At 40.5% G+C, this 288358-nt stretch overlaps 3 protein-coding genes and 2 pseudogenes across 4 annotated transcripts; 1 reads left to right on the top strand and 4 right to left on the bottom strand.

Annotated features, from left to right (window-relative positions):
- Nucleotides 1-9275: 9275 nt before the first annotated feature.
- Nucleotides 9276-12083, bottom strand: LOC142846848 (vacuolar protein sorting-associated protein 72 homolog pseudogene; annotated as a pseudogene).
- A 948-nt stretch (nt 12084-13031) lies between these two features.
- On the bottom strand, nt 13032-29179 carry Znf558 (zinc finger protein 558). Of its 2 annotated transcripts, XR_012910061.1 has the most exons (8): nt 28743-29179; nt 26664-27191; nt 26076-26164; nt 25387-25513; nt 19233-19325; nt 18514-18608; nt 17068-18091; nt 13032-16614 (listed from the first exon to the last, which is right to left on the bottom strand). XR_012910061.1 is itself a non-coding variant. In XM_075966755.1 (7 exons), the coding sequence occupies exons 2-7, from the start codon at nt 26692-26694 to the stop codon at nt 17306-17308; spliced, it is 1221 nt and encodes a 406-aa protein (XP_075822870.1). In that variant the 5' UTR covers nt 26695-27191; nt 28743-29132; the 3' UTR covers nt 17005-17305. The 2 variants fall into 2 exon arrangements, 1 of the variants encoding a protein (XP_075822870.1); XM_075966755.1 differs by lacking the exon at nt 13032-16614 and having other exon boundaries at nt 17005-18091; nt 28743-29132.
- Nucleotides 29180-41251: 12072 nt separating this feature from the next.
- Mbd3l1 (methyl-CpG binding domain protein 3 like 1) lies at nt 41252-41815 on the top strand. The gene has a single exon (XM_075967628.1). The coding sequence runs from the start codon at nt 41252-41254 to the stop codon at nt 41813-41815; it is 564 nt and encodes a 187-aa protein (XP_075823743.1).
- A 6686-nt stretch (nt 41816-48501) lies between these two features.
- Nucleotides 48502-271790, bottom strand: Muc16 (mucin 16, cell surface associated). Its single transcript, XM_075967627.1, has 88 exons — nt 271709-271790; nt 196927-201189; nt 194176-196683; nt 189211-189324; nt 174244-186385; nt 173180-173664; nt 154449-154484; nt 153797-153921; nt 153646-153713; nt 152484-152656; nt 151108-151143; nt 150813-150875; nt 150006-150130; nt 149818-149885; nt 148633-148805; nt 147952-147987; nt 137366-137490; nt 137211-137278; nt 134950-135122; nt 134076-134111; nt 129629-129753; nt 129354-129421; nt 128169-128341; nt 128030-128065; nt 125735-125859; nt 125269-125336; nt 124267-124439; nt 124121-124156; nt 123380-123436; nt 118894-119015; nt 118688-118755; nt 117628-117800; nt 117500-117535; nt 117272-117328; nt 113639-113763; nt 113379-113446; nt 112598-112770; nt 112452-112487; nt 110371-110495; nt 107094-107161; nt 102413-102585; nt 101440-101475; nt 100819-100884; nt 99208-99332; nt 99043-99110; nt 97816-97988; nt 97333-97368; nt 94923-95047; nt 94764-94831; nt 93233-93405; nt 91472-91507; nt 90170-90235; nt 89356-89477; nt 89205-89263; nt 88884-89056; nt 87754-87789; nt 86009-86074; nt 84981-85102; nt 84838-84896; nt 84541-84713; nt 83213-83248; nt 81464-81529; nt 80430-80551; nt 80274-80332; nt 80009-80181; nt 78892-78927; nt 72250-72315; nt 71427-71542; nt 71271-71329; nt 70967-71139; nt 70692-70727; nt 66914-66979; nt 66107-66228; nt 65951-66009; nt 65647-65819; nt 65365-65400; nt 61585-61650; nt 60786-60907; nt 60630-60688; nt 60326-60498; nt 59036-59071; nt 57397-57462; nt 54660-54823; nt 54275-54342; nt 52593-52759; nt 51830-51868; nt 51434-51513; nt 48502-48903 (listed from the first exon to the last, which is right to left on the bottom strand). The coding sequence occupies exons 1-88, from the start codon at nt 271788-271790 to the stop codon at nt 48805-48807; spliced, it is 27303 nt and encodes a 9100-aa protein (XP_075823742.1). The 3' UTR covers nt 48502-48804.
- Nucleotides 271791-283456: 11666 nt separating this feature from the next.
- LOC142846844 (cilia- and flagella-associated protein 97 pseudogene) lies at nt 283457-285075 on the bottom strand (annotated as a pseudogene).
- Nucleotides 285076-288358: the final 3283 nt, after the last annotated feature.

Here is a 288358-nt window from a genome sequence, read left to right as displayed (position 1 = left end):
AAATTTGGAGCCAGGAGAACTAGGCCATCTTGGGGCCCTCGGCACAGGAGGCCTGCACGATGAGCAGGGAGAGCCGTGTGTGCAAAGGGCAGCCACTGAGAACAGGGTGAGAAACTGACCGAAGGTCCAGCTTAGCACTGTTCCAGAAGAGACCTTGTCACTAAAGATGACAGCCCTCAAATTCGTTAAGAAGCATACACATGTTTTTAAAAAGGAGACAAAATGATTAGGAGCAATAGGATTGAATTATCCCCCTTCACAACTGAAGATAGCAAACTACATAGTTATCAAGACAATCATGATTAGTTCACAAGACATTTACATACAGGTCAGACTGCCTACACAGCAGGAATCAAACAGTTAAAAACATAAGGGAACTTTTAATATTTACATGATAAAAATAAAATGCTCAGAGATTTCAAAATTATTATATATCACATCCATAGTTAATTAACCAAAGGAGAGGTATGCTGGGGCTTGATTGTGAGATTTGCTATATTGATTCTCATATTGTTCTGAAAATTAATCAGCTCTAGTAAAAGAGCAAACGCCTTTTGACAAATCAATGATATTATATTTTTCCTAGGAAATGTAAACACAAAAAAGAAATACAAAGAGAGGGAGAGAGAAAAGGAAAAGACAGAAAGGAAGAAAGAAAATCTAGCAGAAAGGTAGATCATTCTATATGCATTAATATGTTTATGGTACGTTAGTGTATTGATAGAGTGCCACATATAGTACATAACGGTGTGTGTTCATATGTTATATCAACAGCATATTAATGTTTATTGACATAACTATGACCATTGACACAATATCGCACAATGCCATAAACAGATCGACAGAGCAGAAGTCGCCAAATGATGTGTGGGTGACCCACTACAAATGTGTAAATAAGAAGGTGCAGTCTGGAATCAAAATACCTGAGGACCCAGAAATACCACTCTCTGGCATTTACCAAAGGATGCTCAATCATATTAAAAAGGATATTTGTTCAACTATGTTCATAGCAGCATTATTCGTAATAGCCAGAACCTGAAACAACCTAGAAGCCCCTCAAGTGAAGAATCAACAAAGAAAATATGGTACATTTACACAATGGAGTACTAATCAGCGGTAACAAACAATGACATCCTGAAACTTGTGTAGAATGAGCAGTGGGCTGCATTCCCATCCAGTTCCCGCATGGCTAGCTCTATACCCGAAATAACAACATGGAAACTGTATTCTTTTAAACACTGCTGGGCCCATTAGCTCTAGATTCTTACTGGCTAATTCTCACATCTTGATTAACCCATTTCTAATTATCTGTGTAGCACCACGAGGTGCTGGCTTAACGAAAGGATCTTAACCTGTGTCTGTGTCCATCTTGGAGAGGAGAGCTATAGCATCTGCCTCACTTCCCTTCTTCCCAGCATTCTGTTATGTCTACCCACCCACCTATGTTCTGACCTATCAGGCCAAGCAGTTTCCTTATCAATTAACCAATGAAAGCAACAGAATGATAGATGACCCACCTACACCGGATTTGCATGCAAATCGATGGAACTAAAAAACATCCTGAGAGAGGTCACCCAGACCCAGAAAGGTGAACATGATATGTATTCACTCGTAAGTGGACACTAGCTATAAAGGAAGAAAAACGAGCCCATACTCCTCAATTTTAGAGAAGTTAAGTAACAAGGTGAACAAAGAGAAACATCTATGAATTCCACTGGAAAGGGGAAATAGACAAGAATCTCCTGACAAAATTTGGTGCATGGGGATTTGGAGGAAGGAAGAAAGAAGGGGAAGGGAAAATGGGAAGAGGGGGAGGAGAGAGAGGGAAAGAGGTGGTTGCAATGAGGGAAGGATAGAGATGGAGAACGAGGAAAGAGATATTTCATTGAAGGCCATTATAGGGCTAGCAAGAAACCTGGCACTAGAGAAATTCCCAGGAATCCACAAGGATGACCCCAGCTAAGGCCGTAAGCAATAGAGGAGAGGATGCCAGAACTGGCCTTGCCCTGTAGTCAGATTGATGTCACCATTAATGTCACCATAGAACCTTCATCCAGCAACTGATGGAGACAGGGGCAGAGAACCACAGCAGAGCATTGGCTGATTTCCTGAACTCCAGTTGGAGAGTGGGAGGATGAGAATATGAGCAAAGCAGTCAAGACCATGATGGAGACACCCACTGAGACAATTTACTGAGCTAATGTACCTCACCAACTCCAGTCAGACAGTGAAGGAAGTAGCATAGGATCATCTAGACCCCCTGAATGTGGTCACAGCTGTATGGCTCGGGCAGACTGTGGGGCCACTGGCACTGGCAACAAGATTTATCCCTGCTGCTTTTACTGGCCCCCTGGAACCCCTTCTCTTTGTATGAACCTTGCTCAACCTGGATATAATGACGTCCTTCCTCAGAGAAATGTGCCTAGCCCTTCCTGGGGAGTAGATGGGGGAGTGTTAGGGGGAAATGGTGGAGGGAATGGGACAAGTGGAGGGAGTGGTATGCAAAATGAAAAAGGATAGTTTACTTTTTAAAAATATATATTAAAAAGTGAGGGGAAAAAAGAAGGTGTAGTGTGCGATGCAACAGAGATAGACCCAGTAGGTAGTGAACATCCTGGCATGTGTTCACAGGTTTATAGGGATCATATAAAAGATTTCAGGAAACAGGGAATTCCACGTTCCCTAATAAACGTTGAGTTCTTGACTACCAGCTTTCCTGGCCCTAAGCTCATACCAGAAACATAGCAAAATAGATTAAAATAATGTAGAATTAAAATTATATAATATACCTGGTCGGTTTTGGCACACGCCTTTAATCCCAGCATTTAGGAGGCAGAGTCTGGAGGAAATCTGTGAGCCAGTTCCAGAACAGGTTGTGAACTTTACTATACCTGGAGTGAAATTCAATCCAGACATGGAGGGCACACCTGTGGTCCCGATCATGCGACAGGAAGACAACCTGCCTTGGATCTGGATCTTAAGGCTAGAAAACACAGACTTTTCATCCACATCTTGACCTGGAAGACACCAGTTTTTCATTCAGATCGTTCTTGTTTTGTTTTGTTATTTGGGAAAGGGTTTATTTGTTTTCTTTTGGGGCTTGCTCAGCAACTCGCTCTGTAGACCCGGTTGACCTCTAACTCACAGAGATCCTACTGCCTCTGCCTCCTGAGAGCTGGGATTAAAGGCACGTGTCACCACCCCTTATCTTGATCCAGATCTAAAGGCCAGAAGACACACCCCATTAATCCAGATCTGGGCCACACCTTCTTCTGGAAGCCTATATATTAACGATGGATGAAGAAAGGTTCAGTCTTTGCTCACTTGCCCTCGCATTGTCAGCACAACCATTCCTTCACTGGAGTCTACTTCTTCAGGATTCCAGGATACACAGAAGACCAGCCGAGATATCCAGCATTGGTGGGACTGAGAAGCCACTGGATTCTTGAACTTCCATTCATAGCCATCCATTGTGGGACTACGGCCTGTAAGTCATAACCTCCTATATATATTCATTTTATATGGCTGTGACTCTAGAGAAGCCTGACTAATCAGGGTTAGTGTTAGGGTTGGGGTTATCCAGTATCTAGTTCTTCAATTAAGCTGGCTATGGCTACAGGAAGGGTTTTACAACTGTCAGGGAGGAAAATTATCCCAGCACTCAACATCTTAACTTTATAAGAAAAATATTACATTAAGAGAGGGATTACAATAAAGTCATTTCACAACTGTGAACAAGGTTTTGGTTCTTAATACTGTTTACTTTAGTACTGTTTAACTGTTTAACTTAGTACTGTTTAACTCAGAACACAACCCTCCTATCCCAGGCCCCTTAACAAGAGGCAATTTTCCTATAACTTTTCTCAGGTAAAGATTTTTTTTCGGAAAAGGATTTCTCTGTGTAATAGCCCTACTTGTCCTTGAACTAGCTTTTGTTGTTGTTGTTGTTTGAGACTGTGTTTCTCTGTGTAACTCTGGCTGTCCTGGAACTCACTGCAGATCAGACAGGCCTCGAACTCACAGAGATCTGCCTGCCTCTGTTTCCCGAGTTCTGGGATTAAAGGTGTACACCACCACCACCTGTCCACTTGTGATTTCAATACAGGATTTTCTTTTTAATAGTCTCTCAACTGTCATAGAAATGGCTTTATGAACAGGCTGGCATCCAACACAGAGATTAGTCTGCTTCTGCCTCCCAATTGCTGGGATCAAAAGGGTGAGCCACCACCACCACCAGGCTCCACTAGAACTTTTAACACTCATTGGTTTATATGTAGGTTGGATTGTCTGATAATTTGATTACCTATGTCTCCTCCTATATAAAAGGCGAATTTGAAGAGAAGAAAGAGTAGCATTTCCAGCAATTCCGGGCCTGTCTACATCTTTCTGACCAGCTCCAAAACCATGGAGGGACCTTCAGGAAACTCATTTCCAAGCCAGCCTTTGATCGTGAGTACATAATTCATACTAATTGTAGAATATTCATTCTTGGTTTGTTTTTTTACATTTAAACCTTTCTAATTTAATGCCTAGTGGTAATTGGCACAAACTGTTAACTACTTGTTAAAATTTTCTGGGGGAAATATATTTCAAACCTACTTTATCAGCTTCTAATGACAAGGTGTCTTTATGTGAAATGCTTTGGTGGATGATTTTTATCCTTGTATGGACATCTTGAATGTTCCTCAATAAACTTAGATGGAGGGAATCAGTGTGTAGAGACCCCTAGCTTCCTATCCATAATAGTATCAAAGCTAGATATTCCTGAAGCCCGATGACTAGAGCCTTTATTGGAGCAACATTGGGAACCCAGCACACATTGTAATTCTGGGCCCCACCCTAGAAATTTTGGGGTTACAGGTATTTGACATTTAGAAATTTTCACAGAAGACTTTAGCCCATCCTGTGATCTGAGACCCATTTCTTCAGAGAAAAGGGATTATAGATGTTCCACGAGCAGAGAAAACTCAGCATAACTCTTAGTAGATTCCATCCATGTGTTATTTACATTTTACTTTCTTTTTAAAGGGAAGGCTCACAAGGAGTATAATACCTCCGAAATTACAGAAGAGGATCCAGGCTGTCCGGAGCAAGCACAAGAGCAAACAGCGAGCGAGGGCAACTTCTTTTATGAGGATGACCAGTTGCATCTTCAAAAGTTCTATGACCAGAATAATGGCCCACCCTGAAAATACTACCAGGCGCAACAGGCAAGAAGAGAAGCTGGAGAAACCCCAGCAGCTCTGTATATTCAGGAGAGTGCAGGAATATCACGTTGAAGACGGTACAGGGAACCTACTAGGTCCACTGTGTCTTTCTAACCCTGCAGGAAGGATGCAGGCTGGAGCCATGGTTCCTAGTGGTGTCAATGGTCTGCACACTTCAAGGTTCACCTCTGTCGAGTCCCCGAGGTCAGAAGGGACAGTGCGAGGGGCTCGTGAGCAGTCGCCACTGCCAACCTACAGTCAAGGGGTGACAGTGCCAATGGCTCTTGAGCTGTCGTCATCTGAACCTTCAACAAGTAACTGCTGCGGATATCCGGAGACAGTCCCGGAGGGTGGCGAGGGCCAGGAAGAGACTGGCGGAGGCCTTAGAATTAGACAGGCTTGCCAGGCAGGAAGAGCACATGGAGGGATAGAGTGGTGATGACTAAGTGGAAGAAGCAAAGGTGGAAAGTGTGAGCATGGTGGACTCCACGAAGGAACTTCCTTTTCCTTGTAGGGCTTTTGGGTTTTATTTTGTTTTTCGATATAGGTTTACTCTGTGTAGCCCTGGCTGTCCTGGAACTCTGGAGATCAGGCTGGCTATGAACCAAGAGCCGCCAGGAGTTTGGTTTTAAATAAAGGCTTGCACCACTACTGCCCATAGCATTAATTGTCTGTTTTCATAAAACAACCCTACCCTGATGATTGTATACCCAAATCCCTCCCTTTAAGGCTCTTTTTAAAAGGTAAAACTAACCAGTACTGATTTTTATTTTTTCCTTTTATTGTTTTTTAAGGCAGGCTTTCTCTGTTTATCTTTGGAGCCTATCCAGAAAATCTCTTTGTAGACCAGGCTGTTCTTGAGCCCACAGAGATCTGCTTGCCTTTACCTCCTCAATGCTGGGATATAAGGTGTGAACCACCACCTCTTGGCCTGAAGATTATATCTTGATAATACCTCCTACTTGTTACTGTCTGATTGCTAAAGCATCACTAGGTGAGCATTTCTTACTCAAACAATGCATGCCCAACATTTTGTCCTTGTGATGTTTCCATCTCTACAGTGCTCAAGAACTCCAACTGAGTTTTTTAAGTGTACAATTTCTTTTTCTTTTTCTCTTTCTTTTTCCTTCCTTCCTTTTTTCCTTCCTTCCTTTCTTTCTTCTTTCCTTCCTTCCTTTTTTTCTTTCCTTTCTTCCTTCCTTTCTTTCTTTCTTTCTTTCTTTCTTTCTTTCTTTCTTTCTTTCTTTCTTTCTTTCTGTCTTTTCTGAGACAGGGTTCTCTGTCTAACAGCCTTGGCTATCCTGTAACTAGCTCCTGTAGATCATGCTGGCCTCAAACTCAGAGAACTAGCTTCCTTTGCCTCCTGAGTACTGAGATTAAGGTGTGATGCCTCCAACCCCTGCAAAAAAAAAAAATTAAGTTTTCAATTTTGTTTTGGACTCAATTCATAGCTATGCATATTGCCCTTGGGCCATAGGGGGGTTACAGCTGTCAATGATCACATACTGCTTCCATGATGTTCTGCCACCCCACAGCCCAGAAATAGAGACCTAAATATAGATTTGAACTTCTAAAAATGATAAAAAAATTAATCTATCTTTCTTCCTTGAATCATTTAAACATTTGTCAACATAGTAACCTAACTCATAGAGTAGGTTTGGGAGGAGACAGAGGGTTTTGGATGATCTGAATATCTTTGAAGCTGTTAACAGTGGTGAGTCACAGGGGTCACACAGTGAATAAGAATGAAGGAGGAGTAGCTGTGCCTTGCACCTCTTAGCACAGGTTCTGCAGTTGACTTAGATAGTTCCTTTACCAGTTCCTTGGGCTTTGAGTAGGAAATACTTCATCCCTAGCCTACAGTGGTTTTCTTTAGGTATCTGCCATGCTTTTGAAGTCCCTCCCTTTTCTCCTTGTAGCAGTAGGCAAGTCCAGTCCCCTAATGGTCAACCAAAGGATATATTTAGTCTTATCTAGTCCCTTCCTACTCATTCCTGGCACATAGGCTGCCAAGTGGTTGGAACCCCCCCCCATCAACCTGTAAGAACAAAAACGCCAGCGTTCTTGTCAGATGGTTTATTGTAACTCTGAAAATTAAACAGAATACATCTGAAAAGTAATTAGTCTCAGCTTTCCATGGGACCCATTTGAAATGCAAAAAAAAAAAAAAAAACTCAGGACATTATTGACTGCTACACTTGTTCATTATTATCGCTTGGAAAAAGAATATCTAAGCATACACTGTTGGTGCTGGGAACAGGTAAAACACCCTTGTCCTAAGTACTGCCATTTTGACTTCAGATTACATTATACCTGTAGGGTGAAAAAAGTTCAGGTTTCCAATAGTTGATGTACCTCCTTCTTAAACCATAGAAAGTCTTTATGCATCTTTAATTCTCTAGAAACATTAGGGCTGTTCCCAACAGCAAAAAGAACAAGTGAATCTGATTGGTTGGACTGAAAAGCTTGTATTATATATTGATTGACAACTGAAGGAACACTTTAGGAAAGCCCCTAATCTTTGGAATTCTAACTGGTGAAAAATTCTAACTAGAGTTTGGCAACAAATGCTTGGGATATTTGGGCTTAAATATTTGCTTCAGTTGGCATTTGGGTGACAGATTAGCTTGTGAAACTGTTCTGTGGCCCTGATTGATTAGCTCCATCCTGCCCCTGCACATGCCCTGCCCCCTTTGTTTGTGATTCCTTGTATTAAATTCTGCTTTGCCAAATCTTCTTGTGTCTGTTTGGGTTGATTTGGAGCCTCAGACCACAATATTGGATCATGTCGGTGTTAATTGCTTTCCTCTATGCCCTCAAGTAAAATATTCTTTACAGGATAAATTGCCATGCCAGCAATAATTCTTTGTTGTTCATGAGGGTCCGACTTGGGTGGTACAAGCTTTAACTTTAGGGACCCAGGGATTTAGGTTAGTTCTTGAATTTTTCTTGTAAAAATACCCCCACTCCAACTTTCACACAAAACCACGGGTGGAAACAATTCCTAGGATTCCAGTGGGAGTATCAGTACTCGAACACCACCCAAGGCTTACAGCAGATAAGATTCCTGGGAAAGAATATGAAATCTCCACTCAGATGACGCAAGTGGACAAGATTCTGAAAAACAAAAGGATACTACCTGAGGGCTTCCCATCTGCCTAGTGGTACCACAGGAACGGCTGCCTCACAGATGTGGCCACACGACCAGTAGCCTCTCTATACACATTCTTGGAATGGGACCTTTCATTTTTTCCCTTCAAGAGCTCTTAGAAAGATTTGTGAGAACATTTTTCTTTTTAAAGCCAAAGGTGATTGGCTTATTTTCCCCCACAAAAGTTGTAAGCCCCACAAAGACGAGTATTTTCTGAACCTCTCTTTTGTGTTAGACCCTGCAGTGTTCTTCTTCCTGCTCCCCTTCCTTCTCCCTAGCCCAACTCCCATTCACTCCTCACAATGGGTAAGGTTGTGATGCCCAAGTTTCTGGTCCCCAAATGAATTCATGGAGCAGAATTTCCCATGCAAATTACATGAGGGTTTTTAATGGTATTCAAACTCAAGTTTCCAGCACCCCAGTATGATGGGTGCAGAAATGTGGCAGGGAGCCCAGGGAGAGTAGAACTTTTAAAGGGCAAACACCATAATCAGGGGAGTTCATGTCCTGTAATCTTGGGATTGGGTAAGAAAATTTCTGAAACCACCGGTCAGTTTTTGGGTGTGAAAACCTAATAAAGAGTCATTTAAAACTGGCAAGGTATCTTCAAGGACAGGAGGCCTCCTAGGAACATCTGGACCTCGTTAAATTTTATGGCCCTGCTCCTTAGCTCCTTAATTGGCTATTTTTAGGGTATCCTTTTAAATTCTGCTATCACAGCACATTTTTGAAGCTGAGATTGGCCATCCCCCTGCCCCCAGCTCATTATATGGCTTCAGATGAAGCACCTTCTTTATTTTTATTTTTATTTTTACCATTTTATTAGAATTAAAAAAAAACAAAACCAGAAAAACTAGGGAAGGAAATGATTTAAAACAAAACAAAACCCAGAGCAAGTATTAGCGAGATCAAAGGGAATGGCGGACTTCTATTTGATGACAATTTTCTGCCGCAAGGCCCTGGGCCCAGAACCAGGGAGTGGCTCAGGGGGCCGCGGGACCAGGCCTAGGGCTGAGGCAGTGGGTGGCAGTCCATGGCCAGAGATGTACTTCTTGTACGTCTCACGAATGATCTTGAAGGCTCGAGCAGTGGCATCGGGTATGTCTGTAACAGTGTAACAGGATCGTGGTACAAAGCTGGCTGGTGGGTCACTGGGCAGACCTACCGAAGAGGGACCTTTGGGGATTGCCCTTGGGGAAACCACTCTTCAAATGTTGCATCATCACTAAATGTGATGAAGGTGCGCGATCAGTGAGCAGGAGCGCCGGCGGCTCCAGTCCCAGCGTGCGCAGTCAATGCAGAAGCTGCAGGAGCAGGATCAAGTCCTTACACATCCACATTCTCCTCCTTGGGACCGGGCTCCCCAACAAGCGGCACCGTCATTGAATGGTAGGTGATGATTGGCCCAGGGCACTTCCGCTTCTTGTGAACCTGCTTCTTTTTGTGGGCCTCAAGACTTTCATAGGTCTCTAGCGAATGTAAATTCAGCTCTTCTGTGATCTTGGCCTCCATGAGCAGCTCTTCCTGGGTGAGTGGTCGATCACAGTAGGAACCTTGTCCCTGCCTCTCTTGAACCCGAAGGAAAGTCTGTCGCGTGTGCTTAGCTGTAGACTGACGCATAGACTTCCAACTGTCAGAGCCATCTTCCTGTAGCTCCAGGGGCAGCAGTGCCTTCTCTCTGGCCTTCTGAGAGCTACCTGCTGAGGTTCTGACCTTTCAAGCAACTCTGTGCCTCCTCCTTGGCTCTTCTGCTTCTCCGTCACTAGATGGTTCATCTCCTTCATCAAATGTCTACTTAGAGTACATCTTATCTGAGTTTCCTAAGGGTTTAGGACTCAGCAAACTGAGACACCCTGTGACTTTGGGAATTTGCATTGGCATTGCCTCTTTGGGAAGCTTAGGTAAGAGGTTTTGTTTTGCTTTGTTTTGTTTTGTTTTTCGAGACATGGTTTCTCTGTGGTTTTGGAGCCTGTCCTGGAACTAGTTCTTGTAGACCAGGCTGGACTCGAACTCACAGAGATCCGCCTGTCTCTGCCTCCCCAGTGCTGGGATTAAAGGAGTGTGCCACCACCGCCCGGCTAGGTAAGAGGTATTGTTATACGAAAATTGACTTGCTAAAGGTGTGAATTGTATAACAATAAAAAAGTCCTTTTCTAAGATAGACCCAGTCAGATTGCCAGTGGCTGGCTTCCCTGTAACTGGAAAGGGTAAAAATCATCCTGGTGTGTTGGGCCAAAATTATGTCAGGGCCTGTACCTCGAGGCCTCTGAGACAGAGAAAAGCCTGGCTCCAGTTCAGGCCCCAGACTTCAAGGCCTGTAGGACAGAGTTTGAGTGAGGATGGGATAGCAAACACTAGGTAGACACCCTTCCAGCCAGCGGGAGGTTTGGCTGGAGGTACCCTAATGTCACAGGATGTTGCTTAACTTTTATAAGCGGATGCTCAGAAATAAACAGTTCCTGTTTGACTCAACTCCCTATTGTGACTGATTGCCCTGTGTTATGGGGCTGCAGAATGGGCCGATAGTGCACTCACCTTTCCCTGGAGAATAAGGAGGCTCAGGAATCCTAGCACTGGAGTGCCCTTTTTCTACTTTCCTTAGACCTGCGTGAACCCACCTACCCTTCTCACCAATTAGCCAAATGCATCAGATTATGAAGCTGAACTCCCACCAGTGGGATAGGATACAGTCAGCATTATCACTAGGGATAAGTGGGCTGGCTAGTCAGGTTTGGGCTCTGTGCATCTTTTCTACAGAAAGAATTGTCTCCCTGAGACACTTGCTTTGCTGCTGTGTCTTCCGTGTGACACAGATTATTTGTTCCTAACAGGAAGAATCTCTGAAGGCTTGTTCTTTAAATTTATTAATATTAATTTTCCTTAATAAAAACATACTATTAGAGTGTGTGAAGTGTGAGTTGCAGGTGCATGTGCACCAGGGAGAACAGGCAAAGGTCAGAGGGTAACTCTGGGTAGTCAGTTCTCAGGTGTATGTGCACCAGGGAGAACAGGCAAAGGTCAGAGGGTAACTCTGGGTAGTCAGTTCTCTCCTTCTATGGTGGGTTCTGGGGATCAAACTCTGCTGATCAGGCCTGCAAAGCAACTGCCCACACCCACTAAGCCATCTTGTTAAATCTGTCACCCATTATTTCATGAGTCCTAATACTCACGAGGACTTTAGTGAAAGCTCAAGCACCCTCAGACTCATGAGTCAGTCTAGGTGGACTGACTCTTTTTCTTTGTATTCCCTTAGGTTATGAAGCTACCAGGTCAAGGAAGAATGAGTAGATGGACTATGGCAACTCAGTTTCTCCACTTTCTCACTTAGACTCATGTCCCATCGCTATCACAATAGCACATGCTAGGCTTCCAGGGGGTCTTTCTTGTTTAAAAGTCTTCCCTAGGTCAAGCAGTTCAGATGCAGTTTTCTGTATGAGACAAGCAAGCTATCCATCTGCATGCCAGTACAGATTTTCTTCTATATTGAAGGTCAGCCCTGCAGGATATCTTCTATCATTTCTACTTTCCTTCCCTTACTGCTCAATTCTTTCCACAGACTCCGACTTCTGTGATCCCAGGAAGGCGTCTTCAGCACAGGTGTAATTAGCAGCCTTTTCCCCCTTGGATTTAGCCTGCTATAATAGCGGTCACACCTGTATTTCATCCACTCCCTCATTTCCACAATTTCCTGCTAAGAGCACACCAGTAACAGGCAGCAGTATCATGCTTTTCTCCCTGCGATTCTCCTATTACATGGACGCGTTCACCATGGACAGGCAGTGAAGCCTGTTGTCTTTCAGCACCCACACGAAAGCGCACACAACCACCATAAAATGCTTACAGTCTGGTCCCACAGCGCCACTTCTGAGAATTGCTGTATGTTTTCTAGTCCACTGACATTTGTACTAGTTACCCAGTCTCTTGTAGTGGACTCAGTAAGGTGTGCCACCCCACTCCATGCAGAGAAAGACTATCCCAATTAGTGTTAACTGGCAACTTTACAAACTCAACAGTTATCAGACATGAGAACTTCAATTGAGGAATTGCCTAAATCAAATTGGCCTGTTCGGAAATATCTTAATTGGTGCAGAAGGGTCCCAGCCGACTTTGAGCGGCACATAAACAAGTGATTTGCATATAAGCTAGTAAAACATTAGCCTATAATCAAGCCAGAGAGTGAGCAAGCAAGCAAGAAGCATTCCTCTTCGGTTTCTGCCTAGAGTTCTTACCCTAACTTCCAAGTGTAAGATAAAATAAATCTTATCCTTTCTTAAGTAGCTTTTGGTCACTATTGTAACACAGCAACAGAAATAAAGTTATCACCCCAGATTTCTTCCCAAAGATACTCCACTTTCAGATGGCTCAGTCTTGTTTGCATGTCTTATCATTCGTATCAGACAGCATGGAATTACCACTAAAGCAAAGGAGAAACACTATCTCCTGTATCAGCATTGGCCCCAAATTCCACTCTCACAAGGATTGGCTTCAGAAGTACATCTTAAATACCATACAGAGCCCATGCAGCTAAGAGATCTTTGGTTCTGTTTGTCCCTGTATGGGCAACTTTTTCATGCTGTATGACTTTCTGTGGAGATGTAACTCCCCAGATAGGGTGCGAGAGCCAAATTAAGGAAACAATTCCATCAAGCCTGGCTTGGCAAACCAACGGATTATTCAAAGTTACTTAAAGGAGTAGGGATGAGTCAGAGGTAGCTGTAACACCAAAAACCCTATCCCTGCATGAAAATAAGCTGCATCCTTAGGGTTCCCCTCCCAATTTATTGGCAGTTCCACACATACAGCAGCAATTACTTACTATTCATAACCTGGGGGATGGCCCCTGAACATTTTGAGTCCTGAAGGTTTGACAAGTTTCCTGTTTCATTAGCTTCCTCTCCCGATGCCATTCAGGGCATCCTTGTGTCCTCTAGGAGATAATATTTCAATTCAGCAAATACCTATACAACAGTTCCCAAAAGATGCTCAACAGATGGGCTAGTATTAAAATAATGGACTGTCTTATGTTCAAATCAGGAGTATACTATTATTAGCCAGAGAACTAGGGCAAGTGAACTGATGTGTGCCCTATTAACTTCTTCCTTGGTAAACTGGGAGTAAGGACAGAATACATTGATATTTATCCAGAGTACTCAACAGTTAATTATAAGGCATTCCCACTTGTCTATGAGAAGCACCACATAGTGTTTGACCATTTATTATGACTGCATTATAGTATTTTGTTATGAAAAACGTGGTCTTTATATAAAAAGGAACACTTCACACAAAAAGCACCCAGTTGTGTATGCACCTAGTTACAGAATTTCAAAATAAAGAGAAAAAAATGACAAAATTTTAAGAATGATAATTCATAATCACAGTGGAAGTCTGCTATGGCTCTATAACAAAATTATTTTAAAAGAAAACAATTTGTACATACCATTAAAATAGAATATTAATGTACATATACCCTACCTATATCAACATATAAGAGATTATATATTACTTTCAAAGAACTATGGTATCATTTGACAAATCATTTGACAAATCTGTTTACCAGTTAGATACTGCATTAAGCTGGAACTTAACATCACCTCAAAGACAAACAGCAAATCATGTTGGCTTCCACCGGTAAAGGAGTTACTTTTAAACAAAACATGAATTTAAAAACAATGTAGAACTAACGTACTCAGTCAGAGGTTTTAGAGGAAATTCCTGTTCTACTGCTTATGTCATCATGATGAAAGCCAAGCAGTTCTCCTCACTCCAGGCCTTACTTGCCAAGGGAAAGGGTGAGAGGAACAGAAGATAAATGAGAAGTCAGGCTTTCTCTTCTGGCTCCAAAGTCCATGGTGCCCGTCTTTAAACGCCAAGAAATCCAGGAATATTATTCTAATACACTTTTAGATTTAAAAAAAACTATTTGTTGTGGGCTGACATGAATGCGTGTCAGATGACAACTTGTGGAGTCTGAAGCATGACCCCAATTAGTCTTAATAAATAAACACCTGGAGTCAGATACTAGGGTGAAAGCTGAAGAGGAGCAGAGCGGCAGCCTCTAGACTTCTTACCTCTATGAAACCTCAGACCGAACTGGCGTGGAGAGGAGCCTGTCTCTACCTCCCTAGTGCTGGGACCAAAGTCTTCAGTCTCTTCTGTGCTGGGATCAAAGGCAAGATCCTCCCAAGTGCTGGGATTAAAGGTATAAGCCACCACCACCACCAACTGGCTCTGTTTCTCTTTTAGACTGGTTTTAGACTGGAACTTCTGACTTCCTGCTTTCTCCTCCCAAGTGCTGGGATTAAAGGTGTGTGCTTTTTTGTTTGTTTGTTTTTTTGTTTTTGGAGCTGTGGTTTCTTACTGTCCTAGCTGTTTTGGAACTAGCTCTCACAGACCAGGCTGGCCTCAAATTCACAGAGATCTGCCTGCCTCTGCTTTACGAGTGCTGGGATTAAGGGCGTGTGCCACCAGAGCCTACTTTTACTGTCTGGGTGCTGGGGAATGAACTCAGGCGATCAGGTTTGGTGGCGAGCACCTTCACCCACGGAGTCATCCTGTTGGCCCTAAGCAGGACAAAATGGACACTAGGCAGAAAGAAGAAAAAAGATCAATATCAGAAAGTCTTATACTTTGACAAAAGCACTCCGTCAGTTCCATCTTGCATCAATTCACAATCCACCTTGCCAGCCTCCTGACTGCTAGGATTACTAATGTGTGCTACCACACTCAGCCCTTCAGAAGATAAGCTATAAATACGCTGCACTGAAATTTGAAGGGCTGTTTTTGGGGTGGGGTTATACATAATAAGCATACATGTTTATAAAACAAAGATTTAAAATTAATAAGCAGGTAACTGTGTAAGACCCGCATTTCTTATTCTCAAAGGAACTAGAAGAAATTTCCTAGCAGAGTGTTTTAAAATCAAAAACCCCAGACTAGCTTCATGTTCTCAGAAATGATAGTGCCCCCCACCCCTACTCGAGAAATGCCAAAGCACAAGCATGCCTAGCCTTCTGGTGGAGACTGGTAAAGATGTCCTGACTCAGGGACAGCATGACCTTGCTCTAAAGATAAAACAAGCTGACAGAACGTGTTGGGAAAGAGCAAAGACCTGGGACCTGTGCTAAACCCCCCTGACTACCCTGAAGGGCTTGTGGTTTTTGCCTTTAAAAAGCTAACCCCACAGAGGGACCCTAGCTCCTCCCTGCCTCAAGTGTGGAGACGAGTTCTGAGCTAGCCCGTATTACGCTTTTGCAGTCCGGACTTCTCTAGTTTTTGGTTGTCTCTCTGGGGGTTGTAATCTGGGCACAACAACTGAACCTACAGACACTGCCTACTCATCCATGTCATTTCCAGTATATTATTACACAGTTGCTCAGCCAGAGCTGATGCTGAAGCATCCTTACATGTGTTAGGTCACTTTTCTAAGGTGGCCCTCTAATGTATGTGCTTAAAGAATCATTGCCAAATTCTTTCTACGTCACAGGAATCCTCGAAGGCTTGCCAATGCCTATGATACTCAAGGGGGCTTCTCAGAAAGTATTCTCATAGCTCTTTCAGAAAGGAAAACAGCTGAAGGTTTCCCATCATCACAGCAGAGCACCTCATTATCTGTGGCCAGTAATGTGAACAGTTTGCTGTACAGTTTTCCGAATTTCTTTCGTTTTTCAGATGTGTGATTTCCCGCAAGAAAGACTAAAAAGACTGACATCACTGAAGACCATTACCACATGACCAAGATTCTACCCACCAGGTTCTTTCCAACACAGCATCTCTGGGGCACAGTACAAGAAGTGAGCTAAAAAGCATTATCACACAGATGTCTCTGCACAGAGATTTAACAATTTACTGAGTGTCACTTCCTACAAATTAAAAGGATCAAGATCTATTGAAGACTTCATTGATTTCATGGCGAGGTTCTTAGATGGTTTTCAGAGAGCTGTCTCCTGACCTTCTGATATTACAGTGTTCTCCCATGTTTTATCAAGGCTGGTCTGTATCTGATGAGTGCAATAGGGAAGGTGTGAGACTATAGCTTTTGGAGGTGAGGTCATAAATGATACTTCATTTGTTAACTGGTTTCTCTTGGAACACTTGGGGAGAGGTTCTTCTTTTGCCATATTATTATGAAACATAATCATGGGAAGACGCCGATATGGTGAGTCGGTGAAGGTCTCCTGTCAATAACCAGCAGTAAATTCCCAGGCATGTGATGAGCCATCCTACAAGTCGCTCCTTCGATAACAACTTTAGATGACTCTTTTTTTTTTTTTTTTTTTTTTTTTTTTTTTTTTATGGTCTATTTATTTATTTAACTCATTGAGTTCAGTTACTGCTGTCCATATGCACATGGACATGGGGTCACCCACAAGAGCATGGACAACCTTGGAGTGGCTACCTTTCAAAGAAATGTACTCAAAAACTTGAGGAAACAATTTTGAAACATGTACCTTTCTATATTTAGCCATTAACATAGCAATAGGAAATAACTAAACCAAACAACAAATTACTATAGTCACTAAATTAACACACTTCTTTTTTTTTTTTTTTTTTTTTTTAAATTTATTTATTTATTAAAGATTTCTGTCTCTTCCCCGCCACCGCCTCCCATTTCCCTCCCCCTCCGCCAATTAAGTCTTCCCCCCAGCCCGAAAAGCAATCAGGGTTCCCTGTCCTGTGGGAAGTCCAAGGAACCCCCACCTCCTAGATGACTCTTTCAACAAAAGATTCAGTTGTTGAATGTAAGCTCATGAGAAGTCCTGCGGAAGAACTACACGACTAAGGTTCCCTTATATTCCTGACCTATAAAGTGTGAGGTGTTTGTTTAAAGCCACAAAACTTGAGTTGAGCATATATTACACAGCAATAGATAATTTGTACTCCTGATATAAATTCTCTCAAGTTATATTAGGACCAACAAAGTTTTCTCTCAGTAATTTCTCACCACCACTCATACCCACCTGTTGTGCACTCTTTTGTGCACAGAGAGGTAGGAGTTACTGGTGAAAGATTTTCCACAATGGTTGCACCCATAGGGCTTTTGCCCTGTATGAGTCATTAAGTGCTTCTTCACAGCTGAGAGGTTGTTAAAAGCTTTTCCACAGTGACTGCACTCATATGGCTTCTCTCCAGTGTGGATTCTCTTATGTACAGTGAGAGAAAAGTTACTGCTGAAGCACTTCCCACACTCATTACACTCATACGGCTTCTCTCCAGTGTGAGTTCTCAAGTGCTGGGTCAGATACGAGCTTTTCCTGAAGGTTTTCCCACAATCATGGCACTCGAAGGGTTTTTCTCCAGTATGGATGCTATTATGCCCAGTGAGAGAGGACCTTGTACTGAAGGCCTTTCCACATTGAGTACATTCATGGTGATTCTCGCCCCCTGTGTGGATTCTCTTGTGGCTTTTGAGGTTACAACTGGTACGGAAGACATGAAAACACTGGTTACATTCATAGGGCTTTTCCCCAGTGTGAATTCTTATGTGAAGTCTGAGAGATGAGGGATCACTAAATGCTTTCCCACAGTAATTGCATTCAAGTGGTTTCTCCCCATTATGGATTCTTCTGTGTACGATAAGATAAGATTTACTGCGAAAGGACTTTCCACACTGACTACAGTCATAGGGTTTTTCTCCAGTATGAATTCTCTTGTGCTGAGTAAGGTTAGATTTTGTGCTGAAGACTTTAAAACATTGATTGCATTCATTTATTTTCATTCCATGATGATCTTTTTCCTGTTAATTAGGACATAAATTGTATCTATAATTAATAATATTAATAATGTATCATCCCTCTCTTAGAAAATCTACAACATTATAAAATGGTTTGGCTTTTCTCAGTACTTAATATATGACTTCTGCTTAGTTTGGGCTTGTTTAAAGTTACAGCCATTTGGCTATAAATCCTTATATCCAAAAACATTTTCTGACAAATTTAGGACCATTATGTTTCAAACACCCAACACCCGATTTACACTTAATGAAATGGGAACTTGTAGGAACCCTCAGTGAAGAAATGTTTGAAGTTGGCTTAATCTTTTCCTCTAGCAAAATATCATATCTCACAGTATCTTCCCAGACTCAAGTTTAAATGATACTGTTCATAATGACTCCCTTGGTTTTCTCTTTTCTAACATGGGAAAACCAGGAATCATCACCTCCAGTTTTCCTGTTCTCTGGCCATTCGCATGCAGTTTTCCAAAAGTGTGTTTCTCAGGAGCCAGCCATTTGACTTTCAGCACAGGCTCCAAATCTGAAACAAGTTAAAAAGAAAATAAGTTAACGGAAGAAAAAAGAAAGATGGTGACATGCATGCATAATTTAAGGAAGACTCTGAGAGGTCAGAATATTTGGTAAGGACGGGAAAGAAGGGGGGATGTGGTTCTGGAAATTTTAGGAGTTAACGAAAATATATTCTAGACATATATTGAGACTGATAAAAAATGGACAAAACAAATTATCAAAAATGGAAACTGTGACTTAAATTTAAAATTATTTCTTATTTTTAATTGTGTTTAGGTTTGTATATATTGACGTCTGTGGTAAACAGAGGGGTTGGGGTCCCCTGATGCTAGAATTATAGGCAGGTGTGAATCTTCCTGAATGGTTGCTGGTAACTGAACTCTGGTCCTCTCAAAGTTAACCTTGGCCCATCTCTCCAGCCAGTGACTTAAAATTTAAAATACAAAGAACTGCATCTTTGTTTTTCCTTCCCAGGCCAAAGTATGAGATGACAAAGGCTGAGCTGAGAGAAGAGTAGAGACAGGGTAGTTCATGCCAATGTTCATGCCTACCTTCGTTGGAGGAAAGACTACGTTTCACTCCTGCCTCCCACGTCACAGTCACTTCCCAGAGAGCCCAAGCCACTTGTGCTCACCTGGACAGATGTCTGGAACACTTCCTCTGACCTCTCTTATGACCTCTTCTTGCTCCAACTGGGATATCAGATTTGGTTTATCAAGGCACTGCCCTATTTGTGGAGAAAATACATGTAATGTTAGGGAAATTATTCAAGGGTTATGCAAATATATAAACCTGAAGCCAAACTTCTGAAGATAAAAAAATGTGGCTTTGGCAGCAGTGGAATTTTGTCTAAATTCCAAAGAACACAGTAACTTTCATAAAAAACTAAGTATCTCTACATCAATTTTCAAAGTAATGGGGTAGGACCTAGGTATCATCTATCCCAACTATGAAGGAATTTGGCTGGCTTGATCTCATGCATGTTTTGTTCAAGTAACCACTGCTGCTGTGAGTTCCCAAGTGTGCCAGCCACGTCATACAGGAAGCCATATTTCACAGCATTCTCCTCTATCCTCCACATTTTGGTGCTTCCCACCACCTCTTCTGTGACATAAAGCATTAGGGGGATAGTGGTAATATACATCTCCCATTTAGAAAAGGGAAATGGGTACTGAGTCTCTCTCTCTCTTTTTTCTTATTGTCTATCCCTTTTTTTTAAAATTAATTTTTATTGAGCTCTACATTTTTTTTCTGTTCCCCTCCCTGCCTCTCCGCTTCCCCCTCCAGTCTTCCCCCAAGGTCCACATGCTCCCACCAGGATGATCCCTGCTAGGACCCCGGTAAAATGGCATGATGACTAAGGAGATCAGAAGTTGTGGAGTGGAGCTAGGACAAGCTCTGTGTGCTGCAGACGGTAGAGCTCAAGATATAATCCAAGCCCTTTGGAGAAGCCCAGAGTGCTGTGAGTGGATCAGAGGAATCAAGCACCTAACTTTATACTGCTGAACTTTGGTTTTGTTTTACTTTTATTATAACTGTGCCATAATTTTGCCCACATGGAGTTAAGAAAGTGTGTCATTCTCTTTTAACTTTACAGAGTTCACAGTTTTGAGAGATATTAAATTTTTCAAGTGACTTTGGAGTTTTAGAGACACTATGGATATTTTAGATATATTTTGAATATTTTCGAGAAACTCTGAACTTTGAAAGAGACTTTCTATATATTTTAAAGATATTTAAAGCAACTGGGCTTAGGAAGGGAACTTATAAAGACTGTGGGACTTTTAAAAGTTGCAAGGTTTTATATATGATATTAATATTAAAATGAGATCTTGAAGATTAACAAGAAAGTAAAAAGTTACAGTTGTGATGTGCTTGTGTGTTAAGCTGACAAGGGGTCAACTATACTGGCAAGCTTTATGTCAACAGAACACAAGTTAGAGAAACTTTGGGAGAGGCAATCTCAACTGGGAAAATGCCCCCATCAGATAAGTCTCTGGTGTATATTCTTGACTAATGATTGATATGGGAGGGCCCAATTCCCTGAGAGTGGTGCCACTACTGGGGTGGTGTTCAGGCTGCTATAAGGCTGAGTAAGCCATGAGGAGCTTAGTAAACAGCACTACCTCATGGCTTCTTTACTTGTTCCTGCCTTCGGTTTCTGCCCTGAGTTCTTCTGGTTTCCGTCAGTGATGGTCTTACGAACTATAAGGTGGAAAACTTTGTTCCTCCCCAAATTGCTTTTGGTCACAGTTTTATCAGAACAATAAAAACCCTAACTAAGACTGAGAAAATGAAAAGATGCATAATAGAGAAATTGGTAAGAAACTGTAATTTGAAAGGTCATTAGAATCCAAAATACCTACCAAGTTCTCATGCTCTAACAAAAATATAGCAACCCAAATGGACAAAGGACTTCAATGGACATTTTTCACAGTTAAATAGTTAACAAGAACAAGCAAGGATGCTCAACATCATTACTTATTAGGAAAATGCAAATCAAAGCAACGGGTACCACTTCACTGCCATTGGCATGACTATAAACAAAAGAAAATGTTGTAGACATATTAGTGTGACTGTATAATTGGGCAGATGCCACAAAAGACTTTGAGAGTTCATAATAAAACAAAAGAACCCCAGAAATATCACAAGAAATAACAGCAAATGTTTAAGCCAATGTACAAATATTCATAACAATATTATTCAAAATAGCCAAAAAAATAAAAAGTATACAAATGTTTATCAACCAATTAATAAAGTTTGGTAGAACCATAATACTAGTCATTACAATGAAAGAAATCCTGGTATGTTACACCATAGCTAAACCTTTAAAATACAGTATTTGAAAGCAGATTAATGATAACCAGGAGCAGTAGCTAAGGTTTGAGAGTTACCTTAGCAAATTCTACATATGTTCTTTCATACACAGTTTCTATCCTCATGGTTTTTGCTTTGTATCATTTTTTTAAGATTTATTTATTATGTATACAATGGTCTGTATCCCTGCAGACAGAAGTTGGCACCAGATCCTATTACCGGCGGTTGTAAACCACATATGGTTGCTGGGAATTGAACTCAAGGCCTCTGGAAGAGGAGTCAATGTTCTTAACCACTGAGCCATCTCTCCAGCCCCTTGTTTTGTATCTTTAAACCAGGACATATGTGGAAGCTAGGAACTGAATATTTGCCTCTAGGGGTGAATGTCTTCAGGGAAGGGGAGGAGGGGAAATAGTAAAATAGAAGTAAAATGAAAATAGAAAACAGAATATGAGGAGAGAAAAGATCAAGCTGAGTAGGGAATGGGGAAATGAGGTGTTAGCAGGAGTCTTAACTAAATGAAGGGTACATGAAAAAGCCATATGGAGCGGGGAGGTGGTGGTTCACATCTTTAGTCCCAGCACTTGGAAGGCTGAGGCAGGTGAATATCCGAGTTCAAGGGCAGTCTAATCTAGAGTGGGCTTCAGGACAGCCATGGCTAAATAGAGAAACCCCGTCTCAAAACAAAACAAAACACACACAACACAACAAAAACCCCCAAACCAAAAAAACAACCCCTTCCCCAAAAGCTATAAGGAAACCTACTATCTTTCAACCCAAGGGGGGAGGAAAAAACACTGCAATTAGAGGGAATAGTTGGACACAGGTGACATGAAAGGCATGGGAGATACACTCGGGAAGTGGAGACATATGATTGGGAAGAGGAAATGGTGGGTGCGGGTGCATTAGGCAAACTAGGATCTGTGAACAAGCTCTGTGGTGGTTTCAATGAGAGTGACTCTATAGGCTCATATGCTTGAACTCTTGGTTCTCAGTTAGGGGTTCTTTGGGAAGGATTGAGAGGTGCGGCCTTGCTGAAGGAGCTCTGTCCCAAGGGGTGGGCCAGACCCCATCTCTCACTCTCTGCCTCCATCTTGCAGATGATATAAGCTCTCAGTGACTACCAGGGCCATGCCTGTCTGCTTACCTGCCACTGTGGTATCCTCCATGATGGTCATGGAATAACCCTCTGAAACTGCAAGCAAACTCCCAATTAAATGTTTTCTTTTATAAGTGGCCTTTGTCACAATGTCTCTTCATAGTGATAGAACAGTTTGCAAGCTGATATATATATGAGTTTGAACAGAAGTATGCTGCATAGGTGGAAATTTTAGTGCCAGGCATGAAACACCTCCATAGAAGTTATTGGACAGAGGCCTCAGAGGCTATGACCACTGTTTACTTGCCCACTACAACTAGACAATAAGACCCTCCTGCTGAAGACACAACTCACTTTGAATGCACACAAAAAAATCACCCTTAAAATGATCAGAAACCTCTTTTACTGATGAATAGGTTGTACTGTGCCAGAAGGTGCTATGCAGGTTGCTGTTGGAGAAGAGACATCAATGGTCTTACCCAGTGCTAGACACTGCAAGCTGTAGTAATACTGACTGGATGGCAAAAAAGTGCCCATTTATGCAACAGTGACTGGTATTTTGGTTATGCAGTTAACTGCTTTCTGACTGGATATTAGGACTCTTCACAGGAGAGATTTCATGCCTGGTACTATAAACTGGGTCAAAAGCCCATGCCTGGAGAAATCACAGATCCTAGGAAGGAATATACTTGTGTTTTGCTAAATAGTTATGATGTCAAATTGCACTCTAAATATTTATGTTTATATCCATAGATCTGTTCTTCTCTCGACTTTGTTCAGAGAAGCTTCTTTCTGCCTTGGGCAGTAGTTAACACAGAAAAACAGAACTCCCCACCATCTTGGGATGGATCATCTGTACCCACTCCCCACCATCTGAGGTTCATGATGGAGGTACTGGCCAGACCATGTTTATTGCCACAACTATGGAGTTTTAAGGTCCCTGCCACCACCAAGAAGCATACTATGGGCTATTCATCAACACCATTTAAGTGTATGGTGGTGGGGCCTCTTAAAAGAGCTGCAAGGTTTTTTTCAGCTAAAGCTGAGTCAGGAAACCTCTCTTAAATGAGATGTGCTTGTCTCTAGCAAATAGAGCCCATATGAGAAAATGCTGCTACCAAGAAGCTGTGCTTAACTCTGCTTTGTGTTTAGGATATAGCTGTCCACATTGGTACCATTTTGTTGACAGAGGTTTCTGTCCTGCTCAGTCCCCTAGCCCTTAAGTCCCAAAGAAACACACAGAGGTCTTCATTAATTATAAACCGGTTGGCCTATTAGCTCAGGCTTTTTAAGTCTTACATCCTTTATTAGCCCATAATTCTTGTCTGTGTTAGCCATGTGGCTTGGTACCTTTTATCAGCAAGGTATCTCATCTTGCTTCTTTTGTGTCTGGATGAGGACTGCAGACTGACTGTTTCCACTTCCCAGAATTCTTCTGTTCTCACCACCCCACCTCTACTTCCTGCCTGGTCACTTTGCCTATACTTCCTGCCTGGCTAATGGCCAATCAGCGTTTTATTAAAATAATACAAGGGACAGGATACAAGACCATTGTCCCACAGCAGTCTTCTACACCCATTCCCCACCATCCAAGGCTCACTGAACTTAAGTAGATGAGGGGCCAGAAATGATGTAGGAACTATGAGATTGAGGGGGTGATGATATGCTGATTTCTGGATATGACATGGCCATTGCATGTATCAACTCATAACAGATGTAGTTACCTATGCAAGATCAAACTAGTCAAAATTCCAGCATAGCTGGAGGAAGGTCCCCAAGGCCTTACCCAGGTCTACTGGATAAGCCGTTGGCAATTAGCTTGCTCATGCTGGAGTGGATGGCCACATACGCAGGCAACACTAATTACTAAGGGGGGTATTAATAACAATACAAACAAACAGACAAAAACAAAAAGAGGACGTAAAGTTGAAAGGGAGTGGGAGAATTTAGAGAAGGTGGAAGGAGGCAGTGATGGATGTTATCAATATACATTGAACACACGTATGAAACTTTCAAAGAACACACACACACTCACACCCCACAGAGTTGTCTTAGCTGTAACAAAATGTTGTGACTAAGTACTTTACAAGGGAAAGAGGCCTATTTTGGCTCAAGATCTTGGTATTCAGAAAGTCCAAACAGCATGGCACTAGCATTTGGAGAAGGCCCCTGGCTTTGTCCCAATATGCCAGGGAAGGGCTAGAGAGACTTAGAAATGTATACTGCTCTTACAGAGGATTCAGGTTCAAACTGCAGCACTTATACCTAGCAGTTCGCAACTGCCTACAAATCTAGCTCCAGAAGGATGGGACACCTCTGGCCCCCATGGTCACTGACACTCATATACACAAGTCACACATGTACACATAGTTAAAAACAATAAAATAAGTCATCTTTTGCTATTTAAAAAAAAGGTTAATATGGTGAAGTAGAAAGGGAATCAGCTGTATGAAGAAGCTCTAAGCAAGTGGGTTGCCTCCCTCTACAACAATACATTCTTAAAAGAAAATTAACTTGACCCACAAGACCTGGCTGACTCCCAGGAAACAGCATGCATCCATTCTGAGTGTGGTCTCTTGATCTTGATACCTTCCAGTGGGCCCCGCTATCAGAAGTTCCCACTACTTTAACATTGCCTTTCACAGAGGACTAAATTTCTAGCACGTAAACCTTGGGAGGCTAACCCAAAACCCAGCAGAAGTAATGAAATGTTCTGAAATTACACTGCTGTACAACATGATAAATAAACTAAAAGCCACTTAATTGTGTATTTCAAAATGATTCAAACACTGTTTCATACCAATAAACAACCTGGACTGAAAACTCGCCCGAGTTATTAAATCAACGCAGCACAAGGCTGATGGGGGCTTACCAAGTGAGGCCAGGTTCTTCCAGTTTTCCAGCATTACCTTCCGGTACAGAGTTCTTTGTAAAGGGTCCAGCAAAGCCCATTCCTCCTCTGTGAACTGCACAGTCACATCTTCGAATGACACCAACTCCTAAATCATTCACACATCACAGCTTAGCCAAGCACCCCATTAAAGACAAGGAGAAGATAGCCCACGGGGGCAGCCCCACAGATGAACCTAGAGCACAGATGTGTAGGCAAGCCGAATTCCATCTGCCTTGGTTTCTGAGCTTAGTGCACTGGCTCTTCTCCTGTCTACTGCCCACCTCCCAAAGTTCCTTTCTCTTTCGACTCAGACTTGAACTCCTAAAATCTCATTTCTTAGTGCTGAGCACAGGCCTGGGACAATCCACAAAGAAGAGAAACAAATGTTACATAAATGAATAATTACCGCATGCTGTGATAAATTGCCTGAAAGAAAGACAGTCAAACTTTTAGCTGACTTCCCCACAAACTCTTAGGAAGCATGTGGGATCCTTAGAGACGCTAGAAGGAGCTTTGAGAATGCAGAGAATGTTGATATCAGAGACATTTTCCGGGACATCTCCTAGCTCTTACCAGAGGCTTGGGGATGCTGGTTAGAGTGTATGAGTCTTTATAGTAATAAAGTTTTATGAAAGGAATGACTTGTCAAAAATGAAGATCTGACTCACCTGTATCAAGTTTGTCAAGAATTCACTGGCCAGCCCTTCTTTCCCTGTGTGTCCTTTCTCAGGAGACAGTGGGTACAGAGAAGACTGAACTGGGGGAGAAGAAATAAATTATGAGAATCTTGGACATCCTGGGATGATCTGAGGTTTACTTATCCACCAAAGACAGAGAAAATACCACTACCCACACCTATGGCTTGCATATTCACATGCACACACATAGCACGTTCTTTTACTTCTCCCTGCACAAATACTTAGTCACAGCTTTCAAAAGCATGGCATAACCTTGTCTCTACTTAGCTAAGATACAGGGCAAAGACCACCTATGAGGAAAATAACATTTATTCCAGGAAGAATTAAAGGTAAAATTTAAAAGAGACCATATAATCGTCATGAAGTTGACAGATCTAAAACCCAGTAGCTACATCGTGTCCAAGAGCTATCACATCCATGGACCACTGGGATTCACTCTTGCCTTTCCTGCTAGGCCTGAGCTTCCTCAAGGGCTACTCAGTCTCTACCACTTTCTGAACTGTGGGCTTGGGGGACTATGAATCTTCCTGTAAGGGCTGCTAGGACCTCATGACTTACCATATATCAGAGGAATGACAGTTGCTGCCATCCTGACTCCAACACCAGAGCTTCCGAACAGGATGCAATAAATGGGCCAGATATCCTTCTGACTCCCACAAACACCAAATGCAGCTCTCTGGAATCAACAGAAGATAGGAAGGCTCCACAGCCACTCTCCTTTCCAGGGGTTTTGAGGACGAGTCTTTTCCAGCTTGTCCATCTTGGCCTTCTTCAAAATGCACATTCTGTCTCCCACAATGGACCTTTATTCTGCTTTATTTTTGTTTGTCAAGAGGGGGAAAATCTGTTTTCCTTCTGCTTTCACATCACCATCAATAAGAATTCTCCCATTTAAAGCAACACAGCAATTCCGAAGTCTTCACCAGCCGAAAGTCTACTGATTCAATCCAATTCTGGCACAACCTTCTTGAATATACTCTCAGACTTGAATATTCACAGACTGCAGGCTCAGCTCCCAGAGTGCCCCTGTGCCCCAATTTTAGTTGCCAGTCCTCAGTGGGGTTCCCTATGCTCTTGACCCAGTGGCTGAAACATGAAAAGGGGTTTTAAAAAACTTGCAGGAAAGCTGCCTGAGGCACTTGGAAGTCCTCAGCCCCAGAACAGCAGGAGAATGATGTTTCTATATCATCTGAAGCCACTGTTTATAGTGACCGGGATTCCAGGCACTATTAGCTTACAACCCAATTGCTTCTCCTTTCCAAACGGCTCTGCTGTCCCCTTAGACGCAGTCCTCAATAGTCTCATCTCTGCTGTCTTTTCTGTTAGAATGCACATTCCATGGAGACAGGACAAAGTCTGTTTTGGGCCTCATGCATTAGGCCAAGGCCCAGCTCATGAGAGCGACCAACTGTCCTAGACTGCCTAATCTGCTCTGACTCTAATGTCCTCTGTCCTAGAAAACGCCTCAGCCTGAATAAAACCTGTGTAATAATGAATATCAATTACATAATAACCAATATTCCCTTAATATGATTTCAGAAATGCTTTAAGAAAAAGGCAGGTGCAGGGATGTCGCTCAGCTGTAGAGCACTTGCCTAACCTGTCCAAGACAAGTGTTTGATCCCCAGCACTGGATAAAAGAAATCAAACACATATACCTAATAAACATCTTCTATATTATAAAAGATCATACTGCTGTTTCAGGAATGTTAAATTCCTATCAGGAGGTAAGGTAGGAAGGACAGCCTTGATTACTCTTTAATCTGAAAGTTGTTCTTTGGTACTCTTCCAAATGTTTTCAATCTTATCAACATTTAGTAGTCTATTCAATTTTAGCTTTCTGTTACTAATATAAGGAAACACAAAACTTCCTCTTCAAACATGCCCCTTTATTCAGAACCCTCATGAAGATGCAGAGGTTTTCAGAAGTCACGTGGAATGAGCGTGAAGAATACCACTGAGTAGCTCTAGTATTTACTGGGAAGGCTTGTAAGTGCTGAAATACATAGAAATAGCTCATCTATTCATACTTAAAATAAAACCCTGAAAATTGCGGTGTTGAGGTACACAAGAAAATTCTGCATTTATGAGATTATTCATATTCATCGTTAGTTATGTTTGTGTAATTTGCATTCAACTACATTTCTTATCACACACCCTGGCATCCATCCCTTGAATATAACCCATCAAATATTAATACAGCGTCTTGAGATAACCCTCATTCTTAAGTGGTTGCATCCTTAAGAGTCACACAACCTGTTACAAGCAAAAGAAAAGTCCTGTAGAAGTTCCATACTGCAGGGTCGTCGGGAACTCTATTGTTTCACGTTCCACATCCTGTTCACCCGGTGACACAAAATTTCTAGACTAATGAGGACAGGTGTTCACTGAGGAGTTTTCAACACCACACTGAGGTTTCAACACAAATCTGAGTTTGAGAATGATGGGATTTACTTATTATTTATTTATTGTCTAAAAAAACTAAAAAAAGGCAAAAAAAATTGATTCTGAGCCTTTTTACAGCTAGTACTAAAGTTGTGACAGAAAAAAGAAGACTCCATCACCCGCCCTCCACGTACATTTACAGATTTAACATGTAATAAAGAGCCCAGCTTATGGCTGGAGAAATGGAATTACCTGATCTCTATGCAGGCTCAAGCTCAAAAGGGCAGGCAGTAGATGAAATGATTTGTCTGTTTAATGGCACAACTTATTTGACTGGAGAGCGATGTTCCGGTGACTCCATGGACAGTAAACATGCCTTGTAGCTTAGAAGGCCTCAAAGTGACGGAGCTAAAGAATTCCCACCCTAGCACCACTGCTAATTTGCTCTGCTTGCAGTGCAGGACACAGAACAGTCCCGGGCCTCCGGCCGCCCATCTGTGAGAAGAAAAAGCGTCCCCAGAGCTGAGAGGTGGAAGTGCTCGAGCTTGGTGTCTGGGCTGCGGAAAGAGCTGGAAGCCTCCGGGCTGAGAAAACCGCCGATCAGTGCTCCTCCACCACCAGACCCAAACCGGACCTGCACACCCTACACCGCCCCGCCCAGCAGCCCACTCGCAGCGACACCCCCAACCAGCTCCACTTCCGCCCGGGGCGGGTGCTTCTCTGCTCATTTCCGCCCAAAAGTTCGTCGGAGATTTGGGGCGGGGTTGGTGGGTAGATTTCGCGTCCGTTGGAGCCTTCCCAGTTTGCTTAGTGACTTTGGGATGCGTGAGCCAAGGAGACCACGGGGGTCTCCGGCAGCCGAGGCTGTGGGAGGAACCGGGTCACGGGAGCAGCCAAGCTTGCAAGCTCGTTAGGTGATAACGGGAAATTGTTCGGAGGGCATGGCTATGGTGCGGATTAGTTCTGGGGGCCGGATGATGGGCAGATAAAGCCGGGAGTGAACTGAGTTGACAGTGGGTGGCCAATGGTGGTGTGGGGTGTGAGGTAGGATTGCTACTGTCCCTAGGAGTCAGAGAGGCTAGTTGCAGGGATAGGAATATGGGTGGGTATAGGTAATGCAGGGGCGGTGAGTCCTATGGTTTTAGATAGGGTAAGAAGAGATTGTCCCCAGGGGTGATACTGCAGGTGATTCTCCTCGGATCATGTCAGAACACGGACCATGAATGAAGCTGTGTAAGGAGAATTCTGGTTGCTTGTGAGAAAAGAGAACAGGACACGACTCTTGGAACTCAGCCGTCCAAGCACAATATTGTTCTCAGAATGTACTTTCGTGCCCCTCCCAGGCGTAGTATATAGGAGTAGGTTTACTTTAGATTGTTTTACTATTCAGACAATGTTTCCAAGCTCAGATTGTCCTCGTGATTGTCTACACCAGCGGTTCTCACCTGTGGGTCACCACCCCTCGTAGGGGGTGAGGGGGTTGAAGGACCCTTTCACGTGGGTCTCTTAAAACCATCGGAAAACACAGATATTTACAGTATGAGTCATAACAGTAGCAAAATTACATAGAGTAGCAAAGGAAATAATTTTATGGTTGGGGAGGTCACCGCAAAATGAGGAATTGTATTAAAAGATCACAGGATTAGGAAGCTTGAGAACCACTGGTATACAGTCTAAACACACGTGAACATGCTTTGCCCTCGTGACTGTATAAACTTGAATTCATACGAACTTTGCTCACATGATGTCCTGAATAAAGCTGGCTATTGCATGAGACTTTGGTCTGCCTCATTTTTAGGCTCCATTCTCACTTACCAGTGACCTTTTTTCAGTCTGTTCTCCATGATTCTACAGCCTACCAGAATTGCATTGTACATATTTCTCCGCAACTTGCTTCTTGAAGGCCAACACTATTTATTTATTCATTCTAATTTTTTTGATAATTTTACATATATCTATATAATGAATTGTGATAAAGCAATTGCGGGCATGATCAGAAAACTTTTTAGCATGAACACTGGGTAGGGATGACCTTAATTGCTGGAGCTTTCTGGGATGAAGGAGGAGGGTTATTATATTTAGAACAAGTGATTGTTGTAGTTCTGATGTTTTGAAGAACTTCCTTACTGATTCCCATAGTGGATTTTACATGCTCAGAAACAGTGTATAAGATTTTATTCACTCTGTATCTTTAACAGCATGTATTATTTTCTTGATGAAAGGCGTACTAACTGAGCAAGATAAAAGCTCCTTCTATACTACTGGGTATATACTAGAAAGAGTATTCTAGTTCACTTTCCCCTGCTGTGATAAAACATTCTGACAAAAAAGCCACCAGAGTAGGAAAGGATTTATTTAGCTTACACATCCTGACTTCAGTCCATCACTGAGAGAAGTCTGGGCAGGAATTGAAACATGAGGTATGGAGGAACACTGCTTAGGTTGTTCAGCCCACACTGTCACACTGCCCACAGTAGTATGGATTCTCCCATGTCAATCATAAATGCTAAAGCGCCCCACAGACTTGTCTCCTGGCCAACCTGATGGAGGCATTTTCTCAGCTGAGTTTTCATCTTCACAGATAACTCTAGCTTGTGTCAACTTGAAAAAAACGTTATCAACTTGCCATAGACATATCTGCATACTCATGCCTGTTACTTCATCCTTCACAATAGCTATGGTGTACCAGCCTGTGTACGCATTAACAGAGGAATGGGTTAAATGTGGTAAATATATACAGTGGGATTCTGTAGAGCCATAAAGAATATGTCATTTGCAGAAAAGAATGGACAAGGAGGGATCATTTTACTAAATAATCATATTAAGTGAAATAAACCAGTCTCACAAAGAAAAACATTATATGTTTTCTGTCACACATGGAATCTAGGGGGAAATATAGTAAGGAATATCATAAACCCATTCATTTGTGCAATTAACATGTTAATTTAAAAGTACATTGTATTTATTGTGTGTGTCTGCGTGCAGAGGTCAGAGGACATTCTGTGGGTTTCAGTCCTCTGCTTACACCATACGGGTCCCAGGGATAGAACTTATGTGGTGAGGTTCGGAAACAAGTGCCCTTACCCACTGAGCTATCTTTCAGGCCCAATATATACTAATTTGATAAAACAGAGTTTTTATGCAAGACAGACTAATCCTAGACTGTGTTGGGGGATCATTGCCTCAACCTTGTTATATATAGACATTTCACATTCTGTATTCTCTTGGCTCAAATGGATTTATCTTGAATTTATTCTATTCCCAGGGATGAAAGCAAGAACCAGAATGCTGAGTGTGGGCAGCAGGGCTGACTGGAGGCAGGATGTCGACTTCAGTTTCCAGGCACAGATGGAGTTCTTCCTTCCATGTGTACTGCAATCATCTGTGTGCTAGGAGATACTCTGCAAGTGATCAGCAGCTTTCAGTGGAGGCCCTTGCAGGGACCAACGTGGGCCATGAGTTGCCAGCAGTTTCACACTGTACAGTGTAAAATTATGTGTAGCTGTAATAGGAATCAGCCGTAAACAGCAAAGGAATTCTGACATACAGTACAACATGAACGAAACATTTTGTTGAGGAAGGTATTCCAGTGGTAAAGGATAAATGCTATCTGTTTCTACTTATAGTCCTCACTAACACAGCCAAATTTATAGAAGTAGAAGTAGGAGGGTGGATGCCCTAGCCTGGGAAGAGGGATAAAGAGTTAGTGTGCAGTAGGAAAAGAGTTTCCTGTTTCTGAAAAACAGTTCTTGAGATGAATGGTGGTGATGGTTACACAACCACATGAAGAGAGTAATACCGCTGGGCTAGACACTGAAGGATGAGTCAGACAGTATATTTTATGTTTTGTAGGTCTTATGATATTTTTAAAGCAAAAATATAATCTGTAGCTACTCTGAGATTGCATTGTTTTCTTTCTCTGTTTATGAATGTCCTTTCTCTTCCTCCACCTCCTCTTCCTACTCTCCTTGTTCCTCTTCCTCCTCCATCTCCTCTTCCCCAGTCTCCATCTTCTTTCCTCCCATTCCATTTACAATTTTTGTCTTCATTTCTTCTTTCTGTTATTTATTTCTCAGTGACTGTCTGCCTTCTCTTTGTTCCTCTTTCCTCCCTTCTCATTTGTTTCTCTCATCTGTGTTCTGTCTCTCACTGGCCCCCAGTTATATTGCCCAATTATTTCCGTTCTTGTAGAAAACCCCAGTTTTTGCCCTTGATTCTGTACACTGTATCCATTTTGTTACCAGAGGGAGAATTACCGTCAAAACTGGGGGACTATATAAACTGTAGGAATTAAAACAAGGACTAGAATTTCATGTCAGAAAATACATCAAGCCATCACATTGTATTTCACAAATATATTTAATTATTTCTCAAAAATTTAAAAAGACAAGCCTAGGCAGTTTGGATGCTCACCTTACTAGACCTGGATGGAGGTGGGTGGTCCTTGGACTTCCCACAGGGCAGGGAACCCTGATTGCTCTTTGGGCTGATGAGGGAGGGGGACTTGATTGGGGGAGGGGGAGGGAAATGGGAAGCGGTGGTAGGGAAGAGACAGAAATCTTTAATAAATAAATAAAGACAATTAGAATGATAAAATTGATCAATAACCTGAAGCATTATGTAGACATAAAAGTTATTATATACTATGGTTCAAAATTAATACTATTTTATGTAGAATTTGTTTTAGCTAATATAACAACAAATTTTGCATATTTATAGAATAATGTGTTAATTTTGCATCACTCAGATTAAAATATAGAGATGATTTAAGGCAGGGAAAGTTTATTTAGCTACAGTTTGTTGGGGAATATTATATTAAGGTATTATTTTTGTTTATGTCACACTTGTTTTAAGTCTGTAAAGCTGTGCTGTGCCTGTCTAGAACACCTGATAGTCTAATAAAGATCTGAACAGTCAATAGCGAGGCAGGAAAAAGGATAGGCTGGGCTGCCAGGCAGAGAGAACATGTAGAGAAAATCTTGGAACAAAGGGAGGAGTAGCCAGAGAAGAAGGAGGACATCAGGGGCCAGCCATCCAGCTACACAGCAATCCACAGGGCAAGAGTACGATTTACAGAAGTAAGAGAATGGGAAAAATCCATAGGAAAAAGGTAGACAAGATAACTTTTAAGTAAAAGCTGGCAAGCAACAAGCCAAGCTAAGGCTGAGCATTTTCACCTAAGAATAAGCTTCCATGTGACTCAGTTGGGAGCTGGGTGGCATTCCCCTCCCCCCGAAAAGAGCCAAAGAGTTTAAAGCACCTTACTACAACACAGGTTCAGAACATTACCATCTATCCTGATAGGACTCTGGCTTTGGGATTGGGAGACAGCAATTTTACGCATGTGGGCAGACTAGGAAGCAGAGACAGCTGATCTGGAACCAGAGGTAGTTATAATATTCATATTGTCTGCTCCTCATGATTTTCTTCTGCTAGTAAGGACCCTCCTGCTAAAGTCTCTATGCCTTCAAAATAATGTTATAAACTGGGAACTGAGAATTCAAAATATAAGCCTGTGGGGGACAGTTCAGATTCAAGCCATAGCAGGTGCCATGTAACCCTGTGATGTCTTAGAATGTGTGTGCATTGTAATATGTTGAAATCAGGGTAAATAAACTAATCTCAAAGACATCATTTGTTTATCTTGAAAATATAAAAGTCAATCAAGTTTTTATATATAGCCATTATTGTTTCTATAATTATTTACATTTTTTTAAAAATATATATTCTAGAAATTAAGCTCATATTTTCTGTTAATAGCACATGTCAATGTATGGGGTAAATTGTATCAGATGTACATTCTCTATATTCATATTAATTCTAACTATGCTAGGTATGATAATTCATTTGAGAGGTTAAGGCTGAGATAGGAGGATTCTATACAGCCTCTATACAGCAAGTTGAAGACTAACAAGGATTATGTGGAGCCAGAACATGTGGTGTAGGAGGTCCTTCTGTCTTTGTGTTGCTTTCATTGGTTAATGAAGAAACTGCTTTGGGCCGGTTGATAGGGTAGAATTTAGGTAGGCAAGGAAGACAGAACTGAATGCTGGGAGAAAGAAGGGCAGAGTCAGAGAGATGCCATGGATCTGTTGGAAACAGACGCTGAGAATTTTATCCAGTAAGCCACTGCCATGTGGCAATACACAGATTAATAGAAATGGTTTAAATTAAGATATAAGAATTAGCCAATAAGAAACTAGAGCTAATGGGCCAAGCAGTGATTTAATTAATACAGTTTCTGTGTGGTTATTTTGGGGCTAAGCTAGCTAGGCAGCCAAAACAAACAAGTGGCTCCTTGCAACAATTGGTGCCCACATGGCCAACTAAATCCATGTAAAACCTGAGAGGGCTTAAAAAGGAATTATAAATGAAAAAAATAGAGAGTTTAACACAGCTTGCTATTTGCTGGCTGCATGCTGCAGCTCCTTTAAGAGAGGTTTTCTTGACTCAGCAGCAGCAGAATAAAAGCCATGCTGTTTTAAAATGCAGCTCCTTGGGCCATGTCACCAGTACAAACTCCAGCTATGGAGCATTCCAATGGCATTTGTGGACCTGGGTATTTGTGTGCCCACTCAGGGTTGGGAGGAAAGTTGCTGAGACCATGCCTGGGCTCAGTGCTCCCTGCCAGGGCAGGTGGTGGGATCAGATCTACTTGGTGTGCATAAGCAGGAGAGCATGGCAGATTCCTACTGCCATACACAGAGATATTTCCAGGCCATGAAGTGTGCTGCATGGCAGATTTAGCTTTTACTCAGAAATAAGGGTTTATGTGCTGCATGGTGCTACCCAGAGCTTAGGTGGTAAGGATGGCTCCCACCCGGTGGTATTAGAGACTGAAGTGAACTACATCCACCATGTTTAAATCCTGAGAGAGGTGGATCCAGCACCTAGGGTCACTGAAACCAAGCTGTTTAGCATTTTAAGAAATGCTTCTCATCAGAAAAGAAGTACAGATTCACAATAGAACAGATTTAGACATTGAAAGACCTATAAATGGGTCACAGTGTTGAATAAATGTACGTAGGCTTGGTAGAGAGAAGAAAAAGAGTATAGAGAGCCATAAAATAAAGTTAATGCTTTAAAAAGGGGGTGTTTAAAGTCTTTAAAGAGACAGTATAAATAGTCATAGATTAAAAGGAGTAAAGAAAATAAGCCACATAAAAATGGAAATTCACAGAGAGTCTGGATTATGTATATTATTGTGTTTTCTTTGAATTTTTTGACTGTGAAGGAGCTAAGTACAGTGAAACATTTTATTGAATGGGCTGCTAAGCTAAACCAGCATGTATATTATAAAGGTATCTTGACTTCAGAATTTGGGTCTACAAACATGTTGCTTGGGAAAAGAGGTTCTTCTTTTGTTTTCACAGAAGATGAGAACCTGTGGATTCCTTCCAGGCAAATATGGTTTCATGGACCAAGGCCTCCTGATAGGTTGTTGTAAACACCCTCAAAAAATTACTTTGCCCAACTGCTGACTGAGATGATCCTAGCATACAAGATACACCATGAAATAACAGCACCCCCAAATAGCAGGAAGCAGTATGGACAAAACTATGTCCATATTTCTAAATATTGTTCATAGTTGTTTATATGCTATAAAGATAAATAATTTGCTTTGGTATAGATCTTGGTTTATTGATACAAATTTAAGGTTAATTTTTTAAAGTATATTTCTGCTTTTGATTAAAATTGTAATGTATAATTTAAATTTGTAATGTATAATTAATCAAGAAATACAGGTTAATAGTCATTTATAATAGTCAAGCTTATAGTCATGCTTTTTAGATTTTCTAGATGTATAGAGATATATTTCAGTTAGATAGATATTCTTCAAATCTTTCAGAGACCTTCAGAATATGGCATTTAAATGTTTTAATAACTTAGGACTTTTCATGACAATGAGACACATCTTCTCCTGGTAAGACCAAGCTACTTCAAGAGGATGGTGGGCATTGAAGAGACTCCTTACAGAGCTGGTTAGCCATTGGGCAAGAAACTGCTCTTGCCTGCTTCATGGACTGCTTCATAGTATGCTATAAAAACTGGACATGCAGAACCCAAAGAGAAATGACTGCTGAACTTGGCTAAAGGTGAGATGATCCTTCGGGGTTCCTGCTTCATGAAAGAGTCTGTGAGACATTCTGCAGTATACAGAAGAAAGTAACTGGCAAACTGCCAGTACAGGCAGTCCTGTCTTTGAAATTTCGTGCTTCATGGAAAAATCTTCTGGACACTATGGGCCTATAAGCTGACGATGGATGCCCCAATGGTACAGAAAAACTTTAGGTGACTGTCCAGGTAGCAAGATGTCTCTGTCATTTCTAGATTTTTGGAAGTTGCTTGCAATGCACTTCCTGTTTACTTAGATAATATTATATTTTTCTAGAGTCTATGATGGAGTTGAAGAATTTATAGTTATAGTTTTCCTTTGTTGTGATAAAAGATAAAGTATATATAAATATTGTAACTGTAATTCTTGCTTGATAACTTTTGTTATTTGTAATTTTACTATGTTAAAGTCAAAGCCTTCCTTTTTGTTTAAACAGAAAAGGGGAAATGGTGTAGGAGATCCTTCTGTCTTTGTGTTGCTTTCATTGGTTAATAAAGAAACTACTTTGGGCTGGTTGATAGGGCAGAACTTATGTAGACAGGGAAGACAGAACTGAATGCAGGGAGAAAGAAAGGCAGAGTCAGAGAGATCTGCTGGGGACAGACGCTGGAAATTTTACCCGGTAAGCCAATGCCATGTGGCAATACACAGATTAATAGAAATGGGTTATATTAAAATGTAAGAATTAGCCAATAAGAAACTAGAGCTAATGGGCCAAGCAGTGATTTAATTAATACAGTTTCTGTGTGGTTATTTTGGGGCTAAGCTAGCCAAGCAGCCAGGATGAACAAGCAACTCCTTGCAACAAATATGTCTCAAAAATGCTTTCCACTTAAAGAGTATGTGAAAAATTTCCTTTTGGATCTAATAACAATGGGTCATTGTGACTTTTTCAAGGGAAAGAGTCATAGAATGATGACAGCACATGAAGGTTCCGAGCAGTCTGAGGAGCTGGTTGGAGGTAAGATGCTCTGGAAAAAAAAACATAATATAGATGTCCCTTCTTGAGAAGTTTGTGGTAAAAGGAAAGGACAGAAAAGATTAGACAAAGGATTTCTGTGTAGTTCAGAGAAATGTAAACATGATTAAATTCCGAAGGAAGAATTCCCTAGAAAAAGACATTGAAGATTGAGGGACTTCTTGGTATATTGAGGGCATGAGGTTACAAAACAGGAAGATGGGGAAAATCTCAGACTGGAAAATAAAGGAAATATCAGTATGATTGGAAGAAGTGTACACACAGCCTAAGATATGTGTAAGTTTGTCAACTAGACCCCTACAGCTTCAGCTTAGTCAGTTTCCCCATGCAGTACTGGGGAAATTGTAAGGGAACTTGAGTGTGTAGGAGGGTGAGGGCTTGATTCCTCTGCTCTTGACTGTGGATGTAAACATCTGCCTTGACTTCCTGGCAGTGATGGGCTATGATAGGAACTCTTTCCTATCCATTGTTTTTACCAGAGTATTTTATCACAGCAGCAGAAAGAGGAATTACAAGTGGAAATGACAAAAAGTAAAAATTCAGAACGTATCAAACAGGTTTAAGGTAAATTCAGTGACTTGATAGACTAACACCTTTTGCCATGTTAATGTCAAATTTTTATATTTATAGTTGCACCAAAATAGTATGTTGTGTGTTTTTTCATCAGGTATCAAAAGACCAGCAATAGCTATGGCATGGTAATGATAATATTCTTCCTAAGTTGAAGTTTTACAAGGTATGTAAGATAAAATGAAAAGAATTTTTCAGTAATACCAATGGAATTATTGAGATTACAGACTGTAAAATTGAGTATTGACATGGGATCAGGAAGAAGGAGCTTGGATAATGGGTACAAAAGTTACACTAGAAGAATCAGTTCTTATATTCTATAGCAGAATATAATTCTTTTATATTCTATATTAATATTGTGACTATAATTCACAATATTTCATAAATATTATAAAGAACTTAGGAAAGAGAAATCTGAAGCTTCCCAACATAGAAATGGTAAATGCTGAGATGGTTAAATGCTTGATTTAATCCTAACACAGTGTATATATGTACTATAGGAGCATACTCTCCTGTAAATGTTTGTACCATGTATGTTAATCTAAAAGAACAATTTCCAAAGAAGTCAAATTGTAGAATGTGTCCAGATGCTCATAATCACATGAATGTATAAAGAAAATGTGGCATATTTAGACAACTGAATTTTTTATTTTTGAGACAGGGTCTCATATAGCCCAGGCTGGTGTCAAACTGTGTAACTGAGGAAGCCCTTAAAGTTTTCATTTTCCTTCTTCCATATCCCGGGTGCTATCATTACCAATCTGCATCACCACACTTCGTTTTATGGAGATCAAACCTATGGTCTTGTGCATGCTAGGCATGCCAACTGAGCTCTATAGTCAGCCCTTACACAACGGACTGTTACTCAGTCATAAAATAGAATGAAAGTGTGCCAATTGCAGGACAGTGGATAGAACTAGAGACCACCCATTATTTTCAGTGAAATAAACCAGGCTTGGGAAGATAAATGCCAGGCTGGGGAGATGGCTCTGCTGTGCAATTATGAGAATTGGAGTTTGAATCCCCAGAACCCACATAAAAATCGAGCCAACATCACTAATCAATAGAAAATAACTTAGAGTCAAATTATAGTTTGAAAAGGACTAGAATGGGGAGGGAAGGCAGGCAATTGAATAAATGTATTTTTATTGCAAAAGAAAAAAACAAAAAAAATTGAGCCAACATTTAGGAATATATGTATATTTTAATGAAAAATGATTTTTTTCATTAAAAGAGAGGAGAGGTGTGTGTGGGCCTAGTGGGAGGAAAGGGAAGGGAGAAATGATGTAATATAATTTCAAAGATAAAATACATTGAAAAAACCCAACCCAAACCAAACCAAACAAAAATACCAAACAGGCAAATGTGGTGGCTACCTGTAATTCCATCACTGAAGAGGCAGAAATAATGAATCTCAGTGTCAAGCTGGCTAGCTAGACTACCCAGAATTGGTCTTCCATTGGTTCAAAGAGAGAACCTGCCTTAATAAATAAATAATTCAACTTCCAGCTCCCACAGGCACACGTGACCTTGTGCACCCACATGCAAAGATGTAAGCACACACATTTTACACATGCACATCCAAAAGAAAAGACAAATACCATGTTTCCACTCATGTGGAAACTATTTAAAGCAGTTTTGATATTTGTGTTCTTTTGAGAATGGGGAGTGTGTGCATATATTTGCCATACCAAGCATGTGGGGGTCAAAGGACAGCTGATGAGAGCCGGTGCTCAGGTTATCGGGTTCAGCAACAAGGCCCCTTATCTTCAGAGTCACCTCAACATGGGAGGTGTGTTTTAAATAAAAAGAATATAACACGAAAGGGGAAACATGAGAGGTGTAGAAAGGAAGTGGGAAGAGGAGGAGGGAGCAAAGGCTGCTAAATACTAAAGAACAATAGCAGTGGTGGCGATGATCAAAGCACATTCTTTGTGAATATGGAAATGCTACAGTGATACCCCTTTGTGCAGTTAATGTACGTGAATAAAAATTAGTAAATAAATACGGGGGCTAAGTATTCCAGAGTCAATTTTGTTTTTGAGAAATATTTATGTGCCATGTACTATCTGTTACATAAAATCTAGCAAAGCCCACTAGAAATTAAAATCTGTTAATGAGTGAATACATTTCTTTCTTTCTTTCCTTCCTTTCTTCCTTCAAATTACTTATTTTGAACATGACCTTTTGGGTTGATTAATGTCTCAGGTTTTGTAGTGATATTGTTGGTAGTTTTGCTCTTAATTTTTAAAAATACATATTTATTCTTTGAAAGTTTCATACATGCATGAAATGTATCAATCATATCATGCTCCATTTTACCCCCAGCTTCACCCAAATATCCTTATCACTTCTCCCTTTCAACTCCATGTCCTTTTTCAACTGACTGAAAGCTATTAGTTCTTCCAGTATGTTCATGGATATAGGGTCATCCACTGGAGCAACCCATCAGAGGCCACATACCTGAAGAAAACTCACTGTTCTTCCCTCGGCAGCCATCAGTGCCCTGAGCTTCTACTATAGCTGTGTTGGAATGTTGGCTGGCCTAACCTTGTGCAGGTTTTGTGCCAAGTAATTAGAGCATCTGTGAGTTCTTGATTGCAGTGACCCTGTTGTGCCCAGGAAATGCTGTTCTATAGCATTCTTTCACGACCTTGGGCTCTTAGGATCTAATTTCACTGTTTATTTAAATGTTAAAGAGGCTATGAAAATCAAGTGGTTCATAACAAATCCATGATCAAACAATACAGAAGAATGGCAGAATTGAGACTTAGAGGAAGACTGGGGACTGTGTATCACGAGAGGAAATGTGAGGTCTCAAGCAGTTGGCTGTGCATTCAGAAAGAAGAAAAATACACTCAAGCAAGGAGGGAGTTTTGCCAAGTGTTTTGGAGAATTTAGACTTTGAGCTTTTTGTGCTCAACTTAGCTCTGTTCAATGATGTTCCAAACTAATTACCAGAGGGAGAGAGGGAAGGTGGAAGTTAAAAGCAGCATTTATAATTGGTAACTATCACATGGATAATACAAGGAGACAGCCTTCATTAAATGTATCCAATTTTATGACTTATGCTTATAGGGTTAAGAAAGGAGTCAGATGGGCAAGACTTCACAGAGGAAGCAGTGTGACTGGGAGAACCTATCAAAGCCAAAGCCTTGTTTACACGCCTCAATCCCCTTGAGGATGTCCAATTACACATTCAAGAGGCCAGTCACTAGAGTCACATCCCATGTGGGCAATGAGGTAAGATATCATCAGTGGGAGGAGACCTTGGTCAAGCCCCAACAAGCCTGCTGGCAGAAGAGACTACAAGGACTCCAGGCCTACAGCAGTGCAGGAGAACTTTTGAGCACCTCAGATCTTACTAAAGCTTTGCAAGATCTTAAACCTGGAGGCACAGATGCGTCTGTTTCAGAGACTCAAGCCAACAATGTTGACTGTAGGTCCACCCATGAGTCATCTTCACATTTGGCAGACGTGATTCCAGAAGCAGGTATCCCACAGAGCCTTTACAATCAATTTCTCGTCACTGAAGAAGATATTAGCAAACAGGAAAAGAAAGTGAAAAGAGCCAGAGAAAGACTGGCAGTTGCCATGATTGCACACAGGCTAGCAAACGAGGCAGAGAAAGTGAGGGGGTCAAAGAAGGCAACCTTCTAAATACAGGGAGGGGAAGCTGGGGAGAAGATACTGCAGATGGAATGCAGAATTGTTTTAATACTTCTTTGCAGTGTCTCTTGTTGTTTTGAGAGTTGAAACTTTAAACTTAATAACACTTCAATAAAATTCTTTGTTCAATGAAAAATATATAAATGATAATTATTATTTTTCTCTTACTCTACCCACCTCTATCTCTGTATTGAAGGTCAAACCCAACTTTCTACTCATACAAGGTGAATACTCTACCATAGACCTACATCACCCAGCCAGTAATTACTATTTTTTAAAATCATTTTGGGGGCTGGAGAGATGGCTCTGTGATGAAGTTCACTGGCCAGGTATAACTCCCCCACATCTACATAGCAGATTACAACTATCTATAATTTCAATTCCAAGGGGATCCATTGCTCTCTTTTGATCTCCACAGACACTAGGTATACACACAATACATAGACATAGATGAAAGCATATACATAGCAAATTATTTTTAATTATGTGTGTCTATGTATTGCTGTGTGCACATGAAGTGATCAGAAGGTTTTGTATTCCCTGGAACTGTAGCTATAGGCATTTGTAAGCCCTCATGCACTGGTGTTGGGAACCAAACTTGGGCCCACTGTGAGAGTTTTAAATGATCTTAAATATTGAACCAAATCTCTATCCCCAGTAATTATTTTTGAGATAAGAAAACATTTTTCTAAGTTTTTTATACTCCTATATTTACTCACCATTTTATTTTTAAAAAAGTTTATGTACATGAGTGTTTTACCTACATGTATGTCTATGAACAGCATGCAGGGCTGGTGTCCATGGAGGCCAAAAAAGGATATTGGTTCCTCTGGAACTTGAGTTATAGACAGTTGGGCTCTGCCATACAGGTTCTGAGAAGCAAAACCAGGTCCTCTGGAAGAACATAAAGTACTCTTAACTTCTAAGCCATAATTTACTAGATACCTAATAGTCTTGCATTTCATTAGTAGTGTTTAAAAAATATTTTTGCCTTCTGACATTCTCAGAATGCACAGTCTCACATTAATCCCTCTTTTTTGCCTTTACAGTCTTTTTGTCCCTTCTTAGCAATGTTCCCTAAACCTTAGGTTCAGGGGTTACGTTATATGTGTATCCATTGGGACTGAACTCACAACTCTGCAGTTTGATTGGTTGTGGTTTTCTGTAATGGTGTGTGTCTGCTGTAAAAGAAAAGTTCCTTGATGCAGGGAGGACTACACTTATCTGTGTAAAGGTATATGATACAGTGTTTTGATGTGCCTATATAGTAAGATGACTTTTACAAATTAACAGCTATCTTGTATTACTTTTCTAATTACTAATGAAGTACATGTCAAGTTAACTTGAGAAAAGAGGTTAGTTTGCTTCATAGTTTGAGGGGGCGGTCAGAAGGCTTGGCAGCAGGAATATGAGACAGCTTCTCACATTGTATTTGCAGTCCCGAAACAGATAGACAATGTTGGGTTTCTACTCATTTCCTCCTATTTATTTTCTTCTTATTCAGTCTGAGATCTCAGGCCATTAGATGGTACCACTCATGTTTAGGATGGATCTTCTTTCCCCAATTAAACTCTGAAAATAGTCTCACAGATATGTCCAGAATTGTCTCTTCTAGGTAACTCTGGAGCCAGTCAAGTTGACAATGCAGATGACTACCTCACACTATTTATCATAGTTAACTATCTTATGAGTAGTACTGACACCTAGCATCTGGCTTAGTCAATTTCAATTATATAGCACGGTGTTACTGACTGGAATCCTACACTGCACTTTAGAGCTCTGGACATAGTTTTTCTGCATAACTTCAGTTTTATGCTCACTAATCTGCATCTGTCCATGTTCACTCCTGCCCACAGTCACAATCATTCTATTACCTGTTTTCCTATATCTGTCTTTCTAAAGACTACATATAGCTATACCATGAAGTCAATCACCTCTCACTGTGTGTATGTGTGTGTGTGTTAGTTGTATGCCACAGAACAAGTCAGAGGACAAATTCACGCATTGATCCTCACCTCTCACCTTATTTGAGACAGGATTTCAAGCCCACGAGCTTCCATGGAGTCTCTTGTCCCTGTCTGATCCTAGGAGTGCTGGGATTTTAGATACATGCCACTGTGTCTAGATTGTGGAGTTTAAACTCCATGTCTGCCCAGCAAGCATTTACCTATAGTGGCATTTCAATTGTATTTTACTAAATAAAGCTTGCCTGGGGATTGGGAAAACACTTGTCAACCTTACAACCAGGTAGGGGTAGCACACACCTTTAATCCCAGTAACCACACTAGTTTCCATAGAAACCAGTGATGCATGTCTTTATTTCCAGTGGTGTACGCCTTTAATCCCAGACCTAGAGAGGATTATAACACAGGATGGACATCTTGCAGACACAGTCTCATTTTGAGATTTCTGGAGGCAGGATGACCATTTTAGATTGAGGTCAAGGTAAGAGCCAGTGGCTGGCTGTTTTGCTTTTTGGGTCTTCAGGTTGAACCACAATTTCTCTGAGTCTTTATTAATTGTGCTTCATTTACCCACTAGACTGTTCCCCCAGTTTGCATATTTCTTTTTATGTCAATCTTATTTTTTGCTTAAGGTCAACAGGAGTTATTATGTATGTGTGGACAGAAGTTTCTGTCCCACCCAGTCCTGCAGCCATTAATTCCCAAAGAAACACACAGAAGCTTATGTTAATTGTAAACTGTTTGGCCTATTAGCTCAGGTTTATTAACTGACTCTTACAACTTAAATTAATCCATAATTCTTGTCTATGTTTAGTTGTATGACTTAGTACTTTTAATCAATGAGATATTCTCATCTTGTTTCCTCTGTGTCTGACTGAAGACTGCATCTCTTCCTTTCCTCTTCCCAGAATTTTCTTAGTCTGGTCGTCCCACCTATACTTCTTGCCTGGCTAATGGATAATCAGTGTATTAAACTAATACAAGTGTATTACTTGTATTACTAATACATTTGTAAACTAATGCACTTGTATTAAAGTAATACAAGTGACAAATCTTTACACTGCACAAGAGCATTTGCCAGACCTGCTGACATAGCTTTTATATGCCCAGCAACTGAGGAGGTGGATGTGTGTATGTGGGGTCAGAGTTACAAGCATCGACTACAGATCTACAGGGGGAACCACAGAATTCTGTAGTGCCTTGTCCTTACAGATTGTGATGGCTTATTCTTGGCTGTTAACTTGATCACATATGGAATTAGCTAAAACACAAAAGGCTGGGCCCGTCTCTGAGGGATTTTTTTCTTAAGTCATTTGAAGGGAAAACCCACTTTTATTCTGGATTTCTGGGAAGATACGCCTTTAATCCAGATTTTCTGAAGTCGGAAAATCAACCTTTAATGTGGGCCACACCTTCTGCTGGCAGCCCTTGGAAAGACTTGGAAGAAGGACGTTTGCTTCTCTCTTTGCTTGTTCTTGCTTTCACTATCAATTCCATTCCTTCACTGGCATTAGAGCTCATTTCTAAAGGATTCTGAAATATACTGAAGACCAGCTGAGATGTCCAGCCTTGTAGACTGAACAAGTACTGAATTCTTGGGCCTTCCATTAATAGACAGCCATTGTATACTAACTGGACCACAGCCTGTGAGCCATTTTAACTAACCCCCTTTCCCTCCCCCTGTATGTATGTATTATATGTATGTATGCATGTATGTAGATAATAGATATAGACTATATATAGTTATAATAAACAGGTATAGGCTAAAGCTGCCCAGCCACAATATATTGGATTTATACAATGTTTCAGTATTCATCTAAGTATCATTTTATGTTTTATGTCTGTTTTCTAGATAACTTTTATTATATTTTGTGTGTGTATGCATATGCATGTGGTGCCAGGTACCCATGTGACGGTCAGAGAATTGCTTGGGGTAATCGGTTGACTCATTCCACTATGAAAATCCCAGGAATCAACTCAGGATTTCAAGTTTGGGAGTAAGAGCTTTTACCTGCTGGGATTACATGTGTGTGCTGCTACACCAGGCTGCCTTTATTTCTTTTGATAGTTTGTCTATATCAGTACCTTGAATTTAAGTAATTCTTTTCCTTCCTGCTCTAGCTAGCTCATGTCTTTGAGTCTCCATCCCTTTAGCTATTATGAGTAAATAAAACCATTGAGGATGGTGTCTTTGTCTATGTCCATGGGATGCTGCTATAACACAAAGCCACAAACCACTCAACTAATAATTTATTCTCTTACAATTTTGGTGGTTGGGCATTCCAATATCAAGGTAGTGGCATCTGAGGTATAGCTTCTTGCATCATCCTTCTCTGGTAGAAGGTAGAAGAACAAAGGAGGAAAAATGATAAGTACCTCTTTGGAATCAAAGGAGGCAGAAGAACCAATGCCCACAAGATCTTTGTCAATAGCAATTTGATTCCATTTGTGGTGATAGAGAGAGCCTACATGATCAGAACACTTATTATTCTCAACTTTCAAAACTATTGCCTTGGTGCTCTGTGAGTTTTGGGGGCAAAACCTGAAAAAAAAACACTCATCCCTGAGAGACCAAAGAAACAAAACCACCTAAATCTAATTGGTGAACCACTGGAGTTGCTTACAGGTAAAGGTAGCTGATCACAGAAGTGTCTACCCCAGGATGGGGGACTACTATTCAAGACAGCTGTGGCCTTGAGGATCCCTACAGAATCTGAAGGCAGTTACATGGGTATTCTCCTGTGGCCAGCAATTGTTTACTGTGTTTTATCCTTGGAGATAGGCCCAGTGAATCTTGTAACTTTCTTTCTCTGTCACCAACTTCATTTTTTAAAATAAAGATTAACTTTTATTTATGTGTTTGTGTGTCTGTATATGTGTGCACATATATGTGCAAGCAGGTGCTTTCAAAGGTTAGAAGAGGGTGACTGGAATTACAGGTGGTTTGTGAGCCGCCCAATGTGGGTACTGGGAAGAGAACAGATGAGCAGTATGTGCTCTTAACCGTGGGCTATCTTTCCACCACCAACTTCTTAAGGATTAGGAAGCTCCCTCAAACTAAAGGTAATGTTTAAGTTAGAGAAACTAACTACAGAACAACTGGGGATTGCATTTCTAACATACAGATTCTGGAAGGGACACTTATACCACAGCAGGAATATAACAAAGATAACATATATAGAGTTTGTCATCTGTTGTGTTTAACATGTGCTAAATCTTATCACCTACTGTTATGTTATGTTTTCACAATAAAAATCACATGTGAATAAGTTTTATAAGATTAAATATAAGTCCAAATAAGATTAAATTATGATTGTTTGGGAAGTTGTTAATTAATGCATAACTGTAATAAGTATAACACTTATCAATAAGAATTTGAACTATCATGTTTTTGAGTGTATTCTCAAAGAAAGACTGCTTAAGTAGACTGAGGGTACAAGACTAACACCAAAGGAAGTTTCCAGTTTTGTCATTTTGATTCTTAGCCATTGACTGTCATCACTTATGATTTTCCAGATGTGTAGAGGCCAGGTTAAGAGTGTATACTACTCTTCTGAAGACCCAAACTCAATCTCCATCATCCACACCTGGTGGCTCGCAGGACTTTGTGACTCCCCTCCTGGGGTATCCAACACTCTTCTGGCCTCTGCAGGTACCTGCACAGAAGTGGCATGACACACACAGATAAACAGACACATACATAAATTATATAGATGTAATTTCTAAGAAGTATGTAGAGATCATACAGTATATTCCAGAAAATTCAAAGCAGGACAGTTGTGAAGCTAGTCTATACTGCTTACTTATGTTCAGAGTACAAGAAGATAAAAGAAAATTTAAATGGCTTGACTTTTCCTATTGTCCTCCTCCATTTTAGTTTTCCATAATGCTGTCAGATTCCAAGTTCTAACTCTGGTTTTGGAGTCATTTCTGACCCAATCACTCATTCCTTTACCTACTTCCCGTTTGGGATGATTCAGAAGGGGAGAGGGAAATGACCCAAGAGTGTTTGGGTGGAAATCCTATGGCAGATGAGTTCAGAGAATTTAAGTTTTTTTAAAAAAAATTATTTATTTATTTACTAAAACTTTCCACACAGGGCAGAGAATTTAAGTTTAAGAGAAATTTGAGATGGCCAGACCTTCCTGGGGTTGAGGAATTGGAGAAACACACATCAGTGTGATGACTGTCACTGGAGTCAAGGGAAGGCATTCAGTGTGTGACTAGGAGTGTGCACACCACATTGAAGGGGTGTGTTCATTTTACATCATGACAATTTCTATACTGGTATGGTTTGAAAGTAGATATTCTTCCTTAGAGTCTCACATATTTAATCACTTGGTCTCTCCAGCTGCTGACACTGGGGTGGTTGTGGGAAAGTTGTGAAATGGAGTCTTGCTGGAAAAAGAGGTTTATAGGGTGATGAGCTTTGAGATGTTATAGTGTGGCCCTGCTTCCTGTTTTCTGTTCCTTAACTGCCTGTGTAATATAACTAGCTTGGTGCCTGCTCTGGCCACCACTATATGTCCACCATAACTGACTGTGTTCCACTGGAACTGTAAGCCAAACTAAGCCCTCTTTTATTTTACTTTTTTATTCATTTTACAAACCAGCCACAGTTCCCCCTCCTTCTCATCCCCCCACTCTCTCTTGCCCCCATCTCATCCCATTCCCCATCCACTCCTCCCAAAGGGTAAGATCGTCCATAGGGAATCAACAGAACCTGGCAATTTTTTCTTTATGTTGCTGTTGTCAGATATTTTGTTTTAGCAGCCAAAAAGTAACTAATACAACAGTTTGATAAATTCTGCTGTGCTTGAAGAATGGGATACCACGAGGCCACACGCGACAACAAAGTGTCTCCACCAGGACTTAACAAAGGAGGAACATTTCTCTCTTGTCTCCAGGGACCTCCTCAGGGATCAAATCAAGAAAGTCACAGGTGCTAAATCTGACCCATGTGGTTTATTTATTCTTTGGACCCTGCTAGGGGAAAGGTACTGCTGGCAGGTGGAGTCACGGGAGCTTCCTCAGGTCTAGGTGAGGCAGGTAATAACCGAGGCGGTGACGTTGAACCTGATAGTCTCCCTCCTTTTTTCTTCTGCGGACAGTCACCTGCGAGAGTCAAGAGAAGTCATAAGAATGAATTAGCCAGCCAGCCGGGTAGGAGAGAAATCAGGAATAAAAACATGACTAAAACCAGAGCCGTGATATTTCTTATATTACTCTTCTTCCTTTTTCTGTTTAGTTTTCTCCTTTAAAACACCCTTTCTCCTTTCTAGACTCATTAATTCACCCATATATTTCCTTCTGAATTATTTTATTAATATTAATTAAACACTTTGCTATCAGCCATGTATAAAATTGTCTGTCATCCATCAATAATTTAGTCTTTACTTGCAACATCAGTTGCCTCTGTATATTATCTATTAACTTGCAATCATTTATGATTCTATCATCTATCGTGTGTTAATAATATATTCTCTATTATCTATAAGGCTACTATCAAACATCTATGTAGCTTTCTATCAGCATCTGTCCACCATCTATTTATCATCTCTCTCTCTATATATATTTCTAACTATCCAGCACTTATCTACTATTTATATTTTTCTCTAAATATTGTTTTCTTATCTCATTCTCAGCTTGATTTCTGTGCTTCTTCCCCACTGTCATTCTTTTAGCTTAAAAGGGAAATAACTCACATGCAATAAAGTCAACATATTTAAAGGGAATTATTTAGCGAAGCATAGTGGTATGTGTATCTACTCCCAGCAGTTAGAAAGTTGAATTAGGGAGACTTTTAATTCAATGTTAGCATGGGCTATATTGTGAAATTCTGTTTCAAAAAGAATGAAATAAATTATGAGTTTTAATTACAACTCCTTAAACCATCATTAAGAAAGGGGATGAAAAAGCACCTATTCACTATCTCTGTGGTCTGTTCATCATAATTCTTTCTTCCCTGCCATTTGCAAACATAATTATGTTTGCATGACTCAAGAAATCAGGGCTGATTTCTGTATCTACAGGTTAACTATTCACTATTTTTTTTATTATGGAATAGCATTCAATTCTTGAGCTATACCTCTTGATGGAAACTGAGCTTGTTTAACTTTCAGATTGAGTTCATTCTCTCTTTTCTTTTCTTTTCTTTTCTTTTCTTTTCTTTTCTTTTCTTTTCTTTTCTTTTTGGTTTGGCTATGACTAAAAAGGTGATTATGCCCATGTACATATGTACAGGTCTTTGGATAGGTGGTCTCTCTTTATAGTCTTCTAAAGGACTTTTTCATATGATATATTTTGATTGTTTTCCCTCCCCTAACTCCTCTCAGATCTTCTCCATCTCCCTAACCCAATCGACTTCGTACTCTTTTGCTTTCTCTCTCTCTAAAAAAAAAAAAGAAAAAAGAAAAAAATCAAAATGGAAATCCAATAAGACAAAAGAGTGCCAAAACAAAACAAAAACTTCCCATCCCTCCACTCCAAAAATCCCAATGAAGTTCATTTTGTGTTGGCTAACTACTCCTGCCCATGGTGCCTGCTCTGGAGTGTGGTTAATATACCTAGTGACACTCCACTGAAGAAAAATCATTTGTCCCTTTGCCAGCAATCAATTGTAAAGAACTTCTTGGTTAAAGGTGGAACTTTGTATCTCCCTCCCCTTTTCAGTGCCGGAATTTTGTCTGGCTTGAATTTGTACAGCTCTTGTAGAAAGACATGTTCATTTTTCTTGCATAAATTAATAGGATTGGGATGGTTGTGTCCTATGGCCAGTATATATAACTCTCAAAGAAATGATCAACCTCCATTCTGTTAGCTCTTAGTAAGAGTTCCTGTTACTTCAAATCTTTGCCAACACTTACTAATTCAGCCTTCTAGTTATTGTTTTATTCATTTTGCTATATCACTGTGTGCATTTCACTAATGACTAATGTTAGAACTTTAAGATCCATTATAGAGCATGCTGACTACAGTTAATGTAATATATATTTCAGAAAAATCCAGGGTAAGACTCATACCACACAAAAGGATATGATGATATTTACTTGGTTTAGTCATTTAATGAATACTTTGTAAATCATACAAATACACATTATCTGCCAAATAGAAACAAAATAGATACTAGGCATGGTAAAACACACTTATCATCCCACTACTTAGGAGGCAGAAACTGGGAGGTGGGAGAGTTTTTGAACTCAAGATCCTTTTTTGCTACCTAGTGAATTTGAAGCCCGCCTGGGATAAAAGTAAATAAATAAATAACTATCAGTACAGTAAAATTAGAAAAGAGAGATTAAAGTGACCAGCCACATATAATCTAGAAGAAAATGTTCACAAATCATATCACCAGCAAGGGATTTGTTTACGTATAATAGACAGTTGTACTGTATAACTCTAGGGCCTTATTTTATGAATGCAGTGTTATTATGCAAACATTATAGACAGTATTTAAACAAGCTTAGATGGCTACAATGACACTAGGCAGCATCATTTTTGGAGGACATTGTCATTGATGTGACATAATTATCACATCCTAGGACCATCCTCGACCAAAGAAGTGCTGTATGAGTCTTGCCTGTTTAAAAGTTCTTAATAAGGCAGTATTGAGAACACAGGAAACCCCACAAACTTCCTTGCTCACCAGGAAACAGCACATCAGGCATGTGATGAATACCAGTAGTACTGCCAAGCAGATGAGAATGATGGCCCAGAAGGGAAGACCTGGGAAGACAAACAGTGAAATGAATCTCCTATTGCCCCTCTGGCAATCCTTCCTGAGCCCTGTGTGGCCTGAGGATGGATATGAATCTTGTGGAGAGAGCTTAGTGATTCAATTTCACATGAACCCACATCCCATTTCTTCCTGTATGGGCTTCCAGTATGACGGAATCCTTAATGTCTGTCCACTTGGTCTCATCAGTCCTTGCCATGGTTTGACCCTCTTTCATCTTGATCCTTTGAACGCAACACTTGCTGACAATGTTACAGAGAAGGTGCTCCTTATGATACCCCAGGCATGGATGACTCCGAAACTTACCAGAATTCTTTATCACATCATCCCTGTTTGAAGAATACCCTGGAAATAAAAGAAAACAGAATGAGCATGTCTTATTTATTTATTTACTTATTTATTTTGAACTTTTTCAAGGCAGGGTTTCTTTGTGTAGCCCCTAGCTGTCTTAGAACTCACTCTGTAAACTAGGCTGCCTCAAAGTCAGAGATCCTCCTGCTTCTGCCTCCCGAGTGCTGGGAATAAAGCCATGTTCCCTACATTGTTTGGCCAGCCTTCTTTACTATCTGAGGCTAGGTATAAATACAAGGTCTTAGGCATGAGAGAATAGTTTTAAACCACTGAGATAAACCCTCAGTCATTCTTTTCTTTCTCCTTTTTAAATTCTTTTGCTCTTTTGAGACAGGATTTAATTATGCCCCAGCTGACCTGGGACTCACCATTTTTTCCAGGCTGACCTTGATCTCACAGAGATCTACCTGCCTCTGCCTCCATAGAACTTAGATTAAAGACATTCATCATCATGCCTGGCTATTCATTTAAATAAAAGTTTACAGGAATAAAGAAAAGTAGACAGAATAATGTAATAATTCACTGCTTAAATTTAACTATTTTATCCAATTAAAATAGTATTTACAAATGATTGTCATTTACCACCCTTGCTTCATTGAGCATTTTAATTCAAATTTTAAAATCAATTAGACATCATAAATTTTCCCTGAAATAAAAATCTTGCTAAGAACCCATGCCTGGGAATATCATCTTGCCTTCCCTGACCAGGGAACCTTACCATCCACAAGGACACTCTTCCTGTCCAGTGTGAAATTCAGCAACTGGGTACCATTCTGTGTCATCCGAAGGAATTCCTCATAGATAGCAATTCTGTCCACTCGCCGAGCCAATGGTGAGAAGTTACACAGGGAATCTACCCCTGTGTGGTTGCTGTTGGAGACAGACCTGAAAAGGCACAGAGGATGAAGAGGGGTGCTTCTTCTTCTACATTTATTATATATTTTCCTTTGCTATTCTCTTTCTCAGAGAATTTTGTCCAACAATGTCCACATTCTGCACCTGCACTTTCAGATACAGGTATTAGTTGTATCATATTGCTACTTTATACTAGAAATGTGGCTAGGCCTAAATGAGTATTCTGTATTATATTTGTCTGAAGGTTCTGTGATCATTGTGTAATGGGGCATAAATATTTTACAAGCCAGAGGTCAGGAAGGAGGGATGTGAGATATGTTTTCCAGATATAACTGACCTTCATGAGGTCACAACTGCTGTTGGTTGCCTACAAATAGCTTGCACAAGATAAAGCCAGGTGAAGACCTTGCTGCTGAAGGCAGCATAGACTTTTTTTCATGGGACATGAGAAATGAAGCTGAAACTGACCAGGAAGATTCATCCCTAATTGTCAGCTTTCACAGCACTGGGAGATGCTATGCAGGATTCTGGGGCAGGGGTCACTAGCACTCTTACTTGGCTGTTAACCCTGGGAGCTACGATTATGATCAGTCTGGCAAGACTTTCTCGTGGTTTCAATAATGGCACAAATGGTATAGGAGTAACCAACTGCTTTCCAATTGGATTTAAGACCTGCTTGCTCTACAGGAGGAAACGTATGCCTGGTACTTTAAATCTGACCAAGAATCCAGAGTTGTGGAGCTCATAGCCCCCATGAGTGAACTCACTACTAATACTCTGCTAAATGGACAAAGTTGGCAGAGGCCGTCAATAATGAATCATAATCACATGGAGTCTGCAGTACCATGGGCTCCTAGGTGAGATTCTGCGATCTTATTGAAAAATGTTTTTATTGTTTATTTGCGTGTGTGTATGTGTGTGTGCTTGTTTGCCAATTTTATGCGGTGTGTATTTGCCGTAGTTCTACTCTCTGGATTCTGTGACCCCTCCTACCAATCACCATCATATCTGGTTGGCTTCACAAACTCAGTTAAGTTTCTAAGATGGTTGGTTGGACTTCCTGTTTTATTAAAAAGCTAGCTTTTAGGCAACAATTTTATACCCTTAGGCTGTCTTTCCTAAAATAGGAACCAAGAAATTATGAAACAGAAATTATTTTAAATTTCTCTTCCCATGTCCAGCTCTGGGGTAACAGGTGCATGAGGCCATGCCACGTTTTTGGATGGATTCTAGGGATTCAAGCTCAGGTCTCCATTTTACTTACTGAGGCATCTGCCTCCTCCGCTTTTGAATAAACATTGTCACTGCTATCCCTGACCAGACCACTAGAGGGGAATGCTGTCCCATGACGGTTCCTTGTGGGTGTATTGTTACACTGTAGAGACTCTACACATTAGTAATTTCCCAGATTTGATGGTGCAGGGCTGTAATCCCAGCATTTTACACCAGAGGTGGAGGTACTGAGAGCAGAAAATCAAGGTCATATTCAGTTACATAGCGAGCGTGAAACCCAAGAAGTCCTCAGGGCACTGAATTGGCATTTACCTGAAGGCTAAAACTTGACAGTTGGAAAAATAACTCTTGATGCTGCTGTTTCTGAAAAGCTGGTTGAGCTGAAAGAGAGAGGAATGTTTCCTATGTCAGAACCTCATGTTCCACTGTCAAAGAAATTTAACAGCCACTAAGTATCCTTTCTGAACTTGGTTTTCATTGATAAATGCAAGCCCAAACATAGGATGTCTTGTTCCAGGGTACGGCACAGCGGCAGCACCCTTTGCTAGCTACTGCATCTCTTGTGTTCTTCCTAATTTATAAATGGTAATAAGAATGTGTTCTCTGGGACTCTTATTTTTAAAAAATTACCCACTGACCAAGTGTCAACAGTCAGCTTCTGCCTGGGGGTGAAGTGGACAAGCAACATATTTCTCACCGCATATTCAATACTTCTCTTGTTTTGCTGGTGTTTGGTGGTGCCTGGCTCGGCTATGTCTTGGGAATAGGGTAGGTTGGTGATGGTGAAGTTCAAGTTGAAATGTTGAGAGCTGGAACTGGTTGTTGGGATTTCTGTTGGCAGAAGAGTGGGTGGCTTCATATCTTCAGAGAGAGAGAGAGAGATATAGATAGATAGATAGATAGATAGATAGATAGATAGATAGATAGATAGATAGATAGATAGAGAAACTTTCATATTAACTATTTGTCAACAACCAATCAATCATTCTCTGTTCATTATGGGCACCCAAGGAGGCAGCTCATCTTAATTTATATGTAGGATACTAAGGAGATGGTTCAGTCACTCAGTTAGTATGTGCTCACAGCACAAGAAAAATCCTAGCATATCCATTGGATGTTTTGTCTAAAGGATGCTATCTATGCATCCTAGCAGAAGAATCTTTATACAATGAAAATATCACTAAGACTGCCCCAACTCTAGGATTACTCACAACTCCTTTGAACTGTCAATATCAAATTCAAGTTTATTTCACTGTGGTTTTGTTTCACATGTGTATGTATGTGTAGAGTGTTATTTTATAAATACAAAGAATGCAAGAAATTGGTCATCAAAAAAACCCCTCAAATAATCCAATAAAAATGGAGAAAAGGACTAAACAGAGAACTCTCAACAGAGGAATCTAAACTGGCTGAAAGACACTTAGTGAAATGCTCAATATCCTTAATTATCAGAGAAATGAAAATCAAAACAACTCTGAGATTTCATCTGACACCAGGACGAATGGTCAAGATGAAAAACACTGATGACAAGTTATGCTGGAGAGGCCGTGGCGAGAAAGGAACACTTCTGCATTGCTGGTGGGAATGCAAGCTGGTATAGCCCCTTTGGATATCTGTATGGAAATTTCTCAGAAAATTAGGAAACAACCTTCCTCAAGACCCAGCAATACTACTTTGGGGTATATACCCAAAGGATGCCCAATTGTACCACAAAGACATGTGCTCAACTCTATTCATAGCTACAGAACCTGGAAACAACCTAAATGCCCCTCAATCAAAGAGTGGATAAGGAAAAAGTGGTACATTAACACAATGGAGCACTACACAGCAGAGAAAAATAATGACATCTTGAATTTTGCAGGCAAATTGATGGATCTAGAAAACAGCATATTGAATAAGGTAACTCAGACCCAGAAAGACAATTATCACATGTACTCACTCATAAGTTGATTTAAACATAAAACAAAGAAAACCAGCCTACAAATCACAATCCCAGCGAACCTAGACAACAATTAGGAACCCAAGAGAAACATACATGGATCTAATCTACCTGGGAAGTAGAAAAAGACAAGATCTCCTGAGTAAATTGAGAGCATGGGGATCATGGGAGAGGGTTGAAGAAGAGGGAAGAGGCAGGAAGGGGAGCACAGAAAAATGTATAGCTCAATAAAACCAAATTAAAAAGAAAATAAATAAAAATAAAATATGAAAAAAAGCTTTCCTAAAGAGCAGAAGGTAAAACTTAAGCCATTAGAGGCCATGCAGTGGTATTATACATCTTTAATCTTAGGATTTGGGAGACAGAGGCAAATGGATCTCTTTGAATTCAAGGGCACCCTGGACTACACAAGACTAATGCAGAAGCAGATCCAGATGGTGGTGGCTCACACCTTTAATTCCAGTACTAGGGAGTCACACCCTTTTTATCCCAGCACTAGAGATGAATATTAGGTGGGAAGAGGCAGGAACTTGCTCTCTCTCAGTATGAGGATTTCACAGAGGTAAGAACTCTCTAGTGGCTTGACTGCTTTGCTTTTCTGATCTTCAGGTTGAATCCCAATATCTGTCTCTGGGTTTTTATTATTTTTGCTACATGTATGTGTGGATGCAAATGTGGGAGCCAGGAATTGACACCAAGTGTCTTCCTTGATTCCTGTCTACCTTATATATTGAGTCAGGGTCTCTTATTGAAACATTATTGACTAGACTAGCTGGTCAGTTTTCATGGGGGCCCTCTTTCTTGTCTTCCCAAGGACTGCAATACAGATAGGCTACTATGTTGGGATTTTAACTGTACTCCTCTTATTTGTTTAGAAAGCACTTTAACCACTGAGCAATCTCCCTAATCCCAAGGTGAATCTTATTGATTAAGGCATTCAAGGCCCCTTCTAATCTGGTTTCCAGTGACCTTTTATTATTAGTTACTTATCCATTCCACAACTCCCAGCATGGTCCTGTGGGTCCAGAACTAGATATACAGAAGGTATATGGGTGCTGAACTTTCTTGTTTCAAGTAAATCAACTTCTCTATTCTCCCATCAAATTATGATGTTGTGAGCCAGTGAGCCCTCCCTAAGGGAATACTCTCAGAAAAACTCCATGCCTTATTTATCTGGATCACTTCTACTCAATATAGAGTTCAGGTGCAACATTCTTCAGAAAGCCATTCCTTATTTATATTATGCTATCTGACTCCTCTTCCACTAAAATTTCTCACTCTATCATAATTATTAATTCAGAGTCTGGTGGTTGCATAAAAGGAAGCATTTGATTAAATTGATAGAATTTTCTTTATTATTAGAATGATTGTTTATTTATTATTGTAAATGGCCTTGACATTACAATATTCACATTCTAGTTTTCTACTTGTCATGTGGAAGTTAGATAGAGGAATGGGAATCCCATCTCAGATAGGAAAAGGAGCTCTGACATACCTGTTGTGGGTTCTGGCTGCACAGATGTTGATGGAGAAGCCAGGATGGTGGTGGGTGGCTCAGGAGCTGGAACAAGATTGTCGTCAAGATGAACAGAGACTTCATATAATGAGAGAGCCTTCCATTAGTGGTCCAAGTCATGAATATTATTACCAAGTGGTTCATAAATAAGAGTAAAGAAAAGAGTAATTGCCTGAATGGAGGGGGACAAGCCTGTGAATGTAATACATTCAAGATAGTGAAAATGGATAGCAGGAAATAAAAAGTGGATAGTGGGTGGTAGAAAGTGGTAAGCAAATAGGTCAGATGAACTGGAAGACAAAAAAAATGCAGAAGAGATGAATGCATGAGTATCATGATAATAGATAAATAGATATTCAAACAAATTTAAGAAGGTAGAATGATGGAAGATTTAAGAAAGAGTAGATAAATATATGTACATGATGATAGATGGGCATGTGGGTGGGTAGATGGATATATGGGTGATGGATGCAATGATAGGTGTGCATGGATATGTGGATGGATGGATGGATGGATGGATGGATGGATGGATGGATGGATGGGTGGATGGATGGATGGATATAGAGAGAAAGGACAGGTTGGGGGCAACAAATGCCAAAAAGATAACTGGGCAGAGAATGTTGGTAGATGGATAGATAGACTGGCAAATTAGATAAATTTTAGATATATAGGTCAGTGGGTGCATATGGGTAGGTCTAGAGAGTAGGTGAATAGAACGTTGGATATATACATAAATATGTATATATACATATATATGCTGATTAATAAAAGTTAGAAAGAAGTAATTTCAAACAGGCAAATGGACAGAATGAGGTGATTTGTAAATGAATGGACAAATTGACAGATGCAGAAGTAGGTAGTTATATGGATGGGTATCTAGGTAGGTGGGTGATTATCTAGCTGGTTATATTGTTTGGTAGGTAGGTATGCATGTTTTAGTAGATAGACAAACAAAGAAAAGAATTAATTAATGAGGAATAAGTAAGACAATGGGTGGAAATATTGATGAATGAATGTAGGGGTGAAAATGGATTAAGAAATGAGAAATAGAGAGAAAAACAGAAGGAATGAAGATAGTAATACATGAGACTGGGCAAGGAAGTGGACAGGAGGAAGGACAAGTAGATATGTGGATGGGTTATGGTATATGCGAATGGATGGATGGATGGATAGGTGGGAATGTGGTGCCAGAGGATGAATGAGTAGAAATGTGAAAAAAAGGAGAGCTAGAAAGACAGAGGAATTGATCCCTGAAAAAGAGAATGTGAACATTTTGCCTAAATCACTTCAGTAGCCATCAGAATTTTCAACTTAATAATCATGCTCCATTAGGGGACATTTTACTTGTGTTAAAAAGACATGAACTACAGTCTTAATGTAAACTCAGCCCTGTAATTCTGCAGACAACATTTGTATAAACATCTTGCTCCAATTAAGCAGAGTGAAGAAAAATCAGAAATCTAAAACTTGAACTGGAATTCCAAGAAGAGGCCAGGGACAGCAAATTTTATTATACTAAGTCTCTTTAAAAAGATTCATTTATGCTTAGGGCAAGATTCCTTTAGAAATGAATAGAAATGTGTGAACCAAGACCTATCTAGATCAAACTTAAACATACTTGTAGGAAGTCCTTCTGCATCATGTTCATTATAACCTATAACACAAAAGGCACACAAAAGGGTAATGAACAACAAGGTCTTATATATTACATCATGCCTTGGTACATCTGGGACAAATAGGAATAGCAGCTATTTCTGTCCTAAGAGTTAATATAAATGTCAACATGAACAAGAATTTATTGCCATATCAGTCAGATCCAACATGTCCTTACCACTTCTAGAGCATGCTCCTAACAAGAGCTCTCATAAATCTCTTGTCATACCTCAATTCCCATTTATATGTACCCATCTATACTATCATCTTCCCTTACATGATCCCTCTATCTGTCTATCCAGTTGATGTCCATTGAGTCCTTCCTATACATGGTTTCCCCACTCTCATTTGAAGAATACAGTGCTGTCTGTGCCTCACTGGAACAAACTGCATATGAAACTTATATGTCTCTGGTGCCAAGCTTAATGTTTGGCTAAGATGCTTGGTACTATTAAATAGACAACATATTTAACCACATTAATCGTGAACTTTATGAAGGCTAAAAGCCTATATATGTCCCACAATTTCAGATTATAGTGATCGGATGGAAACTGAGATCACCATAATTCTGATTAGTAAGAAACCTGTTGTAGGAGTGTGAATTCCCCTTCCTTCTCTTCAGTTCTTATCATTAAAATGAGTGTAATAATTGAAAAGACAAGATATCAACACTTTGAAATGTAGGACACAAGCAATCCTGAATTGAACTAGAGGCTCATTCACTGCTGACTGATGTACCTTGTATCAAAAGATGAAACACAGGTTGCTGAGAGAAAACCAAATAATATTTTTACTTACCTGTGAGCCTTGTGTGTTATAATACCAAATGGTCAGAAAAGGTGTGCTCACAAGTGCAATTGTGGTATAATTATTATGGGCAAAAACTCATTTAATTAAGGATTTTGGGCTTATTTCAGAGGAAGCAATTTATTCTTGGTATTGAAAATATAAAAACCTTTATTTGATAAAGTAATTATCCCCACAGGGAAACTTACTTTGGGTCCAAAATAGACATGGTATCAAACTGGTTTGTAAATAGTTATATTCAAACCCATAGAAAATGACATTTCAGGGTTGGTCAACAAGCATTCATTTGTATTAGAAGGTAGTGCAGAGAAAAAACAAAGACTCAATATTTTGGACTAAAGAAGACTATCTTTGCTGAGTAGCTCAGAGAAATTTTCATATAATTGTAAGTATGTGAACATAAAGAATGCTAGAAAACATTCCACAGTAAACCACAGAAAACACTTACCATTGACATATAGACTGTCCTTGTCCAGTGAATAGTTACCCAGATGGGTGATTTCCTGAGTTAGATTTCTCAGCTCTGTGTACAGCTCTTTGATGTCCATCCCAGGATGTGCAGGGTCATGGTAGTAGGCACAGATGGCATCCACACCAGTGGCTGTTCCATTCTTCTTAGGCCTGGAAAGAGAGGAGTGTGGAGCCTTTAGAAAAGTCATAATGTAGATGAGAACCAGAAGGAAGGAGGAGGAATGAGAATGGTAACAATGTGCAGTGCTCATTCCTTGCAAAGGGACAGAAAGGAGACTCACCTGAGGGAATCCAGTCTGCAACTGGAGTTGAAGGAGTCATTCTGGAACACGTGTCCAAGCTGTGGATGGGGAAGGAGAAGGGAAATGAAAGCAGGTTTTGGACAAATGGGTCATATGGGATCAATCTCTGTCAGGCTGCTGGGATAAGGTTCTCACCAGGTAGTGGAGGAAAGTCTCAGTTGAGCTGAACAGAGCTGAGGCATTGCTCATATTTGATGAATATGGAAGGTTGGTTATGGTGAAGTTGATTGTGAGGGTTTTTAGATGGTGTCCTATAGCTGCAGGAAGAGGACAGATACAACTGAGAATTTGCTTGCTGCCAGAGCGAAATCCTGTTCTCTTCAGTTTGGCTTTTCTTTCAGTCTCCCACCGATCTCAAAATGTCCAATCATGTCAGAACCTACACAACTTCTTAACTCCACAGCACACAAATTGTCTTCTCTTAGCTTCCTCACATTCATTCTTTCCTCATTCTAGCACCAGTATTATCTTATGACCAGCACACACTTCCTGCCTACTCATTGGATGCAATGTCTAAAGATGTTCTTTACACTAGAACTACAATAGGGGCATCTTTCTTAAATGAAAACTCACACTGGGATGATATATAGTACATTACTACCCATGGTCCCATGTGAACATTCAGTGTCAAGTACACTTGAAGATTTGACACTTGTGGTGGCTAATATGGCTATCAAGTAGTCACACGTGGGGATACAAATTGAAGAACTGCTTCCATCAGACTGTCAGTGGTCTTATCTATGTGACTTTTTTTTTTGCTATTTGATGTATAAGAACCAGTAAACTATGAACAGCATTACAACCAGGCATGTGCCTTGTCATTCTGATCTTTGCACATATGAAGATGACCCTGACATTTCACATACTCTTCTTCTAGCTCTATCTGGAAGACAGGCAGATCTATTCAAACGCAGGCAATGGGATCCAGACTTACCTGTGGCAGGTTCTGGCTGCCGAGATGCAGGCAGAGAAGGTAGGGTAGTGTTGACTGGCTCATGAGCTGTGGAAAGGATTGTCATTGATGAAATCCCATTTCCAAGAACACCTCATGCTTCATTTATCTAGATTGTTTTTACGCACCCTAGAGTTTCAGCTCAGGATAAATTTTCCTCTGAAAACCTTCCCCTTTCTAAATACAAGATTGTCCATAGTGAGAGTAATATTTTTTAGCTATGATTAGAGGCAGAAAAATCATTCACAGATGAACCATGAGCTAAACTGAAGAGTGACTATGTGTGGAGAAGTGAATTTTACTATGACCAGAATTAACTTGAGATATTGAGATATAGTGTTTGAGTAAGAACACAGAAGAATTAGGAGAATAGAAAATATAAAAAATAGATGGATAGAAGGAAAGATACATAAAAGGAGGACCAAAGTAATTCAATAAAAATAAAAAAAATCTTGTTTAGGTGGAAGATAGTAGAGGAGAGAGAACAACTAAGTTAATGAACTTGATGATGGGTTAACAAGTGTGAGGATGTGTGTGTGTATGCATGCACCAAGGAGCAGATTATAGCATTCTAATATAGATGAGTAGGTGAGAATTGAATAGAAGGGTAGGTGGAAGGATGGGTGGATAAGCACTGCATGCACGGATACATGAATGGATTGGTGTGTGAGTTCACAGAGTAACAAAAGAGAAAGTGAATTCTAAAATCTAAGCAAGCAGAAGACATAGGTGTACAAATAACTGAATGAACTGAATGATATTTAGTAGCTGACAGAAGAGCAGGTGATCATACAGGTGGCGAATATATGAATATATAAGGAGAGATGTGCCTGATGAAAAGTCAGGTGGATGCACGTATGAATGCATAAAGAAAAAAAGTAGTATGACCTGGAATATGGACAGTAGTTGAGTTTGTCAATGAATGTGAATGAGTAAATAAAGAGAATCATGGAAAAAGGAAGGAGAAAGAGAAGAAACTAATGAAATACAAAAGAATAGGTAGTAGAATGGATGGATGGATGGATGGATGGATAGATGGATAGATAGACAGATAGATGGCTGAATGGATGAATAGATCGTTCAAAAAATAGATGGATTGATGGAAATATGCAATGAGTGTAGGAATAGCTAGAAAAATGGAAGAGTGGACAGCTGGAAAGGTAATGGCGAGTAGGCCAATGCACACCCAAACTCAACTCCAAATGATTATGCAACATTTACATAAGTCCTGGCACCTTGATGTAGTTGAGGAGAAAATAGGGACTACAATTGAACTTATTGGCACAAGGAATGATTTTTTTGGGACAGAACCTGGAAAGCAAAGTCTTAAAGACTAATAATGAATACACATCCTTATGAATCAAAAAAAGCTTCTCTAGAAAAAAGATAGCACTGTTCGAACAAAGTAGCTTCTTACAGAATGGCAAAAAATTTATCAGCTAAATATTTGACAGAGGCCTAGTGTCAAGAATATTCAAATAAATTAAAAATTGTTCAAAAAGAAAACAACCCAATAAAAATTGTGTGAATGGCTCCGATAATTCACACAAAATGAAATGCAAAGTGTTCACAAATATTTTTTTTAAAAAATGATCAACATACCTAAGTATCAGTAAACAAAAAATTAAAACGTCTTTAAAATTTCTCCTTATCCCTATCATAATGGCTAAGATTAAAACAACAACAAAAAACCCCCAAACAAACTCACAAAAACAAAATAATTACAAGTGCTGGCAGATGTGGGGAAACAGAAACAATTATTCACTTCTGGTAGGGGTGTATCCACTCTAGAAATAAGTGTGACAGTCCCTAAAATGGTAGAAATAGACCTACTATAAGATCCAATGTTAAAACTCTGGGGCATACACTCAAGGGAGTCCATACATTACTATTGAAAGACAGGCAAGTCCATGTTTATTGCTGATCTATTCACAATATCTAGCAAATTGTAACAGTTTAGATGCCCACAGACTGGTGGACAGATAAATAAAAATATGGTACATTTCAACAATATTTTTAAGCTGGTAACAACAATACAATTGCCATAGTCCCGTGAGTTCATCTGTGTACCAGTCCTGTTGTATCTGGAAGGTACTGTATCCTTAGAGTCATCTACAGTGCTTTGAGCTGTACAAGTTCAAACCAGGAAATTACAGCAATGAAAAATGGAAGTAGACCCCTTACCAAGAAACTCTTTGCAATGAGTACCAGCTAAGAAAGGGAAAATCAATTTTCTCCAAAGGAGTGTCACTAGGTGTATTAACCACATCCAGAGCAGGATGGGTCACAGGCCCAGAAATAGTAGAACAACAGAAAATGGACACCGTATTTTTTCAGTTTTTAATTTGGTATGAGATTTTGTTTCATTTTCTTCCATTTTGAATTAATTTGTCTTCTTGGTTTTTGTATGTTTGTTTGAAATTTACTTTTGTTTTTTGGGGACTTGTGGAATGGAGGAAAAACAAAGAGAGAGAAGAGACAGAAAGAACATGAAGTTGTATGAGTAGAGAAGTGGGAAGGAACTGAAAGGAGCTGGAAGAGAGAAACATTATGATCAAAATACATCACATAGAAATTTAAATAAAATTGAAACAGTTAAGAAATGTGAAAATAAGTGGATGAAGTCGAAAACAATCAATATGGGTGAAGTAACCTGGAGCAAGAGATTAGAAGTCGTACATTTTCTATCATTTTAGATGTTTACTTTGTATCTTTAGATGTATTATTTCATTTGATAGGATATGGTGATATTGAGGAGGAAAGGGAATGAGAAAATTGGAAGGGCAAGATGCGGAAGGAGGTACCTAGTCAAATGAGTAGGTAAAAAGGGAATACAGGGAGGAATAATGAATACTGAGGACATCACAAAATGTAAGGCAGAAATATAATGCTAAAGTAGTTTCCTAAAGTATATGCATGCAAACATATAAGGAGTCTAAACGGAGTTGCTATATAATGAGGAAGCAATGCCCTACTAGACACCACTGGATGATCAATAAAATCTAGCACTAGGAATGGATTATTCCTTTTGGAGCTATTGAGAAGTGATGCACCAGTGACATCCAAACAGTTTTGCCTAATCCCATTGCACTGGGTTACTCTCCAGGACATCTTGGTTAGATTTGTATTGCTGAAGATACCAGGCATTTGAACTATAGCACATGGGGAGGTAAAATGGCACTCAGCTGGAAGTTTCATCCCTTCTGGCTGGCTTTCAGAGTGCTGGAAGGTGCTATGCATGCTACTGGAGGAGGAAAGCAATCACAAATCTTGTTCTGCTGCTAACACTTTGAATTACAACTATGACTGGTCTGGTAACATATGTTAACTGATGCAATAGCAACACAAATTTTTGGTATAATATTTAAAGAGAACTAATATACATTAGAAAAGATACAAGAGAGAAAGGCAATTTTAGAAAAACAAGTAATTAGTAATCAAAATTTTGCAGCTTGATAATGGAGTCCCTGATGGGGATACTTCTTTTTAGGGGACATAAATTACGTAGTAGTCATTTAAACTAAGCCCCATAATACTGTGAGCTACATTTTACAAACACTTTTATCCAACCAAGAAGAATATGGAAATTCAGAAACCCAACATTAGAGCTGAATTTAAGAGGAGTCCAATGGCTCTGTATCTTGCTTCCATTGAGACCTTGGCCTCTCTGAAGACATTGGTTTGTATTTGGGTGAATTCTTCATTGAAAATGAGCAGAAAATATATGGACCAAGATCTAGGTCAGGCTAAACTGGTACTTACTTGTAGAAGGTTTTTCAGGACCAGGATTATTATAACCTAAAAAATAGAAGTCATGTCAGAGGAAGGAAAACAGAAAAAGAAAAAAATTAAGGAAAGGATTCATATAAACCTAACACCCATATTTCCTTGCCAGGTTTGTATGTGTGCTTTTTGGATTCTTGAATCAAGGTACTAAGAAAACAGAATGAACTGGTGTAGACATTACTAGCAATAATACTGATATAGGTAAGAAAAATAAAGGATGCCTAGAACATTCCATAACAAACCACAGAGAACACTCACCATTGACATAGAGACTGTCCTTGTCCAGGGAGTAGTTACCCAGCTGGGTGATTTCCTGAGTCAGATTTCTCAGCTCTGTGTACAGCTCTTTGATGTCCATCCCAGGATGTGCAGGGTCATGGTAGTAGGCACAGATGGCATCCACACCAGTGGCTGTTCCATTCTTCTTAGGCCTGGAAAGAGAGGAGTGTGGAGCCTTTAGAAAAGTCATAATGTAGATGAGAGCCGGAAGGAAGGAGGAGGAATGAGAATGGTAACAATGAGCAGCGTTCATTCCTTGCAAAGGGACAGAAAGTAGAGTCACCTGAGGGAATCCAGTCTGCAACTGGAGTTGAAGGAGTCATTCTGGAACACGTGTCCAAGCTGTGGATGGGGAAGGAGAAGGGAAATGAAAGCAGATGTTGGACAAATGGGTCATATGGGATCAATCTTCCCCAGGATGCTGGGATAAGGTTCTCACCAGGTACTGGAGGAAAGTCTCAGTTGAGCTCAACAGAGCTGAGGCATTGCTCATATTTGATGAATATGGAAGGTTGGTAATGGTGAAGTTGATTGTGAGGGTTTTTAGATGGTGTCCTATAGCTGCAGGAAGAGGAGAGATACAACTGAGAATGTGCTTGCTGCCACAGTGAAATCCTGTTCTCTCCAGTTTGGCTTCTCTTTTAGTCTCTCACGGCAACTCAACATGGCCAATCAGATCATAACCTACACAACTTCTTAACCCCACAACACACAATCACCTTCTGTTAAAATTCCTCACATTCATTCTCTCTTTATTCTAGCATATATTTTAGCTTGTGACCAGCACATACTTTCTGCAAACTTATTGGATGCAATGTCTAAAGGTGGTCTCTATGTGGATCACTAGCAGCATGTTTCTCAAATGAAAAGTCACACTGGGATGGTCTATAATGCATTACTAACCATGGATCCATGTGCATTGTTGTGTCCAGGTTGTAACTGAAGACTTGACACTTGTGGTGGCTAGTGATGATTGTTAAATAATCATACATGGGAATAAGAATTGAAGAATTGCTTCTATCAGATTGACAGTGGACCTAACTATGGGACTTATTTTTTTTGTAATTTGATCTAGAAGAACCAGTTAACTATGAACCCCACTGTCACCAGGCATGTGGCTTGTTAGTCTGATCTTTGCGCATATCAACATGACCCTGATACTTCACATCCTGGTTGCCTAGATATATCTGGAAGACATGCGGTAGAAGTGTGGGACAAGGTATCTAATCAAATGGTCCCAAGATACCTGTGGTAGGTTCTGGCTGCAGAGATGCAGATGGAGAAGGCAGGGTAGTGGTGGCTGGCTCACGAGCTGTGGAAAGGATTGTCATTGCTGAAATTCTTATTTCTGAGAACATTTCATTCTTCATTTATCTGGATTGTTCTTACTCATTCTAGAGTTTCAGCTCAGGAGAAATTTTCCTACAAAAGCTTTCCCCTTCTAAATACAACAAGGCTGTCCATAGTGAGAGAAACTTTTCTAGCTACGCTTAGAAGCAGAACAACTCTTCACAAATGAACTAAACTGAAGAGTGACTGTGTGTGGAGAAGTGAATTATGCTATGACCAGAATTAACTCAAGATATTGAGATAAGTAATCATTACAGTGGTTGAGAACACTGATGAATTAGGAGAATTGAGGGTATAAAGGAAAAGTAGATGGACAGAAGTAAAAATACATAAAAGGAAGACCATAGGAATTCAATAAGAATCAGAAAAGATATCTCATTTAGGTAGAATCTAGTAGAGAAGAGAGAACAATAAGTTAATGAACTTGATGATGAGTTAACAAGTGAGTGAGTATGTGTGCGTGTATGCATGCACCAAGGAGCAGATTATAGCATTGTTATATAGATGAGTAGGTGAGAACTGAATAGATGGGTAGGTGGAAGGATGGGTGGATAAGCACTGCATGCACGGATACATGAATGGATTGGTGTGTGAGTTCACAGAGTAACAAAAGAGAGATAGTGCTTGCTAAAAGCTAAGCAAGCAGAAGACATGGGTGTATAAAAAACTGAATGGTCTGAATGATATGTAGTAGCTGATAGCAAAGCAGGTGATCATATAGGTGGTGAATATATGAATATATAAGGAGAGATGTGTCTGATATAAGGTCAGGTGGATGCATGTATGAATGCATAAAGAAAAAAAGTAGTATGACCTGGAATATGGACAGTAGTTTGAGTTTGTCAGTGAATGTAAATGAGTGAATAAACACAATCATGTATAAAGAAAGAAGAAAGAGAAGAAACTAATGAAATTTAATAGAATAGGTAGAAGAATGGATGAATGGATGGATGGATGGATGGATGGATAGACAAATGGATGAATGGATGGATGGATGGATGGATGGTTCAGTGGATAGATGGATTGATGGAAATGTGAGAGGAGTGCAGGAATAGCTAGAAAAAATGGAAGAATGGACAGCTGGAAAGGTAATGGTGAAAGACCACTGAACACCCCAAACTCAATTCCAAATAATTAAACAACCTTTACATAAATCCTGGCACCTTGATGTAGTTGAAGAGAAAATGGGGAATGTGCTTGAACTTACTGGCATAAGAAACAGTTTTTTTTTTTTGCGGGGACAGAACCTGGATAGCATAGTCTTAAAGACTAACAATGAATACATATGTTCTTGTGAATTAAAAAAAAAACTTCTCTAGAGAAAAAGATAGCATTGTTTGAACAAAGTCGCTTCAAACAGAATGGCAAAAAATGTATCAGATAAATATTTGACAGATGGTTAGTGTCAAGAACATACAAATTAAATTAAAAATTATCCATAAAAAAACCAACCCAATAACAATTGTGGCAAGGCTGTGATAATTCTCACAAAATGAAATACAAACTGTGCAGAAATATTTTTTAAAAATGTTCAACACATCTATGTATCAGTAAAACCACTTAAAACTTCTTTAAAATTTTATTTCTCCTCATCATAATGGCTAAGATTCAAACAAAGAAGAAACCAAAAAAACACACAAGAAGGAAATGATTACAAGTGCTGGCAGATGTGGGGAAACAGGAATAATAATTAACTTTTATTTGGGAGTGTCTCCACTACAGATATAAGTGTGAAGGTCCCTAAAATGGTAGAATAGATCGACTATAAGATTCAATGTTACCACTTTGTGGCATACACTCAAAGGAGTCCATACATTACCATTGAAAGACAGGCATGTCCATGTTTATTGCTGCTCTATTCACAATATCTAGCAAATTGTAACAGTTTAGATGCCCTCAAACTGGTGGACAGATAATAAAAATATGGTACATTTCAACAATATTTTTAAGCTGGCAACAACAATACAATTGCCACAGTCTCTGTGAGTCCATCTGTGTACCAGTCCTGTTGTATCTGGAAGATACTGTATCCTGAGAGTCATCTACAGTGCTTTGAGCTGTACAAGTTCAAACCAGGAAATTACAGCACTGAAAAACGGAAGTAGACCCCTTACTAAGAAACTGTTTCCAATAAGGACCAGCTAAGAAAGGGAAAATCAATTTTCACCAAAGGAGTGTCACTAGGTGTATTAACCACATCCAGAGCAGGATGGGTCACAGGCCCAGAAATAGTAGAACAACAGAAAATGGACACCATATTTTTTCAGTTTTTAATTTGGTATGAGATTTTGTTTCATTTTCTTCCATTTTGAATTAATTTGTCTTCTTGATTTTTGTATGTTTGTTTGGATTTTACTTTTGTCTTTTGTGGACTTTGGGGATGGAGAAGAAAACCAAGAGGGAGAAAGAACTTGAAGTTGTATGAGTAGAGAAGTGGGAAGGAACTGAAAGGAGCTGGAGGAGAGAAACACATGAACAAAATACATCACATAGAAATGTAAATAAAAATGATAGAGTTATGAAATGTGAATATAAATGGATGAAGTCAAAAACAATCAATATGCGTGAAGTAATCTGGAGTAAGACAGGAGAAGTCATACATTTTCTATCATTTGTAGACGTTGATTTTGAATCTTTAGATGTATTATTTCATTTGATAGTATATGATGACATTAAGGGGGAAAGGGAAAAAGAAAATTGGAAGGACAAGATGCGGAAGGAGGTACCTAGTCAAATGAGTAGGTAGAAGGGGAATGCAGGGAGAAATATTGAACACTAAGGACATCAAAAATTGTCATGGAGAACTCTAATACTAAAGAAGTCTCCTAAAGTATATGCAAGCACACATATAAGAAATCTAAATGGAGTTGCTATATAATGGGCAGCAATGCCCCACTAGACACCACTGGAAGACAAATACAAGTCCAGTACTAGGAACAGAATTTTCCTTTTGGAGCTATCAGCATGTGATGTACCAGTGATTACCAAACAGAGCTGACTATTGTCATTGCATTTGGCTACCCTCCAGAACTTCTTGGTTAGATTTGTATTGCTGAAGATACCAGGCACTGGAGCCATAGCACATGGGGCGGTAAACTGGCACTCAGCTGGAAGTTTCATCCCTTCTGGCTGGCTTTCAGAGTGCTGGAAGGTGCTATGCATGCTACCGGAGGAGGAAAGCAATTACCAGTCTTGCTCCACTGCTAACTTTTTGAATTGCAATGATGACTGGTCTGGTAAGACATGTTGCAATAGCAACAAAAATTCTTGATATAATATTCAAAGAGAACTAATATAAATTAGAAAAGATACAAGAGAGAAGGCAATTTTAGAAAAACAGTTTATTAGTCATCCAAATTTGCAGCATGATAATTAAGTCCCTAATGGGGATACTCTTTTTACGGGACAAAAATTACACTGTAGCCATCTAAACAAAGTCCCATAATTCTGTGAGCTACATTTTACAAATACTTTTATCCAACTGAGAAGAATAGTAAATTAAGAAACCTAATATTAGAGTTGAGTTTCAAGAAGAGACCAATGGCTACGTGTCATGATTTTATTGAGACCCTGGCCTCTCTGAAGAGAATGGTTTCTATTTGGGTGAATTCTTCACTGAAAATGAGAAGAAAATATATGGAACAACATCTAGGTCATGCTACATTGGTACTTACTTGTCAATGGTTCTTCAGGACCAGGCTTATTATAACCTAGGAAATAGTAGGCATGTTAGAGGAATGAAAAACGAAAGAAGGAAGAACAAAGGCAAGGATTCATATAAACATAACACCTACATTTTTCCCCTGTTTGTGTGTGTATGCTTCTTGAAACAAGGTACTAAGAAAATAGAACGAACTGGTGTAGACTCTACTAGCAATAATACTGAGAGAGGTAAAAAAAAATAAAGGATGCCTGGGACACCCCAGAGCAAATCACAGAGATCACTCACCATTGACATAGAGACTGTCCTTGTCCAGTGAATAGTTACCCAGGAGGGTGAATCCCTGAGTTAGATTTCTCAGCTCTGTGTACAGCTCTTTGATGTCCATCCCAGGATGTGCAGGGTCATGGTAGTAGGCACAGATGGCATCCACACCAGTGGCTGTTCCATTCTTCTTAGGCCTGGAAAGAGAGGAGTGTGGAGCCTTTAGAAAAGCCATAATGTAGATGAGAACCAGAAGGAAGGAGGAGGAATGAGAATGGTAACAATGAGCAGCGTTCATTCCTTGTAAAGGGACAGAAAGGAGACTCACCTGAGGGAATCCAGTCTGCAACTGGAGTTGAAAGAGTCATTCTGGAACACGTGTCCAAGCTGTGGATGGGGAAGGAGAAGGGAAATGAAAGCAGATGTTGGACAAATGGGTCATATGGGATCAATCTCTGTCAGGCTGCTGGGATAAGGTTCTCACCAGGTAGTGGAGGAAAGTCTCAGTTGAGCTCAACAGAGCTGAGGCATTGCTCATATTTGATGAATATGGAAGGTTGGTTATGGTGAAGTTGATTGTGAGGGTTTTTAGATGATGTCCTATAACTGCAGGAAGAGGACAGATACAACTGAGAATTTGCTTGCTGCCAGAGCAAAATCCTGTTCTCTTCAGTTTGGCTTTTCTTTCAGTCTCCCACCGATCTCAAAATGTCCAATCAGGTCAGAGCCTACACAACTTCTTAACTCCACAGCACACAAATTGTCTTCTCTTAGCTTCCTCACATTCATTCTTTCCTCATTCTAGCACCGGTATTATCTTATGACCAACACATACTTCCTGCCTACACATTGGATGCAATGTCTAAAGATGTTCTTTACACTAGAACTACAATAGGAGCATCTTTCTGAAATGAAAACTCACACTGGGTTGATCTATAGTGAATTACTACCCATGGTTACACATGTACTTTCAGTGTCAAATTTGCACTTGAAGATTTGACACTTGTAGTGGCCATTATGACTATCAAGCAGTCACATGTGGGAATACCAATTGAAGAATTGCTTCTATCAGACTGACAGTGGACTTATCTATGGGACATTTTTTTTCTATTTTATGTAGAACCAGTCAGCTATGAACAGCACTACCACGAGGCATGTGGGCTTGTTACTCTGACCTAGGCACATATGAATATGACCCTGACACTAGCATATTCACATACTCGTTTCCTAGATATATCTGGAAGACACGTGGTACAAGTGCGGAACAAGATATCTAATCAAAGGCAGACAATGGGATCCAGAGATACCTGTGGTAGGTTCTGGCTGCAGAGATGCAGATGGAGAAGGTAGGGTAGTGGTGGCTGGCACACGAGCTGTGGAAAGAATTGTCATTGCTGAAATTCTCATTTCTGATAACATTTCATACTTCATTTATCTGGATTGTTCTTCCTCATCCTAGAGTTTCAGTTCAGGAGAATTTTTCCTAAAATAACCTTCCCCTTCTAAATACAACAAGGCTGTCAATAAGGAAAGAAACTTTTCTAGCTATGATTAGAAGCAGAACAACTATTTGCAGGGAACAATTAGCTAAGCTACTGGAGGAGATAAGCTATTAACAATCTTGCTCAACTGCTAATGCTTTTAATTACAACAATGACTGGTCTGGTACCACATGTTCACTGATGCAAGAGCAACACAAATTCTTGGTATAATATTTAAAGAGAACTAGTATAAATTAGAAAATATACAAGAGAGGAGGCAATTTTAAAAAACCACTAAATTAGTCATCCAAATTTGCAGCTTGATAATAAAGTCCCTGATGGGTATGTTTCTTTTTAGGGGACATAAATCACACAGTAGACATCTAAATTAAGCTCCATAATTCTGTGAGCTACATTTTACAAGTACTTTTATCTAACTGAGAAGAACATGGAAATTCAAAAATCCAACATTAGAGTTGAGTTTCAAGAAGAGACCAATGGCTTCGTATCTTGCTTCCATTGAGACCTTAGCCTCTCTGAAGTTTATATTTGGGTGATTTCTTCATTGAAAATGAGCAGAAAATATATGGAACAAGATTTAGGTCAGACCAAATTGGTACTTACTTATAGAAGGTTCTTCAGGACCAGGTTTATTATAACCTAGGAAATAGTAGGCATGTTAGAGGAATGAAAAATGAAAGAAAGAAGAACAAAGGCAAAGATTCATATAAACATAACACCCACAGTTTTCCCCCAGTTTGTGTGTGTGTGTGCTTCTTGAAACAAGGTACTAAGAAAATAGAATGAACTGGTGTAGACATTACTAGCAATAATACTGAGAGAGGTAAAAAAAAAATAAAGGATGCCTGGGACATCCCATAGCAAATCACAGAGATCACTCACCATTGACATAGAGACTGTCCTTGTCCAGTGAATAGTTACCCAGAAGGGTGAGTCCCTGAGTTAGATTTCTCAGCTCTGTGTACAGCTCTTTGATGTCCATCCCAGGATGTGCAGGGTCATGGTAGTAGGCACAGATGGCATCCACACCAGTGGCTGTTCCATTCTTCTTAGGCCTGGAAAGAGAGGAGTGTGGAGCCTTTAGAAAAGCCATAATGTAGATGAGAACCGGAAGGAAGGAGGAGGAATGAGAATGGTAACAATGTGCAGTGCTCATTCCTTGCAAAGGGACAGAAAGGAGACTCACCTGAGGGAATCCAGTCTGCAACTGGAGTTGAAAGAGTCATTCTGGAACACGTGTCCAAGCTGTGGATGGGGAAGGAGAAGGGAAATGAAAGCAGGTTTTGGACAAATGGGTCATATGGGATCAATCTCTGTCAGGCTGCTGGGATAAGGTTCTCACCAGGTAGTGGAGGAAAATCTCAGTTGAGCTCAACAGAGCTGAGGCATTGCTCATATTTGATGAATATGGAAGGTTGGTTATGGTGAAGTTGATTGTGAGGGTTTTTAGATTGTGCCCTATAGGTGCAGGAAGAGAAGAGATACAACTGAGAATGTGCTTGCTGCCAGATTAAAATCCTGTTCTCACCAGTTTGGCTTCTCTTTTATTCTCCCACCACCTCTCAAAATGTCCATTCAAGTCAGAACCAACACAACTTCTTAACCCCACAGCACACAAATTGTCTTCTCTTAGCATTCCTCACATTCATTCTCTCTTCATTCTAGCACAGGTTTTATGAAAGTACACTCTTCTGCAAACTCATTGGTTACAATGTGTGAAGATGTTCTCTATCTGGATCACTAGGAGCATCTTTCTGAAATGAAAACTCACACTGGGATGATCCATAGTGCATAACCACCTATGGTTTCATGTGTACTTTCAGTGTCAGGGTTGCAATTGAAGATTTGACACCTGTGGTGGCTAGTATTGATTGTCAAGAAGTCACAAATGGGGATAAGAATTGAGTAATTACTTCATCACATTGGCCTGTGTACATATATAACATATAGACATTTTCTATCGCTATTTTATGTAGATGATCCAGTCCATTATAAGCAACACCACTATCAGGCATGAGACTGAATGCAAGCCAGGAATCAGTGTTCCCCCTTGGTCTGCTTTAGGCCATTGCTCTTGTTTTTTGCCTTGAATTTTTAGTTGGTTTGCATTAAGTGTAGATTGTAACATGGACCCATAAATTGAAACAACTCATACGTTCTCAAGTTGCTTTAGACTATAACATCTATCACAGCAAAAGAATGCAACCTACAATGGTACTCAATTCATCTTCCAGTGATTTTCATTCTCATTTACACATCCATCCTGAGTCTACTACTATGACCCAGTAGTTGCTAAGGAGGACATATATAGTCTGCATTGCAGGTTAAACATTATTATTCATGGAAATCAAATTCCTCCTATTTACTCTATTTTTGCTGGTCACTGAGCCCTCTTATCGAAATCCTCACAGGAACACTCTATGCTTCCTTTATCTTCATCACATGCACTCATCTGGATAGTTATTTCAGGAGGAATTTTTCTCAGAAATTCTTCCCCTATTTGTCTATTTGTCTCAGATGCCATTTGACTGCACGTGGGCAAGTACCTGGTTTGATTGTTCATCTGATTTTTGCGCATATGAAGATGACCCTGACACTAGCATCTTTGCATCATGGTTTTCTCGCTCTATTTAGAAGGCAGGGGTGGAAGTTTGAGGTAGGGGATATAATCAAAGGCAAGCAATGGGATCCGTAGATACCTGTGGCAGGTTGTGGCTGCAGAGATGCAGATGGAGAAGGTAGGGAAGTGGTGGCTGGCTCACAAGCTGTGGAAATGATTGTCATTGCTGAAATTCTCATTTCCAAGAACATTTAATGCTTCATTTATCTGGATTGTTCTTACTCATCCTAGAGATTCAGCTCAGGAAGAATTTTTCTCAGAAAACCTTCCCCTTCTAAATACAAGGCTGTCAATAGTGAGAAACTTTTCTAGCTATGATTAGAGGCAGAACAACCAATTGTAGGTGAACCATGAACTAAACTGAAGAGTGACTGTGTGTGGAGAAGTAAATTGTACTATGACCAGAATTGACTGAAGATATTGAGATAAAAAATCAGCATAAAGAATGAGCAAAGAACACAGATGAATTAGGAAAACAGAGGGAGTAGAGACTATATGAACAAGGGGGCATCAAGATCATGATGAGTTAATCCATAGAAATTGCTGACCTGAGCTCATGTGAACTCAACAGACTTCAGACCCACAGCTGGGGACCCTGCATGGGAACTGAACTAGGATCACTACAAACAGGTGTGAGAGCTGTGTAGCTTTGTATATTTGAGAGGCTTCTCGCAGGGGGACCAAAATCTATCCCTGGGGCATGAACTGGCTTTTGGAGCCTATTTCTTATGGTGGGATGTTTTGCTCAGTCTTGATGCTGGTGGGAGAGCTTTGGTCCCTCAACTTAATCCTTTGTTGACTCTCTATGGGAGACCTTTCCTTTTTAGAGGAGTGGATGGGGGATGGGTTAGGAGAGACATGGCAGGAGCAGGAGGAATGGAGGGAGGGGGAACTGTGGTTGCAATGTAAAATGAATAAAAAATTTAATTAACAAGTTTCAAAAATATATAAAGGATAAATGAATGGATAGACAGAAGAATTGATAAAAGGAGGGCCAAAATATTCCATAATTCAAAAGGAATTTTAGACATACTAGAAAGGAGAGAAGAAAGGACAACAAAGTGAATGAACTTAATAGGTAAAATAGTATGAGTGTGTGTATGTGTGTGTCTTGATTGATGAATGGGCAGATTATACCATAATTATATGGATAAGTAGATGAGTATTGAATATATGGGTAGGTGGATGGATGAATGGATGATGTGGGATTTCCCTGTATGCTGTGAATACTATTGGTTAATAAAGAAACTATCTTGGACCTGCACAGGGAATATACATAGGTCAGGAAAACTAAACTGAATGCTGGGAGAAAGAAGGGTGGAGTCAGGAGAAGCCATATTGCTCCACTGGAGACAGACACTGGAACTTTAGCCACAGCCACATGGCAATATATAGATTAATAAAATGAGTTAAACTAATATGTAAGAGTTAGCCAATAAGAAGCTAGAATTAATGGGCCAAGCAATGATTTAAATAATATAGTTTCTGTGTGATGATTTAGGGGCTGAGTAGCCAGGAATCAACAAGAAGCCTCCATCAACAAATAGATAGATACTGCATGCATGGATTCATGAGTGAATTGGTATGTGAATTCACTGAAAGCCAAATGGAGGATACAGGTATATAAACAACTAAATGGACAGAAAGATACATAGGTAGTAGCAGACAGAAGAGTGGGTGATCACACAGGTTGTGAGTATATGGATATATAGGCAGGAGTGCATCTAATAGAAAGGTGAACATGTGTATGAATGTATGAAGAAAAAAGAAGAAATAAAGCATGAAATAGAAACTGGACATTAGTTTAGGTTTATCAAAGAATGTGAATGAGTGAATGAGCACAATCATGCATAAAGGAAGGAGAGAGAAGAAACAAAGGAAATCCAAATGAATAGGTAGGAGAATGGGTGGATGGATGGATGGGTGGGTGGGAGAATGGATGGATGGATGGATGATGGATGGATGGATGAATTGATGTAAATGTGATACAAGTTCAGGAAGAGCTGGAAAAAGGAAGAATGGGAAGCTGGAAAGATAATGGATAAATAGGCCACTGAACACCCCAAACTCAACTCCAAATGAGTAAATAACCTTTACATAAGTCCTTGCACCCTGATGTAGTTAAGGAGAAAATGGGGAATACACTTGAACTTACTGGCACAAGAAGGGATTTGAGAGAGAGAATCTGGATAGCAAAGTCTTAAAGACTAACAATTAATACACATGTCCCAGTGAACCAAAAGCTTCTCTAGAGAAAAAGATAACACTGTTTGAGCAATGTGGTTTCCTAAAGATTGGCAAAAATCTTTATCAGCTAGGCTAAGTATATGACAGAGGGTTAGTGTCAAGAATATAAAAATAAATTAAAAAATTAGGCATCAAGAAAACAACCCAATAAAAATTGTGGCATGGCTCTGATAATTCTCATAAAATGAAATACAAACTGTGGAGAAATATTTTTGAAAACATGTTCAACATACTTAGGTATCAGGGAAATAAAATTTAAACTTCTATAATATTTCTTCTTACCCTTACAGGAATAACTTAAATAAAATAATAAATAAATAGCAAAAAATGACAACAAATGCTGGTATGGATGTGGAGAAACAGGAGCAATTACGCACTTCTCGTGGTGGTATGATCACTACAGAAATAAGTGTGGAGGTTCTTACATTGCTGGAAGTAGATCTACTATAAGATCCAATGTTACCACTCTTGGGCATATACACTAAGAAGTCTGTATGCTACTATCTAGACATATGCAAGTCCATGTTTATTGCTGCTCTATTCAAATTTGCCATAGTGTCTGTGAGTTCATCTATTGTATCTGGAAGATATTATATCCCTGGAGTCTTCTACAATGCTACAATGTACAATGTACAAAAGCTGTACAAGTTCAAATCAGAAAAATTCAGCACTGAGAAAGGGAAGTGGACACAAAGTTCTACCCCTAGACAAGAAGCTATTTGCAATGTACACTTGCTAAGAAAGGGAAAATTAATTTTCTCCTATGAAGTGTCACTGGGTGTATCAAACACACACAAGTCAGGACTCATGCCCAGAAATAGTTGGAGAACAGAAAATGGATAACTTTTTTTTCAGTTATTAATTTGGTATTAGATTTTATTTTCTTTCATTTTGAAATTTTGTCTTCTTGTATATGTGTTTGAATTTTTACTTTTGTCTTTTGGGAACTTGGGGGAGAGATAGAAAAACAAAGAGAGAGAAGAGAGGGGAAGAGCATGACGTTGTGCAAGTAGGGAAGTGGGAAGGACCTGGAAGAAGTTTGGGAAGAGAAAAACATAATCAAAATAAATCACATAAAAATTAAATAAAAATGGTACAGGTAAGAAATGAGAAGGTAAATGGATAGAGCTGAAAACAATCATGGGTGAAGTAACCTTGAACAAGAGAGAAGAAGTCATATATTTTCTATTATTTGTAGATGTTGGCTTTGAATCTTTAGATTTGTGTGTTTCATTTGATAGGATATGGTGATTTAATGGTTGATAGGAAATAACAGAATGGGAAGGGTAAAATAGAGAACCACACATTACACACAGGAAACACACATTACACAGTAACCCCCTCAGCTAAAGTCCATTAATTCTGTATGGTACAATTTGGGAAATATTTTTATCCAACCAAGAAGAATATGGAAAATTCAGAAACCCAACATGAGAGCTGCAGTTTCAAGAAGAAACCAATTGCTTCCACTGAGACCTTGGTCTCTCTGAACAGCCTGGTTTGTATTTGGATCAGCTTTCCTTTGGAAATGAGGAGAAAAGTATGGACCAAGATGTAGGTTGGGCTAAATCGATACATACTTGTAGGAGGTTCTTCTGGACCAGGTTTATTATAACCTAGAATATACAAGACATGTTAGAGGAGGAAAGAGCAAGGGAAAGGATTCTGCATGCTTTGGCCTATACGGTACCAAACCACACCTAAAAAATTAGTGAACATCTATTCATGTTATAAGATCTGACAAATCATACTGGAGAAGGATTTCTTGGTATTTCAACTATACCCATCTCTATGTCCCCAATAGATTCTTATAAAACATATCTCATACCTTACTTCCCCAACAATATGCCTCAATACACACCATTATTTTTTTATTATGCCACTAGATATCCATCCAGAATATCCTTATTGACCATTTACTATGAGTTGTATTCCATTTTCATTTGAAGTATATTACACAAATAGACAATGATTAAAAAATACAGTGTCCATGTTCCCACTGTGGTTCACATTAAGAAGCAATGCAGATGAGAGTTATTTGTTCTTTACATCATGAATAAGGTACGGTTTATATTAAATGCTTATTGGAAATGAAAACAGAATGAAAATCATACACAAATCCTTGTGATAGTTTAGTGATTGGATATAAAATGCAGAATGACAAAATTTCAATCATTCAAAACTCAGTGTAGGAAAGGCATGTGCCTTTTCAGGTCTGTGCTTTGTTTGCTTTCTTTGTGAAATTCAGAGTAATGTGGATGCATTGTATCTCCTTGCCCATTTCATAGGGTATTATTGTTGAAATGGCTTGGCAATTGAAAAGACATAAGCTCATGGAATTGACAAGTCTCTGAACATTTCTGCAAGAAATTCTCTATATCTAGTTACTTAAGGTGGACAAACCAAGCGTGAATAAATGTGGGTACCATAAACTTTGGGATGCATTCTTGGAAGTAGAAACAACAAGGAGTAGAGAAGTTCAGCAAACATACTCATTTCTTTCTGCTTCCTGACTTTTTACACAATATGCCAATACCTCCTTGTCTGATTATTTTTATGTGCTCCATGAATTCTGGAAAAGAGGTTCTATGACCCTAAAATAAACTGTTCTAGACAGCGTTATCAATATAATTGATAGAGGTAAAAAAAATAACAGGTGGCTGAGGACATTACACAGCAACCGCATATCATGCTCACCATTCACATGCCAACTTTCTTTGTCCAGTGTATAGTTGCCCAGCTGGGTTATTCCCTGGGTCAGGTTGCTCAGCTCTGAGTACAATTCCTGGGTGTCCAACACACGATGTGCAAGGTCATGCAAGTATGTGCAGATGACTTCTACACCAGTGGCAGTTCCATTCTTCTCAGGCCTAGATCAAGAGGAATAGAGACATAGATAGGAATCAGAAGGAGGGCAAGCAAGAAGAGAGGCAACAATAATAGTTTTTTGGCAAGTGCACACCTGAGAGAATCCAGTCTGCAACTTGAGTTGAAAGAACCATTATGGAGCAATGGTTCCATCTGGGAAGGAAAACAAAGAAAATAATGAAAATACAATTTGGATAGAGTTGGTAGATGTGATTTATCCAAGCAGAAGCTACTGGAATGAGAGTCTCACCAGATTCTTTAGGAGGGTCTCAGTGGAGTTGAACACAGCTGAGCCACTGTTCATATTTGCTGAATATGGGAGGTTGGAAATAGTGAAGCTGACGGAGACAGTTTTCAAGTGGTGCCCCACAGCTGGAAGAGATGAGAAGAGATTTTACCTGCAAGCACACTGGAATCCAATACTCATCAAGTCATATCTCCCTTTGCTTCTCACCTACCAACATACCCAGCCTAGCCTACCTACAACCTGAATATCCCATTTCTATGATACATCCAACTAACCTTTCTGAATGTTCCTAACATACTTTGTGTGTACTTTCCTATCATAACAGTATCTTCTTATATTTACATGATCACCCAATCAGACTCACAGGATATATTGTCTAAGGGACTTTTTCTACACTGAACTTTAGAGGAGTATTCTGAAAAGAAAGTCTAACTGGGACTGTCCTGTAACTTCTACAACTCATAGATCTTTGTTCAGTTTCAGTTTTCAGTTTGAGTGTTTTGATTTGTCTTTCAAGGCCCCTTACAATCTGGTTTCTATTGACCTTTTAGCTTTGGTTATCATAAATCTGGACCTACCATCCTGTCTTTACAGGCTCTGGATTAGAAATGCAAAGGCTATATTGGGAGATGAACTTTATGCTCCATGGATGCCAAATTCCTCTCATTTATCCCAGTATACTATGTTTTTCTAGGTCAAACAGCCCTCGTTGTTGATATCATTTAAGTTATGTTGACCACTCCTAGTCAGTATGAGAGATGCAAATCAGGATGAACTGTCTCTAGAAAGTCCTTTAATCTTTATATCATGTGAGATTCATGCCCAAGCCAAATTCCTCACTGCAGTGCAGTTGTCTGTATACCTTGCAATCCCAGTGGTTGTATGAGGCTTGGCAGTTGATTGAATTGCTACTATAGTCTTTGTGTTTGATGATGGCTATGGAACTAGGTTCTTTATATCCTTCCATTTAGATCTTATATGCAAATCAGAATTGTGGGACAAAGATCTTATAAAAATAGAAACAGTTTCTCTGATACCTGTGGTGGATTCTGTTTGCACAGGTATTGTTGGAGAAGGCAGCATGGTAGTGGATGATTTAGGATCTGTGGAAAGGGATGTCATCAGGGATGAGAAAATCCCCATGTATTTAGAGAAGCCCATGCAGCAGTATTTCAAGGCAGAGCAACCATTTGTATGTAGATAACACTCAAAAGGGATCAAAAGAGAAAATGCATGATAATGTTGAAAAAGCCTGTGAATAAAATTAACTCAGATAGTGAGAGTGGTTGGCCAGAGAAAAGTGGGCAGTAATTGAATTGCTAAATAGTTAAGTAAGAAGAAGAAAAGATTGTTGAAGGGTCAACCCAAACTTTAATAATGATAATAAGTATTTGGAGAAATAAAAGAAAGGAAAGAGGGAACAAATAACATGTAAGTAAAAGAACATGATGAATAGTGGGGAAGTTCACGAATTGACAGATTTGTGTTAGGGTAAGTTTGTGTATGTGTTGGGGTAAGTATATGCATGGGGCTGGAGAGATGACTAAGTGGTTAAGAGCACTGCTTGCTCTTTCAAAGGTCCTGAGTTCAATTCCCAGCAACCACATGGTGGTTCACAACCATCTAATCTGGTGCCCCACTAAGGAAAAGACCTCGTCAATTATTCTCAGTAAGTTAGATCACGAAACCCAATATGAACAAGTTCAACAGAACTGTCATGTGTGGGCATGCCCATTCATGTTTCAGTATTGCAAGGGCATAAATTTCATTCATTCATCCAAGTATATGCATGAGTGGGTAGCTGAATAGGTGGATGGATATTGGTTGATGGGCAGGATAGTAAATGGGTGGATGGATGGTTTGATAACTGAATGAATGAATGATGGATGGATGGATGAGTGAAGAGGTGATGAATGGATGGATACATGTACATATGGATAGACAGGTGTACAAACAAGAGAAAAAGAAAAGGAGTGGATGATAAGCACACATACAGATGAGAAAATGTAACGAGGTACATAGTTGAATAAATTGACAAATATCTAGGTACTGAATACATGGGTAGGTGGTTGAATGGTGGGTAGGTAAATGAGTGGTTAGGTATGTAGGGGGATGACGGATGACTGTGTAGAAGTGTGTGGTGTATGTGTATATATGTGTGTGTGTAAGATGTAAAAGAGCTAAAAATAAAAGTTAGCAAATGGAGAGAAATATGATTGCATGGATAAATAGTGGATGGATGGAAGTCTAGAAGAATAATTAGAGAAGGAATGATAAAAAAGAAATGAAGAAATATAGTATAATGGAAAAGAGAATGGATGGATGAATAGGTGGGTAAATGGATGGATAGATGACTGAAAATGCAGTTCTGGATGAACAGTAACTAGTAAATGAAAGAATTGACAGTTAGAAAGATATATGAGTGGGATACTGAATGAGTGGGCTATTTTATACAAACACTTTAGTAGACATCAAAATGTGCTACTTAGCCCCTACTACATCCTCAATAGCATTTGTTTTAGGCAACATAAACTAGTCTCTGAATTAATCCAGCTTAATAATACCATATAAAATAATTGTTCAATTTTTTTCTTCTGACTCAGAGGATTGAGGAAAATTCAGAAATTCAGCACCAGGGCTTCAGACCCAAAAAGAGGCCACCAGCTCTCTTTCCACTGAGTCTCTGGCCCCTTTCCAGAGACTAGCTTGTGTTTAGGACAAGCTTCCTTTAGAAATGAGGAGAAAAGCATGAACCAAAACCTAGGTCAGGCTAAACTGATGCTTACTTGTCGTTGATTCTTCTGTACTAGTTCCACTGTAACCTAGAAAAGCAAAATAAATAAATAAATGTAAGGAGAATGTGTTGCACAGTCCTTAGCACCATGCATTAGTTCATGTGGTCCAATGTAGATGTGTATCACTTTATACACTAACTGAGCATCTATTAATGTTCTATGTATGATCTGCCTTGATTGGCATTAGGAAGAATGTCTTGATGATTCAACTCATCTAACTCTTCCCTACTTAATTCCAATTATGCTCTCCTAAATTATGTCTATATGCCTTATTTTCAGATATCACTCAACATATTTACATGTATCAACTTATACCATCATCCTTTCCACTCTATCTTTCTATCTATCTATCTATCTATCTATCTATCTATCTATCTATCTATCTATCTATCTATATATCTATCCATACACACACATTCATCCCACACATATTTATTGGGAAGGTATCATGTTTGGTACTGCATTTCTACTTGAAGAATATACAACTGAACTAAAAACTCCATGCTCCACTGGGACAAAGTATGCATGTAACTTACTTGTTCTTAGTGTCAACCGTGTTTGTGTTATAATGAATATTTGAAAAATCCTAAGTGAAAAATGTAATGATGAATTTAAATTGTGTAAATTATAAGAGAAAAAAATCCCATATGAGTCCTTGCAACAGCCAAGTTAAAGGACTAGGTTTAAATTGAAACTTTAGAATTCATATCCAGACAAATTTATGTTACAGCGGGCAAGTCAGTTTACCTACATGTGCTTTAGTTTCTCTCTGTCTTAAAATGGGAGTAACTTGTGTGAACATCAATCTTGGTAATTAGTGGTGAATACTGATTGTGAGCTGGCAAGAGTGAATAGCTGTGAGTTGAATGAATGAATAGATGATGAATGGATGGATACATGAACATATGGGTAGACAGACGCACAGACAAAAGAAAGAGAAAAGGAATGGAGGATAAGCAAAAATCACCAAGGCAAAGCTCTGGGCATTCTGTGAGGGGGGACTGGGATTAGTTTAAATGAAGCACATAGTTCCACCTTAATTCTTTGTAGCTCTCTCTATCTTACGGACAAGATCCCTAAACTATAAGAGAAGTAGAAAGAGAGATGAGGGCCAGTATTTACATCCATATTTTTCCTGACTTGGGACACAGCTGTATCTACTTTCCTGAAATGCTATTTATGTGTGCTCCTTAAATTCTTGGAAGAGAATCTAAGAACATGGAGGCAACTGCTCTAGAAAGATATCCTTGACTTTGAAAAGGCTAAGGAAATAAAAAATGGCTGAAGACATCCCCTAGGAAAACACAGACCATGCTCACCATTCACATAGAGACTATCTTTGTCCAATGTATAGTTGCCCAGCTGAGTGACTCCATGTGTCAGATGGCTCATCTCTGAATATATTTCTTGTGTGTGCAGCCCAGGATGCTCAGAATCATGTTGGTAGGAGCAAATGACAATTACACTAGTGGAGTTTTGATTCTTCTCAGGCCTGAAAAGAGATGTGGAAACTCTGGAGATACCTTCATGTGGCTAAGAGTCCCAGGGAAGGAAGAAACAGCAGAAGGGTCATTAGGTACAGTCATTCCTGGAAAATGACAAGGAAGTGGACTCACCTGAGAGAGGTCAGTCTGCAGCTTGGGTTGAAGGAGATATTCTGGAATAAGGGTGTAAGCTATAGAGGAAAGAAAAAAAAGAGTCATATGCAGGATGTACAGGAACTTTGTCCTACAAGCTGTTTCCAGGATGAGGGTCTCACCAAGTATTGTAGAACATGCTCAGTGGAGTTGAACATGGCTGAGCTATAGTTCATGTCTTCTGAATAAGGAAGATTAGAGATGGTGAAATTGAGTATGACAGTCTTCAGATGGTGCTCCACAGCTGTGGGAAGACAGGAAGAGAGATCCCTATAACTGAGAGCTTGAAGATACTACACTAGATTCCTATACACATAAAGTTATATATCCTCATATACCACCACCTGTAACTGCACAATCCAAGCCAGAGCTGAACATCTCATCTCCGTGTCATACCAGTTCCCTACTGTGAATGTTCTTCATATGTGCTATCTCCGTTACCATAACATGTCAGCTCTTATCTTCTCATATCCAGTATATTACACTATAAGATTCACTGTGTGTTCCAGCTAAGTGGATTTTTCTGTGATGAACACAAGAAAAGCATTTCTGAAAGGAAAAAAATCATTACAACACCTTCACTGCTCTAACCACCTATGGCTCCCTTTGGAGTTTCAGTATCAATTTCTTGTTTCATGGTTTGACACTCAAGACTCTTCTAATGTGGTTTCTTGTGATTCCCAGACTCAGTTACTTATCAGTTCTGTGCCTAACACTATGGCCTTGTGGATCCTGGAGTGGACATGGAGAGTCATCACTGAAAGCTGAGCTTCATGCTTCAAGAAGACCAAATTCCTCAAGTCTCTCCACTCACTTGCTCTTGTTGGCCCCTGAGTTCACACCATTGGAATATTCCTTCACATCAGCAAATAATAGTTCAAGTGGATCCCCCACCCACTTACATTGTGTCAGGTGCTTCTCACTTCACAAGAATCTCTCATTGTATTGTCATGGTCTATTCATCTCAGAAGCCTGGTAGCTGCATGAAGGGCAGGCATCTGATTGAAATGCTGGTTTATATATGTTATTTTAATAATGATACTGGCACTGGATCCTCACACCATGGCTTTCCAGGTCTCATGTAAGTCAGGACATGGAAGTGTGGAACAGGGCATTTCATCAAGTGTAGGAAAAGGCTTCCCCCAAATACCTGTGGTAGATTCTGGCTGTACAGATGTCAATGTAAAAGGCAGGATGGTGGTGCTTGGCTCAGGAACTGTAAAAGAGGCTGTTAGCAGTGAGGAGCATAGCCCCTCCCCATACAGTCAATGAACTCTTCTAGAAGTGGTTCAAGCCAGACTAATCATTCGTAAGTGGATCATAAACAAGAGTGACTATGTGAGTGTAGGGGCAACTAAGTCTCTGAATGAAATTTATTCAAGGCAATGAAAATTGTGAGCAATTTATCAATGTGAAGACAAATAAGGAAGTGATAAATTGATGATAAATGGCTCAAATGTGTTTCAAGAGGAATAAAAATGTGATAAATGGGAGATATGGAGATCAGAACAAATGAATGAATATGATTGGTGGATGACTGAATTGGTGCTTAGATGGGTAAGTGGGTGCATGGATAAATGGAGAGATTGACTTAAGGATGAAGTGGGTGAGTGAGTGCATGTGGGTGAATGAATGGATCTATGGGTGCACAGGTGCATGGATGGATGGAGAGATTGACTTAAGGATGAAGAGGGTGAGTGAGTGCATGTGGGTGAATGAATGGATCTATGAGTGCACAGGTGCATGGATGGATGGAGAGATTGACTTAAGGATGAAGAGGGTGAGTGAGTGCATGTGGGTGAATGAATGGATCTATGGGTGCACAGGTGCATGGATGGATGGAGAGATTGACTTAAGGATGAAGAGGGTGAGTGAGTGCATGTGGGTGAATGAATGGATCTATGGGTGCACAGGTGCATGGATGGATGGAGAGATTGACTTAAGGATGAAGAGGGTGAGTGAGTGCATGTGGGTGAATGATTGGATCTATGGGTGCACAGGTGCATGGATGGATGGAGAGATTGACTTAAGGATGAAGAGGGTGAGTGAGTGCATGTGGGTGAATGAATGGATCTATGGGTGCACAGGTGCATGGATGGATGGAGAGATTGACTTAAGGATGAAGAGGGTGAGTGAGTGCATGTGGGTGAATGATTGGATCTATGGGTGCACAGGTGCATGGATGGATGGAGAGATTGACTTAAGGATGAAGAGGGTGAGTGAGTGCATGTGGGTGAATGATTGGATATATGGGTGCACAGGTGCATGGATGGATGGTTGGGAAGATGTATAGAGAAAAAACAAAGGAGAAAATTCAAGTAAATAAACTAAAAAATAAACATGTGGATATACGATGAGAGTGGGAAAAATACTCTTCCCTATGGAAGAGCACACTAATTGGCTCTCTAATATCAAGTAGTTAGTCCTGAAAATATAGATGCAAGTAACATTATACAGACTAAGCAGGTCATATTTAGGAATATATACATATATACATATATGTCTAACAGTAACTAATGAAAAGATAAAGGCCATGAATTTGAAAGAGAGAAATGAAGTTCATGGGTGGTTTTGGAGGGAGGAAAGGGAAAAGGAATGGGAGAAGTATATTATAATATACTTTTTTCATAAATAAAAGAAGAAAGTAAAAAATTACTATCTGACATAATTCTTTTTATAAGTAACAATCACTTATTTATATTTCTTTTTCCAAGATGAAGGATTAAAGGGAATTCAGAAATCTGATGCCATGGCTGAAGGGCAGATATAGGCCAGGGGCTCTCCTTTCTGCTACTAGCTCCACACAGGAGACTGATTTGTGTTTGGGGCTAGCTTCCTTTATAAGAGCGGAGGAAAGCCTTGACCAAGACCAAGTTGGCAGAATTTGATACTTACCTGTAGTAAGTATATCTGGACCAAGACCATTGTAACCTAGAAAACAAAAGTCAAGCATTAATGCAAGGTGCAGAATGATCTCATACACCATGCTGCCATTTATGTGGGAAATGGATACATAACCTCATGAACACTTATTATCTACTAATGTTCTAGGATCTTACTTAAATATTGTCATGAGGAAAAACTTCCTGATACTTCATTTAGACCCAACTCTTTCCTACCAGCTTCTTAGATGCTTCCAGAATGAGTCCCTCATATGATTTATGTTCATACCTCAAAAGCCAAAGATATATTCTCATCTATGCTATTATCTACTTACCTCATATATATATTTGATCATTTGCTATCATATGCATCTTATTCCACTTAAAAAATATTGTGTTGAATAATATTATAGTGAGTCTGTGCCTTACTGTAAATTATATTTAGATGAATGAGCATGAAACTTATTCATCTCTGGTACCAGAAACAAGGTCTGGTTTTCAGTAGATTCTTGGTAAATGCTGACTTGACAACAAATTAGACATTTAAATTGTGCATTTTTAAGAGGGAAACCATGCATAGATCTTCAGTGGCCAAAGAATAAAATATAAACTCAGGACACCAAGCCTCAGACCAGCTTCAGACTTCACTTCTTAAAATTGTAAGCTGGCACCGTTCATTCCTAGTATCTTAATTTCTTTCTTCATTATGAAGGTCTAAGATATCATCTTTCACTCTCCATGGGGTGTAATGCTTGATACAAATGGTCAATTTGACAATTCAGTATCACCAAGGAGGCCAACTCTGAGGATGATGCTGAGAGAGTTCATAGTCAGGGTCCATGCAGGAGGAATGACATACCTTAACTCTGGACAGCACTGTCTTTTGGCCTAGATTCCTGGATGGATTAAAGTGAGCTAAAGGCCAGAATTTATATGTATCTCCTTCTTGACATTGTCCATGATGTGATAGTCTACCTTACCAATCTATGCTTTTTGTATATGCTTATTTGATCATTTGGACAGAAATGAAGAACACAGAAACAGCTGGTCTACACAGAAACCACTAGGAACATATGGGAGTATAGAGAAAATAAAGGATGCCTGAGGATAGATACCACAGAGCAAACCACAGACAATGCTCACCATTCACATAGAGGCTATGCTTCTCCAGTGTGTAGTTTCCCAGTTGGGTGACTCCATGGCTCAGATGACTCAGTTCTGAGTACAGACCCTGAGCATCCATTCCAGGATGTGCAGGGTCATGCTGGTAGGTGCAGGTGGTACCCACCACTGTGAATGTTCCATTCTTTGCAGGCCTTAAAGAGAAAGGAGTAGAGATTCAAGGGAGGTTCTAATGTATAATGTATATGGAAACCCCAAGGAAGGAGAAAATAGCAGAAGATCAAAAGAAGGGATAATTATTGTCAGGCAATAATGAGGGCAATTATATGGAAGTAGAATAACCTGAGGGAGGTCAGTCTGCAACTTGAGTTAAAGGAGCTATTCTTGAACAAGGATCCAAGCTGTGAATGAAAAAGGAGAAAAGAGAGTAAATGGGTAAAAAATGTAGATGAATTTAGTTTTGGCATGGGCTTTTCAGGACAGAGGGTCTTACCAGGTGTTGTAGGACATGCTCAGTGGAGTTGAACAAGGCTGAGCCACTGATCATGTCAGCTGAATATGGAAGGTTAGAGATGGTGAAGTTGATGGTGAAGGTTTCTAGGTGGTGCCTCGTAGCTGGAGGAAGACAGAGAGTAAATACCCACAACTGAGTGTTCACTGTGACACAACTGGAATTCTGCTCTGATATGATTATCCAACACTTACATGGGTGTTGGGAATTTGAACTTTGGTGTTCATGTCTGTGGGCCAAACACTTTACCCATGGATTCATCTACCCATCCTAAACAGAAGCTTCTTAATTTGGTACTGAAGTTCATTCTAAGCTGTCTTTTTTTAATGACATTAACTTTAGCCTTCATTAACTATCCTTTTTCTTTATGCAAACCCAGGTATAATCAATTCTCTGTATGTATATGCTATTTTTGATTACGGAGTCATTGCTGATGTAATTCCCTATCATCAACACTTTATTCCCCATTTATCTGGATCATCCCTATTTATATGAGGAGTATCAGTAAAAATGGAGTTTTCTCTATAAAGCCCTCTTCTCTATCATGCCAGTTATATTTCCCTCTGAATTATCCTCATTGTATTGAAATCATCTGTTTCCCTCATGAACATGGTGTTTGCATGATGGGAAGCATCTAACTTAACTGCTCGTCTGATTTTGTGCTTGTTATGATGAACCTGGCACTGGGTTCTTCACATCACAAGCTTCCTAGCTCTTATGTGACATGTGACAACTGTGAGAAGTGTGGGGCAAGACATTTTCATCAAGTGAAATCAAAGCCCCCCCCCCCAGGTACCTGTATTGGACTCTGGCTGTAGAGATGTTGATGCGGAGGGCAAGATGGTAGTAGCTGGTTCTGGAGCTGTGGGAAAGGCTGTCATCAGGAATGGACAGAGTGCCCTGAAGGGAAGCTCTTATAGTACATATCCAAGTCAGACAAATCACCCACAAAAGTAACAGTCATGTGAGTGGAGAAATGAGAAAAACCTGTGAGTGAAATTAGTAAGATAGGGTGGTAAGAAGAAGAGGGACTCATCAAAGAGTAAGGGTGAATGTGAGTGCAGAAAATGAAAGGGACCATTGTAAAGAAGAATATACAAATAATAGGTCAAAAAAGAATAGAAAAGAGGAGGTAGAGGCAAAGCAGAAGGAAGAAAGCACACGTAAATGAATGAGTATAGTAGGCAACTAGGCAGATGGAGGGTGTGAATGCATGCTGGGAAGTTAGAGGGATAAATGGACAAATAGAAAGATGGATGGGCGTGTGGTTAAGTTGTTCACAGGGTGGCTGGAGAGGCATATAGATGCGTAGTGGAAGCGCGAGAGAGGAACTGAGGGTCAAATAGACATTTGGACAAAAGAAGATGTGGTAAATGGGAGAATGGATTGACAAATGCATGGGTAGGTAGATAGAAGGATTCATGGATAGATGCATATATCTGTAAGTATATATGCATCCGTAAGTACACAGATGGATGTGAAGATGGATGGATGGATGGATGGATGGATGGATAAATGGATACAGGAAATGAAGGACAAATAAAAAAAGACAGAAGTAAACGATAGATACGTGGGTGAATGAATATAGAAATAAATGAAACCAGATAGAATAAATTGCAATAGGATGATCAGTAAAATGTGTAGATGCATGAATTGACGGATGGGTGGATGGAAATGCAGCGTCAGATAAGAGAAATGTTAGGGAAAATGAAAGAATGGATTGCTGAAAAGATAGGTGGACAGGTTACTGATTTTTAAAAAGCAAAAGTTGCAAATAACTTAAGTAACAATCATAATTTATAACCTGAGAATGGGTTCCTAATGGGGCCCCAGTAGCATTTGTTAATGGGAGGGATAAACTACAGTCACCATCTGACCTCTGCCTTCCTATAACTCTTGTTCAGATGTCTTCCTTTAACCACGAGGAGTATGAAAAGTTCAGAAATCCAATGCTAGGACAAAGGTCCACAAGAGAGGCCTAGAACTCATCTACTAAGACCTTAGCCTCTCTTAGGTGGCTGGTTTGTTCTGAGGCATGCTTTCTTTCTGAATGAAGAGACATACATAGGCCAAAATGTTTAGTTTTATGGATACATACTTGTAGGAGGTACATCTGGACCAGGTTCATTGTAACCTAGGAAACAAAAATTATGCATAAGTAGAAGCACCATAGTGGTTCCATAAACCATGCTTTGGTACATGTGGGCCCCATTTTGAAAATTATTTTTGTGTATGCTGAGACTCGAACTCATGTGCCCAGATCTGACTTAAATGTCATCATGAACAATTTCTTATTATTTCAATTAGATCTATCTCTTAACACTATTCAACAGCAAGAGAACAATAAGAAATTTAAGCTTCTATACTCCCACGTATGCAGTTTATCTGCAATATTGTCTTCCTTTTTAATCTACCTCTGTTAGCTAGTTTGTGTTTACTGAGCACTTACTCTCTGTGGTATTCTATTTCCAAATGGAGCATGTAGTAATGACCAAATCAATCTTTACTGCACTGCAGTTTACACTGGGACAAGGTACACATGAAAATTATTTGTTCCTGATGGCAGGGATAAAATCTGATTTATAGATTTTGGTAATCGTTGACTGGACAACAAAGTGATGCATTTAAACAGTACAATTTACGAAGGCAGAACCCAAGCCAGTTTTTTTTCTGGAACAGAATTAAAGGGATAAATGTAAACTACAATATCAAAGTGAGGGCATGTTCATTTAATTCTATTTGCCTCAGTTTTTCTCTTTGTTAAAATGAGAGTAATGCGGGGTCCACATTGTCTCCTCTGGTCCATAATTGTGTGTAATAGTTAATGCTGATTATCAAATTTGCTGGTCTCAGGAATACCTAGGAGACAAACTTTTGGGCATGTCTCTGAACAAGTTTCTAGGTTGGTTTGTGGTTGAAAGATCTGTCTTAATTGTGGGCAGTTCTGCATCATGGGGCATGACTAAATAGAAGAAAGCAATCAGATGACTTGCATTTATCTGTTCTTCTTCCTGACTATTGGTGCTATGTGACCAGGCACCTCACCTTTCTTGTCACGATGAGAGTGATTTCCCTAAATTAGAAGCTATGATAAACCTTTCTTCTCTTAAGTTGATTTTCTCAGGTATTTTCTCTCAAAATAAAAAATGTAGCCACTTCTGAGGCAATGGTGATAGATACATGAGTGTATGTTTCCAAGAACTATTTCTAAGTTGGGGAGGACAGGAAAGACATGGTGTGGGAGGGTAGGGGAGCAGAGGAGAATGGAGGGGAAGGGAAGGTAGGGAATAAAAGGAAGAAGACGATGAGGGGTGAGAGGAAAGGAAAAGTGGAAGAGAGAGGAAGTGAGTTGAGGAAAGGGAAGGAGAGAACTATTTAGACCAGTTTTTCTAATGTTATGCTTTGCAATTTAAAATGCCATATAGGGCATATCTCTTAGAATCTGTCCTTTCTTGGTTTTATGCTAATATGTAGTAACTGAAGCTTAGGCTATTAGATATACAAATGCCTGCTTTTTTTTTCCTGTGTAAGAAAACTGTCCAGGAGAAAAGTTAATCTAGTATCAAAGGTGAGAATAAAAAGGTGACTGTGAGACAAGGGTATCCTCACTATTTCTCCATGAAAGACTGTTCTGTGATGTATTTGGCTAGAACATTACACTGGCAATGAACAACTGGGCTCATGTCTTAGATTCAAAAATCTCAAGCTGAGAATTATAAAGGAGCAGTCTTCTGGGGTGTAGGTGGGGTTTTTTTGTTAGGAGCCTGGATTTGAATCCTAATATCTCCCGAAAGAACTGGCAACTGGAAACCTTTGTAGCATTCAGGAGGACAGGGAGGTGGAGACAGCAAACACTCACCATTGATGTAAAGGCTGTCTTTATCCAGAGAGTAAGGACCCAGCCGGGTGATTCCACGGGTCTGCCAGCTTAGGTCATAGAAAATTGGCTTGGCAGGCAGTCTCAGACTGTTGGGAACCTGGCGGTACGTGCAAAGGGCATCTACCTGGGTCTGGGCACCATTCTTCACTGACCTAAGGAGTGGAGAAAGAGGTATACAATAAAGAGATGTTAACCGTCTCTGTCTCACACTCTATCGTCATTCTACCCAACTCATAACCTCCACACTGATTTTGTTGAAACTGTTTGCTGCTTTGCTCTCTTACATACTTTCTCAATTAGTATCTCCACATTTGTGGTTACTCACATCTAAAAGCTTTTCTCTTGCACTGTTCCTTGGATTACTTGCAAAGCTATCCCAACTTTGGTTTCACCTCCTCTACTTTCTCTCCTTTCTCTTTCTTCCCTCTTTCATTTCCCCTTCTTCCTCACCTTCCTTCTCTCTATTATTTTCTTCTTCCTCTTCCCCATCTGTTTTCTTCTCTCATTCCCCTTTCTCCTCCTCATTTTCCTTCTCTGCTCTTCTTCCCCTTCCCTGCTCCTCTTTCCCCATTCCTTCACCTTCTTCTTCCCCTCCTTTTCTCCTGCTCTTCCCTTTCTCCCCATTCAGAGTGTTCTTTATTTTCTTCTTCATCCTTTTCTTCTTTTTTCTTGTTTTGTAGCAATTTCTTTGGCATTGAAACATTCTTATTCTCATTAGAGGTTCATCATAGACTCAAAGTTTTAAAGGGAGGCTCAATAAAACCAGAAAACGAAGAATGCAGATGTATCAGAAAGGCTCAGAAAGCTACCAGATTAACATGGCTCCTCCCTTCCAGAAGTTATACAATCAATAAGGAGTGCTGAAGAGAGAAGATTGCCTAACCTACTGAGATACTTTTGAAGCTGTACAGAGAGCTTCAGTATCAAAGCTTTTAAGAGTTGTTATTCATGTCAGTAATGGGACTGCCTTTGAGTTGGCCATGCTCCTATAAGTAGTCCCTCAAATTCAAGCCTATAGATAACCCAGTAAACTCATTGAATCACCACATGAATCACTATGGTGTGTCATCATTTCCTTCTTGTGGGTAAATAGCAATCTGCCTGCCTGCCACTGTCTTTCAAATTCTGGGATTAAAGGCTTGTGTTACTGTATTCAGCCTTAAGTTTTGTTTTACAACAATGCAATATTTTCATGATGCTTGCATCAAAATTAAGCACTTATATATTCTTGGTAAGTGATCTATAGAGAGGCCATCCCTAAGTCCTGGTGAATTCTAGGCACGTACTCTGCTATTAAGCCATGCCACCACCATACTACTGAGGGATTAATCACAAGTACATTGTTGCTATAAAATAGTAGATTGACTTAAAAATCATCAAATGGCAAAACAAAAAAAAAAGAACGCCTTGATCCTAAGTGCTCCCATTATCACAACTTCAATTCTTTTCCAGTGGGCTAATGGGTTGGTAAGGGAGAGGAGGGGAGCTGCAAATGGAAACTGTGTCTCACCTCAGAGTGGCTACTCTACAGCCTGTGTATAGGGGGCCAAGGCTGCTCCTCTGAAACAAAGGGCTGAGCTGTAGAGAAAGAAGTGAGTCAGAGTAGGTTAGAGGCCGTCTTCTGCACTAGAAGGGGAATGAAAGTGCTTGAGGGCTTGAGGTAACTCACCAGGTGCTGCATGAGTGTATCTGTGATATTGAACTTGGGAGAGCCAATCTGGCCCATGTCGGCAGAGTAGCGTAGGTTGTTGATAGTGAAGTTTACTGTGAACATCTCCTCACCAACTTTCCCATCTGTGTAGATAGAAAGAGATAATGTTAAAAGCTAAAACAGACTTGACAGTAGGTACATGGAGATAGAGGGCATTAATGTGCCATATAGTGGGTCCAAGGGTTACTTTTATGCCTCTCAGGGAACCCAGGGTGACTTGCCAATGGAGACAACTATAGATGTTAAGGGTGTCCTTGACATGAAGAATTCTGATAGACCCACGTTCCATCATCCCACATTCCATAGAGGTAGGTTCAGTATAAACAAAAGGTCTTTTGTTTTGTGAGGGGAAAGGCTCATATTATCTGCTCAAGAAGAACTGGTGACTGCTAATGACTATTCTTCTCTTTTTCTCTCCCTCTCATCTCCCTTTTCATTTCTCTTGTAATAACCAGAACCTGGAAACAACCTAGATGGCCCTCAACCAAAGAATGGATAAAGAAGATGTGGTGCATTTATAAATTAGAGTACTATTCAGCACTAAAAACGAATGACATCTTGAATTTTGCAAGCAAATGGATGGAACTAGAAAACACTATCTTGAGTGAGGTAACCCACACCCAAAAAGATGAATGTAGTATATACTCACTCATAAGTGGATATTAGCTATAAACAAAAGATATTTATTGAGCCTATAGTTCGTGATCCTAGAGAAGCTAAGTAATAGGTGAACCATAAGAAAAACATATATAGACTCACCTGGAAAGTTGAAATAGACAAGATCGTCTGACAAAATTGGAAACATGGGGGTGCGAAGAGAGCAGAGGCAGAAGGGAAAGAGGAGGGGGAGAAGAGGAGGGATGAAGAGAACTTGAGGGAATGGGATAGTTGAGATAGAGGAAGAACAGAGATGAGAGCAAGGAAAGAGATATCTTGACTGAAGGAGCTGTTATGGGGTTAGCAAGAAACTTGGCTCTAGAGAAATTCCCAGGAATCCACAAGGATTACCCCAACTAAGACCCTAAGCAATAGAGGAGAGGGGGTTTGAACTGGCCTTGACCTGTAGTCAGACTGATGAATATCTTAAATGTCACCATAGAACATTTATCTCCTTCCCTTTCTTCTCTCCTTCTCACTCTATTCACCATCTACCTTTTCCTCTTTTTCTCGTCTTTGTCTTTTCTTGTTCCTCTCCTCCTTTCTTTTCTGTCCCACTCCACTTCCTTTTTTCTCAATTTTCTCTTCTTTCCTCTTTATTTGTCCTTTTCTCCTCCACTTATTTCTTTCTTATACTTCCTCTCTGCCTTCTTCCCTTCCACTTCTCCATCTCTCCTCCTCCCTTCCCTCTGTTTCACCTTCTCTCTCTTTCACCCTTTCTTTTCCTTGTTACTTCTCCTTCCAGACCTACTCCATCTCTCTCTGTCACTTTCCAATCTCTCTTTCTCCTACTTCCTTTATTCTTTTATCCTAATATCAGTACCAGTACAAAAGATGCAGAGAAAGGGAGAGAGAGAGAGGAGAGAGAAATAAAAAGAGAAAAATGTGAAGAAGAAGAAAAAAAATGAAACCATCTCAATCAACCAGAAATCACCCAGTAACTTATTCAACAAGGGGTTTAAGACAAATTAAATAAAAACTATATAATGCATAGCTGCAAATAATCAAGGACTTTCCTAGCTTTGTTCAGAATTTGTCCGTAATTGCTTCCCCATTGTCTTTCTTCGGAAGACTTGAACCACAATTGATTTTTTTTGTCACATCACAAATTATTGCTTGCTGAAATAAATTTTTTAATATAAAAATGTGCCTCAGTTTATCTCTTAAAGACAACAAAGTCAGGTTTGTGGGAGAACTAAAACAAAACACATGCAAGAGTCAGTGTGGTAGGAGATAGTATGTGAAACTATGTCTTCCTCACCCAAGAAGCCAGTGGAGGAGGATGCCACTTCTCTCATTGAGGTGTTGGGGGAGGTTGGTGAAGTTAAGAGTGATGAGTGCCACCACAGAATGATTGACTGAGTAGCAGATTAAGAGAGAAGCTCCCAACCTGGAACAAAGCCATGAGCAAAGCACCTAATCATGGGGCATTGTTAGAGTAACAGCGTCTGAAGCAGGGAATACTCAGAAACTCTTAAGTTATTAAGACCCTCTTTCTTCCTTCTTCCAAGAAACGTGCATTGTGCATGTATGTAGATTCTCCAGTAGTCTCTATGGGTCCAAATATTAACAGAACATAGTCAATAATCTTCTAATCCTACTAGAGTTCACTTCCAACCAATGAATGAATCAGTTCTTTGGAAAAAGCATCATTTTGGGGGTCCCTGAAAGTGGAGGCAGAACCTAGACAATGACAGCCAGAAATACTCACTAATGTTAGCTGGGGATGCAGTTCCAAAGTGGTAATCTGTAAAGAAAGAAAAAGTGAGGGACGTAAGAATGAATTATCAAGGACTAATGGGAAAGGAGAATGCAGTCTGTGGGGTTAAATACAGAGGAAAAGGCAAGAAAAGAAGGAGGAAACAACTAACGAGGCAATGGACTGAAGGTGGGTAGAGCTAGTTATTGACTCTGTGAAGGTTTTACACTTGCTCTTAACCAGACAACTTAGAAGTGGTTCTCAGAAGTGAAACTGGAATATGGATGGGACCAAGAACCCTATTCATTCAAAGCAAGCATTCTACCCACATTCTCATGGTGTTTTGAGTCATCACAACAAAGAGAGAACACAGACACAAAAGGAAGGAAAATGGGACAAAGATCATTCTAGAAAAAGGGATGAATTGGTCAATACTTTAGCAAAACCTAAGACTCTAAGTGGGGGAGAGCTCATGGCTTAAATGTGGGATCTCACCATTTATGTAGAGACTGTTCTGGTCCAGGGTATAGGGGCCCAGACGGGTGATGCCATGTGTCTCATGGCTCAGCTTCCAAAATAGCTGATCTTGGACTAACCCAGGGCTCATGGAGTCAGAGAGGAAGGTGCAGATTATGTCTACACCTGTGGCTGCTCCATGATTGTCTGACCTAGAAGAAACGCATGAGGCATTGGAACACCAAGGTCAGTTCTAGAGCATTTAGAGCATTGAATATAGGGGGCAGGAGGGAGGAGGCTGAAGATCATGAAGGGAATAGTTATAAAGTTTAAAAGTCCTTTAAATGTTTTAAAGTGTCCTTTAGACACTGGGATCAGAAATAATTGTGTGTGTGTGTGTGTGTGTGTGTGTGTGTGCGCGCGTGTGCGCGCGCATGTGATTAGACTCAGATAAGCAACCTTGGATGTGAGGACAGCTTCCAGGCATCTGCTATCTTACATTGCTGAATCAGGGTCTCTCTATTTTCTGCTGCATTACATACTCAGGCTAGGTGGCTGAGCCATTCCTCTGTCTGCCTCCCACTTCATTGCAGGAGTATTAGGATTACTGATGTATGCCACTAAATCGGACATTTTGTGTATTGGTTCTGGGAATCAAACTCATCATCAAGCTTGCATTGCAAATGCTTTTGTGCACTAAGCCATTTTGCCAGCCCTGCATCCTGCATTATTTTTCATTGTCTTTTATATTGTTTTGAGATAGGGTCATTCATTGGGACCTGTGGCTTTCCAGTTAGGTTATGCTGGCTGACCAGTGAGCTTTAGTCCTCTGTCTGTCTCTTCCAGGAGTTAGTTCTTTCACATAGATGAATCAGGGTTTCTCTTGTTACCAGTGCTGGGCTTACAGATGTTTGCCACCACACCTAGCTTATTTATGTGGACTCTGGGGGTTGAGGTCACTTTTATGTTTCTATGGGAAGTACTTTACCAAATGACCCATCTCTCTAACCCTTCCTAAATTTTTTTTGCTTATGCTGAATACAGGAAATTCAGTTCTTCTAAGAGAACCCCCATTTTAAGTAGAAGTCATTTGAATTTTCTAGGCTAAACAATTCCTATTAGTAATTTACTAATTGCTCAGTATGTCCTCTATTTCTACTCTGGCTAGGAAGAATGTGTTAGAGAGTCAGGGTAGAGGGTAAAACATGATGATAGAAGCACATGGTCTCTGCTGGCTGCTTCAGGACAGTCCACTCATGGTCTCACCTGAGTGAAGCCAGTCTGCATCCGGAGTAGTGTGTGGCGATGATGGTCTTATTGAGCAAGGTGTCAAGCTGATGGAAAAAAAATAAATAGTTAGAATATATATATATATAGGACCTTGCCAGAGAGTTGTAAAGTAGAGTTAGTGGGATTCTTGGAAGGACTCACCAAATAATGTAAGATCCGCTTGGTGGAGTTGAACTTCAAGGAACCAGGATGTCCCATCTCCTCTGTGTAGTGTAAGTTGGTGATGGTGAAGTTGAGAGTGATGGGTACCATGATAGTACCTACAACTATAGCAGTGGGGAAATAGAGATGTTTAGATTTAGAACTGGTACTGGCCAAGGCTGCTTCTAATTCTGTATGGCATTGTTGGACTAACAAGTTTTGAAGCAGGGGACATTCTGGACATGTTAAAACATTAGAATTGGAGCCTTTCTTCTTGTATCCAGGAATGATTAATGTGCAAAAAGTTCTGTCACCAACCCCTTAGGTCCAAAGATGAATAGGGAATCATCTCCTAAAGTATATTCTAGGGAAGTTATCAAACTTGATAATTTAGGAGAAGTTAGTAGAAGGGCAGATAGGAAAATTAGTGACCCAACTAATGACTCTAAAAAGCTCTTTGTGAAAGCATTATTTCAGAGATGACAAAAAGCATGGCAAAGTGTTGCTAGAATCTAAGCAATAAGGAGAACACTCCAGAAGAGTGCATAGTGAGTTGAAGAAACTTAAAATTACTTCACTATTTCCAGAGGGAAGTTCAGGTGTGAGATTTGCAGGAACCTCTGAGCTTACCCCAGAGAGGTAATGGTTAAATAACACAAAGCCTTGAATGTGACTCATAGAACAAAAAGAACCCCTTGAATGTTATTTAGAAGAAAGGAATTCTATAGATACAATCACATCATAAAGAATGTTGTAGCTGCTACTTGGGAGACATTAGGAAGCCAGAATAAGCTGCTACATCTTTCTAGGAAAAACATGCTGATATCAATAAACTCTAAATGACATAGATACAGAGAAAGAAAAGGTTTGAGAGTGTCCCCAAAGGGCCAAAAGATGAGATTCGGTGACAGTTGGATGTGGGAGGTGAGCATGAGGAGGGGTGAGCACTCTGCCTGTGCCTTTGGTAATTATGAGAAGAATGGTTATATTTGGAGGACAATTTTATCTTCAGGATGAGTGGTTGTGATGGTTACTGTTGATGGTCAATTTGATAGACTCTAGCATCACTTGGGAAATAGGCTTAGCAAACTTGTGTAGAGCTATCTCGTTCATATAAATTGATATGGGAAAACACCATTTTAACTATGACCAGGACCGAATTTCCCTGGATATGGCATCCTATAATGTATGAAATGGAGAAAGGCACTGGATCACTAACGTGTACTCATGAGTCTGTTTTCTAGTTGTGAATGTGATGTGACCAAAGGTTTCAAGCTTCTGCTGTTTTAACTCTCTGATGGACTGTATCTTAAAAAGATAAAAATAAGTCCTTCATTCTTTCCTTGAGTTGTTTTGATTAGGATATTTTATCATAGTAACAAATACAAAGTAAGTTGGTGGTCAAAGAGAACTCAGTGATATCTCGGAAGTATGCAGACCAATGTTCAGGAACTCCTTTGTGGTGGTATTGACTGGTATCAGAATTTGGACCCTGAGTAACTAGTTTACAGAATGAAAAACAAAGTCTTCACTGCAAAGTAGATGAGCCTTGAAAAAAGAAACGGTTTGTTTGCCTTTTTGGTACCAATAACAACATGTATCCTTCCCTACCTGTGGAAGTAGTTGTAGAAAATGGAGTCAGAGAGGAAGCTGGGAAGGATGTGGTAGTCACAGTTGCTGAGACAAAACAAAAACAAAAAAAACCTAAGATGAGGAATGAAATACAAATTGTGATACATCTTTAAGGAATGGCTGCAACCTGGATGCCTTTTCCAAGAATCTGTGTTTTGTTTTATGGCATTTATTATTTGAAATTTGATATCACCCTTGGGTTGTGTGCTTTGGAGAAGGGTGGGTGACCCTTACCCTTACTATCTCTATTTTAGTCTATATTTCCATAAATCTTTTTGAAATCCTGATCAGTTAAACTGGATAGTAGAAAAAAAGATTGGCTTATCGATATATTCTTTTTTAAAAAAAAAAAAGATTTATTTATTTGTTCTGTATACAGTGTTCCGCTGCATGTATGCCTACATGCCAGAAGAGGGCACCAAATCTCATTCAGATGGGTGTGAGCCACCATGTGGGTGCTGGGAATTGAACTCAGGACCTCTGAAACAGCAACCAGTGCTCTTAACCACTCAGCCATCTCTCCAGCCATGGCTTATCCATATTTTCATATTTCAGGAGATGGGAGGCAGCCAGGGGCATGTAGATTTCTGTAATACTCACTGTTCAGGATCATATCTGAGATTAGATTGGTATAACCTATAGAGACATGGAAAGGTAATGAGGGAAGAGAGAGATTGTCAACAAAAAGGCAACTTTTGACATGAACCAAGCTCTCTTAAATTACTAGAGTTTCTAAGTTTGTCTTTAGAAAGATGTTATTTCCAATTTTACTTCAGACTATGTTTGCAGCTTACCTTTAGCCACAGAATTCACCCAGGCAGGCAGAAAGAACTCACATTCAAACAAGACCTTTTGTGTTGAAGTGGGAGCTGCTAGTGTAAAAACTAGGGAGGAAATACCCTAAGTGGTTGGTTGGGAACTCCATTTTCCTGAGAAGAAGTACTTATATCTGGAACAATAGCAGGGAAGAGATCTCTGCTCACTCAAGGGTGGAGATAGGGTGAAGGTATGGTGTAGAGACAGTAGGTTCATGGACCCCTTCATTTCCAATGTTTAGGTTGTATATAGTAGAAAATTTCAAACTTTACAGACATCTGAACGCTTGCTGCTGGAGGTAGTGAATAAGATCTGGTGGGCATAAGCTGCACAGATGGAGGGAAAAGTCTAGGGTCAGGTAGAAAGGAGATAAGAAGTAGATGTGGCTTGCTGATCAGCAATAAAGGTAAACAGCCTGCAATGTGTAAGCTTGGCTGTCAGTTTGATGGGATTTGAAATAACCCCTGAGACATACCCGGACGTGTCTGTGAAGACATTTCCAGGGGAGTTTAACTGAGCAGGGAAGATGCTCACTGAATATAGGTAGTACCATTCCATGGCCTTAGGCCCTGAAGTGAATAAAAAGGAGAAAGTAAAGCGAACACCAGCATTCTTGTCTCCTTGCCCATGCCCTCTGTGCCATGGAGCACTACATCTTTTCTCAAACTCTGAGCCAAATTAACCTTCTTTTCCTTAAATTGTCTTTTTAAGGTGTTTTGTTACAGAAAAAGAAAAATGAGCAATACTCATTCCTCACCGTTAACATAGAGACTGTCTCGATCCAGAGTGTAGGGGCCCAGCTGAGTGACACCATTGGTTAGCTTGCTTAGCTCCAAGTACAGTTGCTCTCTAGCCGGGCCATGACCTGTGTGGTCAGGGTAATAGGTGCAAACTGTTTCCACTCCAGTGGCTTCTCCATTCTTCCTGGGACTATGGAGACAGAGTAAAAGTGATAATCATAAATGGTCTTGAGAATTGTTGGAGTGACACACAAAGAGGCCATCAGGAATAAGAGGTCTGGTATGGAGGCAGGAGTCCAGGCTTAGTAGAGATTAAGAGACTGAGTATTTGGTCCTAATTAGACATCTTCAGTAACCCCTTCTTAAATCAAGTAATGGGCAATATCGAACAAGCAGAGGCAGAAAGAAAGTAACAAATCCTGTAAAATACTGTCTTCTGGACATGATGTGGCTACTAGACTTATGAACTCACTGAAGCTGTGTTTACTTGCATAAAAGAAGAATCAAGTCAGCAAAACTTCTATTGTATATGAGGGTCTTACCCTTTGCTGTGGAACTATCAGCAGTTAATAGCTGCTGGAGAAGAGAGAACACTTTTTATTATTATTTTTATTGAGCTCTACATTTTTCTCTGCTTCCATCTCTACCTCTCTCCTCCCCTTCAACCCTCTCCCAAGTCCCCATGCTCCCAATTTACTCAGGAGATCTTGTCTTTTTCTACTTCCCATGTAGATTAGATCTATGTATGTCTCTCTTAGGGTACTCATTGTTTTGTAGGTTCTCTGGGATTGTGATTTGTGGGCTGGTTTTCTTTGCTTTATGTTTTAAAACCACTTAAGAGTGAGTACATGTGATAATTGTCTTTCTGTATCTGAGTTACCTCACTCAAAATGATTTTTTATAGCTCCATCCATTTTCCTGCAAAATTCCAGATGTCATTATTTTTTTCTGCAGTGTAGTACTCCATTGTGTAAATGTACCACATTTTCCTTATCCACTCTTCAATCAAAGTGCATTTAGATTGTTTCCAGTTTCTGGCTATGACAAACAATGCTGCTATGAACATAGTTGAGCTCATGTCTTTGTGGCATGATTGAGCATCCTTTGGATATATACCCAAAAGTGGTATTACTGGGTCTTGAGGAAGGTTGTTTCATAATTTTCTGAGAAATCGCCACACTGACATCCAAAGGTGTTGTACCATCTTGCATTCCCACCAGCAATGCAGGAGTGTTCCTTTTTCACCATAACCTCTCTAGCATAAGTTGTCATCAGTGTTTTTGATCTTGGCCATTCTTACAAGTGTAAGATGGAATCTCAGAGTTTTTTTGATTTACATTTCTTTGATGGCTAAGGATGTTGAGCATTTCTTTAAGTGTCTTTCAGCCACTTTAGATTCCTCTGTTGAGAGTTCTCTGTTTAGGTCTGCACTCCATTTTGTTTTTAATTGAATTATGTGTTCTTCTGATGACCAATTTCTTGAGTGCTTTGTATATTTTGGAGATCAGACCTCTGTCTGATGTAGGGTTAGTGAAGAACTTTTCCCATTCTGTAGGCTGTTGTTTTGTCTTGATGACCGTGTCCTTTGCTTTACAGAAGCTTTTATTAATTAAAATGGGGTCCCATTTATTAACTGTTTCTCTCAATGTCTTTGCTTCTGGGGTTATATTTAGGAAGTGGTCTCCTGTGCCAACGTGTCCAAGTGCACTTCCCATTTTCTCTTCTAGAAGGTTCAGTGTGACTGGCTTTATGTTGATGTCTTTGATTCATTTGGACCTGAGGTTCAGTTCCACTGGTCCTCCTGTCTGTTTTTATGCCAATACCAAGCTGTTTTCAGAACTGTAGCTCTGTAGTAGAGTTTGAAGTCGGGATTGTGATGCCTCCATAATTTTTTTGTTTTTTGTACAGGATTGTTTTGACTATCCTGGGTGTTTTGCTTTTTCATATGAAGTTGAGTACCATTCTTTCAAGGTTTGTGATCAGTTTTGCTGGAATTTTAATAGGCATTGCATTGAATCTTTGGTAAGATTGCCATTTTTACTATGTTAATTCTATTTACCCAAGAGCATGGGAGATCTTTCTACTTTGTGGTGTGTTGTTTAAATTTTTTCTTCAAAGATTTAAAGTTCTGGTCATACATGTCTTCCACTTGTTTGGTTAGAGTAACTCTGAGATACTTTATGCTATTTTTGGCTATTTTGAAGGGTGATGTTTCTCTGATTTCTTTCTCAGCTCATTTATCATTTGTGTACAGGAGGGCTACTAATTTTTTTGAGTTAATCTCGTGTATCCTACTGCATTAATGAAAATGTTTATGAGTTGTAGAAGTTCCTTGATAGAATTTGTGAGCTTCCTGATTGGTGCTGGCAATCAAATGTAGGTCCTTTAGAAGACTATCAAGTGCTATCAACTCACTGAACCATTCCCAATATTTTAGAAATAATAAATAACTAAAGGGTTATATGTTATTATGAAATTATCCAACAAAGTGTGTTTTAGTGCTTCTTCTCCCATCAGTTTCATCTCCTCAACCCTCTATCATCTCTGATATCCCTTTTCATAAAATACAAAATAAAATAATGAACATGGGTTAATTTAAGATGTGAGTTAGCCAGAAATACTCTTAAGCTATTAGCCAACCAGTGATTTAATTAATACAGTTTCTATGTGGTTATTTTGGGGCTGAGCAGCCAGGAACAAACAAGCGGCCTTCTCACTACACTTTTCTAAGGTTTTCTCTAACTGCTTTTTTTTCTCTGATTTCCTGGTCATTATATACCTATCTCGAAGCATGAGATGTAATCTCTCATTTTCTCCTTAATTCCTATACTTTCCTAATCTTCAAATCTTTCAATATTATCTCGTGGTTTCATTTGCCCATCTACAAAATCGACATAGTGATGTTATTGGCTTTTTAAAAAATCTGCCTAAGTTCAAGCCAGTCACACCTCTAGAGTGGATGGGGAGGAGCTCATAAGCAGCCATTACAAGGGGAGGCACTATGGTAGTTGATGGTGGGTAGAGAAGTAGTCAGTTTTCTTTGATGGTATAGCTACTAGCAGGTGGCCCCATATTCATGCACATATGAACATTACTAATTGGACATAGAGGCATAAAGTAAAGAAAAATAGAGGTTATAAAGTTGGGTAAGATACATGTTGGGGGATATCTGGACAGGGAAAATAAGGGATGGATATGACAATAAAATGCATATGTAAATGATATCCCCAAAATACATATTTAAAACACAAAATAACAGTGGTTGGAGAGATGGCTTGGTGGTTAAAAGCACTTACTGATCTTCTAGAGGTTCCAGCACTCACATGCCATATCACAGCAGCCTATAGCTTCAGTACCCTATTCTGACTTTCCATGGATAGCTGGTTCTCTTCTGGAGAATCCTGATTAATATAATACTATTACATATCCTACTGTACATAGAACAGCCACATATAATAATGACAATTTGGCAATTTCTCTTTCCTATACCCTAGTGTCTGAAACATGCTAACTGCTTGTTGTGTGTGAGCCATCAGGAACAGTTGAATAAATCTTGGAATCTATATAAAAAGAGTAGAACATCTTTTTTTGTAAAGGATAGAGTATGTCCCTTATGAAAGAGTTTCATTCATAATTTCTAGTGGTTTTGCAATATTAATCACAAAAAACTATGCTGGGATATGAGGACCATCTGGATATAACCATCTGTTACTGTTATTCCACTTATCACCAGGATTGATTTGGATGATTTGTTTGGTTAAACAGGTATCCACTTCTTCCATCAGCACCCATGTATATCCCTCCCAAGGCTGTATGTTTAAAGACAATGATTTTCACAAATAGGGGAGGACTGGTCTTCAATTAAGGGCATTGGAATAGTTGTGCTCCCTTGGAAAGAACAACCAAATAAGTTATGAAGAAATACTGTTCTGCATTTAAATGTTAAGTATCCCCTAGGTGTTCACACTGTACAGGCATGATCCCTAGGGAGAGCTACTGGGATGGGGGGAATGTTGAAGCTGAGTGAAAGGTCTTTAGATCACTATGGGGTGTGTTGTCAAGAAAACTGTAAGACTGCAGCTTTCTCATCTTTCCACTTTTACTTTTTGCCTGGACAAGGTTAATTTAGGTCTGTTGACACTCCATGAGTCAAAAGTGATAATCCATCTGATTGTGGATAAAGATGACTCTAAAACTGTGATCAAAATTAAACTTTTCTCTTAGGTTTGCGATGTAGCTCAGTTGGTAGAGAGCTGATGTAATTAATATGCATGAGACTTTGAGTACCATTTTTCTACCACCATATACAATGGGCCTGGTATTATAGACCAGTAATCCCAGCACTCAAGAGGTGAAGACAAGAGAATAACAAGTTCAAGGAAACACACTAAATTTTTGCAAGCTTCAAAAACAACAACAACAAGCCAACAAAAATCAAACTATCAAAAAGCCCCTTTTCTTTGTAAGTTAATTATTACATGGATTTGTTTTGTTTTGTTTAGCTTTGGCTTTGTTTGTTTGTTTCTGTGATAGAAACTAATACAAACTATATGAGAGATTTAAGAATGAGAGAGTATAAAATCCGGCCTAACCCAGGGGCTGCAAAAAGGCTGAGACCAAAAGGAAGAACTAGTCATAGAGAAGTGTGTGTAGAAACTTCACCATGTTTTCCTGGGTGGTCTTCTCTATAGGTCTCACCTGAGTGAAGTCAGTCTACAACCAGAATACAGTAGGCCAACGCTGCTTTTTTGGAACAAAGGTTTGAGCTGCGAAGAAAAGAGAGGACTCAGTTAAATATACAGTCTGAGTAGAGAGAAAGGGGAGAGGGCAAGAAAGAAGTGAGATTGTAGAAGGGGTAGGATGGGGAGACAGTGGGTGTGGCAAGTGGGGATGTGAATGAGACTGGGAAGGTGAGAGAGGCTGTAGAGATGTAAATCAGTTAAAATCTGTAGCAAGGGTACTCTTGAGTGTGGAATAAAGGATGTGGGTGTGGACCAGTGGCAGGATAATAAAGGCAAGTGGTCACGGTTTTAGTTGGACTGTTGGGCAGGTGAAAGTGGACAGAACTCGAGTGAGCTGGTAGGCCTTCAGTGACTGTGTCAAGAAAGGGATGATTGGGGATAAGAGAGATGGAAGAGGAACTAGTGGGTGTAGCAAGAAAAAGGCAGGAAGGGTTGGGATGGGTGGGCCCAGTACCGGTGTGGGCAGATACCAGAATGAAGGACAAGAGGGGGAAGTATGCAGTGTGAGATAGGGGCGGGGGTTAGTGAATGGATTGGGAATTAAGAAATTAGTGTGGCTGGAGAAGGTGAATAGAACATTTATGGCTAGTGCAAGTGATGTGAATACATCACCAATGATAAGGGTAAGAGAGGTAGACAGGATAGAGTGGGTAGGTTATCAGTTAGCAAAACAAGAGGTTGTCAAGGCTGAAAAGAGTGAGTGGGGCAAAAGGTAGCAAGACCTATGTGGTAGGTAGGAGTAAGTATAACAAGATGGGAGTTTTAGTGGGGCTGTAATGAAGGGGTGGGGAAAGGCAGATGAGCAAGTCTTGAATTCACAGAGAAGCAGTAAGTAGATGTGGTTAGGGAGGTATAGGAAGACTTGGAATGCAATCCATGTATTCATATCTAGGGCAACAGTTCAGGATGTCTCTACCAGAATTAAAAACAATCTTATACAATAAAGGATTGTCTGGAGGCATTACCATCCCTGACTTCAAACTCTATTACAGAGCTACAATATTGAAAACAGCTTGGTATTGGCATAAAAACAGAGAAGTCGACCAATGGAATCGAATAGAAGACCCTCACATCAATCCACAAACCTATGAACACCTGATTTTCGATAAAGGAGCTAAAAGTATACAATGGAAAAAAGAGATCATCTTCAACAAATTGTGCTGGCAAAACTGGATGTCAATCTGTAGAAAAATGAAAATAGATCCATATCTATCACCATGCACAAAACTCAAGTCCAAATGGATTAAAGACCTCAATATCAGTCTGAACACACTGAACCTGATAAAAGAGAAAGTGGGAAGTACTCTACAACACATGGGCACAGGAGACCACTTCCTACGTATAACCCCAGCAGCACAGACATTAAGGGCAACATTGAATAAATGGGACCTACTAAAACTGAGAAGCTTCTGTAAAGCAAAGGACACTGTCACTAAGACACAAAGGCAACCCACTGACTGGGAGAAGATCTTCACCAACCCTGCAACCGACAAAGGTCTGATCTCCAAAATATATAAAGAACTCAAGAAACTAAACCGTAAAAGGCTAATCAACCCAATTATAAAATGGGGCACTGAGCTGAAGAGAGAATTCTCAACAGAAGAAGTTCAAATGGCCAAAAGACACTTAAGGTCATGCTCAACTTCCTTAGCAATCAGGGAAATGCAAATCAAGACAACTTTAAGATACCATCTTACACCTGTCAGAATGGCTAAAATAAAAAACACCAATGACAGCCTTTGCTGGAGAGGTTGTGGAGAAAGGGGTACACTCATCCATTGCTGGTGGGAATGCAATCTTGTGCAACCACTTTGGAAATCAGTGTTGCGGTTTCTCAGGAAATTCGGGATCAACCTACCCCTGGACCCAGCAATACCACTCTTGGGAATATACCCAAGTGATGCCCTATCATATGACAAGAGCATTTGTTCAACTATGTTCATAGCAGTATTATTTGTAATAGCCAGAACCTGGAAACAACCTAGATGCCCTTCAATGGAAGAATGGATGAAGAAAGTGTGGAATATATACATATTAGAGTACTACTCAGCGGTAAAAAACAATGACTTCTCGAATTTTGCATGCAAATGAATGGAAATAGAAAACACTATCCTGAGTGGGGTAACCCAGACCCAAAAAGATGAACATGGGATGTACTCACTCATAATTGGTTTCTAGCCATAAATAAAAGACATTGAGCCTATAATTCGTGATCCTAGAGAAGCTAAATAAGAAGGTGAACCCAAAGAAAAACATATAGGAACCCTCCTGAATATTAACCTTCATCAGGCGATGAAAGGAGACAGAAACAGAGACCCACATTGGAGTACCGGACTGAAATCTCAAGGTCCAAATCAGGAGCAGAAGGAGAGAGAGCACGAGCAAGGAACTCAGGACCGCAATGGGTGCACCCACACACTGAGACAATGGGGATGTTCTATCAGGTACTCACCAAGGCCAGCTGGCCTGGGTCTGAAAAAGTCTGGGATAAAACTGGACTTGCTGAACATAGCGGACAATGAGGACTACTGAGAACTCAAGAACAATGGCAGTGGGTTTTTGATCCTACTGCACGTACTGGCTTTGTGGGAGCCTAGGCAGTTAGGATGCTCACCTTACTAGACCTGGATGGAGGTGGGTGGTCCTTGGACTTCCCACAGGGTAGGGAACCCTGATTGCTCTTTGGGCTGATGAGGGAGGGGGACTTGATCGGGGGAGGGGGAGGGGAAATGGGAGGCGGTGGCGGGGAGGAGGTAGAAATCTTTAATAAATAAATAAATTAAAAAAATAAAAAAAAGAAAAGAAACGTGAGTGGGCATTAGTTGGTGAAGTAACAGAGGGGCATGGGTACGGATGGAGTAGGTGGGCCAATCATCCCTGCCTAGAACTAGATACAGGAGGGCTACACTTGAAGAAGTAAAAGAGACACCAGTGAGTGGGACAAGAAGGCAGGAGTGGAGTGGGTGGATGGAGTACCAGTGTGCTATGCGAAGGAAGAGGGTGTGAGCGGAGAGAGCAGGTGAGCCTTAAGTAGGTAAGGCTGAAGGTAGGCAGAGTATCATGAATATAACACAAGGGACGCATGTGGTGGATGGTGAGTAAAACAAGAAAGAGAAGTGGATGAGGCTTTAATGGGTGAGTGGGGCAAGAAGGGGGCAGGTAAGGCTGGAGTAGGGGAGCAAGACCAAAGGCGATGGAGTGGGTGAGGCGAGGGAAGGGAGCAGGAGTCTCACCAGAAGCTGCAGGACTTTCTCCACTTTGTTGAACTTGGCATACCCTGGGCCCCACATATCTTCCGTGTATGGTAGGTTGGTAATAGTGAAGTTAAGAGTGCACAGCAGTGGAGCAGAGCTTGAGGCTGCAATTAGATTAGGAGAGAAGTTAAGTCCTGAGTCATATTGGAACTAGATCTAGGGTTTAGGACACAGTCTATATTCATATCACTGCGATCCATGTATTCATATCTAGGGCAACAGTTCAGGATGTCTCTACCAGAATTTAAAAAAAAATCCAACTTATTTTGAATGATACAAATAATAGTAATTAAACACAGATGGCAATTAAAATATCAATATCAATGTGCTTTCAGCCTTGGTAAGATAGCATGTTTTGCAACAGACAGCAGTTACTACAGGGACTCTTAACTAGTCAAAGTGCTGAGAATAAGTGTTCAGTAATTAGATATGAATAGAACATCTATCTACATCACCTCCTGGAAAGCCAAGGTAGTATCACAGAAGCGCAGGAAGAGGGAAGGTAAGAGCAGGATGGGGAAGAGCCCTGTAGGATATGGTCTTCAGGACACCACATGGCTGCAGCTCTTAACTCACAGCTGCTTTCACCTATCCAAGGGTGGGCCTAGCGAAGTTCTAACATGAATGGAGGAGGGGCTCACTAGCCCATCTGGTTCTGAGGAGCTATTGCAAGTAAGAGTTTCTGGGGGTGGTGGGAAAGACAAGCTCTTCAGTTGTGTGGCTACTGGTAGATCACAGATGCCTCTATCACTGCTTTGGATTAATTCCCTTCTTTTACTGTTGATCCCCTTCATGCAACAACATGGCAGCTGTACATTGCTTTATCCATGCAACATTGCCATGTTTGCTCACTCCTCCAAGCAGGATCAATTATCAGCTCAGAGTAAGACCTTGGATCAGAGAGCTCTGGTAAGAAAAGGCCTTTAGAGCCATAGAATTTATCTGTTTTGTCATACGTACGGGTGTGTGGTGTGCATATATGTATGTGTGTTTGCATACATGTGGGGCATGTGTGTACACATGTATGAGAGCCAAGGTTGATGTTAGGTGTCTTCTCCAATCAGTCTATCTTATATATTGTGGCAAGATCTCTCAAAGACAACCCAGAGCTTGCCCTTTCTGCTCATCTGGCTATTCAGTCTTTTTGGAGACAGGCAGGCTGCTATGCTCACCCAGATTTAATATGGGTTCTTGGGAGCCCACACTATGATCCTCATGCTTAATTAAGAAACATTTACTTATTAAACCACCCCTCGGCACTATATTTCCAAGATGACACCTGAAGATAAATAACAGAGACTCAACTCTGGCTTTTACTTTTACAAGTATAAGCAATACAAGCATGTATGCATACAAACAGAGGGGGGGGAGGGATGGAGGGAGGGAGAGGGAGAGAGAAAGAGACATATAGACTTCTTGGTCATTTGGTCAAGTAGGTCAAACTAGGAGGCTGATAAAATCCTGATTTGCTGTTTTTATACATTGCTTCCTGCACAAATTTCTTCTTGGCTAACTGGTCTGCTATTTAAAATTCTTCCAAGAGTTTGAGAAAGATTTAGAAATTTGTAGACACCTACATTAGGAAACAGGAACCTGAGAATGGCTTTGGAAGCTTGATTCTGGGGTGGGAAATACCTGAGATTTAGCTGAGAATTCTCGGACCTTTGAGGACCCTCTCATCCACCAAGGGTCAACCTTAGGATCCCCTTTAACATACTACTCTACCCGTCATCTTGCCTCCTGTGATTACAGAAGTCACCAGAAGTATTTTCAGAGAGAATTTTACCTGTGAGATTGGAGATGGGAGCTGGCATAGTTGAAGAAACAATGTTCACCATAGACACTGTGGGGGAAAAGACATCCATTTGAAGACATCATCTGGGGATGACACTAGGGTGTCCCAGTCTGGGTTCTGCTAGGGTTTAAAGTGCTGTACACCTCAGGCTGCAGGTTAGTTGAAGAGTGGAATGGAGACAATAGGCTATTTTTTTTTTTTCATTTCAAAGGGCTGGGTATAGGGATAGGTGTGGTAGACAATTAAGGAAACTTAGAATACTCACTTCTGGGAGTGGTAGCCAGGATCTGGTGTGTGTAACCTACATGGACAACAGGAGATTTAAACTCTAGTGGAACTGAGGGAAAGAAGGAGTGGGAAAGGAGGGTGTGGGCTCCACAATACGGCAAAGCACAGATGACCGTTGCTCACCATTGACATAGAGACTGTTCTTGTCCAGGATGTAGGGGCCCAGCTGGGTGACACCCTGGGTCAGACTGCTTATCTCCCCATATATCTGCTCATTTTCCAGCCTATGGCCAGCAGGGTCTAGGTGGTGGGTGCAGGTGGCATCCGCCCCTGTGGCACTTCCATTTTTCTCAGACCTGGGAAGGGTAGATGAGGAGAATGGTGATAAACTGGCTGCTTAAAGAGGGATCCAGAAATGCCTGGTGCAGCACATGAAGGGTTCAGAGGAGCAGAAATATCTGATAGAGACTTACAAAGTCAGTTGTAGATTTTCTATCATATTGACTGCCGGTAATGTGTGACCCTGAGCAGACAGTGAGTCCAGAATTATTGTCAATTGCAAGAATCAAATAAACAAGGGTATGTTATGGGAAAAGGAGAGGTCACAAGTGAAACGTTTGAAGAATAACGTTTGGGGCACCAAAGGTCAACATTAGGGAGCAAAAAGAGCATATTTGTCTTAAGACAAACCATGTGGGCCAACTTCAAAGTTCATAGGAAATGTTCATTTATTCCTAAGTAAGGAGAAGAAGGAGGAAATTCAAAATGGAAGAACAGAAGGTATTCCAATCTGTTGATGAATTGTGGGACAAGAGATAGAATCAGGAGACATTTTGGTACGAGATAAGGTACCTCCCAAATTCACTTGTGCATAAGACATTCAGAAGTGCAGCAAGGAATTTGAACACAATCCTTGGACTGAGAGCACTTTAAGCAACTCCAGCCTGCTATTCTGAAGACTCACCTGAGCAAGATCAGCCTGCAGCCAGAATGCAATGGACCAACACTGGTTTTATTGAACAAGGGCCTGAGCTGTGGAGAAAGGAGAAAGGTGAGGAGAAGCAGTGAGGGATAAAGTCAGGACAAAAGAGAACTGAGCAAAGCAGGCATTGTGAGTGGGATTTGCATATGTATAGTCAGGATGAGGTGGGCAGTGGCTTCTTCCAGGATCAAGGCATGGCATGGCCAGCAGGTGGGGCTAGATGCAGAAAGCAGGACTCTCACCAGGCTCTGCAGGGTTCTGTCCATGATATTGAACTTCCTGGATCCAGGGTGACCCATTTCCTCCTCAAACTCCAGGTTAATGATGGTGAAGTTGATGCTGAAAGGCACCAGGACAGGGCCTGCAGCTGCAGAGGGTATTAGAGGAAGACATGTGCTCAACCTCTTATTGTTCTCTAGACTTCAGTATGGAGCAACAGCTATGCGCATATTCAAGCACTGTAGAGATACTTTCCTGTAGGAAGCACACTTGTTTTCGGGGGAAGAGACATCACAACGGCTTCAATTTAATTACCAAGAAGAAATCGGACTGTAGTTGAGAGGTAACTTCACCATGAAGCAGAATGGAAGCTTATCTGTCCCTCTAGGGAGCTATCATACATGGCTTCTGAGTTTTATAATGTAAACTATTTTTCTCTTTTATTTTTTATTTTACTATGCTGACTTATATAAGACCACTTTCATGCAAGCCTATAATGTGCTTATCAGTGACCATTTCTAAGCACAGGCCACTTACTTCCTTTTTTCTGTTCCTCCCTCTCCTATTACATCAGTTGCCTAAGACAGAAACATTCAAGTTTCTTGTCATCTACTCATGTGCAATTACATATAAATGCATATATAATCTAAGAACCACAAATAAGAGAAAACATGTGATATTAGTTTTTTTTTGAGACTAACTTAATTCACAACATATTGGTTACATCCATGTTCCTATAATTGAAATAATTTGTTCTTTATTGCTGAAGTGTTCCAATGTTCATATGGAGTACCTTTTCTTTACCCATTCTTTTTTTGGTAAACATATTAACACAACTTGCCAGTCAATTGGTTAGTTATAGAAATTAAGTAGCTGTTCTAAACTGAATTATTATATAAATCAATTCTTAACTAGTTTCAATCTATGAGAAGACTAAGGAAAATGTATAAATGAAACATCAGGAAGATAGATCAATTGGTGATGTGACTGCTAAAAAATCATGAAAATTCAAGTTCAGATTTCTAGTACCCACGTTAAAAGAAAAAAAAAAAAGTCAAGCACTGTTGTGTGAGTCTGTAACCACAGCTCTGAAGGGGCAGAGACAGTAGATTCTTGGAGCCCACTGGTTAGCCAGCTTAATTGAACTGGTGAGCTTTATATGCAGTGTGAGAACCTATCTTAAAACCATGAAAGGACTGGAGAGGTGGCTCAGTAATTAAGACTATTGGTAGTTTTTATTTCAGAGTTCTCAGTGCCCACATTGTAGCTTACAACCATGAATAAGTCCAGTTCTAGAGTATCTGATGACCTCTTCTGTTCTCTGAGGGTACGGCGTGCATTAAAAACACCATACACATAAAAATAAAGTAAATAAGGTAAAGAGTCATCCAGAAAGGCAGCCGTGATTGACCTTTGGCCTCCACGTGCATGGACTTATAACCTGCACATGCACCTGCACACATGAGAATAGCCACACATACGGTGGGAGGTTCAGGGGGTAAAGGCACTTACTGCCGAGACTGATGACTCAAGCTTGATCCCTGGAACTAACATGGTGGAAGAAAGAGAAATCAGTTCCCTCAAGTTGTGCTCTAATCTGCACACATGGCATGGCATGCATACAGATATGTGCACATGTGCAAATACACAAACAATAAGAAAATTCTTGGAGGAAACACACATTCTGGATTTTTGTGTCTCAGAACAGCGTATCCCTTTGGATGAAAATGTAATTTGTTATCTTTTAACAGAAATTAAAGATTGATTATGATGAGTCTTTAAACAGTTTTAAATTTTAGTTAAAATGTTTCATACAGGTACATATTTTGCATTGAATATTTTCTTTATCTCCTCCACATGCTCCCACTCTTTCATTTTTCATATTATCTCCTCTCATTTGCCTCTTTTGTTATCCCAGAAAACTTTACTTTTATTTTATATATGTGTGTATATAATATATATTCACAATTTTATGTGAATATAAAGTCTAGGAATCACAAATAATAGAAAGGTATGACATTTGTCCTTTTGAGACGGTGTCAATTCACTTAATAGGATTAGGAGATGTTGATGCAGTTCCCATTTCACAGATGTAAAGACTGAGCCAATGAGAATATGTGAGAATGTGTGTTGGATTTAAATTCTTTTTATATTTTTAGCAATGTGTTATTATTTCTCTGACTTTATATGTGTGTGCCATATATATACAGGTGCTGTTGAGGCCAGAGAAGGCAATGCATCCCCTGCAACTGGAATTAAACGTGAGTGTGGATCCTCTGGAGAAGCAGCCCTCTGAACTGTTATGTCATCCCTCCAGTCCATTTTTAATATTTTTGATATTTCAAGTGCTGGTTTTCAATACAACCCCTGATCCTGAATACATGACAATGTATTATAGCCATCTAATTTTTAGGAATCTTGGGGTTTGAAGGAGAAATTTCTCCCACAGTCTCATGTGTTAGAACTTTCCGTGCACAGCTGGTGGTACTGCTTGGGAAGGTTATGGAAGCTTTAGGGGGTGGAGTCTTGCTGGAGGAAGTAAGCTCAGTTCCAATTTCCTTCTAATTCCTGACAAGCAATAAGATCAGTCAACCTCCTGCTCCTACTACAGTGTGTTCTCTGCCATGACAGATTATGCCCTTCAAACAGTAAGCCAGAACAAACCCTTACTCCCCAAAGCAGCTTCTTGTTGGGTACTTTATCACAGAAATGAGAAAACAATTTATACAAACTTTTATGTCATCAGATTGCACAGTTCACAGAACTGGAGTCAAACACAAGTGGCTTACAAGCACCGAACCGAGTGGTGAGCAGATGGGTTTTCCTGCTCTACTTAAAGATGTTTCTGGTATCTTTGGCAGTTGCCACAAGAAAATATTCTAGGATAGTTGGGGAAGAAATGCAGGAAATCCAGAAATGACTGGTTCATAGATTTTGGACAAATCATTCTTTAAAATTCTGCTAAAAAGTTATGACAACACTCCTGTAGTTAGGAAGTTGATCCACATTTACACTGGGGGCATACTAGTAATTTAGCAAGAATATCTTATCTATTTAACTTATTTAACAAGATTGTTTTTCTTTCCTGCTTTCCTTTGTTTTCTAGCTTCTTGTGTAGCCCAGGTTAACTTCAAATTCTCTATGTGACCAGCAGTGACCTTAAACTTCTGGTCCTTATGCCTCTACTTTCCAAGTTACAAGCAAGAACTTCACTGCTCAATTTGTGTGATGCTGGTTGGAGCTTAGAACTTCATGAATGCTAGGCAAGTATTTTGTCAACTAAGCTATATCTTCAGTGCCAAAAATAATTATTAAAACAAACTCATTGATTACTAGATAGACTAGATATTTATTGCTTAATGTGCTGGTTCCTCATACAGCAGCTACTACAGACTAAATAAATCCCCTTGGTGAACAGCCTTGATGAAATATACCATTGTCAGGAATGCTGGGTGATTTAGAACAGTAGAATTCAGAAGTAGGTTCTAAGGGATGCTTTAGGATAAAGGGTGCTAGGGAAGTGTTTGATAATTAAAGATTCCTCAGTGACCTGGGAAAAGCCTGTGAGATCCATTTGGGACCCTCTGGGATTATTCATCTGCCCTCTGCCGATCTTTTAAATGACTGGGAGAATCTCAACAGAAGAGAATTCATACCTGTGGGTGCTGAAGAAGTGTTTGGCATTCCTTCAGAAACAGTAGCCATCACTAATGCTGAAAAGCAAAAACAATTTAATTGTTTTGACTAGGGAACCTTTGCATGGGGGGGATACAAGGAAGCGGCCCCTTCCCTGTTCATCCCTAAATGAAGGTGAATTTCAGGCATGGAATAGAGATTCCGGTTCATGGGCTTACTCACTAATACTGGAGCCTCAAGATACTCACTCCCGTGGGTGGTGGCCAGAGTCTGCTGCGTATAACCTGCATAGATAACAACAAAATAGTGGAAATGGGGTGGGGTTGAGAAGCAGTGGTGTGGGAGGAAAGGAGCATGACTCTGAAATATAGCTCACCATTGACATAGAGACTGTTTTTGTCCAAGGTGTAGGGCCCTAGCTTCATGATGCCTTTGTTCAGTCTTCTCAGCTCCCAGTACAGACGCTTTCTGTCCAGCCCTCCACTAGAAGTGTTGGGCTGGTAGGTGCAGATAGCATCTACTCCTGTGGCTGTTCCATTGTTCTCAGGCCTGGGAAGGGCAGACAGGGGGATTGGTATTAAATAGATTACCTAGGGAGGGATCCAGACGTGTCTGTCATAAAACTGGAAAGGGCCAGAAGAAATAGAACATCTGGTATATTTGCTGAAGAGATGGGCTTACCCTCTCTGAATGTACTGATTTCTAGTAGCTACCTTGTGGCTGTGAGCAGACATGGAGTGAGACTGAGAGACTCAAACCTATGTCCTCATGTCACAGGGTCTAGAGAACTCCTATTTACAATAGATGAAAACTGGGATTGGGAGTGGGAAATTGTCTTAAGAGAAGTCCTATGCACTGAACTTTAAAACAGCACCTGCAATCCTCCTTTATTCCAAAGTCAGGGATAAAGGAAAGAATTAAGAGTATTAGGATTCTGTATGTGGGGGTTTGCAAGCTTTGGGGACAGCTGAGGAGGCAATGTGGTACGTGTCCTAAATTCCCCAAAGTTGAGGACATAAAGACAGAAGGTAAGCTGACTAAACTGGTTTAGAAATACTTGAGGAAAGACTGCCTGGTCCAGTGTGTGTGTGTGTGTGTGTGTGTGTGTTCATGCTTATGTATGTATATGGAGGTTAGAGAATAACCTTGAGTGTTTATTCTTTCTTGGGAGCCATCTGTTTTTTGAGATAGATCTCTCTGTGTCTGTCTGTCTATGAGACCTAGGGATCACTGATTTTTGGAAGGTCGACTGGTCAGCCAATCCCAAGGATCCTCCAGTATCTACTTCTCCAATGCTGGGTTTACAAGCACATGCCATCATCACTGGCTTTTTATGTGGGTGCTGGGAATCAAACTCAGGTCCTCATGCTTGGTCAGCAAGTACTTTATTGACTGTACTATCTTGCAGCCCCTAGACTATTATTATAAGGTCTCACCTGAGCATTGTTAGTCTGCATCCAGAGTACAGGGGGCCGACACTGGTTTTACTAAACAGTGCTTTAAGCTGAGGAGAAAGGTAAGAGGCATGAGAACAATGCTGAGGATTTGGTTAGGGTCTTCTTCTTGGTTGTGACATGGTTTGGTGAGTGCAGCTTCCATTTGTGGGTGGGCCTTTATACACTGGGGGGAGGGGTTATCTCACCAGGCTCTGCAGAAGTCTCTCAGTGACATTGAACTTCCTAGATCCTGGGTGACCCATATCATCCACATACTCCAGATTAGTGACAGTAAAGTTGATGGTAAAAGGCACTGGAATGGGACCTGCTACTGCCAGAGGAGGGAAGGGATGTGAGAAACACAATATCTGAACTTTATCTTATTTTCTCTTTCTGAACTTGACTTGGGGTGTACAAATACACCTTCTATCACTCAGAAGGAGTTTCTTCAAAAGTGGACAGTTTCCACCTAGAGAACATCAGTTTCACCTGATAGTTATCAAGGATGAATGGGATTCTTCTAGACTGGTAAATATATTATCAACCAGAAAGGAATTATGTTTGACTTTCAGGAGAATGAAAGTTACATAAGCATTCTCTTTTCTTTGAATTTTTGTTTAAACCAAATGTTTTCTTGACATCTGCTTATTCACTGAATACGTGTGTGTGTGTGTGTGTGTGTGTGTGTGTGTGTGTGTGTGTAGATATAGATGTGATTGAGCATATGTGCATACACTTTTGTGTGCATATGCACATAGGTTTGGGGTAATGTGTATTTGGGAGTGCATACATTTGGATGACAGAGGACAGCCTATATTGCTTTCCTTCAGGAATTGTCCATCTTGCTCTTCTTGAGACAAGGTCTTTCATTGGCCAGGTACTCATCAAGTAGGCTTGAATGGCTGTCTAGTGAGTTTCAGTGATCAAGGCTATATCTCCCATGAGCTAGGATTGTTAGTACCTGACACCAAATCACTTTCTTCCTTCTTTCCTTTTCTTCTTTCTCTCCTTCTCTCTTCCCTTATCTCTTCTTTCTTCTTTCTCTCTTCTCTCTCACCCCCCTCTCTCCTCTAACACACATGGGTTTTGGGAAATCGAATTCTGATTTTCAAGCTTGCAAGGAAAGCACTTTAGAACTCAGCTCTCACACCAACCCTTATTATTACTTTTATTCTTTTTTTTAACTAAGAATTTTTTATGGTGCACCTTCTCATGACATTCTGGCAAGAACTCCAAATAAGAACTTTGGAAAAAACCCTACCAACTGCTTGAAAATCATTTGCACCTCTACTAGACAGTAATCTTGAAACTCAACCATCACTTTACTTTTGCAGGATCCCATAAAGAGAACATTGCCCCCATGACAGCGGGAAGCAATTCTAGAGGACAACATACCCTCTTCCAAAAATGTTTCTCCTTAATGTTGGGAATACCGTTTAGGGGTTGTTGATTATTACTTGTATCAGGTAGAGGGTTGGGGTGGAAACTATGTAAGTTCCAAGATTTTTTTTAAAAGGGATAATAATAGTGGATAATAGAATGAATACTTGTGAGCTATTATTTCCATATAATTTACATTGGTACATTGGTATAGTTTTTTTGTATATTGATAGAAGCTCAAATTATATTTGTTATTCCTGTTTACAGTATTTATTAACCTATGCAGTTATTCTTTCAAATTGTATATATATATATATATATATATATATATATATATATATACATACACACACACACGCACATGCATGTTTCTACCTCTGTTTAGAACATTTTGTATATTGATACAACTTTTAGGATATAGTTTCGTATTGCATTATATATTATTCTTATCTCTGATCAAGATACTTATACATTGTTTACATTTTGAGGTCATTGTCCTTATTTGCTGCACATTTGTTTACAGATTATTTAATATTCAGACATGAAGTCTTAGTCTTTAAGTTACACAGGTATTAAATATTATAGGTCACTAGTTGTTCATGTTTGTTGTACATATAATCAGGTTAATTAGGTTCTTTAGATACATAGAGATTGCCTTCTGCCCAGATAGCTAACCTTCAACCACTTCAAGGATCTGTAGAACATGACATTTAAATAGTTTAGGATTCTGTTGACATGAGACATAATTTTTCTTGACAGCACCAATCTATATCTGAGAGAATGTTGAGCACCGAAGACACTCCACTCAGAGTTTGCTTTCTTCTTAGAACAATTAACCTTTGGGCAAGGAACTACCCATGCCTCAACCACTGACAAAGCACATGGTCTCAGGATTGGATAAGCAGGACACAAGGAAAAGGACTGTCAAATCTTGCCAAGGCAGGGTAAGACAGTTCTAAACAATTTCCTGCCTCTAAAAATTGTCTGCCAGTTATGATAGGCCTTATCCAAAGTTGGTTGCTTCAACGTTGTCCATGAGACTTTGGATGATTGCTCAGATAGCCAATTGTCTCCATCATATACTGTTTGCATTAGAAGCTGTTTGATTGCACTGCCTGCCTACTCAAATATCTCCCTTCTTAGGGCATCTATGGAGTTGAAGATTAAATAGTTGCAGTTACCTTCCTCTTATGATTTAGCCAAGTTTATTTCCAATGCAAGACTTTGACTCTTTGGAATAAAATGCTTATTAAAACATTAGTCATGTGTTCCTTGCTTAATATTGTTTATGTTGGTTGTAATTTTATACTTGATATCTGTTCCCATTGTATATAGTTTTCTATTGGGTTTAGATACTCTTGTTTAGACAAAAGGGGGAGGTTATAGGGAAGTTTTGTTAACCAATTATCTTTGTGTGTGTGTGTGTGTGTGGCTTTCTGGGACCCTGAGAAAAAAATGGGCACATGCCTCAAATGCTCTCTCTCTCTCTCTCTTGATTCCCTGGCACCACAGCTGAGCTTGGACTTCTCATTCCTGTTTTATGTGTTTTACCTTTATAGTAAATAAAAACATAATTGTTTTGTCTTTTAGCTAGCCTGGTTATTTCCCAAATCAAGCTAACGTCTATAATTTTTGATACAATCTTTTCTCATTTTACATAACTATCCCTGTTCCCACCCACTACCTCCCCTTCTCCTGTGCCACCTTTCTCCCCCTCCTCATCCCACATCCACTCATCAGAAAGGGTAAGTCTTCCCATTGGGAGTCAACAAAGTCTGACACTTCACTTCAAAGCAAGACCAAGTCTCTCTGCCCTATAACTAGGCTAAGCAAAGTATCCCTCCAAAGAGAATGGGCTCCTAGATGTCAGTTTAAACATTAGGGATAAATTCTAGTCCCCCTGCAAGTGGCCCCACAGACTGCCCAAGCCTCAATACTGTTCCTCATATTCAGTAGAAACATTATGTTGGTAATTTGTGTTAGAGATCGATTTAATGAGCTTACACACAACAGTTTTGTTATTATGGACCAAGCAGTTATTACAATGTCTATTATACAAATTCAAAACGGAGGCAATGAGGACTGGCAAAAATGGCTTAGTGGATTAAGCTGCTTGCTGCCAAGTCTGGTGACTTAAGTTGTATCTCTGAAACTTACATGGCAGAAGGACAGAACAAACTCAAGTTGTCTTTTGACTTCCAGTTGTGCATAATAATATACAGACATTAATCAAGCAACCAGTAAATGTAAATAAAAATCCTGAGCCAATGAGAAATTAAATAACTTGCCCAGGTCACAGAGTACAACTTGAACACAGGACATATTACTGTAATATTCATATATTGCTTCCATATAAGCATGGGCAAATAGAGGTCAAAGTGCAACGGTTTTCTCCTTCTACCATGTGGGATCCAGGAATTGAACTCAGATTTGGAGCTTTTACCCACTGAACCCGTTACAGGCCTAGTATTTTTTTAAATAATTCTTACAATAAAAACATTACAGATGAGGTAGAAATAAATGAAGAATATAATCCTAAAAATAAAGAAATGATTTGTCATAATCCATCAATTATGGACAAATCATTTTTTTTAAAAAGCCTCATGAAAGAATATGACTATAGAGATGGAGAGATGGCTCAGTGGTTAAGAGAACTCACTGTTCTTCCAGAAGACCCTGGTTCAGTACCCAGCACCCACATGGCAGCTAACAACTCTCTGTAAATCCAAGATCTGACACCTTCATACAGACATACAGGCAGGCAAAACACCAATGCAAATAAATAAATACAATCCTCCAAAACAACAACAATAACAACAAAAGACTATGACTATAGTTTCTACACATAGTACAGGATCTTATACACATTTATATTAAGGAATATATTCATGATGAGTTATCCAGAATAACCACTTTTCTACTCAATAACAGGAGTCCTTTAAGCAAGCTGTATGTGAGTTGCTTAGTCGATAAACTAAGAATTTGATCTTTTGTTGAGATGTTTGATAGCACGCCAGTGACTGCACACTATATATCTAGTCTCAGCCAACAGCCCTGCTTGTATATATCCTTCTAAGGGCTGGGGGAGGATTTAGACATCCATCGCCACCAATAAACATCAGAAACAATTACCAGAGATTCTGAATACCAGGAAATAGAATTAAAGGGATTCTTGGTAGCCTGGGATGAACCTGTGAAAGTCACCAAGAGTTAACCTTAGGATCCTCTGGAATAGGTCACTTCCTCCACTCCTCCTCCTGACTCTAAGACACTAGAACCACTGGGGACTTCTTCAGAGAGGAGAATTCCTACCTGTATGGCTGGGAGAGCTGGTAGTCAATGCTGTAGAAGCCGTGGTCATCACGGAGACTGTGGAGGTAAACTCTCAAATGATTAGAGTAGAAACCCCACTAGCTTGGAGACATCAGGGAAAGAATGCAGATTCTGGGGTTAGTTATGTGTTTAAGTCTTTGTCCATCACAGCCTAGAGATGAGGTTGTGTCATTTAGCAATTTCCTTTGAGTTGAAACATTTATTCAGAAAAGGAGAGGGGAAGCTCATGAGCATTAGAAAAATAAACAAACTTCACAAGTCTGGTAAAGCTAAAGCTAAAGATTCTTGAGAGCCCAAGGTTATAGAAGCCATGGAAAACATTTAAGGAAGAAGGTTCTGACCAGCTTTGGTGCCTAGGAGAGACTCTGACATGGTGAGACTCCTGCAAGTCAAGTAGAGAGCTTCAGGGATCCAGTTTTTCTGAGTTTTGACCCATGCTAGGGTGGCTATTGACGATGAAGCTGCCTCTGAGGCACCCCTGCTCTTGTGAGTAACCCCAATAAACGCACTGGTTACCCAAGTTGGGTGGTACTGTAGTTGCTACTTTGGTGCATATTCAGTTCCCTCTCTAGGATGAGTAGATGTTTGTTTGTTGCCTCTCTCCAGGGAAAGTCTCACACCGCAGTTTGGGAAATGGAGAATGGGCCTTTGACCTCTTTCATTCCAAAGACGTGGAAATCATATGAGTCATAGAGATTTATAAAAACTGAGAATACTCACTCTTGGTGGTGGTAGCCAGATTTTGATGTGTGTAACCTGCAAAGAAAATGAAAGAAAGACTGAAAATGGAGGGGGATACTGATACGGAGTTAAGAGAGAGAATGTGGGCGCTTCACTAAAGCAAAGTGAAGGTGGCCATTGCTCACCATCGACATACAGACTGTTTTGGTCCAGAGTATAATGGCCCAGCCTGCTGACACCATAGGTCAGCCGGCTGAGCTCCCAATACACTATCTTTTTGTCCAGTCCCAGGCCAGTGGGGTCGAGGTGGTGAGTGCAGACAGCATCCACTCCTGTGCCTGAACCATCATTTTCAGATCTGGGAAGGACAGGTAAAACAATGAACAATAAAGGAATCCTTAACAAAGCATCGTGAAATACTAGGATAGGGTCGGAAGTAGCTGGAGTAAATGAAAAGGCTGATAGAGGCCCAGAGAGATGGATCTACAGATGGGGTAATTTGCCATCAGTCCTGACAACTTGGCTTCCATCCCTGGGACCCACATGATGGTGTCAATAAATTATCCTCTGGCTCCCACATGGATGCCATGGTACTGGTGTGTTCATACACACACACAAACACACATGCATAAATGCATGCATGCATTTACATGTGCATACTGGACAAATAAACATCTTTTATAAAGAAAAAAGAAGATTGGAAAATACCAGAAGCCAGACCTAGATAATGAACATATTGATTTCTCCTAAACTGAGACAATCAGAAATCATGGAGTTATGAATTTTTATCAAATACAAGAATCATATCTTCACTCTCATGTTTTGGGATCTGAGGAGCTCACATATCTAAGACAAGTGAGAAATGGATTTAGGCCTGACAGCAAGTGGAAAAGAATTTATTTTTATTTACAGTAATCAGAGAACAGAATTTTAAATGTGTAAGGCAGCCTCCTTTTATTCCAAAGGCAGAAAATGGGACTGGGAATTCAGACAGGATAATCAGGAACAGTAAAATTGTGATGATGGTCTACTCGTATGGAGATAGTTGCGGGGAAGTGGTAGGATTGGAAGGCACTTTGTGTCAGGGCTTTCTCACTTCACCTGAACAGAAGCTACGCAGAAAAACAACAGAAGGAAACTCAGTACATTTTAGATCTCACACCCCATTTCCATATCCCCAAACCCACCTGAGAGAGTCCAGGACACAGCCAGAATACACGGGACCAACACTGGATTTTTGGAACAAGGGCCTCAGCTGTGGAAGAAGGTTAGAGGAGTGAGAGGAAGAAACGAGCAAGTACAAGTGGGGCAGACGTGAGACTGGCAAGGTCCCGAGACATGTCATCCTTGGGGTCAGGCTGAGATGGGCTAGGTCTTCTTGTAAGATTTGGTCTTTGCGGTTAGGGATAAATTCTTCTTCCAGTGGCTTGTGTAACAGGGACGTATGGCTTACATCTATGTGCCGTGTTAGATTCAGAGGGCAGGACTCTCACCAGATTCCAGGGGCTTCTGTGACAGGTAGGCATGGCTTACATCTATGTGCCATGTTAGATTCAGTGGGCAGGACTCTCACCAGCTTCCAGGGGCTTGTGTGACAGGTAGGTATGGTTTATACCTGTATGCGGTATTAGGCGCAGTTAGCAAGACTCTCACCAGCCTCTGCAGGATTCTCTCAGTGATATTGAACTTCCTGGATCCAGGGCGACTCATGTCCTTCTCAAATGCCAAGTTAGTGATGGTGAAGTTGATAGTAAAATGCACCAGGACAGGGACTGCTGCTGCAGAGGGGGTGGAGGAAAGACACACACTAAGACTATTGTTTTTCTCTGAACTTGAACGTGGAGCATCAGCTGTGTATAGTCTTGCACAGAGGAGATTCTTCTTCTAGGAAACACGTTTCCTTGGAAAGCAGACCCCATACCTTCAAATAACAAAGGATTGGTGTGTGTGGCTGACTTCACCATGTAGCAGAAAGAAAAGACATATGTCTCTCCAGTTGGCAAAAATCCCTATAGGTTTCTTTCTTTCATGAAGTTCCTTTAAAAAGCCAAGACTTTTCTTAAGTCTCCATACTTACTGGTTTAAAGCAATTTTTCAGTGAAGACTGTAGCAGCATTCACTTCCTCATTTGCTTGTGTAGTGATGACTATGTGTGTACATGTCAAAGCGTGGGTGTGAAGATCAGAGGAAAGCTTTCAGGAACTGATTCCTTTCACCATGTAGGTCCCAGAAAGAAAAATCAGTCCATCACACTTGGCAGCAAATGCCTTTCCTCTCTAAGTCATCTTACCCACCTATCCTCAGGTAGCAGATGTCAGATCATGTCTGAAGTTCTTTGCTTAGATCAGACTGATAGCTTGCACTGGACAAAAAATTGTAATGTAATACAGGTAGCATCAAAATGGAATACAAATGTAAGAACTCTAGCAAATTATGAAGGATTTGCTTCCAAGTCACACAGTCTGTAAGTGGCAGGACTGAATGTTAATACTGGACATATACTGCCGACTTCATGTTTTCTATGCACTCAGCTTATGTGAGGTTGTACTGTTATATTAGATCTGATTTTCTTACTGTGAATGTGCATATAAATGACAGTGCATGTTCATATATGTATATATGTGTGTGAAGGCCAGAGGAACAACCTTGGGTATCACCCTCAGGAACACCTTCTACTTTCCTTGGGATAGAAACCCCAGTTGTCCAGTGAGGCCCAGGGACCTGCCTGTCTCTGTCTCCACATACTGAAATGTCAAGTACTCACTACCACATCTGGCAATTTCCCATGGGCTTGAGGAATCAGATTCTGGTTCTGGTTCCAAGTCAAGTGCTTTATGGAGGTACTCCTCTGCCCTGAGCTGGCTTTGGACACAGTGACCACGGTGTACTTCAGGCCTCACCTAGCAGCCCTGTTGGTTCAAAAGGCTGGGAAAGGATTTAAAACTACAGACTGCCTATGGGTTACATAGAGGAAGTTTTAGAAAATGTCTTGGGCAATTAGGTCTGATATTTAAGGAATTCTCAGGGAATTGAGATGTGCTACCTGTTCCATCTTACCTGTGGGACTGAAGACAGAGGTTGTCGTCCTGCTAGAAATCGTGGTCACCACAGAAGCTGAGGATCAAAAGGTACCAGGTGTTTAGAGTGAATGTCCTTTCATTTTCAAGATACTAGAGGGGAGTGCACATGCATGAGCCTTCCACAGAATGTGCAAATGTGCACCTGCATAGGTGCCTATGGAGCCAGAGGACAACATCTGATGCCATTTGTTTTGCAAATTATTTTATTTTATTTTATGTATGGGGTGTTTTGCCTATGTTGTGTCTATGCACCGTGTACATGCCTGGTGCTCAGGGAGGCCAGAAAGAGGCATCTGATTCTCTACAACTGGAGTTATTGATGGTTGTGGGCCATTGGTGGGCATCTAGAATAGAATCGAGGTTCTCTGTAGGAACAGCAAGTGCTGTTAACTGGTGAGTTTTCTCTCCAGCCCCTTTGGTATTTTTCTTCCTCAGGCACTGTCTACTTTGTGTTTTAAGACCAAGGTGTAAGGGGCCTAGCTCGGAGATATCATTGGGCAGCCTGCTCAGTCCCCAGTACAGTGCTCACTGTTCGGGCCAGGTTGTAAGACCCGTGAACCCCCAATTCAATTAGGCTGGCTGACCAGTAAACCCCAAGGATCCTGCTGTTTGCTCCTACTAGAGCTAGGATTACAAATGTGCACCACTATGCCTGGCTTTCTACATGGCTGCTAGGGATCAAACTCCAGGCCCTATGCAAGCACTTTACTAAGCACTATATCTCTAGCCTGACTTAGGACAAGGGCATAAGTTTCTGTGCAGCCATAGCTGGAGAGGTCTGCAGAAATGAATGAAGGGCTTTTGTTTTTCCTTCACAGGGCTGTGACTTACAGTGTAGGAGATACTTATGGAGCCTCATAATACTCACTCATGGGTATGATGGACAGGTTCTGGTGTGTATAGCCTGAAGAGATAATAAAAGAGCGAGAAGGGGGCAGGGTGAGGAAGTGGAGGCTGGGAAGGGAGGATGTATATTCTGCAATAGAGCACATATGGCCACTACTCACCATTGACGGAAAGTTTGTTCTGGTCTAAGGTGTAAGGGCCCAGCTGGGTGATGTTATTGGTCAGCTCGCTCAATTCCCTATATATCTGTTCATTGTCCAGCTCAGACTCAGTGGGGTCTGGACGGTGAGTACAGATAGCATCTACCCCTGTGGCTGCTCCATCATTCTCAGACCTGAGAAGGAGAGATGAGGAGAGTGATGATAAAGAGATTGCCTGGAACACATCTTAGACCGATGGGGGCAGGAGAGGAAGGAGCCAGGGGAGATGAGATGACTGGTGTAGAGGTGATACCTCAGGCCTAGTGTCTCTGAGTGTACTGACTTCCGGTAGCCTGTGAACCCAAGCAGACATGGAGTAAAGAATTTTTATTGACTGTGAGACACTAATCTGCGTTCTCATGATGTGAAGAAGAGAGATTTCATGTTTAAGACAGATAAAAATTTGACAATAAAAGCAAAGAGAAAAGACATTAGTGTCTGTACTGGTTAGCTTCAACTATCTACCTGAATCACTGGGGGAAAGAGTTTAAATGGGGGGTAATCTCCATTGGTTTGATCTGTGGTCATGCCTGTGTGGACTGGTCTTAATGAAGCTAGTTAATGTGGAAATGCCTAGCCCATTTTGGTCAGCAACATACTCTAGGCAGCGGACCCTGAACTGTATAAGAATGGAGAAGTCAAGCTGAGTACAGGCGAGAGAACAATCCTGTTTTTATTTCTCTGTTCTTGATTGTGGGTGTGATGTGACTGTCTCAGTCATCAGTGGCTGTGACTTCCCTGAAGGTAAGTATTACTGTCACTTGAAAGTATTAGCTAAAATAAGCTATTTCTCCTCTAAGTTGCTTTTGGTTGAGGTGTTTTATCACAGTGACAGAAATGAAACTAGAACAATAGTTTAAGAGAAATTCTGGGGATAGAATTTAAGGCTCCCTTTTTCCACAGTGAGGGAATGAAGTTGAAATTGAGAATGGATGAACAGGAAAGGCCATCAACCTGCTGTGGTCTGCAGCTGTGGGGCTGGCTCAAGTAGCAGTTGTTGGGTTAGAGGACACATTGGATGCTGGATGCAGTGCTTCCTAAATGCCTCATGGGTAATGTATAGACGGGAGAAAAGGAAAGACCCCAACCGCACTTTGGGTCTGGGATGCATTGAGGATCTCTGGCTTGTTTAATTTGAGGACTCACCTGAGCAAGATCAGTCTGCAGTCAGAATACAGAAGGCTGATGCTTGTTTTATTGAACAAAGACCAGAGCTGTGGAGAGAGGGGAGAAGGCTGTGACTACAGGGATTGAGGAAATAAACACTGTTTTTGAGATGTGTGGAGCTAGCCTCCAAGAGCAAAGCTGGAATCTGTCGAACAAGGTTGAGGTTGGTGGGGCTTTCTGCAGAGTGCCGTCTAACTGATAGGCATTGGCTTACATATGTGGGAAATTATGCAATTACTGGGCAGAGCTCTTACCAGTCTTCGGAGGATTCTCTCAGTGGCATTGAACTTCCAGGATCCAGGTTGACGCATGCCCTCCTCATACTTGAGGTTAGTGATGGTGAAGTTGATGGTGAAAGGTACCAGAGGAGAGCCTGGCACTACAATGGGCATAGGAGAAAGATGTTATGAGCTGCTGCTTCCTCTGTGAACTTGGGTATTTTCCAGCACTAGATTCTTCCTCTAGGATCACAGGTTCCCAGGAAAGGCGGTGGATGCAGCATCACCTGCCATGTACCAAACCTGAGTAGAATTTCTCTGCGGGGGTTAGTACCCCATGGTGCAGACACTGAACACATCAGACCCTGTGACGATAAAATTCCAACATGCATCTTTGTTTCCTGAGTTTTCAATTAATCCAATTTGTTTTTCTGCAACCCAACCCATGTACATGCTTTTCCTTCCTTCCTTCCTTCCTTCCTTCCTTCCTTCCTTCCTTCCTTCCTTCCTTCCTTCCTTCCTTTCTACCCCTCCCCCCCATGTCCCTCTCTCCTTTTATAAAGGTAAGGGGTTTAGAATCTGTGAGATGACTCAGCAAAATCACTTGCTCTCTGCGCTGGATTTGATACCCAGGACCCACACACTAGAAATAAACTGCCGGCTCCCATAGGCTGTCCTCTCTTCTCAACACTCATGCCATTGTTTATGCACACACATGTCTGTGTGCACACACAAGCAAAAATTAATTTTTAAAATATTTTTAAAGGCAGAGAGTGGACTAGGGAGACAGTTCAGTGACTAAGTCAAGAATGAGGATCAGGGCTTGATTCTGGAACTCATTCACACAAAAAAAGCCAGATATGGCGGTATACACTTCTAATTCCAGTGTTGGGGAGGTGGGAACACGTGTATTTCTGGGGTTCATTGGTCACTCAGCTTCTCCTACTTGGTGAGTTCCAGCCCAGTGAGATGCCTTGTCTCAAAAATCAAAGTCTAGAAGGCAGCTGAGGAATAACACCTAAAGCTGGCCTGCAGCATGCACAGGCATGTGCACATACGTGCAAGTTACTCTCCAGTGTGCATACACAGGCACACAGGATAAGGATAAGAACGATCTGAAGAAATACATTGGGACTATACTCCATTTTACATGCTTTCCTTAAATTGGAGGCATTGATTTGGTGGGAGATGATATTGGGAAGCTTATTTTATATATATAAAATTTGAGCCAAGGAGAAATTACTCATGTAATCTCCAAACTGGGTCTGAGTCAAGCCCAGCCTTTGTGGCCCCAGTATGTTTATCCTCAGATCTTTTACCAAGGTCCATGGACAGGTCCAGATGATACTGAAACCTCAATTTTCTTTGTCTTTTTTAAAAATTTATTTAATTTTTTGTTTTGTTTTGCATTTTACATACCAACCACAGTTCCCCTCTCTCCCTCCCTTCCTCCCACTCTTCTCCCACCTTTCCCTAATAGTCCCCCTTTTATGCTTCAGAAAAGGTAAGGCTTCCCAAGGGGAGTCAACAGAGTTTGGTATATCCAGTTGAGACAGGACCAAGACCCTCTGGCTGTATAAAGGCTGGGAAAAGTGTTCCTCTATGGGAAATGCGCTCCAAAAAGCCGGCTCATGCACTAATGATAAATCCTAGTCTCACTGTTAGTGGGCACACAAACTGCCCAAGCCACAGAACTGTCACCCACATTCAGAGGGCCTAACTGAGTCCTATGCAGGTTTTCTAGCTATCAGTCCAGAGTGAATGAGCACCCACAAGCTTGTGTCGGGGGCGGGGGAGGCAGAGAAGGGGAGCAAGGAAAGAGATATCTTGAAGAAGAAGCCATTCTGGAGTTAAGGAGAAATTTGATGCTAGAGAAACTCCCAGGAATCCACAAGGATGACTCCAGCTAAGACTCCTAGCAATAGTGGAGAGGGTGCCTGAACTGGCCTTCCCCAGGAGTCAGATTGGGGAATGCCCTAACTATCATCACAGAACATGCATGCAGTAACTGATGGAAGCAGATGCAGAGAAACCTCAATTTTCATAAGTAATCAGTGACCAGTGTACCCTGGGTACATGTTTGTGTTTGCTAGAATTTAGAGCAGACTGCAGTTCTGGCCACGCCCATTGGCAGCAGCTTCTTTCTTTGCAGCAGTCATTGTACTGGAAATGAGAAGCTCCCTACAGAAAGCCTGTCTGTGAATTTCTAAGCCCCTAATAGACTCCTCAGGTTCTCAGATTCCAGGAGAATTGCAGACAATATTCCCCACCCACCCCCAGGCAGTTCACAGATTTGAGGATGCCACACTCAAGCATGTTCAGAGCACTACCTGTGCTGACACCTTCCACACAGTACACCTGAAACTAGCTGTGTGCCCCTCTTCTCACTTCCTCCACATCCCAAGAGTCACACGTTCTTTCTTGGAAATGTAAGGTCCCTCTCTTTCCTCTCTCTAGGAATCAGGGACAGCCTGATGCCCATCTAGGAATCGGGGAGAGCCTAACTACATCAATCACCCTCTTCCTCTTAGATCTTTAAGAAAGGATCCTCACTGCACTTCACGGACTTAATTTTTCATCAGAGCCACCACTGTGCTGTCTGTCCAAGGGACTAACTAATTACTGTTCTAATGCGTCTCCTACCCTAAATCACGGTCTGCCTGAACATTCACCTTGAACCTCACACCTTCGCACTTTCAGCAATGTAAAGCAAGACACTAGAATAAGATAAGAACAGTGTCTGCTCTTTCAGAACCTTCAACAGAGCCAGTGCACAGTTACGAGAAGCCTGGGTATGGGATGCTGAACTTCAGCGGAGGGAGAGCCCACCCATACTAGATGACATTGGATTTCTCAGGTCTGTGTATAGAGTATGTTCTCATTTCTCCTCAGCTGAAAACAAAGGGGAGGGGGAGATGGCTCAGTCAGTCCAGCGCTTGTCTCACAAACATAAGGGTCTGATTTCAGATCCTCAGAACCTATTCAAAAACCTGGGTGCAGTGTTATACTACACACCTGTGATCCCAGCACCGGTAAGGCAGAGACAGGAGGATCTCTGGAGCTTGTTGGCTGGATGATAGTAAAACTGAATCGGTGAGCTACAAGTTAGTCAGACACTATCTTAAAAAAAATAATGTGGTGAGCATATGGGAACAACACCCATCATTGATCTTTGGCATCCACATGCACGCACAAATATCTACACAACACACACACACACACATGCACACACACACACACACACACACACACACACATCTAAGAATGTGGGGAGCCAGACTGATCCAGGTCTTTCTCAGAGTCCCTAATGAAAGGACAGAAGATATTTTACTTCTGTGTCCTTGTCTGGGAATGGACTTGGCAAGGCCAGTCTGATGCTAGAGTCGGTGTCTCCAAAGAGAAGTTGAGGTTGACACCTTTTTTCCTGGGCTGTTCTTACCCTGAGTCTTGAAGTAGCTGTATGTGAAGTATCCGGTCCTCTTTCCCACCACCAGCTGACTTAGCTATCTGCTGACCTGGGACATTTCCCTCTTGAAAAGTGTATATATGATACCGACTTCTTAATGAACTTATTCGGCATAAGTCATCAGGTTATGCAAAACTTCCTGGTTCCAGTTAATTTTTTCGTCTTCTTATTTCTTGTCTTTTTAAATTCTCATTCCCAGTTCTTTAATTCAATATGTCACCGTTCAAGACCCTTATCTCTGCTGACTGAAGTCATTAGAAGCATAAGCAGAGAGAAACTCATCCAGGTGCCCACAGGCCTCACCCTTGGGCCATCTATTTTAATGGAGCACTTATCCGTATAATTCTGTTTTTCTTCTCTGTCTGCCCTGCTCTCTGTTCACCGTAGATAGTTTAGAGTCCATACTATTTTGTTTATGTCACATCATCATCAGGGCATTTAATACAGTAAGTTCTTAATACTTTAATACTTGCTGCATGCATGAAAGAATGAATGAATGAAGCCTCGGGGCTTTCCTAGTGTCCCACTGTCACAGGACATGAGAGGTTTGTAGGTATCACATTTTCCTATGTCTCCCCAGTGCTAAGATTCCAAGTACATATTACCATGCCCAGCTTTTTTTGTGGATGGTGGGAATTGAACTCAGGTCCTTGTGCTTGTATAGTAGGCACTTCACCAACTGAGCCATTTCACCCACCCTGTAGAAAGGTATCAAAAGCAGAAGCTCATACCTGAGGAGCCCAAGACAGGAGTTGTACTTTTTTCCAGGATACTAGTGGAAGCCATAGCAATTAGATGAAAATTAAAATGTCAAAGAGAAAATGCTTTTCTCTAGGTAAGGGCTCCTCAAAATATCGTAAAATCATTTTCACTGTCTGAATCTGTTCTGAGAGTATCTTTTCTGAGTCAGGGGATAAAGATTGCAGATGAGGAGCTGTTTGGGCTCCTTCCCTTTCTAGGGATGTGGGATAGGGGGTAGAAAAAAGGTGACATGATATGTGGGTTCAGAGTACTTACTGCTAGTGTTTGAGGTCAGGAGCCAATGGTTATAACCTGTATAAAGAAAAATAAAGTCAATATTCAAGGAATAAGTAATGAAAAAGTTGCAAAAACCTGGAATCAATGGGATAGCATCTAAGGCCTTGAACATGCTAGGGAATTGATCTACCACTTATTTAGATCCCTAGACTTCTACTTGATTAAGACAGAGTTTCACATTATAGCCCAGATAGATCATGAACTCATGATCTTCATGCTTATAGCTCTCTTAAGTGGCTGAGATCACAGGTGTGTATCATCATATACAAGTACCTGGAGAACAGGTATGTGTTGCCTGACCTAATTTGGATTTATTTTTAAATCATATTTACCCACTGCTCTCAAAATGCAAATTCTGGGGGCTAGTGCTAAAAATCAGAGGTCAATAGTAGAGCACTTGTCCAGCATACATAAAGCCCAGCGTTTGAACCCCAGCAACACACACACACACACACACACACACACACACAGACTCTGTAGACAAAAATCTAGAAAACATAATTAGAGCAAAGAAATTCTTTATCAGGTTGTCTGCAATTCACCTCATATCCACCCCCTGCTACTTTGGTATCTAGTCTCTCCTATATTTCCAAAAAAGCTATTGTTTCTCTTTCCCTATGTTTCCATCTTCCTTTCCTTTCTTTGCTCTCCTTCTTTTCTCTCCCTCTCTCTGTCTTCCCTTCCTCTCTGTCTCTATGTCTCTCTGTCTCTCTCTCTCTCTCTGTCTCTCTCTGTCTCTCTCTGTCTCTCTCTCTCTCTCTCTCTCTCTGTCTCTCTCTCTCTCTGCTCTAGAACGCCTAGAATGTACAACGAACTCCCTGGGGAAGATACCTGCAGCTGCTCACACACTCACCATTGACATAAAGGCTGTTCTTGTCTAGGGTTATGAAGTCCATCTGGGTAATGCCATGGGTCTCACGGCTCAGCTCCCAGTACAGCTGCTTTGGGTCCAGCCCCATGCCCGTGGGCTCAGATCGATAGGTACAGATCATGTTCACTCCAGTGGCTGATCCATCCTTTTCAGGTCTGGGCTCATAGAGATATAGGGATGAGAATAAATTCAAAGTGGATGAGGAGGAGGCTTGTAAGATTGTCTGAGAGCTGGAGATATGGCTCAATAAGCTAATGATGCTTGCCATTCTCGCAGAGGACCTGAATTTTGTTTCCAGCATGTCTGTTGGGCAGCTCATAAGCCCTGTGCCTGCAACTCCAGGCTATATGATGTCTTCTTCTGGACTCCAGAAGCACCCACATGCATGTGTGCATGCTCACACATAGACACACACTTACATATGAATAAAAATAAATTTTTTTTTCTGAACAAAAAAGAATAATGATGTCAGAAAATGACACAAGAGGGCTGGGCAGATGGCGCTGTCAGTAACGGCTTGCCCTGTAAACACTAGCACCCGAGTGCTGTTGGAGAGCCCATGGTAAAAAGCTGACCCTGTTGGTATACACATGTAAGTCTGATGCTCGGGATGTGAAAGATAGATCTCTAGGGCTCACTGGTCAGTCAACTTAGCCATATTGAAAAGTTCCAAGATAAGGAGAGACCTCAAAAACCAACCAAACAAATGAAAAACAAGGCGGTGAGACCTGAGGGATAATCACTGAGGCTGACCTCCGGCTCCACATGCATGTACACACAGATATGTATACAACCATTCATGCATGAACACACACATGCACACACACTACAGAGATGAAATTAGCATTCTTACAAAGCAAAAGAAATCTCCAATTTATGAATAATCACTGGACAAAGAAGGCAAAATGGGACTAGAGATGGCAGGATTTTATTCATGCACATTCAAGTTGAGTATCTCTTCTTTGAAATGCTTAGGATGACATTTTTTTCAGATATGAGAGCATTTCAGCTTTTGGAATATATATATATATTTATATACACATATATTACCATTTTTGTATCTTTAATATGAAGTTTAAATTTCTCTAATATTCAAAAAAATGAATATCAACTTGACATGCTAGAAATTCTAGGGTTAAAGACGTGGCTCAGTGAGGAAGAGCACTTGTTCCACAAACACGAAGACCCAAGTTCAAATCCCAGTGGCCACAAAATGTCTGGGCATAGCAGTACATATCTCTAATCCCAGAGCTGAGGGAGTGATCCCTGCATCTCATTGGTCAGCCAGTTCAGATGGAAGGGTGAGTTTCCGGTTTACTGAGAAATTGTCACAAAAATAGAAGGTAGAGAAACAATTAAAGACATCCCATGTCAACCTTGGGCTAAACACACCCAGACAAGCAGGTATAGCAATACACTCTCATATCACACACACACACACAGACATACACATGCACATGCAGTTTTCTGGAGCTGTGAGCATTTTCGAGTTAGAAATGCTTAATTTGTGCCAGCCTCCTACAACCTTTAATCCACCATCTCAGAATAAGCCTAAAAAACAAACAGGTGGTTCAGCAAATAACTTAGCTGTTTGATTTCATAGTTCCTTTTTGTTTTAGCTGTGAGCACAGAACTCTTCAGCCCCCTTGAACAGTTCTAAGATGGGTTAGGAAATGAACATGGAAAGCAATGAGATAACTCACTGGAAGAGTGTGGGTAGCATAACCCTAAGAATGGAAGTTTTAAACCTGGGTATAGTTGTTTGCAGCTGTCATGAGCACTAACATCAAGAGATGGAAGACATAGACAGGAGAATCAGCCGAATGTTTGCATTTACAGCCCAGAGGCAGAAATAACAAGAGAAACTAACTCATAAACAAGGGAAAAGGAAGGTAATAACCCAATAAGTTGTTCTCAGACTGCTGCACATGCATGCACATGGGTAGACACATATGAATCTGCACACACACAAACACACACATACAAATAAAAATAAATCTTTAAAAAGAGAGGTGAGCATACCACAAAGAGTTTGGATTTACACACTTTCTTGAATGAAGATTAATTCTGAACATTGCTGAGAAATTATCCCTGGGGGTATATTCAACATCTTGGTTAGGACCAGAAAGAAGTTCAGAGGTTAAGAACTCGGGGGAAGATTCAAGAGAAATAGCATCCCAGGTACTCAGTGCTGCGTTGATGGGCAGGTGGGGTATATGAGAAGCAAACAACCTAAAACTTACGTGAGCGAGATCAGTTGGCACCCAGAGTACAATGGACCAACGGTGGTATTCTTGAACACAGCAGCAAGCTGGAGAGGAAGGAGAGAGGAAAGAGTAAGAAACTGCAGGGGTGATTAAGAGGTAGAAGAGGGAGGTTATTATATAAGAACTCTTACCAGGTACTGCAGGACCTTCTCTGTTTTGTTGAACTTTAAGGATCCTGAGTGTTTCATAGCTGGTGTATATTGTAGATTTGTGATGGTGAAGTTGAGAGTGAAGGGCACCAGGGAATGGATCATGGCTGCAAAGCCAAAAAGCAGAGAAAAGAAAATCTGTCTTCAGCTTGCATGGGATCCTTGTTTTACCCTTTCTACAGCCTGCACCAGTCCTTTCAAAGAGAGGCTCTATTCTCTGTATCACAAGAGTCCACTCAATTTGTCCTTGAACAAATTCAAATAGGAGTGTATACTTCCTCTGTATGCATGTGTGTGTATATGTGTGTGCGTGTGCAAGAGAGGTGGGTGTCCTACAACCTTTACGAGCTGCTCAATTGGCTCCCTAACCACAGCAGACATGGACCATAAATTAAATTACATCTGACAGCTCTTTATTGTGTCTGTGTTCATATAAATGGGAATGTGTGTATGTGTATATGCCTATGTGTATATGGTGTGGGGGTGGGGTGTATGTATCTCTGGAGGCGGGGAAGAACATCCTTGGATGTCATTCCTTGAACCCTTTTTCAGATATGGTCTCTTTAGTCTACATTTCACCAAATCAACTGTCCTAGTTACCCAGAGAGCCCCAGGAATCTATTTTTTTAATCTCTGAAGCACTGAGATTACAAGTGAATTTATGAGTTCTGGGAAGAGAACTTGGATCCTTAGATTTGTAAATCAAGCAATTTATCACCTGACCTATCATTTTAGCCCCACTGACTGCAATTTTATTTCCTTCCTTTGTTCAACAAATATATATTTCCTACATGAAATACCATAGCAAATATTTGTGGTTAGCAGAATAGAATTAACATCTGATATTTAATTATGAAAGAACTCCAACAACAACAAGAACAAACCCTGAAGGATGGATGATATTAGAGAATCAATTCCAGAGATCTGAAGGACAAAGGGGCAAAGCACTGTTATAGCAGAGAATATCAGGAACCCATGGAGAACACAACCTCACTGGCAATAATGAATGAAGGAGAAAGAGAGAGCATTAGTGACACCTTTGCGGTCCTCTCTACCACTGTTCTACCAATGCCATCTCTTGGTGAGAGTAACAGGAAGCTAGGATGATGGAAAGGAGAAAGTGAGAACGGAAAGAAAGAAAAGGGGGACAGGAGGAAGGGAAGAAATGAGGAAGAAAGAAAGTGTGGAAGGGGAAAAGGAAGGGAATAGCAAAGAAGGAAAAAGAATGGAGGAAAGAGGAAGGAAGAAAAAGGAAAGCAGGGAGGAAGAGATAAAGTGGGGTTAAAAAGAAAGAAGGGAGAGAAGGGGGAGGGAGGTAAGGAAAAAAGGAAGGAATGGTCATTAAGAGATATGCGTAGTAAGTAATGTGTTTTGCTTTGCTTTATCATGTTTTAATTTTGTATGTATATGTGTGTAGAACACTGGCATGCAGTTCCTGCAGAGGCCAGAAGAGGGCACCAGGAGCCTTGGGACTGGCGGTACAGATGGTACGAAACTGACACATGGGTGACGGGAACTGAATCTGCTCTGTAAGAGCCGCCAGTGTTCTTAAATGCTGGGGCATCTCCCTGGGCGCAAATGTTAATCTTGTAACAACAATGAGAAATCACAGAAATATTTCATCTAGGAAAGTAATATACTGTGATATAATATGTTAAATAAACCAACTTTCTTGCGTCAGAATCTTATTATGTAGTCCATAGTGGCCTTGAACTCAGATCCTCCTGTCTGTCTCAGCCTTCCAAGTGCTGGGATTTGAGGTGTGGGGTACTGTACCCAGGTTTTGGATACACATTTAAAAACCTTCCTGTGTATGGTAAACAGATTGCAGAGGGAGAAATAGAAGCAGAGAAACCCCAGGAAAAGCTTTCTGCTGTCAGGGTAAGAGGCAGTAGTGGCCTGGATAGGAGATGGAGTGAGGAAAACACTGGACTTAAAGTGATATGCCCCAGACCAAACATTCTGATGGGTAAACAGAGGGTGAAAGAAGGAAGGAGGCTAAGATGCTCTCAGACGTGTTATTCTAGTAGCTACTTCATTTCCGTAGATTATAACCTCACTAACTCTATGGCAATGGCTTCCACTGTTTTCCTCACTGCTCTCCCTCAAACTGTGGCCTGGGACTCAACAGAGCCATCAAATGTACTCTGGACTACACGTTTTCATTATATCATTTTCCATCTCTTTTGTATCTAGACTCATTCCTTTCCTCAATATTTATTATTCAATAGCACCAGTTAAATGGTCATGTAATCAGTTCTACATCAATGGACAGTCTGACTTATCATTCTTAGAGTTTACCATGAGTTAGGAATTGAAATGAACCCGATTTTTAAGCCAGCTAAATCTAGAGATAGTACTTTTAATTGCAATACCACTTCAGATATGTGGAGGATGGGTTCTTACAGGCTCCAAGGCCAAGGCGGTGACATTTTGAGCAAGAAGTAACTGCAGTAAGGAATTACAAAGTCATCAAGTATAAATAGTGTATGCTGTTTTGGCTATCCACCAGAGAAAGCAAAGAACTGGCTGAAGTTACAACTAATGATCCAGATGAGCTTATAGTAAAACTATAAAAGTCCGCACATGTCAGAGAATCCTATATTACCAAACAGCAAAAATGGATCAGAAGTAACTTCCTGAGTTACTCTTATGGGTGGTAAAAATTCTGGAGCTACTTTAAATATAGAGTGAGTGGATACTACTATCAATTAGTAATTTCTACCAGGAAGAGGGCTTGTTACAGGTAGAAATGGCTAACATTACCAGGTGGTGATATCTACCACAAACAAAGGCTTGATATAGGTGGGAATAGATGCTACTATCAACTGATGACGTCTGTCATGGAAAAGGACTTGCGCCAGATGGGAATGAATGCTATCAACTGGTGATATTTATGGTGGAAGAAGGGTTGGTATAGGTGCTACATAGCTGCATAGATTAAACCTGAGAATCACTAAAGATTTGACTCAGTAAGAAGGGATGTATCCATGTATTTCAGAAACATACTTCATTCTTTCTTTTCTTAGGAGAATGAGGTTATTTCTTATAGCTTTACTATATATAATGCATTGTGTTACCAAAAGTAAAACATGTTTGCTAAATACCAGATTTAACTGAAGTAAACAGATTATTCAAAAGTAGAGAAAATATAAAAACTTATGATAGATTTATTTCACAAAATCAAGCTTGATCTACCTAAAAGAATCTATGTCACAGACAACAGAGATACCTGCATATATGTTTAATCCATAACTATTCATAAAATCCAAGATAAAAAATTAGTCCCTGTAACCTCCAAGAGATGAATTGAGAAAGAAAATCTAATATATAGACACAATTGAATATTATCTTATTATAAAGAAGAATGAAATTATGACATTTACAAAAAGGGTGGAAATGTACAACATCATGTTAAGTGAAACAAGCCATTCAAGAAGACAAATGCCACATATTTTATCTTATATGCAAAATCTAGATTTAAAAATAAAATTTAAAATTCATGAAATCAGAAAGTCTAATTGGAAAGAGGAAGGAGATGAGGAAAAGGATAGCAGAAGCAATGAAAGAGGCAATGAAAGGTGAATATGAGAAAAATACATGATATTTACATATAAAAATGGGACTCATCCCCTGCAACCTCAAAGGAACTCTGAATCACAGGCTGCTACAGCACAGTGAGAACCAAGACAGTGGTTCAAGAGAGACCTCAGCGACACCCTGAGATACAGGCAGCAACTGCACAGAGCAGACCAAGAGCAGTTCCCTGAGATATAGATGGCAGCTGAAAGGATTGGATCAAGAGGCAAAGACACTGCCAGCACCAATTGGAGGAAGAGATGGTTAAGCTTCAATACAATAATTTATTCAACAACCTAAAAAGCAACATGGTAACATCAGAACACAGTAGTCATATAACAGGAAGACCTGGCCATCCTAAACCAAAGGAAGCAGAATAAAATGATACTAAATATAACTTTAATAAGATGATAGAGACCCTTAAGGAAGAAATGAGAAAAATCCCTTAAAGAAATCAAAAGAAAGACAATCAAAAATTGGAAGAAATCAATAAATCTCTTAATGAAACTCAAAAAAAAAATCAAGAAAAAACAATCAAACAGGTGAAGTAAGCAGTTCAAACAGTTCAAGACTTGAAAACTAAAATAGAAGCAATAAAGAAAACACAAACAGAGGGAATTCTGGCTATGGAAATTTGGTTAAACAAATAGGAAATGCCAATACAAACATAACCAACAGAATACAACAGATAGAAGAGAGAATCTCAATTGTTGAAGTTACTATAGAGAAAATAGGTTCATCAGTCAAAAAAAAAATGTTAAATCCAAAAAATTCTCAACACAAAACATTCTGGAAATCTGGGACACCATGAAAAAAAACCAAACCTAAGAACAATACAGGTAGAAGAAGGAGAACTCCAGCTCAAAGGCACAGAAAATATATTCAACAAAATCATAGAAGAAAGCTTTTCAAACCTAAAGGATATGCATATGAAGGTACAAGAAGCTTACAGAAGACAAAACAGATTGGACAAAAAAGTCCCCTTGTATATAATAATGAAAACACTAAACATACAGAATAAAGAAAAAATATGAAGAGCTGCAAAGCAAAAAGGTCAAGTAACATATAAAGGCAGACCTATGAGAATTACACCTGACTTCTCAATGGAAACTATGAAACCATGAAAGCTAGAAGCTCCTGGACAGATATGATGCAGACACTAAGAGATCACAGGTGCAAGCCCAGACTACTATACCTGGCAAAGCTTTCAATCGCTATAGATGGAGAAAACAAGGTACTCCATGACAAAACCAGATTTAAACAATACCCTTCCACAAATCCAGCCTTACAGAAAGTACTAGAAGGAAAACTCCAACCTAAGAATGCTAACTGCACCCACAAAAACACAGGCAACAGATAAACTCGCATCAGCAAACCATAAAGAAGGGAAACACACAAACACTACCACCAAAAATTAACAAGAATTAGCAGTTACTTAATATCTCTCAATATCAATGGACTAAATTCACCTATAAAAAGACACAGGCTAAGAGAATGGATATGAAAGCAGAATCAATCCTTCTGCTGTACACAAGAAACACACCTCAAACTCAAAGACAGACATTACCTCAGAGTAAAGGGTTGGGAAAAGATTTTCCAATCAAATGGACCTAAGAAACAAGTGGGGTGTAACTCTCCTAATATCTAACAAAATAGACTTCAAACTAAAATCAATCAGAAGATATGGAGAAGGACATTTTATACTCACTTGAAAAATCCATCAAGATGAAGTCTCAATCCTGAACATATATATCCCAATAAAAGATCATCCACAAATGTAAAAGAAACATTACTAAAACTTAAATCGCACACTAATAGTAGGAGACTTCAACACCCCATTCTAACCAATGGTTAGGTCAACCAGACAGATATTTAAGAAAGAAGTAAGAGAACTAACAGATGCCATGACTCAAATGGATTTAACAGACATCTACAGCACATTCCACTGAAACACAAAAGAATATCCCTTCTTCTCAACACCTCATGGAATCTTCTCTAAAATTGAATACATATTTAGTAACAAAGCAAACCTCAACAGATACAAAAAATAGGAATAACCCCCTGTATCTTATCATATCACCATGGTTTAAAGTTAGAATTATCAACAACATTAATCTCAGAAAGCCCACAAACTCTCGGAAATTAAACAGTGCTCATTTGAACCACCCCTATGTCAAGAAAGAATAAAGAAATTAAAGACTTCCTACAATTCAACGAAAATGAAAGCACAACATATCCAAATCTATGGGACACTATGAAAGCAGTGATTAGAGGAAAGTTCATAGTACTAAGTGCCTAAATAAAAAAAGCGGAGAAAGCTCATATTAGTAGATGACAGGAAATAATCAAATTTAGGGCTAAATAGAAACAAAGAAAACAATCCAAAGAATCAATGAAACAAAGAGCTGGTTCTTTGAGAAAAGCAACAAGATAGACAGACTCTTATCCAAACTAATCAAAAGGCAGTGAGAAAACATTCAAATTAACAAAATCAGATATGAAAAGAGAGAAATAACATCAAACACTGAGGAAATCCAGAGAATCATTAGGTCATACTATGAAAACCTGTACTCCAAAAACAACAAAAAAAGGAAGATGTAAAAGAAATGGACAATTTTGGATAGGTACCACATACCAAAATTAAATCAAGACAAGGTGAACAATTTAAATAGATATATTTGAAGAAATTGAAACAGACATCAGAAGTGACCCAACCAAAAGAAGCCAAGGGTCAGATGGTTTCAGTACATAATTCTACCAGAACTTCAACTGAAGAATGAATAAAAAAAATGCTGTGGTACACTTACACAATGGAGTAGTACTCAGGAGTAAAAAATAATGACAACTTGAAATTTACAAATGGATAGATCTAGAAAACATCATATTGGGTGAGGTAACCCAGACCCAGACAGACAAATATCATATGTACTCACTTATAAGTGGCTTTTAGACATAAAGCAAAGAAAACCAGCCTACAATTCATAATCTCAGAGAACCTAGACAGCAAAGAGGACCCTCTAAGAGACATATATAGATCTAATTTACATGGAAAGTAGAAAGAGACAAGATCTCCTGAGTAAACTGGGAACATAGAAACCATGGGAGAGGGGCAGAGAAAAATATATAGCTCAATAAAAACAACACAAAATAAAATAAAATTTAAAATGGTATACAGATCTAAACAGAGATTCTCAACAGAAGAATCTCAAATGACTGAAAGAAACTTAAGGATATGTTGAACCTTCTTAGCCATCAGGGAAATGCAAATCAAAATGACTCTGAGATACTATTTTAAACCTGTCAGAATGGCTAAGATCAAAGACATCAATGATAGCTTATGTTAGAGAGGATGCAGAATAAGAACACTCCTCCATTGCTGGTGGAAATGCAAACTTGTACAAGCAGTCTGGAAATCAATATGGCAGTTTCTCAGAAATTTGAGAATCAACCTGCTGCATGACCTAGCAATATCACTCTTGGGCATTTACCCAAAGGATGCTCTGTTCAACTACGCTCATAGCAGCACTATTCATGACGACCAGAACCTAGAAACAACATAGATGCCCCTCAACTGAAGAATGGATAAAGAAAATGTGGTACACTTACACAATGGTGAAAACAAAACAAAGCAAAACAATGGAGTACTACTCAGTGGTTAAAAAAAAAAACAAAGCAAAACAAAAATAAACCCCATGACATCTTGAAATTTGCATGCGAATGGCCAGAACTAGAAAAAAACACCCTGAGTGAGGTAACCCAGACTCAGAAAGATGAGCATGCTATGTACCAACTCACAGGTGAATACCAGTTGTAAAGCAAAGGATAAAGAGCTTATAATCCATGCCCCCAGAGAAGCTAAGTAAAAAGGAGAACTCTGAGAGAAACATACATAGATTCCCCTGGGAAGAGGAAATAGGCAAGATCGCCTGACAAAATTGGAAGCATGGGAATTGGGGGAGAAAGGAAGGTAGAAGGAGAGGAGGAGAGAAGGTGAGGGGGAGGAGAACTTGAGGGAAAGGGGTGGTAGAGATGGGAGAAGGACAGAGAGGGAGAGCAAGGAGATATTTTGATTGAGGGAGCCATTACAGGGCTAGCAAGAAACCTGGTACTAAAGAAATTCCCAGGAAACCACAAGGATGACCCCAGCTAAGACCCTAAGCAATAGTGGAGAAGGTGCCCAAACTGGCCTTGCCCTGTAGTCAGATTGAGGTCTATCTTAAATGTCGTCATAGAATCTTCATCAGCAACTAATGGAAACAAATACAGAGACCCACAGCAGAGCACTGAACTGAGTTCCCAAAATCTAGATGAAGACTAGTATTTGGGAGTATTGAGAATATGAACAAAAAGGTCACAACTCTTTTAATTTAATTTGGTGATACCCACTGAAAAAGCTTACCTGAGCTAATGGTAGCCTACAAACTTCAGCCTGACAGGAGGGAACCAGCATAGGACCAAACTAGGCCCTCTGAATGTGGGTGACAGTTGTAAGGGTGATGTAGACTGTGGGTCCCCTGGCAGTGAGCCCAAGATTTATCCATTTTGCTTGTTCTCGTTTTTTGGAGCCCATTATCTTTGGAGTGATCCCTCGCTCATCCTAGATTTAGTGAATAAGTCCTTGGTCCTGCCTCATAGCAATGTTCTAGACTTTTTTACTCCCCATGGGAAACCTTACCCTCTCTGAGGAATGGAGGGGGCTGGAATGGGGGGATAGTATAGGGCAAAGTGGAGGGAGAGGGATGAGGAGAGGGAGTAGAAATTGGATTTGGCATGTAAAATGAGAAAGTTATTTAAAAAAATTAAATTAAAAGAAAAGGAAGAAAAGAAAATGGCATAGAGAAACCAACTGTTTTAAATAACTAATATATGCTGACTTTATAAAATGAGTAATAAAAGTCTTTCTATACCTATATTGCCTATAAAGCTTGTTCTAAAAGAATATGAAATACAACTAGTTAGGTTAGTAGTATAATAATGAATAGCATCCAGTATTTAGGCCAGGGATTATCTTTCAGCTTTGTTGGCACCATGATCCTCATCATCATCTTCACCACCATTGTTTTTGCAGTCACTGTTATTATTGCCATCATGTTCATCATTACCATCCCACATCAACATAATCAACATTGTCATCACTGCTATCAACATCATTATCAACATCATTATTATAATAATATAACCACTATAATCCATGTTTTCATCAAAACTACAACCACCATTACCACTAATACTATCAGCACTAACACCATTATTAACATCACCAATACAATCATTGTCATCATCACCATTACTATCATTTTTATCACCACCACCATCACTAAACATGTTCATCCTACTACAATCACTATTACTCATACTGTCTTCATCAATATAATCATTAACACCATCACTACCAACTCCATCATCTCTGTCTTTAACACCACCATCATTAGACTCACCACCACCACCATTGTTAACACTATCACTACCAACTCCATCTTCTTCATTACCACCATCATCATCAATATCACCACCATTAACAGGATCATCACCCTCATCATTAACACAGCCACCACTAATACCATCATCATTATCATCACTATCATTCAACACTGTTTTCACTATTATCAATCCTATCATCAGCATCACCAATATCACCATTGTAGCTATCATTAGCACCATCAAAATACCATTATCATTATCAGCACTAGCTTAGTATTATCACATCATTACTATCACAATATTAACACTTTTAATACCACCACCATCACGACCACCATCATCATTACTAACATCATCAGCATGATTACTGCCATCAACACTGTGAATAACACCATCACTATTAACACTATGTGCTGTGAGACAATGCTCTGTACCCTGTTACTTGTATTTTAAATAAACGCCGATTGGCCAGTAGCTAGGCAGAAAGTATAGGCTGGGTGACCAGGCAGGAAGTAGAGGCGGGGCAAAGAGAACAAGAGAATTCTGGGAAGAGGAAAAGTCAGTCTGCAGTCATCACCCAGATAGAGAGGAAGCCAGACACTGAGCAAGAAAGATGTAACTGCCTCACCAAGAAAGGTACCAAGTTATGTGGCTAACATAGACAAGTATTATGGGCTAATATAAGTTATAAGAGTTAATAAGAAGGCTGGAGAGATGGCTCAGTGGTTAAGAGCACTGCCTGCTCTTCCAAAGGTCCTGAGTTCAATTTCCGGCAACCACATGGTGGTTCACAACCATCTGTAAAGAGGTCTGGTGCCCTCTTCTGGCCTGCAGACATGCACACAGACAGAATATTGTATACATAATAAATAAATATTTTTAAAAGAAGAGTTAATAAGAAGCCTGAGCTAATAGGCCAATCAGTTTATAATTGATTTAGACCTCTGTGTGATTTCTTTGGGACTGAACAACTGTGGGAAGTGGGCAGAACAGTAACCTCAGTCGACAACTATGAACACCAACATCAACACTATCGAAATTGCCATAAAACTATAAATTCTGAGGGCACATACTTTTTTTGTGACTAGCCATATGCTTCCTAGTGTCTGGCACAGGTTAGGTGGTCAATAAAGGTTGTTAGTTGATGAAATTGCTGGATTTACTATGACATCCCATCTTTCAGTACCTAATATTAGAAACATTGACACTTTCAAGCTCCTTCTAAGATAGGTGTCACATACTGGTACATACCTGTGGTTCTGGGGAAGGAATGATCTCCAGAGGTTCCCAGGTTTGTTGTAGTAGTCCCGGGAGCTAAAAAGAAACCATCATTAGTGGAAAAGCAAGGCACTCTCATAGTAGAAATGCCAGAAAAGAGAGAGGATTTATGTAATTTTTTTTCACACAAAGCTTGAACTGAGACTGTCTTGGAAGTGCGGACAGAGAAGGAAGTCAATAACTGCCCTCCCAGATCCCTTGCTCCAGTCAAATGGAGGCATTAGGAGGGGTCAGCTTCTGCTTTGCTTGGTGTAGGATTGGAGTCGCTGGAACATCTGTTGAATACTCACTGCTGCTGATAAGTGCAGAGCTCTGATGGGTGAAACCTGCAGTAACAACAGAGGATAAGAGAGGGTCAGGGTTGAGTGAGAGAAATGTACTCCTGTGGTTTGCATTCACAGTCCCTGGGACTCAAACAATCATTCCCAAGCTGGTAGCACAGCTTTGGGAGGCTGCAAAATCTCAGGGACATGGAACCTTGTTGGTGGTGATAAATCATCAATGGTGGCCTTTTAAAGACATACGACACTGGGTTCTGGTTTAGAATCTGTGCTTTCTGATCTGTAACAAGCAGCACTGTGAGCTAGCACTGCTGTGGAGGAACTGTTTCAAGAACCATAAATTCCCTCCATGATGGATTGTCCCTTATAAATCTATGAGCCAAAATAAATCTATCTCTACTTAAGTTGTCCCTGTCAGGCATCTGCAATGAGAAAAGTAACTGACACAAGTACCAGAGAGAATTAAGGATACATAATGGATTGGGATTCATGAAGTGAGGCATATCAGAGACTCACTATCAGGTAAGGATGAGGTCAGTTCACACCGAGGAACAAATGAGATCCCAGTTTGAGCCAGCACCTATTGAGCACATGGCTAAGCCATTAAGAGCCGGGCAGGGAGGGTGACCAAAGCTGGAGAGTAGATACTGCCTATCTAAGAAGAAACTCCAGCCACATCCAGATGCTTACCATTAACGTAGAGGCTGTCCCTATCCAGGGTGTAGGGATCCAGTCTGGTGACACCATGAGTTAACCCATTCAGCTCCCAGTATAGCTGCTCCCTGTCCAATCTGTAGCCTTTGGGGTCAGGGTGATATGTGCAGATGGCATCCACTGTGATGGCCATTTTGTCTTTCTTAGACCTGGGTAAGTATAGAACATAGTTGGGGTAGCTCTGCCTCCTACTCTTTGTTCTTTCTTCTCTCTTTCTGACAGCTCATTGTAGTAGGAGGCCCAACTACAGCTCCTAACTCAAAATAATTAGGAAATTCTAACAAGGAAGTTGCCTTGGGGAAAATAAACATTATAACCAATAGCTAGGATCACAAGGACAGTCATCTTTGTATGTTGCAGAGGAAGCCTCTTCAAATGTGTGACAGACAAAAAGAGGGTAGTACTGATAGGGGTTAGAAATCCACATGATAGCTATCCATAGGATAACTGAGCTTGTCACTGGTTCGGACAGACATGAGGTTCTGAGAGCCAAGCTCTAATGAGCAGAAGTGGCCTCAGAGGAGATGGTCGTAACATTGTACTTTAGAGATCTGGCATTCAGAAGGCTAAAGTTAGTTACCTCAGGTGCTATGGAACACTAGGGCTGGAGATTTCTAAGGGGAATCATAGCTTTTATATTATTGGGAAGAGATGCCTGTTTTTGGATCTGTCTAACATTAGAAAGCCTTAATGTTTTACACACACACACACACACACACACACACACACACACACACACACACACAAAATTAGAGAAGGAACCCAACCTCACATTGGCAGATTCTAAGCATGTACTATATACTTCCTCTATATTCTAGTCCCTCTTTGGTGAATTCTAAGCAGGAATTCTCTCACTGAGCAACATCTCCATTCTTCCCTTTTTAAAATTTGTTATATATATGACAAAGTGTCAGTGAGTTTTATCAGCGGGCTGGGCTTGAACTTGCTAACTTGCTGCCTCTGAGGCTGTTTCCTGTGCTGTTTCATAAGGCTAAAATAATCTCTTGAATAGTCGGGATGACAGATCTGCCCCATCATCATGGTATTGTTAAGATTTCATAGTCAGACTGTGGTGATCGTAAATACAGCCAAACAGTTGGGAAGCCCACTGCTCAGTTCTATCCACCCATTCGGCTGAGTTTGCATTGGGGATGGACCTACCTGAGTGACACTAGTGTGCAGCCTGCATAGAGGGATCCCAGACTGCTGGTCTTGAACAGGGATTTGAGCTGTGAGAAAGGAGAGGGGAAATAAGAACGAACCACAGAGCAAAGCCAGAAAGAGCTGTGACCCAGGTGACAGGAGCATGGTCAGAGAAAGTTGGGCCTAAGATGTAATGGGCCCCTCACCAGGTGCTGGAGGACTCTCTCCAGAGTGTTGAAATTCTTGGAGCCATGGTATAGCATGTCTTCCTTGAACTCCAGGTTAGTGATGGTGAAGTTGAGCGTGAACTGTGCAAAAACAGGAGGGGCCCCTGCAATGAGAGCAGAGAAAGAGTCACATGTAGGATGCACTTGGTCTTACAGCTAAGCAATTTTCTGAGGATCAAGACAGGAAGTTTGAAACAAGAAATCAGATCATGGGACCTAGGACAGGAAGACCAGAAGCTTCATTAAGAAACATGGTACACATTGGTCATATTTAGCAACTATGTTGCTTTTTCACTTTCAAATAGATAGAGATTTCGGAGCACAGTTCTTAAGAGTGTCAAATGTTGATGCAAAGGAAGGCTTTGAGATGGTGAAAGTACAATGCTGAGATGAACTTCTAACTGTATCAACACAAACAGAGCGACTGAACTCTGGCAGAGTGTGTCACAGACACAGGAGAAAGTACTTGTGTGAGTGTGAGCCAGGCTAACTGACTAGGAATTGAGGTTCAACCCTTACAAGCTCCCATCAAAGGCTAAAAAAACAAACTCAGAGAAGTTTCATGGTTTGGAGAAACAGAACAGGCAAAGCTGGTAATTGAAGCAGATTCAATATTTAACAAACATTTTGAACATCAACCTAACTGCATCCCTTAGGGAAACCTTCTCTCACAAGTTCAAACACGTCATTCCCAGAACTTGTCCTTTGGTGAATACTGAACCCTCTATGTCTATGAAACTGGAATCGTTGACTTCCTAGAAGGAGTAGCAGAGAGAAGCGACCTACCTGTGGAAAGGTTAGGTTGTGCAGTAGAGGTTCCTGTGAAAGACCGAGACGACGTCACAGGAGCTGAGGAGAAATGGATTAGAGTAAAAAATGATATTTGAGGTAATGCATGAATGTCACAAGAGAGCATCTTTGCTCTCCAAATCAGGCCATAATTATATATGGTAGTGTAAGTGACAGTCCAGCCTTTAATTTATTTTTTTCTTCTCTATGACCTTGGATTCAGTAAGACCTGGATCAGCTACTGCTCCCACGGGGTGTAGTGAACACAATCATCAGACTTTTAAATACTCACTGTTGGAAGTGGGAGCAGAGGTTCGATGGGTAAAATCTACAATGAGAAAAGGAGAGAATCATGATGCAAGGACAGAAATATGTATGCTATAGCTGAGGTCCATCAGCCCCATTTCCAGCTGAGATTTCAAGTCTGTACAGTGGAGCACTTAGAATTCAGGTGTTATTGGCTGAACAGTGGTAGCATGTGTCTTTAATCCCAGCACTCCAGGAGCAGAGACAGGAGACTCTCTATGAGTTCCTGGTCAGCTTGATCTATAGAGTGAGTTCCTGAACAGTCATGGCTACACAGAGAAATGAAAAACCCTGTCTCAAAACAAACAAACAAACAACCCCCAAAAACAAAGAACAAAGATAAATCTAGGTTTCATCAAGAGAACCATCACTGTTCTCATGGATTTACAATTTAAACACATCCCAATTTCTACCACATATGTTTGTAAGATGTTATTTTTTCAAAGTCCATACTGAAGAAGATGAAAGATTCAACTTCTTGTTTTTGTTTTGCTGGAGACAGAATCGTTGTTTTATCTGAGATAAAGGTGTAGTCTGGAACCCAGGCAGGCCTTTAATTCTGGATGTAACCCAGGCTGAGCACAAACTTGCAGAAAACCTCCCATCTCACCTTTTAAGTGCTGATTGCAAACAGGGGCCACCTCAACTGGTAAATGCTTCTTTTGCTTCGTCTCCTTCCCTTCTCTATTCATTGCCCTTCTCCCCTTCTTCCTTACAGTACTGGAACTCAAACCATGACCCTGAACATACCAGGCATACTCAAGGCTTACAGGAGTGAGCCACCACTCCCAGCTCAGTATAAAGTTTTAAAATGAAAGCCTCTAATGGAAGTAGAGCTCAGAGAATATGGCCTGATGCATAGCAAGCATGGTAGAGAAGTTTTAGCTCTGCATAGATATTACATAGATAGGTACAGATTACATACCTCTAACCCCAGTGCTCAGGAGAGGCTGAAGCAGGAGACTCATCAGTTTGAGGATAGACTGGGTTACATGTTTAATTCTAGGACAGATTCAGTCACATAGCAAGACTTACCTCAAAGTAAAATAAAACAAAGCAAAACAAAACAATAAACACCCCTAGACTTGAACCGCTACTGAACGACAATAGGCTTCAGTCAGATGTGGTCTTTGATGTGGATAGAGGAAAGCTTCTGTAGGTTAGAAACTTGTTCAAATAATGCCTTTGTAATGCAGTGACATTGAAGAGAATGACTTGAAGAGTCCAAGTTTGTGTGCCAGCCGCATATTGTCGCTCAGGTTGACGATACATATAAGAAGGGTTTTGTGACCAATCAGAGAGCCCACTTATCTTAGGGCAACACTCTCATCTTCAGCTTATGGATCGTAAGAAGATGCTTACCATTGATGTACAGACTGTCCTTTTCTAGAGTGAAGGATCCTAGCTTGGTAACACCCTGGGTATTATGGCTCACTTCCCAGTACAGCTTCTCTCTGTCCAGCTTAAGGCCCATGGGATCAGAATGGTAAGTGCAGACAGCATCCACTCCAGTGGCTGTTCTATCTCTCTCAGGCCTGGGAAAGGAAAGGAGACAGAGAGATGGAGATGAAAACTCCAAGCTGAGGCTCAGAAAACCTTCAGTGAGGGAGAAGAAAAGTGGCACTACTGATGAGCAATTAATGGCCGTAGTGCCAGAAGAATACAATTCATAAAGAGCCAAGGTCCTTGAAACAATACAGAATTAAACACGCCAGTATTTGCGCTATCCTTTTACATGACATCTATAGCATGACTCCCATGCCCCAATAACAGAACTGCGACAATGGAGGTGGGAAAAGAAGTCTGAAAACAAGGTAATAGAAAGCGATTTCAATTGGCTTAACTCCTATCCAGCCATTGCACAATGCCAGAAATGTTTCTCCACATCTCTACGGCTTATTTCTGTGTGTGGAATAAATCAAGACTTTCAGAACTGTGATGCTTGGTTTTAAATGTCAATATGCCACAAGCCGGAATTGCCTGGGAAAAGTCTTAATGAGGAATTAACTGGGTCAGGTCAGTTTGTCACAAAGCCTGTGAGAAATGATCTTGTTTGCTAATTGATGTAGGAAGATCCAGGAACCAATCTTGAGCTTGTAGGAGAGAAGAAGACTAGCAAGCAGCCAGCAGACAGATGAGTGTATTAAATTTTCTCTATTTTTCACTGTGGGTATGATGTGACCAGTTGTCTCAAGCCTTTTACACTCTAACTTTTACACACAATGGACTGTAGTCTAGAACTGTAAACCAAATAAACATTTCTGTATGTATATTGCTTTTTTGTCCGAGTATTTTACTACAGTAGCATAATGAAATTATAAGAAAACCTAGCAGGGAGTGCTCAATAAAATGGTACATCATTGTCTCCTGAAAGAAAATGGAGTCTTATCTTTTTCAGTCAGAAATGGAAAGGACTGGAGAGGAGTTGGATGTCATCTCCTCCTAGAACACCAGGATCAGGAAGTTAGGAATCAGTTCATGGTTATTGTATACATGCCCTGCATATCTACTCTGAAGTACATACCTCAGTAAGGTCAGTCTACAACCAGAATAAAGGGACCCAATACTGGTGTTCTTGAACAGGGGCTTGAGCTGTGGACAAAAGGGAAGATGATTTAAGGGGCCAAGGAGTACAAAATTGAAATGAGACAGGGTGAGTGTGAGGGAGTTCTGACCAATCGATTCAAGATCCTCTCTGTGCTGTTGAATATTTTCGATCCTTGGTATCTCATGCCCTCTGCATGGTGCAGATTGGTTATAGTGAAGTTAAGAGTGAAGAGTTCCAGAGATGGGCTTGTACCTGTAGCAGAAAAGAGAAAGTGGGGAGTCTAATATGCACTGGAACCCAGGACAGCTATAGTCGAAGGGATGCTTGCATTTAGGTGCTCTGTAACCAGTATTCAAAATTGTCTCATCATACAAAACCAAAACACTAAATAATTAAACAACTCCCATTTGTCTTTCCCTAACCTGTAGCAACCACTATGAATTTTATATGAATACGAATTTTACTACTTTATATCTTTCATGAGGAAAATCATACAGCATTTCTCTTTTTGTGAGGATATTCTCAATATTATCAATGTTAAATGTGAGAATTTCTTTCTTTTTAGGGCTTATAATATCTGACTCGATGAATGCATTGTATTTGTTTTTATCCATTAATCTGCTCACATATACTTGGGCTATCTATATATTTTGACTGGATCTGACAATATGGGTGTGGAACATATGGAAATAAATATTGTAAATTTCTCTCTTATGGAGCTGATTCTAGGGAAGGGGGTCCTGGAGATACTGGGGCATCAGTTTTGACTGAGTACTCACTGTTTGTGGGAGGGGTCGAGTACCGACGGTTATAACCTGCAGATAGAAAAGAAAGAGTAATGAAAAAGTACATTTATGTAAGCACTAAGAGACGAAAAGAAGGTAGGCCTAGAAGGTGAAGTCATTATGCAGCAGTCTGAGATTTATATATAAAGAGCAACAGCGACATCTTACTTAGCCCTCATTATGTGCTCTATCCTATGATAATATTCATGATAAACATCATCACCATTAATTTTACTAAAACAATATATAATAATAAAGCTGGCAAGATTGTTCATTAGATAAAAGTACTTGGCACCAATCCTGACCATCCGAATTTGAACCTACATGGTAGAAGGAGAGAACTCATCTCTGGTTGTGTTCCTTTAACTTCAATATGTACATCAGCTTATGCATGTACACACACAAATACATAGTTAAATAAATGTAATTTTATCTAAAAAATCAGGGTATGACACAGTTATTATAAATACAATCTTACAGCAGTGTGGCTACCTGCACTGGACCTGTCGACACCAAACACAAATTAAGGAATTCATGAAGTCCTTCTCATCACTGATGAACTTTTGGCATCTGATAAATTCTGGGAGACGAATGGTATCCACCAGTCTCCAATGTACAGTCCCAAACCTGGGGCTGCATATATGGTCCTGATTAAAATTAGTGGATCACAAAACAAAACAAAAAAGATATGAATGTGCAAAAGGGACCTGTAAGGAGGAGGAAGTCAGGAAGAGTGGAATGGAAGTAGGAGAGTAGAAGGCTAGAGTAAACACAATGCATCGCATATATTTCTGAAATTGTCCAAGGAAAAATTTAATAAATGAAAACAAAATGAAAAATAATTTTGAAATTAAAAACATATGCACTAATGATAGATGCCTATGTTTTGATGAGGCTATACTACGCCACAGCAATATTTCATACATTGCAAAGGTAAAAATATATTTATGAAAGAGTGTGTGCCCTAAGTTGATAAAATTGTAGTATGTTGTGGGAGAGTTACATGGGGATGCAAACAGAGAGACTGAGAGTTGTGAAGATAGCTCAGTAGAAAAGTGGTTGCTGTAAGTCCTGAATACCTTTAACTGTCAACTTGATACAATCTAGAATAGTCTTGGAAGTAAATGACAACTGAGGAATTACATAGGTCAGATTGACCTGTGGGTATGTCTACTAGGGATTGTCTTGATCAATTGATACAAGAAGATGCACCCCACTGTGGGCAGCCATGTCCCAGGCAAGTGGTAGTACTGGGCTGTGTAAGAAACCTAGTTAAGTATAAAACTGAATGTCAGCTGGCAACAAACATATTTCATATTTTCTACTGCACTTCACTGGCTATAAAGTAGGCTTTCTGGTTAGAGACAGGATGCTCACAGGAATATCTCATACAGGGATATCCCCTAACCTGGATATTTGTGCAAAGTATGCAAGTTACCTGCCTCTGAGCTTCATCCCAGAAAGAAAAGGATACCAAGAAAAAAAATGTTTCTATAACTATTTTTATGGTGGAGGTGTGTGAAAAAGGATATAGGAAGAGAAGGAGGAAAAGGAGAAGGAGGAGGAGGAGGAGGAGGAGGAGGAGGAGGAGGAGGAGGAGGAGGAAGAGGAGGAAGGGGAAATGAGAGAAGAAAAAGAAACAGGAAGAATAAAAGAAGGAGGCCCGACTTTAATTTCTCCCTTGATTTCTCTCAGGGATGGAATGTGATCTGGAATTCAAAAACAGATAGATTCTTTCTTCTCTAGAATTGCTTCTAGTTATGGTATTCAACAATTACAGAAATGAAACTAGATCATACAAGTTTGAGGACCGAAGTTCATGTGCCTAGATCCTACATAAAAGCTCAGCATGTAGCCTGAGTGTCTCTAAACTCAGTATTGTAGAGTGAGATTATAGTGAGATAGAGAGTAGAGACAAGAGAACTCAAGTAGTTCATGGGTCAACTATCCTGAAGTATATATGGTGGATAACAAACATACCATGTCTCAAACAAGGTAGTATGCAATGACTAATATTTTGATAATTTCTTCTGACTTTCACACATGTGCTGTGAAACACACAAATACACAAACATACACATACATGCAGTGTGTGTGTGTGTGCGTGTGCGTGTGTGTGTGTGTGAGAGAGAGAGAGGGAGAGAGAGAGAGAGAGAGAGAGAGAGAGAGAGAGAGAGAGAGAGAGAGAGAAGTGAGGAGGAGGCTATGAAGAGAACTTTCCATGACTACTTTCTGGATCATTGATTCTCTTTCTGATATTCTATCTAAAAGCTGAAAATACAGATCAGATCTAGACAAAGCTCCAAGAAATTCCAGTTTTTTCTCTTATCTCATTTGACTTCCTAAGTAATCATACATCTATCTTTTCATCCATTTCTGTAAATGCAACATGAATGCCTGATGCAATTCCCTAGCTTATGAATCATGACACACACAAAATAATCTGACTCTCCACAGCACTCATACTGTGAAAAACACTTTGTTTTAGCCCACATTTTGTAGTAAACATTCCTTAACTTTTATCACTGTCAGTTTAACAAGACTTACAATGTCATAGCAGGCAAGACTTGAGGCACACCTGTGAAGGATTATGTAGATTAGGTGAGCCTTTGGGCATGCCCTTAAGGGATTATTTGTTTAGGTTAATTGAGATGGGAAGACCCTCTGTAAATATGGGTGATTCCATTTCCTGGGCAGACTGCTGAAGTATATAGAAAGTGGGAAGCTAGCTGAGTACCATTATTTCTCTCCTTTCCCTCTCTAGTTAAGGACTGTAGATATGATTCAACTTGTTGCTTCAAGCTCCTGCTGCATTGACTTCCCTGCCATGATTGTTTGTACCAGTGTAAGCCAACATAAATTCTTCCTTCTAAAGACATGGGACTCACAAGCTCCAAATCCTACTTGAAGCACTGGTGGCAGGTGATGCTAAGGAAAAAAAGAGTCAATTTTCTTTAGGGATGAGAACCTTAAGTCAACCTTCTCCTAGTAGATGGCCCCACACCCGTGTGTGCATAGACAACACAAATCCGACTTCCTCATCCATGACTGTAATTCAGCTGTTGTGATCTTGTTCAGTTCTTGTGCATCACAACCACTGTAAGGTCATATGCGCAATATTCCTGTAATAGCTGCAGATGTATACTCCCTCTGGATCAGGGAATTTTGTCACAGTAACAGAAAAATATCTTCTGGACACAAAGCAGCATGTGATCTAAGTAATACAGTGAAATATGCATTTCACATTATACATGAAGGTAATCTTCAAGGACTATAAGGGAGTGCATAACTAACTATGAATTAGGTTAGATTATTAGGCTAGAAATTGCCTGTCCAGATGTTTGGAGCTTGCTGTGTTTGGATGGTTCACCATATTGCCTGTGGTTTTCCAAAGTGTCGGTTGGTGAAATTCTCATTCTGGCATACTTTATAGTCTTGGGCAAATAATTTCCTCCTTGAATGCACAATGGTTCTTGGTAAATGAGCATAACAACTCACAGTGTTTTGATAAGATTAACACGATTGCAGAATTCTCACCACACAGAGTCCTTTGATAAGCATGAACCACTTTTAATTTTTCTTGCCTTCCTGAGACAACTTTTCTGTCAACATCTAGCCACTATTCAGTGTGTCATCTATTAAGGGCAGCAATGTTTCTGGAAGCTGTAGCTATTTAAGATGCTCCATGGAGTCTGAAAATTTAGTTAATATGACAAATGGAGAAGGAAGACACTCTTGGGCAAATAGGAAGCACTTAACCATGTCATCTATCATTCCCCAATTCTCCCCATTATCTGCTACTCTAATTAAGGTCTTATGGTAAGCAGAAAAGAAGGTGAATATGCCAAGAAAGAAGAGTAATAAGGGAAGGAAGTGGAACAGGGAAATAAATTGGAAGAACAAAATAGAGAATCAAGAGGATCAAAAAGAGGAGAAAAGAGGGGAAAGTATAGAAGAAAAGAAGAGAAATAGAAGGAGAAGATGACAAGAATGGGAAGAAGGAAAAAGAGGAAGTTGATAAACAGGAGGAGGAGAAAGATGGGGAGAATAGAAAAAGGAAGAGAAGAAGGGGAACAAAAAGGAAGAGCAAGAGGAAGACGAGAAGGAGAAATATGGCCTTCTTGTGTGGAGTGAACAGTCTAAAATGAGCCATTTAATATTAGGCTTGTACCAGGGTTACAGAAAATTCTCAAACAATACATTAAAAGATAAAACTGGAAAGTTTTGTGCAATAATTTCTCTAATTTGAGACTATTAACATTTGAATCAAGATTAGCGCACTGTAATGTACTTTTGGAGTGCTTATCAGTATTCATTTAACTATAGAGAATATTAACACCTTTTTAGTAGTGACATAGATATATCTCCAGACATAAACAGTTCAGAATCAACCCCTATAATGAGCTTGGTAAATAGTGTTTAAGATCTGAAGTGTCCTCCAGAAAGTTAATGTGTTGAAAGCTTGATCCCCAACTGGTGAAACTGTAGAAAGGTGATTGGATTTTAAAAGTGCTAACTTCATCAATGGATGAGCTAATAACTGAATGAATTATTAGCATAGGTAGGGAACCTATTGTAGGAACTAGGTCACTAGTTTCAGGCCATGGCAAAACATATTGTGTCCCCCAAATCTACTTAATTGTTTGCTTACTGGACCTCATAAAAGAGCAGATTTCCCATTTTATATCTTCTGCCATATTTCCACCTTGCTACAGGCCTATAAGTAACCAAGCTAAAATGAATAATATTTATCAACTAAACTGGATTTAGAATCATATGAAATGGATATGTGTGTGTTCATGAAGGCATTTCCAGAAGTATTTCCCACTTTGAGGTGGGAAAACACACACTGAATGTGGATGGTGTCATCTAGTGAGCCATGATGAGGAAAGTTCATAAATAATACAGGAACTAATTAACCTGAACTGAAAGTTTTGAAACTCCGGGACATAAAAACCTTTTTTCGTTTACACGTGAGTCTGTTACTTTGTTATAGCAATGAAAACTGATACTAAAGGAGACCCCATTAAGACAAAGATACTCACCATTAACATAGAGACTGTCTCTGTCCAGGATGTAGGGACCTAGTCTGGTGATACCATTGGTCAGCTGGGTCACTTCTTGATACAACTGCATTCTATCCAGAGGAGGACTCATGGGGTCATGATGGTAGGTGCAAATGCTATCTACTCCAGTGGCTGCTCCATTCTGTTCTGACCTAGTGTGATGAGGATATGGGAATAAGTCATCTAGAGACGTGAGAAATTGTACATACCTCCTTCAAGCTGAGTCCCTCCTGGCTTTATGCTTGTCTTTTTGTAGACTGTGTCTACTTTCTCAGTCACATTCCTTTTTAAGTCCTGTTTCTCTAGGTCTACTATTTTACACAGTGGGTTAGCACTAGAAAAGTTTGCTCAACTTATTTTTTCTCTTGCTCTTATTTTTCCCTCCAGTTATTTTGTTCACATATATTATAAGTATCAATACTTCTTATTGTTATGTTCAAAATTACTCTAAGACGTCTTAGAAAATCTACCTTTTCAACTCCTACACTTCTCCTTTCCCCTTTCCTTCCTTTTGTTTCCCTCTCTTCCTTCCTGCTTCTTCTCTTTCTTTTTCTATTTTCCCTATTCTTCTTTATCATTCCATTCATTCCCTCTTTCCTCTACTTTCTAACATACTTCCCTCTTCTTTTTTCTTTCTTCATTTTTCATTCATTCAATCTTCATTCTCTCTGCTACATTCTATTTTTCAACACCACAGAGATTTTTCTATGGAGGGGAGGAGCTAGAAAAGGAGGGATAAGAGGTAGAACAGAAGTGGAGGATGAAACAACAGAGGACAAATCAAATGAGGAGGAGAAGAAAGAGGAAAAGCCATGCATTCCCAACTTTTACATCTCTCATTACTTGCGATAAACCACCCCACAGTAGAGTTTATTTTCCTGTGTTTCCTCTGCTTATTGTACATGTACTGTATGGCTCAGGCATCATCTATAGAAAGCCTCCATCCAGATCCCCAGGGTTAAGCTCAAACTCCATTACTTGGTTCTTTTAGTCTGTGTGTAGAGTTTAATGATTTTTCTGACCTGGTTTATATATGGTTTCATGTTTGTGCACCTGGTGCCCGTTCTACATAGTGGAACTTTTGCAGGAAGAAAGTTATGGCTGCTTTGTCACAGAATGTGACACAAAATGAAAAATTCCATGGTTCCTAAGTGATTCAATATCCCTTTTTCTGATCAATGAGCCTCAATTCTCAACACAATTTTTTTCATGCAAATAAGTTCCATGGGAAGTGTCTTCTTCCAGGAAGTTCTGTCTCTCATGCACTAAATCAAAGACAGTGTCTCCCATGTCTGAATTTCTGGAGTGCTTCTTTCCTTTGTGTTTCTTGCCTTTTGCATGTGATATTCAGATGAATTTGACTGTGACAGAGAAGTCCTCTATGATATAAAACAAAGAAGGCTCACCTGATCAGCGACAGTATGCATCCAGAGTAGTTAGAACCAATGCTGGTATTCTTGAACAATGACTGGAACTGTGGATAAGACAAAAGGGTGAGTGAGTGAAAGGTCCATGAGACTGGATGGCGTGAAGGAAAGGTAAACCATGGTTTGCAGGTTTCACATTACCAGGTAGTTCAAGGCCTTCTCTGTTTTGTTGAAGTATAAGGAGTCTGGGTACCCCATTTCTGTGGTATAAGGCAGGTTGGTGATTGTCAAGTTGAAAGTGAATGGCACTAATTCTGGATAAATACTTGTAGCTGGAGGGAGAAAGAGTGAGAGTGAATATAACCATGAGCCTATGTGTAAGTATGAGACACATACATACACACATACACAGAGGGGGAGAGAGAGAGAGAGAGAATCAATTTTCTGTTTTAGTATTGAGCTGCTGAATGTGAGCAGAAGACTAATACTGTCTCACAGTCACAGTGTCCAGGAGATAAAGTATAGGATATCCTACCCAGAATCTCTTCTGCTCAACTAGAGGGTGAGAGTGGAACTTCATAGTGGACATTTGACTTCATCTTCAGAGGAATCCTGAATTTGTAGCCCAGAATGTCTAAAGGTGACATGTCATTGACATGTCATGACATTTCATTGACTTGAGAAGGGAGTAAGACCTTTTACTTTCAGATCTGGGACACACCACATACAAGTTTCAATGGACAGTGGCAAGTGTAAAGACTCAGAACTAGTCAAAGTGATGAAACTAGTCAAAGTGAATGTTGAAAGTTCAGCCCCAAATTGGATAGCATTGTATCATGCCCTCCAAAAATTCTTTGAAAATTATGGAAGGTTTAGAGAGAATATAAAAGCCAGAGAAAGTGGTAGAATGCTAAGTGATGAGGAATGCCATATTCAAGGCATGACAAGGTGTTTGTGCTCTTGTGTTCACACCAGATGAGATTGTTTGTAAGAAATGAGGTCTGTCAATGGCCCATGGTAAACTTGTATGTAGGGGTCAGGTGTATTCTCAAAAGGCCCTGTCTCTACTTGAGGAATGGTTGCTTGGATGGGTACTTTATGAGGCCCCATGGGGGCTGATAGGCAGTTAATATTTCTTCAGGAGAAAGGGAAATTTTCTTCAGCTGTTTAAAACTTGTAGACTTTCCAGGCAGTGATGGCACATTCCTTTAATTCCAGCATTCAGGAGGCAGAGGTAGGTGGATTTCTGTGAGTACAAAGCCAGCTTAGTCTACAAGAGGTAGTTCCAGGACAGTTAGGACTACACAGAGAAACCCTGTCTTCATAAAAATCCCTCCCCCCAAAAAACCCAACTAACCAAATAGGCAACCAAAAAACCTTGCAGGTTGCTTATGATCTTGTAAATAAGCCCTTACTCATACTCATGACATATTCATAAGTCAAAAAAGTAAGAAAGAAAGAGAAAGAAAATGAAGAGATGGAAAGAGAAACACAAAAGAGAAAGAGTGATTATTTTTAGGAAATTTCCTTAGGGAAATAATAAAAACTTACAGAGTCATGCAAAAAAAGAAGACCTGGGCAAGTAGAATAAGACAGAATATAGATAGACTGTATATAAGATTTATGCATGGAATAAATTTATGGTTTATGAAAAGTCACACACTTCTTAGAAAAAGAAAAATACAAAAACAAACAAAAAACCAACCCAGAATTCCAAGAGCAACACATGTAGTGGCCCTGAAGCTTGGAAATGCATATAAGGCTTGGATGGCCAGACAAATGGATGCGAGGTACCGAATGGAGAAAGCTGAGGCTCGTAGATGTGACATCCAGTTGATACAGGAACTGATAGCTCAAGATTTCTTACTGTCTTCTCCATGTTCTAGTCCAGTGGGTGTCCCTGACATCCTCCATTCTCATTTTCTCCACATTCTGCTGGATGTATCCCAGGTCCATGCAGCCTAGTCTGGTCAACCCTGTCTGCATTAAAACTACCTCCATGATTCTACCATAACCAACCCTAATTGCCACAACAGGTCCCTTTTTGCACCATATCTAACCTCTTCCCTCTTATTGTTTGAATAAGAATAGTCTCCATAGAATCATATATTTGAATACTTAGTCACCAAGAAATGGAACTATTTGAAAAGGATTAAGGAACTACTTGAAAAAGAAAAGGACCAAGATAAAAATTGGTACCAGGGAGTGGGGTATTACTAAAATAAGCATGGCAGTGCTGTTTGTCATAGGACACAGAGGACTTTGTGGAATGTGGGTGTCCCACTCAAGAGGTTCCAGAGAAGCATATTAGTAAGTGACCTAGAGACTGTTCTTACGCTATTTTGGTCAAGAATGTGGCTGCTTTTTGCCCTTGTCCATAAAGTCTGCCTAAGGTTAAATCAAAGAGTTTGGATTAATCGCATTGGCAGAACAGATTTCAAGGTAGCTTAGTTTTGACTACTGTGTGATCACTCTTATGCAGACCTACAGTGAAAAGGACCAAGATGAACAAGGGAAAATACAAAATCTATTCAGTTTGATGAGAAAGGGAGCACCTGGAAATGTAATAAAACTAAGTCCTGTGTTCAAGGAGACAACGTGTTTAAAGAAAAGCCTGGAGCTAAGTGGAGTAAAGGGAGTGTTGACCTCAGGGTGATACCATACCAATGGAAGCTGACAACTGGGTGTGGAACAAGTCCAAGAGAGGGAAGTGTGATGCAGTCAGCATGTCTGAGAGGAGTTGAACATCTGAAGAGTGCGTTGAGATCATATATGGAGATACAGAGTTTGGAGTTTGCACAGGTAAACTTCCAACTTGTGAAGAGGAATCAAAGGAAAGTTTAAGAAGTAAAGAAAACCATCAACAACAGAAAGCAGATACAAAGGCAACTGGCTGAGGGAGCCATGTTCTAGGACCACAAAGTATCAGAACTTGGCATCTTAAGGTACATGGTTCTGGTTTTAGAGTCAAGAATATAAGAAGGGGGCGTGGTTAAGGAAACCCTCTGTGGTTAAGGAAACCCTCTGTGGTTAAGGAAACCCTCTGTGGTTAAGGAAACCCTCTGTGGTTCAGGAACGTCACTGAGGCCAGGCATGTGGCAGGAGTGTCCCTGCATGGAAGCTCAGCTAGGCTATAGTGTGGAGCTGTAAAGGTAAAGCCTGGGTGATGTTGGAGACCCTAAGATGTGTAAAACACCAATTGTGAGATACTATGCCAAAGAAATCTGAAAAGACTTGAGAATCTGAAGAGTGCTTTGACATCAGACATGGAGATGCAGAGAGGGAGTTTGCCCACCTGATTTTGATTTTCAGTCAGCCTGGTATTTCCTCACCATGTTCCCTTTTCTGCCTTTTGCAATGGTAATGCACATATTGAGTTACTGTATGTTGGAAGTAAGAGATCTGCTTTTTTTATTTTTATTTAACAAGGGGATACAGTTCAGAGATTGCCATGACTATCAGAAGAGACCTTGAACTTTGGACTTTTAAATAATTTGAGATTTGATAGACTAGGAACTTTTGAAATTGTCTAATCTTTTGAAGTTAGACTGAATTTTTTTCATTATAGGATGCCTATAGGTAAATGGAGACCAGGGATAGAATGTGGTGGTCTCAATAAGAATATCCCCCTCAGTCAAATATATTTGAATTCTTGGTCATAGGGGATTATACTATTTGAAAAGGATTTAGGCAGCATAGCATTTGGAAGGAAGTGTGTTACTGAAGGAAGTGAATTTTGAGATTTGAAAAGCTCATGCCAAGCCCAAAGTCTATTTGCAGATCAAGATGTAGCTTTCAGCTACTGCTCCAGCAACTGCCTGCACAACTTGCTCTTCATGCACTGCACTGCAATGATAATGGACTAAACCTCTGAAACTGTAGGCAAGCCCCAAATAATGCTTTGTTTTATTTATTTATTTTTTTAAAAATATCTTGGGGTAACTCTGACCAAGGAAGTGAAAGATCTATATGACAAAAACTTTAAGTCTTTGAAGAAAGAAATTGAAGAGTACACCAGAAAATGGAAGGATCTCCCCTGCTCTTGGATTGGGAGGATCAACATAGTAAAAATGGCAATTCTACCAAAAGCAATCTATAGATTCAATGCAATCCCCATCAAAATCCCAGCAAAATTCTTCACAGATCTGGAGAAGACAATAATCAACTTTATATGGAAAAACAAAAAACCCAGGATAGCCAAAACAATCTTATACAATAAAGGATCGTCTGGAGGCATTACCATCCCTGACTTCAAACTCTACTACAGAACTACAGTATTGAAAACAGCTTGGTATTGGCATAAAAACAGAGAAGTAGACCAATGGAATCGAATAGAAGACCCAGTTTTTAACCCACAAACCTATGAACACCTGATTTTCGATAAAGGAGCTAACAGTATACAATGGGAAAAAAAGAGCATCTTCAACAAATTGTGCTGGCAAAACTGGATGTCAACCTCTAGAAGATTGAAAATGCTTTGTTTTAATAGCATTTCCATGGTCATGATGTCTCTCCACAGCAACAGAACAGTGACCAAGATACCAATCAGCCAGATCTTCACATCCTTCTTCAATGTCTGAGTCTGTTGGGAGCAGTTAACCCCCAGATCCTGAATTTCTTGTAAACAACTTGTTTTCCTCTGCTCTCAGACAGCCTGCAGCTGCTCTGAGCATGAGACCCTCAGGAGTTTCTGTTGGCAGGAGAGTGATTTCTGGTGGGTTTGGCTGGGGTGTGGCTATCCCTATATAAGCTGCCGCCGAACACAATAAAGGGGGCATTCTTGTTTCAAAGATGACCCGTGTCTCTTTCTGTGAGTCTTTGTGTGTTTAAATCTCCAGGCCCTTGCCCAAGACTTGTGAATGGTCCTGTAATGCAGGTGCCACAATACAGGAGTAGTACCTTACTGTCACGAAGTACAGGTGGGTGCTACATGAGTCTCCCTGACCTTCCTTATTTATGAACCCTCCCTAACCTGCCAGACCTCCATTCAGCCTACAAAGAGTTACCTAACCTTATCTGCCCAGCCTTGCCTGCACCAAAATCAATCTCTAAACATTTGCTACAACCCTACTTACCCACCTCAAACCACAGGATCCTCCCACACCATATGCAACCTTTCTTGGCAGCCAGATCTAATTTCACATTCAAATCTTAAACCAGGAGGTACATTCTGGACATCAGCCCAGTCCACTCTGTTCACTTTAATCACACTGAAGCCATTTCTACTTTCTAGGCCCAACACATCTTCTTACCCTCCTCTCTGTTCCAGCCTTCTCTAACCATACCAGACATAGAACTAACAAAAGAAATACAAATACCCAGATTACATGACAAAAGACCCCCAAACAATATAAAAGAGCAAACCAATATATTCTCTCCTTCTTCAAAATATTCTTGTATAAATGTTTGTAAATCAAAACTACTCAAAGAACCCCAGGATATTGAAATTAAAAGAAGAAGTATAAAGTTCATCTAAGAATTCAAAGAGTTTTAAAAAGGCAAAGAAGCAGCACTCTGAAATTAAGAGGACAGTAATTAGGAGACTAAATTCAAATTCAAATTTTAAACCAATGATGATGTGATGCCCAAGACATGAAAAAGACAGCCTCGTTCTTGGAAATAGAATTAAATAAGAAGATAGAAACATTGAAGAAGACTCAGGCTGAAATGAAGATGGTGCTCAAAAATCCAATGACTCAACCAGAAAACTCAAAGAAAGTCCTGACACATAGAATGAATCAAGCAAATATATTCAACAAAATCATGAAGGAAAACTTTCCCAACCTAAAGAAGGATATGCCAATGAAGGTATAAGAAGTTTATAGAATACCAAATAGACTGAACCAAAAAAGTCCCTTAGTAATATAATAATCAAAATACTAGACATACAGTATAAAGAAAGTCTATTAAAAGCTGCCAATCTTTAATCTTCTCAATGGAATCTCTGAAAGCCAGAAGGTCTTGGACAGATGTGCTTCAGACACTAAGAGACCATGGAAGCAAGCCCAGACTACTGTATCCAACAAAGCTTTCAATCACCATAGATGGAGAAAACAAGATATTCCATGAATAAACATTACCTATCCACAAACCCAGTATTACAAAAAGTACTAGAGGGAAAATTCCAACCCAAGAAATTAGCTGCACTCATGAAAACACAGGCAACAGATAACCTCACCTCAACAAACCCCAAAGAAGAAAACCACACAAAACACTGCTGTTATTCTTTTTTAAAGATGTGGTGATGTGGGGGGAGGCCAGTCCCATGAGGGGTGGTTGTCCTGAGGCCTGGACAGGGTTGCAGCCTGTTATCCAAGTTTTCAGTGGGGCCAAAGCAGGCAGGAGAACTCAGCTGGTGAGAGACAGACAGATATGCAGAGACAGACAACTATGTCATACAGAGAGTTGGGTATAGAGTTTAAGTGGGTTATGGAAGGGAAGGGGAAGGGGAGAAGTGGGAGAGGAAGAGAGGGGGAGAAGAAAGGCAGGGGAGGGGCAGAAGCCACCTCTTAGAAGTGGGACAAAAAGAGAGAGCACAGGCTAGAGGAGGCTGGGGATCTACTATTGGGAGCTTCTAAGTACCAGCCTCAGCACTCCCTCAGGGCTCAGAACAGGACTTCTACAACAAGTAAGAACTGGATTGGGAATGGGAGCTGAGGGGTAGAATGAACTGACTGACTCAGGTATGGTTTCCCCTTTTTCTTTGGGGGAAGATGAAAGGAGAGGAAGAAGAAGAAGCAAAAGGGCAAAAGGCATAAGGGCATAAAGCACATAAGGGCACATCATAAAGGTAAGGGATGAGGGATAAGGGTAAAAGGGGTGATCTCCACAAAGCTTTTAGTTTATATAGGCACATAGGCAGTAACAATATTGTTAACCATGTATTTTCACAGATTCACAGGAAACTGGTGGATCTGGTTTTTCATCTCAGAGGGGGTGTGGCTGTGAAGTTCTCCTGCAGCTGGGAACACAGCACTGGTAGCTATACTAAGCTGCAGGTGTGATTTGTATTAGCATCCAGCTGGTTGAGTTAAAAGGAATATCTTCTGCAAACGTTGCTTTTGGCTCCAGCAGGGTACGCAGGTGACAATTTTTCTCTCTGAAACTAGTTTTAGTGACTCAATCTTTTTCTTATATAAACAGTTAATTTCCTGCGCTACAATTGTATGTTAGTTGAAACCAAGGTGAACGGTAAATACAGAATATTAGTAGCCCAGTAACCCATCAAGTCAGAGCAGAAGACCAGTAGATTACTCTTTCCTGAGCCTGCTGTTAGAGCAGACATATTACCTCCTGTATGAGGCTCCTTTCTTATCAGTGACTGCTGTCAATAAAAAAGTTTGAGCTGAACTATTTTTATGTAGATTTTATCTACAAGAACAAAGATTTGACTGAGTGAATCTATTTCAAACCATGGCTTCATGTTGTGTGGGGAGGTAGCTCCTTGCCCTACAGGAAAAGTCAGGTTTATACACTGCTCGGATAGTATAGAGGGGAGAAATGCCTTGATTTCACAAGATTTTTACAGAATTGACAGTGACTTATCTGAAGGACAGATGTCCCTTAGCTCTGCAAAAATCAGGCTACTCCAAGTGTAGTGTACATACACTTCCTGTGGATAGTCCAATAGATGTGCCAGCTGTACATTTGCTGTGTAATACTTGTGGGCTCACCACAGTCTACTAGAGAAAAATTTAAGAAAACTAACAGATGGGCTTAACAGATATCTATAAAACATTTTACCCAAACACAAAGGAATATACCTTTCTTCTCCATAACTCATGGAACCTTCTCTAAAATTAACCATACCTCAGTAACAAAGCAAATTCCAACAGATGCAAAAAAGTTGGAATAACCCCCTGTATCTTATCGGATTACCATTACTTAAAGTTAGAATTCAACAACACTAATTGCAGAAAGTATACAAACTCATGGAAACTGAACAGTGCTCAACTGAAGGAAGAAACATAGAAATTAAAGGCTTCCTAAAATTCAATAAAATGAATGTACTACATAGCCAAAACTATGGAATACTATGAAAGCATTGCTAAGAGGAAAGTTCATAGCACTAAGTGCCCACATAAAGAAAGTGGAGAAATCTCACACTAGCAACTTAACAGCACACCTGAAAACTCTAGAACAAAAAAAAAAAAAAAGAAGCAGATTAATCCAGGAGGAGTAGGCGACAGGAAAATATCAAATTGAAGGCTGAAATCAATAAAATAGAAACAAAAAATAGAAAGAATGAATGAAACAAAGAGCTGGTTCTTCAAGAAATTTTAATATTAGTGACTTATTTTCAATGAAAAGACAGAGGAAGTTGGTTGGATAAGGAAACAAAATCCATCTATCTGTTCTCTACAAGAAACACACCTCAGTTTCAAAGAGAGGTACCACCTTAGAGCAAAAGTATATAAAAACATTCACCAATCAAAGAGGGCCAAGACACAAGCAGACATTGCCATCTTAATATCTGACAAAGTAGACAGATTGAAGTCAATCAGACACAATAAAGAGTGACTTACCCTTCTAAGTAAGGGAATACTAAATGAAGAGATATTACTATCTCAAACATATACGAATCAAACTCTGGAGTCTCAATTTAAAAAAAAATACAAAAAGTACTCATAGATTTAAAAACAAGGATTAGTATCAATCCATTAACAGTAAGTTATTTTAATAGCCCACTTGATCCAACATACATGTCATCTGGATTAAAAAAAAATAAGAGAGATCCCGGCCTAACACTTTGGAGGAAGACTTCATCTTTGGTGGAGGCTAGGTGGTATCTATGGACACCAGGAAAAACACCACCCACCTCCACTAACACTCCTTCAAGCCTGCTCAACAACTCCAGACTGTACTCCTCCCCTCCTCCTGGGCTCCATACTAGGCCCACAGTCCCAGCAGCTCTATTGGAGACTAGGCCAGATATAGGCATCCTGAGCCAGACAGAAAGCTTCAGCTTCACTGGAGGCCATACCATACTAGAAATCCCAGAGACCAAACAGATACTCAACATTCCAGATCCCCCACAGATGTACCTGGAGGCTGCACTTTCATTTCTTGGCTGCTGCGTTCCAAGTAATCCCACAGAAACTTATATTAATTACAAACTGTTTGGCTGATGGCTTAGGCATATCACTAACTAACTCTTATATCACAAATTAACCCATTTTATTAGTTTTTATTTTATCACAAGGCTTGTGAGCTTGTGGCTTGTTGCTTCACATCTTGCTTTTCCAACGGCTGGTGGCATCTCTCTCACTCTGTCTTCTTTTTCTTTGTATCTCTGCTTGGATTTCCCACCTCTCTCTTTTCTGCCTCACCACTGGTCAAATAAGCATTGTTATTAACCAATGGTAAAAAAAAAAAAACATATTCACAGCATATAAAGAAGTCTACTCCACCTACCTAAGGGCTGGCCTATCAAATGGCCAAGGAAGTTTCTTTATTAACCAATGAAATGAACACAAAACAGAAGGCCCTCCCACATCAGTGCCCAATGGATATGACATCCTACTCCAGAGATACTTGCTCAGTCATGTTCATTGCTGCTCTTTACACAATATCTAGGACATGGAAACAAACTAAATGTCCTACAAGAAACAAAGGAATAATAAAGATGTGGTATATTTAAACTATGAAAAAATTGAATCATGAAAGTTTCAAGTAAATGGAACGAACTAGAAACTAGAACAAGATCATTTTGAGTAAGGTAAATCAGACCCAGAAAGTGAAAGATTGAATGTTTCCATTCATTCCTAGCTCTGAATTCTCAGATGTGAGTAAAATATTCTGGAGAAGCGGAGGATTAAAAGGAATCATCACTGGGATAAAGGGATGAGGGAGTAATAGAGAGTGGAATAGCAGGCTACAAGTGAACAGATCAGAGAAATGGAAAACAAGTACTCTAATTATAGAGCAGGGAGGAAGAAAACTCTAGAAGAATGATGGAATTCTGTAAAAGTGTGTCTAAAAATGTCATAAAAACCATGCTATTAACCATATACCTAAAAAGTTTACCTATAGTACACAGGAATTACTATATAAATATACAAACAGAGTTGAAATGAAATTTTCTCTTCTGGGCTGATAATGCTACCTCCAAGAACAAAAGACCACCTAACAAAATCACCAATACCAGGCACTAGAAACCCCCTTTTGAGTTGTTGGACAGAATTTTCTATTGAAAACTACTGTCATTTCCTTTGGTTGCCCCTCCCTCTCAGAGGTGGAGGAGAAGACATCATGAACTTCAGGCACAGAGCCCAGAATATCCTGACCTGGAACTGACTTGAAAGCCTCCTCACTGGAGACTAGGTTTCGTGGTACCAGAAGGTACTGTGAAAGTAGCAAAAGAAGGAAAGCAACAAAAAATCCTACTCAGTTATAATGCCCATGACAGCAACTACCAACACTGCATTACAGCCTTATGGGGGAAGCAGTGGCATGCATACCGTAGTAGTAACAACAGCTTTCTATTAAGACTTAAGACTTGAACAAAAAGAAGTAAATCATGCTTGGTAATGGAAACCTAGCACTGAAACCCACTACTCCAGGGAAATATCCATTCTACTACATGAACAAAATCGCAACAATATAAATATTTGTCCTTATACCCACAGATAAGTGTAACACTCACCCCTCTTCAAGGAAACTTCTTTTTTTTCAATAGACAGAGAACATATCAAAGAACAATAAGAAGCTAAATTGCAGAATGATGGAGCTACATTACAATGAATACATCTACAAAACACTCCAGAACCCAAGGCTTAGAAACACTGAGGGTACAGAAGGATTGTAAGCCAGAGGACCATGGAGTTGGCTGTGAGGTTGTATCTATTAGTAATATCAGAAGCTACACTCAAAAAAATTCTTACCAATATTGCTGCATAAACATGAAGTGAGTTAGGACAATAAACATACCAAAGTGGATGGAGAAAGACCACAAATCCTCAGTCCTACACAAAGAACAATAGGTAACTAAGGAATACTTAGAAGAGAAAAAAAAAAGAGCACACTAACTGGCTGTGAAAAGCAAAAGATCAGCCCTGAAAATATGTGTACACTACACAGACTCAGTAGATGATATTTAGGAATATATTGTATAATATGTTATATTATATATGCTCTCTCCAAAAAAGATGACCCAACAAAATTCCCAATACCAGGCATTAGAAGCCCCTTATATATACTATATTATAATGTATAATTTATTATATTCCTAAATATAATCACAACTATGTGACAACAATTGATGAAATAAGGGCCATAACTTTGAAAAAGAACAAGGTGGGGATTTATGGAAGGGTTTAGATAGAGGACAAGGAAAGGGAAAATTATATGATTATAGTATAATCTGAAAAATAGAAGAAAAAGAAAAACTCAATTCAAATTTTAATAAAAACTCAAAGGTCTGTGGGCTTCATAAAGAAGGAACTGTGGGTGAGAGGGCTTGCTGTGTAAGTATGACAGCCCGAGTTGGAATCCCTTGCACTCATGTAAAAAGATGGGCTTGGCCATGTGTGTGTCTCTAAGAGCAGACCAAGCTGTGATGTGGGCGGAGACAGGAGGATCTCTGGGGAATTCTCACTGCCGGTCTAGTGCCAACTTTAGTGAAAAGCCCTACCTCAGTGGAATCAAGCAAAGAGTGAGAATACCTGGTGTTCTCTTCTTGCCTGTGAAAGCATATACGACACAGACATTGTCAAAGTAAATGAATGTTTGAATAAGTAAAAATTAAATAAATAACAAATTCTAAGGCTCAGGGAACATTGTAGAAGAGGGTACAGGCAAAATATGAGTCAAAGAAAGTGGTAGCGTGTCAAGAAAGCCTGTCTTCCATGAAAGCCTGTCTAGCCTGTCTTCCAGATATGCCACGGATGTTGCAGTCTTGAACTCACAGCAGGTGGGTGTGCATTAGCTACATAACAGATATAACACACAGAAAAGAAACTCACACAGTCACTAATGGTTGGGAGGAATGCAGGATGAGGAATTGTTGCTTAGTGGCTACAGTTTGGGGTGATTAAAATTGTTTGGAGAGTTGTAGATATGGCTTAGTGGCACAGCACTTGCAAAATATATGGGGTCCTTGATTCAACCTCAACAAAGCCAGCAGTGAAGAATAATCAAAATACTGGCTGGAAAATAAAAGTGGTGGTTGCATAACACTGTACATTCAGCAATACTGAATTGTATACCTAAAACACACAAAGAGGAAATATTTACATTATATACATATGTGTTATATGTTATAGATGACTACAATAATAAAGCTTATTCTTACTTGGTCTTGAAGTCACATTCTCGGAGAACCATGTGGACATTCCAGATGTGCTCGTTCCGTGTTGTGTAGCTGTGGTCTTTTTCCCAATGGGTCCTGAACTTGTGGTAGCTAAATGAGATGTCTCACTTGTAGTTTTCAGGTCAGTGATTGGACTTGTTGAGGACTCTGATGGTATCAAGGTAATTACGGGGCTTGTGACATCAGTGACACGATCAGAAAGTCTAACTGTAGTGACAGATGCTGAAGTTCCTATGCTCTCTAAAGTTGCACTGCTAGATTTACTAGTTGTGGGAGCACCGGGAAACCCAGAGACACTAGGGGACATAGTCAGAGTGGATTCTGCAAAAGTGGTGGAAGCCCATAAACCCGTGGCTCCTGTTAAAATAGGGGAAGGAGTTACACTTAGAATGGCTGTGCTGGTCTCAGTCTCAGAGTGGATGGGGAGAGAGGCTGCTTCTTCAGAAGCACCAGATGAAAATGTTGTACCCAGGTCACTTTTGCTCTCCTCAGTCACAGATGAGTTCAGGAGAAAATTTGTCATCTCTGCTACACCAGGGGACACAGTCTGAGTAAAGAGAGTTGTACTAACATCTACCCCAGATGTAGTGGGCACTGAGGCTGTGGTCTCCAATGAAGGAAGAAAACCAGTTGAAACAGGAAATGTTGTGTTAGTCTCTGTACTGAGGAAGGTGGGTAATGAGACTGTGCTTTTTGTTTCACTAGGAGACAGAACTGTATTTGGAAATGTACTGGTTGATGGACTAGAACTAGAGAACTGTGAGATCTCAACACCTGGCACCCCAGGATAGAGAGTCATTGTTGGCACAGATGAACTGGCTTCAGTTCCAGGATGATTGATTATTGAGGGTGTAACATCTAAACCACTATCAGAAGAACTGGAAGTTTTTTGGGTTAAGGCAGAATGAGAGACCAGGGAGACTGCTGATGTTGGCTCATACATCAATGTACTCGGTGTAAGAAAAATCTTACTATTGTCTGTTGTAGAACCAGCAGTTAGTGGAGTGGTCATATATGGTACACCAGATGAAAGAGTTGTTGGAATGGCTGAAGTGGTCTCTGCCCCAGAAGCTGAGGATATGATGTCTGATTCACTAGAAGAAAATTTGAGAGTTGTTGTGGAAAGTGGAGTGCTAGGCTTGGCAGAAAGAATGAGCCATGTTTCATTACTTTTTGGCTCACCAGGTAAAGTAGACAGAGTAGAAATTGTTGAACTTGCTTCTTTCCCAGGAAGCATGACCGAGGAGGCTGTGTTCTCTGTTTGACTTGAGGAAACAGTCAAAACTGGAGTAGCCGTATATATCTTTGTCTCAGAAGTAGTGACCCGTGATGTCATCATTTCTGTAACATCTGAAATAGTGTTATGTGGTTCAGAAGGAATAAGAGCTGTTGGGGTAATCATTTCTGGAGGGACAGATCTTGTAGGCATGGCTGAACTGGGCTGTCCCCCAACATGAGAGATCAAGGACATTGTGGTATGTGGTTCAGAAGGAATAAGAGTTGACGTGGACAACATTTCTGGATTGCTCGGAGACATGGATGTCCTTAGAATACTCAAAGAGGCTTCTGTTATAGGAGTGGTGAGCCATGAGGTTGGGTTTTCTGGTTGATCTGGAGAAGCAGCCAGAGTGGAAGACACTGAATCCATTTCTATGTGAGAACTAGTGATGAGTGGTGATATTGTTTCTGTTACATGGGGAGAGATAGGCTTTGTAGACATGGTTGAACTGGGCTGTTCCCCAGCATCAGTGACCAAAGAAATTGTGGTATGTGCTTCAGAAGAAATAAGGTTTGGTGAGGTCATCATTTCTGGCACACCAGAGCTAGTGCCCAGTGATGGTATCATTTCTGTTACATGGGGAGAGACAGCCAGAGTAGACATGGATAAACTGGGCTGATCCCCAGCATGGGTGACCAATGTTCCAGTCTGTGCTTCAGAAGTAATGTGGTTCATAGCTGTTAAGGTCAGCATACCAGGAACACGAGGTGAGATGGTTGAAGTTAAAACTCCTGAAGTGTCTTCTTTCCCAGGATGGGTGACCCATGGAACTGTGGACTCTGTTTGACCTGAGGAAACAGACAGACTTAAAGTGATTGGACGGTTTTCGGTTCCATTACTAGTGACCTGTGATGGTATCATTTCAGTTGTACTTGGAGATACAGATTTTGTAGACATGGCTGAACTGGACTGTTCTCCAAAGTGGGTGACAAGTGAAACTGTGGTATGTGATTCAGAAGGAATAAGAGTTGCTGATGTCATCATTTCTGGTACATTAGGGGAGATGGTCATAGAGAGAACCCTTGAAGTATCTTCTATTCCAGGATGGGTGACCCATGGGACTACAGTCTCAGGTTGACCTGGGGAAACAGCCACTGTTGTAGTCATTGCAGAGCCCAGGTTAGTAAATAGTGATGGTGTCACTTCTGTTATACCCGGAGAGACACTCTGAGTAGACATGGATAAACTGGGTTGTCGTCCAGCATGGGGAACAAATGATGTTATGCTCTGTGTTTTAGGAGTGTGGTTCAGAATTGTTGAGGTCATCGTGTCTGGACCACTAAGTGAGATGGCTGTAGTCAGAACCACTGAAGTGTCTTCATTTCCAGGATGAGTTGTGGTTTCTGCTTCACCTACGGAATCTGCCAGAGTTGAAGAAGCTGAATGGTTATTTTTGCCTGAGAGAGTGATCATTGGTGGTATCATTTCTGTTGTACCTGGAGAGACAGTCTGAGTTGTCTGTTGTTCCTCAGCGAGGGTAATGAATGAAACTGTAGTATGTGGTTCAGAAGAAAGAAGAGGTGGTGAGGTAACCAAATCTGGGAAAATAGTTGAAATAGTGGAGGTTGGAGAACTTGAAGTGAGTACTCTTTCAATATGAGTCACCCATGAGGCTGTGGTCTCTCTTTCACCTGGGGAAACAAATAGAACTGGAAGGGTCTCTTTTGTCTCTGTCCCCAAAGTATTGGCTTGTGATGTCATTTCTGTTATACTGCTGGTCTGATCCTCAGCAGAGGTAACAAATGAAATTCCAGTTGCTGATTCAGAAGGAAAAAGAGTTGTTGTGGAAATAATTTCTGGGACACTGGCTGAAACGGTAGTACTTGGAACTCCTGATGTGCTTTCTCTTTCAGTGTGGGTGACCATTATATAACTTCCTGTGCCCATGCTGGTGACTAGTGACTGTGTCATTTCTGTTGCATCATAAGATACAGTCTGAAGAGACAAGGATGAACTGGGATGTCCACCAGGATGGCTGACCAGTGATTTTATGGTCACAGGTTCAGAAGGAGTGTGGACCAGAGGTGCTGAGGTCATCATGTCTGGAACACCAGGTGAGATGGTTGTAGATAGATCCTCTGAAGAGACTTCTGTTCCAGGATGGGTGATCCATAGAGTTATGGTCTCTGGTTTATCTGTGGAAACTTCCAGAGTTGTGGGTGGTACAGAGCTGGAGCTAGTGACTAGTGATGGAATCAATTTTGTATTGCCTGGAGAGCCAGCCAGAGTAGACATAGCTGAACTAGGCTGTTCCCCAATTTGGGTGACAGAGGAGACTGTGGAATGTGATTCAGAAGGAATAAGAGTTGGGGAAGTAACAAGGTCTGGAACACTAGCTGAAATAGTGGTGGTTAGAACACCTGAAGTGTCTTCTCTTTCAGCATGAGTTACCCATGAGGCTGTGGTATTTGTTTGACCTGAGAAAACAAGTAGAGCTGAACTGGTTTCATGTGTCTCTGTCCCAGAAGTAGTGACCATAGATGTCATCAATTCTGTTACACCTGAAAAGATAGTCTGATCAGACATGGATAAATTGGGATGTCCACCAGCATGTGTGACCAATGATGATGTGGTCTGTGGTTCAGGAGGAGTGTGGATCAGAGTTCTTGAGGTCATCATGTCTGGAACACCAGGTAAGATGGTTGTAGATAGATCTTCTGAGGTGCCTTCTTTTCCAGGATGGGTAACCAATGGGGCTGTGGTCCCTGGTTGAGCTAGTGAAAGAGCCATAGTTGAAGTCTTGGAATTTTTCTCTGTGCTTGAGTTAGTGACCAGTGAGGGTATCATTTCTGTAATACCTATAGAGACAGGACGTGTAGACAAAGTTGCAAAGGGCTGTTGTTCTATAGGAGTGACCAATGAAACTGTAGCATATGATTCAGAAGGAATGAGAGTAGTTGAGGTCAACATTTCTGAGATACCAGTTGACATGGTAGTAGTAGGAACCCCTGATATGGCTTCTCTTTCAGGATGGGTTGTCAATGGGGCTGTGATCTCAGGCAGGCCTGTAGAATCATCCAGAGTTAAAGTCATTGCATGGCTTCCTATGCTTGAGCCAGTGACAAATGATGGCATCATTTCTGTTTCTGTTACACCTGAAGAGACAGCCTGATCAGACAAGGATGGACTGGGATGTCTACCAGGATGTGTGACCAATGATGCCACGGTCTGTGGTTCAGGAGAAGTATGGACGAGCATTGTTGAGGTCATCATGTTTGGAACATCAGGTGAGATGGCTGTAGAGAGATCCCCTGACGTGTCCTCTTTTCCAGGCGGTGTGACCCATGGGCCTGCATTCCCTGGTTTATCTGTGGAAACTGCCAGAGTTGTAGCTAGTGCAGAGTTAGTGCTGAAGCTAGTGCCCAGTGATGATATAGTTTCTGTTACACTTGGAGAGACAGCCAGGGGAGGAATGGCTGAACTGGGCTTTTTACCAATATAGGTGGCAAAAGAAACTGTTGAATGTTGTTCAGAAGGAATAGGAGATGTTGAAGTAACAAGGTCTGGACCAGTAGTTGAAACAGTGGTAGTTTGAACATCTGAGGTGTCTTCTTTTTCAGCATGAGTCACCCATGTTTTTGTGGTTTCTCTTTCACCTGGAGAAACAAGTAGAGCTGAACTGGTTTCATGTGTTTTTGAGCCAGTAGTAGTGGCCTGTGATGTCATCATTTCTGTTGCTTCTGGAGAGACAGTCTGAGTGGACATGGATAAACTTGGTTGTGCCTCAGCATGAGTAACTATTGATACTGTGGTCTGTGTTTCAGAAGGAATGTAGGTTGGACTTATTGAGCTTACATTCTCTGAAGTAGTAGCTGACATATTTGTAGTTAGAACATCTGAACTAACTGCCTTTACAGAATGGGAGGCCCATGAATCTGTGGTCTCTGTATGATCTGTGGATACTGTCAGCATTGAAGTTGTTGGACTTTTTGTTGTGATAGAGCTAGTGACCAGTGATGGCATCGGTTCTGTTACACCTGGAGAGCCAGCCAGAGTAGGGATGGCTGAACTGGGCTGTTCCCCAATGTGGGTGAAGAGAGAAACTGTTGAATGTTGTTCAGAAGAAATAGGAGATGCTGAAGTAACAAGGTCTGGACCAGTAGTTGAAACAGTGGTAGTTTGAACATCTGAATTGTCTTCTCTTTCAGCATGAGTCACCCATGTGTTTGTGGTCTCCCTTGGACTTGGAGAAACAAGTAGAGCTGAACTGGTTTCATGTGTTTTTGAGCTAGTAGTAGTGGTCTGTGATGTCATCATTTCTGTTGCTTCTGGAGAGACAGTCTGAGTGGACATGGATAAACTTGGTTGTGCCTCAGCATGAGTAACCATTGATACTGTGGTCTGTGTTTCAGAAGAAATATGGGTTGGACTTATTGAGTCTACATTCTCTGAAGCAGTAGCTGACATATTTGTAGTTAGAACATCTGAACTAACTGCCTTTACAGAATGGGAGGAGGCCCATGTACCTTTCGTCTCTGTTTGATCTGTGGATACTGTCAGCATTGTAGTTGTTGGACTGTGTGTTGTGATAGGGCTAGTGACCAGTGATGGCTCCATTTCTGTTACACCTGGAGAGCCAGCCAGAGTAGGGAAGGCAGGACTGGGCTGTTCACCAATGTGAGTGACAATAGAAACTGTTGAATGTTGTTCAGAAGGAATAGGAGATATTGAAGTAACAAGGTCTGGACCAGTTGTTGAAACGGTGGTAGTTAGAACACCTGAAGTGTCTTCTCTTTCATCATGAGTTGCCCAGGAGTCTGTGGTCTCTCTTTGACCTGGAGAAACAACTAGAGCTGGACTGGTTTCATGTACCTCTGTCCTGGCATGTGACATCATCATATCAATTCCACCCTGAGAGACAACTTCAGTGGACATGGATGGACTGAGATGTTCACCAGTATGAGTGACCAATGATGTTATGGTCTGTGGTTCAGGAGGAGTGTGGATCAGAGTTGTTGTGGTCATCATGCCTGGAACAGTAGGTGAGGCCATTGTTCTTATAACCCCTGAAGTATCTTCTTTTCCAGGGTGGGTGACCCATGTAGATGTGGTCCCTGGTTGGTCTGGGGAAATAGCAAGAGTTGAAGTGACAGAATGGCTTTCTGTACTTGAGCTAATGGCAAATGATGGTATCGTTTCTTTTATATTTGGAGAGATAGGCAGTGTAGCTATGTCTGAGCTATGCTGTTCCCCAATATGCGTGACCAATGACACTGTGGTGTTTAGTTCAGCAGAAATAAGATTTGGTAGTGTCATCACTTCTGGTATGCTATGTGAGATATTCAAAGACAGAACCCCTGCAGTACTTTCTTTTCCAGGATGGGTGTCCCATGTGGCTGTGGTCCCTGGTTGATCTGGTGAAACAGCCATAGTTGAAGTCATGGATTGATTCTCTGTGCTTGAGTTAGTGACCAGTGAGTGTATCATTTCTGTAATACCTGTAGAGACAGGACTTGTAGACAAAATTGCACTGGGCTTTTGTTCTATAGGGGTGACCAATGAAATTGTAGCATGTGATTCAGAAGGAATGAGAGTAGTTGAGGTCAACATTCCTGGGATATCAGTTGACATGGTAGTAGTAGGAACCCCTGATATGGCTTCTCTTTCAGGATGGGTGGTCAGTGGGGCTGTGATCTCAGGCAGGCTTTTGTAAACATCCAGAGTTGAAGTCATTGCATGGATTCCTATGCTTGAGCCAGTGACAAATGATGACATCATTTCTGTTTCTGTTACACCTGAAGAGACAGCCTGATCAGACAAGGATGGACTGGGATGTCTACCAGGATGCATGACCAATGATGCAATGGTCAGTGGTTCAGGAGAAGTATGTATCAGAATTGTTGAGGTCATCATTTTTGGAATGTCAGGTGAGATGGCTGTAGAGAGATCCCCTGACGTGTCCTCTTTTCCAGGCAGTGTGACCCATGGGCCTGTATTCCCTGGTTTATCTGTGGAAACTGCCAGAGTTGTAGCTAGTGCAGAGTTAGTGCTGAAGCTAGTGCCCAGTGATGATAGAGGATCTGTTACACTTGGAGAGACATCCAGGGTAGAAATGGCTGAACTGGGCTGTTCACCAAAGTAGGTGGCAAAAGAAACTGTTGAATGTTGTTCAGAAGGAATAGGAGATGCTGAAGTAACAAGGTCTGGACCAGTAGTTGAAACAGTGGTAGTTTGAACATCTGAGGTGTCTTCTCTTTCAGCATGAGTCACCCATGTGTTTGTGGTCTCCCTTGGACCTGGAGAAACAAGTAGAGCTGAACTGGTTTCATGTGTTTTTGAGCTAGTAGTAGTAATCTGTGATGTCATCATTTCTGTTGCTTCTGGAGAGACAGTCTGAGTGGACATGAATAAACTTGGTTGTGCCTCAGCATGAGCAACCATTGATACTGTGGTCTGTGTTTCAGAAGAAATATGGGTTGGACTTATTGAGTCTACATTCTCTGAAGCAGTAGCTGACATATTTGTAGTTAGAACATCTGAACTAACTGCCTTTACAGAATGGGAGGAGGCCCATGTACCTTTCGTCTCTGTTTGATCTGTGGATACTGTCAGCATTGTAGTTGTTGGACTGTGTGTTGTGATAAAGCTAGTGACCAGTGATGGCATCGGTTCTGTTACACCTGGAGAGCCAGCCAGAGTAGGGATGGCTGAACTGGGCTGTTCACCAATGTTGGTGATGAGGGAAAATGTTGAATGTTGTTCAGAAGAAATAGGAGATGTTGAAGTAACAAGGTCTGGACCAGTAGTTGAAACGGTGGTAGTTAGAACACCTGAAGTGTCTTTTCTTTCATCATGAGTTGCCCATGAGTCTGTGGTCTCTCTTTGACCTGGAGAAACAACTAGAGCTGGACTGGTTTCATGTACCTCTGTCCTGGCATGTGACATCATCATGTCCATTCCACCCTGAGAGACAACTTCAGTGGACATGGATGGACTGAGATGTTCACCAGTATGAGTGACCAATGATGTTATGGTCTGTGGTTCAGGAGGAGTGTGGATCAGAGTTGTTGTGGTCATCATGCCTGGAACAGTAGGTGAGGCCATTGTTCTTATAACCCCTGAAGTATCTTCTTTTCCAGGGTGGGTGACCCATGTAGATGTGGTCCCTGGTTGGTCTGGGGAAATAGCAAGAGTTGAAGTGATGGAATGGTTTTCTGTGCTTGAGCTAGTGGCAAATGATGGTATCGTTTCTGTTATATGTGGAGAAACAGGTCTTACAGACATGGCTGAACTAGGCTGTTCCCCAATGTGGGTATCCAATGAAGCTGTGCTATATGGTTTAGAAGGAGTACGAGTTGGTGAGGTGATCATTTCTGTTACACTATGTGAGATGGTTCTAGATAGAACTCTAGAAGTAACAAGTTCTTTTCCAGGAAGGACAAGCCTTGGGTCTGTGGTCTCTGGTTCACTTGAGGAAACATATAGAGTTGAATCCAATGAAGAGTTTTTCGTGCTAGAGCTAGTGATGTGTGATGGCATCATTTCAGTTATGCCTGAAGACACAGGCCTTGTAGACATGGCTGAGCTTGGCTGTTTCCCAATGTTGGTAACCAATGAAATTGTAGTATATGTTTCAGAAGGAATAAGAGTTGATGAGGTCATTGTTTCTGGCATGCTAGGTGAGATGGTCTTAAATAGAACCCCTGAAGTGCCTTGCATTACATGATCTGTTATCCCCGCTTTTGTAACCTCTGGTTGTATTAGGGATAAGTTTGTATTTGAAGTCACTGCATGGCTTTCTGTGTGTGAGCTATCAACCTGGGATGTCACTTCTGTTATACCCTGAGAGATTGCCATACTATTTAAGGCCAAACTTTGTTGTTGCCCAGCAGGAGTTGCCAATGGTGTTATCTTCTGTGCTTCAGAAGGAGTGTGGCTCAGGATTGTTGAGGTCATCATGTCTGTAACACTAGATGTTAAGTTTGTATTTAGAGCACCTGAACTGGCTTCTTTTTCAGTGCTGTTAATCCAAGATGTTGTTGTATTTGGTAGTCTTGTGGAAAAAGTGAAAGTTGGAGTTGTTGCATGACTTTCTGTACCTTCACTAGTGACCAGTGATGTAGCCATTTCTGTTGTACCTGGAGAGACAGCCAGAGTAGATATGGTTGAATTGGGCTCTTTTCCAGTATCAGTTACCAATGAAACTGTAGTCTGTTTTTTTGGAATTTGTTTCACAGATTCTGAGGTCAGTTTTTCTAGAACATTGGGTGAGATGGTTGTAGTTAGCACCCTTGCACTGACTTCTGTTTCAGGATTCATGATCCATGATGTGGTGGTCTCTGTTTGACCAGAAGAAATAGTCTGATTTCTTTTATGGCTGCCTGTCTCAGAGCTAGTAAATAATTGTCTTATCATTTCTGTTACATCTGTAGAGACAGCCATAGTAGACATGGGTGAACTAATCTTTTCCTCAGAGTGAGAAATAAGAGACATCTTGATATGTGTTTCAGAAGGTTGAAGAGTAAGAATTGATTTGGATGTCTCTGCATCTTCCTCAGACCTGCGGCCTTCTAAGGTTACCATATCTGGAATACTAGATGAGAGAGCTATAGTTGGAGTACTTGGAGCAGATGATCCGGCTTCCTGTTCAACTGTGGTGGCTGTTGAGGGTGTGGTATAAGATTCAATATGGGAAAAACTTGGGCTTCTCCTGGGAACCTTTGTGTTCATTTCTTCAGGACTGATAACAAATGAGGCTGATGTGCCTGCTTCATCTGGTGAAGCAGTAAGAGTTGCAACAGAAGAACTTCCTTCTGAAATTTTAGAAGGTGTTACTTGTGATGCTGTTTTCTCCAGTATTTGTGAATAACTTGTTATTTCTGGGGAAATTGTACTGGTGTAAATCTCAGAACTAGGGCCTAGTGAAGTCACTATCCCAAGTACACCAGAGGAAGCTGTCATAGTTGGAATGGATGAAGGTTTTTGTACCACAGTATGAGTGGACATTGAGACTCCTATCTCTGGTTTATCAGAAGAACGAGCCAAAGCTGGAATATTGGTGCTGGTGACTGTCCTAAAAGTATTGACAGGTGAACTCAGTACTTCTGACACATTAGGTGAAAAAGCAGAAGTTGAAGAATCTGATCTGGCTTCTGTCTCAGAACTGGTGGACATTGAGGGTAAACTATCTGATGCAGTGTGGGAAACATCTGGAGTTGTCATGAGGACTGTCAGGTTAGTCTCTGAAGAATGAGTATCCCATGATTTTGTTTCACCTGTCCCACCAGGTAAAGTAGATAGAGTCAAAACATCTGAAGTACCTTCTCTGCCAGAGTGGGTGACCCATGAGGTTATAGTGTCTGGATCACCTGGGGAAGAAGTTTGGATTGCATGTATCTCTGTCCCAGAACTAGACACCAGTGATGTTATCACTTCTGTTACACCTAGAGAGACAGCTGCAGTAGAAGTGGCTAAACTGGACTCTTCCCCTGCATTGGTTGCCAGGGAAACTACAGTCTGTGGCTTAGAAGAATGGAGCATCAGAATTGATGTAGTTGTTTTTGAATCTGTACCAAAACTAGGGACCTGCGAAGTCACCATATCTTGGACAACAGGTAAGACAGTTGTGGTTAGAATAGATGAACTTGTTTCTGGACCAATAATTGTGGATGCTGCGGGAGGTGTAGTGTCTAAATCCATATGGGAAAAACTTGGCCTTGTTGCTTCATCTGGCTCAGTAGGGGTCCTAGTCCCAGATGGAATCTTAGAACTAGCTTTATCCCCAAGATGGCTGACTTCTGAGGCAGTGATCTCTGGCTGACTTGAGAAAGCAACCTGAGTTGGAAATAGACTTGTTTCTAATTTACTGCTTGTGGTGAGTGACATCATCTCTGGAACATCAGGGGAGACAGTCAGAGCTGCAATGGTTGAACTCATCTGTGGCCTACGGTGGCTGACCAATGGTACTGTGGTGTCTGACTCATCAGCAGAAACAGACTGAGCTGGAGTACTTTCAGTAGTTACTGTTGAAAAACTAGGAGCCAGTGAGGTCAGAACCCCTTTCACCTCAGATGAAAAAATAGAAGATGAGCCAGCTAAATTTGTTTCTGTCCCAAGACTGGAAGCCACTGAGGGTGTAACATCTAACCCATGCTGAGAAAAATTTGGGACTGTTTTGAGAACTGTAGGACTGATTGCTGCATGAGGAGTGAATAAGGAAATGGTTTTATCTGGATCACCAGGAAAAACAGCCAAAGTTGGAACAGCCGAACTGGACTTGGCCACAGGATGAATGGCCCCTGGAATGGTGGTCTCTGGTTGACCTGGGGAAACAGTCGAAGTTGGAGATGGATGGCTTTTTGTTTCAGAACTGATTATTAGTGAGGCCAACATTCCTGGTACAGTAGGGGAGTCAGATGGAACTGTAATACCTAAACTTGTCTGGGCTCCAGCATCGGTAGTAAATGAGTTCATTGTCTCTGGCTTAGAAAAAGAAACAGACAAAGATGGAATATTTGTACTGGTCACTGCTCTAGAACTAGTGGCCAGTGAGGTAATTGTATGTGGTATACCAGGTGAAGCCACTGTATTGGGAAGAACAGAGCTGACTTCTTTCCCAGTACTTGTGGTGGTTGACAGTGTCAAATCTGATCCACCATGAGAAAATGTTAGGGCTGTCTTAAGAAGAGTAACGTTTGTCTCCGTAAGATGGTTGATTCCTGATGTTGTTGTATTTTGCTCACTAGAGGATCTACTCTCCACAGTGGAAAAATTTGAGGTGTCTTCTGTCCCAGTCTGGGTGAGCCAAGACGTTGTATTAAACAGTTGATCAGTCAGGGTTGAAGTAGTTGGCTCTATTATCTTTCCTGATACAGCAGCTGAATTACTTGTATTTAGAATAGCTGTAGTTCCCCATGCTTTGGAATCAGTGACAAGTGTGCCAGTGGACTCTGGTTCCTCAGCAGGAGTCATAGTGGATGTACTATTTTTTTCCTGTGTCTGAGAACTAATGACCAGTGAGGTTTCCAATCCTGCTATAACAGGTGATGTAGTAGTGTTTGGAAAGGCTAGTATGACTTCTGTCCCACGGGTGGTATCCATTGAGAGCGTGGTAGTATCAGATTCAATATTTCCAGAAACAAGGATTCTGCTCTGTGTAAGATGTGTGTCCCTTGGGAATATTGTATGTGACTCACTAGGTGCGACTGTGAGATTTTGGAGAGCTGGCTTGGTCTCTGCTCCAGTACTAATATCCAATGAGGTTGCCATTCCTGATGTGTCAGTAGGAAAAGTGCTGGCAACAGAATAACTCACCTCTGTTCCAGGATGGGTGACCCCAGAAACTATTGTCTTTGGTTCACTCGAGGAATCAGTAAGAGTTGGAATAAATATACCAGTGCTTTCTTCAGGCCCGCTAATCAGTGAGGTTGGCAAATCTGGTATTATAGAGAAAACAGTTAACTGTGGAAAAGCTGAACTCACTTCTTCTCCGGGAATGGTGGCTGTGGACACCATGGAATCTGATTCTCCTTGAGAAGCACTCAGGGTCATCTTGGCAGCAGCTGAAGTCAACTCCAAAGGATAGGTGACCCATGAGACTGTGCCAGAGTCACCAGAAGAGCCAGTTAAGGTACGACTAGCTTGGCTGGTCTCTGTCCTAAGACTGGGGCTCCTTGAGACTGTGCTCTCTGGTTCTCTACTGTACAAAGATAGGCTTGTTCTGAGAACCATGCTGGTCTTTTCCCTAGAGCCTGTAGAAGGTGATGCTGTCATCCCTAGGACATTGTGGGAGGCATCTGAGGCTGTGATAATCATCTCTGTTGTGTTTACATTGCCTGTTGTCTCTGTTGTTTTGAGGTGATCCAGGGGTCTTGAAGTTGTAGAGGTTTTGGTGGTTGAAGTGGCAATGGGTGTAGCTTTCCGAGCTGTATCAGTGGTCTCTGCTTTTACTCGCCCTTTTGTGGATAGCTCTGTAAGTAGAAACATGCAACACAATTTGTAAAAATGTTTGCACTTTCTCAATAGGCAATTCATACTTTTTTTTACTGTATATGATCAAGGGAGAGAAGTATTTATGATAGTGCTGCTTTCTTGAGATGTGAGTGGCATGATCTGGGAAGGGAAAAGGTACTGTGAATTTTGCTATATTGCTCATCCATTTCCCTGACTCCTTTTTTATTTTCTGGTGTGTGTGTGTCTGTATCTGTGTGTGTCTCTCTCTGTGTGTGTGTCTGTGTGTGTGATACAGAAACAGAGAGACAGGATTTTCTGTTTCCTGGCCAGCTTTAAACTCAGTACATAGCTGATGGTATTTTGAGATTATAGATATGCATTACCACATTTAGTTTATATGGTGCCAATGACAGAAACTAGAGGCTTTGTGAATTCTAGGCAAGCACTCTACCAACAGAACTACAACTTTAGTCTTCCTGGATGATTTTGAGCTGTAACTTCTTCATAAATTTGTGACCACACACATCCAATTCTTGTTCCTCTCTATTTTCCATACTACTCAAGGTTAGCTTTCTGTCCTCCTGACCTACCTATCGCCCATCAGGTCCCACCAATTCTGATCATTTTCATGGGCAAGTTTAAATCAAACTTACTGAGGATTCATTATATTTAATTTTCTCTGTTTCTTACCACAATGTCTGAACTGCAGTTATCATCTTCAGATTTGCTGGCTATTGATAACTATTAATATTTCACTGCTTGACACATGATAGGTATTCAACTTAAAGTATTGAGTGAATGAATGAATAAATGAGGTCCTGAAAGAATAGTGCATAAGAATGCACCTCCTTTGCTTTGAGAGAGGTGAAATGTGTCATTAGTTTGAATGTCTGGGCTTCATAATGTGATATCCCTGTGCTGATTTTGTCATTTTTACTAGAGATGTGGCTGTAAAGTAGCATTTTTGGCTTTCTGCAAACCAAGGTTTGCTAGCACTCTGTGATTATAAAATATTTTTTTCTGGAAGTCATTTAACATTTCATGATATTGTTTCATGAATACATTTAAGAGTGTACATGGGTTGGGCATGGAGTTCATTGAATAGAACATTTACATAGCGTTCGTGGAGTAAACCCCTGGAACTTCACTATCTGAGTATGGTGGTGCATTCCTGTAAATACTGTGACCCAAACTGGAATCTGCACACTAAGGTACCTTGAACTGACTTCTTTTCCTTCTGTTCTTTGTCTTCTCTGTCATGATGGGACCACTCTCAACTTAGGCTAGACTACATGACTCTATGTCTTAGATTTAACAACTGCTTTTCAGGAAACCCACCTAAGATACTTCAGCCACAGGATAAATCAATAGCTCTGATTTGGTAGTGACTTTGTCCAAAGCCTAGATCTTCAAAGTAGCTTATTAAAATCAAGGTTCTCACTATGACTATGGAAAAAATACCCAACATTGTTAGCCACTTTACATAGATGCAAAACTACACCAAGATTCACTTTCATCTTAGTCAAAATGACATTTATGTACCAATTAGAAAATGAGTGCTTAAAAATATTGGAAAAGAATCAACATTATAGACTCTTGGTGGGAATATAAGTCTATCTACTTCAGAAAAAAGATTATAGAGATTGCTTAAGAAACTAAAAACAGGAAACAGGAAAGATGGTTCCATTTCTAGGAGTACTTTCTGCTTATGCAGAAGACCTGCTTTCCTTCAAAGTATCTACTTAGTGACTTATAACCACCCATGACTCCAGTTCCAGGGATCTGATGCCTCTTTATACTTTCACAGGCACCAGACATGCCTACAATCCCTCAGTGAGGAGCTGGAGCATGGTTCTGTGGTAGAACCTCTGCCTAGAACCTTCCCGTGATAAACCTGGAAATGTGGCTCAGAAGTGCCGGTCTTGGCTTAAAATCTAGTGAGGAGCCAAAGGCATCAAGAGCGTGCTGGAGTAGCATGTACAAGCTGCTGTGGCTTACTGTAAGCATTCTCTACACACAAAGTTGCATTATAATTATTGTGTTCCTTTGATGTCTTTCTATGCATTCTCAGTTTATATCAATGTCTCCAACATATATATTTTATTTCATTAGCAAATAAGAGTGGGCATGGGGGAACTTATCTGAAATCTTAGTGTTTAGGAGACTATGATAATAAAATTGTAAGTCTGAGGCCAGCTTGGGTTACAAAGAAAGGTTTTCGAGAGAGAATAGAGGAGAGAGAGATTAATGTTTGGGATCTGGAGCAAATCTTGTTCAGCATATTATGAGAATACTATTATACACTGTGTTCTACATAGTAACCATTAGATAAAGATCCAGCTCAGACAAGCATTCATGAAAACCATGTTGTAGTGATAATTCATTTGTATTTTAATAAATAAAGCTTGCCTGAAGTTCAGAGAGTAAAACAGCCACTGATTAGCCTTATAGACCAGACAGTGGTGGCACACACCTTTAATCCCAGAAACCATGCCAGTTTGCCATAGAAACTGGGCAGTAGTGATGCATGCCTTTAATCCTAGCACTAGAGAGGAGAATATAAGGTGGGAGGAGACAGCTCTCACACACAGGTTAATTCTGATATTTTTGGAGGCAGGATCACCATTTCAGACTGAGGTAGAGGTAAGAATCAGTGACTAGCTGTTTTGCTTTTTTGACCTTCAGGTTGAAACCCATTTTTTTCCCTCTGGATTTTTATTAATTGTGCTACACCATGTAGTATCCTCTTTAAGGAAATCAAGAGGTTTGGTGTGCTCTGGCACAGGAAATGAGGCAGGGGTATTATTTCTACTTTCTAGGGAGTAAGCACAGTGGTAATTACCTTTAGAGCTAGCAGGTGATATAGAAGCCAAAGGGCTCTTTACTAGGCCCGGGGTGTCTCCATGGGCAGCTCCATCAGGGGTCTCCGTCTGGGACTGCATGTCATCTTCTGTTTCTGCGGGTGAGAGTTAGGAAGAAAATTAGTAAGCAGCTCTCCTAGAAAGACTGTACTGTCATGTCATTGAGTACGTGTTATTCTTTTTCTAGAGTTCATGGCAGTGACCTCAAGCACAGCTATACAGAATGAGTCCCCACATCCATCACCTTCCTATAAATGTATCAATTTGTCCATACATCTACATGCAGATCTGACAGCCTTTCCTTTCTTATACCCTTTGCTTTCTATTATCAACCTTTACTTTATTTCTCTCTCATCCCCCTCCACCTTCCTTCTCTTATACCCTTCCTTCCTTCCTTCCTTCCTTCCTTCCTTCCTTCCTTCCTTCCTTCCTTTATTTCTACCTTCCCTCCTACCCTCCTTCTTTTTCTTTCTCTCGTTCTTTCTCTATGTCTCTCTCTTTTGCAGAGTCTCATATAGCCCAGACAGGCTTCAAACTTGGTATATAGCTGAAAAGGACCTTTAATTTCTGTTCCTCCTTTCTCTAAGCTCCTATATATTTGGAATACAGGCGTATACCACCATGCCTACTTTATACAATGCTGAGGGGCAACCAAGAGCCCTGTGTATGCTAAGCACCCCACCTTCTACTTTCTGCCTGCCCTTCTTTTCTTCCATATTTACTTAAATGTGCCATTATCTTTTTATTTGATTTGACTTCAGAATGAACTACAAATAAGAATCAAAGTAAAGTATGGTATTAAGGACATGAAATCCAAACACTTAGTGTGCTGAGGAAGAGGAATCCTGAGTTTGAGGCCCACTTGGTGATATACAAAGACAATGTATAGAGAAAGTGAATCAATGATTTCAAATGTCTACCATTCATGTGACTTGTTTAAACTATCTGTGTAGGAGCTCAAACACATTTCTTCTGGAGACTGCCTAATGAAGATAGTAGTGATGTTGAAGGACATTCTTGGAGCTATATCACAAATAAAATCAATTTAATTATCAGATTTAATTCTTTCACAAAAAATAGAATCCTTAAAAGGTCTTATTCTGTATTTAGTGCTTTCTGGGTCCCTCCCACATCATCATGTACTTTAATCCTTCAGTTTTCATGATCACATGTTTTTCCTTCTTTCTAGTAATAGGTTGAACTCAAAGGCGGAAACTCTCCATTGAGTCAAGCCTAGTAGTACTATAATGCCTATAGTTACTGCTGTGTGGGAGGCTAGGGCAAGACTTTCAAATTCAAGGTCAGCATAATTTACAGGGTTAATTTCAGGCTAGCATGGGCCTCCATATGTCACATATATACATGAAACAAGGGATGCTTAGGAATAAAGCATATGTGTCAGTCCCTATGGAACAACCTCCCAAAACAAATCAAAGCAAAATTGCTTCCTTTTATCTACATGTTATTTTGGCTAAATTCTAGACCACTATGCATCACTGATATGTCCTCTTAGGATCCCCATGCTGCCCAAATACCTCCCGCTTTATGGCCACTTAGCCTTTTTGTAGAACCTGAAAGAGTTTACAATTGCTCTCGAAATCTTGTCTTTCTGTGGCTACTGTAACGCCAGAATCTCTTGTATTTTCTTCTAGTTTTTTTAACTACTCCTGCTAAAATTAAAGATTAAGTACATAAATTCTTACTCTAGAATAGTTTGAATTATTTTTTGTTTGGGGGCTCTTGGGGTTCAAACCAAGAGCATTATGCTATATACCTACCTCTTTGTTTTTTCAGACAGAGCCTCACTGTATAACTCTGATTCTCGTTGAACATAAGATTTTTATGTCTCAGCTTTCCACATGCTGGGGTGACAGGCATGCACCAAGCACACCTGACTAAGTTCTTAGTTTAGTTCTGTCATCTATTAGTTTTATGACAGTGAGAAAATTATTTTTATATTTTCTATGTATTTTGACTTTATTACCTACAAAATAATATTAAAATGACTGTTTAAAACCTTTGTGAAACAGTGTTGACATAGATATATGTGTTGTACAAAACTCAAGTCCAAACAGATTAAAGACCTCAACATAAATCCGACCACACTGAACCTGATAGAAGAGAAAGTGGGAAGTACACTTTCATGCATGGGCACAGGAGACCACTTCCTAAATATAACACAAGTGGCATAGACACTGAGAGAAACAATAAATAAATGAGACCTCCTGAAACTGTGAATCTTCTGTAAAGCAAAGGACACAGTCAATAAGATACAAAGGCAGCTTACTGACTAGGAAAAGCTCTTCACCAAACCTATATCATACAGAGGACTGATCTCCAAAATATATAAAGAACTCAAGAAATTAAACATCAAAATTCCAAATAATCCAATTTAAAAATGGGGTACATAACTAAACAGAGAATTCACAACAGAAGAATCTCAAATGGCCAAAAGACACTTAAGAAAATATTCAGCATCCTTAGCCATGAGGGTAATGCAAATCAAAATGACTCTAAGATACCATCTTACAAAAGTCAGAATGTTTAAGATCAAAAACACCAATGATAGCTTATGCTGGAGAGGATGTGGAGTAAAGAGAACATTCTCCATTGCTGTTGGGAATGCAAACTTGTACAAGCACTTTTGAAATCATTATGGTCGTTTCTCAGAATACTGTGAATCAACCTACCTCAAGACCCAACAGTGGCACTCTTGGGCATATACCCAAAGCATGCTCAATCATACAACAAGAAATTTGCTCAACTATGTACATAGCAGCATTATTTGTAATATCCAGAATCTGAAAACAATCTTGATTCCCCTCAACCAAAGAATGGATAAAGAAAATGTGGTACATTTATGTGTTTACATTTACACATTTACAGCGATAAAAAACTGACATCTTGGAATTTGCATGCAAATAGATGGAACTAGAAAAAACCATCTGAGTTAGGTAACCCAGGCTCCAAAAGATGAGCAGGTATGTATGTACTTACTTATAAGTGGATACTAGCTGTAAAGCAAAGGATAATGAGCCTATCATCTATGACCCCAGAGAAGCTAAGTAACAAGGTGAACCCTAAGAAAAACACATATAGAGTTACCTGGAAAGGGGAAATAGATAAGATCTCCTGACAAAATTGGGAGCATGGGGATGGGGGGAGAAGGGATGGTAGATGGGGAAGAAGAAAGAAGAGACTGGAAAGGGGGAGGAGAAGTTGAGGGAACGGAATAGTCGAGATGGAGGAAGGACAGAGATGACAGCAAGGAAAAAGATACTCTGATTAAGGGAACAATTATGGGGCTAGCAAGAAACCTGACACTAGAGAAATTCCCAGGAATTCACAAGGATGACCCCAGCTAAGACCCTAAACAATAGAAAAGAAGGTGCCCGAATTGGCCTTGCCCTGTAGTCAGATTGATGACTATCTAAAATGTCACCATAGAAACTTCATATAGCAACTGATGGAAACAGAGGCAGAGTCCCACAGCAGAGCAGTGAACTGAGCTCCCAAAGTCCAGTTGAAGAGCGGGAAGAGTGAGAATATGAGCAAAGAGGTCAAGAACATGATGGGTTGACCCACTGAAACAGTTTACATGAGCTAATGGGAGCTCATCAGATATAGCCAGACAGGGAACAAAACAGTGTATGACCAAACTAGATCCTCTGAATGTGGGTGACAGTTGTATGAGCCTGTGGCACACTGGGGGGCTACTGGCAGTAGCACCAGGATTTATCCCTACTGCTTGTACTGGATTTTTGGGAATTCATTCTCTTTGGTGGATACCTTGCTCATCCTGAATGTAGTAAGGAGGGCCTTGGACTTTCTCCAAAGCAATGTGCCTTGCCCTCTCTGAGGGGTGGATGGAGGGGTGGGTTAGAGGAGAAGGTGGAATGAGTGGGAGGAGGAGAGGGAATGGGAATTGGGTTTGGTATGTAAAATGAAAAAAAATATGGTTTGTTTTTCTTTTAAAAAATAAAAAAGAAATATGTGCTGTATAAACTCAGTTGTCACTATCACCACTAATTATGATTAATAATCATGTGAAATATCTATTACATTGTAGTAATTGCTCATTGACTCGCTTGTTTTTCTTTGTTTTTCATATGCCTAGCCCAGTTATTAAAAGTGATTGGTGTTAGTAGTTCAACCAAAGTTTGCTAAATGAATTTATAATATGGTATTAGAGGGTATAGGTCACCTATATAGCATTTATTTCACATGTGCAAGGTACTAAGTGTCATGTACAATAACACACAAAACAGGATTCATGCTTTTAAACAGTTGAATGAATTTGAAGATGTACAGCATATAAAATAGAGTTTAGCTCAGCCGTAATTTGTAGGAACTATATATAAGTATGTTAATAATAGGCAGGTAGAAAAATAAATATCCTAGATTTTATGTCATGTGGAGACAAACAAACATACAAAAACCCTAAAAGCATAAAACTGACTACAAAGGAAGTTGAAGGAATATAAAAGGTAGAGAAGAAAGTGAGAAAAGTTCATAATAGGAAGTGGGGATGAGAGCATTGTTTGAGCATGCATGAGCATATTAGAATGAAATCCACCTATTTGTACAATTTATATGATTTAACAATGTTAATTGTAGTCATGATAGATAATGTGACTATGATAATTAACTGCTAATTTTCTTTCTACCTTCTAGGAAAGGGCTGTTGCCTATGATCCTCCTCAGTCTGTGAAAGGAAATGTGGGAACAGCAGATTCCTACTTCTCAAGCTGGTTGAATGTGTAGGAACTTGGAAAGCACTGTCACCCTTCCCAAGTCAGAACTCTCAGTCATTATGTTTCTCAAGAATGGTTATAAATATATCTTGCTAGAATGAGTTCTAGGCTTCAAGGTTCTAAACATAACGATAGAATCTCAAGAGATGCCACTAATTTTAACAACACTGTTATCTTCTGTTTGTAAATTACCTGAAGGAGTAGTCTTGTGCAGAGCTGGGCTGGCTGTAAAGTCAGTGCTAGTGGAAACAGGAAAGGGCAGTGATGTAGAAGTTGAAGAAAGTAATTCTTTTACAATGGTGGCCACCAAAACATCACCATGGCTTGACTTTGTTATTGAATGAGGACTGTTAGAAGTCATAAGTGAGCTGCCTTTTGGAATGCTGGTTGTGGCAAATGAAGCCATATCTTCTGCTGCAGAAAGGGTTGTTTCATCTGAAGTCATCTCATCTGCAGGTGGCATATCAGTTCTTGGAACATGAGTACTTTCTGGTGAGGGCACAGTAAAATTGGATTCTGGGAAGGATGCTACCCCAGTAGACTCAGTAATAGATGAAGAATGTAAGATGGTGACTGTTTGTACTGGAACTTCAGTAAACTGTGAAGACTGAGTCTGATAAGGAGTTGATATGTTCCTAGCAGAAGCAACAGCAGTCTCAGAACTTGGCAAAATGGGAGTGGACATAGGAGATGAAGGCATGTTTGTTTGTAGAGACATGCTAGTATCCCTCAATCCAGAAGTCAAATGGAAAAATTGCTCAGTATTAGATCTTTTAGTATCTAAATGGGCAGGCAATGATGTGGACATAGAAGTCACCCATGTGGAGAAAGAGGTACCAACTGTATAGGCATCCCTGGAAGATTCAGAGGGTATCAGTGCAGAGGAACTTAGCTCATGCCCTGTACTGACAGCCTCCATGTTGGCTACTTTGAATTTTGAGGAAGAATGAAAATTTTCTCTATCAGTAGTAACTTCAGGTAAGCCCAATATTTCAAGTGAGGTGCTGCTCAAATTTGGAGGTGAACCTGGTCCAGTTTTCAAGCTTCTGATCAATGTATCCATTGTCTTAAAAAACTCAGAGGTGTGGAATGAAGTCTCAGGAAAAGAGGTAGAGCTTGAACTCTGTGGTGGTAGAGAGGAAGCAGAAGAAGGTGGAGTCTTTGTTAGTAATGACAAAAAGGAAGAGGCAGTACCATCTTGGAGAACAGCCTTAGATGACACAGTGTTTTGGAACTGGGGTCCAGGAGTGGTTATGTCCACACTGGTTGCTTCAGTTCTGTTCAAAATGTAAGATGTTTGTGAGGTTCTCGTGTCCTTTGAATTGACTAACTCACTGTTTCTCCAGCTTGGAAATGGTGTTGTAAATGAATCTAAGTTTGAGTCCAATTCCTTTGGAGTTCTTTCCCCAGAAGAGAATGTGGGGACCCCAGAAGCAGGAGAGGTGAGGCTTTGTCCTTCTGATGAGGAAGTAGCAAGAAAAGGTGATGTTGTCAGAGGTATTTCTACAGACTTCACAGAGGGGGTTGCTACATGGACTGGGAAGTCTGTTTGTGACGGTGGCTCAGAACTGGTGGAATGAGTTATGGAGTCTGGGTGCAGAACTGTCTGAGTTACAGTAGAGAGATCCCCTGTATCATCAGTAGTTACTGACATGCTCCAAAGAGTTGTGACCTTGGATGATTCTGCAGCATTAATTACTTGACTGTGGTCAATGTTTGGGAAGGAAACAGTAGAGATATTGGAATTATTTCCCATTGAGATGCCTGCTGTTTTTGTGAAGGATTCTGAGCTTGAAATAGGTATTCCAGCAGCCGAGTTAACTTCTGTTCTTGAAATCCCAGTGTAAGTCCTAGTGGGCACTGTGAAAAGATCAGAGCGACGTTTTGTCATCGAGTTAGTATCTTCAGGCATGGTGATTTCCTGTTCTATTGAAGTTAGGGGGAAAGTTCTCTGAGTTTCTGTATGTGCAGGTTTAGATATGGGCATTGATGTCGGAAGGGCTGTGTGCCAATTGCCTTGCGGAGTCATCATTACAGTTGTTATTCTTGGTGGAATGGAATTAACTAGGACAGTGCCTTGGGAATGCGCTCCAGGACTATTGGTTTCTATTCTGTTTCCTAGGTTTTTTGAGGGAATGTAATCTGCTGTGAGGTTTCTTATGTCATATGAAGGACCTGGAATTGATAGCCCCGTGGTATCCAGGCCTTGGGTTGAAGTGCTCCCAGAAAGTACATTTTCATCTTTTCCAGTTGAGGTTGTTTCTTGAAGAGAAGTTACAAATGCAGTCACAAAGTCAAGGGGAGAGTCATTTTGTACTTGTGAAGTAGAAGTAACAGGTGGTGTGGTTTTCTCAGTCACAGTTGATGTTGAATCTGAAGAGTTGTGTTTTTCTTTGAGTAAAGACTGTTCCTGGCAACCCCTGGATCCAGTTATCATTGCTAAATATGGAGATGTCTGAGGCTCAGGTGAAGAAAACTCTGCCACAGAAACAGTGGTTGCAGTGTCCCTAGACAGGGCATCATATAATAAAGACCCAGAATTATCTGCCTCCAAGATGGAAGTTAACTCTATGTGTTCTTTTGTGCTAGGATAGGTAATGTGGCTGAGAATGCTTCCAGTGGTGATGTCTTCTGATGCTGAGAAAGAAGGGGGTATTCTCGTGGAGAGTCTGCCAGCTGTAATGGCCTCTGAAATGGAGAGGTCAGTAGACATGCTAGGGGGCAACTGAGAAGAAACAGTATCATGTGTTGTGGCAATTCTGGTCTCTTCAAGAATGGTAGTTTGTGGGAGTGATTGGCTTGGGGAAGAAGTTGTGTGAGCCGTAATTCCAGAGGCCTCTGAAAATGTTGCCTCTGAAATAGAAACTGTAGTATCCACCAGTGGATGCTGGAACATGGTTGAAAATGTAGTTTTAGATGAAACTGATGCAGGAGTGACAGAGGATTTGGATAGGGGTATGGAACTACTGGGCTTCACAGAGGAAGCAGAGCTTGTCTCTGAGAATTTGGTGACCTGTGGAATCTCTGGGCTTGAATGTGTACTATTGCTCCAATTTATAAATGAGGTAGACAAATCATGTATACCCAATCCAGTTGTGATTGCCTCCCTAGAAGGCGTGAAGTCAGAGATCACAGAACTAGGAGATGGGGTGCTGTGTTCTTCTGTGGAGGTAACAGGAGAAGCTAAGGTAGGCCCATCAAGATATCCTAGAGAATCGGCAGGTTGGCTTCCTTTCAGAGTTGAAAAAGTTGCAATTGGTTGGACTTGATGACTTTGGCTTCGAAATGTGGATGGCTCTGTGACTAGGGGAACTGGAGTGAAACTATTGAGATTATCAGACACTGAAGACATGGGTGATGTTTCCAGGGACAGGCCCATATTATATGTCACTTGAGAATCCCCAACCTGGCTGGTAGATATTTCTTCTGATTCTGTGATGCTATAGCTAGAAAGTTTGGAGACAATTCTACTGGACAGATCTTCTGATGTAAACTTGGTATCTTCTGATGTAAACTGTTGAAGCATTGGAAGTATCGTGCTTTCAGGTGACATGGATACTGTTCTGGATACAGGATGAGAAGAACTGTAAGGCACTTCAGAATGGCTACTAATGAAATCCATGCTTGAGAACACCTTCTCAGGTATATTTGCTGGTGTCGAAATAGTCAGGAGGGTAAATGTCTGTGTCCCAATCTTTTCACGTTCAAGTGATATTGACCGTGTAGGTGAAAGAGTGGATACTTGAGTGGTGGGAAGGGTAGTGGGAAAAGCTTTATTTTCAGACGACATTGATGTAGGTGTGATAGTGTATTTGAATTGGGACACAGAACTGCCGGTTTCCACATTGGACCCTGGTGTGATCGAAGAAAATTTATTCATCGGTGAGGTTTGGGGAGCATGTACAGCGTTAGAGCTTGACTGAGAGATGGTACTCCAGTTTGAAATGTAAGTAGTCACAGGATCTGAACTTGGGTGTGAAGCTGTGGGAAACAGATCCTTGGCAACTGTGAAAATAGAGGCAACAGAATCAGGAGACTGACGGTGTCTGTCTGGTAAGGAAGTACCAGGGGCCAGTGAAAGTGACCCTGGTGTTGTGGAATCTGTAGACAAGGATCCTACCTCAGGAATACCTGTCCATGATGCTGAAGCAGGATTGTTGAAAGGAGCAATGGATTCTGAATGTGGAAGTGTATGCATCCCACTGGACTGGGTGTCCTTGACTGAGGTAGTGCTGGATGTGTTTGGGTAGGTCAAAATGTCTGGCATAACTGGAGAATGTCCCATGGGTCTGCTTGTCATCTCTTTTGATTCTGCATTGCTGGTGGAGGTAGGGAGACTGGTGGAGATTCCAGTGGGAGCATCTTCTGAGGTAGACTGATGGGGGGCTAACAGGAACGTGCTGTCAGCAGACAGGGCTCCTGTCCTAGACTCAAAAAGAGAAGGGCTAGTGTGCAATTCACTATGGTTAGGATTGTGTTCTATGGTTGAATTTCTTTCTTCAGATGTACTCAAGTCTGTCCGTGCTGCCTTTGGGGAGAAAGCTGTACCTGTCTCAATCTCTGTGCTTCCAGATGAGACAGGCTGTGAAGGCGGAAGTCTGGTATGTTCCATGGTGGGCATGATGGTTGTGAAAGATTCCTTTTCCCATGAAGCTGATGTAGGTGTGGTGGTGTGTTTGGAATGACGTGTGTGAGTCCCATATTCAATGCTGCTCTCTTGTGTGAGTGAGGAAACAGAGATTGTTTGTAAGACTTTGGAGAGTTGGGCACTGCTGGGGCTTAGTATTGAAACAGACGCTGGTCCTGAGGTTGTATATAATTTGGTAGGGTCCTTAGCAACTGTGAAGATAGAGGTGACAGAAAGAGGAGAGCTGGTGCTGTATCTGTCTGCAGTGGCAGGAACTGGAGAATGGGAGGGTGTCTCAGGTTTGGGTCTTGTTGAACTGGCAGGCATGGACGCTTCCCAAGTTGAATGAGTCCATGATGGGGGTGTGGGTCTTGTTGAACTGGCAGGCATGGATGCTTCCCAAGTTGAATGAGTCCGTGATGGGGGTGGAGGATTGACAGAATGAAGCCTGGATTCTGAAAGTCGAAATGTCTGTGTCTCACTGTGCTGGGTCTCTGTGTTTGAAGCAGGGGTTGATGTGTCTTGGGAAGTCACCATGTTTGATGTCACTACAGAATGTCCCCTGTGACTGGCTGTTGTCTCTTCTGATTCTGTGGTGGTTATAGATCCAGGGAGCTCGATGGAGATTCCAATGGAGGTATCATTTGATGTTGACAGATGTAGCATTGAGAGGGATGTGTTGGGCTCAAACAAGCCTGCTGTCTGGGACTCAGGAAGAGATGGGATAGTGAGCAAATCAGTATCACTAGTATTGTGTCCTTTGGTTGTATGCATGTCTTCAGACTTACTATCATTTTTCCATGCTAAGATCAAGGTAGAAGCTGTCTGTCTTTTAATCTCTGCAGTTGCAAAGGAAATTAGTTGTGGAGATGGAACTGTGGTGCCTTCTGATTTGGTCTTAAGTATTGTGAAATATTCATTTCCAGATGAGACTGGTGTAGCTATGGTGTATTTGAGCTGGGGTGTTGAACTCCTATCTTTCACGTGGTTTCCCTTTGTGACTGTGGAAACAGTGGTCATCTGTGAGACACTGGATAATTGTGCACTCTTGAAACTTGTCTGAGGACTGCTATTCAAACTCAGAGTTGAAGAAGTCCCAGGTCTTGAGCTTCTGGGCAAGTCTGTTGGGATTAGATTCTTAGAAATTTTGATGACAGATGTCAGAGAACTAGTAGGTAATATTTTGTGTCTGTCTGTCATGGAAGAAATAGCACGTGAATGCAACTCACGTGGCATTGTTATGGAATCTGTTGATACTGATTCTTCCCCAGGAAAAGAAGCAACATTGTTGAAAGGTGCCATGGATTCTGAATGTGGAAATGCATGTCCTCCACTGGTGTTAATGTGTTTAACTGAGGCAAAAGTTGATGTGTCTTCAGAAGTCATCATGTTTGATGTCATCACAGAATGTCCGGTGTGACTATTTGCCAACATTTGTGATTTTGTAGTGAGGCTGGAACCAGGAGTCCTGATGGTGATTCCAATGGAAGTTTCTTCTGATGTGGACTCATGTAGCTTTGTAAGGGATGTGTTCACAGCAGACATGTCCCTCATCCATGAGTCAACATTTGTAGATGCTTCAGTATGGTTAGGATCATACTTTGTGGTTGAATCTGTTTGTTCAAGTGTTCTAGATTGGATCCAAGTGGTATTCCAATGTTGCTTGGGATTATTATGGGTAATAGGCACGGGTGAGTTTATAGGACCTGTAAAAGAGTGACTATGCCTTTGTGATGTGGAATCAACAGGTGATGGAGAGCTCATTCTGACCATAGTTCCCAAGGAATGTTTAGAGCTGATTCCTTCCAGTGGTGAGAATTTTGTCTTGGAAGGGGTATTATAACTTGTACTGAGAAGAGTGGATTTCTCCATCAATGGATAACTCTGAGAGAGAGTGGAGTGCATTCCTGGCACTAAGGAAGTTTCTGGTGTTCCTTGGGAGGAAACCAAGTTTGGGGTCCCCACAAAACCTGTCTGACTAGTGCCAATGACAGAGTTTGGGGGTCCAGTGGACACTTCACTGGAGGGTTCTTCTGGCTTGGCTGACTGATGAGGGCTTGGATAGGAAATGCTGTTCACAGGTTCTGTTCTGGATACAAGAGCAGAATTAGTAAAGGATGCTTCAAGAAGACTAGGAGTATGTTCTGTGGTCGAAATCCTCTCAGGTATGTTAGTCTCCACCATAGTAACAGTCATGGATGTGTCTTGCAGAAGGGTACTATCTAATTCATTCCCATTATGTGTGCCAGTCTTTGTAAAATTAGATGTATTCGTTGAAGCAGAAACAGTGCTCTTCCCTGTGGTTTTGGGTATCAACGTGGACAGTGTGGATTTGGGTACAACTGATTCAAATGATATGCGGGGAGCAGAGTTGGTGGCTTCCATGCTGCTCACCATTTTCTGTGAGTTTTTTGTGCCTTTTGGAGTAGCAAACTTTGAAGGAATGCTGCTTCTCCAATGTAAAGTTGAAGTTGTCACTGTTGTGCTTGTGTCCAACATTCTTCTGCTTGTCTTGGGTGTTGTTCTGAGCCTTGTAGTCATAAATCCAGAAGAACTATGTGGTTCTTGTAATGAGGATGCTACATGAGAAGGCAAAGTTGATTTGGGTTTATTTGACACAGTAAGCTCTTGACAAATAATAGGTAATTATAAATTTGTAATCTAATAATACCCTCAGGAATAGTCTTATATATGTTTTTTACATATTTATAAGGTGATTAGAACAACCTTATGGTTGATATCTGTATTAATCATGTCTTTTTACATTCATCTAGTGGAAGAAATTTTATTCTGGACTTTATGTTGTTCTTGGATAAAACATTTTTCACTTATTCATATGCCAATATAAATGTATTAAAATAATCATCATATAAATTGTATATAAATTCTCAGGTGAAGTTGGATAAAAATATAGCCTCTAAATAAAACCTACAGTCTTACAACTATAAAAATAAGTCAGGTAGGTAAAAATGCAGAGGATAAATGACTATGGAGTGTTAGCCTCCCTTTCTACAATGCTCAGAGTGCCTCCTAGAAAAGTAAATAGAAGACTATAAGAACCAGATCTACAAAGCAATGTCTTCTGAATATATGGAAACATTTCTCTCATGAATTCATGACTGTTCTACTGGTTTATTCAAGACCTGTACAATATTAACATTCCAGCATGGGTAGAGCAACTGAAATGCTATTGACAATTGATTGTGAATGGATAAGAGATTGCCAGTTCTCTTCAGAGATGTGATCCCCGATAAACTGTCCACATCCCAATGGACAGTTGGCCGTGCAGCCTTGCACCTATAGCCATTATTGATTAGACTCAATATGTTATTAGAAACAATGAAGAAGCACAGGAAAGAGCAGGAGGAGGAGAGGGGTTGTAGAGATGGCTCAACAGGTAAAGGTACTGGCTCCCATGTTTGGCAACCTGAGTTTGATTCCCAGAATGCACATGGTGGAAGGAAGAAACTGACTCCTGAAAATTATCCACTGACTGCCACATGGACAATGGGACTTACACACACACACACACACAATCAAATAAATAAATAAATGCAAATATAATACAAAATTATTATTTACTGAAGGAAAGGTCATAAAGTTGGGAGGGGAACACGATGGAAAAGTCTGGGAAGAGTTGAAGGCAGAAGTGAAGGATGAATATGATAAAAATATATTGCATACATGTATTAAATTCTCAAATAGTAAATACATTTTTAAAAAATGAGCCAGTTTGAAGAAGTTATCCATTTGTAACAGGTTGAATCTACAATCAAAGAAATCCACAGCATGGTACATGAATGCTTGAAATTTCTATTATACTTTGTTAGGATGTATATTTGTGTGGTTAATTCTCTCACCAAAGAAAGAAGGAAGAAAGGAAGAAGAAAGAAAGAGAAAGAGAGGAGAAAAGGGAAAAGAAAAGAAAAAAAGAAAGAAAAATAGAAACATCTATGGATGGGAGGTGACTCAGTAATTGCTTATAATTCCATCCCCAGAAGGTAGAGGCAGAGCTCCTCAGAGAAAGCTCATGAGGAAGACTAGCCATACTGAAGACCTCTGGGTATGTTGGCGAGAGTTTCTCAGTGAATAAGGAGGTAAGGGGATTGAAGACGATTCCTGACATCAACTTCAGGAATACACACACACACACACACACACACACACACACACACACACAATGCCCCAAACAAGCATATACTTTCCTGAACACACCATGTACACATGCATACAGTTATACATGAAAAGTAGAAAAGAGGGGAAAGATGACACACATGGAGTTGAAACAATAGCTCAGTGGGTAAAAGCAGTCGTTACAAAAGGATGAGGACCTATTTGGATTACAGTGACCATATCAAAAGCAGGTAAGGTCATGCATACATCTGTAATCCTGGCTAGCACTACACAGACTGGGGAGACAAGCAAGTTCACTGGGTGAGAGCAGAGCACAGGTTTCAGTAACAGACTCCATCTCATGGGAATAAGATGGGAAGTAAGGAAGCATCTTCCTCTGGTCAATTTGTGAGCCTGCATGGGAGTGTGCATCTGTAACACACATTCATGTGCACCACACGCACACACACAATATATGACTAGATTCCCCACATATTCCTAAGGTACTATTTCTTGTACTGCAAGCTAGCATTTCTTTTGGAAGATGTATTGAAAAATTTGAGGTATTCTAGTTTGCCATACTAACAAGTCAAACCCTCTTTGTAAAAACACAGACACTTTGGTCATAGGACATGAAGAAAATATAACAGAACTGAAAGGAGCTTTCTTCCTGTTAGCTCTTTAGGCTTATGGGAGAGAAGAGCCATTAACAATAATATCCAGATGTGAACCATGTAGGCTGAAATAATAATTGGTCTGGCAAGATATGTTAATGTATGCCATAATGACATAAATATTTAGGATAACCAACCTTTTAAAATTGGATTTAAGGCCTACTCCACAAAAGGAAACTCATGCTTAGTCTTTTAAATTTAGTTAAGAAACCATAGCCAGGAAACTTATACTCCTTAGGGCAGAACCTATTACTATTTAGTTTGCTAAACAAATATAGCATCAAACTTCTTTCTAAATATGTATGCAGTACAGGTCTCAGTCCTCACCTGGGAAGCTTCTTTGTTCTCATAACTTCTTTGTGATGATAGTTAATATAGAGACTCACAACTAGCAAAATTGCAATGTAAGATTTTGTAGAGTTCTCAGTCATAAAAAGGATGTCTACTTGAAAGACACCATCACTTGAGAGCTCAGAAAATGTTGCAAAAGAAGAGAAAGAAAGAATGTAAGAAGGGGAGGTTGGAAAGGATCAAGGTGAAACAGTGCCTTCCGGACAAAACAAAACTGTGGCACAAATAAACTCCCAGCAGCTGTGGTTGACTGCATGAAACAGAGATAGGTAGGGCCTCTCAATAGTCCTTTGCGAACCTATGTGATGTGGGAGTGTCATATATCAATCTGTTGATTTCATTGGTTAAGTAATAAACAAACTGCGTGGGCTCATAGCTTAGGACATAGGTGGGTGGAGTAAACAGAACAGAATGCTGGGAGGAAGAGGAAGTGAGGTAAGACACCTCAGACAGAGATGCCATGCTCCCAGCTCCCGGGCAGACACACACAATGAAGCTGCGACCCAGAATGGACGTAGGCTAGAATCTTCCCGGTAAGACCGGTGCTCACAGGTTATTAGAGATGGGTAGATCGGGATATCAGAATTAGCCAGTAAGGGCTAGAGCTAAAGGGCCAAGCAGTGTTTAAATGAATACAGTTTGTGTGTTGTTATTTCAGAGCATAAGCTAGCCAGGCTGCTGGGGTGCTGGGGACACAGCCCCGAAGCTCTTATTACTACACCTATGAGAGGCCCAAAGGCCCCACCATCCTTCAGTCTCTACAGGCAGTTAGTTCAAAGGGAGAGGTGAGAAACATGGACATTTCTTTAAAAAATCTCAGGGAAGCTAAGGACTAGATTAGTTTTAGGACACTCTGAATGTTATAAAAAGATTTCTTTTGCTTGTCTTCATAGATAGTGCTGCAGTTGAAGGAGCTGTAGCTTGCTTTGATAGCCAAGTTAAAGAAACTTACCATTGTTTAATGTGATTGAGGTATTTATGAATTTTTGGAGAATAAATCAGTTGTCCTCACCAAGGCAAAAAAAAAGGACAGGCATAATTATAATGACAAGAAAAGGGGGAAAATCTTTTTCTCTGGAGTATGGTTGAATCCTTTAACCAGCTATGAAGAAAAATCCCAGCAGAACTATCAACTGCTTGAGACTTTTCTAGAATTCTCATCAGAAACTCCCTTTTACGATAAACATATCCTAATCTTTTATGCAGCCCCAATGACTCCTGGTTTTACTTTTATCAGAGTATAATCACATCCAAGGCAACATGCGAGACACTTTATAACCCATGTATCAAAGGACAGAGATGGGCAAGAGAAAAACACTTCCTAATAACCTTTCCAGACATAACTTGAGAACCACTAAAACATCAAAAATCATATGACACTTCATTTTCACTATCTCATAAGGAGCCTATATTCGTAAGTGGATAGGTCTTACTTTTTTCACTAGGTAACTGTCTTTTTCTTGATTCTTATGTTTAAAATCTTTATTGAAATATCTTTAATAAATTTCCAGTTGTGATTCATGCTAGCTCATCCTGAAACTCTTTTCTCTATTAATGTCTTGAATCCTAGTGTTGCTTATGTTGAGGTTCCTAAAATGGTAAGGGAATGCCTCAGGCTGCTGAGCATGAGAGTGTGGGAGGTGTGTCTCTCTGCCCTTAGTCAATGGCATCTAGTGACACTTGCCCTCACTCATTCCTGAGACAGATATTTTTTTTCTGTTGTGCCAGATAGAGACATGTGGGATCAAAATGTCTGGAAACACTGCTGGTTGTTGTAGTTAGGACTTTGGATGCTGCTACCTTCTAATGAGTAGAGATCCTATGATGAAGTCCAACACCTACCAACACAAGGGGGAGCTCCCTAATCTTCAGCCCCTAAAATGATTATCCGGCTCCATTTACATGACTGTTAGTACTGTGACTGGTAAACTCCAGCCTAAAACACTTGAGCTCTCTCAGTGGAAATAAGCAAATAAACAACTCAGTAGGTTACAAGTAGTATCAATAAAAATAAAGACAGGGTCACAAAAGAGATGGTTAAATGTTTAAGAGTATTTTTTGCTCTTGCTGTGTACCAGAGTTTGGTTCCTAGAACCTGCATGATAGGTCACAGCCATCTTTACTCCAGTTACAGGGATATAATACTTTCTCCTGACCTCTGAATGCTGCAGATAGGCTCATAAGGCACATGAATATAAACATGCTTGCAAACAAACATTCATACATAAAACAAAATAAATATAACCCCAAGGGGATATAATGAAATAAAATATAGCAGTATGTTAAGTGAAGCAAAAATAAATGATCTTTGAAAGCTTTCTTATAGGGTACAACATTTCACTTAGCTGAGGAGAATGAATTTGGGAGACCTAGTGCACAAAACCGAGCATGCTGGACACATGGTTTTGAAAGAAAATGACTCCATATATGTTTGCCTACTTGGTCCCTATTCATGGAACTGTTTGAGAATAGTTAGGAGGTATGACTTTGTTGGGAGAGGTATATCACTAGTGGCTGGATTTGAGGTTTCAAAGCACTTGCTTAATTCCTAGTGTACCTCTCTTTGTCTCCTATTTGTTGATCAAAATATAAGCTTTCATCTGTTCCTGCCATGCCCTTGCTCCATCATCATGGACTCTAATCTTTGAAACTGTCAGCCCAATTAAACACATTCTGTTAAAAGTTACTTTGGTATCTTATCAGAGGAATTATAATAGAGCAAAACGGGCTCAATGGAGTGAGTGGGTTATTGCCATTAACAGGACTGACCATGCTGTTTCTGAGAGGAATCGAGACTTTGGACCAGGAAAGCAGTTGAATGATATAAACAGTACTTAATGGGGCATCCTAGTAGAAGCCTGGAAGACAGAACTGCTGAGAGATGGAGCTCAGGAAGTTACAAAGATATTAGCAAACAGGATAGAGACAATTCTTGTGATATCTTGGCAAAGAATGTGGCTGCTTTTTGTCTGAGACTAAATTAAAAAGTATTAATAAGTATTTCCTAGAAGGCAAAGACTTCAAGGCAGTCTAATAGCTACCCAACTTTGTGGTTGTTAGTAATCACTTTTCCCAAGAAGAACAAATGGGGCTAAAAAAGTGTACAATTTGAAAAGAAAAACAGTTCCAGGAAAGTAAATGCTGGAGCCTATGCTTGTACTATAAGAGATGAGGTTAAAGACAGGCCTGTTCCAAAATGGAATAAAGGGAGAGATGCCCTGAGGACAGGACTCCACTTAGCTAGGCTTTCACCTTTAAAAAGGAAAGAACCTGAGAAATTTTGTGCTCCTATGGAATAAGAAAGGAAACCTTCAAATGCGATTTAATGTGGGCAAGCTCAAGCTCCACCTCAGGCAGGCAGTTGAATCTGGCTAAGCTGTACACATGTTCCTGGTGTTATATAGTCATAAAGGCATATGAGTAATAGGGTTCTAGAATCTTCCGTGGTTAAGGATAGCTGCTGAGGCCAGGCATGTTGTGAGGGAGATCCTGTAGGCCCATATTTATACATGGTATGGCCATGCCTCCCTTCTGGTCTGGAAAAATAATTTGGGGTCCCAGCTGGCACTGGATCCTGACAAGGTCCTGAGAGACCATTGCATGGTCACTGTAAAAGTGACGTCTTGTTGTGTGAAAGATCTCAACATGTTTGATAAGGTACCATCCTTTGACATGATAATGTATGCCCTATGCCATTACTGGGAATATGTAATTTGCCTTTTGATCTTATAAAAGATCACAATTAAGAAATTGCCTTGAATCTTAGAAAAGACTTTAGACTTAGGAGGTTTAAACTGTGTAGAGACTGTGAAAGACTATGGGGACTTTTGAAGTTAGATTAAATACAATTTACATTATGATATGACCATGGGTCTATGAGGGCCATGGAGGGGAGGGAATGTGATGGTTTGGATGAGAATGACACTGATAGGTTCATATTTAAATATTTATAAAACTATTTGGGAAGTATGCTGAGTTATGGTGTTATTGGAGGAGGTTGTCACTGGGGCTAGCTTTGATGTTTCCAGAAACTTACGCCATTTCCAATGTGCCTATCTCTGCCTCCTACTTGCATATCAGGAAGTGAGCTCTCAGCTGTTTCTGCTGCCATGTCCTTATTCCACCGTCATGGACTGTAACCTTCTGAATTACATTCATATAAGTTGCCTAGGCCATGGTTTCAAAACAAAGCAATAGAAAAGGAACTAAGACAGTGACTCACACATGTAATCCCAGCACTCGGAAAGCTAAGGCAGGATGATTTCCCTGAACTTGAAGACAGTCTTGGCTACAGAGTGACTCTCAGTGCATTGAGAGATATATATCAAGATCCAAAACAAAAACAGAACCACTGTAAGCATAGTAACTATAGATAATAATGCCTTATACATTTTAAAATTGATAAGAGAGTAATTTTAAATGTTCATGCCAATTAAAAATGATATATAGGTATGATGACAGAGACACTGACTAACAAAATAAGTGATTCATGATTATGTATACATATGTATGTGCACATTATTGTATCACATTACAGGGGCTTCTACAGTTATCAGCATCGACCAGATTCTTTGTATAGAATGCAGAAGTTTGGGGACTGGGTAGATAGCAGATAGATCAGTGATTAGGGAGGCTTATTGCTCTTGCAGAGGACCGGAATTCAGCTCCTGCCACCACTTTAGGTAGCTTACTACCTCCTATGATGCCAGTTGTTTCAGGGAACCTGATACAATCTCCCAGATTCTGTGATCACTCCACTTACATGCACACACACACACACACACACACACACACACACACACACACACACGGACACTTAACAAGTAATAGAAACAAAGTTTTAAAAATGGTTTTGTTTTTTCATAGAACCAACAGATACTCCCTGTACATTTTATTTCTATATTATTTATAGAACCTAGAATGTAAGCAATTGCTATACTGTATTGATTATGCAGTAATGACAAGAGAAATATCCTCCATATTTATTTATAATAAATGCAATTTATCCCTAAACACTTTATATGCACTGTTGATTGAATCCATTGCTAGAAACTCCAAGGATATGGAGACTGGTTGTATACAATGTAATGGTCTATCCTCTATGTTGTAATAAGAGCAGCGGCGGGCTGTGTCCCACCACCCAGCTACTGCACGGCAGCTGCCTGGCTAGATTATGCCCCAAAATAATTACTTGGAAACTGTATTCTTTTCAACACTGCCTGGCCCATTAGTTCCAGCCTCTTATTGGCTAGCTCTTAGATATTGATCTAACCCATTTCTAATGATGGTGTGTAGCCCACAAGGTGGCTTACCAGGGAAGATCTTAACCTGCAGCTGTGTCAGGTGGGAGAATCATGGCAACTGCCTGACTCAGCTTTTTTCTCCCAGCCTTTTTTTCTGTCTACTCTGCCTACCTAATTTTCTGTCCTATCAGGGCCAAGCAGTTTTCTTTATTAATTAACCAATGAAAGCAACAGATAAATACAAGACCCACCTCTATCATTTCCCCTTTTTCTGTTTAAACAAAAAAGAAAGGCTTTAACTTTAACATAGTAAAATTACATATAACAAAACAGTTATCAAGTAAGAATTATGGTTACAATATTTATATCTATTTTATCTTTTATCATAACTAAGGAAAACTATAACTAACCATTCTTTAACTCCATCAAAGACTCCAGAAGGATATAAGATTACATAAGCAAACAAGAAATAAGCAACTTCTAAACTCTAGAAATGACAGAGACATCTTGCTGCCTGTACAGTCACTCAAAGTTCCTCTGTACCGTTGGGGCATCCATCTTCAGCCTACAGGCCCAAAGTTTCCAGCAGACATTTCCATAAAGCAGGAAATTTCAAAGACAGTCAGTTACTATCTGCTGTGTCCTGTAGAATGTCTTGCAGACTCTTTCATGACTCAGGAACCCTGAAAGACCATCTCACCTTTAGGCAAGTTCAGCAGTCCACTCTCTGAGGGTTCTCTGTGTCCAGTTTATGCAACAGTCCAGGCAAGAGCAGTTTCTTGCCCAAAGTCTTGCATACACTGAATGTTGATACATTTGACTATGGCACTGAAACATGGATAGAAGTAGCAATTTCCAATGGTAAAAGAAGACATCAGAATACCAAATGTTTTAATTGTGGCAAATTGGGTCATATGAAAAGGAATTGTAGACAACGGATTTACAGAAATAATAATAATGCATCTTCTAGAAATAACAAAAATAGGAGGACTTAGCCTTCAGGTTTATGTAGAAGATGTGGGAAAGGCAAGCACTGGACGAATGAATGCAGGTCTACAAGAGATAGACAAGGCAACCTGTTACAGATGGGAAATGCAAGAGGGGGGGCCTCGCAGGCCCCCATGGCAAATATGGTTCAGTCATTTCCAGTTACTGCAGAGAATGTGCCTCGTCAGGACAGTTAGGAAGCCCCATGCCTACTGTTAAAAGCAATAATGATCAGAAGGATGAGTTCGTGTGTTTTGGCAAACTTCTATGAGTGATCAAAGACCAAAGTTAAGAGTGTGTGTAAATGGCATTTTTATTACTGGCCTGCTGGACACAGGTGCAGATGTAAGTATCATTACCCCAGAATCTTGGCATCTGTATTGGCCTCTTCAGGATGTAAATGTTCAATTCCTGGGAATTGGAACCAAATCTCAAGTAAGACAGAGCATGAGATGGGTTGAATGCATAGGGCTAGAGGGACAAATAGGAAAATTAAGGCCATATGTAGCCAATATTGCAGTGAATTTGTGGGGTCGTGACCCATTACAACAATGGAATACCCAAATTAACATTCCTGCTACTTCTAGAGCCTATATTTCTGAGAATAAAATTAAAAGATATTACAAACGGAGAAAACTGGCCATTTGGGCTGTACAAGAACACAAAGCAATTGATGTCCCTTCAGAGATACCAAAAGCCTTGCCTCTAAAATGGTTGACTAAGAAAACAATATGGGCAAAGCAATGGCCTTTAGCCGAGGAAAAGTTACAGGCTTTAGAACAGCTGGTCCAAGAGCAATTAGATGCTGGACATAAAGAAGAATATACCAGCCTTTGGAATTCTCCTGCATTTGTGGTTAAGAAAAAATCAGGTAAATGGAGAATGGTGACAGATCTCAGGGCTACCAACAAGGTTATTCAACCTATGGGCCCTCTGCAATCTGGAATTCCTTTGCCCTCTTTATTACCAAAAGGATGGCCTCTCATAGCTATTGATTTAAACAATTGTTTCTTCACTATACCTTTACAAGAACAAGATAGAGAAGTTTGCCTTCACAGTACCTACTTATAATATTTCTCAACCTTCGAGGAGTTACCAATGGGCCGTTCTCCCACAGGACATGTTAAATAGCCCCTCCCCGTGCCAATATTTTGTAAACCAACCATTGCAAATGATACGCAAGAAATTTCCTAAATCGATAGTGTATTATTACATGGATGACATTTTGTTATCTGATTAAAACATGGATATTTTGGAAAGACAGTTTGAAGAAATATAGTTTTACCTAAATGGGGATTGCAGATTGCTCCTGAAAAGATTCCAAGGGGAGATTCTCTTAATTATTTAGGTTATAAAATAGGCTTGCAAAAAATTAAGACACAAAAGGCACAAATTAGGAGAAATCGCCTACGGACTCTTATTGACTTTCTACGACCAGCTATTGGGATAATACCTGATCTAATAATTCATTTGAACAAAACCTTGGATGGGGATAAAGATTTGAACAGTCCCAGAGAATTAACAGCTCAAACAGAAAAGAAACTGACAATGATTGAGGAAAAATTACAACAGGCACATGTGGACAGGGTGATTGTATTCTCATCATACTACCATCAAAAATTTCTCCTACAGGAATTTTAATGCAGAGAGATGATATTATCTTGGAATGGATCTTTTTACCACATAAACCAAGTAAGAAACTTAAAAATTATGTGGAAAAAGTCTCTGAGTTAATTATAAAAGGCAAGTTGGGAGACATTAATAACAATTATCCAAAAAGCAAGAAGCTTAACTTCATAAAGAGAACTTCTTGGATCCTTCCTCGAATCGTCCGTGATGCTCCAATAACTGGAGCCTGTACATTTTATACTGATGCCAATAAATCAGGGAAGGCAGGTTTACAAATCAGAAGACTTGGGTAAGGTGGAACAAAGTCCTTATGATTCTGTCCAGAAGGCGGAATTATATGCCATTCTTATGGTGCTAAGGGATTTTAAAGAACCTATTAATATAGTTACTGATTCACAATACACAGAAAGAGTTATTTTACATATTGAAACTGCTGAATTTATACCTGATGATACAGAACTAACCTCATTGTTTATCCAAGTACAAGATATGATCAGGAACAGGCTTTGCCCTATGTATATAACACACTTCCGATCCCATACGGGTCTGCCAGGTCGTCTAGCACAAGGTAATGCAGAAATTGATCAATTATTGATTGGTAATATGCTACAAGCCTCTGAATTTCATAAAAAGCATTATGTTAATAGCAAAGGCTTGAAGAAAGAGTTTTCTATTACATGGCAACAAGCTAAGGAGATTGTAAAGAATGCCCTACTTGCTCTTTCTATAACCAAATGCCACTGCCTGCAGGGGCTAATCCAAAGGGCACTTAAAGGAATGAAATTTGGCAGATGGATGTGTTCCACTTTGCAGAATTTGGCAAATTAAAATATGTTCATCACACCACTGACACTTATTCAGGCTTTCAATGGGCAACTGCTTTAAGTTCAGAAAAAGCTGATTCAGTAATCACTCATTTATTAGAAGTCATGGCTATCATGGGTATACCTACACAAATAAAGACGGATGATGGTCCTGCTTATGTCTCTAGGAAAATGAAACGGTTTTTTGATTATTACAATATCAAGCATATTACAGGTATACCATACAATCCTACAGGTCAAGCAGTCATAGAAAGATCAAATCGAACTATAAAGGATATGTTGAACAAACAGAAAAGGGTGGAGAACACACCCAGAAATAGGTTACATAATGCTTTGTTAACCTTGAATTTTCTCAATGCTAATGAGAAGGGAACAACGGCTGCAGAAAGACATTGGATAATGGAAAAGTCTACTGAACTAAATCAACCAGTTTATTTCAAGGATATGCTGACCTCACAATGGAAGCCAGGAGATGTGCTGTGTTGGGGAAGGGGTTTTTCTCTTATCTCCACAGGTGAGGAAAAATTGTGGATACCGTCAAAATTAATAAAGGTTCAGTTTGAAGAAGAGAAGCCACTTGGAAAAGATAAATAATTCATTCACAAGGATGGCGATCATACTGATGGTAAGAAATACAGATAGGCTGCGGGCAGGGTTCTTTTCTTATCTCCACAGGAAAACACTCATCTTCAAAGAATTTAAGGGACTCTGAATATTTAATTACTGATTGATGGAAACTAGTTACGACCCACTAAGGATCAGCAATAAAACTAAATATGTGCTGTAAGTATTAATTTTTTTTATTTTATTTTTTTTATTTTTTTTAAGTATTAATTTTTATATGTCTTATTAAACATTTCTTTATAAATATGTGGAGCTGGTTTTGGAGTTGGACTATGGCTCAGTCCCTCTTCAATTCCAAGCCTGTTGATAAGAGATATCTCAGAGTTTCTGTCTCAGGTCAGGAGATATGAAATGGGACAGAATAAGAATAATTATATACTTGATAAACTTTCTTTGCCTTTCCTCATATCTGTGTTTTTCTTTATATGTCAGTATATGTCTTTGTTGTTAATGTTTAAATTTCCCATAACAAGCAACAAATTTTCCTACAGTAATCTTTGAAGTTTCCAGGATGAAGTTGGAGCCCCACGACATCAACTCAATCTGGTTATTTTGACATCATGAATATTTTTTTAAGCACTAAAATTAGACCTGTTTTTTGGTACCAACTGCACAAGACAATTTCGAATGGTGCACATTTTTGACAACATTCTGGCTGGACCTTCTCAAAATGCTCAGAGGCTAGTTACAATTTTCTTAGGTCAAAGGTTAATTTGGGAATTTTACCATCATTTGCTTTCACAGGACCTCCTAAGAAGAAGGTCGCCACCATGTCAGCTGGAAGCAATCTTAGAGGACGACATCCCCTCTCCCAACAGTTTGCCCTCAGGGTTAGGGACATCATTTAGTGGTTGGTATAGGGTTGAGGGGATGGGGGAGATATTTTATGGAATTAGGGGTACTTTCAAAAAAGGGGGGGGAATTACTGGTTTGGTGGGATGATTGGTATTTGTGAATTACTGGTTCTAGAAAGTTGTATTGGTACTGTTTCTTGTATATTGATATATTGAATATTGAATGTGAGTGTTCCTACCTCTATTTTTGTATAAGAGTATGCTTATAACTTTGTCTATATTCTATTGATACACTTACCATATTACAATGTACATTTCTACCTCTGATATTATTTATAATAACATTTTTACATTTGTTATGTAATGACACTGTTTACAGTTGGAGATCACTGTCTTCATATATTGCACAGTTGTTTATTCTCTTAGTCTTCAAGTTAGATAGGTATTGAGAATTTTATATGTTTGTCATATTTATTTTTAGGATAATCAGGTTTTTTAGATGAATAGAGATTATATTTAGTATAGATAGTATAATCTTCGGCCTCTTCGAAGAGCTGTAAAAAATGGCCTTTAATCTAACCTAGAATTCCATGCCAATGAGACACAATCACTCCTGGCAACACCACTCTACTCCCAAGAGAACGTTGAGCACCAAAGACACTCTACTGGGAGCTTGTTTTCTTGGCAGAACTGGCCTTTGGGTTAAGAAAAACCCATACCTCAACTACTGACAAAGATATCCATAAGTGGATGAAACAGGATTGTCTTATCTTGCCAAGACAGGGTAGGATAGTTCTAAGATAGTTCGTTGCCTTTATTTATTTATTTATTTATTGGTTTTTCGAGACAGGGTTTCTCTGTGGTTTTGGAGCCTGTCCTGGAACTAGCTCTTGTAGACCAGGCTGGTCTCGAACTCACAAAGATCCACCTGCCTCTGCCTCCCAAGTGCTGGGATTAAAGGCGTGAGCCACCACTGCCCGGCTAGTTCCTTGCCTTTAATAATGGTATGTCAGTTATGTTAGGCCTTAGCCAAAGTTGGTCGACTCAACATTGCAAACGAGACTTTGGGTGATTGCCCAGGAAGTCAGTTGTCTCTGTCATTTTTTACACATTTTGGATATCTCTTGTTTGTTAAGTAATATTAATTCCCTTCTCAGATCTTTGACGGAGTTGAAGATTAGATAATTGTAGTTACTCTCTATATTATTTAGACTCCTTGGAATAAAATGTTTAGTGTATTTATTATTTGTTCCTATTGTATATAGTTGTATTTGGTTTGGCTCTATCTTATTTAGACGAAAGGGGCAGATGTAGGGTTAGCCCCAGCCAATCACCTTGCTTGTAGGGCAGGGTCACCTGAGGATATTTTTTACTAATAAATATTGCTGGTGTGCTTCCCCCTTCCCTTCTGCTTTTCTGTTCTTCGCTGGAACCTCTGGTTCTGTGAGTCTCTTTTCCAATTAAAGCTGTATATATTACTACAATTTCTGTCTGCCTTCATTTAAACCACTACACATGCCCTTTAAGAGATAAACCCTGCCCACTCCCACCCCCCCCTGCTGGGGCAACCTGGTACCTCTCTCTGCCCAGTCTCTTCTCCTCTCTCTCTCTCTCTCTCTCCTCTCTCTCTCTCTTTCTCTCTCTGTTTCTCCCTCCCTCCCCCTTACCTTTTATTGAATAAACGATATCCAAACTCACTCTGCATGGCTTGCCTATCCATCTCTGTCTCTCCCCCACCATGGCTCTTCATGGGACCAACTGCCGCACCAACCTGCCAAGGTCTCTGCAAATCCACCAAGGTCTCTCACCCACCACCTCCTTCCCACTTTGATGGAGGAAGGTCATTGGCTAATAAAGGAACTGCCTTGGCCCATTTTATTGGTTAGAACATAGGTAGGTGGAGTAAACAGAATGGAGTGCTGGGAGGAAGAGGAAGTGAGCTCAGACTCCACAGCTCTCCTCTTGGGAGCAGACGCCTCAGAGAGATGCCATGCTCCCCGCTCCCAGGAAGACCATGCAATGATGCAAACCACCAGGTCAGACATGCTGAATCTTTCCCGGTAAGACCGGTGCTACAGTGTATTAGAGATGGGTTGATTGGGATATCAGAATTAGCCAGTAAGGGCTAGAGCTAATGGGCCAAGCAGTGTTTAAAAGAATACAGTGTCCATGTAATTATTTCGGGTAAAGCTAGCCATGCAGGCAGCTGGGGTGTTGGGGACGCAGCCCCGCCGCTCCATATTACTACACCACTTGGGGACCCACAGAGGCCTCAGTGGTAGGACACAGCTGCTCCACATGGCCCACTGCCTCTGGTCCTCGAGAAACCACAGCATTTTATATAAACCATTACATACATAGCCTGTCTATACACAATTTAAAAATGCTTTCAACTGTATCATTCACATAAGCAAAATTTCTCACAACACTCGATACATTTCCTACTTAGGGTCTAAGTCTTCACAAGCTTTAACTTGGCTAGGCTCTTTCTACATTCCCTTCTGATGGAGTGTTGTAGGATCAGCAGGGCTGTGTCCTGCCACCCGGCTAGCTTTACCCAAAATAATTACATGGAAACTGTATTCTTTTAAACATTGCCTGGCCCGTTATCTGTAGCCTCTTATTGGCTAATTCTCACATCTTGATTAACCCATTTCTAATAATCTGTGTTGCACCATGAGGTGGTGGCTTACCAGGAAGGATCTTAACCTGCGTCCATCTTGGAGAGGAGGGCTATAGCATCTGCCTCACTTCCATTCTTCCCAGCATTCTGTTCGGTCTACTCTGCCTATCTAAATTCTGCACTATCAGGCCAAGCACTTTTCTTTATTAATTAACCAATGAAAGCAACAGATAGAAGACCCACCTACATCACTGGGGGGCTGGATGGGTTTCTTCACAACAGTCCTGTGTTTCATCTGCCTGAGCACCAACCTCTACACACTCCAGCAGCTTAGGTGGTGAATTTTCCCCTTCCAGTCAGCTTAACCATTTCTCAGAACCTGAGGAATTGACTGTTGAACTTCTGGCAATGCTCTGGTGCTCCCAGAAATGAGGGGATTGCCCCCAACCCAGCCTTCATGGCTACAGTTGAGCCCTTCACTAACATTCATCTTGCGTTGGTTCCCATAGCTAAAATAGTGACCAAATTACCTGGCGTACCTCCAGTGCTAGCACTGCACACACTGAGTGATATGTTTGCTATAGGACCTGGAGTCCCTTAGATTGTTTTTACTTTCTTTCCCTTTTCTTTTTATCTTCTTTCCTTTTGGACAGCTTGGAAATAGTCCCCTCTGTGAGAGACTGTCCAGGATGACTTTTAGCCTCTGATTTCTAAGTCACTGCCTGGACTGGGGCCAGCCAGGCTTCATTACCACCCTGACTGTAGAGGTGCCACTGTTTTCATGTTTTCAGCTATGGATAATAAACCCTCAAACTATCAGCCACCCACCTATAAACGCTCTGCCTGTGTCCTGCCAGCTCTGCTTTTCCTTTAGCTGGGCAGTCCCTTTCTCACCTGTCTGAAAAAGCTTTTATTCCTCTTGCTCCCATTCCTTCTATTCTACCCCTGCCACCATTACTGCTGGTCCTGTGGAAACCGACATGATTAGTTGGATCTGCAAGGCAGGTGTTTTCAATTCCAGCCTTTGCTCCCTGCCATGGCTTGTGGCACAGCAGCTCAGCAACAGGGTGAATCACACCTCTAGGTCTCTCTTATTATTACATTTAAAGCTACCGCTGCTCAAAAAAATGTGGCTTCTCCATGTAACACGTGACCACTGCCATTTTGACTGATGTCAGGTGACTTCACCACCATCTTAACAGAGGGCCAGGTCAGGTGACAAAGTACCGCCATCCTTACTGAGGTATTCCCTGCCTGGTCCCCCAGTGCTAACTCTGTTACATGTGTGCTTTGCCCAGGGGCATCCCTTTGGTAGAGCCCACCAAGAGCATCCACTTTGCCTGATTCCTGTTCACTGTGTGTGTGTGTATGTAACCTAAACACACCTGTTTACTGTTAAATGTTATAATTGTCTGCCCATTATATCTCATTCCAGACCAAAAAAGCATAACTCTCATGTTTTAAATTTGTATGCACTTTCTTACACAAATACTATATATTTAATCTAACTCTGCTTTAAAATGTATTAAGCTGTTCTCTGCTACTGTCAGTTCTACTGTTTATTAGAAATAGTTTTTTTTCTTTCTGTCTTTTACAAGTATAAGTCTTACCTATTAAATTGAGAGCCAGTACAGTAAAACATGGACCTAGCTCTCTAGGCATTTTCTATAACTTATCTATAATTGATAAACAGCTCTCACCTGCTCAGAGATCTGGGAAATATGGTATTTAAATGTTTAATTATTAAAAGACTTTTCATACAAGAGACAGGTTGGCTCCTAGCAGTAGCACTCTATTTCCTCCAAAGAAGACAGAAGACAAATGGGTACAGAATAACGTCCATAGGCAATTCATTTCAACTGCCAAATGCTGACCACTGGGCAAAACTACCTTTCATCTAAAGTAAAGATCTCCAGACAGTGGACAGAATCACTGGAATCGACAGCCTCACTGTTCAGGTCAAAATAGGCTTGTCTTCCTACAGATTTCTTAGCCTACAGGATCTTCTGGAGCCTGGCAGGCCCTGCACTAAACAGCAAAAGGCAAATACGACCCTCAGTGACCATGGAAAACCCTGAGGAGTAGCTCTAGGTGCCAACCAAGTAATTTCTCTGTCGTTTTTAATCAATAACTCAAGTAAAATTTTATCCTTCTCAAAGATCTCTGATGCAGTTTGACTGCTGAAAAGTTTTGTTGTTTAAAAGGACAGCCTCACCAAACAAATTTCAATTAAGATACAAGTTAACAAAATTACCTCTCAAGCTGCCTTTCATAGTCTTAAAGAAACTTTTCATTATGCAAAAATATCTGTCACAGTCATTCTGGTATAATTATGCTGCTGTTTAAAACTTATGTTTTCAAAAATCCAAGTTTTGAGTTCCAGGGAGATGAATTAAAGGATCCACCTTAAACAGGTCATATATACCCCTCTCAATTCCCTGGTTCTAATATTATTTTTCTTAAACATAACTTTGTCCTCTGTTCTACCAATACCTTAAGCAGGTGTAAGAGACACTGGACATTTCCATAACACAAACACCAGATGGCAGCAAAGAGAGCAGCTACCCAGGGTGTAACCAGTACCCAGCTTTCTTAGAATGTCCTCCCCCATGACGTCCACAAATAAGCAGGAAGCAGTCTTGAGAAGCCACTGCCCCAATTCCTTTAACCTGTTGTGCCTAACTTCCCACCTTTTTATTATAAGAAAGAGATGGGAATGTTATGACCTGCTACTGACTTGTCCTGTCCCTTTAAGAGACAAGACCTTATATTTTTGGTTGTGAGCCTTGCCTTTAATGCTAATCCATCCCTTTAGGCCACAAATTGCAATCCCAGAGAATTTAGACAACAATGAGGACACTAAGAGAGACTTACATAGATCTAATCTACTTGGGAAGTAGAAAAAGACAAGATCTCCTGCGTAAATTGGGAACATGGGGACCTTGGGAGAGGGTTGAAGGGGAGAGGAGAGGCAGGGAAAGGGAGTGGAGAAAAATGTAGAGCTCAATAAAAATCAATAAAAAAAGAGGGAGACAAGCCCTGCCCACTCACCCATCTGTCCAGGCAAGCAGATCTTCCTTCCATTTCCAGCCTACTCTGTTTCTCCCCAGTCTCTCTTCAGAAGAGATGGTTGCAGCCTCTTCTCCTCTCTCCCATTCCCTCTCTTTCTCTCTCTCTCCTTCTCTATGTTTCTCTCTCCCTTTCCCTCTCTCTCTTTCCTTCTCTCTGTTTCTCTCTCCCTCCCCCCTCTCTTTCCCTCTCTTCCCTCTTCACTTTTCCTGAATAAACTAAATATATACAAACTCACTCTGCATGGCATGCCTATCTATCTCTGCTGTAGCTTCTCATGGGACCGGCTGCCCCGCCAACCTGCTGAGGTCTCTCACCCACTGCCTCCCACCCACCTGGGATGGACAGAGGCCTCAGGTGGTGGCACCCAGCTGCCCCTAGTGGCCCACTGCCACTGGTCATCAGGGAACCACAACATTTAATCTAAACCATTCATACATTCATAGCCTGTCTATGCTCACTTTAAAAATATTTTCAATTGTATTATTCACATAAGCAAAATCTGTAACATTTTATACATTTCCCACTAAGGGTCTAAGTCTTCACAAGCTGTTTTATGTACTGAGTTTGTCATCCCAGCCTCACACTCTGCTAGCCATCTCTTTGCTTATCCCCAGTGTGAGGTTATCCCTGGGAGATTATACCAAAGTGTCTTGAGTCAGAATTTCTATCTCTGGGAATCTTAGAGCTATTTCACTTGAGTTCAAATGGCTATATCAGGCACTTAATGCCCACATTGAGGTAATTATTATACTTGACTCTACCTTTTCAAAATGGAAGTTAGAAAATTTTATTAAGCTTTAATGTATTCTAACAAATAATTTATATAATTTAGGATTTATAAGTAGCTGAAAGTAAGTGATTAGAAAAATCTGCATAGGTAACATACAAATACTATGGCATTTGAAATATGGATTGAGAAGTATATTTTCTGTTTACTATCATTTAAAAAGATTTTATTTTATATATAATTATGGGTATATGTGCATGTCTGTGTAAGATTATGTGCACATGAAGCCAGCAGAGGGTGTTGGTTCCCTTTCAAGGCAGAGTTACTGGAAATTCTTAACTGCTTGATGTGGTTACTGGGAATTAAACTTGAGTCCTCTGGAAGAGCAGCACACATTCTCTCCACCCTCTCCAATGTCTCTTATCGTCATCCTGTCATAGAACAGAGCTGCTCTTTTTTTTTGTAATTTGGAAAGGAGAATGCTTGATAAGGAGTGGGTCAGAGATATGGAGGGAAAACCAGTATCAGAATACACTTTGCTTCAAAAGACATTTGTATCTTTTTCTTCGGTTTCTCTTTTGTTGTATACATATTACTATGCTTTGTTTTTATTCACTTCACATTGTCCTCTTTTTCTTCTCCTCTCTCTTTTGCTATTGGTCCCCAGTAGTACTCGTTACAGTATATATAATATATTATACATGTAATATTATTATATATGTGCTTGAACTACTTTTCTTTATGCATACATTTGCATACACAGTATATTCACCAGATCACACTCATGCATGAACACATATATTTATATTTAAACAAAACTCTGCATGAGTTATGAGGGAAAGCATGCAGCATTTCTTTCTCTCTGTATTTATGCCTTCCTCCTATGTACCTCTCCCCATCCCTTTACACTCAACTAACTACAGGATGAAACATTTAGAAACATAGATATTATAAGTAGTCTAGAGAGAACTGAAAATATATGGGAGGTTGTGAATAGACCATGCTAAAGCTACAGCACTTTTTAAAAGTTACTTTACTATTCCAAGTCTTTGGTGTCCCTGAGCATCCTGGACACTTTTCCCTGTGGCTACAGAGGAAAACTGATAACTGTGGGAATGCGTGTGTTTTAGGAGTGGGGGAGAATCCTAGAATGGCAAACATCAATGACGGAAATCCAGAACAGATTTGAGGAACAGATGAAAATAAGCAAGTGAAATTGGTGAGGATGGAAAGAAAGATCAGGAGGGCCAGAACACCCAGTAGTCAGTCCCATACACCCACCTTCTGGCAGCAATACAGGGCTTGTCTCTTTACTGTAGTCAAGTCTAGAACCACAGAAGTAAGAGGTCAGACCGTCTAGGCAGTCTCCAGGCAAGGACGAAGAGGGGCTCAGGGAACCTTGAAAATGCTAAGCCTGGCGGCACAGGCTTTTAATCCCAGCACTCTGAAGAAAGAGGCAGGCAGATTTTTGTGAGTTTGAGGTCAGCCTGGTCTACAGAGTGAGTTCCAGGACAGCCAGGGCCGTTACACAGAGAAATCCTGTCTCAGAAAAAAAAAATTAACCTATTCTGCCTCCTGAAGACCATAAGTAGAACTACTTGTTTCTACACAGAATTCTATTTTCCTGGCTCATCCTCAATTCACAAAGATGGTTGGTGTCTTGGAGGTCTAGGTAAAAGTGATTCGTTGTCCTGATTCCTGCCCTGGAAGGAGAGAGTTAAGGGCTGACTCTCAGCATGAGCAAAGTGAAGGTATTCTACCAGGAGTGGAAAACTGGGAACTTTCAGGAAGAGAAAGGCCCTCATTACATATGCACATCCATACTTCTGTGGGAGAATAGAAACTGAAGAACGCTACAAGATAAAGCAGCACATAAAGGAAACCAAAGGCAGAGAAAAACTGGAAGTCTTACTCCACGTGGTTATTATACAACAAACGGAGCATGCTCAAGAAAAGTCCAGGATAAACAATCATGGGAGAGCAGCTGGTGTGTAATCATCCTTTAAAAGCCATGACAGTCATGGCCCAGTGCTTTCCTCAACTCACTAACCCACTTCTATACTGGGAGTGCTTTCCTTTCTTAATAAACTGTGCCTATTGCTATTTCTCATTATATATCTAGGGCCCAATTCTTTGACATGGAACATAAGGACCCTTCAGCACAGGCTCAGCTCTGCATCTGTAACAGCATCCATGCACATACAGATACAAACATGAACAATACTCAAGTGCACACACATAAACACTCAGACAGAGATCTACTGACAGCAACTTACATACACATTCACTTAAGCACACAAATATTGGCACATTTATATGCATAGACACATGGATCGATACCCACACATATGTAGTCTCAGTCAAACATTCATACACTCAAATACACACACAGTGTACTTCCTATTGCATGTTCATACATACCCATGGGCCCACTGTGCTACTAATACACATTCACAGACTCAAAAACAAATGCCTGAAGCTATGCACAACCTTTCACATCAACTCACCCACACTAGGCAGGAATGAAGAACCCAAAACTAAATTTCTTCCTGGTTCTGCTTCAATTTACTTCACTGAATGTCAATTTTTCCAAGACTAAAGCAGAAATAGAGAACATACCGTTCTACCCAGTTGTGCCAACAAAGCTTAACTAAAGTGAGACAAACCACTGTAGCAATGCACTTCTCCTCTATAACCCTACTCTACTGACAAAGTCACCTCCCCCACTACAGTACCATGCCCTTCATTCTCCACTCTTTTTCCTTCTTATTGACCCCTCAATATTGTATAATTTACTTCTTATAGTCATGGTTGTGAAGTTATCCTTTGCTAAAATGCCCAATTCCAGCAGGGTTGTTTGTTTTGCTTTTTTTTCCCAGATGCCATATGCAATCCTACACACTTAGGTAAGATGGGAGGTGGAGACAGGAGACATCTGAAAGCTCCCAGGCTAGCAAGCCTGTATACATGAGAAGGGAACAGAAAAACAAGAGAGACACCATCTCAACAAGGCAGAAAGAGAGAACAGACTCCCAAAAGTTGTCCTCTGACCTATACACTTGCACCAAGACATGAATCCCTCAAGATATAAACACAAAAATGAATAAATACTTTAAAATATGAGATGTGTCTCATAGAGAAAAAGTTTAATATGTGCAGGAAGCCAGTTGCCAGAAGGACTAGAAGTGCTGCTGTCCTGGGGTTGTATTTAACACACAGAGCATCTTCCCAAAGCTCATGATATGACAGTGTAGAAGAGGCAGGAATTTTGTAAGTGATCTATCAAGGGTCATAAGCCTCATAGCCCAGCACTCTTGAGCAAAGGCTTTTTCCTCAGCTCACTAGCCCACTCCAGTTCTTGGGAGTGCTTTAGCTTTCTTAATAAATCATCTCTATTTTTATGTCCCTTATCTAATTCTTTTTCTGGGACATGAGAACCTGTATATATTAGGCACCTTGAAACACAGATTCACCCTTATACTAGCATAATCAACATGGAAGAAAGCCTGGATGACCAGGCACAGAGTGGCCTCCCAGCTGTCCCTATGGCAGGAGAGAAGCATGAACTGTGAGGTCAGAAGTAGGTACATAGAAACCTTGGGGTGGGGAGGAAGAGTGGAACACCACAACTGCTACCTCCACGGCCGACACATAACAGAGCATGTGTAGACATTGGTATATAAAAGCCCCAGTCCTTGGTGCAACATTTGCCGTTGAACTTCTGACCTTTTCTCAACTGCAGCCCACTTCTTCTTCTGGAAGTCTTGTCTGCCCTCCTTCCCTCATTCCCTCCCTCCCTCCTTCCCTCTTTCCATCCCTCCCTCCCTCACACCCCTGCCTCCCTTTCTTTCTCTTTCCTTTCCTTTCTTCTACTCTCCTCTCTTCTCTTCTCTCCTTTCCTTCCTTCCTTTCTTTCTGAGTGTGATTTTGATGTATGCACACATCTATTTGTGAGTGCATTGCACAGGCCAGTAAAGAATGTTACATATCTTCCTGTATCACTGACTGCCTTATTTTTTTGAGACAGGATCTCTCAGAAAACTATGCTGGCCTGGCAACCAGCATGCTGCACTGACTTTCCTACCTGCATATTTCACTGTGCTGGAATTACAGGTACAGTCATACCTGCTTTTGCTGTTATTGTTTTAACATGAGTTCTGAGGATCTGAACTCACGTCATCTTGTTTATGCTACAGTATTCTTACTGCTGATCCATTTTCTCAGCCTGTGTATTCTCTCCTAATAACCTGTTTCTGCTTCTGCTACAATACCCATTTCTCTTCCTGTCTGTGGTGGTTTAAATGAGAATCGTCCCCATAGGCTCATATGTTTGAGTACTTGGTCCCTATTTGCTGGAACTATTTGGGAAGCAGTAGACATAAGTCCTTGTGGGTAGAAGCATGTCACCTGGGTGGGCTTTGAGCTTTCAAAAACCCATACTATTCCAGTTCCCTTGCTTTCTGTCTCATGGTTATGTCTCAAGATGTAAGCTCTTAGTTATCCCTAGTTTCGTGCCTACCTGCTGCCATGGTCCACACCATGGTGGTCTTGGGCTCTAACTCCCTGGAACCCCAAATTAAATGTTTTCTTTTATAAGTTGCCTTGATTGTAGTGTTTTTGTCATGGCAATTAAAAAGTGACTAGGACACTATATAATTCTTATTCTATATTACAAACACCTAGGAATTCCAGCAGGTATACAATGAACTGCGATATCTGCTGATAACACCCTCTCAGGGGCATCTTTTCAGACTCCAAGTGGATACTCAACACCACGCGTATTACCAAAGCCTATAAAACATTGTTTCCCCCCTCTACACACAGACTCGATAACATTAAATGTTAGCTAGGCACAGAAAGCTAACCATAAGCTAGAGGAAAATAATTACAATATGCTAGATTTGTCCAGGGACCATACTGTATCCTCTGAGGTTTGTCTGATAACAAGTCTATCAACTGATAACAAGAATCAGAATGTTAATCAACACTCTACAATTACTGGACTCTGACTTTTCACTTTGCCTGGCAGCAGCAGACTCAGATTTACTGCTCAGAGGATAAGGAGCTAATTTTCAGTATTTTACATAAAAAGTTCTGAAAAGTGTCTGGACTGATTCCAGGAGATTCTTTTGGGAGGGCCTGTGGATGTTAGTGGAGGGAGCAGCTGCCGCCTATAACCCAGACCACCTCTCTCTCTTTTCCCTGTGACAGCAATGGGGTTGCCTAGATCAACAACTCTCAGAATCTAATCCTGAATGAGCCATGGTGACAAAAAGTAGGCAAACAGTCTCTGTGGTGACTTGGGAGCAGTCATTAAAAACCTGCCTACCATTCAGGGAGTGTGTGATCGATAACCTCATAAAGAAATCCAACTACAATGTTCTTCCAGGGCTGTCAGGACTTGTATAATTCAATACTAGCTAGGGTGGGCTGGGGTTTTGGAGGAGAGCACAAGAGGGAAGGAGGATTTTGGAATATGTTGAAGGCTTCCTGTTCTCACCCCTTCAGAGCTTGGAGGAGTCTTTGTAGCAAGCAGAGAGTAAATGAAGAGTAATTTAGGCATCGAGGGCTCTCCTTTGCATAACAGTGTTGTAGATACTGGAAAGATTTGATGGGAAAGTCAAAACTTACTGCTCACAAAGCCAGAGTAGAACAGTGTGTAGGTTTGAAGTTTGGGTGGCTCTAGGTTGGGGACTAGAGAATGTTGGATCTTCTTTCTGTAGGAGGTGTGTGTGTGTTTCCTGATACTCTACAGTGTTTAAACACTTAGAGCCCTTTTCTACAGTTAGGGCAGCACGACCCAAAAAGACTTCTCTAAGTGATGCCCAGACCTGAAAAGTTCATCCTTTGGACAGGTTGGGGAAGATGTTCAGAATGCTTTTTTATTTCTAGTCTTCCCCTTATGCGCCCTCTCATCACACAACTCTATGCTCAGCTCACACAAATTTATCCAAAGACACATGATGCTAGCTACTGATTTCTGCTTTGCTCACTTAGTCTCCTGTGGCAAGAATGGTTTCTTACCAAAAGATCCATGGCTATATTATTCCCTGCCAGTTCCCTGTTTTGAAAATTCTGTGCTACTGCGCAGTGGAAGCATGCATCCTCACCTTCTGTGCTTCAAAGTTGCCCAATCCAGCTCAGTACTGTTCTTCCAATGTAGGCCATCATTTTTCTTGCCTATCAGACAGATCATGGAATCCCGTGGGATCATGAGTTTCTGAGTTGTTTTATGTTCACCCTGAAAATTTCTCTTATGTACTAGAAGCCTAGAGTTCTATAAAATTATCAGAGAGCAAGACTGTGAGTGAGCAACTGAGGAGAGGGTACCTGGTCAGCTGTACTCAAAACCCAGGAAATATTTTTGAACAAAATAGTTTCATTAACTCATTTAAATCAGTGCAGATAATACTGCCTTGGCTTTGAAGGGAGTCTTCAGTCAAAACTGAGGGAAAAGAGCAAGTCTTGGTCCTGGCTGCCTCTCAGGCAGAACAGATAGCTATGAAACAAATGGGACCCAGGAAGGAAAGGACACCTCACTCTCACTCACTCCCATGGTTCTGATTTCTGACTCATATCATGGACATTCAGAAGTTTCATACATAATTGACCAAACCACCTATAAAAGGAACTTTACACCCATTTCTACAAAGACAAACAAGCTTGCTAAAGACAGTCAGTGTGGGATGGTGAGATGTCCCAGCAAACAAGGTAGATTACCACCATGACTGATCATCTGAGTTTGAACCTCAGGACCCAGAACAAAAACAAAAACAAAACAAAAAAAACAAAAAACAAACAAACAAACAAAAAACCAGGCTGCTACCAGCTGGCCTCTAATGGCCTCTAATGCCCACATGACATCATGGCATGTGTGTCCATACACATGCAAGCAAGTGAATGCACATATATATACACACACAAATAAAATAGATATAAATAAATAAATAAATGTAATTAAAATAGTTTTAATAGTTAACATGAATTCATGGAGGCTGCTCAGTGGGTAAAGCACTTCCAATACAAGCCTGACCCCTAAGAACTCTATAAAGCCAGATGCAGGAGTGCATGCCTTCAACTCCAGCCCTATGGAGACAACTGTGTCCCTAAAAGGTCATCCACTAACTAACATATCAAATGTAGAGGCTGAACAAGAAACTCTCTCTAACAAGGCAGATGGTGAGAAACTGATACCTGATCTGTTCTTTGACCTTCACATGTGCTCAACACACACACACACACACACACACACACACACGGGAGAGAGAGAGAGAAAGAGAAAGAGGGAGAGAGAAAGAGAGAGAGAGAATAGAGAGGAGAGTTTTCAAAATAGCTCGTGAACTATGCCTAAAGTCCAGTCTCCTTTGTCCTATATATAAGTAAGGATTCTCCCTGATAAATATTTTATATCTAGCATTTCTCTTCCACTTGCAACATATCTAAGACTGGCTCTATGTTGAAAAAATTCTGTGGGTAAGAAAAAGGAATATACCAATGCTTACTTCCTCTGATACATCAATTTAACTGCATATCAAGCAAGCCTGAGGCTCCTCGCACCTCATGTACAGCTACTTATGACAATATTACTGCACCTCACTCTCTTTGGGGTCCTATTGTCTTTCTACTTAATCAATAAACTCCCTCACTTGAGTTCACTCTGACTTGTCATTCAGTTCTGTGAGATGTGTACTGAAACTGAAGCCCCTGAGCCTGAGGTGGACTTCTCAGTCAATACCTGTGATTCCTGCTGCTAGTGACAACCTCACGGAGGGGCTTGTAAAAGCCAGAGCACCTTGTTTCCTCTCCTCTCACAGTCTCTCCAGTTCAGTCCTTACCTGGTCCACAGGTGAGCAGGAGACTGGCAGCCAGAGTCAGCAGGGGCCTGCATCGATGCACAGAGTATGCTAGGCCCTCCTGTCCCATCCTCCTGCTCCGTTGTGCTGTGCTCTGCTTCTTACTCCTTTGAGTGAGTCCCTGAGACTGATTCCAGCCTAACCTGGCCCCAGTTTAACTTCAGGGAGGGTGGCGAGGACACACCTTGCTAGGTTTCCCAGGCGGGGCAGGGCCTGCCCTAGGGGAATGCAATGACTGCCATATCTGGCAAAGGTCATTTAGCATTATCCAGAACCCATACAGTGACTAATACCTTACAGACCAATACAAGACCCAGGGTAGCCACAACCCCTAACAAAACTTGACACTTGGTCAAAGCCAAGATATCTACACTAATCTATCGGAGTTTGAAGTAACAGAGACGACCCTCTGGTACACATCTGTCCTTTTTAATTTTTTCCCACATTCTACCTGACATCCTTGTTGAGAGCCTGGTACCACCAGACAGGACTGGGGTGGACCCTCCCCTGGGGAAGGTGCTACTCCTCCGGAGTGCAGTTTGGTATGTGTAGGAGTGCAGAGGAGGCAGCATTCCTGTGTGGGAACTCCCTAGTTGCTGGGAGAGATGAAGACTGAGCTTTTTAGCAACCCCAAACCATCACCCTGCTTTCGTTTACCCCACTATAGGAATTGCAATGTATCACTTCTAAGTCAAGCTGTTCAGCTACTGCTGAGAGATAAGAAGGGTACAAAGTGCGGTAAGAATTCAGCAAGAGGGGCTGGAGATAGAGCTTAGTGTGTTAAGAGCACCGGCTACTTTCACAGATGACCCAAGTTGAATTACAAGCACTCATACAGTGGCTAATAAGCACCTGTAGCTCCAGTTCCAGGAACTCTGATACCCTTCACCTCCATGGACACAGGCACACAGTGGTGCACAGACACACCTGCAGACAAACACCCATATATATACAAATCAAATAAATACAAAACTAAAAAAAAAAAAAGCAGAATTCAACAAAAGGTTTGAGGTTCTGACTCTTATTCACAAGACCCATAACCTCTTCCAGGTTCTGGGGAGGAGAGTATTCTCTTATTTATAGACATGTTGTGGTACATGTGTCCATGTGTAGACTCCAGAAAACAATGTCTTTTGAATTTAACTATTTCGTTACATTTATTTATTGTTTTATATGTGTATCCCTGTGCATATATACTGTAGCAGTCATGTAAATGGCAGGTAAAAACTTATAAAAGGGTCGGTTTTCTCCTTCTTTCACATGGCTTCCTTTGGTGGCTTGAATTTTGGTCTTCAGGACTGGCAACTGCCTTTGCCCTGGCCTAGGGTTCACTGAGTGGTTAGGTATGTTGGGTAGCAAGCCCAGTATCTGTACATTTTCACCTCCCTCCCCAGTACAGAAAGTACAGATGTACAATACCGTGTGTGTGCACACACAGAGTACAGATGTACTGCACACCACTACAGTACTGTGTGTGCACACAGAGTTCTGATGAACTGCACACCACTACAGCTGGTACAAGTTTATCAATAACTTCCACCTCCCACCCCTGTGGTCACCATCCTATTGGCAATTTCCTGAAGACTGATCGACCCACCAGCCTGCATGCCCTACTTATGCCACTTTTAAAATAAACATATTTTGACACTTCCATCATACTCTGAACATACATCTCAAGGGTTATGGACAAATGAAAACTGACAGGGTTGAACTGTAGCCAGTAAGTCAGTATGAGACATCAGACTTGAACGTGGAAATAGGTGGAGAAGTGGGTCAGGCTTCCTGGAATAGGTGTCTCAGAGCCCAAGGTAGAAGGGTCAGCTGGAATTGGCTGTACCAGGGGAGGGGAGAGTAAGAAGGGGGTTTTCCAAAGAGAACACAGCAAGTGGAGGTAGTGGAAAGGAAGAGCAAAAGTTGAGCTTGACTTGTGTCTGATCTTTTCAGTTCAGTCCCTTCCAAGGTGTTCCCCACCTAAGAAAAGCAAACACAGAGAAACAGAAGCCAAGCCATTGCTTCCCCAAGCTCCAGCATCGAGAAGTTTCCACAGTTCTAGTACTTTTTCTTGGAATCACAAGCCTCTCATGCATCATCAGCCATGAGGCCCAAGTTCAAATGCTGTACTGCCTTTGTAAAAGAGGAAACAGGAACCTGGTCCAGTTCCCAGAACCTATTCAGGCAGTTCACAACTACCTGCCACTCTAGTTCCAATAGGTTTGATACCCTTGTCTGGCTTCCATGGTCATTTGACATATGTACACATTCCCAGACACAGTCACAGACATAATTAAAAGTAAAATAAATCTTTAAAATAAAAAGCAAGCAGAGAAGGATTAGTGGGTTTAGTTTCTCTATAGGCAATCATAATTATTGTTTGTTGAGCACTTACTAGGTGATGTAAATAATTTCTAGTCATCACCAAGCTAGCATTTTTCCTCTTCCATAAGACAGATGTGTGAGGAGTATGGAGGTAGGATTGGGACCTCATACAAGCTAGGCAAGTACTTTTCAACTGAGCCATATCTCTCTAGCCTCTCACTGGATGGCTCTAGAACAGAGCTCTGCCTGTCACTTACACTCCTAGCCTCTCACCGGGGAATTCTAGGCAATCATTCAAACGCATCACAATTCTAGCATCTTAACATCCCACATGCTGTGGTTATAGGTATCAACCATGATAGTCCCCCCACCTGGTGTGTGTATGTGTGTTGAGTACAGATGTGAGCGCTGGTCCATGTGTGCATGCATGTGTGTGCATGTGGAAGCAGAAGGATATTTCAGATGCCTTCCTTAATCACTCTCCACTTTAAATTCTTATCATTTAAGGACTTTATATGTGTGTGTAATATATTATGTTCAACCCCTTCCATGGAGTGTATTTTAAGACACGTGCCCCTTAAAGGATATCAAAAATCTGGCCAGGAAGGAGATAAGGACTTCAAATGCATATATTGATACCGAGGTTAGAAAAGTTGTTTGTACCAAATGAATAAGGAAAGTTCCATACAGTATCTATGTGTTTTTGTCTAGAAAACATAGAGAAAAAAGTATTCATCAAACAAACTCTGTACTTTATTATGCTAGGTCCCTGTTACCACATTAAAAAAAAAAACTACTGTTTCTCTTAGTGATGAGGAAATCTCTAAGATCTGCACTGCAGAGTGGACCTCTCCAACCTTTCCCCAAGCCTCTAAATAAACTGTTTTGACAAAAAAAGAAACTACTGTTTATGTGAATGAAAACTAACTTTTAATTGTCAAGTCAAGTTATAAAACTGAAAAGAGAAAGAAGAAATATTCATAGTGTTATTATCCAATCAGCCAGAAAAGTAGATTTCAAAAACAAGTAAGTGAGCCCCTCTCTCCACTTCAAATGCCACAGGCAAGGTGGAGTTAGAGGAAGCTCTGACGAATATACTGAGAAGTCTTATGAAGGGAGTTTCCACAGAAAAATGAATGAGGGTCAGAATGTCAGGCAGAGAAGTCAAGAGAGAATGATGGAGGATCTGGAGAGAGCTTGAGTGCCAATCCCCATAGCAACAGTTATGACGACTGTAATAATGTTTACTGACCACTTTATTAAACATGAGGTATCAGGGAACAAAACCGTACTAGGAGTCAAGGTCACCGACATTAAAAGACATTTACTTAATGTTTCCTCCGAGCTACACCCTTCAGAAACCTTCTGACTCACTGAGTTCCCAAGGTGTCTCTGTGAGGTTTTGCAATCATATATCCATGCAGAGGATATATAAAATTCAAGACTATGCAGTTGCTTTCTGAATTTGCATTCATATAATGCTCAAGGGCTGTAGGAGATGTACCTTGTCTGGCAGAGTGCTCAGCTCCCAGGCATGAAGCTCTGTATTCAACACCAGCACTGCATAAACTGGGCATGGAGGTGCATACTGGAAATCCCAGTTTTAGAAAGTGGTGACAGAGAGATCAGAAATTCAAGGTTATCCTAACTACATAATGAGCTAGATACCAGTCTGAGCTATAGGACAACTTGCCTACTATAAATAAATAAATAAATAAATAAATAAATAAATAAATAAATAAATTAAGGGTAGGGGACAGAAGTCAGACAAGTGTATCTAGGTATAAAGAACCCTTTAGAAAAGGATTATGAAGGAATTGTCCAAAATAATAGTTTTAAAGTATAAGCAACTGATTTCCTTCCATATTCTAGGGGCATTTAGAGATGGTTCGAGACTTTCAGTAGGCAAACTGAAACAAGGGGAACATTAGTGGTATTTAGTGGATAGAGACCATGGTCCAGGGATTAACATCCTATAATGCAAACTACAACCTCTCATTTAAATGACATTCTTAATTTAACATGAAATACCTTACTCCTTCTGTACTTCCAACCTTGTCCTGCTCCAATCTGCAGTCTCATTTTGCCCTCAAAACTCTCCAGAGAAGGGCTGGGGAGATGCTTCAGTTGGTAAAGTGCTTGTTGTTCAAGCATGGGGACCTCAACTTGATCTGCAGAATCCACTTAGAAAAATAATAAATAAATAAATAAATAAATAAATAAATAAATAAATAAATAAATAAATAGCTGATCATGACAGTGTGTGTTTGTGGTCCTACTGGGAGAAATTATTTTTGCCAACACAGGGAAAGACAAAGTTACCACTTGCACCAGAATAACATTTAAGTGCTCTTACTGCTCTATTCTGCTTTCTAGTGTAGCGCCAGGGCGGGTGTTGGGTTCTGGCATACTCTTTCAGAACAGAAATTGCCTCACTGAGTCATTTTCACTTTGTTTCTGTGTTCCCTTGTGTGACACAGAAATTATTCTTTCTTTGTTTCCAACAAAGGTCACTGGGAATGCAGAGGCCAAATGATCCCTGGGGATCACTGACCAGATAACCTAGCTCACCCAGAGGGGTTTGTCGAAAACAAGCAAAGAGCACAACAACAACAACAACATCCAATAAAGCGAGTGTGCAGAGATGGCTTGGTGGCTAATGGCGCTGCTATGTAACTAGGAGAAGCTGAGCTTTGTTCCACAGAAGCCACATAAATGCTGGGTGGGCGTGGTAGCTTAGAAAGGAAGAGGTAGTGTGTGCTTTGAGTGATAATGTCCTCCCTCCCTCTATAGGTTTATATATTTGATTGCTTGGTTACCAGTTTGTGAAACTGTTTGGGAAGGATTAGGAGGTGGAGTCTTGTTTGAGAAGGTGTGTCATTAGGAGTGGGCTTTAAAGTTTCAAAACTCACACCTTCATATGTTTTCTCTGCCTTACTTGGAAATGAAAGTGCAATTTCTCAGCTATTGCTCCAGCACCATGCCTGCCTAACTGCCTACTACCATGCTCCTGGGATGATGGTCATGGATTTATCTTCTGAGACTATAAACCTCAATAAATTGTTTTTTCTATATGTTGTGTTTTTTCATCACAGAAATAAAAAAAAATGACTAAGACAGATTGCATATCCCTAGAGCAAGTTGGCTAGTGAGTTCAGGATTGGATTGACTGATTTTCCCTCAGTGGCTAAATTGAGAGATTGAGAATGATTGGCAGCATCAACCTCAGGCCTACAAATGTACCAATACACATGCACCTCCCCATCTCAGGATTTTCACACCTAGTGTTCTCCTTTACTATCTATCTTCTTCCAATCATGAACACCATGAGATCTTTTCATGTGTCACTCATTTTGGCTTTCTGCAAACCTGGATCTCTCCAAACCTCAAGCCTCCTCAACATTTATCCCCTTCATCAGAGAGCTCTACTCTTTCTTTCTTCTCTACCTACTGTCTTCTTTATTTCCTCCCAGGCACAGACCTATCTTCTATATATAAGTATCATCATTTTGTCATTCATTTTCCTCTTTATTGTCACCACCTATCCAAAGTGACCAGTGATTGTATCTATCTTATTAATGACTACATCTGTCATGTGCGGCACGAAACAGACTCCCAACATTTTGATAAATAATCTGGATATACGATATAGGCCTAGCTGTTTAACATGCTGTGAGGCATGAGGATTGAGGAGTTTGCAGACCAGTCTGGGCAGTACAGAGAAACAACAAATAACATAGCAAAAGAGGTGCTTAATTAGTCAGTAGATTTACTAATATTAAAATGATGCAGAGAAGATTAGTGTAATCCCTGTGCAAAAACTGTACACATCTCACGCACGCACACACACACACACACACACACACACACACACACAAATAATAATAATAATAAAAGAGAGGATGAAGGTACAAGTTTGGTAGACTATTTACCCAGCATGTATAAAGTCATGAATTTCATTCTGGCATTTCATAAATTAGGAATGGTAGCATAAGACCGTCATTTCGGTTCTGGAGAGGTTGAGGTGGGGGACGGGGTTTAAGATCATTCTCTGCAATAAATCATCTTTGAAACTGGCTACAGGTATTTTTTTTCAAAATACAGTAAATTAAAAACTAATAATAAAATAACAAAAGAACAGTAATTATAGCCAGAAGTATTTTTTGGACAAAAACAACTGATAATCTTGGGGTTCCCTTGGAATGTGCTGATGGGAATCCCAATGCACAGAGTAGATGTGAGAAGGGAACCACAACCGGTTCTCAGGGACACCCTCCATCAAATGTCATTTTGGATCTCTTCCTTTGAGAACTTTCTCTTTTTTTCTAATAATTTTTTGATTACTTTATAAATAATACCATTCAAAATTCCCACTTCCTCCCCTCCTCCCACTTCTCTCCCACTCCCCCACTCACCCTTCCCCCTTCCCCTCCAATCCTAAGAAAGGACAGGGTACCCTGCCCTGTGGGAAGTCCAAGGCCCGTCCCCCTCCATCCAGGCCTAGGAAGGTGTACATCCAAACAGACTAGGATACCAAAAGCCAGTACATGCAATAGAGACATATCCCAGTGCCATTATCATTGGCTTCTCAGTCTGCCCCTTTGAGAACTTTCTGAGAAATTCTTGAACTGCCTGCCGCTTCACCTCAGCACACACCCTCCTCTCTGCTCTGACTTGAAGCATTGTCTTTACTGACACTGATTGCTTGCCAACATCCCTGCCACTATGAGTTCTTCCCACCCACCCAGCCAACACAGTGACCTTTCAAAAATGCAAAACCAACCTCCCCTGCCCCTGGCACAAATTCTTCCTTGCCTTCTCACCACCATTGGGTTCAAGTCTAAAATTTCCAGCTTGCTGTTAAGACCTTGAACTGGTAAGGTGTCCCTCATTTGTCTAAAATAGAACTTACTTTCCTAGGCCAGTCCTGTACCAGGTCTACTTCTATCCCTTGTCCTGATGCATTATTTTGAAGGCTGTGCTAATAAATGCCACGGTTGTCCCAGCTTTGCCTGTTTCCCAAGAAAGAAAGCAAAACTTGCTTTCCTGTTTCCAAAACTCATTATGAATTTATTTTTTCATAAGATGTAGGAGTAAGTGCCTTAATCTGCACACTTAATTGTGTACATTATTGTGCATAAATTCTATGTCTACAAGAAAAAGAGAGGGGAAAATAAGAGCTGGGGTTACGTCATTGACAGAGGGCATACGGAGGATATACATGGTGCTTGCTTGATGATACTCTAAATTGTTAATCCATCTCAGAGCACCTGACACACAATAATAATAGGACACTGTTAGTGTTAACTGTTAACTTGACAGAATCTAGAACCATCTGGGAGACAGGTCGTTTTGGCAATACCTGTGAGTGGATTACTTTGATTATGTTAAATGTGAGTGAGACCTCTTAATTGTGAGTGAGACCATTTCCAGCCAGTAGACCCTAGAGTGTATAAACATAAAAAGCACAGGAGAAGTGTCATGTAGGGCAGTGAATATAATGAGGCAGTTAGTGACGGCTGCGGTAGGAGGACTCATTTTCCTTCAGATATGCAGGCACTGAGAAGGGGCCCCTGAGCCAGCAAATAACCCCACACCTATGCACATTCAATTAAAGTCATTAATTAAACTAATTTTAAATTTTTAATTATACTCATTATATAAAAGAGAGAGAGAGAGAGAGAGAGAGAGAGAGAGAGAGAGAGAGAGTGTGTGTGTGTGTGTGTGTGTGTGTGTGAAGAAGAAAGGAAGTATATTAGAAAGAAGGGCTTCAAAAAAAGATTGGGAGATATTTATTGATAAAAATCATCAAAATACATTGTTCAAATATTTTTTAAATCTCAGCTTCTATTTAGAATCACCCAGTAAACAGTTCAGGTCATGGCTCAGTGATAAAATGCCTATAGAGTGGATGAGAAGCCCCAAGCTCCATGCAACCCATCAAAAAATAATCAAATGATTGAGTTAGACATGTTTAACCTGTGACCTTTCCTGGTTGAAAATTAAACCTTCTATGGTAGAAGAAAAGAAGGCAATATTTGTGATTCTGTTGGATAATGCTGGCGTTCTGTATCTCCACAGGAGCTTCACCTATGTTAGGCATTTGTCCAAATACGGCATGTGTACAGTTGCCATGTGCAAAGGTGTCCACAGAGACTAGAAGACAGAATCAGAACTACTAGAGCTGGAGTTAAGGTGTATGTGAGCCTCCCAATACGGGTGTTAGGATTCAAACTCAGGGCCTGTGACAGAGCAGGAAGCTCTCTTAACTGATGAGGCATCTAATTAGCCTTGATAATCAATATTCTACTCTGCCTTTGTTCATTTATTTTACATACCATGTGTAAGTAGAATAATAAGCTCTCCATCTTTATTTTTGTGTGTCTTTTGGGTTCATTTGTACTGTGTGTATGTTAAGGATAGTGGTGTGAAGTTGAGACAGAGTCTTTCTATGTTATCAAAAATACTTGAACTTAAGATACCCTGTCTAATCCTGAGTATTGGCATAGCAGATATATACCACCTAAGCTGATGATTTTCTTCTTTTTATGGCTGAATAATATTCCAATGTGTGTATGGATGTACCCATACACATCTATTTTAGTGTGTTTATCCATTCATCCATCTATCGATAGCCAGGTGGATTCCATATTTTGTCTGTGGTTAATAATGTTGAAACAATAATGGGAATCGAAATATTTCTTTGAGATCTTGATTTATTTTTTTGTAGATACCAAAGAATACATTTTCTGAAACATAGGACAGCATGATCTCCTTAACAGATTCACTGGAGCATATTTTAACTATGAGAAAACTGCTATATTAAAGTACAAAGTCTTCTAAGGGTAGACTCCAGATGCATAGGTAATTCTGTCCAGGCAGATAGCCCAAGGTAAGAGCAGAGTTGTTTCTGGGTGACCCTATGGAGACAGTTGGCTCTAGGTAGTGGATGACCAGAGTCAACTATTTCAACCATAGATAATTCTTTGCAAAAATGAGGTGCAGAGCTGATGTTATAGCTCAGTTTGGTAGAGTACTTGACTAACAAGACTGAAGCCCAAAGTTAGATCCTCAGAACCATAATGAGGTATAGTGCTGCACGATTGCCATCCCAGCACTCTCGATGTAGAACCAGGAGGATCAGGAGTTCAAGACTACCCTTGGCTACATGAGGAGTTTGAATCCAGCCTGGGTTACATGAGACACTATATCCACTACTCACACTTAGCACACACACACACACAAAGTGGGGGGACGAGGGATAGAGTTGTTGGATAACTCAATTTTTCAGTTATCAACATTGCATTTTTTTCTTCCGTGGGGAGCGGGTTAGTTCACGAAAGAGTTTCTCTGTAGCTTTGGAGCCTGTCCTGGAACTTGCTCTGTAGACCAGGCTGGCCTAGAACTCATAGAGATCTGCCTGCCTCTGCCTCCAGAGCACTGCTTCACCATCACTCAGTTATCTATCTATCTATCTATCTATCTATCTATCTATCTATCTATCTATCTATCTACCTACCTACTTACCTATACCTATATCATCTATCTAATATTTTTTTCTCTTTTTTTCAAGTTTCTCGAGACAGGGTTTCTCTGTTTAACCACCTTGGCATGGGCCACCACCACCCTGCATACCATGTCACTTTTACAGAAACCTCACATATCTCTAATATCTCTATTTACATCTGTGATGGCTATTCTTTGTTGTCAACCTCACTACATCTTGAGTTAACTAAAACCTAAGTGGATGTGTGCACTTGTGAAGGATTTTACCTTAATTAAACCATTTTAAGTGGTGAGACCCACTGTTAGTGTGAATATTTTGAGGTGGAAAGATAAACCTTTAATCCAGATCTTTTGAGATCTACCTTTAATCTGGGACACACCTTCTGGTGGCATCTATGTAAAAGACACAAAAGGAGAAAGTTTTAACTCTTTGCTTGCTTGCCATCTTGCTTGCAAGCTCATTACTTCACTATTTTAAAGCCTGTTTTGTTGGGACTCTAGCATATACTGAAGACCATAAGCTGAGACATCCAGTTTTGTAGACTAATTCTTGGACCTTCTGTTGGTAGACAATCACTGTTGGACTAGCTGGATCACAGCCTGTAAACCATCCTAATAAATCCCACTCTGTAAGTTTTGTTCCTGTAGAGAACCCTGGCTAACACATCATTTCTCAGTCGCACTGAGAATTCATGTGGCTGAGGCTGGGGAGATGGCTCAATAGTTAAAAGAATGTACTGTTTGTGTAGGATCTGAATTTTGATTCAAGAACCTACACTAGGTAGCTCACAACTGCCTTGAAACCAGGTTCAGGGGTATCTGAAACTGTTAGCATCTCTGAAAATTTGTTGTAATGTGGCACATACACGCATACAGACAAACACATAAATTATTTAAAGTAAAATAGATCTTAAAGTAAACATGTGAAGGGTTGTGGGGTGTTTCATTTAGAAGAGGTTCTTCTCTTCTCAATGGCCTACCATGTACAGGGCCTTGAATTGCATCCCTAGTGAGTGCTCCATAAACTGGGCATGGTGATTCACATAGTAATTCCAATATTTTGACTGTAGAGGCAGGAAGATCAAAAGTTCATAGCTACATAGCAAATTTGAGACCAATTTGGGATATGTGAGACCCCATTGGTGGGAATAAGGAATAAAAATTTATCAGCGAGGGCGGGAAGTGCAAAGCAACAGTTCCCAGAATGTCCTTGCAGGAGGACAGAAATGCCAGAGCAGAGCTCTGGTTCCTGGTCCTATTTTGTCTCTAGTTCTGTCTGGAAGCTGGATGTGAGGATGGGACTGAGACTGAGAGATGCAACACACACCTTATTACTCCTTATTCAGCCAACTAGTATGACGAGCTCAACTTCTTCCCTGTGCCACACCCAGTTTTGTCCCAAGTCCTATGATAAGTTCCTAGTCTAGAAGTTGGCAGTACCCCACTTCCTGGAGCCTGCACCTCTATGCAGGAGCTCTCTTCTCCTCATAAACTCCTGCCTATGTGTCTATAATCAGTTCTAAAATTCAACCTGAATGGTTCATGAATTTTAGTGACTCGGTCATTTTGTGTAATCTTGAATCAACTTAAATGTTCAACAACTGACATATGGATAATAAAATAATTCATACACAATGATCTTTTACTCAGTCACAGAAATGATGAAATTTGCAGAAGATATATTAAACACCCAAGTTCATTAAAATCAATACCATATGCTCTCTCTCAAATGTGCATCCTACCTTCTAGTTGTGTGTGTGTGTGTGTGTGTGTGTGTATGTGTGTATGTTTGTGGTTTCCAGGAAACCAGAAAGGGGGCTATGAGTGGTGGCGAAAGAGACTTTTAGAAAGAGAGGTAGAGGAGGTAGTAGAACATGTCATATGAAAATATAAAAAGGGTGCATGGGGGGCCAAAAATATGGGGAATAGAAATGGAAGGGAGAGTCAACCAAAACTAAGTATGTATGAAAATGACAGAAGAAAACCTGCTATTTTGAATGCTAAGATTTTTTTTTAAAAAAAGAAAGTAACAACAACAAAACAAAAACAAAAAACACCAAAGTTTTCTGCTAATGGTTAATATAGTAAATTTTATAATAAATCTGTGACTAAAAACTATTTGAAATACCAAATAGCCAAGGAGAATACAGTAGGCACAAGACTGATGTAATGTCTACTTGGAGAAGTAAAAAGCAAGCACTTACTATGCCTGGTCCTGGAGTGAGAGTCTGCCCAGGGCCTTATCCCAGAGTGTGCTGAGTGTAACTGACCGTGTGGAGAGGGCTGCTCTGAGGGTCTCTGGCCTCCTGGGTCCCATCCTTGGCCTCTGGTACCTGGCTTCCAGGGCTTCAGTGGGCGTACTGGCTTTCCAGGTGACTTTGAAGGGATTGGGCTGAATCCTGCCTTTCTGATGAGCTTTCTCTGGTCCAGCTGCTTTCTGCCTTTCATAGATGAATGATTCATGTTTCCCACTTGGAGCGGTAAGTATTTCCTTGGTGGTCTTCCAGAGTAGATGAGCATCTCAGGGTACAATTCCTCTACAGAAGGGTGAAATGTGGGTGTATGTTTGTCACCCAGGTCCCCTTTGGTTGTAAGGCCTTGCACAGCGCTGGCATCCAAGTGTGCAATTCCTTCTGTGGAGAAGAGAGAGAGAAAAAAGGGATCCACATCACTTTTTAGTAATATAAAAAGTCAGACCACAAATGAGTTTCACAGGAGGAAATCCTTAACAGTTTCATATAACAGACACCTATCATTGCAAATAAAGGGCCAGCTCAATTCCAGAAATTAAAATGTAGATGGAGGGACTGGGGGAATGGCTCAGACATTGATAAGGCACTAAACAAGTAATAACAGAGATCCAAGATGAAGTAAAAATCCAGGTATGGCCCTGCACACCTGGAATTCCAGCACCAACCAGGGAGGCAATAACAGGGGAGCACCTGAAGATCTCTGGCTAGAAAATCTAGATTAAACCATAAGAACCAGACTAAGAAGAAAGCCTGACTTGGGATGTTCACTATCTCCCCTACTGTTCAATATTGCCCTCAAAGTACTAGCAGAAGGAATAAGACAAGAGAATGAGAACAAGAGATGCAATTACCAGATAAAGCAGTGAAACTCTCTCTATTTACAGAAACAATGTGTGGTCCTTTGAAAGAAAATGACTCCCAAAGGGAGTGGCACTGTAAGGAAGTTAAGCCACACCCAGTGAGTCAGTTCACTTCCTCTTGTCTGCAGATCAAGATGCATTAACGCTCAGCCCTTTCTCCAGCAACGTGTCTGCCTGCACGTCATAATGTCCCACCATGATGGTAATGGGCTGAACTTCTGAAATGTAAAAATTTTTCTTTATAAGGGTTGCCATGGTCAAGGTGTCTCTTCATAGCAATAGAAGCCCTAACTAAGACACCATCGTAACTATTATATATTAGAAATCCCACATATCCTACTTCTAGAAAACTTCTAGACATGATAAACAAATTCAGCAATGTGGGAGAATACAGAATGAACTTGTACAAACAGTAGCTTTTATATACGCCAACAATGAACAGAGAACAAGAGCATAGACACACTCCTATTAACAATAGCTTTGAGGAAAATTAGCTATCTAGGAATAAATCTAAGCAATGAGGTGAAGAACCTCTAAAATGAAAACTTCACACCTCTGGGTGAAAAACAGATAAAAAGGATACTAGAAAATGGAAAGGCATTTCATATTCATGGATTGGTAATTATGGGAATGCTGGCCATTTTATCAATTATCATTTAAAAATTCAATGCAATTTCAATCAAAATCCCAATCTGATTTTTCACAGAAGTAGAAAAAAAAGCTATTCTAAAGTTCATGAAGAAACTACAAAAAATCCTGGATAGCCAAATAATCCTGGGCAAAAAAATGAAATGCCAGAAAGAATACCATTACAGATCTTCAGACGTATTACAAAGACACAGAAAACAGACACGTAAAACAGTCTAACAAAATCAAAGATCCAAGCCTGAGTACACGCAACTTCAGTCATTTCATATTTGATAAAGAATCCAAAACCAGAAGCTGGAGAAAAAATAATCACCTTTAACAAATAGTGCTGGGGGGAACTGAATGCCCCTTTGTAGAAAATACATTAGACTTGTAATGATCAGTTTAGACAGAAACTAACTCTGAATGGATCAAAGACTTAAACATGAAACCTGAAACAGTGAAACCGCTGGAGGAAAACCCAGGCAGTGCCTACGTGATGTAGGTGTAGGAAAGGACTTCCTGAACAGGATTTCATTCGCCCAACAATTAGAGGCATCAACTGACAAGTGGGGCTTCACAAAACTAAAAAGCATCTGCACAACTAAAGCAACAATCAGCCGCTGGAAGAGGTTTCCCATTGTCTGTGGAGAATGGGAACGAATCTTTCCCAGCTATACACGTGACAGAGGATTTATATCCAGAATACATAAAGAGCTCAAAAACACAGAATCAGAAAAATGACTCAAAAATGGCCCTGGAACCTAAATAGAGAGTTCTTAAAAGACAAAAAAAGTAATGGTTAGGCTGGAAAGATGGCTCAGGGGCTAAGAGCACCAGCTGCTCTAGCAGAATGACCCATGTTTGATTCCCAGCAGTCACACTGTAGCTCCCAACTCTCTGTTACTTCAGTTCCAGTGGGACCCAATGCCCTCTTCCAAACTCCACCTACACGAGGCATATATGTAGTGCTTGTACATGCAAGCAAACACTTAGACACCTACAAAATAAATACATAAATACAATTTTAAAAATATTTAGAATAAAATGTGATCACAGAAATATTCTTTTTTTCCTTAGGTAATTTTCCCCCAACATAATATCCCTACTGATTATTTGAGAATTTCATACAAAGCACCCAAATCACACTCACTTCCATTCTCTCCATGTCCATCCTTTACTCCCTACCCACAAAAAAAGAAACATAAATACACCAAGTCCAAGTTGTGTTTCTCATATACTCACTGGAATATAGGCAAACTTCCAGTGGCCAGCCCCTCAAAGAAAACTGAGTCCTTTCCCACTCCCCACCACTAGAATTCACCAACTGTAAAGAGTTACACTTCATCTTTGTCATAATTTTAAGAACTCCCTTCAATAGCTTCCACTTTGGAATGTTTTTATTTTTGTTTTTATTTTTGGTGAGGCGGATTGTTGCAGGAGTCTCCAACTTCTCTCATTCTCAACTATGAGTCTGAAGTCATCAATACCACTGTACAAGAAGCTTCCTTGCCCCTAATAGCTGACAGCAGCACTATTCATGAACTTCCACATGATTTCAGGAAACAGCCTGAACCTCAGACATCAACATGGTTCCTGCAGTAGTCCTGATGGCAGACATCAGACTCCAGACAGAAACACAACCTCCAGTGGAAGCCTGGACCTCAGACATGAACATGGCCTCCTGTGGGAACCTGGATCTCACACATCAATATGGCCTCCAATGGCAGTCTGGACCTCAGACATGAACATGGTCTCCTGTGGGAACCTGGACCTCACACATCAACATGGCCTCCAATGGCAGTCTGGACCTCAGACATGAACATGGCCTCCTGTGGGAACCTGGATCTCACACATCAATATGGCCTCCAATGGCAGTCTGGACCTCAGACATGAACATGGCCTCCTGTGGGAACCTGGATCTCACACATCAATATGGCCTCCAATGGCAGTCTGGACCTCAGACATGAACATGGCCTCCTGTGGGAACCTGGATCTCACACATCAATATGGCCTCCAATGGCAGTCTGGACCTCAGACATGAACATGGCCTCCTGTGGGAACCTGGATCTCACACATCAATATGGCCTCCAATGGCAGTCTGGACCTCAGACATGAACATGGCCTCCTGTGGGAACCTGGATCTCACACATCAATATGGCCTCCAATGAAAGCCTGGACCTCAGACATCAACATGGCCCCTAGTGGCAGCATGGACCATGGACATTGATTTTTTTTTTTTTGAGACTGAGTTTCTCTGTGTAGTTCTGGCTATCCTGTAGTCTATTCTGTAGACTAGCCTGGCCGGGAACTAAGAGGTCTGCCCACCTCTGCCCCTAGAGAGCTGGGATTAAAGGCATGTTCCACCAGCCCCTGGCTCCAAGAAATCTTTAAAAATGTTCATCACCTGGAGCAATTAAGTCAAAACAACTTTGAGGTTTCATTTTACTCTAATCAGAATGGCAAATATCAACCAAACACAAAACAAAAGCAACCAATCATACAACAACAACAACAACAACAAAAAGAAAAGTTGGAAGGAATGTGGGAAAAGGGAACCTTCATTCATGGTTAGTGATAGCTAGTGGAATTTCAGACTGATGGAGTCACCTTGGCAATCAGTGGGGAGATTTCTATAAATGCTAAAAATAAATCTGTCATGTGACCCAGATACCTTGGCATATGGTTAAAGTTCTAGACATCTTGCCATACAGACACTTGCTTAATCATATTCATTGCTGCTCTATTCACAATATCTAGGAAATGAAAATGGCCTACACATCCTTTAACAAACCAATGTATAGTGAAAATTTGGTACATATACATTATAGAATTCAGTGCAAAGAAAAATCATGAAATCTGCAAGATACTGAGTGGAAATACACAAGATCATAGTGAGTGAAATGACCTAGAAAGATGAACTTTCACGTGCTTTTTCATAAGAACATCCTAGTTCCAAATTTTCAAATATGAATACAGCTTTTGTTTCTATAGCCTGCCTGCACCAAGCCAGGTAGGCGCTTTGTTTACGAACTACCCAACCAGCACGGAGACCTGATCTCTGGGCGCCAGGAGAGCCAACATTGGGGTGAGTTTCTGACCCCGCGGCTCCAGCCCGGGACAGGGAACTCAAAAGTTCCTCAACCCCCTATCCTTCTTGGGCTCTCTGCAGGGCCTCTACTCCCTGCATACTGCCTCTTTCTTCCTATTCCACCCAGCTTGCATCCAGAACCCTCCCCACTTAAGCCCCAATGCCCTCTTTCGACTCATAACATCACTCAGCCCAGCCTGTCTGGGTACTGGGTCCGAATCCTCAGGGCATCCAAGCGAGCAGGAGTTCCTTTGTTTCTATAGCCTGCCTGTACCAAGCAAGGTAGGCGCTTTGTTTACGAGCTACCCAACCAGCACCGAGACCTGATGCCAGGAGAGCCATCACTGGGGAGAGCCAGCACTGGGAAGGTACATCAGTAGGCAAGGAGACCTGATCTGGTAAAAGAAGATCCATAAGGGAGCATTTGGAAGAAGAGTTGGGCAGACGCCAATGCAAGAATTCACCCAGCAAGCTGAAAAGCAACATGAAGCCACCAGAAACCAGCGACCTCACAATGGGAAGACATGAACACCTTAATCAAGAAGAAGTAGAAAAGATTGACTTCGTGAAAGTGATTGATGCCCTTAAACAGCATGTATAAAAAGGCCCTTATAGAAATGGATGAGAAATATACCAGAAAGTTTGAAGAATTGAATAAATCAGTGAATGATACCCTAGAAAACCAAGGAAAAACAATCAAACAGATAATGGAAACAGTTCAAGACTTGAAAACTGAAATGGAGGCAAAGAAGAAAATACAAACAGAGGACCGGCTGGACATGGAAAATTTAAGTAAACAAACAGAGTCTACAGAAACAAGCATAACCAACAGAATACAAGAGTTAGAAGAAAGAATCTCAGATTCTGAAGATACCATAGAGAAAATAAACACACTGATCAAAGAAAACAGCAAGTCCAACAAACTCTCATCACAAAACATTCAGGAAATATGGGACACAATAAAAAGACCAAACCTAAGAATAATTGGAGTAGAAGAAAAAGAAGTGCAGCTCAATGGTCCAGAAAATATATTTAATAAAATTATAGAAGAAAAGTTTCTCAAATATGAATACAATGCAAGAATGATGGTAAAGACCAAGAAAGTAAAAAGGGACCATAATCAGGGTAGAGGGTTTGGGCAGCAATAAAGAGGGGAATAGCAGGCAATAAAATAAATTTTCAGGGAAATGGGAAAAGGGGTATTCTAGGAACGGAAAGGGCAGTAAATACAAAAGAAGGAAGGAGAAAAGGTAAAATAACAATAAGGATGTCAGAAAAACTCATATGAGTCATACTATCTTACTATTTGCCTAATCAACCTATAATACATACAATGCTGTTTACAAAAATACATATATTGTTTAAATGAACTTTTCCCATCTGGGCTGACTATGTACCCTTCAAGAGCCAAAGACTACCTAAAGCAAAGAAACAAAAACCCTTAGGTTAAAGCCCTAGAGGCGGAAGAGTATTCTTTATGGCTGAAGACATCATGTACTTTAGACACAGACCCCAGAGTCCCTGAACTGGAACTGACCTGAAGGCCTCCTCCCTGTATATGAGATTTCATGGAACCAGAGGTGCCTTGTAAGCTTTTAAAGGAGGGAAGCAACCAACTGTCATACACAGCTATGATGACTTTGAACAACAACAATGATCAGTATAGAACATGATACCCTAATCTAATGTTAATTATTATCCTGCCTTGTGGCAAATATCTTAATTTCTAGGTCTTTCTGTTTCTTTCTTTGTCTGTCTCTGTCTCTCTCTGTTTCTGTCTCTAAGTCTCTGTATATCTCTGTTTTCTTAGGGAAGCCCACACCCATGTTCCTATTTCCTCCCCAAGTTCCTCTCTTTCTCTATTAATCTATTAATCCTCATGCTTAGGTCTATATAAAAAGATCTTTAGTAAGATCACCAACTCTCTTCATACTGGCTCATCTTGAAATTCCTCTCTCATTGGCTTCTTTCATATGTTAATCTTTGTGTATGCTGCATGCACCTGTATGTTCAAGTGCACGTACACATGCATCTCTGTGTATGCATGTAAAGTTCAGCAGTCAATATTGTTATACATAGTCAATATTGTTTTCCTCAACCACTTGTCCACTTAATTTTTATTTATGTGTTTAATTTTGAGACAAGTTCTCTCATATAACCGCAATAACTGATTAAGTTAGCTGGGCTTGCCAGGAAACCCTATGGATCCTCTAGTCGCTGTGGTAGGGTTACAGGCATAAGCCAGAGTGCTCAGATTTTACATGAGTGCTGAGGATCTGAACTTAGGTTTTTGTGCTTACACAGCCAGTACTTTTTCAGTGAACCTCATATGTTAACTTGCAAGTCTCTCAAATATCCTTTCTCTTCCCTACTCACCTACCTCAGTCATGAAGCACAGCTTTCACTTGGCATATTTACAATGGATGTTGACATCATTAGGATGTAACCACAGACTATGTTGAGAAGCATCTATGTAAATACTCCCAGGAAACTGCCAGTATCATAAATAAGAGTGGCATATCCAGGTTGACAGAATAGCCCGGTGTCAATAAGCATGCAGATGTGTACAGAGTAGCTGTGATAACTGATCAAATTCAGCAAGAATCACTTTTCCATATGTAGAACAAACAATTTTCTCAGGCAGGCAGCTACACATCGTGCAAAACTGTAGGCTCAGTACACACTACTGCTGCTGGTGGTGTGTGTGTGTGTGTGTGTGTGTGTGTGTGTATCTATGAGTGTGTGTGTGTGAGTGTGTAAATATGTGTGTGCATGTATGTGTGAGGGCGTATGAGTGTTTTGTGTGAGAGTGTGTGTGTAAATGTGTGTGTGTGTGTAACTGTATGCATGTGAGTGTGTCTGTGGGGGGGGATTGAGGGTAGGCTCACAAATATTGGGGCTCAGATGTAAGCCTTCTTGTGATAAAAATCTTTTTAATACATCTTTTCCTGGCATTCCCCAAACTCAGGTTTCTTTTCTTCTCCTTTTTACCTCTCCTCTATTCATCTTCTTTTCTTTTATCCCCTCTCCTTTCCTTTTCTGTCTTTTCCTTTTCTTTTCTGTTTCTGTGAAAAGATCTCACATAGCACAAACTAGCTTCAAACATGCTATGTGATTTAAACTGTCCTTGAACTTCTGGTCTTCCTGCCTCTACTTCCTAAACACCGGGGCTACAGATGTGAGCCACCACATCCAGAGTGTGGTGCTGGGTTCTGAATCCAGGGCATCATAAATACTACCCAAGCACTCTCCTAATTGAGTACATCCATCACTCATTACATGGAGTTTGTCACCCTCACCACCCCCCCACACGCCCCTGTCCCTGAGAGATTGATTAATGGCTTCAGTGGACATTGAGATCCTGTGAACTTGAATGAGACAAAAAGATTTTATAAATTAAACATTTGCAAAGCACAGTTCCTGCTGCAAAGAAACATTACTCAAAATGCCAAGAAAACCACAGGGACCAGACATTTAAAGGCACACAAAGGTTAAGATTTAGGCACACATGAGGAAGCTCCTGGTTAGGCATTCCTCGGCAAGAAAAGATGCAAAACGTTTCCAGCTTCAATTACTTCCTGTTGCCCAAGTCTTTTCTCTTCTTGCTGCTGGGCCCAAGGTTCAGGAAACAGTTAATGTTGAAATCTACTTTATTGCTTATGAGTCCTTAAGTGCTGTCTTCTATGTTCCCTATTAGGAAATTTTAAGAGAAATAAAAGGGCTATATTTTCTTTCAAAGAGATATTTACCTCTAAAATGATAGAAGCTTCACAAGTCAGCCATAATCTGCATCTCCTTTGTCTCCCAGTTACTCTTCCCAGTAGGGAACTATTAGCTCTCTGTGCTGTGGATTCTCAACAGACTTGAGGACATTTGTCTAACACCAAAGGGTGAGCTCAAAGTTTCATCCTGTTCTTAAAAATTACAACTGTATTGCTATTCAGTTTTCTGCCTTTTCTATTTATTGTAGTTCACATAAGAATGCAAGTTCCAGCACTGAGGAACAGGACCCTCCTGGGGCAGGGGTTGGAGGATGGGGATAAAAATCTAGCAGACTGATTGTGCCTTTTAGCCATCTGAATAAGTTGCAATGCTGAACCCTTGTGCAGAAGTAAGTCTGTTTTGCGCAAGTCCTTTGGGATGTGTGGTCACTATCCTCAGACACTAACACAAAACAGGGGATGTAGCCTGTCTTTGTTTTTTCCTCAGCAACTGCAGCAGGAGAAGTAATGGATCAAGTCAAGCTTGGGTTTTACAAACAATCAGCTTTGGGCTATCTGATACTCTGGCTCATCCCTTGCCTAAATTCTGTATCTTTTAAAATTGCATTTATTTGTTTATGTATTTGTCATTTATTCTGTGTATGTCTGGGGGTGTAGGCATGCCACAGCCCTATGTGAAATCAGAGGACTTGGGTTGGATGTCTTCTTCTATCACATGAGACCTAAGGATCAAACTCAGTTCACCAGTCTTTTGCAGGAAATGCCTCCACCCTGTGGACCATTTCACCAGCCCTAAATTCTGTAGTTTTTTTTTTCAGGTTTCCTTATCCCCATAAGCATCAGTTTTTGTTTGTTTTTTATTTAGTAGTTTGTTTGTTTGTTTGGCTGGTTTTTCAAAACAGTATTTCTCTGTGTAGCAGCCCTAACTATCCTAGAACTAGCTCTATATACCATGCTCACCTTGAACACACAGAGATCCTCCTGTCTCTGCCTCCCCAGTGATAGGATTAAAGGTGTGTGCCACCGCTGCCTGTATATTTTGTTTATATGGAGCTGAAAGAAGGCTTAGTGGTTAAGAGCAATTGTTTTTCCTGCTGAGGAGCAGAGTTGAGTTCTCAGGTGCTCACAGCTATCCGTAACTCCAGCTCCATGTGACTTGATACCATCTTCTGTCCTCTATGTGCGCGCGCGCACACACACACACACTGAAAGCTAAAATAGAAATAGAGAGTATAATAGAGAAGAACTATATTTAATTGCCATCTTTGTAGCTAAAACTCTACACAAGCAATTTCAAGAATTCCTTCTTCATGCACAATACAGTAAGTCTTCTTTTGTTGTACAGAAGAAATGGATTCTAGAATGTTCTGCATACAGCAAACCATGTAGAGGCTCAGGCTTTTTATAGAAAACAGAATATTATTTTCCTTTGATATCTCTTCCCATAGACTTTAGACTCTAGAGACGACTAATACTGGAAGCATTGCAATGCTAGGTAATTATAGTAACTGTGTCATTTAGAAAATAGGGACAAAGAAGAGGCTGTGTATATCTACTCTTGATGTAATTTATTTTTGAATGAATACTTTCACTACACAGTAGTTGAATTCATTCCTATCTGCTGCAACAGTGAAGGCAGACCATCAACACAGCATATTCAGGACACAGTCTAATCAGTGTTCAACACTGCACACAATTATTCTGCTAATTATTGAGAGCACATCCTGACTGCAACAACTTTTACCTTCATTTAAAAAAGGAGACTCAAGCTAGGAATGGCTGTGTATGTCTGTGATTCCGGCGTACAACAAGCAGAGGTTGGAGACATACCATGAATTCTAACTCAGTCTGATATACACAGTGAGTGCCAAGCTTCCCAGGACTCCAAAGTAAAAAGCCTTCTTTAAAAAAACAACAACAACAACAACAAAGCAACATCATCAATAAACCTCAGAGAGGACCCAGGTGTGTAGATGAATAGTAGTGCTTGCTTAGGACCCATGAAGGCTTTGTTTCTATCCCCAGCATAAACCAGACTCATGCCTATAATACCCTCACTTGAGAAATAGAGGCAGGAGGGCCAGAAAATTCAGTATTATCCTTAGTTCCACAGTGAGTTTGAAACTGACCTGCACTACATGTAACCCTGTCCTGAAAATAAAAAAGTAAGGGAATTCAAGTGTGTATAACCACTCTGGAAATCAGTATGACGTTTTCTCAGAAAACAGGAAACCAACCTACCCCAGGACCCAGCAATACCACTCTTGAGCATATACCAAAAGAATGCTCAATCATACTACAAGGACATTTATTCAACTATGTTCATAGCACCATTATTTGTAATAGCTAGAACGTGGAAACAACCTCGATGCCCCTCAACTGAAAAATCAATAAAGAAAATGTGGTACATTCACACAATGGAGTACCACTCAGTGGTAAAAAAAAAAACAATAACATCTTAAAATTTGCATGCAAATGAATGGAATTAGAAAAAAACATCCTGAGCAAGGTAACCCAGACCAAGAAAGATGAGCATGGTATGTACTCACTCATAAGTGGATAATAGCTGTAAACAAAGGATAGCATGACTCCAGAAAACCTAAGTAATAAGGAGAACCCTAAGCGAAACATATATAGATCCCCCTGGGAAGGGGAAATTGACAAGATCTGACAAAATTGGGAGCATGGGGGTGGGGGTAGGGTGGAAGGATGGGGGAGGGGAGGAGAAGGGAAGAAAGGGAGTGGGGAGGAGAACTTGAAGGAATGGGATAGTCAAGATGGGGGAAGGACAGAAATGAAGAACAAGGAAAAAGAGATCTTGATTGAGGGAACCATTATGGGGCTTGCAAAAAACCTGGCACTAGAGAAATTCCCAGGAATCCACAGGAATGACCCCAGCTAAGCAATAGTGGAGAAGGTGCCCAGACTGGCCTTACCCTGTAGTCAGATTGATGACTATCTTAAATGTCGTCATAGAACCTTCATCCAGCAGCTATGGAAGCAGAGGCAAAAACCCACAGCAGAGCACTGGACTGAACTCCCAAAGTCCAGTTGAAGAGTGGTAAGAGTGAGAATATGAGCAAAGAGGTCAAGAACATGATGGGGACACCCTCTTAAACCATCTTATCTGAGCTAATGGGAGCTCACCAACTCCAGCTGGACAGGGAGGGATCCAGCATAGGACCAAACTAGACCCTCTGAGCATGGTGACAGTTTTATGGCTGGGGAAGACAGTGGGGTCATTGGCAGTGGGACCAGGATTTATCACTACTGCTTGTACTGGCTTTTTGGAACCCATTCTCTCTGGATGGATACCTTGCTCAGCCTAGATATAGTAGGGAGGACCTTGGTCCTTCCTCAAAGGAATGTGCCTTACCCACTCTGAGGAATGGATTGGTGGTGGTAGACCGGAAGTTGGAGTGAATGGGAGGAAGGGAAGGAGTGAGAACTGGGATTGGTATGTAAAATAGAAAAAGATATTTTCTTTTTCTTTTTTAAATAAAATAAGAAAGTAAGGGACAGTGAGGTAGATTAGTGATAAAAGCAATAATTACATAAGCCCAAAAACTGCTCAATCCCTGGAACCCATGGAAAAGAAGCTGGAGGTGGTGCTTCTCCTCTAACTAGGTCACACCTCCTAATCCTAGCACCTGGGAGATGGAGACAAGAGGATCCAGAGATCAAAGTCATCCTTGGCTGCTCTCAAAAATATAATAAAATAAAACTTGGTGTAATATTTCTCATTTTGTCTGGAAATCTCCCCCCTTCTCTTACCATCCTTGAATATGCATATCAATTATTTCCCCACATATTTTCACAGTGCAGTGGTTTCCAGAGCAGACACACAAATCTGGAAAACGGTCTCTCTGCTATTTAAGCTGTGACATCCTCTATCATAATAGCAAATATTCTATGCATGATACATCTTCTGATTTTCCTTAAAATAGCTAAAAAGTCGTCTTGGGGGACCTTGGACTTTATTTCACCATGAGAAGACTCTGCATCTCTGTAGCATGGTATAGGCAATCCCCTTTTACGAAGATCCTCCCATTAGCAAATCCTCAAGGTCTTTCTTTATCCTTCCCTCCCTCCTTCCCTTTCTCCTCTCTTTTTTCCTTCCTTCCATTCCTTTCTTCCTTCTTTCATTATTTTGTTTTTTAGACAAGATTTTGTTATATAGACCTGGCTCTTCTGGAATTCACTATGTTGGCTGGTATTGAACTCATGGAAATCTGCTTGCCCCTGGCACCTGAATGCTGGGATTAAAGGCATGAATGCCTATGCCACATTATTTATTAATTCTATGTATTTCTTTATTTGTGTGTGTGTGTGTGTGTGTGTGTGCGCGCGCGTGCACACACGCATTCATGTGCATGCCACAATTTCTGTGAAGGTAAAACTACAACTTGCTAAAGTTGATTTTGTGAAAGAGAAGAATGTAAATGTGGTGGACGGAAGCTTTAAGTCTTTCTGAGGCTCTGCCTTTGTGTCTTCTGTGACCTCCTATCAGGCATTACTCTCTTCTTCATGATCTTTCTTCCCCACAGTGGCTCCCATTTCCTTGGATCACAGGGTTTCAGCAAACATGATTGCTTTGTGTTTCAGACTCACTTCTGCTCCAGAGACCTTGTGCTTGTTACTCCCATTGCCTGGAATATCTGTCCAGTCAATGCTAAAATATCTCCAGCTTTACCCCACTGTCTTCTCCTCAGTTCCCAACTCTTCAAGGATTACTCTACCTCATCCTACCTAAATCGCCATTACTCACCATTTTTCTTGTCCTAATAAGTGTTCAATATGTGTTTAAGAAGCATAAAAGGCCACCTGTGTAATTTTTTATTTCTGATCCTTCCATGTTTTTCCAGACATTTTTGCCAGGCCTAAATGTTCACTTTATTTTTTTTCCACTGGGGAGAGGGAAACCCTCATCAGGACTAGGAACACTCCTCAGTGGACAAACATGAAAAAATGAATTCAAATCTTTGATTTCTGTGTAAAAACCTAGATGTGATCCCCTGCATGCCTTTAACCCCTGTACTGGAGGGGTTAAGTTTTCCACCTGCCAGCTTAGCTCCAGGTTCAGGGAGAGATTCTGCATCCATGGAATAAAGTAGAAAATGGCAGATAGGGCAGAACACCTAAAGTCCTCTTCTGGCCTTCATATGTGCACCTGCATACACATATGCATATACCACATACACGCACACACACACACACACACACACACACACACACACACACACACACACATCAAAAAAAATCACGACTCACTTGTTGATGTAGACTTTCTACCAAAAGAACAAAACCCTACACTTCACTTTTGTTACCTACCTAGATCCTTTTTACGGACAGGTTGTTTAATACTTTTTAGTCTTGTTTCCTCAACAAATGCACACACAGAAACATCCACAAACAGAACACACAAATAGAAATTGCATATTTCCTGGAGCTTTTGAGAGGATTAACTATGAACATAAATGTCAAGCTGTCAGCACCGGATTAACACTCAATAAACTGAGAACTGAGCTGCCATAGTTAGAATTCTTTTCTAAACATGAGTGATGTTTATCATGATTAATATCATTGCTAACTGTTGCTGTGCCCCTTATAATCACCACAGAGTATCACATAATTTAATATTAATAATAGATGTTTTCTGAATCAAGGAATGAGTAACTAGAATTTTCATGGGGGAATATAATGAATTCCTTACAAGCACTGTAAAACTAGCTGGGCCAGTGAAATGGCTCAGCAGAGAAAGACACTTGCTATCAAGTTTTATGACCCGAGTTTGATTCCTGGGGATTCACGTGTTAGAAGGAGATTCTCACAAGTTATTCTCATGTGTGAACAGCCAAAAAATAATAGCAATAAACAAAGAACTAAATAAACAAATTACAAACACACACACACACACAAAAACACACACACCCTACAGTCTGGCCATCTAGAATCTCAGTAGGTAACAGTGCTTGCTGCCTAAGCTGGATGACCTGATTTTGATTAACAGAACCAACAAACAAATGAATTGAGAGAACTGAGACCACAAAGTCACCTTTTCACCTTTACATGGTTGCTTCAATATACGCCATTCCGCCCTCAGTGATAATAAATAATTTTTTAATTTGATAATTATTTTCTTTAAAAAGAAAAGATATAAATCAAGTGTGTTGTGGTGAAATGCTTTTGGAATCCCACCACATGGTAGGGTAAGGCAGAAAGATCCTTAATGCAGGGCCAGCCTGTCATAGTTATCGAATTTGAAGCCAGTCTAGGCTATCCACCAAGATCCTGTTCCTGGAAAACCTAGGTTGAAGGGACTAGGGAGATACAATGTTTGCTGAACAATTATGGGGACCTAAGTTGGTACCCGACACAAAAGCAAGTATGTGTGAATAAGAGTACATTTACTCTGCCAGAGTGAATACCCAAGTTTAAATCCCCAGAACCCAAGTAAAAGCCAACTATGACAGAACATCCCTATAACCCCACTGCTATGTGGTCCAGAGTCAGGAGGATCACTGGACTTTCTGGCTGCCAACCTACCTCCAGAGTCAGTAAGAGACCCTGTCTCAGGGGAATAAAGCAGAGAATGATAGAGGAGGACAATTGCCACCCTGTTCTGCCATATGCCACACACACACACACACACACGCACACACGCACACACGCACGCACACACACACGCACACACACACACACACATGCACATCCCCACGGTGGTATGTAGTTCAGTCATATAGGGTTAGCAAGTACAAGGTGGTCCATCAAGAGCAAAGTAAGTGAGTAACAGTAACACCAACCATGACAACACTGCATACACTTCAGAGATGTAAGTTTTTTTCCCCTATCTCTCATCATATGACTTCATCGTATGATGTTTCCCACCCTGAAAGATTTAATGTGTTTATTTTAACTTGCTTACAAAGCAGATATTATGCCCCCTTTGAAGATTTTACTTTGGGTCTTCTCATAAATCACTCTTCTTCACTCTGCTCTTAGTCTTTAAAATCAGTTGGATTTAATGAGTGGACCACTTTCCCTGCATAAGTCTTGTAAGGGCATGGAAAATTTCAAGAAACTTTTCTTGATGAGGAGCTGGATAAGACACTGAGTTCAAAAACTTTGCAACTTCAAGAGCTAGTTGAACACAGGAACCTTTGCAAAAGTAAATGTTCCTAGCAGCTAGCCACCTGTCGACACCTAGCTTTGTGTTCTAGACAGAAACAGAAGTAACTGCTCATGGGGGAGGGCGGGGGGCATGCACAGAAACAGAAACATTCCCTTTAAGAAGGAAGGGGTATGCAGAAATAGCCCGCAGCCTCTGTTTAGCAAGACCAACCCCCCTTGACCCAAAATAAACCTAGCTTGTGGTTTTTACCTATATATGCCAACCCCAAATGAGAATCGGGGGCTCCTCCCTACTGCACTGCATCGTGAATAGTGGTCAAGTCCCCAGCCTGGCTGGAGAGCACACTGAATAAACCTTGCTTTTGCACTCTGGACTTGACTGTATTCCAGTGGTGTCTCTCTGGGAGTCTCAACTTGGGCACAACAGTATAGCTACAACCCCTCATCAAAGAAGCCTTTGTTTACAGCAAACAGACACCATCATGGAAAACCACAATACAAACGGACATAATACAGAGATCAGCATGAAGCTACATTATAGATACTGCATCTCGAGGTATCAGAGAACACTGGGGAAGAGGTACCGAGGTACCAGAATGATTGGAAGAGTCAGAATACCAGGTCTGTTGTGAAATAGTCTCTCCTAGAAATTACCGCACAGACAAGACAGGAATAAAGACAAAATCAACAGACATGTTAATGTGGAAGGGGAAAACCTTTGCAGGGTCCCAGCACCACCCAAAGACACACAGGTACCTAAGGACTCAAGAGCCTCTCCCAGACATGAATCCCCTTGTTGGTTGCCCAGAGGAAAATGATCAGCCTTGAAATCATATATACACAAACAACAAAAATTTATTCTGCTGGATGTATTTATATATATCTGCTCATACACATACATACATACATGAATGCATGTAGATAACAATTATAATAAAATAAAAGAGGTTATCAACTTGAAGGTTGGGGGCATAAAAGTTATTAGAAGGAGGATATCTGGGAGGGACTGGATGGAGGGAAAAGATGGAGGAAAGTGATAATTCTATTTCAATTGATAACATTAAAAGCAAATAATAAAATAAATTAGTTGGCCTTGACACTTCTGTGAAGATAAGAGTTAGCAGCCCTCATAGTTTAGATGCCAAAGGCCATGTGCTTTAGACTTGATGGTGGCCTGTAGAGCTATTGGGAGGCAGTGGGCCCTTGAATATGTCTTCATTCCCAGCACATGGATGGAGACAGTAGAATCAGGATTCTGAAGTGGTCCTCAGCTGCATAGGGAATTGTGGCCAGCTAAGGATATATGACACCATGTCTAAAAAACACACAAAATCATGGACTGGTGAAATGGCCCAGGGGGCAAAGGTGTTTGCTGCCAAGCCTGAGGACCTGTCTGATCTCTATGACTTACATGGTGGAAAGAGAGCTGACTCCTAAAAGTTCTGCTGGGACCTTTACATATACACTTTGCTCTATGTGCCCTTCCCTTTTTACCCCTTTTCTCTTTTAATCTCCTTCCCTCTTAATCTTCTCCCCTGCCCTTTCTCTGTATCTCCATTTTGCTCCTTGGGCAGGAGGTGGGCAACTTAGCCCTGCCACATCTTCCTGACATGGTATACTGCATAATTGCTGGCCCAAACCAATCAAGTGAACCAATCAAGGACAAAATTTTCTAAAACCATGAATACCAAAGGTGCCTTTTCTCCTTGGAAGTTGAGCATCTCCTGTATTTGGTGTACCAGAAGAGATCTGACTACCACAGTATCATTGTTTGGCAAATGTTTCTAGAGAACACTCTGCTATTGCCTGTATTAGAATATTTCCACCCATGATCATACAATCTTACATTTCATCTCCTAGATTAAAAGGTTAAGCAGTTCCTCTGTAATGTGCTGTGAGTCCTGAGTCTATCACTGACCAGATATGTGAGCCCTCTTCAGTTTCTAGGCACTTCCCTAGGAGTCCGTGAGCATCTTCAATACTTTTCTTTCCTCTTCAAAATACCACTCCCCTCATCTTTCCATCTCCTTTTCTCTCTCCCTTTCCCCTCTTGATAACCTCTCTTTCTTTTGTATGTTCCCTCTCACATACATACCATTGTTTCTTCTCTCTCTCACCTTTCCCCTTCTCCCTATCTTTCTCCCATCTTTTTTTCTCTTTCTTCCTACACCCTCTCCTCTCCTCCACTCTGATCTTTCACAGCAAGCTTCCCTTTGGTGTTGCCTGCTGTGGGAACCCTCCTACCTTGCTTATAGCTGCTATTATTTGTCTCTGCTTCCACTGAAACTTGAGCCCTGAGGCACTGGAGGCCTGGACTTTATAAAAGACTTTATGGCAGCCAGGCTTTGGCTGCTGCCCAGCACCAGTTGACACCCACTAATCCCTCACAGACAAAGCTAATCTCGGATTCTACAGGGCCTAGGAGGTTTTATAAAGCAGCCAGAACATCAGCTCTGTGAGAACCAAAGCCACATGGGCAAGTGGATGCCTGAGTTAGTTTCTGCAACGCTGGGAATATGTCCCTTTAAATACTTTTAGGGAAGCAGACTGTGAGGACAGACAGATGTAGGAGAAGGTAAATTCTTACTTCTCAGCCCAGTGTAAAAGCTTCCACACACTCTAGGTGAGGGGAATGAACCGGCCAGGCTATGTTCAACTCAGTTTTTCCAGATTCCAGTTATTTACAGACCTACATGATATTGAATAATATTTCATCCTGCTTTTCCTCACACCTAAGCTTTGAAATCAGGAAAGTAAAAGAAAGAAGGAAAGAAAGAAAGAAAGAAAGAAAGAAAGAAAGAAAGAAGAAAGAAAGAAAGAAAGAAAGAAAGAAAGAAAGAAAGAAAAGAAGGAGAGGGGAAGGGAGGGAGGAAGGGAGGGAGAGGGTAGAAAAGAAGGAAAGGCAAGGAAGCAAAAGAAAGGAAGAACAGAAAAACAAAGGCCAAAGAGTTCTTGTGACATTTCCCTTAGCCAGACTTTGGTTTTGAAAATAATGTAATATGTTTTTGCAGCCAACCATTCTAGTCAGTATGTACTGAATCTATACATGCCAACTTCAGTGGGAACAAAAACAGCAAATGCTTAAAAAATAATTCTGTTCTGAGTAGGTTTCCTACTTATTCTATAATTTGTTAATTTAATTCTTATAATGTCTCTCCCATTTTATGGAAGAAGAAACAGGAGGACAGAGAGGTTCCCAGTTAAAGAATGAACTGGTGTCTGACAAAACTGTATGGTCCCAGCCAAGTTCTTGCCACACATTAATGGAGCCATAATTGACTTGAGGAAAAAGCAGGAAGACACATAATTAAATGTAACTACAGATATTTAGACATGCATTGTTAAGTAATAGCCTCAGTCATTAAGAACTGAGTCAGGCTGTACAGGGCAATGGCCTTAAAGTATAGTTTAGCCTTAGTCTGACTGTTTCCCTCCACCTGCAGAAACAGTATGCCCAGGTATTGAAAACAAATCACTCTGTTTCCAGCCAAACCATAAAACAACAACAACAACAACAACAAAAAGCAAAGTTGTAATTTGCTGGTAACTACCCATGTCTGTGTATGTATACACACCCATTCCCCAGCCCCTCTAAGCCCATTCAACCTTTCTCTGTAAAGGCTGAGGTCCCTCCATGTTCTAATGAAGTCTCAGTTTGTTGAGATCAAGTCTCTCTGCCTTTCTGACTGTTTCCTTGTATATCAAAATCTAGGACCCTTTTAGGGTCCCTGAAGCACAAAGCCCTCCTCCCTGCCCCTCCTCCTAGTCATTCCTCTGAAAGCACGGACATCCTCTAAGCTTACAACACAGGTTAAGCAGCCACCAGTCTGACCTGAGACCCTTGGGCTTTGGGTCTCTGCCAAAAGGTCGTTTCCTTGGACGGAACTTCTGTTCTTGGAATTTTAGGTAGTCTATGTAAGCCCAGTATGACCCGAGTCCTCTCTTCTCTCTGCTGAGACCCCCCCCCCATCCACCTTTTTCTTCCTTTAACTCTTCCTTCCAGACTCTCTCATTTCCAAGCTGAAAGGCCTTCCACCATTTGACCACCGCCATCCACATATGCAAATCCTGCAGGACAAGGTAATGGTCCATCTGGGTCAGCCTCAGAGATGCTCTGACCAGACCTCAAAAGTCCAGGGACCTTTGCATAGCTTCTTGAGAACACAAAGTCTTAGAGATTTAGGAGGCTTCCATGGTTGATGTGGGAGTGTCATATATCAATCTGTTGATTTGATTGGTTAAGCAATAAAGAAACTGCTTGGTCCTCATAGGCTAAAACTTAGGTGGGAGGAGTAAACAGAACAGAAAGCTGGGAGAAAGAAGCTGAGTCAGGAGTCGCCATGATTCTCTTACTCCAGGCAGATGCAGGTTAAGATCATTCCTGGTAAGCCAGCTCATGGACTACAGCAGATTATTAGAAATGGGCTAGTCCAGGTGGGAGAGCTAGCCTAGAAGAGGCTAGATAGAAATGGGCCAAGCGGTGTTTAAAAGAATACAGTTTCCATGTAATTATTTCGGGTAAAGCTAGCCGTGCGGAGCCAGGTGGCGGGACGCAGCCTGACCCGCTACTCTTAGCTGTGCAGGCGGCTGGGTGCGGGGATGCAGCCCGCCGCTCCTATTTCAACACATGGTTAGCTGACTTTTCCAAGTCTTACAGCCAGCATGGGACACCACACTTGGGCTCATTTTCTTCTTTCCCCAAACCCAGGTCTGCTCAGTCATCACTTCACTGGTCCATCACTTAAATCTTTTTTTTTTTTAAATCTGACCACAGTTCTAATAATGGGGATCCCTGATCCTGATTTTGAAACTTTGAATTTTGATGTTTTACAGACCTAAAAAGCTTTCTCAAAGTAAATAGCAAAGGATCTGAGACCAGCACCCCTCTCCTCCACAATCCTCAAATTCCACCTTATCCCCCTCCCCGACACCCCGGACTCATCTTCTTATCCATGCCTCTCAGCTCCAGTTTACACATGGAACTTAAAACAACTCAAAAAAAATCTGAAGATGCAGGCTATACAGGTCCTAATGCCTGCTGTTTCTACCAGCTCTCCAAGCCTGGTTTCCCTAACTTTGGAGAGCTAGCTCTTTTAGTTCTCAGGACTTTATTATTATTATCAAAATTTATTCAATCATTTTACATCCCCACTGCAGTTTCTCTTCCCTCCTCTCCTCCCACTCCGTCCCCCTAGCCCCCCAATCCACTCCTCTGTTTCTGTTTAGAAAGGGGCAGGCCTCCTGTGGGTGTCAACAAAGCATAGCATATCAAGTTGAGGTAGGATTAAGCTACCAAGAGACCAATTTATATTTATCACTAAAGAGTGGATGTATATGTTGTCAAAATTAAGCATAAAGCAAGTAACTCCAAACAAGTTTAAAGTAACCTTTAAATTAAACTTGTTCAAAGTAAAATAATACTCAAAATCAGGTATTTTTTAGTAGTTATAAAAAAACAAAGTTTGCCTGGCAATCTTGTCCCCTTCCAATATCCAGGAGTATAACTATACATTATTAGATGGCTATAATAAATTTAATTTTTCAAAGTGTCCATGTATCCAGGTATTAAGAACCTGTGTAAACTGTGTGTAGGTATTTCTACACTTTGGTGTCAATTATTTCATCTTTTTTTGTTTACTGAGAATGCAGCTCATTGGGACTTTTTGAGGTGATGCTCATCTGTATTATTTCTCTTGTCATAATTATTTACTATGGAAGCACATTGCTTTGTTTTCATAACCCAAAGACATGTTCATAGCTACCTTCTTCTCTTGTAAATGACTAGATTCCTGAAACAACTTGTTTAATATAAATCTGAATGAGATATTTTATTTGAGACATGTTCCTTACTCATTTCAATGTTGCTTAATGTGTCATATGTAGTAATGTCTATAAAATAAGTCAAGTCTTTGAACCACATACACATTGTAATGAATGAGAAATGTTGACAGGATTGTTAAAATAGCATATCCTTGAATCACAAATGACAGGCATTAGTTATAAATGGAGATTATGTTAGATTAAGTGAGGAGATCCAATTTGTATATAATCATCCATATAATATTTAATTTGCATTGTAGTGTGGTGTGTAAGTGTGGGGAAAGCTGGATGAATTCTACTTATTTCTTAGACAATATAGTATTCAAAGAAAAAATAAGTAATTCAGGATCCAGTTCTCTGTGATTCTGTGTCTCTTTGTGTTACTTTACACTGACATATTTTTCCTTCCCAGGAATAAATTACATTTGTTTCTATAAAAAAATAAAGTAAAATAGGCTAAATTTACAATACACTTGTATGGCAAGATGTGCCCAGGTCGAAGCAATACCCTTCCTCTTTGATGAGACATAGCCCCACCAGAATAAAATGCATGCTACCCTCATTATAGGACAAAGATATATGGTAATATAAGACCTATCCAAAATCTGCTGCTCCTGTCTCTGGCTTGTAAGACTGACCAGCCCTGGCTGTATAGGCCAGACCAGAAAAACCTCCTTCTATTGAATAATTCAATAAAGAAGAGTTATTCCTCATGTCTCACATGACAAGGGGAAGGTTTCTTTTGCCCAGTACAGGATCTTCAAGTGTGTATCCACATCCCAAATGTCTCAAATGAAAGAGAGGCAGAAAACAATTGCTGTGTCTTCAGTGTCTGCAGAACAGACATGAGTATACTGTGAACAGGGGAAACTTATACCTAAGCCTACCTACTACCTTACAGGAATGGGATCTACATGCTAGTTTGATCAGCCATGCCCTTTACCCTGGCCTTCAATTCTTCCTCTCAACAGAAGATAATTGCAGAGTCCATATCCTAACCACCCGTGTTTCCTGACTAAAATAACTTCCAGATACTCTGTCATCAAACTCAGTTTTGGAAAGTTATTTGGAATATTTAAGTGGTATATCTGAAAACTTTACTAGAGAATTTTTTTTAAAAAAAATAAATCTCAGTGGTACTCTGTTTCTCTTTTAATTTTGCATATCACCACAGAACCTTCATCTGGCGATGGATGGAGATAGAGACAGAGACCCACACTGGAGTACTGGACTGAGCTCCCAAAGTCCCAATGAGGAACAGAAGGAGGGAGAAGATGAGCAAGGAAGTCAGGACCAAGAGGGGTGCACCCACCCACGGAGACAGTGGGGCTGATCTATTGGGAGCTCACCAAGGCCAGCTGGACTGAGACTGAAAAAGCAGGGGATAAATCCGGACTCTCAGAATATGGCGGACAATGAGGGCTGCTGAGAAGCCAAGAACAATGGCACTGGGTTTTGATCCTACTTCATGTTCTGGCTGTGTGGGAGCCTAGCCAGTTTGGATGTTCACCTTCCTAGACCAGGATGGAGGGGGGAGGACTTTGGACTTTCCACAGGGCAAGGAACCCTGACTGCTCTTCCGACTTGAGAGGGAGGGGGAGAGGAGTGGGGGGAGAGGGAGAGGAGTGAGGGGACAGGGAGAGGAGTGAGGGGGGGAGTGGGAGGCTGGGAGGAGGCGGAAATAAAAAAAAATAAATTGCCAATTAAATGCTAAATTTAACTGGCTTCTTTTACAAAGCTTTTAGGTACTTGGCTGTTATGTAAGGTCTGATATAACAAAAATACTCTGGTCCAAGGTCCAACTAGTTGTATAGTTGTATTTAATATTACTAACAAAACCTGTTAACTTGGTCTCTTAATTTTTGCTATAAGGTTGAATGGTTACTCCTTCCTGACTTTTGTTCTATATCTTGGCTGTCCTTTGGATCTTATTGTGGCCCCTTGAGTGCACCTCTTCTGACTGCACTGGTCCTCCGTAGCCTCACAGGACTAGATTTAATGAATGCTATCAGGGCATCTGTGCCTTCCTAGGGGAAGAATGCTGTTTCAATGCTAACCAATCTGGCCTAGTATGGAAAAATGCTAAATAATTATTTTTATACTTTTAAAATCAACAACAAAACCCCCAGAGAATGCTTTAAGGAATAAAGTCGGGTGATTACCGTATTAATAAGTGAAATCCGTGTACAGTTATCACAAAACAGAACGGAGAATCAGAACAGGTCACCAGCAGCTACTCTGCAGTGCCTCCTGCTTCCACATTCCAAGAGACACACGCACCCCGCTGACTCCACCTCAACTCTTCCTCAGGGCACACTCCGAACAAAACAAAATTCCGCTGCCAGGACTCAAATGCTCCTTTCCATAGGTTAGCAGACTGGTGACAGAATTCTGGCAACAATGCTTTCCTGAATGTCACCTGATATCGTTTTGATTGTACTAACTTTACTCTTTGGTCCCTACCTTTTCAGCTGAAGCCTCACCAACTTCCTCCAATAAAAATTACAGACTTTCACCACTTAGAGGGTCACTGACTTATTCATTGCCAAAAACTACTAGGCTATATCTCACCTGGTAGGGACCTCAACATGCTCCTTCCACCCTTGAGACTATCACCCCCACTCCAACTGGAAGAAGCCTCCCTCCTCCAAAATTAAGACCCTTCTCCATTCTTCTTTTACCCTTCCAGAGTTGGGATATGTTAGGTAATAGCCTGAGTCATGAAGAATTGAGCTGGCTGTACAGGGCTATAGGCCCTGACCATAAAGACTTATTTAAGCCCAAACTGACTTTCTGTTCCACCTCTAAGAACAATATGACTGGGCGTGGAAAACAACCTACCCTGCTTTCCAGGCAAACCACAAAAAATAAAAAATAAAAATAAAAAGCTGTAACTTCCTAATAGCTAGCTACACAAGTGTGTGTATGTGTCCATACCTGTCCCCCAGCCCCACAAGCCCACTCAACCTGCATCCCCAGAAAAGTTTGAGGTCCCTCTGTCTTCCGGTAAAGAAGTTTCAGCTTGTTCAGATAGAGTGTGTTGTCTGCCTTTCTTCCTCAGTTTCCTTATGTTCAGTAGGAGAGAATAGGCTTTAAAGATACTAGGGACACAGACAGGTAAGGAGAAGGGCATGATTAGGTAGTGAAAGTCTAAGATGGTCAGCTTCTTCCTTTCCTCCTGGCCTGAGACAAAAGCCTGGAAGATTTAAAACAAAAGTCTTCTGGGCATATTCTCTCTGATTGGCTGGCTGCTCATGAACTGGCTCAACAAATTCTAGGCCCAATCAGGATGAGTTATACCACTGTTATGAGCCTATCAGTAGACCATCCTGTCTCATCAAACTGACCAACCCAAAATTAGAAGAGGAAAACTCTTTAGAGACATTAAACCCAGCCATAGAGAGGAGACTGGACTTTCGGCTTCCTAAGTCCCCCTCTCCTTTACAGAGAGTCTTTCTCTCTAAGTGTCTAGTGCATGTGTGTGTTTCCTCACCCCCAATAAACACCTTTAAAAAAAACCTGCTGTTTCTGTCTGTGGTGTTTGAGTTCTTTAATTGGCAGAGAAAACAAACCCAGTCATGACCCTAGATTGAATCGGGAAGATTTTCAGAATGTTATATCCCAGCCTTGTTTTTATAAGAAGGGCTGATATCAGGAAAGATGAGACAGAGCTGCAGAGAGAACACCTAGATAAAATGAACGCCAGGGCAAAGGCCCTGTGGTATAAAGAAGCTTGAAATGGTTGAGAAATAACAATGCCCTGGGTAACTGGAGGAAAATGTAAGAAGCCACAGAATAGAATGCAATCTTTTAGGACACATGGATAGTTGGGGTTTTATGCTGAGAAGAAGCAGCAACCAGGAACATAAATAGAAGCATGGGAGATTATTTTATAAACCCACCAGAGTGTACCACTGAACCTCAGTTGCCAAACACCAAAAATCCTTATTTCCAAAGCTCCTGACAAGAAATTGGTCAGGCGAGAGCTCTGCTGTGCCCCTGAATGCTAAAAAAAAAACCAACCTCCAGCAACCTCCAGCAATCCTCCCCTCTCTGCTCATCTATGTACTCTGCTCTGCTGTATCTCAAAGAGCTGTCATAGCCAAGACAAATACAGATTAAAAATAGTAATGGTGAGTGAGATGGCTCAGTAAGAAAAGGCATTGGCCACAAAAGCCTGCATGCCTGAGTTCAGTCCATGGAACTTGTGCACACACACAATAATCATTTAAAAACCCACTAAAAAGAAACCATAGCTGTATGTAGCGGTGAGTGATAGTAATCCTAGCATTTGGGAAGTTGACCCATGAGGGTCTTAGATGCAATTCAGAGCTGCATAGTAAGACTCTGTCTCAAACTCTCACTTACCACTTCGTTTTCTTCTCCCCCCTCCCCCAGAGTCTTAGGTTTCCTTGATTCATAGATTCTAGAAGAGGCTTAGAGTCTCACTTCAGTGAGCATCTTTCTTCAAAACTACCTCCCACAATCACGAAAAAAATTATTTTTCTTCTGGATAAAACTTGCTAGTACATCCACAGTCAGCCCTCATCTGGGTGAATCTAGGACAAGCTGTACCAGATAAATGCTGCCAATTCCTTTCTGCAAGGGCTAATATGAGCTTATCTCAGGAGCATGTACGCAATAACTTGTAACTGCTGCCTATGAAAACACTGAGGGGTTGTCCTGCCATTGACATCTCTTAGCAGAAATATGTGATATGTGGCACTTCCTGTCTAAATGCTCATTTAATAATAGAATAATAGAATGGTGTGCGTGTGTGTGTGTGTGTGTGTGTGTATGTGTGTGTGTGTGTGTGTGTAGGCAGTCAGAGTCCCAAGAAATCTAAAAACATATTCTAGGTTTCAACTCAAATTTTCTATGGCTCCAGGAAAGCTACTCAGTGTCTCTGCTTGAGTTTTCCTTTTTATAATTTATTACATGGCAGTATTTAATTTGGGAAATCATTGTCAGGACAAATAGAGTTGAGAAGGTTACAACAAACTCCAGTCCTGACCCAATTTATTTATAAAAATCAGTAAATTCGACCATGTGTGGTGGTTCATAGCTGTAATCCAAAAACTCAGAAGAAAGAGGGAGAAGGATCAGAAGCTTAAGGTCATCTTTCTGTGTTAGAGGACAGCCTGGGCTACATGACAGCATGCCTCAAAAATTAAAATAATGGCATAAAATAAAGTTGGGGTAAAATGCAAAAGAAGTACTATGAGACGGGCCATCCATTTTTAAGTACGTGGTACAGAGGCAGTAAAAATGCTTAGAGTGTTGCACAGCCCTCACCATTTGTTCCAGTACTTTCAATTTCCCCATACTGACGCTCTGTCCATACCACACAGCAACTCCTGGGAATGATTAGGTGCCCTCTGGACTCAGCTCTGCAGCTCGACACTGCCAAGTATGCTTGGACACTCCCTCTTTAGTCATTCTTTCACCTCCAGGGCTAACTAAGATATGACGTTCTTTCTAACCAAAGCATGACTTTCTCTCTGTCGGCCTCTTCCTGGCACACGACAAGATTTTCAGCTCTTTTCCTGTACAGTTGTTTTCCTTTCAAGCTCTGTAAAACTTCCCTTCAAGCTTCCATTGGAATGTGTTTTAAACTTATTTTATTAATGACTCTAAACCCAAAACTATGAACCTTAGTTTCCCCAGTAACGATTCCACTTCTTTTCTCTGTAGATCTGACCACACTACATCCTGAAGTCTTTCTGGCTCTTCACTGCGGATGCTGTCAGAGTCCACTCATGTCCCTCTGTGTGCCTTGATGGCTTTCCTTTCTAAAACTAAGTAAGATAACTTTGTATGGATCCCCGAAACCGTGTCTGCTCAGCCATCCACCAACTGGTGCTTAGTGGCTAGTGTAGAGTGAGGATGTACACCAGTTGGCAGAGTGCCTGCTTTGCATGGGAAAAATTCTGGGTTCTACCCCAAGAAGCATATAAACTGTTCATGGTAGCACATGTCCATAATGCCAACACTTAACAGGAGGATCAGAAATCATTCTTGATTAAACAGTGAATTTGAGGTCAGCCTGGGCTACATGAGGCTCTGTTATTTAGAATAAGAAGAGAGAGGAGGAAGGAGAGATAAAAAACACTAAGACTGTTTGAAAAAGTAATAGGGATTATTATTTTTTGTTTTCCTAAAGTTATATATAATTATATAATATATTATATATCTTATAAATGCATATTATGCATAAATAATTTTATGTCACTTGGGAGGATAACGTTTCTCCCAAGAGGCACAGACTAACAAAACCCCCAGTACTAGGCATGTTACCTGTTGGTAAGAAGAGTCCAGGAAACCTCCAAAACACGCATGCCGACCTTACCCTTCTCTCAGAATTCAAAGGTACATGCCTATTGATGAAGATACCATACACTACAGACATAGAAATTGGATGACTCAAGCTTGAACTAACATGGGAGCCTCTCCATGAGAATGAGGATTCCCAGTACTGATAGGTGTATGCAACCTGCCAAGTGAGGAAAGCAGGTAGTAGTCCTGAATAGTGACGCTTATGAACCACAGCAATGATCAGCCCTGCAAGATACTCCTAATGGAGAAATAGTGGCACATATATTTTTGGCTAACTGACATCTGTATAACTGGACTTACAGCTCAGTCAATAGAAGGAAATTCATGCTGGTGAGGCTATGGAATCTAATAGAGAACACACTAATGCCATTTTCTTTTATTATTATTTTTTTCATTCATGTAACATACCAATGACAGTTTAAACCCTTCCCTCTTCTCCTTCTGTTTTCTCCACTCACATCCTGTCCCTCCACCCCACTCATTCCTTCTTCTTTCAGAAAGGGGCAGACCTCTTATGGGAGTGAACAAAGCAGCATATCAGGTGGATGCAGGACCACCCCTGCATCAAGGTTGGGTGAGGCATCCCAGTATGGGGAATAGGTTCCCAAAAGTCAGCTTATGTAGCAGGGATAGGTCTGGCTCAGTGGTTAAGAGACCTCATTGCTATTCCAGAGGATTCCAGTTCAATTCCCAGTACCTACATGGTGACTCACAACAATCAATGAGTCCAGAGGATTCAATATCCTCTTCTAGCCTACACAAGCACCAACACCCATAATAAATGAATGAATGAATGAATAAATAAATAAATGGATGATGCCATTTTCTTAACAAGTATAATTTCTAACCACATTGTTAATGCTGGTTCTTATACTAACATGTAAGTGTAGCAAGTGTAGCTGTCATCCTTCATCAAGCAACTTCTTTTTGAAGCAAATGGAGACCGCTAGAGATATTCTCAATTGGTCAATACAGAGAGCAACTGGATATGGGCTGGAAAGCCCCAATTAATAGATTTAATAGATCTACAATACAACTCTTACTTGGAAGGCTCAGAGAACATTGGGAAAGGTGGCATAGAAAGATCATAAGACCCAGAGACTCAGAATGTCTGCTGTTAGATTGTACTTTCTGTATATGACCTGGAAGCTGCCTCTGTGTATTTTCAACAATATGGGTACCTAAATAAGATTTGCACTATTATAACACTAGTTGACATGCCAATGTGGAGTCTTACAAGGCTCACTCCGAGAGGAAGAGATACAGCAATTAGTGATTGCTGACAGAGGGATGGATACTCAATCTTCCTCAGGGATGACCCTTTTGTAGGCTATCTAAAACCAAGCGATCAGCATTAAAATCATATGCATATCTCTTTCCAACCCTAATATGAATCCCTTAATGTAGATATCTTCTTCCCTGCTCCTATAGGATCCCAGGTGTCCACGGGGATGTCCCCAGCTAAGTCCTTGGGCAGCAGAGCAGAGGGTGCCTGAACTGTCCTTGCCCCACTATCACACTGATGATTATCTCAAATATCACCATAGAATCTTCATCCGGCGATGAATGGAGATAGAGACCGAGACCCTCATCAGAGCAACGTACTGAGCTCCCAAAGTCCATTTGAAGAGCAGAAGGAGGGAGAAGATGAGCAAAGAATTCTGGACCGTGAGGGGTTGGTCCACCCACTGAGACAGTGCACCTGTTCTAATGGGAGCTCACCAAATCCAGCTGGACCGGGACTGAACGAGCATGTGATCAAACCGGACTCTCAGATTGTGACTGACAATGGGGGCTGACTGAGAAGCCATTGATAAAGACACTGAAACTTGTTTTTACTGCATGTACTGGCTTTTTGGGACCCTAGTCTATTTGGATGCACAGCTTCCTAGGCCTAGATGTAGTAGGGAGGGCCTCGGACTTCCCACAGGGCAGGGTTCCCTGCCCTTTCTCAAGCAGGGAGGGGGAGGGAGGAGGGGGAGTGGGGGAGCAGGAGGGGAGGAAGTGTAAATTTTTGAATGGAAAAATAATAAATAAATAAATAATAGATCTATTTAAAAATCATATGCATATGAATGGCATTAAATTGACTCATCAGGTTATATTTATATATTTATATACACATGTGATAAAAAAAACAAAGAAAATCACCATTATGTAGAAGCAAAAGCTTATTTTGGAATGGAAAAGGTAGTGATTTAATTGGGTCTTTGGAGCTCAGGCTTCATAAAGGAATGGAAATGTGTTGAGCACAGATTTTAGGCATAGAAGTTGAAAACAGTATTCATCTGTCGTAATGCCATTTGTCTTTCTATCATTCTCACCAAGTTTGTGTACTGAGAAATGTAGTCGGTGACATCAGGCTAATTGGAGCCCAGTGTCAATCTTGGTGTTTCTTTAATTTATTGCTGTCGCATTATCATTAAACTGCAGAGCAATGGCTTGCAAGGAATCTCCTGATATATAGTAACCAAAATTGTCAAGTCACAAGGTCTTGGCAGTGCTTTCAATGCATTCTACCTTTTTTAAAATTCATTTATTTATCTTGGTAGTTCATAGTTTAAAAGGCCTACATTCACAATCTGAATTTCTGAGAAAGTTTTGAAAGACAGAAAGGAAGGAAAGAAGAAAGTAGATTCAGTAGTTGTAGATTTCAGCTGTAGTGGATAGTATTCCTATGAAGATGTGTACAGATATGTTTCTCATTAAGATTCTGATATTATTTTGCATGTACATCCAGTGCTAAGATACCTGGAACATTAGATTATTAACTGATTGATTACAGGGTTCAAGATTAAACTCCTGCTTACCAGAGAAGCTCTCTATCACTGAGTTACACCCCTAGACCCTGTAATTATATTTATAAAATACATATGGAAGCCAGAAGCCAAATAGTGCCATTTCTAACATGCTACCAATCTTAATTTTTGAGACAGTCTTTCTCTAGGACCTGGGGTTCTCTGATTTCCTTCACACACTGGCCAGCAGTACCCCAGAGATCCTCCTTCTTCTGTCTTTCTAGCCCTGGAATTATTACTTGGATAGAATTCAGGCTATATGCTTAGTCTCCAGTAAGCACATTTTTAATGGTGGGAAAACTGAGGCACAGATGTATGAAAGACTTGTTCAATGCCACTTTCTGGAAAATCTGGAATCAGTAGGTTGGACATGGGACTCTGTACTTAATACCTTGTCTTCCAACTTCTTGCCCTCCACAAGAACAGGTGATTCTCCTGTGAATGAATAGGACTGGATTGTCTCAGGGAAAGCCTATCTGTGGGAAGGGGAATGAAGATCAAGGAGAGAGGAGGTAGGAGGGATGCTGAGTATGATCAAAACATGATATATGTATATAAAAAATTTCATAATTAAACCCATTACTTTTAACCATTAGTATGCATTAATAATTACAATAAGTAAATTGCTAACCATGATCTGGACAATTCCATTGAATCTTCCCATTACACCCTGTGAGTATCATGTATATTTTACAAATGGAGAACACAGAGGTGTAGAATGACCAAGTCAGTCATTTATGGCATTGTAGTCCGTGAGACCCAATGATTAAACTAAACCGGCAAAGGTTAGCCTTTGACCTTCATGCTTTTCGCTCCCACCTACATAAGAAAAAAATTTACAGAAGGTTTACTGGGAGTAAAACTATCATTCTGTTTTCATGCAGCTCATAAGTAAAGAGGAAAGATCAAGAAACAAGTAGATAAATGAGTGAGGAGATAAAAGGGCGAGAAGTGCGGGCTCCTGTGGATGTTTGAGGACATGGGGAAGTGACAGGCAGGTGGTAGCACTGGCTGGAAATGGACATCCAGCAGGGCTGACAGTTACGACCTACCGAGAGAGAATGAAGTTGGGTCCTGTGCACCACTTCCCTCTTCCCCAAGGACAGGACACCAAGAAATCTTTACCTGTAGGTAGTAAGAACCTCAGTGCCAGCAGTGCCAGCAGCCATTGCCGGCCACCAGGGTGGTCCTGTTGCAGGCCGGCCATTCATCACATCAGGAAGATGCAGGAGACTTTTCTTGAGCACCGTCCAGCTTCCTGGTTGGGGGCCCACAAACATTCATTTCCCAGGGGAGGGCATCCAGGTGGCTGAGTTCCACTGATATCAAATATGCTCAGTTGTTCTAATCCCTCAAGGCTGGGCAGGGCTGGAAACGATGCCCTCACCTGTTCCCAGGCCCGGATTGGCTTTTAGAAATTTCCTATCCCTACCCTGGATTCCCGAGAAGACAGGGACCTATGAGTGTGTGAGATCAGCTGCCAGGCTCAGGCATGAGAATCAGAAAGAGGTTGGTTCCACGGTTTTCCATATCTGAAGCGAGCTGGAGGAAGCAGCATGTCTTCTCAGCTCATGCAGGCTGTGGGTCTGATATATTTTTAAAACCTGTTACTTATTGGATGCATCTCAGTGTTAAACTGCGTACTACAAACACTGAGTTCAACTCTCAGAATCACACGCCCCGGTTAGTGCGCGCACACAAACAAAACTTTACAAAAATTTTAAATTTTTTATTGTGTATGGTATTGTTTTATATAACAATATTTTCATACAATTATATATTGTATGTTGTGCTAATTCCCTCCCCACAACACTCTATCTCTCATTTTTAATGTGACCTCATTTCTCAATCCTTCTCTTCATTCCTCTAGGTTAGTAGTTCTCAATCTTTCTAATTCTATGGCCCTTTAATACAGTTCTTCATGGTGTGGTGAGCTTCAACAAGAAAGTTATTTTCATTGGTCATTCATAACTGCAATTTGGTTATTGTTATGAACCATAATATCAATATCTGTGTTCTCCCGATGGAGTTAAGCAACCCAAGTGGAAGACTCATTCTGCCTACAAAGAGGTCGTGATCCACAGGTTGAGAACTGCTGTGTTAAACATCTTTGCTTATTCTTCCAAGTCATATAACATATATGATTTTATAGATCTATATAAAACATGGGCTCCACCTATGAGAGAAAACAGCATTTGTCTTTCTGAAATTAGCTTAATTTGCTTAATCTGGTTTTCCCAGTTACATCCACTTTCCTCAAAACAAAATGATTTCATTCTTCCTTATGCCTGAGAAAAGTCTTCCATTGTGTATGTGAGCTACACTTTCTTCACCTATTCCTCTATTATAAGATAACTAGCTTAGTTTCAATTTAGTTATCAAAAACAGTGCTACAATAATCATCAAAATGCAGATATTTCTGGGATCTTGGAGTTCCTAGGTCAACCAAGTCACCTCTGTTTGTAATGAATATTTTCACAGGAGTGGTATATGTAGTAATTCTCTAGTAGGAACCACCACACTGAGTTCTACAGGGGTTGAACTAATTTACATCCTCACCAGTAGTGCATAGGGTTTCATATTTTACCTAAGCTCAAGAACAGGATGGTAAGAGCAATGAGTTCAGAACATAGGGCTGAGAGTGTTTACCAGAACAGAACTGTTATAAAAGTTCAATTTTAATGTAGAAGAGACATTGTAGAAAGAAACAGAGTGGAACAGGTATTTCCCTCCCTCCCTCCCTCCCTTCCTCCCTCCCTCCCTCCCTCCATCCCTCCCTCCCTCCCTGTGTGTGTGTGTGTGTGTGTGTGTGTGTGTGTGTGTTCATCCATCCATAAATACTGAATAAGAAAAGTAAGTAATCTTTAGGTAAAAAAACAACAAAGATGAAGATACCACTGTCTTAGTCTGTTTCTGTTGATATAACTACCTATCTAGGATAAAATAATTTATAGAAGTTTATGACGGGTATAACGACATAATCTCAGCACTCGGGAGGAAAAGGTGCATAGATCTCTGAGAGTCTGAGGTCAGCCTGGTTCCAGCACGTTCCAGGCCAGCCATGGCTACATAGTGAGACACAGCCTCGGGAAATAGATAGATAGATAGATAGATAGATAGATAGATAGATAGATAGATAGATAGATAGATAGACAAAAGAATCCTATATGCCTCATAGTTATGAATACAGCAACATTCCAGAGGATAGTTTTTGCATCTGCTGAGGGACACCTTGATGAATGCTAACATGGAATAGATCATCACATTATGAGAAGGAGTAAGCAAGCCTGCATGGGTATTTCTTCTTGTTATAAAGCCACAAAAGTCACCAGCAAGAGTGACTCAGCCTCATAGCTTCATACAATCCTAGTTACTTACCAAAGGCCCCATTCTCCAAATATCATCCACATATATCTTTGAGAATTAAATTTTACCATACATACAATCATTTTTTAAAAACATGTCTGCCTATTCATTGATTTTGTCTATGTTCTTAAGTGTAGGTGTGTGTGTGTGTGTCATGCATACATTGTGGGCATCAGAGGACAACCCTCTGGAGTTGGTCCTCCCCTCCCGCCTTGTAAGATCTGAACTCAGGTCTTCAGGTCTACACACTAGCACTTCTACATGCTGAGCCACCCTACCAGCTTCAAGTAGCCCATTTTTTAACCCAAAGTGTTCCAAGAGCCTCTTTAGAACAACCCTTCTTCATTTCTCAACTATATCTTCTTGAAAAGTTTCATCTGTTTCATTCCTTTATGCATTCATTTGTATGTATATATTACTTCAGCAAGCATGCTAAAATAAGAGCAATACATTGTTATTTTGAGAGAGAATTTCTCTATATAGCTCAAGCTAGCCTCAAACTTGTGATGCTCCTACCGCTACCTCATTCATATATTCATCCATCTGTCCATTCATCCACCTATCTCCCCATCGACTTATCTATGCATTCATCCATCCACCCACCATCCATCTATCCATCCATCCACCACCACAAACCCATCCATTCACACATACATATATACATACATATATACATACATACATTCATCCACCTATCCATAATGCATCAACATTCCCTGTTTACAGAAGTTGCAAATTCCGAAAATAAAAAATAAAATAGAGTTCTTTTCCCTAAAATACTACTTCCCTCTTTTTTTTCCATTTTTCTTCTTTTCTTAGTCCCTAGTTTTCAGTTACACTAGTTACAGGAACACGCCTATACCAGTTGATTCATGGATTTAAAATCTTTGTCATCTGATAACACCCCATATTCACATGTGTCCTTTGTGATGTGGCCACATCATGTTCCCTCTGTAACCCTATTATTTTTATTAGTCACTGAATTATCCTATTTTTCATTCCTTTCTTCTTAGTGACATCTGTAGTGACTGTGCATATTTGGAATCTGTCTCCTAACTAGGCAGGAATTCTTATCTGGTTTTATCACAGTGTTTTGAATTTTCCACGTAGAACAAGAAACCCCTCCTTCAAAGTTGTTGCTCAATAAATTGCTGTTGTTTGGCAAAGCTGAATTTTGAGGAAAAGTGTAATATGAAATAAGCCAGATCCAGAAAGATAGTTATTGTGTGTTCTTACTTTTATGCATGAAGTCTAAAAGACAATAAACTACCCACTAGAACAGTGGTTGTGGGTTGAGGCCTCTTTGAAGGGTCAAATGACCCTTTTATATGGGTTGCCTAACACCATCAGAAAATGCAGGTATTTACATTACAATTTATAACAGTAGCAAAATTATAGTTATAAAAATTACTTTATTGTTGGAGCTCACCACAACATGAAAAACTCTATTCCTGAGTTGCAGGATTAGAAAGGTTGAGAGGGTCTAGAGGAATGAAAAAAGGAATAAAAGATGAGGTGGCTTTAAAATGAGAGACAGACTGTCATGGATAGGAAATTTGAAAAAAACACACTATATAACTATATAAAAATAGTGTTATACAAAACAATACCATATATAGTAAATATATCCAATAAACATTTTAAAAATTTGCAAATCTTTTTGTGTGTGTATGTGATTCTGGGAGTTGAAGTCAGTGTTTGTAGCACATATTTTTACACTGAGATGCACCAATACGTTTTTACGATATATCTGACCTACAGTAGCCTGCGTGATCTGAGCAGACCTTCTGGCTCTGACTCCTGCTCCCTCCAGCTCTCTTGAGCCAGCAGGAATGTTGTAAGCCTACTTGAAAGGTAGTTTCCCTCCTTCCCCTGAATTGGCATTAGTAACTAAGCTGTCCTTTTGTTCTTAAGCTGCTATGCCATTGTCCTCTCTGGAGACTGGAGGAGGGGGATTGTCATTACAAGCTATTGGTGAGATTAAAGCCTCTTCTGAACAGCAATAACATTACTCCTAATGACATTCAGCTATACCCATAGCTCAGTGCCTCTCTCACCCACCATAGAGAAGCTTCTTGCAATAGCTGGAAACAACACAGAGACCCACACCTGGACAATGTGCAATAAATGATAGACCTTGGAACACTCAGCCCTAAATAGAACATGTTCATTAACTCCCTTTTCTAAAGGCTCATGGATCTATGCAGAAAAGGAGGTAGAAATACTAAGAGAGCCAGAGATGGTGAACGTCTCTGAGAAAACAGTATCCTCCAGACATAACAACCCTGATACACACATGAACTCACAGACTGCGGCAATGTAAAGAAGGCTTATACAGGTTCTAGCCTAACGAGGTATCAGCACTGTGAGGGGGAAGCAGACATGGACTCCTATTGTAAAGTTTTTTTTTTTTCTCAGTATGCCTCTCCACCGATGCAATAATCCAAATCAGATCGAATCAAATAGAATTAGAAAAAGGCCCAGGTTTAATGGATGCCAGCGCTTCCTGGTGGCCCTCTGGGAAAACACAGAGAGGGGGAAGGAAAACCAGAAAGACATGTTTGTTCTCTGGGGTCCAGTTTAAATAGCCTATGGGAGTGGTCTTGACTCTCCCTGGGAAGGGGTAATGTCTATAGATGAAAAATATTTAATACAGTACTGCCCAATAGAACTTAATATAACTCATATTTGTTACTTAAAATTTTCTAGGGTCCAGACCTATGAAGTATGAATAGATAGCTAAAATTAACCTTAAAATGTATTTCACTGAAATTGTCATTGAAAACCATTGCAAGTTTAAAAAAAAATTCAATATAATACCTTACACATGACACCCCCCCCCCCCCGGTCCATAATTTCAGTGACTTGCATTAACTTCTGGTGTGGAAACTCTTGTCATCCCATCACATCTAGTTAATACGTGGCTATTTGGAGCCCAGGAAGGAAAACTGGGAGGACCCAAGCACACTCTCTCTGCATGGTTCCTGCCGGGCAGGAAGTCGGCCCTCCCACTCTTGTAGCATGAGTTTCCCCTTATAACCATTAAAATGTAATTGTTATACTTGAGCTGGCCTGGTTATTTATCGGACTGACCTAATTTGCAACACCTGGTGCCTGATTTGTGGGGCCACTAGAGTCTCTGGTAGCTCTGGCCAGCTGTGGACACGCCGCGTTCATTTGGGCATAGACTGTCCCAGCTCCAAGCCCCATGGCCGTCCTGCACACTCCACCCCCCTTGTCTTCCCACAGCTCCTGTCCTGCACTTCAGAGCCGCAGGCTTTGGGTCCCGCGACCACTGCTGCCACTATCGCAGTGCAAGCAAGCTTTGGGGCCAGCCATGGCTGGAGCAGGAGACTTGTCGAGTGTGGCTATTGAACAGCCAAAGACCTTCACAGAGCACATGGTCTGTGATTTACACTAAAAACTTCTTGATTTGAGTATATTGTTCAGTATTCCACCTAAACTCAGATCCAAACCAAGCAGGTAAATTAAAGTGCACTGCGACACCTACTGGCAGACCACGGTTATTGCACCTACTCCAACTGATTAAACCACAGGTGAGATTTATTATTTTTTAAATATAATTAATACGTTACTGATTTTAAAAAGGGCACTATGTCAGACAATATAACCGTCCAAGGTTTCAATAGCCTTTTCGATTACACCATGTGTGAGATCTTACAAAACACATATGACGTCCCTCCTACACTGCTATTCCTAGGGTTTGGTTTTGTCCTATATATTTTTTCTTAAAAGTATGGTTTGACAATAGAAAAATGATGCGATCTTTGCAGACTGAATGCAGTCTTCTTAGAAAAGAAGTTGGAAATCTAAAAAAAGACATGGCCATCTTAACCAACAATTTTTTGTCGGCGGAGGTACTTTTAAACACGATCCAGACTGGTACCAAGCTTCTTAAAGAGGAGGTCATATATCTAGAGGAGAATACAAACACTTTGAATACTAAAATTCCGTCGAATGAGGTGCTTTTAGAAGTGGTCCAGACTGATACCAAACTTAAAAATAAAAGAGATCGCACATCTAAAGGAGAATACAAACACTTTGAATAGCAAAATTACTGAATCAGACTTTTCTGAGCAGTTGCCCACTGAAAACCTGAATAAGTGTCAATTGTGTGATGTACATATTTTAATTTGCCAAATTCTGCAAAGTGGAACACATCCAACTGCCAGATTTCATTCCTTTGAGTACCCTTTGGGTTAGTTCCTGCAGGTAGTGATGTTTGGTTATAGAAAGAGCAAGTAGGCCATCTCTTTATAATTTTCTTAGCTTGTTGCCACATTATAGAAAACTCTTTCTTTAAACCTTTGCTATTGACATGATTATTTTTTATGAAATATAGAGGCCTGAAGCATGCTTCCAATCAATAATTGATGAATTTCTGCATTACTTTGTGCTAGAGGACCTGGCAGACCCATATGGGATCAGATGTGTGTTATGTACATAAGACGAAGCCGATTCCTGATCATGTCTTGTACCTGTATAAACAATGAAGTCAGTTCTGTATCATCTGGTATAAATTTAGAAGTTTCAATGTGCAAGATAACTCTTTCTGCATATTGTGAGTCAGTAACTAGATTAAGAGGTTCTCTAAAATCCCTTAGCTCCATAAGAATGACAGAATTATAAGGGCTTTCTTCCACCTTACTCAGTTTGTCTGATTTGGAACCTGCCTTCCCTGATTTACTGGCATCAGTATAAAATGTACGGGCTCCAGTTATTGGAGCATCCCTTACGATTTGAGGAAAAATCCAAGAAGTTCTCTTTATAAGGTTAAGCTTATCGCTTTTGGGATAGTTGCTATTAATTTCTCCCCAAAAAAATTAGCACAAGCTCTTTGCCATGGTTTATTGTCTTCCCATAACTTTCTTATCTCATTAGTAGTGAAAGGCACTATAATTTCTGCTGGGTCTATGCCTGCTAGTTGATGAAGTCTCAATTTACTTTTTATAATTAATTCAGAGACCTTTTCTACATAATTTTTTAATTTTTTACTTGATTTATGTGGCAAAAAAGATTCATTCTAAGATAATATCATTCTTCTGCATTAAAATTCCTATAGGAGAAATTCTGGAAGGCAATATGATGAGAATACAACTAAGCTTTGGATTCACCCTGTCCACATGTGACTCCTGTAATTTTTCCTCGACCATTGTCAGTTCCTTTTTTGCTTTAGTTTTTAATTCTCTGGGACTATATAAATCTTTATCACCATCTAAGGCTTTGTTTAAATGAATTATTAGATCAAGTGTTATCCCAAAAGCGGGTTGTAGACTGGAGATGTCTCATAACAATCTTTGAAAGTTATTAAGAGTCCATAACCAATCTCTCCTAATTTGTGACTTTTGTGTTCTAATTTTTTGTAAACCTATTTTATAACCTAGATAATTAACAGAATCTCCTCTTTGTATTTTTTTCAGGAGCAATCTGCAATCCCCACTTAGGTAAAACTATCTTTACTTCTTCAAACAGTCTTTCTAAGGTATTTATGTTTGAATCAGGTAGCAAAGTATCATCCATATAAGGGTAAATTATAGACTTAGGAAATCGCTTACATATTATTTCTAATGGTTGACTTACAAAATGTTGGCACAGGGTGGGGCTATTGAGCACTCCCTGTGAGAGGATAGTCCATTGGTACCTCCTAGTAGGCTGAGAATTATTATAAGTAGGCACTGTGAAGGCAAACTTTTCTCTATCTTTTTCTTGTAAGAGTATAGTGAAGAAACAATCCTTTAAGTCAATATATAAGAGAGGCCATTCTTTTGGTAACAGAGAGGGCAGAGGAATTCCAGATTGCAGAGGGCCCATAGGATGAATAGCATTGTTGATAGCTCTAAGATCCATCACTATTCTCCATTTTCCAGATCTTTTTTCTTAACAACAAATACAGGAGAATTCCAAGGGCTGGTATATTCTTCTATATGTCGAGCTTCTAATTGCTCTTGCACCAGCTGTTCTAAAGCCTGCAACTTTTCCTCAGTTACGGGCCATTTTTAACCCATATTGGTTTCTTAGTCAACCATTTTAAAGACAGGGCTGTTGGTACATCTGAAGGGTTAGCAATTGCTTTGTGTTCTTGTACAGCCCGAATGGCTGGTGTTCATCGTCTATAATATCTTGTATTATTTTCCTCAGAAACATAAGCTTTAGGGGCTATGGGTTAATCTGGGTATTCCATTGCTGCAATAGGTCATGACCCCACAAATTTACGGCAATATTGGTTATATATGGTTTTAGTTTTCCTATTTGCCCTTCTTGTCCTATGCATTCAACCCATCTCATGCTTTGTGTTAGCAGAGATAGGGTTCTAATTCCCATGAACTGAACATATGACTGTGGTGCCTACTAATTTGTCAAGCTAGTCTCTGGGATCCCTCAGTCCTTGCCCACAAGCCCTCTTCTCTCCCATTTCCAATTAACCCTGAAAAAATTTTCCTCCATTGATTTTCTCCTTGCTTTCTTAGGAGATAGCCAGAAAACACTTTGGCAGTTTGGAATAAACTTTTGCTTTTTCACCCACAGAGTGTCTATTTTGGTTTCTTTACTGTGCCCATTTTCACTCAGCTTACACCAGTGAATCCTAGCTTTGAAATTTCTACCCTTGTCCTTAGAGTCTTTACATTTATACAACAATAACAACAGCATTGCAAATTGTTTTTTAAAAAATGGTTGCACTGTACTTGAAGTTGAATCTTTGTTATCAGTAATACTTAGATAAACTTCTTTCAAATAGTAAAAACCAAGGTAGAAATTAGCATTTAAAATCAAGGTACAGCTTTATTTATGAAACTTGGAGAAACCAAATAAATTGTACTCATAAAATAATGTAGTAATAGGAGCGGCGGGGCTGCATTCCCAGCCCCCCCGGCCACCTGCTAGCTTATGCCCGAAATAACAACACACAAATTGTATTCATTTAAACACTGCATGGCCCTTTAGCTCTAGCCCTTACTGGCTAATTCTGATATCCCGATCAACCCATCTCTAATAATCTGTGAGCACCGCTCTTACCGGGAAGATTCTAGCCTATGTCCATCCTGGGTCAGAGCTTCATAGCGTGTGTCTGGGAGAGTGGAGCATGGCGTCTCTCAGCTCACTTCCTCTTCCTCTCAGCATTCTGTTCTGTTTACTCCACCCACCTATGTTCTAAGCTATGAGCCCAAGCAGTTTATTACTTAGCCAATGAAATCAACAGATTGATATATGACACTCCCACATCAAGATAATGCCACTGTGAACATAAAAGGTTTTAAATATACACATTTTCCCCCTCAAAAATCTGTTTAAAAATCTGATTAACTTACTATTGGGCAAATGCCAAAATGTTGCAGTTTAAATTTAAGTTGTTATAAAAAAACTCAAAAGTTCAATGTTTAAAAGCTAATACAAAATAAAACCTTTGTGTAGCTGAAGGTTATATAAAGCAGATATAAAATCTTGCTCACTAGAACTAAGAACAAATTGTCAAAGACTGTTATAGCTCCCCCAAAGCAGCGAAAAACACTGTCATGTTGTATTCCATTCCCCTGTGGTTTGTATGTGTGTGTGGTGTATACACACCTAGCATGTTTATGTGTATGTACTCAACATTTTTTTTTTAGCCTCACCATTCTTGATCTTTGCTGCTCTAAAACACAATCTATTAAATTAAGACAGTCAATGTCTGACCTGGCACTGGGTAAATAAAGTGCAGTTGGCCTCCCTGCTAATGAAGTGAAGTAAGTGTAGTACATGTGCTACAATACTGGAGGACTGAAATCAGAAAGTTCTCACCGTGCTAGGGAAAATCCATATTTTAAGGAAAACATCATTGAATATGAAACTTATTTTTATGTCCTAAAGGTGTATTGACAAGACCAGTAATGAAAATGTTATGCTTATGAAATAGACTTTGTTCTATAAAACAACAGCCTATAAATATTCTAGTTTTCATAGCTGACTATACTCCACCTGTGGAGCCCAGGGCCACCTGGCCACACATGGGACCCAGGCTACAGGGCTGCCATGGCAGGCAGCACTGGGTTCCAGGAAAAGTCATAACGGATGTGCCTGAACTTCTCAAGGATATTCTTTTATGGAACATAAAAACCACATGTTTTTTTACTCCCTTAAAAAAGTTTGTTTGGTCCAACTGGACTGGCTGTGTTTGATCACAGGTAGAGAGGTTCATAGGCAGGAAACAGGCCAAGCTGTACACTTGCCTATGATTGATTGAAGTCTGGAGGTACGTCAACATGTATGCTTGCCCCTAATTGGACCTCATGGGAAATGCAATGGATTATGGGTTTTCCTTCTTAAGCCCTCACAAAACTTGATTTAGGGGCATCTTCTAGAAATCCAGAGATGGACCTGGCCAGAGCCCCTCTTCCTGGCCAGTATTTAATTAAAGCTTGCTTCAAATTTGGCTTCTAATTGTGGTAGTGGTCTTATTCTCTACTAGTGGGATTAACAGTGTTAGTAATAATTCCATAAGGATAAGTAGGCCTTTAAATGTGGGATTGGTAAGAATGGTGCTTCTAGGATTCAGTTAAATCAGATAAAACCAAGAAAATTCATTAATAGTAAGGCAGTCATTTTAACTAATGTGTGATTAGTTTCTTTCTTGGTTACATACGGTTTATCTGAAACATTTTTTTCTTTAATCTAAGCCTTCTTTTACTACAATAAATACACAATTACAACACTCACACTAACAGTATCATTTCAGACACTCTCTAACATACCCGGGGGTTTGCTTCTTGGCTTTTTGAGCTGGGAGTTTTGTTGATGGTCCAACAAATACTTGCTTTTGTTTATGGTGCAAATGATCTGTATACAAACAAGTCGCAAGAAAGTAGGATTTTAAAAGCACCTCTTTTTGCAGAATCCTTATAAAAGTATAAACCACGGGCTTGTAAAGTGAACATATATTATTCACAGTGTGAAATAGTTTGGAATGGACAATCTTACAGAGAAACACCTTTGGTGAACCAAGAATTGCATGAGTTCAAGCTGCTCACCCTCTTCATCAAATTGAAATCAGCTCATACATGAAAACAAATTTCTTCATAGGAAGAGTAACACATAATCAAATGACTCACGTTACAGATATTCTGAAGCAACAGAAGCATGAGGTGCTTAAGTTTATTGTTCCAATAACTGAAAATAATAGAGTAAGAAATAGAGGAGTGTCTTGCTTCTACAAGGATTATTACCACTGCTGTTTGGTCAACATAATAAGTAAATTTCTATTTTGAGAAAATATTCATGCACATCTGTTTCTATTAAATGCACATATAGCTCCTATAAATATGCTGCCATATGAAACACTGATTTTACAGAAGAGTCTTTTGATAACAGTTTTGCACTGAATAACTATTAATTACACTCATTGTTGTATAGTTGAAAAATGTGCTACAGATGTTTGCAAAGAGTTAGAGTAATGCATAAAACATGTTGTTAAAATGAGGCAAACAATATATACCATAAAAAAGGATTTTACAGTCAAGCATTATGAACATTTGGAGGTTTTGATTTTAGCAAAAAAGCCACTGTATATGTCCAGCACTGATCCATTAGTCTAACAGTGGAGAAGACGGGTGGCACGGGATGTCCTGGAAGCTCCTCTCAGTGAGCTATAATGGCCCAGAGTAGATCTCACTCATCCAATGGATGGTGAAGGAGTTTAGATAACCCATATTTTAATGATAGTACAGGAGCTGTTCAGATTGTTTCATGCCGACTGTTGGCCTCCCAGCTTTAAGCTTTTTCAATAAATCCAAATTTTCTCTTTCAATTCTTTGCTCTTCCTTTTGTCTGTTGATAGCACTATGATACAACTTACAGGAAAGTTCAACAGATCTGGGAATTGGACTTTTGCTTCCTGTTTTTTCAGCCTGTTTTGACAGTTCTTTCAAAAGCCTTTGATTTTCCTGATTTGTCTGTCTCACCTCTTCTCCTGTGAAAGAGTATTTTTTCCTAGGAATTACTGAAGGCTGAGCAAAGTGATGTTTTTATTGTCCCAATCTAATTGCAGAAAAGTTTTCAATAGCTGATTAAGGTCCATTGTGTTATGTAAGACTTTTTGTTTGGTTCTAAGATCTAGATCTGCATCTACCACTGATGATGTCAGAGCAAAATTTTGCCCATGCTCTTTTTATTTTCAGCTGATTTCAGAGATCTTGAGTCACTTTTAAAGCCCCCACATCCTCATACATATACTGGCTCACATTTTCTTGCCTTTTAACTTTTACTTTCTGATCATGTGATCATTCTGATCCAATTCAAACAACTGGAGAAGAATGATGTCTAGAGTTGACAAAGGAGTTACATGTGTTACAGTGTTTTTTTATTCCTTTTATAGTTACTTTTTTTTTTTTAAATTTAGCACTTGCAGGCTATGTACCTGCTGATTTTCTTCCTGATTTACATTTCTGTTGTGGTGACAAGAGGGTTACACCAGAGCCATGTATCCTTGGGGATGAACATGAATCAGATTTATGGGCATCAGACTCTGTATCTGAGTAGCCTAAACTTGGTCCTCCAAGATGAGAAAGACAAACAAGAGGAGAAACTGATTTTATACTATGTTTTTATTTATTTTTTAAAACTTATTAGAGGGTTTAGTTGACTGGCACTCCATCTTTGTAATAATCATCCTCATTTTTTTTACAATTTTAGTAATTCTATTTTTCTATTTAGAACAGGTAATTGTAATTTGTGTTCATTTTTAGCATCACATTTTTTTTTGATCTTAAGGAATTTCAACATGGGGATCAACAATGAGGAACTTCTTATTTGTGTAGGATCGTTTTCTACATGGTGCTCCTTTGAGGATAGGAGTGCTTTTCTTTCACTTCCTTTCTGAGTAAGGTAATTTTCCTATGTTTGTGTTCCAAATTTCAAATTCACACTTTCTGCATTATTATTCTCTCTTTAATGTCATCTTATTGTATTTCAAATTTCAAGTTTACATTTTTGGTGTCAATATCAATTTTTTCCTTAATGTCATTATTTTGCTTGTCAAAAACTAAATTACTTTCACATGTCTTTGCATCTTTAGCATCACTGTCAAAGGAAGAATAGTACACTTTGTCTTCTGATATCTTTCCTAAATGAACCATGATGACAAATGCATATCAGACCAGGACCTCCTGGGTCCTGTCTTGCTAACTTTTATAATCCCAGTGTCTAAAAACAACCTATGAACTGTGATCATTACTGGGACATCTAGTTTTTAAAATTAGTTATTGTACTTAAAAATAGAATATATGCGTATATAATAAGTTTCCTCCCTGATAATCTTCCTCTATTACCGTTCCCACAGCTCATTCCAAACTTCATTTCTTCCCTCTCTCTCTTCTTCCTTCCTTCTCTCCCTCCTTCCCTCACACCCTCTACCCTCCCTCCTTCTCCCTTTGCCTATATCTCGCTTTCTGTCTATCTTTTAAGACCTATTCAGTCCATTTAGTGCTGTCTGTGTGGAATCATCTACATTAGCATGGGAAACTTCCCAGGGTCAATATCCCTGAAGAAAACTCACTTTCTCCTCCCTAGAAGCCATCTGTTACCAATAGCTCCTCAGATGGCAGTGGGCCTCATCAGCTACTTTGTCATCAGTGCTGAGATTTCGCCTGGCCTGATCCTATGCATGTCTTGCGCAGTGCACACAGTTAAAGCCCTATACGTTCATGTGTGCAACAGTCTACTCATGCCTAGCAAATATTGTTTCACTACAGACACCTACTATCTCTGACTCTTATAATCTTTTCAATTCACCTTCTATTCAGAAAAGGGAAGGTCTCCTACGGATATCAACCAAACATGGCATATCAAAGTGTAGTAAGACTAAGTGCCTCCCCATGTATTAAGGCTTGGCAAGGCATCCCAGTATGAGGAATCGGGTCCTAGAAGTCAGAGATAGTTCCTTCTCCCTCTGTTAGTAGTCCCACAAGAAGACCAACTCAGAAAACTGTAACATATATGCAGAGGGCTGACGTTAGTCCTGTGAAGGCTACCTATTTGTTGGTTCGGTCTGTTTGAGCCACCATGAGTCCAGGTTAGTTGACTCTGTGTTTTTTTCTTGTGGTGTTTTTGATGCTTCTGGCTCCTACAGTTCTTCCTCCCTTTCTTCCTTAGGATCTTCTGAGCTCTGCTGAGTGTTTGACTGCGGGTCTCTGCATCAGTTGCTGGATGAAGCCTCTCTGGTGACTATTGGGATAGGCACCAGTTTATGAGTACAGCAGAATGTCATTTGGAATCATTTGATTAATTTTTTTCAGTCTTGAGATAGATGGGTCTTGAGATAAATGAAGTCCCAACTACGGTCAAGGCACACCTAGGTTGTTTCCATTTTGTAGCTATTGTTAATAAACGTGCTATGAACAAGGTTGAACAAGTGTCTTTCTGGCATCATTTGGGTATATGCTCAAGAGTAGTATAGCTGGGTCTTGAGATAGATGTAGTCCCATTCTTCTGAGAAACTGTCATATTGATTTCCAAAGTGACTGTAAGTTTGCACTCCCACCAGCAATAAAAGAGTGTTCTCTTGCTTTACATCCTCTTGAGTATGAGCTGTTACTTGTGCTTTCGATCTTAGCCATTTTGACAGGTGTAAAAGAATCTCAGGGTAATTTTGATTTGCATTTTCACTGAGGGCTAAGGATATTGAATATTTCTGAAAAACTTTTCTTGTGCATTTAAGATTCTTCTGTTGAGAATTATCTGCTTAGATCCCTATCATTTTTGAGTTGGATTATTTGGTTTGTTGATGTCTAGTTTCTTGAGTTTTTTTAAAATATATTTTGGAAATTAGCACTCTGTCAAATATGGAGTTGGTGAAGATCTTTTCCCATTCTGTAGGCTGCTGTTTTTGTTCTATTAACATTGTCCTTTGCCTTACACATGCTTCTCAGTTTCATGAGGTCCCATTTGCCAATTTTAGTGTCCGTGCTATTGGCATTCCATTAAGGTAGTTGTCTCCTGGGCCAGTGTGTTCAAGGTTATTTCCCACTTTCTATTCAATCTGATTCAGTGTATTTGGATTTATGTTGAAATATTTGATCCACTTCGACTTAAGTTTTATACAGGGTAATAATTATGAATCTGTATTCTTTTACATGCCAACATCCAGTTATACCAAAATCATTTGTCAAAGATGCTTTCTTTTTTTTCATTGTATAATTTCATCTTTGTTGAAAATCAAGTGTCCATAGGTATGTAGATTTATGTCTGGGTCTTGCATTCAGTTCCATCTATCCACCTGTCTGTTTTTATGGCAACATCATGCAGTTTCTATTACTATACTTCTTGTAGTAAAGCTAGAAATCAGGGATGGTGATACTGCCAGAAGGTTTTTTTTTTCCAGGATTGCTACAGCTATCCTGGGCTTTTTCTTTTTCCATATGAAGTTGAGTATTGTTCTTGCAAGAATTGTTCTGGAATTTTAATTGAATCTGTAGATTACTTTTGGTAAGATGGTCATTTTTAGTATCCTGATCCTATCAATGGAGATCCTTTCATATTCTGATATCTTCTCTAATCTATTTCTAGAAGAGAAATATATAGTTCAATAAAGACAGTAAAAAACTGAAACAAAAAGACAGGATTTTTTTATTGGATTTAATTATGTACCAGCAGAGAAGATCTGGAAGTGGATAAATGGCTTTATTTTAAATCCTGATATGTAAGTATTAAATGAGCTAATTTGAAAAAAAAAGAACTTGAAGTTCTTGTCATTCAGGTCTTTCACTTGCTTGGTTAGAGTTACTCTAAGATATTTTATATTATTTTAGCTATTGTGATGGGTGTGGTGGTGTTTTCTTGATTTCTTTCTCTGACCATTCATTATATGTAAACAGATGGGCTATTCATTTGTTTTTGAGTTAGTCTTGAATACAGCCACTTCACTGAAGATAGTTATCAGCTGTAGGAATTCTCTTGTAGAATTTTGGGGGTGGTTCACATACACTATTATGTCATCTGAAAATACCGATATGTTGACTTCTTCCTTTCTACTTTGTATCCCCTTGATCTTCTTTAGTTGTCTTACACATGTGTGTGTTTGCATTAACTACTATCCACTGCAGAAAGAATCTGGTCTGACCAAGGTTGAGAGAAATGTAAACTTATGGATGTAAAAATAAATACTGAGGGCAGAATATAACTTAAAGAGAATCATATGCTGAAAATGATGTTATAGTTAAAGATGTCCTGTGTGTATGACAGTGGTGTCATAAGATCATAATTCAGCTAAAAAATTTTATAACCCAGTGGCACTATTGTTGGAGTAATTTAAGAGTGCAATGTATCACTCACAATTAAACAAACTCAAATTCTTCCAGTTATTTCAAAGTACAGCAATACATAGAGTGCGAGACTTTTCCTTGGGAGCATAACACACACACA

Source organism: Microtus pennsylvanicus, chromosome 3 (assembly GCF_037038515.1).
Source record: "Microtus pennsylvanicus isolate mMicPen1 chromosome 3, mMicPen1.hap1, whole genome shotgun sequence".
Classification (NCBI taxonomy): Eukaryota; Metazoa; Chordata; class Mammalia; order Rodentia; family Cricetidae; genus Microtus; species Microtus pennsylvanicus.
Note: the sequence above shows the minus strand (reverse complement) of the source record. Positions and strands in the feature narration are given on the sequence as shown.

Bases quoted from the DNA above. Each gene is read 5' to 3' on its own strand.
- Znf558 (XM_075966755.1), bottom strand. From the start codon at position 26,694: ATGGCAGCAACTGTCATTCCTCTGATATATG. The intron at 26,165-26,663 runs GTAAGTCATGAG...CTTCTCCCCCAG, and splicing joins TGTCATTCCTCTGATATATG to TTCAGTCTTCTCTGTACCCA. The intron at 19,326-25,386 runs GTAAGCCCCCAT...CTCCACAAATAG, and splicing joins GAAGAACCTGGCCTCACTTG to GGCAGTGCCTTGATAAACCA.
- Mbd3l1 (XM_075967628.1), top strand. From the start codon at position 41,252: ATGGGCAAGACTTCACAGAGGAAGCAGTGTGACTGGGAGAACCTATCA.
- Muc16 (XM_075967627.1), bottom strand. From the start codon at position 271,790: ATGGCCGGCCTGCAACAGGACCACCCTGGTGGCCGGCAATGGCTGCTG. The intron at 91,508-93,232 runs GTGAGTGTTTGC...TTTGTTTCCTAG, and splicing joins AGACAGCCTTTACATCAATG to GTTACAATGAACCTGGTCCA. The intron at 85,103-86,008 runs GTATTTGGGGGA...GTCTTCCCACAG, and splicing joins ACAGCCAGAATCTACCACAG to CTGTGGAGCACCATCTGAAG.